The sequence below is a fragment of the Melopsittacus undulatus genome, chromosome 3 (assembly GCF_012275295.1).
Source record: "Melopsittacus undulatus isolate bMelUnd1 chromosome 3, bMelUnd1.mat.Z, whole genome shotgun sequence".
Classification (NCBI taxonomy): Eukaryota; Metazoa; Chordata; class Aves; order Psittaciformes; family Psittaculidae; genus Melopsittacus; species Melopsittacus undulatus.
In genome coordinates, this window is record NC_047529.1 from 99,567,740 (window position 1) to 99,856,097 (window position 288,358).

The 288,358-nt window shown below is 45.1% G+C and overlaps 1 protein-coding gene across 1 annotated transcript; it reads right to left on the reverse strand.

The window, feature by feature from the left end:
* Positions 1–7,163: 7,163 nt before the first annotated feature.
* On the reverse strand, positions 7,164–152,572 carry MDGA1 (MAM domain containing glycosylphosphatidylinositol anchor 1). Its single transcript, XM_005145328.2, has 17 exons — positions 152,446–152,572; positions 103,532–103,671; positions 100,581–100,755; positions 95,468–95,664; positions 92,990–93,122; positions 87,671–87,940; positions 86,949–87,278; positions 83,469–83,762; positions 58,941–59,210; positions 55,493–55,644; positions 37,061–37,238; positions 35,993–36,016; positions 28,873–29,025; positions 27,540–27,674; positions 10,540–10,670; positions 9,475–9,583; positions 7,164–7,555 (listed from the first exon to the last, which is right to left on the reverse strand). The coding sequence occupies exons 1-17, from the start codon at positions 152,570–152,572 to the stop codon at positions 7,464–7,466; spliced, it is 2,910 nt and encodes a 969-aa protein (XP_005145385.2). The 3' UTR covers positions 7,164–7,463.
* Between the last annotated feature and the right edge of the window lie 135,786 nt (positions 152,573–288,358).

Here is a 288,358-nt window from a genome sequence, read left to right on the forward strand (position 1 = left end):
TGATGTAGTCCCACTGGCACTGGATCCCACTGAAGTGGCTCACCACTGGGCCTGAGCTGATTCTCCCTGCCCCTCGCAAGCTGAGGATGGGATTTTGGTGTGATCCTCTTCTATGGGATCCAGGGATGAAGTCTGCTGCTGATCTCTCCAGTATGGAGGTTAAACACTTGGTGAGGTTAAGTACAGAGCTGGGGGATGGAGTGAGGAAGAGTGTGGGAAACACTATCTGACTCTCACTTCTGGCCAAAGGCAGGAGGTGCCAGAGCTGCTTCTCCATGAGATAGGTGATGGTCCCTTTCCTCCACTATGTGCACTGCAGTACAGGCAGGATGGTTCTGCCTGGGAGAAAAGACCTAAGCAAAACCACACTGACACCAGATTTTCCATCTCTAGATATTAGAAATTGTCTCCATGCTGTCAGGCAAGGGCTGTGACCAAAACCACAAAGCACAGCCATGTATTTGTAGCATCCACAGCTTTTTGGGTATGTCCTGAGAGATGCATGCATGCTCTGGAGACCTCTGGGGTGAGATGGTAAATCTAGAAGATCCCAAGAACTGGGAAAACAGGCCAAGCTCATCTATTTGAAAGCACTGACACTAAGCAACTCTACCCAGTGCTAATGCTACCAGTTACATCAATGCACCAAGAAGCTGGGGATGAACAAACATCAAGGTTTGGTGAGAGGAAAAGGTCTCCTCCAGCAAACTCTGAGGGATTCTTTTTGTCCCAGGATGTTACATATGAGGGGCTCCAGGAAACAACCAAACAGACTCACAGAAAAGCCCCTTTTCTCCCATTCTGTAAATACCAGTGTGGTGGATGCTGCTGCCTACACAAAAGTCCTAAATACTGCCCCCAGTCAACGCTTGTGGAATTCCAAAGAGAAAATGAAATCAATTTTCTCCTCTCATCACAACTCAGGTGCTGCCTGAGCTGACCATGGTGCTACAGCCTCTCCTGGCTCTTTATGCTCTCTTTATTTATAGCCATAGCTGCTTCTGGAGAACAAGATCCAGTGAGACAAGATACACAAAATCATGCAGCTCGGAGGGTGTTCCGGGTTGGAGTGTGGACAGTGGGAGAAGGCAAATGTGTGGGCTGGTTGGAGATGCCTCCAAAAGGTGCTTTCAAGTGCTGTCTCCTCCCTGCTGCATTGCTGGCAGCTGTAACACACACAGCCACCTTAGTTTTCTGATCCCTTTACAAGCTGTTAACATAAACACCTACCCAGGGCTGGACCTACACAGTGCAAGCAACACCCAGAGACAGTTCCATCTCAGTGCCACAGTGCATGTCACAGTCACCAAAAGAAAACCAGTTGGTCCCTGCCCACCGAGGCTGCAATGCAGGAGGTAAATGGGGCTGCACTCACTTTGAAGTGGTTAGGGTTCAGCCTGGCTAACCTGCTGTTGGTCTCTGGACCTCTCCCCTTTTGAGGACTCATGCTGGATGGCAAAGCAACTGAGCATGTACCTTATACCAAACACAGGGTTGAGGTGTTAGACACAAACCTCAGCCAAAATTAAAGAGTGGCACTGCCCTTCCACAGGCAAGAGGTGTCCACATCCCTGCAAGATCCATCCCCTCCCTCTCTGGAAAGGCAGGTGGGATGAAGGTGTCTCTGGGCTGTCCTCCAGTACTCCTGAGGATATTTAAGGCCTCCAGGGCACAAGTGGCTGTCTGGTTTGATGTGACCATACCAGGCTGTCAGTAGCCATTGGAAGACCCCAGAAACCTGTGGTGGGCATGGTGGTGGCAATGAGACAAACTGGCATATGTCTTACTCCAAAGGGGAGTACTGAAAACCATATAACACGTCTGTCATTTGGGATGCTGAGGGTACTGGGGCTATTCAGCTCCCTGCTGGAAACCACCAGCTGCCAGTTATTAACACGGAGTGTAAATTGGATCCTATTAAAAGGCAATTTCCAGAGCTCTCCAGCACTTACTTTTCTGCAAATGTCTTTTGTCTGCATTAAATACCTTCCCAGGATGAGCAGTTATCGGTGGTGGCAACACCTGGCTTCTGCTGCAGCCTGCACAGGGTCCTGCTGCTGTATGCCTGTTGGCTCTACAAACAGGGTTGCACCCACACTGAGGGCACACTGGAAAAGACAAGGTATCAGGGCAGTTCAATGGGAAAAGAGAGAGGGACCAAAGGTGGTCTCTGCCAAAGCCCAGAGTGTGAAATGGCTTCTCTTTCGCACAGGAGAGAGAATGCAATTCCTCATCCTCACTAAAACCAGGATCCTCAGCAAGAGCTGAGTGTTACTGTGCTACTGTATCCCACTGCACCCAGCTCAAAGCACAGAGCCCACAGCGATGCGTCCCTCTGTGCTGTTGCAAGGCTGTTCAAAGACACCCAGAAGGCAAAGGGGTGCTGTAGCATTTCCAGGGAAAGATGGACATATGCATGGCTCCCACAGACAAAGGGACCAAAACAGCAACTCCTTGAACTCTGCTTTAAGGAAAAAATTTGTCTCTTTCAGTGAGGTGACACCACATAACCCATCTAGGAGGGAAAGTTGCCTCATTCCTTTGCACTGCCTGGGGCAGGTGGGGTTCTTCAGGGCACAGTGAAGGATCCCTTGGCTTTTTCTGCAGGTGGAACTCCCGGCCTCAGCCTCACTGAGAGCTAAGGGGAAGCAGGGTTTGTTCCTGCCAGGGCCTTACATGGGACTTCTTCACACTGGAGACAGGGCTGTGGGAAGTGATGGCATGATGGAGGGATGCTTCTCCCACCAGTGCTGCTTGCTGCTCCCAGTGACTGTCCCTCCCAGGCTGGGAAGCACAAGGCACCAACCCAAAAGCAGTGTGCTTTTCCTGACACAGAGTGATAGGGGTGGGCTGAGGAGGAGGAATCCAGACACTGCTCTCCCTTTGATATTAAAGCATTTTCATGTCATTCAGAATAATGCAACCACAGGATTTCATATAGAAATTAAATTTCCGTACTTTGAATAGCAATAGGGAATAAAATACAATTTGTATCATATTTACTACACTCATTCATACATCTATAAATTATTTCTGCAAGAAATTTACCAGCCTAAACACCCAACTCTCCCCCCTTTCTTTTCCCTGATTACCACTCTATTTCTTTCCAGAAGAAAGCTACTTCCCAGAAGAAGGGCTCCATATCACTGTTGCCACAGCTGCTTTCAGGCAGCTCTGCTGGGGCAGCTCTGCATGCATGCTAATCACAGCCCTTAACTTTAGGAGTTTCCAAACCGTTTGTGCACTACATGAGGTTTTTCATACAGATGAAATACTTTTCCACTCCCATACAGCTGGGAAGAGTTGCACTCGGGCGTTCCAAATTACTTAACTCCAGATCAAATGAAACATATTAGCTCCGTTGCTTTCCAGTGGCTGATCTATGTGGAAAAAAAGCAGTCTATTACTGGTACCAGGCAGGAGCTGCTTTTCAGAGCAAGGGGGAGGAATTGATGTTCACATGGTTAAAAGGCATGGATTAAAGTCCTGCTGATGACCTGCTATTTGGACTTGCATTGAACTGTGGAAAATCATAATTAAAAAAGTATATATTTCAGAATACAATGAACTACAAAAAGAGCTTTCAAATGGAAGTTTCTTTGTAAGCCCCACTTGTAACTACACAGTAGCATTCACTACTTCTAATATCTACAACTTATACCCAGGAGCCTTCACACTCACATATTTTCTGGTTTATACCCTGAAAAAAAAAAAAAGAAAATGAGTATATATTGGCTAACACCCACAGAGCATTCTTCCTAATGTATTTCTACAACTACCAAGCAGAAGTCTCCTTGTAAATAAAAGCAGTCTCTTAAATTTATATTGCACTTTTCTTCTGCAGCAACTTTCATACTATGTACAGGAATAATCTCCACCATCACTGAAATGCAGCCACTTCTGGAGCAGAATAAAGCAGCAATTTGACAGGCACAGAACAACATAAAACATCAGGAAGAGAAATATAATGTTGGGACTGCAACAGATATTTAAGAAGTCAGTATGTAATTAAGTTCAAGGATCATAATTTAGCCAGAATATTGTGAAAAGTGTGAGGGGATCTTTAATTACAAGGGGTAAGGAGCATGGCTTTATATCTCACCTGTGATTCATCACCACTGCAAGGAGAATTGCCCCATCAAGCATGGGGTAGTAAACCACAAATACCACTGTCCTCAGAGAGGAGGGACGCTGTCTCTCCCCCATCATTGCACTTCTCATCCTTGCTGCTCAAGTGCCTCTTTCCTCTGCTACACTCTCTTAGCACATCTGTCAGGGAAATGAGGTCCTTCCTTCTGTCCTCAGCACTTCTGAGAAGCTGAGGCACTTGGGTTAATGACTTCCCCCCCAACTTACCACCAGCTGCTTTCTAGCCAGCGATAAAGGAGCAGAGGTCTAAGCAGGCAGGGGCTCCCTGAGACTTCACTGAAGCTGATGGGCCCATGCCTGACAGCAGGAAAGGCCTTTACCTCTGGCTGGGGCCATCCGCTTGTTCTCATCTGCCCTGGACCCAACTGCCCCTGTGCCATGGGTTGGCTTAGTGAGGCACTTACATCCTTCCTTGCAGGACCTGGCAGCAGGGCACAGACACTCTCCCTGCAGGTGTCCCTTTCTGAAAGTGGGGTGCCCCTTGGCTGATGCTTGCCTCACAGATAATGCTTTGTCTGTGATCCTGAACCTTCAGGCTGCACCTCCCCAGCCCCACAGCCCCTCTGCTGCCCACTGAATATCAACAAAACAAGCTTGTATCACCTCAGCTAAGCAAAGACACAAGGGTCTCTGCCTCAGAGTCTGGAAGGTGAAATGGTTGCACTGGGGTACCTCTTACTGATGGGGAAATGTTCCTGTCTCCACCTTCTGCCCTAGAATCAGCAACACAGCACAAATGTTTTGCCACTGACAGATCGGGAGCTATCATGAAGCATCGAAGGTCTCATGGAAAGCACCATTTCTCCTAGGAATGAAAGCAGACTCTTTTCAGGAGTGGGGTGACGATTTCTGGCCTACAACAAACACGTAGAAAAGGACAGAACTGAAAGAGCTCAGCTAAAAGATGATGGTGGCACTGGCTGCCCACGAAAATGGAAACAGAGAGGCAGCAAGAAGCAGAATTGTTGCGGACACTCACAGCATCCCACAATGCTGCCCGGCCCTGGGACACAGCTACAGGTCTCCTGGTCAAATATGCAGTGTGATTGAGGTCTGGGTTCTGGAGGGAGCAGTGGAGACAAAAAAGACACAGTCCTCATCCTCAGAAGTCAAGAAAAGCAATAGGAGCAAGGGAGACCTGTATCACCCCCTCTCACTGTCTTGCGAGGCCTCCTGTGAAAGAGGTCCCCTTTTCCCTCAGAGCTGAAGCTCCTTTCTCTCTTCACTGATGTCTGGGGAGCATTAGTGCAGATGAATGCCCTTCCAGGAGCTGGAGAGTGATGGGTTTCAAGACTTCAAAATGTATGTCTTGGGAATTAAATAAGAGCTTTCCTCCCCCATCAGTAGAAGAAATGGGGCAACAGCTGCTGCTGGAAGCTGAGCAATACATGGGATAGCTACTACATTCATGTGATTTTAGACAGAGTTGGCTCAGAGAAGCTAATGTATTAATCAGAAATGGATAAGGAGCCATGGGTACTGGGAGCTCTGGTGCGTGAAAGAGCTAGCTCATCATGTATCTGTGGTTCCCCAGGTATGGAGTTTGGATGGGCTGTCTTTTAGGGGGAAGAGTCCTACTTACTGAGCTGTCAGAGTGGCTAGCAAACCCCAGTTCACAGTCCTGTGGGGCTAACTCTGCCCCATGCATGGAGGTAATTCATGCCCAGAGCTGCTCCCTGTTGCAACAAGGCTATGACAGCTCCCACTTAGCCTGTGCAAGGCAGTCCCTCCTCCTGCAGGGTTCATCTGTACCTGAGGTCAGGCCAGACCTGCTGCAAGTCTGCAGCAGAGAGACACCAGCTTTAACCTTCCACGATGCCAACAGGAAAAAATTGATTTCCCCTCATCCCTGTTCCCCTGTTTCCAGATCAGCACAAGCTTCTTTTGGGTCAAGCTTCCTGCCTCCATCCTTCCTGCCTCCAGGTTTCAGCTCCTCTACCCACTGCTCTGGCAGTGGAAGATGAGTGCCTGCGAGGCTGCACGTGCTGACAAAAACGCAGGCACCTTTTCCCTGAGCAGCAATGCTGTTGCCACACTTTGCCCACCCTGCAGCTGCACTGCACTGTGCCACCTGCTGCACTGTGTGTGCAAAAAGGCCTCAGAAGGTGAGAGGGCAGTACTGGAGCTGCCTGCGCTGATGGCCATGGGGCTGGGACATGGGCACAGGACCTGCTGTCTGACTCAAGGTTTAAGTGCCTGACTCTTCCCATAATTCAAAACACTTGAGATGAGGGAAGTTAAGCAATGGAATAGAAGACCAAAATAAATAGGTAACAAAAGACAGACAGAGAAGCAATCCTGGGTTTAGGGATGAGGTGACTGCCATCTCAACATTCACAAGGGGAAGCCAACATGGAATGCTCCCCCCTTCTCACCCCATGCTGCCCCATCCCTCAGCCCAATAGAGACACATTTCTGTCTGCAGCTCAGATCTGCTCTCATAGTTTCTCCACCCAGCAAGAGTGCTGAGAGAGAGTAAGAGACACGCAGAGGCCAGCACTGCAGCCGGATCCAGCCGGAACTTCTCCACCACTCAGCATGGTCCGTGTGATGAGTCCCTTCCTGCTCCATCTTCTTCAGGCTGGTGGGTGAGAAACACGGAGTGGTGGGGAAAGGCCAAAGCAAACCACACAGGGGGCAATTAAACACATGAGAGCCTGGTAGATGAGGATGGATGGCGACACGGAAGCACATGCGGTGCGAGGCAACATGTTCTGGCCACCGGCACCAGGGGCAGCTGCTGCCCCACGGTCAAGGCCAGCAGTAGGGCAGCCCAAGCCAGTGGGAAAGCATGGGGAGACAAGGGGAGTGCTGCGGTGTATCATCCACTAAGCTGTGGGCTCTGCAGTAAAGAAGGTAACTGTTCTGGTAGAAATTTGTGCTTTAATATATTTTTGTTTGCTTGTTTAAAACAAGTTCCCACTTCCCTGAGGAAGCCCTGTCCGACATTCCCAAGGAAACATGGGGGTGTTTGTTTTCCTCCTTCATTTGCTCTTCACATTTCTTCATTCCTATTTTTTGTCTTTCCTTCTTTTCTGTGTATTTCTGTTTCTTTCCTTCTCTCTCACTCTTGCGCACGTGCTTTTAAAAAACATTTGTCTTTTATTTCTATATTTTGCTCTAGACATTATGACTTTCTCAAGGAGTGCTCCAGTTCTGACCCAGATCCCTTCGCATGGTCATGCCTGTCAAGTCTTTGGTAACATATGGACACTTTGGTGTGCCAGTGAGGAGGGGAGGAAGAGGAGCAGAGGTGGCTGAGTAGGAAAGGAGCAGGAATGTCTTGGTCCGAAGACAGGAGCGCTCTCTTGCCATCATCTGAGCAGCACGTAAAGGAAGAAAGTCAATGGGCCACAAAGACAAGGGCTGTGCAGGGCCGGGACACCACTCCCTGGAAGAGCAACCGCTGCCAGTCGAGAAGAGAGAAAAAGAATTAGTGATGGGACGGATCCAAAGCTCATCAAACAAGTCAGCACAGAGCAGTGTCTGCCTCTCCTTCCCATCCCGAACCACAAAGCACCTCCCAGATATATTGAAAGATCTTTCCAGCCTTCCCTGGACATTCTCAAGGCTTCTCAAAACTATTTATCTTCCAGCTTGGAAGAGAAGGTTGAGTCTTGGTTACTTCTGCAATCTAACCCTCCCTTCTTTCCCAGAAGATTCAACTTGAGTCAAACAAAAGGTTCTGCTTGTGGTTTGGTTACAGCATCGCTATCCTAGGCTGAAACAGATCTTCACCTGAACCTGAAATTTCAAACTTCTGACTTCTTTTATGTTTTGTTTTCCCCTTCATCTTTGGAGTTAAGAAAGTTGATAAAAATTCCTGCACAAGGCTCTTTTCTTTCAAAAATAAATAGGACAAATTGAACCTTGCTCAGAAGTGCCTGTCTGGCTCTGCCTTTCATACTCCGAACACCTGGTGTCCTGCCCACCTGAGGCATGTCATTGAGGGCACAGGCAGGACCAAGGCATGAGGCACACCAGTGATTTCTGCCCAAGGACTAATGCCTAGGTAATGCTATGCACCTTCCTGTGGCTTCAACCTATATTGCACCTCAGTGAGGGTGGGATTATCTCTGGTTCTGCAATGCCTGCACCAGGATGATGTGGATGGACTGGAAAGGGGCAGGTGGGATTTAGCTTAAGCATCTGCCCTGGTTTTGGATAGGATACAGTTAATTTTCTTCCTAGTAGCTGTTGCAGTGCTGTGATTTGGCTCTAGTCTAAGAACAATGCTGATAACACACCAATGTTTTTAGTTGTTGCTAAGTAGCACTTACCCTGATCAAGGATATTTCAGTCTCATGCTCTGCCAGTGAGGAGGGCATGAGAAGCCAGGAGGGAGCACAGCCAGAACACCTGACCCAAACTATCCAAAGGGGTATTCCATACCACAGCACATCATGCCCAGTATGTAAATGGGGGGAGTCACCCAAAAGGGACTCATCGCTGCTCAGGTTGGGCTGGGTACCAGTCAGTGGGTGGTGTGCAATTACATTGTGCATCATTGCTGTTTATTGTTTCTTTTTTTCCTTTTTCCTTTAATTTCATATTCTCTCACCTCATTATTGCCCTCATTATTATTATTATTATTAGTAGTAGTAATAATAGTATATTGTACTTTAGTTATTAAACTGTTTGTATTTCAACCTGCTGGTTTTACATTCTTCTGATTCTCCTTCTCCTCCTCTCAGGAGGGGAGAAGAGCGTGTGAGCAAGCGGCTGCGTGATGCTAGTTACTGGCTGGGTCTAAACCATGGCACATTCACTGTCAGGATTAGAAAGGAGGTGATATACACCTTGGGTAGCTTGCTCCCATCTCTCATGGGCAGGACCCTGCCTGGCTGTGTCTCCCTGCTCAGAGCGCAATGGGAAGAAGTCCAGCCCCCCCTGCTCCAGGCCCCAAAAGGCAGATTTTTTTCCTGGAGAAGGACTGACTCAAGGCCAGTAGAGCCTGCAGAAGGTGTTTCCCTTTCAAAAGCTCGCATTCCTAGGGTTTCCAGGAAATGAGATGCTACAGAAACCTTCAGCTGGTGTTGGGTTGGGGATGACACCCCCAGCCTAACAAACAGGTGCAGACTTCAGCAAGCTGGTGTCTGGCAGCACAGTCCCTACAAAATCTGGTTGCTCCTCTCAGCATTTCCTAATTCACAACTGCAAAGAGCAAGTTTAAGGGTCTGACACCCCTCTGCTGATGGAGTCAACGTTCTTTTTGAGTCCCACCAATACGTCAATGTGCCTTGAAATTAGCTGCGCATCCGCAGCATATGTGTTCATGTATGCACTCCCACTGACTTGGCTCCTCTGAGGCATGCACACTCTCACCCTTATTCGGTCCAATTGGCTTCCTTGGGCAGTCCCCCTTTTTCAGAGTGACATCATCGATGGCAATGTCCCCCTCATAGCTTGTGCCCCGGACACCTTCGAAGATGATCTGCAAGCAGAGCATGGGACAGACCTCAGCGTGAGGCTGCTGTTGTGGAGGACCTTTCTTGTGCTGTGGGGCTCTGCAGAGGTGAGCAGGGCACAGACCAGATCTTACCAGGTCCTCAGTTTTATGATGCTTTCCTGTTTCTCTAGTACTCATAGGATCTGAAGAGATGGGCCCCACTGCTTACAGGACCAACCCCTGTGTGCTGAGTGTGGAGTAATGAATGAGCATGTAGAGCTATGCTATATGAAGGGTGCTGCACTAACTAACCAAGCAGTACTGAACAGTGCTTGCACGAGTTGCTATATTATTATTATTATTTTAAAATACTCAAAAGCATGCTGGGCATTTTGCCACAGTGCTACAACTTAGCAGCTTGCACAGGCCCAGCTCTCACAAACAACCTTACAACAGCAAAGTAGCATGTTGGGCAAAAACATCAGCAATAAAAAATCCAGTAATGAAGCAGCCCACTTCCTGAGTACACATAAGGCACCTGATGAGCAGACACAGACTGCCACATTCATATTCACAAGGTGTCCTACAGTCCTAAACCAAGGTGATAATAGGGGTGCTCTTGCAGCACATAGTAGAAGAAACTTCTAATGCTCAAAGTCACTTTACGCCAACAGGCCAGCACCAGCAGTGCTGTCACACGGACCTGGTGCCAGAAGGACCTCTTTGACAAGTGGTTTCCAGATCAGCAATAATCATAAAATTTATAGTGCCAAACTGATGCTTGCACATAACAATGTTGAGTGGCTTCAGCAAGAAGTAGATTTGATTTATGTGCATCCCCCAAGCTTTTACCTTGTACCAGTGACTCTGGGGGTGGAGAGCTCCCAGTGTCCAACCAGCCCCTGTGCCATGAGGGAGATCTCTGCTGCGAAGTTCCTACAGCCCATGGCACATGGACAGGACAGGCAGCAGGTGGCTCCTTGGCTGCGGACCTGACTTACCTGGAAGGGCCCGGGTGGGTTGATGGGCACGTGTGCTTGCTGCCACATGTTCCCTCTGTTCCCACTGAGCGACCACACCTGAGTGTCAATGGCTCGCTTGTTCCGCACACGAACCAGCAGGTTCAAGGAGCCTGTAAGAGAGGAGCCAGTTACTGGTGTGCGCAACCCTGCCTACTGGGCTGGCACAGCTCAGGACCTCAGCCCTGAACCACAGCTGTATGCTCAGAAACAGCCTGCAGAGCCCCAGCAGTCAGCGAGCCAGCTTTCTCCTGGGTTGATGGGCAAGTGCCACTGGCAATGCTTCATCCATCTGGGCTATCCAAGGGAGGACAAAGTTCCAGATGAACACAGAGAAGACAGGATGAGGAAGAAGCAATCTGTAGCATGGCTGGGTTGGCACAAGAAGGGGGTGGCAGAAATGTTAGCTGCGAGGGACCTCCAGAGGCATCCCATCCAACCACCTGCTTGAAGATGTGAAGCTCTACATGAGCGTATCATGGCTTTGCCTGGTCACATCTTGAAATCTCCTGAGGGAATCAGTGCTGGGGGGCATTGCCTGTGCCACACTGCCTGTACCATCCCAGCTCCACGTTTTCAGAGGGACACAACACTCTGAATCAGCACTGACTTCCAAGTTCTTTCAAGCAAAGCAACTCCCAAAAGGTTTTGTTTGCCACTAAAACAAAACCAAAGCCAATAAATATCAAAGCATTTACAGTTCTCATTTTGAAAACAGTGTCACAGCCCCCTACACCCCACCCACAAATTAAACTATCTTAATTTGTCTTCCTGCAGCATCTTCTTAGCTGGCTTTTTATCTATTTCTTTCTGTTTCAGGGAAAAGCCATTTTTAATCATTCACTCAGGGTTAAAACACTTTTTTCTTAATAACCCTTACTTATATGTTCATAGTCTGTCTGCACCTGGGATGCTGCATTCTGCCCAGGTATGCCCTACTGAGAGGCAGAAGTGAGAGGTCAGGAGAAGAGGCAGGGAAAGAGACTTTCCTGTATAACCTCCCTTCTACATGATCCCCTGAAATTCTTCATTCTTGGCACATCCCTGTGTGAAGGACAGGGACTTGGAAGTGTCCCCGTCAAGTACCTGGCTGTCAGAAAGCGAGAGATACATCACAGGGAGTTCAGAGGTGCATAATAAAGATGATGAAATGTTTAGATTCTGAATGGCTGACTTACAGTAAAAGGTTAAAAGAATGAAATATGCGTGTAATTTAGTGAACTGATGAAACAGTGGCATGTTGTGCCTGGAAATATTCACAAGTGTCAGCAACAAGTCAAGCTGAGAAAACTAGATGAAGGCCTGATGGGACATGGGGAGTTTACCCAATTCCCTTCCCCAGTGGAACCCATTCTGGGATGCACACCACAACCCAAGGCAAAGGAGTGAAGTAATTTGTTTCTCTCTCTTTTGAGACCAGATGGCACTGCATGTCCCTGGGGAGACAGAAATAAGTGGGTGGGATCTCCTTCCTTGAAACACAGTGCCAAGGATGAGAAGTCACTATGGGAGCCTCCAGCAAAACCAGCTTTGAGCTGTTGGTTTCCTAGTGTTTGCCCTTCACCTTAGGAGCTTCCTACAAGCGAAAGTCTGTCTAAGGATACCTAGTCCTCATGGAGGCCCTTGGCCAAACTCATGGTCCATGAAGGAACTACATAACCCTATCAATCAATATCAATGCAGGGAAGCTAATTACAGACACCAGAGCTGGTGAGGATGGGGAATTGAGAGTGAATGAAGAATTATTATGAAGCTGCTAACAAGTAAGCATTAAAACTAACTGTTGCCTATTCTACCCTCATATGGGGACTTGCAGATAGGATCTGCCACTCAAAAGCCTGGGCAGCACTGGGACAAATCAGGCAGCAAACGAACTTTGATGCACTGGGAAAAAAGTCAAGGTGAGATAGAAAGAGAACCAGGGAAGCATCTGGAATGCAAATTATTACCCCCAAAGCACTGGCTGTGAATGCCTGGCCTAAACTCAAACCAAGTGTGAGAATAACCTGGCTGACAGCTACATGTCCTTGCAGCATCAGGAAAAATGTTTCAACCTTTTGGCCCCTGAATTCCCTAATAGAACAATACTGAATATTAGCAGCCATTCTTCAAATGGTTTGCAATTGGAAAAGAAGCTCTCTTACCTACCCACAACATGCAGCATCTTACCACCCCATCTACGCAAGGAAAACTGAAGGTCAAACCAGATGAACAGCATGTCCCTGACTGTCTTGCAAATCAGAGTTGTGAAGGGGAGTCAGATCTCATAGCCATACCTGCAATCCCTGATAAATTACAGAGCCTCCCTGAGCCTAGGAATGAACCACAACACCTTTCTTTCCCAGCAATGCTGTTCCTGGGAATGTGCTTCTGGAAAGCACGGCAGAGAATCCAAGAGTTGGAACTAAACAGGGATGAAGCTTCTATTCCATCTGAGCTGTGTCCACAGTGTTGTAGATGTCAAAGATTAAGCAGATCTTCTCATTTATTCCCTTCAACCATGTGTCAGTCTGCCACAAGCTACCAGACAAGTTTAAGGGCATGTAGCCTGTAATTGGGGTACCTGGAAATGAACCTTCAAGTCTGAGCTCCAGGCAGATCCATGAAACATTTTAGTCCTGGACTACAGAAATCAACCTTTCCAGTTGCTCAGAGCTTCTTTATCTTCATTTTCCACTCTTGCTCCAAAAGCCAATTGTGTGATGAAATGAGTGCTTCAGAGCTCTGTATTTTCCAAGGGAAAACTCTGGGCTCAGCCCACTGCCTTAAAATTAAATGTTGTTCCAGGATCCCACTTACAGTCATGAAAATCCATGGATTAAGTCCCAGGCTAAAAAGGGAAGTGAAGCCTACGTAAATACTGACATCCGTAGCTCCTGATCTCTGGTGAGTTCACACCTGCTCACACTTCCCTCTGTGCAATCTAGCAATACCTATCTCATGCCTTATTAACCATATTTACTTCCTGTGTAGCTTCCAGCATGGCACACAAGTTCAGACCAAACCAGCCACCTGATGCTTGTAAGGTGCCCCTCTTAGAGCACAGACTACATCTCAAAATCCCACTTTGCAGGAGGTGGCCAATGCATGGTCCATGCATGTGTGGGATGTGAGAAACTCATTCACAGCTCTGAAGTGACTTGCCACATGAACCTCAGTAAACTGCTTTTACTTGCTTGTGTCTGCTGACATAATACGATGATGATAATCAAGGACAGTAACACTCACTCACTTAGGGGGGAACTCAGGAACAAAGCAAATACTTTATGAGACCTGAGTGAGATGACACTAGGGAACAGAAGTGCCTGAGCTCACCCGCCTTTCCAATGGTCACAAACTAATGAAGAACCAAAGTGGGACCTGCTCACCAATCCCCATGCCTACCCCAGTAGGGTGTAAAAGGCTGATCTGGGTTGTCCTCCAGCACCAGCTCTTGCAGCCACCTGTTTTGCCTGATTTTATACTAAAATCATACCTAGTTTCCTGTATCAGAGTCCAAATTTAATTGGCCAGTTTTGTTATGTATTCCTGCCATTATGACCCCTTCCCCATCTCCCCCATCTGGCATTTCCTAAGGGCACCTGCTGCTGAGGCACACACAAAGACAGGCCATCTATCTGCTGCTGAATCTCTCCAGCTGACCAGAGACAGACAAACACAAGGAAAATCCCAGGACACCAGCAACCCTGTTGTAACCTGTCCCCATACAAGGCAATCTTTGCATTTGTCTTGTAATCTGTATTATTCCTTCTTCCTAATCAAAAGGCAGAATAAAGGCCAGTGACGAGCAATGAGGAATCAATTACAAGGAGATTGAGCTGTACCTTCTGTTGGCTGCCTTTAAGACCAGAGCTGGCATTTCAAAAGAGTGGCACTCACACAAAAGAGCACCAGCTGGGCTGCCAGATAGAGTAGCCCAAGGGATGCCTTTAAATGTTACCTTCCAACAATAAGAAAAGGTCGTCTCTGTTTCCAGGGGATGGGGACTTCACTGTTGCACTGAATAGTGGCGTAGATCCAGAAGAGCCAGTGCAGGCAGGACTGGGAGGAAGGCCTTTACAGGGTCTGTAAAGGCAGGGCCATAGGCACAGTCTGTGAGGGATGGTAGGGAAGATAGAGGTTTCCTCCAGAATTTTCCATGGGGCAGTTGTTGGGGATTAATGCTGGGTGACGGGATGGGGAAAGGCTGGGGCACAGCTCAGCATATGCAGCAATGACAGAAAGCAGGCAGCCAGAGGGCTTGGAAGCAAAGAGAATTAGACACTGCATGCTGAGGGATAGGGTGCTCTGCCAAGTGCAGCATAGCTCCATGGGGTGGTAGGGAAGGCTGTTGGGATCCACAGCTGGGAGCTGGGCTGGCTGCAGGCTTGCACACAGCCTGGTCTCACTGTAACTCCCTGCTGTGGTCCTACAGGATCCATGCTCCAGCACATAGAGGATCTCAGGAGATCAGCTATCCATGAGTAGTCCTGTCTGCAGCCCTGGTTTAGGTTTGCCACCCAACTAGGAATACAGGGCTGAAAGCCCCTGTGGAAATTCCCATGGCATTTCAACTGCCGGCAAGACAGATTGAGATAAGAAGAAACTGACAAATGGCAAGAGATGTCCAGTGGATGGAAAGAGATGATAGACTGTGGAGAGGACTCAGACCCTGTATAGCCTGGCAGATTCACTTGCAGACACAGCACGATGGCTAAAACCAAGCCAGGGAGAAAAAAAAAATATCTCTTACCTTTCTAAAAGGGGCTCTGAGCAATTCCTTGAGTGGAGTTTAGTGTTACCGCCACTGATCACAAACTTAAAGCCCAAAGCTTAGTGCAGGCAAATCTCAGGAGTGATTGACAGTCCCCCAAAAGAATCTATTACTGTTCATAATCTCTGCAACAAACACAGGTCCCTTTCCCTATCTCATTTAAACTGATGTTAACGGATAGCAGTCAGTGTCAGGCTGGTCTCAGTTACAGTACTGTGGGGGAAAGCTACTGCTCTGAGAGCTAGAAAGCAGAGGGTGGGAAAACAATTGTAGCACAGATGGAGATGGAGCTTGTACTGACTCATAATTTCTAGGAATGTAAGTTGTCCTTGTGCCATGATAGGATGTATTTACTCTTTCACAGTCTCTAAGGATGCTTCATACTTTACATATGTGGAGTAAGACAATTAAAGCCTCTTGGCTGCTTTCCACTCCTGATTAGAGAGAACTTTATCTTTACATGTCTTTAACTGACCTCAGCTTGGTGTGCAGGCTCTAGGCAGAGGGTCGCTACACAGACTCCTTCCTGCAGCCACCACTTCAGTAATTTCAGAGCAACCAGGGTTCAGACAGCTTATCAATAGTGAGAAAATGGAGTCTTGGCCGGAGTTTGGAAAGCACCACTGTCCCACCTCTACTCATCCCCACCGGCTTTAGAGAGGCACTGAGCACATTCAGTGCTGTGCTGCAGGCTGCCTAATTGCTATGGGACACTCTTTTTGCTTTGTTATGGTGGGGAGGCTGTAGTGAAAGGGATCAAGGGAATCAAAGCTTCCAAGTCCCCTGCTGTGGCTGGGACTTTCTGGGTATATGAACAGCAATACGGTAAGTTTTGATTGGCAATGCTTCCCCTACAGCAAACCTGTGAAAATTACTTGTATCTTGCTACAGGGAATTTTCTTTGGATTTTATTGGGGATTTAAAAAAATCAAAGAACCACACACATTTCCACCTGTGACCTCCTAAACCATCATCAAATGAGGACAGGCTTGAAGCAATATCCCCCTGACATGGTAAAGCCAATTGAACACATTGATCTATGATCCATCACTATACATCTGACCTGTCTCACATGCATATGAATTTTGGGCTGGAGGAAATGGACCAGCAGAGAAGCAACAACACTGCACTGTAAAGAGGCAAAGTGGACATGCAGCTGGACCCCTGTGGGAGACATGCTGGGTGGTGGGACCTGGGGCATGCAGGCAGTGAGGTAAATGCAATGGTATGGTCAGTCTGCCTTGTGACAAGTGTTAACGGGAGAAAGGCAGGCCAACTACAGCTACAGCTCCTGCTCTCCAGCATATCCCCACCTGTCTGTGTACATAGAGAGCAGATGGTGATATGGTAGGAGCAGACTTGCAATGGAGCTATGCTTGAGCTCCTTTGCTCATTTGAGCCATGGTCTAATTAGAGAAAGTGTTGGCATAGAAAGATGAATGATACAAGACTTCCATTTCTGATGTTGTTTGTATGGAACTAAATTCTGCCACCCCTTTTCACGGTAAATTCCCTCAGAGGCTGTTTGTGACCAGTAACAGGTTTTATCTGTGTGGACAACAGGATGTGGCTTAAGGAATTTAAAAAAGGGAGGAAAAAAATCTCCACTCTCCATAGCACTAAATTTATGCTACCCAGAAGAATAAAGGCCCACCAAATATGCAGCCAGAGCAGAGTAGAAGGAGAGTACAGAATCTGGCAATTAAAAGACAAGACTTGGGATTCCTTGGGCTTTTCGCCAACTTCACGTCTGATTCATTATGCCATCTTGCTTAATCACATCCCAGACTGTGTCCTTCCCTGCAGGACAGATGGGGTGCCTGGCTCCCATTCCCAAGCCCAGCTGTGTTTTCACAGCCCCTGAATGCAGCCGCAGGCAGAGGCTCATCCCACATGCCAGCTCGCCATGCTGCTGTGCTGCACAGTGCCTGCCCATGGCGAGCACAGGAGCTATCATGGAACTTCGTCAGGCTAGAAGCAAGTTCCCTCTGCCTATTGCCTTGGGAGCTATGGTCCCAACCTGCTTTCAGTCCAGACAGACTAAAAGTGACCATGTCCTCAAGTTTCCCCACAGGTCTCAGAGACCTCCTGCCCTCTGTAGGCAAAGGGAGGCTAGCAGGCAAGATGGTGCCCACCACTGTCTCAGCTGGATGTGTGCTTATTTACAGCCCAGAGAAGCAGAAAGCAAATGGCATCGTGAGCTTAGTGAGTCTTCAACCACCTGCCTTCCAGCATACATCCCCCTTTGTTGTCAAGCCTGGCATGGAGAATGTGCATCCTGCTTCTCTAGAGCTTGTTCTTCCCAGCCTCAGCTCAGCGGACACAAATGCTCCCCCAGAGAGGTGGTCACTGACTCATATCTATGGGACTGGGAAGCACCCAGTAATCTCAGGGTCAAGGATGGGAAGGACTTTGCTGTGTATCCCCTGCTTGCTTATGGAGCAGGATGGTGCTCGAGCTGCCTTGCTGGTCTCTCTGCCTCCTACCAGCACCAAATGCGCTGCCAAGCCCCTTCCTACACAGTGATGCTCCATCACAAAATTGAGATTCCCTCTGTGTTTCATCCTGCCTTGCTACAGCCCCCTCCATGCTGGTATATGCAACATAGCTCCCATTTGCTCTGTGTCCTCTGTACCACTGTAATTCATGCTAATGCTCTAGCTCCTTGCGTGACTCCCTCCATAACCACTATGTGTGATAATTTACAACATCTATCTGTCCACACACCTCTCTACACAGATATTTTTCCTCATGAGATTTCTCACTCTTCAGGAAATGCCACCAGCACCAAAAGGGGGAAATTTGCATTACGAGAAAATCCTTATATATTTGTCAGAATTGTCTCCTGATACTTTATACTCCAGACTTGCCTCAACAGCTTGTTTTTATCCAGAGATCCTTGTAAAAGCTGACAAAGTACAACCTTAGAGACTTCCCCACCTAAGAAAGAGAGGATGTAACTGTGGAAAGAAGTCCTCCTGGACCTTTTGAACAGAACTCCATCTGTAGAAACTGAGAACAACCCTTTACCCTAAGGGGTACCTCCTTTTTTCTAGGGCTTGCCCTTTGGCTCCTAGCAAGGATCCTTCATACAAATACACACAAAGGAATATAGCTGGCCTGAAGGCATGGAGCAGGATGAGATATATCCTGATCTCAGTGCAGTTGTGCAACTCCTCTTCTATACATTCAGCCCTAAATAAAGAGCTATGACCTTTCCATAGCCACTGCTTCTACCTATGTAGCCAAGAGCTTGTCCTTGCCTTCTGGGAGCTCTCCAAGCAAGCCTGCAATGATACGATTTACGTAAATGCACAGCAGGCAGAAATAGATCCTTCCCAGACAGCAGTGTTGCATTCCTTGCTGAGCTTGAATAGATAAACTAGACAGTTGGATCAAATCTTTGGTTTTGTCTGCTTAACAAGAAAAAACCTCTCATCAGTGAAATTCTGTTGGGAGGGAAGATGTATTAAAGGTACAAACTGTCTGACCAAGAAGAGCTGGCTGTAGTAACAGAAGGAAACATGATTTTAGCAGAGCAAGGAGAAAGCATATTTCAGGGATAATTTCAGAGCTGGTCTCTTGTCAGGGCCACTGCTGTGTAAGAGCCCAGCACTTTCTCTGGGTGCTCACCACTGTCATGGATGCTGCTGCCTTCCTTTCTGCAGCTCCTGGCAAACAGGTTGGGATTTACCAATGCAAATGCATTGCACCAACAAAGCCCTGACTCTTGCCTAGTGCAATTTGGGCAGCTTCTGCATGCAGGAAAACAGCCCAACCCTGCTGCTTTTACTGTGACCCTAATCCTCCCAAACATGGCACCATCTCTCCCTTAATTTAATGAGCAACTATTTCTGCACCATTTCTGATGAGTGCATGGGGCAGGCAGAAAGAAGGCATGTGAATTTGCTTTTACTGGGCATGTAATGGAGAGAGGGGCTGGCCACAGCTTCAGCTGCCAGCAAAACCACATGTACAGGGGCTTGCTACGTCCAGACAGGACTCCAAAAGAGGTCCAGAGGGTGATTCTGTTTGGTCAGACTCCAGCTTGTTCTAAGCTGGAAGACAGCCACTGCTGGTCTTTATCAGACACACCAACTGTTCTCAGCCTCCATCACTCACTGCTCTCCTAAAGTTGAGCACTGTAGACTGGAGCATCTAAATTAATCTCAGCCCCCAGAATGGACTGTCTAGATTATGGTCCTAAATTTCTACAGAGGGCAGATGCCAAACCATGATTTCTCATTACAAAGACCAAATCTAAGGCAGGGGTTGAGTCCCACTCTGATAAAGCAGCCCTGAAGAGCCTCCGTGGGCAGCAGTGCTGGCCAGATGAATAGGATCATTGCACTTGCTCTGTGCCTCAGGCACGTGAGCTGCAGCAGCCCTATCCTTCCTCCCCTCTAATGTTTTCTAGAACCAAGCAGTTTGAAGGCAGCCAGGCAGCTCCTTCCCTCTTAGTGTACCTGATGGACCCCAGAAGTGCTGGGTACTAACTTAGGGAAGAAAGGCCAACCTGAAGGAATGTAGCAAGAAGAAGACCATGTTTAGGCAACTTTTCTCACCAATTTTGCAGACTCAGGAAGCCATTGGCGTGGGGTCTGCTTGCTCCTTTTTCACGTCTGATGCCTCCAGGCAATTGTTCTCTCTTCTCCCAGCTTTGATAAGGGACCCTTTCATCTTTGCCACCAGAGACAGCTGGGTCCTCTGTGCAATGTGTGTGCTCAGCTCTCAGACCGAAGAGCACACACTATGCTCAGCACTCTCAGATGAGCTGAAGCAGAAATCTGCTTCATAGACACTGCCAGGTTTAAAAGAGCATAACAGCCAGACGAGTGGAGTCTGCCTGCTTCCCTTCTGTGAGCAAGCTTTGCAAAGACCTCAGACAGAGAGGAGGGAGCCTCCAGAGCCCCCAGATACAAGTTCTGTGTGTGGAAGTGTTCCTGACAAAAATCCTGCAGAAGCAATGTAGTTATGCTGTGGAAGTCTTTGCCTGTCTCTTCTATATCCCTGTTAACAACTTATTTCCCCATCATCACCTAGTCTGTGGTCCCTTAGTCCCAGGAGCCAAACACAGGGCAGCTGCATGGCTGCAGGGCTTGGAGCAGATGGGCTGTTTTAGGGTGATGCTGAAGCCAGCAAGACAGCAGGAATGAGCAGCTGAGATCACATATTCTTCCTGCTGAACTGAAGACAGCAGTCAAAATCTGCTCTCTGGCCTTCTCCTCTGCCTCACCCAAAGAGCAGTGAGAGGTGAATGTTTCAGGCCTGGGAAGCGGTTTGCTGCAGGAAGGCTGTTAGAGCAGGCTGTTCCCAGCTTTGGGGCAGGATGCATTATAGCAAAAGACTCCTTTCCCATTTTATGTCTGACTGTACTGTCACCAGAAAATTTCCATGGGACTGGCCAATGCAGTGAGACTCCAAGCCTGGATCTGCAAACTCCTTCATTTCAAGTGCTGGGGTGCCTGTCATCCCTGAAGAACTCTCTCTGGGAAAGGCAGTCACTCCTGGCAGTAATAGTGATGACTGACACTTGTTGAACACTTTTTGATGTTCTGGGAAGCATTTCAATACATGTTACAAAATCATGTCTTGTTAAAGTTCAAGACTGGGAAGGCTGCACAGATAATGCAAGATACTTGTGCATTCTGCCTCTTCAGCCTTTATCCTGTAAGCACATCCAAGGTGTCTCCAGGTGTGCACCTGGAATGACTAACTTCAATTTCCACATGGCATTGGTGAAATAGTTAATGGTCCATGGAGAGAACAGAAAAGTGACCTGGGAGTGCTACACGAATAGATGGATCCGCACTGAGAGCTCCTGTTTCCTCTTGAGTATGTTAAGTTTTGTATCCAGCAATTTCAGGGTCTGAATAATTGATGCTACACCGGATGTCTCAGGAGATGATCAGGTTGCAATATATCTTTACAGCTACTCAACGCTGCACAAGAAGGCTGCTTCTGGGAGCCAAATCTGAATGGAAAGATGCTTCATGGAGAGCCTGGAGGAAGGCAGAAGGGATCATAGCAGCTTCTCACCTGATGAATAACAGTGGCTCAAATCAGGTGAGCAAGGGTAAAGATGATCTGCAGGGATTCGGGGCATCTGCAAGTGAACTGATGCCAGCAATGTGTGCCCCTGATAACCTTCCCAACAAATTCTGCAGCAGGGATGTGGTCATGGTACTAGGCAGAATGCCTGCATCAGCATGAAGATGTTATTTGTGGAATAAAAATAACATGTAGCCAATCCACATCCGAACACCTTTCCTTCATCTTTCTGTTTTCTTCAGCTTCACATGACAAGCTCTTTGGCTTAGGGATGATTCACTCCACCTCTGCAAGCTGTATCAAGCATGGCATTGATGCTCTTTGTAAGTAAACATCCAGTGAGGGTGTAAACCCATAGTATTTACTGGTTTTCAGTAAGAGTAACTGAAAGACTTCTCTGCCCTTGGTTATGCAGAAAGTTTGATTAGGTGATGTATTGGTCCCACCTGGTTTTAGTAATCTTTAAATCTATGGTTCTAATCCGAAGTTCACTTAAGTCTTTAGAAAAACAATGACTTCATCACTCCTTGGTTCAGAGCCACTGTGTTGAACCTACAGAGCTTTTACAAATATGTGGTTATCTTGCCAGGTACTTATAATCCTTGCTCATGGATCATGGTATTTGTCTAACTTCCCCCCAAGAACCAAACAGTACCACAAGAGACCAAATCTATCCAAAGGGTCCACATCATAGGCCACAGGAAGCTGCTGGATGTCTGCACAAAACATTAGTCAAATGCACATTTATTGATTTAGAAATGAGTAAAGCCAAGAACCCCACTGAATAAGTGGAAAATAAAGAATATTAAAAACATGGAATACATTTTTTCATTACAAACTGTTCATTTAACTCTAACTGCAAGTTGTTTTCAAGAGCCTAGAGGGAAGCAAATCATACTCATTAGGAAAAACAGCCTCCCCTCAATCAATCCAGTGATGTCATCTCTACCATGTAGAGTTATTGCACTGGAGATAATGGCATGGCTTTCCTAAAGGATGCATTTGTATATGACGCAAACTTTATATATCCAACAGAATGCAGCTAACTCCAGGGTGCCACCAGTATAACTGCATGCAGTAGTAGGGTGCTGTGTTCATAAACAAGGACTGGGTAGGAATGAGGGAGCTACAATGCTGAATCTTACAAAAAGGATGTCTTCATGGTTCAGATTGCATTTACATTGACTTAGCGGGTACCTATCAATGTGTGACCTGACAGCTCTGACTACTGTCACTTCTCAGAAACAAGATGCAGCCACATGGCATCTGTATTAACACTAGCTCCTATGTGTGCTCATCCACCATGACCTCTGAGATACCTTATGGATTTTTTTAAACTTGGATGATGTGGCAAGTGATCTTATTGTTGCTACTGAGAACCAAAATCCCTGTTCCTCACATTATCCTAGAATAGAATAAAATAAAATAGTACAGGATGGGATAGAATAGAAATAAGAAAAGAATACTTCAGTTAGAAGGGACTGACAGCCATCATTTAGTCCAACTGCCTGACTACTTCAATCACATCTCTAGGAAGCCTGTTCCAGTGTCTGACCACCCTCTCAGTAAAGAAACGTTTCCTAACATCTAGTCAGATCCTCCCCTGATGCAGTTTTAAACCATTCCCATGTATCCTGTCACAGGATACCAGGAAGAGATCAACACCTCTCTCTCCACTTCCCCTCCTCATGAAGCTGTAGAGAGCAATGAGTAGTTTACAATTCCATTGGAAGCTTCCAATCCTGATTATACATTGGCTACACTTAGCTGGGGTGGCCAGATAAGGTCTGTGTCAGCACTAAGCTGGAACAAGAGCACCTTTAACAGCACCTTTAACAGCTTCACAGGTGCTGGATACATGCCAGAAAATGAGCCCATTCTCTGATTGCTGGGAGAGGAACTGGCCAAGACCATGATACTGTTAGTGCAGAAAGGAGGCTTAAAGTACAAAAACTGCAAGCCAAGGGCAGGGTCTTCAGACATTGCATTCAGTCAGGCTCAGCTCTTGAAGCTCAGGACTTGACACTTCCACTACAGGTAGCACCTGAACAGTCCTGTCGTGGGAAGTAGCCCAGGGCAAGGAGATGTCTTTGTTTTTTCACCTCTCTGAGACCGTACCTCATCATAAGCCTGTATGTAGTGACTACTGTTATTAAAAACATAGAAAACATAGTTTGAAAAGGGTCTACCAGCAAGCTCACAAATCAGAATTAATCTAAAAAAATGCCGCTTTGGTACATTCTACATCACTGCTTTTATGTAGGTACTCCTGAGAGCAAGTAAACTCATTGACTCAAGTGTTTTCCCCACAAGAGCAGTCACTGGCTCATGAGATAGTGCTGGCTACAGAAAAAGCTGAATCCACTGAAATTTCCTCTTCCCTCTGAGCAACCTTCCTTGCAGGCCTGTATTGCTGCAGGGTCTGCAAGAGCATCTAGCAGCAGGCAGGAGGCTGTGCAAATCGTAACTTGGCTACCACTGAGCTACGAGACATGAGAGAGGTAGCACAGGACTGCAGTGGGACCAGCCCATTGACAACACTGTCCCTTCAAAGCACCCCCTGCATAGGCAGCCCTGCAAAGAAAGGAAGAAGCGTTTCATGGCTGAAGCAAGGACTTGAGAATCTGCTCTCAGCTGCAATGCTCACTCACCAAGCTGATTCGACAAAGAGGCTTTTGGAACTGGGTGACTGGTCACTGCCTGCTTCGGCTAACTCCTGAAGAAAGCAAGCAGTTCCTCATTTGACATAGCTACAACTTCTGCAAGTAAGACACCCTTGGTTTTGAATACCTCATGGAAACAGGATTTCTTTCCTTCCACTCCCCCTGATTTTTCTGTTTGGGCTTGCAGGATTGTAAGGCAATGCGAATGCTTGTTCTGGAGGATGCTAGAGGAAGGAAAACCAACGTCCAGATAATTCCAGCAAAATGGGAATTGCCTCCAGGGAGCTCCCCTTCACCCTGCTCTCTCATATTCAGATCACCCTGCTCTCTCATATTCAACATCACTCTGCTCTGCTACTTGCTGAATATGTTATGCCATGGCTACAAACGCTCCATTTGTATTCTGTTTCTCTCTTTCATCATATCTATTATAAACGAGTAGTGTCTGGGAACTCTCCCAGGGAAGATTTGCCTGGATGGCTATGGATATTTTATAGTCAAATTGTGAGAGTAAGCCAGCTTTCAAGTTCTGTAGAGGGGGAAAAAAAGGTAATAAAAGGGTTATTAAAAAAATAAATAAATGTCGGGGTTTTATACAGCTTCTTTTCATAGTGACAAAGCTTTGGTTTGCTCCATAGTGGAGCTGGAGTTGCTAGGAGATACTTGATCTGGAAGATGTCCCATTGCCAAGAGGACCTATCTAGGTGGCTCTTGCTAAGTGCTATGGCTGGCTCAGCAGGGATGGCATCTGGCCTGACAGCACTGGGCTGGCACGGGGTGAGACAGGGGTTGGGGCTGCATCTGAAGGCATCAGATACTGCTGGCTATGTGGGGAGCAGAACATGGCCCAGGGTTGTAGTCACCCCATCTTTACCTTCATATGGTTGCTTACATGATGGAGTTAGAAGGCCAGGATCTGTCTTCTCATCTCACAGGAGAAGTCCTAGCGAGGAGCCCTGTATCTGAGAGGGTCACTCTCTTCCAACCCAGGGCTAAAGAAGACCACCTGAAGAAACTTGCTTTGCCCTTAGGCAGGTTGCCACTTCCCCAGGGGACTCTGAGGGGCCTTCAGCCACCAAGGGCATAGATAGAGCCTGGCACCATCTGAACAAACGGAAGCTTTCTGGCAGGGTTTCACAACCTCCACACAAGCAAAACCAGCCAGGGAATAACCAAAGTGCATTAGAAATGTAGATGAGTCATTAGATCTGCTGGTGAAACAGAGTGTGTCCCAAATGCAGGTTCGTTCGTGCATGTGCAGGGATGAGGACAACTATGCCAGAGTGCTGCCTGCGTGGCAGTAAGGAAAACAACCAAAAGTCACAAAAGATTTAGTAAATAGCATAGTGGGAATAACAAAACCCAGGCATTTTTAGGATTACCAGGCCTTCTGAATTTTCCTGGAGAGGTCTCAGTTTCACCTTGGTGCCCTGATATGTAGAACAGAAGCCAAAACAATTACAGAATATCATGACTGGCCTGAAAGATACACTCTCTCCTGAGCAGAGAGCCGATACAAAGTACTGAAGTTCAATTTGCAGGCAGATATATTGTGGGTTTGCTAGACCAAGACACATGTTCCACAGGCCAAGAGGAAAATAACATTTTCTCATTTCTTTCTCTTTCATTCCCTGACTCTATCTGGTCAGTCTAATTTTTAAGTAATTTATTTGCTCTCAGCTTGGCAGCATCCACCCTGGAAATCATTGTATGGCATTAAAGAGTCTATCCACCTTGTACAGATTCATCAGTCTCCTCATGCAACAAGGGGAATAATGAGGAGCAGGCAGGAGCAGCAACATGGAGCATGAAGGGAAAATCAACAGACATAAAAGATGCCTGAAGCTGAGGAAGAGAGGATTGCACTCCACGGCTTTCTTGGGTCTTGGGATTCGCTGTATCTTTTGCTCTGGGCAATATGTGGGTAGTGAATGAAGAGTTAAAACACTAAAAGCCAAAAACATGTAACGAATTAATTCTCTGTCATGTTCAGTCCGCCCCATCTACAGAGAGACCAACACATCAGAGCTGTAAAACAGAGCTCTCTTTCAAAAGGAAGAAAAAGCTAATGAGCTTTTACTTTCCTCATGAACTTGGAAATACGACACATAGCTGTATTCCTAAAGGAAACAAAGCAAAAGAAGCCTCCTCCTTCCACATCTTATTTCCCTGCCAGTCTCCCACTGGTTTGGGCCACCTTTCATTGCAATCACAAAGGTGAGATCCCTTTCAAAGCCTCCAGGAGAAGACATGCAGGAATTGGGCAGCAATTGACTGACCATGGCGGGCAACTGCAGGGAGCAAGGGAATTTGCCAGCCAGCATTAACAAGTGGATTCAGTCAACTGAGCAAGACAAGGAAAACCCATTGTGCACCTATACTGCCAGTGCTCTGCCCGAGCAACCTGCCACCACATGAAGACAGCACAGTGCTGCCTGTCCGTAGGGGGAATAGAGGTGATGCAAACACCTCTGACTTAGCCAGACTCTGAGTGCAGACAGCAAATATGAACCCAACCCTCAGATCAAACACAGAGATGCAGACCTGCTCAGTGACCCGCAGCCCAGACCTTACACCCTGGCACCTGTGGGGTCAGGGTTTCAGCCTCAACCCCACTGAGAGAAAGAGATCCCAGATTTTGCAGCTTTACCTCTCTGCCATGCCACATGTGTGCAGAGATGTGATAGCCAGACTTGGGAGCATGTTCCCTCCCAGTGACATCAATGGTGCTGAGCAGAGAACTGTTAATTAACCCCGTTTACGGAAGGGCGGACACATTCCTGCCTGGGCCCTGATTTTTCAGTCAGGCTCCAGTCCAGCCAGTGATTAATAACCCAGTGTGCTGTGGGAAGAGTGCATCTATTATTCAAATTAATGAAATTATAATCAAGAGGTGACGAATTAGCAATTGCTCCTTGACTGGATATGGAAACTCATTAGTGTGCCAGGCGCTTCTGGTGTGCTTGCTGCACTCATAGGCTTACGGTTAGAGAGGAGGGAGTCAGGCAGAGCAGAGACCCTTGGCACAGCTGAAGGAACATGGATCCTGCCCACCCCAAAATAGCTGCTGTCACCAGAGAGCCCTCTGCTCCTACATATCCCCTCCACTTCTGTCTCCCTTCCAATGGATGGACTGTCCACCTGGTGTTCTGCTGCCTGGAGCAAGGTGGCTGTGGCTGTGAGCAGAGAAAATGTACACACGTGGGTACAATGCTCTTTTCTGTGGAGAGTAGGGAGCCTTATATTAGAGGAGGACTGAGCCAGAAAGTAAGGAGTGATGGCTGAGTGCAGGATACTGCTCTGAGGATGGGCTGCAACAGCCTCACAACCCTGACACTGCTAGTGTGTGGGTAACGGACAAGTATCTGACAGCAGCATCCTACCCTGGTTCTTCGAGCACTGGAATAGGACTCTCACCCTCCTGAATTGCTGGCTGCAGCACAGCTCGCAGAGCCAGAGGATGGAGGTCTTCCCCAACAGCCTGCACTATTTACCCTTCCCTAGAGGGTACTCACCGATGTGCTTCCCGTACATGTGGTAGTAGAAGGAGACACAGTAATACTTGGCAGTAATGTTGTAGAGGGGGCTGATGAGCCGGGCTTTGTCTCCTGTTACCCGGGGCCGGGATGCCTCGATGAACATGTAATAACCTGCAGAGCAAGAGGGAAAGGTGGGGAAAGGCACTGCTTCTCCCTTTCTGCAAATGATGGGATGACAGAGACGTGGCCTTGCTCTCCTCATCGGCTCTGCATCCATTGTGATCCCAGCCATAGACACTTGCAGGATGTTTGCAGTGCCTCCCGTCTGCAGTATTTAGGAGAGCAGGATTTAGGATGGATGACAGCAGAAACTCTGTGAGGTCATGCAGCAGATGAGTGCTTGAACATGTGCACACACATCTATGTGGATGCAAAACGAGCCTTTCTCCTGCAGTATGAGGAGCCCCAGAGCTGACTGCACCACGTAAGGAGAAAACCAGAAAAACAAGGGAGAAAACACTGCAGCCTAATTTCTCTGCTTCAAGCTGAAGGACTGAATATTCAGTATATCTAGCCTAAACAATATTGTTGTCTAAAGAGAACAATACCAAGGTATTTGTTAACAACTCAGGGAAGAACAGATTAGCTATTTGATTTGTTGGCATAGTTTTCAATGTTCAATCAGGCTGGTTTACTGAACACTAATGGGAAAAGCCATTTCCTTATCCGGCCATTGGATGTTTCCCAGTTTTTCTGAGTTCAAAGATTTGTGCTTGCATACAAATTTACTTTTCTCATTAGAGAAAGGGGAAAATAATGCCCAGCTAAAATGGGGGCATGTACTCCATGCACAGCTAGCATGAGCAATACACAACAGCAGTCTCTTCTAGCTAGAGGTGAGGCACCTGCTGCCACCCCACAGGTAGCTCCCACCTGGTCTCTCATGCTCCTGCTTGGTACTAAGATCTGTCTGCCTCAACAAGACCTTCTTTAAGAAACATCTGCCTAAAACCAGCATTGTGGTTTCTAGTTGTTAGTGATGTTCTCCTACTTGCTTATCCTGTTTTGACTTCAAGCTAAGCATCAGATGGGACAAGGGCATTAGGCAGCAGGCAATTAGCTGGTAACAAGAACTAATGCTCACACTTTCCCTTAAACAAAGTCGTGGGTGTTTTAATTGTGTGTTTAATGCCAATCAGTAACATGCAAATTAGCTGCTTGCTCCCTGCACCTTGTGTAGAGGAGGAGCGTGTTGTGTGGAAAGCAGATCAGTGCTCCACCAGCTCCCAGAGCTGTAGGACTCCTGACAAACAATGGTGTACATCTCGCCTCCACAGCCAAGCCAAAAGAACCCCAAATGTGTGCTTACCCTCCGGTGTACCGCTTATGTCCGTGGGGGGCCCTGTGTTGACGGTGCGCTTGGGGTTCTGTGTCAGGGCATTCTGCCGGGTCCAGTCAAAGTTGTCCATCTTGTCCTGCATGAAGCCACAGATCTTCTCGTCCTCAAAGCGGCAAGTGTTATCTGTGGGAAATGGAAGGGGGTGGTCAGCTGCCTGGGTGCCTGCAGCATGTCTCAAAGCACTGCTACATCACCACTGAGGTCCTGCATCAAGCTGGGGACAGATGGGCAGCCCCCAACCCCAGGAGGAGGCTGAAAAGGAGGGTATCTGCGATTAGTATGATTATGGAAGGCTTAATCCAGGTTGATGGATGTGTTCGTCTGACAAAATGGAAGAAGGATAAAGAGAAAGAGAGATTTTGTTGGGAGGTCTGAAGGGGCAAACATAGAGGAGGTAAAAAAAAAACATTGAAGGCAAACGGGCCACAGAGGCTTTTCAACCAGAACAACTTGATGATAGAATAATTTCCCCAGGAGAGAGCAAAAAGCTTCAGCAGATGACCTCCCTTTGGGCTATGTATTTAACTAAACTATGGTGCACATGAAAAAAATTCAGCTGTGGAGAAGAGGTCACCTCAGTGCTATGAATGTGTCATTTAGCTAGAGTATATCCAATTTATACCAGCTAAAAGGCATGTTTGATATTGCAAATTATGCTGGTTCCCCTAACAAAATAAGTCATGTAGGTAAAAAATTTTTATGTAGGATCAACCACGTGTGCAGCAGGGCTTGCTTTTATTACTACCACAAGACAGTTACAGCCTACAGCAATATTGTAAGACAGGTGAAAAATCTTGTGGATAGTCGTAACCCAATATCGTCTTGCAGAGATTAAAATGAATTGGACTTGACCAGGCTGAAGATGGTAACCTCTGTGATAAAAAACTAGTTCCCAAGCCACAGAAAAAAAAAGGCCAAGAACCAGGTTTACACTGCAGCCACAGTAGGAGAGAAATGGAGGAAACAGGCAGAAGAGAAAACCGGTCCAAGACCTGATGTGAAAAGTGCTTTGTGTTCTGAAAGGTCCCTGGGCAAAAAACAGAGCTGGAGAATGGGCTGAGAGTGGGATCTCAGACCCCATGAGTGGTGTGGACACAGTAGGTACAGATCTCTACCTTCTGCCTTTATGTAAGAGCAAGGACGTGTGCTCTGACACTGAAAGATAAAGTACTCAAAACCCCTGGAAGAACACATACAGAGAGGAAATCAAGGCTCTTGCTAAAGACTTGGGAAGTGCTAGAAACCTTGTCCATGGCATGCTAGTACAAGATTCAACTTTTTGGGGTTTACCCCCCTCACTGTTCCTGCTAGCATGCCCAGATGAAAAGAAGCCCAAATGTCTGCTTGGGCTCCTACATCTTCATTTATGGTTTGCTCTGGTTCCTGGGCAGGAAGCTCTTTGTCCTAGCATGGGTGACTCTGGCAAAACATATAGCGCAGAGCAGGGTCAGCAACCTGTGGGCTGAGTGCAAGGATGGGATGGGCTTTCTGCAGTGCCAGGGCTAAAAGCTGCTGGCATGGAACTCTGTGATGTAGGAATTTCACACACCTACCCATGCTCACCAAAATCTGCCATCTAGTACCAGAGAGGAAAGACCACCCATGAATGAACAGCATCTTGACTCTGAGATGCTGCGCTTCCTGGTTCCTACTCTGCACCTAAGGCCCTCTGCATCCCCTCTTATTTGGAAATGAAAATGACCATCATCCAAACAAATCAACAGCCTGCACACCCGTGTGGTAGGGAAGTGGGTTCCCCTTCTTGCCTGTCTTTGTCCAGCACCCCACCAAAGCTGTGAGAAAAGTGGAGGCAGCCTCCTGCTATGGCTCAGAAAAAGGTCTTTGCCAACATAGGTTGTGCTGCAAGCCAAGGGCTTGGTTCATGGACCAGGGCAGCTAGGTTTTCTGTAAGCTCAGGAGGAAATGCTGCTCCTGCAAGCTGAGTACAGCCATCGGGAGCTCGGCTGGGCCAGCCACTTAACTGCTGATTAACCCTGGCTAAGTGCTTGCTGTACAATCCACTCGTTTCTAATTAGCTTCCTAATCCAAATTAGCCACTGCTCTGCAGTGCTGAGCACAGAGGGTCACACGGCAGCTGGAGCTGAAGGAGGAGGGAGGAGTGGGAAGCAGATGACAAGACAGATGTTGGCAGGGTCTGAGGTGGGTCAACTACATGGGATGGGGGGGGAAAGAGTGAGAAATCAGCTTCCAAGTGTCCTTCCCCAGCTCTCATGGCTGAGAGAAGGGAGCTTGTGGCTGTATCAGACACCCACTGGTCCTCAGAGGACGGTCTGGAGCCCAAAAGCTTTCTGTTATTTCCGTGTTGCTCTAATGCCCCTGACTTCTTTCCATCAAAACAAACATTTGTGTGGCTCCAGCTCACAGGTTGCCAGCTGCAGTTAAAAGACACAAGTTTTCTCTTATGATGGCATTATCCTACACAGCAGGATCCAACATGAATGTCCTTTTTCAGTCAAAGGGACTGTGATGGTTTGCACCCCTGACCTTCAGAGGAGAAAGGGGACATCTTTCTCCAGCACAAAATTCCCATAACAGGGAATAAAGTTCTAACATGGAGGTCAGGCAGGCAACTGATTGAGAAGGAGCAAACCCTTAAAGGATAAGGCTCAGAAACCAAAAGAAAGTCCAGGCTCGGATGGAGATCAGAGAGCCATGCAAGACAAGGACCGAGGACAGTTTTCCCAGCCTACTGTGGAGACCTAGTTGTGTCAGCTGCTTCGTTTGTAAGAAATCCCCTACACCCATGGGAGAAGACTGCTCATAGAAGACTTGAAAGCTTGAAGAGAGCTCTTCCAATGCCAAAACAGGGTGCTGACTCCATCCTCTCCTCTCATTCAGATGCAGCTTACTTACAGGAGGTAGAGATCATAAAGTAGAAAAGGGTCCTAGGTATCCCACAGATACCACAATGTGCAGCACCATTGGCTGCAGGAATTTGTAACTACAGCACGTTGCTTCTGCTTAACTTGGGATCTCAAGGCACTTTGCAACGACTAATGAACAAGGCTTCTTAACATCTCTATGAGGTAGTAATGCCTCTTTCTATATATCTCCTGCATTACACACAGGGAAACAGATGCACAAAAGTATAGAGGAGCACATTTAAGGTCACAGAAGGCAATGCCAAAACTGGAAACAGAATCAAAGTGCTCTGACTCCTGGTCCTTTGGTTTAAAACAAGCCACAGGAAGGCAAAGCTCTGGCATTTCTCTGAGCTAGAAGTGAAGGTTCCCAGAATAACTGAGAGATGTTTGGTGTGGTTTGGGATGCTTCCAGCACATTGGCTCTGGACTGTTATCAGTAAGGCTCACAAGGGGAAACCTGGCAGATACAGCTGCAAAGAAAACCTTTAAATGACCTGCTGGGTGTCTCAGAGGCCACAGCGATGATCTAACTGTTGACCTCGGCTGTGTGAAGCAGACCTTCCTGCATATTCACACCATCTGCCAGGGATCCTGGCTCAGCACTGTGGTGAAAAGGAAGCTTCCCGATTAAAAATTAAACAGTGGATTTAAATATTGAACACAGAAGTTGTTCTCTGGATTGTCAGAGGCGAGGTGGAGGTGGCAGGGGAACTGGTTCCTCAAAGGTTGGAGTTAGTGCTGTCTTCACCAAACAGATTTCCTTGTCAGGCTTTTCAGTGGCAGCAGCTCAAAGTGCAGAGATGTTTGCTCCCGGTTACAGACACCTCCCTGCATCCCCTGTGGAGAGACCCTTCACTGTAGCTATTAGCATTTCTTGTAACTTTGCCTTCCTGAGAAACATAATGGAGGTTTTCGTTTCATCCATCCCTGGGTCTGAAATACTGTCTGCCAGAGGAATGCAAATAATAATAATCCTGTTCTAGCTGCAGACCATGGGTGAACAGCAGATGGAATGCACTTGAATAAAATTGCCTTTCTCGTTTAGCTGTGATCTGATGACTGAAACTGACTTGGAATATAAGGGATCATGCTTCGAGCCTCAGCTCTGTTGCAAGACTTGCTGTGTGACCCACAGGCTATCATTTTCCCTCTAGAGATCAGTTTCCCCATCTAGATGATGAAGACAATGAAAACTGTACTGCAACCTCAGCGTACACTGAGATCTAAGAAAAAGCATCTACTGTGGTAAGTTTCTAAAGCATTTTTAACCCGTAATGGAAGAAAGCTTCACAATACCATAACAGGTTGGTCATACTGGATTGTTATTTGCTTTAATATCTCCATCTGCAACAAGGGGATAATATGGCCCATACGGTTCTCTTTGCCATCAGGATACAGGAATTGGTGGCAGTCACCTTTTTTCGCCTTCCTGCTATATACATTCCTGGGGAATAGGTACAGATTTGAGGAACCCAACTCTGGACACCAGGTTCACATCTCATTCTCACATGCTCATGGGGCAACAAACTCAGATTCCTCTGGACTATGAGGCATTATCAGAGATGGGACACACAAGCATCAGAGAGTAAGCAAGGAGCCTTGGAGAGTCTACAACAACCAGCATCTGGTACTTATCACCACTCACCATACTTTTTCATGATCCCAAAACATTTTAGCACCACACACAGCCAGACTGCAGATACATGAGAAACAGTGTTGCTGCTCTGAAAGGGCAAGACACACTGGCCAAAAGGCAAAAAAAGCAACAGCAAACCCCTATGCTTCTTGATGCCTTAATCACCAAGGTTGCAAGGCTACTTCTTGTTAGAGCCAGGGAAACCAAACCGTCCACTGCTGATGAGCTGGAATAGCTTGTTAGGCAGCACTGCAAGGTTTGGGTTAGAAAGTGAAGGCTTTATCCAAAGGAAATTTTATGGGAGAAGTAAGAAGGACAATGGAAATTGCCCAGCACTGGAATTTGGTCATAGCATTACAATGATCAGTTATTCAAAGAGATCTTTAAGGCAACACTGTAGAATTAAGATAATTCTAAGACAGTTTTTTTTAAGGCAAATTCTGAGTTTTTTTAGAACCAGATTAACTGATTTTTAAGTTACAGTCAGTCTTGCCACTAACCTCTAAATGTTTGAAATCCTCAGTGTCTTTTTTTCACTTCCTCTGCTTTTACTTTGTTATTGCTTAATAACCCCATTACCTGGCTCTGTAACCATGCTACATGCATGCCTGCCCCAATGTCATTAACATCTTATTAGGCTGAGAAAGAAAATGCATGAAGAAATAATTGCATTAAGTGACTCTCAGAGTTTGTAAATTAATCACCATTGTGCATGCCCTTGGATCATGCTGCCAGAGGCATTAATCATCTAATCTTTGCCTTTCACTTGAGAGCTCTCAATGTTTGCTCCCAGAATTTGGCTGGGCAGCCTAGCATGAAGATACTTTTACAATGCTGTGCCAAGCCTTTTCCCTGGAGGCGGTGATAGCAGGGGAAGTGGGAAAATAGGAGGTAGTAGCATTGATTTCCATGTATTAGGATGAGAATCTGGGAACTGAGCTGTGGCCCAGAGGCCTTTGGGCTCACATTTCACTGGCAGTAGATGAAAAGGAAGGGGCATCTCTGAAAACAAGTCTTTATGCAGTCAATCTCAAGGCATGAACCCATGTCATAATATCTACCACAGGCTGGGCAATTTGTATCAAACAGAAACTCGAAGTGCTAGATTTACTGCATGAAAATACAAGTGTGGCTGAGTTATGCTCCACCACAGGCAAATTTCATGCAGTTGTTCTAGTCTCAATCAAGCTGCCACAGCAATCCTAGGTGAGCAGACTGAAGGCTTAGTTTACAAAGACCCCAAGAGACTGACACAATTAGGACTGAAGTTGTTCTGGCTTTAACAGTGATTTATGCAGTGTAAAAGCAAGTGGCAAAAGGCCAGATTTTGTCACTTCCACGTGCGGGCTGGGATGTTTGCCTCCTCCAGCAAGTACCGAGAGACGTTCTGAAGTGTGTGTCTGGCCATAGGCTCAGGTTTTCCCAGTGAGTCTTCTCACTGGGAATTATGAAGAATATTTAAAATGGATCAGAAAGTGGGGAAAAGCAAAGCAAAGGGAATCAGAGCCACAAAATCCTTTTGACTATATAAGAAACTCCTGCTCTCAGGCAGGGTATGGTTCATTAAACTACCCTCAGGGTGTGAACTTGCAAGAGTGAATGCTTCATGGCTGTCTTAACAAGATAACACCATCCCCTGATTCCTGGCTGCCATTGCCTAATGCTGGCTTCTCCTCACTGCTACTCTCCAGTGAAGCAGTAGCACTTGCCTATACATATACAGAGTAATAGATAAAAAGACTGAATGCTGACTCAGTAGCTGGAAACAGGGGAAAGAATCAGCTACATGGAATCACCTGCTCACCATGAGCCAAAAGCAAGTAGTCTGCCTATCTCTGCTCAAGAGCTTTTGCTGGGCAGTCAAAGCAAAGGGGCTTTGTTTCTTTCCCTGAAGATCAGTCCATCACTACTTAAAGCATGCTAGAAATCCTCTTTTATGCTCAGTGGGCACCATATCACACTCTTGTTAAAGACCATGATTCTTAGACATTATGTATTCTACTTTTAAAATCAATGGGAACTCTTGGTGATCAATAAAGATGGGCCTTCATTTTGGCAGGAATGACCAGAAGGTAAATAAGCAAGTAAACAGTGGTGACACTTGAGGGGAAGAATGAAGGAACTGTGCTCAAGGAGTTTGCAAGAGGAACCACATCTGAGCTGGAAACTGCAGAGATGTCAGCCTGCAGAGATGTCAAGTGGTATCATTCCTGGTCAGAAGAGGATGGGAGATAAACATTCCTTAAACACAGATACTTTGGGCAACAATAACTTTAAATGCTTACTGGATGCAGATTGCTAATGTTAAGGGGAGGGTGGGTTCAAGATCACACAGTCAAAGAGGTACCAGGTGTGAGTGGGAGGCATATCTCTGGTGTATATCTCCTGGCAATAACTCCGGGTACAAAAAATGGCATTATATACTGGAAGTATTCATGTATGCAACTTCATCTTCTTTTGGGGAAAAAGGTTTGGCAAAGGCAGCTGTGTACTCCTGATCTGCTGGAGCACTTAGGACTATCATGCATTACATTCCAAACATAAATACAAAGGAGGACTTGCTACTTACCTGTTGGATTGGGATAGCTGATTGCTGGAAGAGGAAACAGAAAAACAAGTCAGAACAGCTAGTACTCCCTCAAATCACAAACAAAGTCTGAAAATAAACACATTGAGAAAGGTCATGGATGTTCCTAGCAGCATCTCTGTGAAACAGCGGTGCTTGGTGTCTGCCTTGGTGATGGAAGATGCTCAAAGTGAATCAAGCAGTAACAGACCTTAAGAAAACCCCACCCAAGGGATGATGCGAGGATTGCACAGGGGAATCCTTATGGCAACCCAAACAGTTTCTGGAGCACCACTGAGATAGCACCCACTAAGATACCAAAACCTGGTATCAAAGAGGGTCATCAAACTAGTCTGAGACACTATGGAAGTCTGAGACAGCAGCTGTGCTGGGGACACTGGACGTCATTCCACAGGACAAGAGAGTTTTGTGAAATCATGCAAACATAGGAGGAGGGAGATCTGTACTTCCTGCTGAAGCAGAGGATCCAGGCTTCTGAGGGGAGTAAAGAAATCAGAGGGTTGAGGGAACAGGGGGAGTTGTGAGTTGTTGGGGTGCTGGGGAAAGAAGCATGGTCAATATATATCAGTGGGATGACCTGGGATTTGAGGTATTGGAGAGACATATAGGTTTACTAGTGAACTGTGCATTCAACTCTGGAAAGAACTGAAACCCACTGAAACCCTCTTACTTTTATGGGCATGTGGCTAATATGCAGTGTCCAGTGACTGTCCTCTAAAATATGCCACTGTACCATGCAAGCTGCAGTGTGCCCTGAGGGGGGAAAGGGGTTCTGGGGCTCTCCTGCCCACAGAGCAGAGAGTGTGAGTCAGAACTGCTGAGTAAAGAACAGAGACCCTCAGAGGTCTCTATCTAGTGCTTCACATTGATGGCAACAACCAAAATATGGCTGTTGCTGTGATAAAATGTGATAGCACTGTGCCATTAAAACTTCATAGAGCAGAGAGATCCACCTAAGGGTCACAGGAGACAACATCTAAGCATGCTCATGTCCCTGGGCCTGAGGCTCAGACCTGCTCTTGCAGCCAGGACCGAGGAGGAGACACCTACGTTCCATGTACCGGATGATGCGGGTGGCCATATCTCCAGCCCCAAAGCTGGTGATGGGTGTCAGACGAACTTCATAGCTCTGAGGCACTTTTAGGTTGGGCAAGACATGCTCCAGCAGCAGGCCTTTCTCCATCTTCTGCACCGGAATGAAGGTCTGGATGGTGTTTCTCTGAGCCAGCTGCATAGGAAAAGAACCCATAATGTTATGAAAATCCTGAAACTAGAAACTTGCGGGATCCTATCCACTAACACCCTATTCCTCCTCTTCCTATACAGACAAGTACACCTGGTTTATTAATGAGATATTAATGCAGAATTAGTTTGAAAATTATCACCCATGGTACCAAAACAGTGATCAGGAGCCTGAGCTCTCCTTGAAAGGAAGACTTGGGGTCGCTCTGACTGGGGTGCAACTTGAACTACAAGTCCTGGAGCAACTCTGGGTTGGAACCAGTATCTCCAAGAGGGGAGGAATGAACCCAACTCACCTCTATTAGTGCACTGAAGTCCTGTGTACACACAGCATGACATTTTGCCAAGATATCTTTCAGTTCACAATTAGTGCTGCAGAATTCATTCATTTGCTGCCTGGCCACCATGACATTTAATGTGGTTCCTCACTGGGACCTGTCTACTGCCGTGCTTCCTCAGCACCCTTCAGAGACCAGAGCAAGTGGTCTAGTTCAAGTCAGCGGAATCATTCATAGGCTCCTTCCTTCTCTGTTGCCAGCTGGAAGGAGCTGAACCTTGCTAGCTGAACATTGTTCAGTTTGCAAAGGCAGCGTGGAAGTTTCAAGGAAATAATAGGGAAAATATTGTTGCCAAAAGCACCACCACTAAAAATGATGAATTACGTGTCAGTGAAAATTCCCTGCCACGGTCATGCTTGCTTGGCGGGGGAAGGACAAGAATAAGGACTGAATTGTGAAGGTACAATTTCCTGCCTGTGCACTGCCTGGATCCTTGTGGCAAGATATTTTACTGGGCATGCTGGTCCTGATAAAAAAGATCTTCAGCGGGGTTTCCATGGCCCAGTGTTCACTGTCCCACTGAACTTGAATTTGGTGTCCCACTAAGCATTCCTCTGCTTCTGATATATCTCTAGGCTGACAGGTTCCACTGTAAAGGCAATTCTCTTGACAGGCAGTCTCAGTGCTCATCATTAACTCTGAAGTTGCAGGATTATTGGAACAGAGACACAGGAAGGAAGGTTTACAACAAATATGTCAGTGTGGAGAGTGCAAGGCAAGCAGATGGAGTGAGGGCACAGCAAGACCATCAGCAAGGTAGGGCAGAGGAGCAATATAGATGTGGTGCTTGACAGAAATAAGCACACACAATCCCTCCTCTGCCTGCCTCCAGCCTTAGCATACATAACTAAGCTCAGACTCAGAAGAAATGTCTGTCAATAGAGAGCTTCCTCTGAAGAAGCTCTGTTTACTTCCAACATGGCCAGGACTCAACAGCCCACCTCCGCACCTGGGTTGATCTGCCCATGGTTTGAACAGTACTTCCAAGTGAAAGGACCAGATCCTGCCATGCTACTGTGTTGGGCAGGGACTGGCCCTTGGGAATGTGTTGCTGCATGTGGTTCTCACAGTGAACAAAACCTTTGTTCCTGCCTTAGACTGTACCTAAAAGAGACCTTTGCACCTGAACAGATCAGGATGCATGTTGTTTGAGGAACTGCTTTCTCCACCCTCATTCTCCTCCTCCTCCCTCTGGCAAGACAGATCAGAGGGCTGGGAACTGTTCCGGTGCCTTCCCCTAGCTCAGTGACTTCCCACAAGGCACCTGGGAGCAATCCCAGCAGCCAGGGCAAGGACAGTGCCTCTGGGAACCAAACACCAACCTGTGGGGATGCTGCCAGAATCCATTCGTATCAACAGCACCCCATCTGCACTCATGCAAGCGGGGTGCTGATCCAATTGGCATGTCTACCGCTCAACCCTCCCATCTGCCAGCCCTCTGCACCACTGCTCTGCCAAGTGAGAGCAGAGCTGGCCCCAGCAGCAGCGATCTCAGCTGGGATCATTAGCACCGGATCCCCAGTTACGTGGGAGGAGAGGAGGGGTCACAAGCCTGAAGCAGGAGGCTGGAGCAGCACGGCTCCTGGCATGGGGCATTCTGGGGAAGGGAGTGTGTCTGGGGGGGCTGGCAGCAGCTCCTCCCCACAGGCTGCCATGCACTGGGGCGTCGGAGAAGGCAGCCAGCAAACAGGAGGAGGTCAGGAGCCATTTCTCTCATCTAGACGTAACCTTTAGAAGAGAAACAAAATGGGTTGTCAGAGAGAAGCCTGAGGGTGAGATTCAGACAGTGCAAATTCCACCTCAGCTGGGAGTTAGGTGGAATTTGGGTATCTAAAGCCTCTGGGAGCTAAGTCAAATCACTTATTCTCCCACATCACCTAATCCAGGACAAACCAAGAAATCAGCCTCCTGTCTGGACTGCAAAGCTCTAGATCCCCTAATCGAGTCTATCCTAAGGGGCACGTGGGTTTAAGCAAATAGATACCTGACTGCCTGTCAGGCTTGGCTGTGAAAAAGGAAATTTGTAAAGGCACATATACACCCCCAATGGGTCACAGCTGTCCTGCTCCCCGGGAGAGACCTGGATCACAACAGGAGAAGGTGGGGGCTGGGCCCTGCCATATACCTCCTCTTGGGACTATAGAGGAAAAGTTTTGTAAGGAGCCTTTGCTTCCACCAAATAACTTTGAACACACCTCTCAGCCTGTGTTCTGTCTCTATTCAGCCTGCAGCTTGGACAGACATGGCAACTCGCTGCTGTCTGCACATCCTTACTACAGTCCTACAGTCCTGGCATCCAGACAGAACTGGCCCAGGACATCTTTGCAAAGACTGGCTTTTCTGCGTGAAAAGCAGCATGGGCCAAATGATTCCCCTGGGCTAGCAGCAGTGGTCAGGAGAAAGGGACTGATGCCCTGCCAGCACAGCTTAAAGGGCATGAAATCAGCACAAGGGAGAAAAAGGGTACAGCTCCAGCCTGCCCATGCTTTGTGCATATGGAGCAGGTGCCAGCTTGCAGTCACCAGCACAGGTCCAGCAGACAGAGACATTAAGACCAAGGTTTGGCCCTGCCCCGTCCTCCCTAAACATCCTTTGCCTCCCTGACTGCCAGTAGAAGCTCTGTGCAGACCTGCATGCATCACTCCAGCAGGAATCGATGTTTTAATCCTCTGCCTTAACAACCTCTTCTCCCATGCTATCCTGGTATCTTCTTCTCTCCAACTCCTTCTCAGCCTTTTTCCTTCTGATCATGCTGGTCCAGTGCTCCAGCTTAATATTGCTGCAGTACAGTTAATAAGGAAGAGGAGGCGCAGAGGACAGTGAAACGCTGGCCACCTTATTAGAGATGCTGAAGCCTCAGTGGAGGATCTTACACAACAAGCTCATTCATCATCAGGCTCAGGATGCTGCCAATGGGACACTGCACAATGCACAGCCCCTGCTCTGCCTTCACCTCCCTTCATTTCCAATAATCAGAAGAAGGAGATGGACAGCGAAAAATAAACCAAAACCACTGTTCCCACCAGCTGGCTGTGCATATCACACAGGTTGCAGAGGAGAGAATGTTCTTGGAGAACAGGGTCACTAAAAACACCTTACAAAGGGCAAAATCAGCCCTGCGTGAGATGTAGGTATTCACATGCACAGTTGGAACCTCTTTCCCCTGTCACCTGTAAGCAGTATTAGCAATCAAGGGAGAGCGTGCTCTCATGCTTATATGTAATCCAGGACCTGCAAACTAGATGAGTCCTTTCTTGTTCTTGATCATCACATTCTGTTGGTAGGTACTGTCTGCCCAGTCCCTTGCCTTACCATTTGAACTGGCTCGTCATACATAGGGAATGCTTGTCCCACTGTGGCTGGCTGAGTCTGCTCATCATCCAGGAACACACACCAAGAGCCTCAGAGGAAAAAGCAGGATGCCCTCTGCTTCCATCCCAGTTGGGATGTTGTCACAGCAAAGGGGTCCAAAGTATGACACATCTCAATTTTCCGTTTATATAGGCTATTACAGGAAAAGAGGATGTTGTTTTCACACCAAACAATGTTTAGGTCAGTCACATATTAGATATAGTAAGGCCAAAGGATATTAATATATACACCCGTCAATAGTGTTGCAGTCCTGCTCAACAGAACATGGGTTCACAAGACCACGATAACCTACCTGTCCTGGGACTTGGTGTGACTTGCATATCTACATGTGTGGTCTCACAACCAGCTGTGCATTAAACAGCTGTGCATGCTTTTTTGAGGAGGAAAACCTGTTTCATCATGAAGCCCCAGGGAATTGTATATTAAAATCATGCAGATTCCCCAGCAAGCTGATCGGAACAAAGGAACTGCTCTGCAGGCATCCAGCTTTTGCAGTACTGCTATTCACTATTGCCACTCTTACTTGTCCCGCTTCTCCAGCAACTTCTCAGCTCAGCGCATGATTGCTAGCTTTGCTTTCCACTGTCTCCCCTCCAAATCCTTTCCGCACACACACACATGCACACTTTCTCTCCCTCTTTTCTCAGCCCCATTCAAATTCTCCTGGCTGCTCGTCCTGCAGCACAAATGAGATAGGGGTGGCTGCACTCCCCCTCCATCCTCACCAGCTAACTGCAGACATGGGCAGCTGGGAAAGCTCCCAGCTCCATCCCCAGCCACACCGGCTGCTCCAGAGGGAGATGGCAGACAAAGGCAGGCTGGTGGGACACAGCCTTGCATGCAGGCTTACTCGTTCTGACAAGCTCTTCCTTGCTCCTTCTACAGTTCCACAGAGGAGCACAATGGACAAAGACTGTATCCAGCCCATAGACAAGTAGGGCATGAGGCTGAGTTGTGTGCATGTCCCTGCTCTGCCTCTCTCATCTGCAAGTGTCAGGACACTTGGGAGAGCCAGGACACTCAGGCTGCCAGGAGAGCAGCTGTGTGTGGGACCAGAAGCCATGGAGACCCTGGTGGTGAGGGAAGCCCTGGTTTCTCAAAAAGGTCTGAAAGAAGCATGGGGCAATAATGTTGACAAAATAATCCTCAACTGCCCAAGCAGCTGGCGAGCTGCATCTTCAAGCAGCCATCAATCAAGGAGGGATTCAAAGCTGTCAGCAGTAAGTGCAAGGGTGCCCATCTCTCTCAACTGCCCAGGAGAACAGTCAAGTCTCAGCCAAGTACCCAGTTTCTCATCAGGCATAGATATGCCTGTTTAGTGTGGCCCAGGAGCCAGGAAAAGGTGACAGCAGCAGAAAAGCACTTTTCCTCTGACAGACAATATCACTCAGGGTGTGAAAGAGCCTCCCATTTTTATCAGTTCAGCTTGTTTGCCGAGTCTTAGACACATTATATTGCTCTGCCCTAGAGTGCTACAGGTATCATCTCACATAAGATTTCCCCTGTGGCTGCGACTGCCATGAACTCTCCTCGAAAAGTCCAGCTAAAACACAGATGTTCCCTTCCAAAGTGAGGGAACAAACTAATCCTGAACATGATGGGACTGGCAGTGTCTGTGGCCTTAAACTGGTGACAGCAAGGGAAGATTCTCCCAAGCGCCCCATCCTAGGAACTAGAAGGGGCTGAGCTTTGTTATGTTGCTGGTAACAGCTCCTGGAATGAACATGGGGCTCTGTAATGCAAGATACCCTGCAACCTCAGCAAACATGCTTTGTCCTCAATTTCTGCCCCAACTGCACCTCCAAAGCTACAGGATGCCTTGGAGAAAGGTAGCTTCAAAGAGTTTAGATGCCATGGACATCTTAGCGTTAAAAATGCTAAAAGGTGGTGACAGGATTTGTGTGTGTCAGAGTTTACAGTGTCAAAGATGGAGAGCACGTTAACCAAGGGCCAGACCCTTTCTCCACTGCAGGAGAACAAGGGCCCAGGAGATCAGTTCCATAGGTAGAAATAAGATCATTCCAAATTCCTGAGGAAAACAGGAATGAAAAATGCCCTGAAACAGAGGCAGGAGGAAGGTGGGGACAGAGAATTTTAGGAACCTCTCCTGAACATAAGGCTCCAATGTTTTCCACAATGATAGAAAAATGTGCCATTAATCTGGCCATTCATTTCCACTTCTTCCCATTTACTTTCTGACACTTAACAATGGATCATGATTCTGGTCCTTGATGTTACCTTGGCACCACAGGGCAGAGCAGAGGAGGATGGTTTGTCTTTGACATTGCGGTTGAACATCATAGATTTGATTCTTGCTGTCTGTATTTTGGCAGAGGGATAAACCCCCTCTGCACTGGCAGCCCCCTCCTATCCTCCAGGGATTCAGAGAAGAAAAAACATGGTCATGATCAGGGAGACAGCAGGTGTAATACAGTCCTGACTGACAGCGCCCAGTCCCCTGTCACCACAGGGGCTACCTCTACTTACTCATTTTATGAATGTACCACATCCTGTCTTTAAAGCTGTTCCTGTTGGGCCTGCTCATCCTGCTGGACAACTGTTCCAGAGCCTGACCACCCTAATGTTCTCATTTCCAGCCTGAATTTATCCACAGGCAGCTTGTACCCAGTTGATCTAGTGCCAATATTGTCCTTTAGCTTAAATGGCTCTTTTTCCTCCCTGTTGCTTGAACCCCTGATGTTTTTATAGCCAGCTATCACACCACCTCTCAGCCTTTGGTTTGCTAGGCTAAGCAAGCTGAACACTCTGTACCTCCTCTTGCAACGCAGACTCTCACTTTCCCTGATCTACTGTATAATCCTTTCCTGCATGATCCCACTTGCTGGAGTTCAGTATCCCAGACCTCCACATAGACTGTGGTAGCACTTCTCCACCTTGCCTGGAAGCACCTCAGGTTTCACCTAGGTGTACATTTGCCCTTTCTCACACCTGCATTTTACGAGCAGCTCCTTGAAGTCAACTCACTCATCCTCCACTTCAGTCATTTCCCACTGATGAGCTCTCAGCCTGTAGCAGATTTCCCTGATAGCACTCTCCACACGTACGACCTTGCATTTGTACCACCGCGTTTCATCCCACCTGAACCACTCAAGTAGTTTTCCATCTTTCAGGTCTTCCTTACGATATCCTGGTCCTTCACTGAAGTGGCACTGCCACCCAAGCTGGTGTCAGCTGCACAAAATTGCAGCAGCACAATCCTAACAGCAGATTCTGATTTAACTGGCCGGTATCAGCCATGGGGAAGATGCCTGCCCACTCTGGAAGAGCCACGTGGGTAATTTTTGGGTAGTGTAGAAATTTGGTCTGAATATGAAGACAGTCACTGTGATGTTTCTTTATAACCTGTCACCAAACTTCCTGTGCCTGTCAGTTTGGGTTAAAACACTTCCTTAGGTTAGTACTTCATCACTACCTTAAATGGAAATAATGTTAAGCATTTACAGCATTTATTAAAGGACTAGGGTAAGTTTAAACTTTTATTTATTTCATTTTCCTTGCTTGATAACCATTACTCATTAAGGATTTCCACAGCAAATAATCACATTGCAAATATAAAGCTAGCATTTGCCAAAGAAGCACACAAGCGAACTGCAATTCATACCTATGTTGTTCATCAGTCAAGCACACAGGTTCAGATCCTGGGGTTAAGCAAGCAGGGGCAGTCAAACCAAATCCATTATTCAGTCTAAATGAGGAGCTCTGTAAGCTTTTTGTCCTAAACTGTCCTTATCAGAAGGCTTCCTTTCTGGGCTGAAACATCCCCAGCTCCAAAGAGAGAAGCAACTGTGACCTTCAGTAGCTACTGAGAACAGCTGGAGCCATCTAAGCCAGGAGAGTCTCTTTCTCTTGCCCATGTAATCAGCTGCCCATCCTCATTAAGTGCCAAGAGCAGCAGTTTACAGCTTCCCAGAGAAGCCAAATTGGTGCTGTCATGAATTACTGTAAGTGCTTGTTCCACTCTCCTTGATAATGTCTTCCACTAGCGGCTGATCAGAAGGCAATATGTATTTTATTAGCATATGTTTCCTGCTCTAAGAACAGAACTAATCTTCACTTTGTCAGGGAGACAGTCATGTAAAAACCTTAACCGAGGCACAGCACGACTGTCAACTTCAGAAGCCATGGGCTTACTGGGGCACTGCAAGGCTGCACATCCTGACGAGGGGAAGCCTAGGAGTTAGAGAAGAAAAAGGGGAAACTAGCACCTGAATTTGGTGATGGATGGGAAGGGTGGGAGAGCCACACACTCCCCAGGTTGTGCAAGGATCTTATGTTTCTATCACTGTGGTTGGTACTGAGCTAGACAGGTTACGTGTATGTTTAGCTATGCTTGTTATCTCTCTCCTACTGTCTCACAGCCATAGCTTCGATCCTGAAGGCACATGTGGTCTTTCTGTTCAGACTGGAAGGTCTGTATTGCTGCTGCAAGATCTTCCCTGTTCTTGACTATGCCCTGCAAAGCCTGAAATCCACTCTCTATCTGCAGCATGGGCATAAACTGAATAAGGGACAATATCCTTCATGTTCCTCCACAGCCTCCTCCTGCAAAGAGCAATAGTCTCTTTTGAGCTTTATATGTGAAAATCAGCACTGCTTGGTGTCTTACTGGATTAAACTTTATACCCATTCCTAATCTCAGTGAGCACAGAATCCTCTTCCATTCATTTCCTTGCACTGGACATGACTAGTACATGTCTATGCACACACTCTCAGCACTTCTGGTTCCAAGAAGAAAGAACAATCTGGCCCAAGTTTGCCCAGCTGTAGTTAAGTTGAGCTCTAAGCCATTTTGCCTATAATGTCTGTAACTTACCAAGGGAGAGATGCTCCAACAACCAACAAGAGTTGTCATCTCCCAGACTTCTTTTCTTGGATTCCCTACAGGCCCCAGCAGAGTCCTTTGTTAGGTCACCTTTACTCTTATAAACAAGTAATAAAGGATGGACTATTGCTTACCAGTGCAGAAATAGCCTTTGTGTGGGACTCTGGACTTCCCAGCTTGGTAAGTGCAATGTAAGTATATAGTAAGTATCATTCCAGAGCCCATAGACCACCACTAACTGAATTGCACTTGCAGTCCTGCCTCTAGTAAAGAAGAGGCAGGCAGCACAGCACATACAGAGAGAGCCTCATGAGAGCTTTATGCCCTTCATGTTGCTTCATGAAGCAACACGTGCATGTCGCTGCTAGTGCAGGCAGCATGACTGTGTACGTTTAATTTCTTTATGAAACGCAGTCAAAACATCTATATAGTGCCTACTTCTGTTTGTCACTAGCTGTGGGAGAGACTACATCTCTTCGAAACCCTTCTCCCCTCACACTCTCTCCTCTTATCTCCAATGTGTTCTAGGAAGTGAGAGCCCGGGAAAAAACCCATAAAACCAAGAATAAAAGCCATAAAGGAAACAGAAACAAAAGAAAGAAGAGGTGGAAAATAGGAGAGGGATCAGGGAAAGAGAAGAAGGTGCACAAAGAAAAGATTCTGAAGCAGTAGGGGGAACATGGGCTGACTACTAAAACAACAGATGAGCAGAGTAAACAGGAGGAAACTGCATCAGAGCCTATCGATAGTGACTCCCAGAAAAACTCAATAACTAGCATGTATCCCTTGAAGCCAGTGAAGGAGTGTGGATAAGAGATGCAGAAGAAGGACTTACTTTTATCTTTGATGTCTGGCAAACATTTTTCATCCTGTGCTCAGCTTTGTAAAACACAAGCCAACAGCCTGCTGGATACGAACAAGCACAATGGTGTGAAAACAACATCTCAAGCCTGCAAGGCTGATACGAGGGGTATATTGGTTGGGGGAATGTGATTATCTCTTCCCTCACATTCTCCTTACCCTGAACAATGGTGATAGGAACTAGCGATAGATGAGATTTTGCTACTAGATGTGTTTTAAGATCATATGAGCCTTTCCAATGATAGAATTTGTACTGTTCTTCTCAGGCACTGTAACTATTCTAAAACAGAGTCTTAAAGAGCTAGGAGTGGGAAAACTGTTCATAATTATTCTCTTGTAGTAGGCAACATGAAAAAAGTATCTTGCTTTCTCTCTTGCACAGTCAGGTACATGAATGCATGAGGCACAGTACTTACAAGAAGTGAATATTAAGACAAAATCATTGCTGCAAGGTGCCTTATGAATAGCAAGCCACCTTGTAGAACTTTCACCTGCCTTGTTTTGGGCAGGCTACCTTATGTGCTGGATCTGGTTGAAATGGAGTTAATTTTCACCATAGCAGCCCTCATAGGGCTATGCTTTGTAGCTCCATATGTGTTGATAACACACCAATGTTTTGGCTACTGCTGAGCAGTGCTCACACAGCATCAAGGCTCTCTCCGACATTCCCTCCCTACCAGTAAGCAAGATCCTGGGAGGGGACGCAGCCAGGAGAGCTGTCCCAAACTGACAAAAGGGATATTCCATACCATATAATGCTTGTTCAGCAATAAAAGCTGTAAGAAAGGTGGGGGGGGGGGGGGGGGGTGGGGGGTATGACATTTGTTATTACAGTATTTGTCTTCTGGAGCAACTGCTATGTGTACTGAAGGCTAATTCATGGGAGGTAGCTGGACATGGGAAGCAGAGAGTAAGTATTTTGTTTTCCTTTGTTTCTGCGTATAGTCTTTACTTTTGCTTTATTAAACGGCCTTTATATTGACCCACAGGTGTTTTTTTTTTCTCCATCTTATTTTCTCCACACCCTGTCCTGCTGGGGAGGAGAGCGATAGAGCAGCTTGGTGGGCACCTGGCATCCAGACAGGGTCAACCCCACACACCTTACTTTGGAAAATCAGAGGTAAGAAATGGTACCCTCAGACCAAGGCATCACTAACCTGTCACTGCTCATATTACCGATTTTCCCAGCCAACTGATAACAAATGATCTGTGGACCAGGGATAACCAGCTCAAGAATAAACATGAATCACACCAAAGAGCAATTTATGAATATAAAAAAACCCAGAATTAGTTAGAGTAATTCATTAGTTAGGCATCATTTGCTAAGCTTTCACAGGCAAAGGGAAGTCTCAATAGGGACATTGGAGATGTTAGGCAGACCTTAAGGAGGACACCTCATTCCATGGCTCCCAACCATTTCCACTGAACTCACCAGACTCATCAGTGCTGGTCAGGACTGCACCAAGTTTCCCTGGCCAGCCTTGTAAAAATTACTCAGATCAGGGCTAACAACCATGGCTGGGCAGACACCTCTGCCTGAAGTGAGCAGTGGCCAGGAGGAAACTCCTGTCCTTTGCTCTGGGTGGAGGCTCTGCTCTTGCTGACTTAGCCAGTACAGAATACATACACAAAATGTGGAAAAAGCTCCTTGTTTCCCACCCCACCAAACATCCAGCTGTCCTGGAGTCTTCCCTTACAGCACAGGTAAAGAGGACCTTGTTCTAGCAGCTGGTCTCATTGAGATGTCATTCTCCGTGACAGATTGCTAGGAATGTAAAGGGAGACTGCTCAACATGCTGTCAGCGGCAGTGACTGATGTTCTGTCCTATTGTCAGGCAGCTGAGCACATCTGAGTCAGGATCCCGCCCTCTCCACTTCCAAATGCCTGTGGCAAAGTTGCTGCTTTACCCCCAGGTCCTGCACAGCAATCCCATTAAGCTTCAAGCAGAGCTTGTCCATCAAATGCTATTGATCAGCCAGCTCTCCTTCTACCAGTGTGTGCCACTCAATCCCATCGCAAGTTCCAAATCTCTCTTCCTCTTGCAGCCTAAAAAGGAAGTCTCACCTCTCCTTTCTCTTGTTTTCCCTGGCTTTGCATCATGATGGCTGTTCAAACCCATCAAGCACACCTCCTGCTGACACACTGGCTTCTTTCTGCATCCTTTTCTACCCCTATCAGGGCTGAGTTCTGCACATCATCACACATGCCACTAACACAACTGAAGGCAATTGACATGAGAGCACAAATGTAATCTGCCTCTTCCCTCTGCCTGAAAAAATGTTGAAATAAAGAAAAAATAAAAGCATCAGTGGAGGAGATGGGAGAGTTAGACCTGAAAAACCACCTTTTCCTGCTATGGAGGGTGGCTCAGCAGGTAGGCGGAATTGCGTTAATTTGACGTTGTCCCATACGCCAGCAGCCTGTGATCAGACATCAAACTGGCAGCCAAGGTAAGCAAAAAAGAAGACAGGACTAAAGCAGCTTTCTGACAGATGTGGCTTATAAGCCATTTTACAACAGAAGGTGTACTTTGAGATTCAGTTCTGGGCAAAGAGTGAGAGGCGAAGTCACTGCAATCCCCAGTCCTAACACCTGTGAGACAGGAACAGTGCAGCCTGTATCAAATGAAATGATGGACAATAAAGGGATATGCCATTTGTCCCACCCTGCAAGTGTTTTTATCCATGCAACATCTTACATGCAGCCAGGGCCACCATCTGCTGCTTCATGGGAAGTCACAGTCCTTTCCTTGCTGCAAACTGCCAGGACTGTGATATTCTAACAGGAAGGTGGAAAGGGAAGGGGACTTACCCCTCCTGTTCCATGTGGCCTGTCTGTGCCCCCCACCAGCACATCAAACTGGGCTGTGCAGCTAAGCAGCCTCTCAGCAGAAGGATGCAGCTGTGGCACCACAAGCTCTTTTCCTTTTTCCAGGTAACAACAGGCCACTGTACCACAGGTCACATTTTATCCGGAGGTGAATGGGTCCCTCCTTACTTTAAAAGCCACAACTTCATCCTTTAAGCTTTCATCTTTGAGTACAAAAATGACTTAGAAGGACAGCCCCGACTGCTTTTTAGCTCTTGCAGTGTGCCCCAGCTGAAAACCCCACTGCAGCACTAGTAGGGGGAAACACAGGATAAGGCCAATGGTGTTCTGGTGCCCCAGGGAGCCTCGGGATGAAGGCTATGGACCCAAGCCTGTCACAGCCCTCCTGAGGCGGTTACCTTGGTGATGGCAGCGTTGCCCAGACAGCATGTAATCCCCGAAGCCAGCAGAATGTTAGCCTAGTTGTTTGTAAAGCAAGTTTTGCCACCCCTGCCTGCCTTGTGCAGAGCTACCTGCTTCCCTTGCCCTTGGCAGCCCCCAGCCCCAAGTGCAGCCCTCAGGCACATCCCAAGGCACTGGCACTCCATTTCCCAAGAAATTGCCTGAAGCCACAGCTGCATCTGTAAAGAAAAGGGATTTTGTTCACTTCCCAGAGCACAGGGTTGGGCTGTTGTAAGGGCCACTACCCGCTTGAGTACATCACTTTGCTATTTTCGTAGCCTTTCCTAACCTGGGATCCAATAAGCAAATGGGTTTATAGAATCACAGAATGATTTGGGTTAGGAAAGACCTTAAGGTCATCTAGTTCCAATCCCCCTGCCATGGACAGGGACACCTTTCACTAGATCAAGTTGCCCAAGACTCTGTCCGACCGGGACTTGAACACTTCCAGGGATGGAGCATTCACCACTTCTTTGGGCAACCTGTTCCAATACCACCCTCACAATAAAGAACTTCTTCCTTATATGTAACCTGGATCTCTCCTGCTTAAGTTTGAACCCGTTACCCCTTGTCTTATTGCTACAGTCTCTAGTGAAGAGTCCCTCTCCAGCATCCTTGCAAGCCTCCTTCAGATACTGGAATGCTCTGAGGTCTCCATGCAGCCTTCTCTTTTCCAGGCTGAACAGATCAAATTTTCTCAGCCTGTCTGCATACGGGAGGTGCTCCATTCCCTTTATTGCTTTCATGGTCTCCTCTGGACTTCTTGTGATATCGAGGCAGACAAAGCAATAATGCATGCCTCTGTCTTGGTTTTACACTCCACTCCAGACACTGGCTACTGCTGACGATAGGAGACAAGCTTTGGGATTGGATGCTCTCATTCCTCATGAACTGGGTGATTAGCTTGTTCTACGAGTTTATTCTACTGTAGCTGCCCAAACTCACTGTTTATTTTGTCACAGGGTTTCTTACAAGCATTGTAAGATGCATCCAGCTTTACTAGGCTGGCTCGTCATGGGCCAAGGGCCTCACACATGGGTTCAGCAAGCCACAGTGGTGCATGAATGGGGTAAGCACAGTGATGCAAGCCAACAGTGTTCCCACCTAAGCATTTACACAACAGACTATGGGCTGGTGCACTGCTGCTCATCCTTCCTTCGGAGTAATACCACCCCTGCTTTGTGCATGAAGAGAGTGAGACATGTCCCTGCCTTGTTCTTTGTGCTCTGGGAGGGGTGACCAGCTCCATGAGCTAATGAAGCCAAAGACAGACAGCATTTGACAGATGCTGCTGAAGTGGGCTCAGAGGAGAGCAAAAGAACAATTCAGAGGCAGAAATGAAGAGATACAGATCTGCAGCCCACGGGCCTCAGCATAAACCTTCTCCTGCTGTGTTGTGATGGTCATCAGCGGAGTTAACCTTCCACTCTCATCACAATCATTAAATTCCTGCTAACGCCCCTGTCCTATGTCTGTCTAAACAGCTCTGTTAACTGTCACCTCCCCACACGGTGAGCCTGGCTCCCCACTGCCGCAGCTCTCATTAATGCTGCTCTGGCTGGCTGATGAGGCAAGTGGCAGCCAGCTCCAGAGCCCAGATGAGTTTTGTAGACAGCAGGGGATGTTTATCCAACATGGAGGGGATGAAAGTACAAACAAAGAGAGAGCGCACAATTACTCAGGCATCGCGCAGGGCCAGTCTCATTAAGGATGGTCTCCGTGACAGGAATTAATCTGAAGTGACAAGCCAGTGAGCTAATTTAGCAAATGGGTCTGTGGCTTGGCCCTGTGCAAATTTCAGGGCTTGCTCCAGCAGGTACAGCTGAGCCTGCTCCAAGGAGGGGAAAGGCAGGAACGGGTTAAATTGGCCCCGTTCTGGCCTGAGCCTGTGTATTAGAAGTTATGGAGGAGACAGCAGCCCCAGGTCTCCTTGAGGGGCACAATGAAGATTAAGCTTCTCTATTGCACCAATACCTTCTCCTTCTTTCTTCTGCAGCCTCAGGTCACAGATGGGTTCCAGCTCATTAAGTGCACAGTAATTCTGCCCCTATTCCCTGTAACTGTAACCGCCAGCCCAACTCAGATCTTTCCTCCATGATGCAACCTGCTTGCAATATTAGACGGCTTTTCATTTCTCTTTAATGTTAAAGCAGAGCCCTGGGAGAGGGTAATGCACACAGAGAGAAACAAGCAACTTAAAAGGCTTTTTATTTTTTAAGCAAAGATCCAGTTTGGGGAGGTCGCTTCGAGTCCCCAAGCAATGAAAAATATTTTCAGCTGGAGTGCAGTGCCCCGATGCCTCTCTATGCTGTGAGAATATGCATAATTAAAAGAGATGACCAAACAAATAGCCCAAAAGCCTCATGGCATCTGCCCACAACTAAACCATCGAAGGCTGTGAACTCCCTCAGTCCACTGGCTAAAGGAAAGTAAGGTGATTGGCATTTTGATCAGTTGCCTTGGAGCAAGGAAGGAAAAACCTCCCAAGCTGTCAGGACAGATGTCTGAGGCCTCTGTCACTCCTCAGAGGGGATCTACTCCTCTCTGAATCGCCTCTTGAATTGAATCTGCTCCACAACACAATGCCACTGCCTAAGCACACCTGACTGATGAACACTGGGAATTAAGAGCCTCTTTGCCAAGACATACCTCTGAGGCTTTACAATGAGCTTGCTCCACATTGCTATCGTATGTGCTTTGCCTGGGTCAGTGGTTCCAAGCTGTCAGGCTGTTTATTTGGTTTTAATCAGAAGTTAATTCTTATTCTACTGGAACTGGTACGTCTGCTGCACTGCTCAGCCTGCTCCACAGTGACAAGAACAATCAGCTCCTGTGGAACTGCACCCGACTGTCTCACTGGGAGCCCCCATGAATTGCTTAGGAAACCAAATTCCCCAAGACTGCTTGCAATCCTCCCAGGAATGCCCAAGCCGAACCAGCCCTCAGAAGCTGTTGAACAGGAAGAGCTGGAGGAGCCACAGCACCAGCCAATTAATAAGCAGCACTTTTACTCTCACCCAGCCCATTTTCAGCAGCTGCAGCAAGCAAATTTAATTGAAGGGCTCCCAGGTGCCTTGCAAAGCATCCTGCTACTTGGGGATCTTCACATTACATATGCCAAGAGCTCTTGAAGCAAACCAGGGAAAGTGAAATGAAAACCAGCAAACCATTTTACAACCAGTGTGCATCCCAGCTCAGCAAGAGTTAATCCCCTCAGACAGCCCCTTACCACTCCGAGACTTCAGGCTCCTGCCACCACATGCATTCATCCTTCAGATGCTGAAGAGCACCTGCCAAGGACCACTGAGGCTGGGGAGCTCCCAGGGCTGGAGAAGAAGGTGGGCTAGCTGGCTGGGTAAGCTCTCATTAGCTTGACGCTGGTAATAAATCAGTAGTGTCTGGCTGCATGTAAGGCCTGTTTTATCTGAGGAGAACATTCCACTTCAATCCTAGCTCTCTAGGGGGATTTTTGCACCCCTCCAGACAGTGCCTGGAAGGCAGTGTATCTAGGGAGATGGGCACACAAGCAAACAGCAGCTCCTCATTCAGGCAGACAAATCCCCTTTCTTAAGAGCTCTCCAGTCAGCAACACTTTTAAGCTTTTGAGCTTTTCACAATTATATTCAGTAATGTCACTATGTTCTGCAGTCCAGTGATGGAACAGCAGGATACAAAGCTTAGCCCAGGTGCTCCAGCATGGAGAAGGTGCAACAAGGCAAATAAGCCTGTGAGACAGGGAAAAGGGTGATGGCCCAAGGAAAATAGCGAAAGGTCAGATGTCACAAGGCTGCTTGGAGCCCAAGTGAGACATCATGGGCAAATCAGGAATGCAGGACAAGGAGCACAGAGGCAATGCTGGGAAGCAGCAGGCTGGAGATGAGAAGGGATGTGATCCACATTTCCATTTCATGGAAATGAAAAGGGCTCAGTGAGACCTCAGTATGGCACATGGAGACAGAGACCTCATCGTGAAATGCAAATGTCTTCACTGGAGGGAGGCAACAAAGAGGTGATACCATGAAAGCTTTTCCAGAGTGTTTCCTACTTGTGCTTGATAAAAGTGGTAACAAATCTCCCCTGCTTCCTCCTCTCTCTGCCTTTCCTTATTCAGATCAAGGCCACCTCAATGGCACCTGTAGCCACTGCTAAGAGCTTGCCCATACATGAGACTGGGCTACAGCAGGGCCATGGTATAACAGTCCTTTAAAAACACTGCTCAGTACTCATAACTATGTGGTGATGCTGCAACAAAACCATTAGCAGTAGTAACTGATCAGGTATGAACAAAACCGGGGGGGTATATTTGCATGGGCACTCAGCTTACTTCATGTCATAACTTAAAGCAGAAATGAGATTTTCCTTTCTCTTGATCCCTTTCAGTAGAAGCTCAATGCAGAACAGATACAAGATTACTTCTCGGCACCTTGCAAAAGGAAAAAAAAGAACCCAAACCCCTCAACATAGCTGGAGAAGGATAAAAATCACAAATTAGTTCATGGAGTTGCAGTGCTGATAATAGCGAAACTTGGCTCAGAGGGAAGAGGTACTATGACAAACTGCCTTCATTATTAGAGGCTCCCCTGTGTCCTGTATTATTATTAAGCACTTCCAATGTGCTCTACACAGTCTGAGTAACAAACAAAGGCTGTCCCACCCCAGAGAGCTCACAATCAAACAGAGACATAAAACTGCAGCCTACTGTGCAGAACTAGAGGAAAGAGACACTTGGATCTTTTTAATTATTTTGGTTTTTATCTACAGTAACAAACTTTTCCTCACAAAAAAACATTTGCTTCCAAGCTACCACTGAATGACAAGAACCACCAATTTTATGTGTCCCCATTTTTAAAAACTGTTGAACACAGCCATTTGCTGAGTGTGGATGAAAGTACCTTGTAATCCTGCTAGGTTAATGTGCTCTTTAAAAACACTAGACTCTTTTTCCCTAGCCTTCTTCAACCAGTCTTCTCTTTAGATTCCCCTCAGTTTTCCTTCCTCATCTCCCCATATGATTTCTCTTCAGACTCAGAAACCTTGAAACCCACTTCTCTTCCCCTGCTGAGTTTATATAGCCTAAATAGCTTCATTACTGTGACAGTATGAAAGCCTTTCTCCAACACAAACAGCTGATGACTTTTTCCTGCAGTTCCTGCCTGAAGAGCTCTTCAGCTTATTCTCTTTATTTCAAACAAGTGAGTAGTATGGAATTCCACTTGCTTGAGTCTTTGGCCTATAGAATCTACAATACCTTCTAATGACCATGGAGTTTTGTTCACATTAGAACCCCATACAAAACATTGAGCATGAACGGTCTGATGGGAGGCAGCAGGGCCTTGAAAGCCCTTGATCCTATCCAACACCAGGTGTAAAAGCAAATGCAGAGGTGTACAATTGGCCTGTCTCTTCCACTCAATGAGGAAGGTGCAAGACCAAGAGGATCTGGCAATTTCATCACCTTCAGCTCCTCATTGGCAAGAAGAAATTGATGCAACTGCATCTTGAGAGGTCCTCTTCCCAAAGTCATGTGTTGAGGAATTCAGAAGAGCAGATCTTACCTGCCGGACTTCCAGTCGGTACTTGAGGATGGGATCCACAGCATCAGGCTCCTTCTGTGTCCACTGCAAGATGTATGAGTAATTCTTGGATTGCTTCTCTCTCAAGGTGGGGTTGGGAGTGTCATAGTAAAACTCTGGGCTGTAAGCCTTTGCTGGAGGGGAAAAAAAGATAAGGGGCAGAGGAAAGTAGAAGTGTAGGATAAAGTGGAACATAAATTACAGAGAAACACAGTGAGAGTGGAACAGCTCCATTTGCCCAGCTCGTCCACTTGCCTTTGATATGATGAACACCTTTACGATTTGCAGCTGGCGTTGCACTGATGCACCATCATTTTCTGTGAATCATGACTGCTTTCATAGCCTAAACTACAGGGAAGGTTAGCAGCCCTGTAACACCAGCAGGGCTTGAGTAACACCAGAGAAGGTGGGAACAGCTTCAATTCTCCAGCTGGAATCAGCTCTAATGTTTTCTGTCTTTGTAGTTTAGATTGAGGTAACAGTTTTAAACAGGTATGTCTCCTGTTTCATCTGCTGCTTTACAGAATCTCCTGCTAACAAACCATGAGGAAAGATCATTTGGCCAGTAGGTCATAGGAAAAGTGTTATTTATCACACAGGGACCATAGCATTAAAAAGGAGACCTTGCTCCTTCTGCATCTCCCCTGCCTTGGCAACATAGTGCTCCAGCCTCCTTCTAACATGACAGTCAACTCGGCAGCAAAGGGGATGCTGACCTCAGCCTGGGCAAAAACAGCAGGAACTTTTGCAGGGACGGAGATGTCTTTTCTAAACCTACATCTGCCCTTAAAAACAGAGGGCAGCAGGAGGAAGGGAAACACGGGAGAAATTATGTACCAGAGAGAAACTGGATAGTCCAAAGAAGGGATTTCCTGTCATTTTCCCAGCCGCTGCTGTTCTGAATCTCTACCAAACAGAATTCAAATGCTGCTGCCATGCAGCCCAGTGGCTGATGGACTAATGCACAGGGCCCAGAAGCAGCTCAAGAACTTAACCCAGAAATGGTTTTGCCCTATTTGTAATTACCTTCATTTCACCCTGTGAACTTCAACTTTTGGCAAGTCCTGTCCTGGCAGGAGTTGGACGTGAACCAAAACTTTCTGTTCTGGATTCAGGTCCAATCTAGACCTGCACAGACCAGAAAGATGCCTGGGCAGCAAGGGGAACTGGAGAGCAGAACAGGCATAAGCATCATCTCTCCACACAGTTTGCTGCACCTTTCCACTTCTGAACCTGCCATTCTGTGTGGTTATAATTAGTCTCGACAAGATTCAATGTTTATTTTTTATTAACTCAGATAATATTGATGTTTATTTCCAAGTCCTTTTTTTTTATTATTTTTATTGACTTGGATTTTCGCACAAGTGAGAAGTTCGGAACCACCTCAAAGACTAATTGTTGCTTATTCAACTTGTATTGACTGTGGAAGTCAAGCTTCGTAATAGATTCTAAAATAATATCAGAACTGATGATAATCATCCTCTTGCATGTTATTAATTCCTTATTAATTGACTTCAAGATAGAAGCTAAAAACCAGCATTCAAAGAGAAATAAAGCACATCAAAATACTTTTGGAATTTCCTTTCCCGCAACTTAACAATTGATGGAAAGTTTTCTCTTCTGCTTGCAGCTGATGGGAAGAGCTAAAGGTTTTTCACTCCATCTTTCAGGAGTTTCCTGTGCTTGTGTCTAGTGAGAGTGCAGGTGGTGGTCAGTATGAACTACCCTGACAACTTGCTCAAGACGAGGGGATTGGATATCTCACTGTCCTTCCAAAACAACTCAGAAAGTTTATCTCCCAGCCACAGAAGAAACTAATCCCACCCTGGGCAGATTAATGTAATCTGTTTCCAGTATACCTGAACACCTCACAGTCACAAATGAGCCACTGCCTCCCTGTCAGATAGGAAGGTTTACGATACTTCTTTCATAGAGAAGAAACAAAAAGGGACTGTGCCATCCTCCCTGCTCACACTGGAAGGCTGTGGCTGATGAGAATTACAATTGCAGCCCAAGCGCAGCAGTCTAACTACTGGATTATTTTTCAGGTTGTCTTACAAGCTCAGAAGGTCTAATTGATTTCTATCTGTCCAAGACACAGATGTCTGGAGGTGAAAAGGTACCATCATATACCAATGTTTTGGAAACAGAGAAGGGAGGAAGGAAAATAAGTGCTTTCTGCTTTCCCAATGAGTGCTTTCTAGGGATGAATGCTGGTTTCTGCTGAGGGTATCCTGTCTTGTGGGGCACAGCATGGCACATCAGGTGGCAGTGTATTTGTTACTACTTTCAGAGAGAAATTCAGGTCCTGGGAGCATTCCAAAGCTTGCTAGGGAAACAGTTTGCTGTGGTGGCTGAAAGAAGGATACGGTTTGCATCACTTAGTGACATGAGATTTGCAAGCATACGAAGAAGGGGTAGAGAGGGACAAAGTTCTCAAGCAAAATCCACTGCCAAACAAATTCCAGCAAATCTCAAGGCAAGAGAGCAAGGTCCTGAAAAGGGACCTAAACAGTATAAGTGGTTTGGACTTCCCCATTTCTGAGCATCACAGAGTTACATCATACCTGAGCTTTCCCAAACCCTTGGAAAGATCTGCTTCAAAACCAGGCTTCTCCAAGAGTTATTTATTCTCCTTTGTTCAGCCTTGACTCAAAAAGTATTATAAATTGGCCCTAGACTGACAACCAGCATTTTGGCTGAATTTATGGCTTATTAAGGCAACTTCACTGGAAAACTCTTCTCGAAACTGGTGCTCAAGTCAATTCTGGGGTCATGGAAAACTCAGATTTAATGATAGCTGGAGAGGCTAGGTCAGATGTGTGGTTTTAGATGCTATAACTCTGCCATCCCTATTTGCAGGTGCTGGAGAGGAGTCCTGTTACGGTGCCTGCTGGATTCACAGAATACTGAGCAGCAAATCCACTGAGCATAGTACTCACTCCCAGCTCATGTTTGTCCTAGCAGGCCCCATGAAACACAGGCAGATAGCAGATGTAAAGAAGGTACAGGAACAGATCATACAGTTTTTGTTTGTTAGTTTTTAAAGGGAAAATTAGATAGAAAGCTGTTGGGAGGATGCAGAGAGCCTTTCACTCCCCCTTGATCAACACCTGTCTACAACAGAGGCTGTCCAAGCTTGGAAGCTGGTGATAGCCCTGAGTATCTTTCAGGCAAGTGGTCAAACACTGCTACAATGTACCAGTGGCTGGCACTAACTGCCCCAGGTCCACCCTGGATTTGAAAAACTGCCTGAATGATTGAGGCAGATCTCCCTGTTTGCTAATGGAAATTCATCCGTTCTGAGCACAGCACTATGTTCAGGGGAGGCAGTAGGGGTTGCCTGTACTGGAACTTGTTTATGGGAGCAAGCTTCCCCCCTCCATGATCCCATCCAACAGCTCATCCCGATGTGCACTCTGTGACTTACCAGACACCTGGAAGAGGCAGGTGGAGACCCCCACATCGTTGGAAATGCTGCACTCATAGCTGCCGCTGGTCTCCCGGCTGACGCTGTCCACCTTCAGCTCCGAGTGGTCCTGCTGCTCTGCCAGCGGCTGTGCCAGAAGGGACCCGTTGAAGCGCCAGACGGAGGTGGCCACCTTCATGGGGCTGCCCTTCAGCATGGTGCAGCGCAGGGTGACGCTGCGCCCCATACCCTGACGCACATCCTGGAAGGCTGGCTCCACCACGGGGGGGACTGGAGATGGAACAAAGCAACAGACAGGGATGCCATCGGGTAACAGAGACGTTGTTAAGCACAGTCACCACAGGGGTGCCTCTGAGGAGATAAGACACCTAGGATTTCCAAGAGAATATTGATTTTCTAGGAGGAGCCAGGCTTCATGAAGCCTAAAGCAGCAATAGTCATCTGACATCACCTTCTGACTGGGCTGGGGACACCTCTCACATCCCTCCTATTTACTAGGTAGGGGTGGCCTTTAGCAGGTACTGATCCCACAGTGAGACACAGCTTGGAGCAGCTACCAAGCCTAGATCTTTCATGTGAGAAGTGCAACTCCAGCAGTTGAGTGCCACAGCTTGCAGTCAATCCTCAAATACTGATTAGAATAACCATGGTCCTCATACCTGGTATAAACTGCACTCCCTGAGCAGGCAGGTATGCTCCCAAGCAATTACATTCATGTTCTTTTGGTCAACATTCAACAGGGTTATCTTTGGGTGATGGGGACACAAATACATCAACGCAACACGTTAGGGACTGACTACAGGTACTCTGGGTCTAATTTTACCTCTGGCAACAATTTCCTTACACTGGGAGGTGAGTCAGGTGTCTCCATGTCAGCTTCTCTGTCAGTAGTGAGAATTGTGATGTGCTGCCACCTTCTATGTAAAGGGAGGCTGCTAAGTCTTGTTCTTTAGCACTTGTAAAAATCCACAGGAACCTCACAATTTGGGCATTGCTGAGGCAGAGCAAGAAGACTGCTCTGGACTGGTATTGCCTGTGTTATCCCCTCTTTGATGCAATGGCAGAGGACTTCAATCTTCACAGCCATCCGATGAACATGTTTCACTTGCAGTAAACAATTAAAACACTACAGCACAGGAACAACCAGAAGCTCTCCCTCTAAAATGAGAAGAACTTCCTGAACACAAAACAGCTGTTAGCGTGAATGTAATGATTTATAGCACCTCCAGCACAATCACAGCTCACCTTCTCCAGGTTCAAAGCATCTCTCTTCCACAGAAAGTTCTATGCCCTACAGATCTACAAAGCATCTGCCTCCTCTAAAGGTCCACAGAGCTGCCAAGCACAAACACAGCATCTGCAATACCACAGACACAGCTCCATCAGGAACAATGGGTTACACAGCATCCCTGCTGCCCTGAACATAAACATGCCCAGAGAGCTCCAGTACATCAGTCACTCCCATTCCATGGCTTGACCCAGCAAGGCCTATCTACAGCTCCATCTCCATCTTCACCACAGTTGAAGGTGGTGCATGTACCACCCCATTGGTCTGCATGCATAGTGTCCCCTCTCCCAAGGTCTGCGTCTGAGGGTATGCAGTGTGCAAGCATCCCTTCCACCTGACAGCCCTTGTTTGACAGTAGCTGATTGTTTTCTAGGTACCTGTTTCCAACTCTCAGCCTCCAGGCCCTTGGCTGCACTTAAGTGGATTAAAAACAGCCCTTGACTGAGCTCATGTTGCCGTGCTGAGTGGCATGGTCAGCTCATTACAGATGGCTTTGCTAGAGATGTGTCTCTGCAGGTGCCCCAAGTGCTGACTTGCCTTTGGCTCACACGTCTCCCACCTCACGGTGAGAATAATGTGAGAAGTTGTTTGATTAGACCTTGTGCCATGAATGTGTCATCTCCATCCCTAGCTGCTATCCCATTTCTTGGGTCACATCTGCTCCTTAATTGAAGCTGGTGGGGTCTCACATTATAATCAAGCCTAGCTGGTGTTGGCGGGGGGGGGGGGGGGGGGGGGGGGAATAGAAAAAAGGGAGAGAGTGAGAAGGGAAGGCTTAAAAAATGGCACAGCAGCTCTAGATGTATGCAAAGCAATCTATCCGATGAGGAGGACAGAGAGGGGTGGGAGAGCAGCTTCCCCCACTGCATCTTTATACAGAGCTGGGACAGGGAAGAGAAAGGTCTGAAACTGGACAAAGTGTCCTCTGCAAGTACACATGCTGCAAGGAAAGTGGCCTCCTGGACCTCACTGAGGGAGTGTCTGGAGCTGGTAAAGGACCACAGAGGAGCAGGGCTGGGACACTCCAGGTGCTCCCTTAGGTCACAGGAGCAGCAGGGCAGCCAAGGATGCAGAAGATATTTAATCTTCTTCAGCTGGGAAATGGGATTTACTTGATTTACACTGGGACAGGCTCTGGGCCTATGTTATCACCTTGCGATGGGAATGTCTGAAAGTGCCTATAAAGTAAAAACTGATTGCATTTTCTCCTCTTGTATCTGGCACTAGGAAGCACCCAATGAACATCAACTGTGCAGGTAGCCCTGGAGCCCCTGGGGTTTCTGGAAAGACATCTGAAGCAGGTCACCCCATCACTGCAAAGGATGCAGTCCTACGCCAAGGGGCCACTATTCCCTAAAGCTGACAGTAGATATGAAAGCAAAGAAAGGTCAACAGCAATTACAGAGCCAGACATCAGTTCTGGCCTCCAATGCCTATTGGGGAGCCCATATTTCTTCCAAGTAGGTTATACACAAAATGGAGACCTGCTATCAAGGCTAGAATCAGTCTTCAAATCCTAGCAGATAACAATACAGCCTTTTCCAATTTCTGTCTTAAATGTGAAAGAAACCTTGTTTAAATGAGCTAGTGCTCTGATTCCCCAGAACTGGGAATCAAACAGGTCCAGGACATCTGAGATGGTAATTGTCTCAGAGCAGAGACCTCCAACATGTTCCCTGCATGGACACCTTTAGGGAGCTGCAGGAAATGATAATGATTTTCCAGGTGCCTCTCATATCCACAGGGAAGCAGCATCCCTGCTGGCTGCAAGGGAGCAATTCTATTCTGGCTCATTAAGCTGCCATGGTACTCTTTGGGAGTTTGGATATCAACCCCAGTTTTTAGCCCATTTCTAAAGGCAGAGGTCCTTGTCCAGAGGCTCCTCAAATGCCTTTCTGTATCTCCCCTGAACTCCTGTGCACACAGCTGAAGCAGCCATGTTTCAAGCAGCAGGCTGCAACCTTTCAAGGAGGAGGTTAAAAAAACTGCATATATAGGGCTTTGGGATCCCCTGGTAAGAAACACAGCAAATATAGATGATTACTGTTTTCTCTTGGCATGCAGCTTAACTCTAGAAGAGCTAGCTGAGAGGAGGAGTGATGAAAGGGGTGAAGAGGGCAGTGCATTACCGTTTTAGGCAACACTGAAGGAGTGAGGCTCCTCCAGCAGCCTTGTTAAGTTGTGGCAGCCTGCCTTTGCAGCAGGAAAAGCTTGCTGGGAGCAAATCAATTCAGTGGAATACAGGCAACCTACTCCAGCATGCCAGGCACCCTAAGGCAAAGCTGGGCTGCAGGCAGCTCCCTTGCTGCGAGCCAGAGCAGATGCTTTGCACTGAAGGGGTTGCTAAGCTAGCACAGTGTTCATAATGATGAAGGGCAAGAGCAACGAACACACAACAGAGAAATGTCAAGTGTCCAGGGGTGTTGCTTTGTTCCCCAATAACCTCTTATTTTCTTGGTTTCACTGGAAATAACCAGGACTGAAATGCTCATCCTGCTGGATAAGGAGGAAGTACACTGCCTGTTGAGCTATGGTCAAGCCTGTAAGTATTTGTTTTAAGTCTATTTCTATTTAGCCTTGTGGAAGGGAGGAGTGTCCTTCCTTACAAAAGCCAAAGTGCTGGAGGAGAGACCAGTCTCCTTGCACTATTACTGTGCTATCCTGTGTGGTCACAGCTCAAGAAGGGGTACTCCATGGTTCCTGCAATGCTGCCTGATTGCTGCAGGTTCTCATCAAATCCACATGCCTCCAGAAGGCAGAGAGGCTTCTTTCAGCAGCAGTGAAGTCAGAGCATCCCAGGATGGCAGTGATGTATTGTGGATTTTTTTTCACTTGTTGGGTAAATACAGAAAGAAAATTTGAAGTGATTTTTTTTTCCACTTTAAAAAATGTGGATGTTGTCATGAAGTTTCTTGATCTGGTATGGATGAAAGGCAAGAAAGGCTCATATTGGAGTGGACTGATGCACAAGGATCAGTGGCAAGCTTAAACATAAACAGCATCCATAGAAGTAGGGAATACTGAGTGAACAGACCTCACATTAAGAGCTCAGGCAAGAACTGAGAAGGCCAAAACTGCTAAACACCACAGTACAACACTATGATGTAAGACACATGCAAAGTCTGCTTTCCCACCGTAGTATGAGGGCTATGAATAGAATATCCTGGTCAATAACCACTGCTGGCTCATTTTGAAAGGGCTGTCAGAACTGAGGAGCACACTCATAACCTGCTTTCTGACTCACAGATAGCCCTTCACCCCCCTGTAGTACCCTGACCAGCGGCTGACAACAGGCATCTCTGCAGCTGCCCGTGTTGCACCATGCCCATGGCAGCTGCACTCTCATTTTTCTATAGGGATTTACTTTCCACAATGTTTCCCCTGGTGCAAAGAGCACCACAGGGCAGCAATATCCAGGTGGAGAAAGAGAAGCAGAGAGACAGCCTGCCTGAGGTCACACGACCAGGAGCAGCAGGCAGGAGCAGCACGAGTCCTGTATCCTCACCCATGCTTCAGTCCTCAGCCCAGGCTTCCTCCCCTGTGAAAAACACCCTCTACTCTACCCTCCAGATCAAGTCACATTTACATGTTTATTTAAATCTACAAAGTGCAACACATAACACAAGTGATGAAAACTGCAAGCCTTGCTAGATTAGGACACAGCTTTATTTTCAGCAGGTCTCATCTCACTGCTGAATGACTGCCTCCAAGCTTAGCCATGCAATCACAGACCCAGTGGGACTCCTGCTTGCAGTCTTCACCTTAGCCCATGTTGACAGCTAATTGACCACTCACTTGCTGGATTAACATTGCAAAGGACACACAAATAACCTGGTATGAAAGACAGTATTTAATGGTTAATTATAATTATTAGGAGTATTTCATTAACCAAAATGGTTAACAGCACCAGGCTGTAATTTCTCTCTCTGGAAAGCAAATAAGCACAGGCTGCTATTAGGGTCTTACGAGACTGTATGACCCTGTCCAGCATTCATTTAAGCTCTGATAGGTTGCAGTCTTCTCTAATCTTCTATAGACAGCCAAAGCAATCCAAGCAAACTGTGCCTTCCTCATCCACCATCTAGTACCATAATCTGGGATAATGAAGATGTCACTGCACCCATGCTTTCACAGCAGTTAGAAAACTGCATAGTTTCAGATCTAGGAGAGATCAGAGCTCTCTACCCGAGAAACTGGGATGCTCTTTTACTGTCACAAGGCTGTGAAATCACAGCCAAGCAATTCTATTCCTTGCAACAGCACCCACACCCCAAGAATGCACATTAGGCACCAACAGTTTTCCATGTGGAGACAAATAACCCAGTAATATTTACAAACCCAGTCTCATCTGCTTGTTTCTGAGAGATCATATAATTGAGTAGTTAGAGGAGAGGAGATGGAGGAAGCTTTTTCAACCTATTTTAGCTAAAAGCCAGAATCTCTCTTTCATCTTCTGTGACTTTGCCTTTGCATTTCAGTCTCCCTGCTTATAAAGAGATAAAATATGTATTTTTTGCAAAGTGCTTGAAAGCCAAGTCACAAGTATTGTTATTTCAAACAAAACAAATTTGTTTGCATCCCTTTCCTGCTAGACAAGCAAGTGCATGGTCTGGAGAAGCAGGGCTCAGAGCAGAGAAGGCTTAGTTCTGTGCTAGTTGACTGCTTTCAAAAGAGGAGTGAATGAAATGTATTCACTACCAGCTTTTCTGCTTTCCTCTTCTCTGAACTTTCCAAGCCAATTAGCTCAACTAGTCTTCACCTTGTTTTAATAAAGAGGGATTTACTAAAGCATTTCCTCTTATGCATGATGAGCTGTGCTGATTAGTACGAGACCCCTCGCTGACTTTATGAAGCGCTTTAAAGAAAGTCCATCCCATGTGGGAATATCCAGACCTTCTGCCTCACAGATATGCTTCCTCAAAAAAGAGCTGCCCCAGACATGCTGAAACACCACTCAGACTCACTGCCCAATTAATTCCTGCTAGCAAGACAGTACAAAGACAAGTATTCTCCTGCAGTGTGAAGCCACCTTATTCTCATGCCTCGCTTACTTTCAAGTGCCTGGTTTCAAACCAGTACGCTCTCATAATTGAAAGAGATAAGTGGGAAAAGATGGTATGAACAGAAGACACAAACACATTTGTATGTGAAATGCAGGCTGATAATCCTCCCCCCACCCACATACCACCCAATTAACAAAGTTATGTACAAGAGAAATAAAGAGTGCAAAAGAGTGGGCATTTCAGTGGTAACACCTTCTATTACTGCTAGACTAATGGCATAACCCAAATCTAGATTTTTATTGTGTGTGTTTATTTTTTGTTTATTTTTTTGGTTTTTTTTTGTCATGTACTAACATGAAAATATTGTGTCTAACTCACAGCCAGTTTTGCTAGTTATAGGCTGGTGAAGCAGGGTGATGGCTAGGGTGGATCTTGGATTCTCCTGCCCACTCACATACCCTCAAGAGGGGAGCTCTCCCATGTGCAGCCTCATCAGACCACCAACTCTCTGCTCACGTTCTGCCTCTGTCTTCTAGAAGATAACGAGATGTCAGCTCATACCCATGCATCTGTTATTACATGTTTCTGTTTAACAAATTGAGTTGGCAGTGACATGCCTCTCCCAATAGCATATAAATAGTTTAGATCCAAACATCCACTAACAGTCAGCCAATGATACTCTTTCCCCAAAAGCATCCTACATGCATTAACTTTTGGCAGGAAACCAGTTATCTTACTACTCAATAATTCATAGGTGAGCTACTCAGCTGGGTAGTTCTGGGAATAAAGCAACTCATTGCAAGTGCAAACTAAGGAAAAGAAATACATAAAATCAACCCACAAAAAAAAGAACCAAATTAAATTCTTCTTCCAAAACAGAATACACATCTTTCCTCTTCCTTCAGAGTTTATCACTAGTTTTTTCTTACCATCTAACTCAATTTCATTGCTGCAGCTTAAGCAGCAAGTCCTCCCCATAGGTGTTTTGATGTCCTAGTGATCAACTGTCCAATCCCCAGTACCTTTAACATCAAAAAACACCAGAAGGAGAGAATTCTTAGCCCTCTTGTCCTCTCCCAAAGTCCTTGACAAGACAGTGTTGATATTTTATATACATGGGTATGTATACTTGTACATGTATCTTTACAATTCCCCTTTCTCTCTTTCTGCTCTTCAGGTGGCAGAAGCACAGGTTTAGTTCCTATTTCGGTTTTGTTTTCTCAGGACAGGAACACTGTCCTAGAGTTCTAAATGCCAGAGGAATCACATGTAAAAAGCTTGGAAAAGGAAAAAATAAAAGAGAAACCTGGATCTACAGCTCTGACTTTCCTCATGTCCTGGCAGAGACAAGCAGGGCACAGGGGCCTAAAATGGAGCAGAGATCAACAGGCACCATTTGCAACCTTGTGAGCAGAAGCAGAGCTGCTTGGCCCATCACAACAGAATGCATTCCTTATGCTCCCATCCACGGTGTAAAGGGAAAATGGAGGGAAAACAGTCGCAGATGTTCACTGTCCTAGCATAGGCCCTCCACATTCCTGAGGATTTGGAACAACTGAGAAAGAACTGATCATCCCCCCAGGTTTGGCAGCAAACCCAGAAGCTACCTGGAATATGATAAAAATTTAAAGCCCAGTCTATCCCATCTAACCTCTGCCTTGAGGCACCCAAGTTAGGAATGCCACCTCTCTCCAAAGCCACTGAGACCAACGTCTCCAGAGGATGATTCGGATAGTATTGATAGCTGGCATTACCTCCCTCCATGGTGTGCCTGCACAGGGAGCCTAAGGCGATCGAGCCCTCATATCTCTGCTAGGTGGGTGAATGCAGACCAAAGTGAATGCTTGTGTGGCACCCGCACAAAGTGGCCAGTGCCATCCCCCATATGAACCCCTCTGTGAACTCTCAGTGCCTCATTTAATGAGTCGATCAGTAAACCGGGTCATAACACTCATCTGAAACTTGGGCAGCACTCCCTGCTATTGGACAGGAGACACCTCCTGTGTTTGAACTGCTGTGTGCCACAATGGAGCTACCGTGGAAAGGAAAACAGACACCAGCCTGTACGTTTTCCATGGCAAATATAGTGATAACTCTTTGGACTCCAGTCAGCATCCAATTAGTGCCACTGCTAGGGCTCTGTCCAGAGTATGCAGCTGCCACCTACAAAGAATTGACTGTTTCCCCAGGTCTCCTATGGAGGATCTCACCTACAACCAGAGGAGCTACCAGGCAAAGGTGACTTCTAACTCCAAGTGGTAATCTAATAGCAACAGCACCAGCTTTCAGAGCAATTCAATTGTCTCCATACATTTAGACCCATTTAATAAAAGAACTGAAAGCTAAGAACAGGGGTGATGCAGGAAAAAGAGCTCCTGAGAACTGCAGCCTTGTCAAAATGGAAGAGACCCTGCTTTAGAAGTGCAATGATTTCTGGGGACACAGGTGGTCAGTCTTCTGCTCTTAGCTGGGCTACAGCATTACCTCACCTTCTGTTTTCAGTTTGAAAGCTACACCGGGAGTACTAGATGGTCAGTCCCCCCCCCCAGCTGCTTTCCAAATAGGCAGGCAAAGCAAGAGGCAGCATAGCCAAAAGCATGAATGTTGATTAAAAAGTCAGACCTGCTTTAATGATAGGGTGGTGGGATCAGAGCTGGAAAGTGGAGAGATTCAAGCCAGGAAGAGCCCTGGGAGGGAAAGGAGGCTGGATCCAAGGCAATTAGGATAATCAAATATTAACCAGCATTCCTTAATATGTTTACTTTGATTTTTTCATTTGTACTAGTAAGTAAAAAGGACACATGGGGCAAAGCTAGACCAGGAAGAGTTAATACAGTGGTTCTCCATTGAGGAAGGAGGACAGCCTTCCCCATACAAACTACGCTCTTCTTCAGTTTCTCCTTCAGGCCTAGCAGAGAATTTGGACCAAGAAGGAAGAACCTGGCATAGAGCAACAACACTCAGTTTTCCATCACTTCTCTTTCCACTACCTTGGAGTTCTGCTGCCAATTATTTAATATTGAGCACCGCTAACTGTCATCATTACCCCATTTTTCCATCCTTCACTCTTGATTGAACTTGATTCATCTGAGGAAGATGACGACAATGAAAATGTAACTGTTCAGAACGAGGCTGAAAGGATGCTCAAACTACAAGATTTATGGCAAACATTCAGTCTCATAGATGAAGCAGCTGAGGTCAGCAGGTATCAAAGCAATTTTTCCCATAAGAATTATTGTAACAAGGGGGGTGGTGCATACAGGAACTTAAGAAATTTATGCAATTTAAAACCACATGATCAGATATATAGCATAGAGAAGGGAGAGGTAAGAGCATTTTTTACCATAAGCATTTTTGCTGTCACTCTCTGGATGGTTACCTATTCATCATTGTCATCATCAACTTGAGATGAATCATGGTAGATCAAATCAATCATGGGTGAAGGATGGAAAAATGAGGATAGGTTCAGGTGGTCTATCAGATGGAATGGCTGAGGTCTTTCAGAAAAGTGACCAGCTCCAAAAAGCTAGCTGCCAAATAGCCACCATTTCTGCCTTCTGAAAGTCCCATCTTCCACCTCCATCCTGCACAGCATTACCTTCACGCATTTAAAATGTTTGAGTTTCATAAGTGCATGTGTGCAACTCCTTCTCTGTTAACTAATTATGGTGGGGAAAAAAATGCTTTATCTTTGTTGTGGTTTAACCTATTTTGGTTTAAAACCAGCCAGTAACTGAGTACCACACAGCCACTCGCTCACTTCCCCCCACCGCCAGTGGGATGGGGAAGAGTTACTGAAAGATAAAACCACAGGGTTGAGATAAGACAGTTTAATAACTGCATAGAATATTATAATAGTAAAATAATAATAATAGTAAAAAATGGAAAGGGACATAATGAGAGAGGAATAAATCTCAAGAAATGCAACCGATGCACAGTAGAATTGCTCACCCTGAGCCCATCCCTGAGTAACAATCAGCCTTTTCCAGTCACCGTCCCCCAGTTTATACACTGAGCATGATGCTCTGCTGTATGGAATATCCTTTTGGCTAGTTTGGATCAGGTGTCCTGTCTCTGTTCCCTCCCAGCTTCTTGTGCCCCTCTTCACTGGAAGAGCATGAGAAACTGAAAAGTCCTTTGTCAGGGTAAGTGCTACTTAGCAACAACTAAAACATTGGTGTGTTATCAGCATTGTTCTTATCCCGAATCCAAAACCACAGTACTGTACTAGCTACTGGGAAGAAAATTAACTCCCTCCCAGCTGAAACCAGGAGAATCTGTTATATCAGTAACTGTCAACTTTCCATGAATGTATCTTTGGCAAATTAATGGTTACAATCATCTCCCTACACCTTCTTCCCAAAACTGCTAATCACCTGCAGAGACAGCAGTGGATTTGGCAGTCCCATTTCTTTAGGCATGGATGAAACCACTTGTGCCAGAGAAGGGCATGGACGTGAGCTATGAAGGACTCACTCCCCCACTGGAAACCTCACGTCTTCTCTTTACATTGCCCCCGTGTTTCCAGAGAAGCAGTGGCACAGCAGCCTCACTGCTGAAGCAGATGCAGCCCTGCAGCTCTTGTCTTTCCCTGCATTAGGAAGAGTGCTGTCAATTCTGACAGCTGCAGGTGGTGTGGGCTCCCAGAAATCACTCTCTGGGTCTCCTCTGCAGCAGAGGACACAGGAAGGGGGCCAATGACAGAACTGGCAATCACTCAAGGACAGCAGCCTGCTCCCATGACCTCCCCATCTGGCTATCAGCTCTGTCCTATCTCCTCTGGACTTGAACCAGAAGAAGGAAATTCATTATCAGTCCCGCTCACTGGATAAATCTGCTCTGACATTCAATCTTACAGGCTGCTTCTGTGGCTGCCCTCAGGCTGGGCCAGCACTACAGGAACCATTTGGAGGAGCAGCATGCCTGTAATGTGAGCACATGCCTATCACATGCCTTTTCCATGTTGACTGAGGAGGACTTAGGCTGCAGCAAAGGCAATATGTAGGACAAGTGAGAAGTACACAGGCAACCTGATGCCTGGATTTTGGTCTGATAGATAAATGCCTAAAGCTGGTTTCATAAAGTTTCTGTTATTCTCATTCCTGATTCTTCTGAGACACAAGAACTAAGGCCATTACCTTCCTTGTTCCCATCCACTGCATCAAGATCTGAAAGGGGATCCTGGCCTGAGTCAATCTATCAGCAGCTATGAGCCCGAGGGTCTGCGGCAGTGCGCACTGTAATGTGGCACATCCTGCTCCTTCCAGCCTCTCCGTGATAGGTAACACCACCTCCCAGAATCAGATACCCCAGGTGAAAAGGACATTTTAAAGAAGTTTCACCAATGTTTGCTGAGCCATCCCACCGTGGTGAGCAGAGAGTAGATACAATTCTGTGTACAGCTCTGTAAAGAATTTGTATGGACTTCAATCTAGGAATATCTGTGGATAAATATATATTAAAAGCCAGAGAGGATGGAAAAACAGGCTTCTCTGCGTCCTGTTTGTAAGACTAGCTGGAGCTGTGCATCCCGATCTGAATTCAACAGTGCAAAAATGGCAGAATAACAAACTAGCAGATCATAAAAATGCCACAGAATGTAGTAAAAGATGGGGGGAAACTCCATCTAGCCAGGCCTTTGAGGGGAAGTTTGCATCCTGTAAACACCAGAGAAGATAAAATTATTCTGTTCCCTCCTTGCATGTATTGCCTGCGGGAGTACAAACACAAACCAATTGGGTCAATGTAAGCAACAGAACAAACAGTAATAAACCTTTTTATTCCTCACTGATTCCAGGGGAGAAAAAAAATCATGGAGGAGGAATGTGGGATGCAACTTTACAAGTTAAAAAAAAAAGAATGATGATTAATATAGTTTTTATGGATCCTTGGCAGACAAACTGGGTAGTGTTTGAGAAAGCAACAAGGAAAGTAACTATCTTGTCATAACATCCTCAGGCATTGGAAGGATCCTGGCTTGCTTCCACACAACAGACTAATTGAAGATGTAATACTATTCAAATGCAGCCCACATTAAGCAGATTAAAAACACATTAACTGAAAGAGTTCAAAAAGAAATTTTAAAAGGATGCACTGAGATCTCTCTAGTGAGAGCGAAGACTTTCTCCAGGAACACATCTCTAGTAAGGTCCCATATGAACCTATTAAACTGATGCTATTTCACATCTTCATCAAGGTCAAAGATCTAGCCAGCATACTAGTGATAAAGTCCCCTGTTCAGGCTGTGTAGCCAACATCACACATAACCACCTTTTATGTCTGAATGACCTTACATCCATTTGCAGCTGGGGTGACCCGGCGCAGACTTTGGCACAGCACTGGGATGTGGCTTGTGCTTTACTTCCTTCTCTCCCACACAAAAGCAGCACTTTAATGCGCAATAACTGACAATCACTATCCTTAAGTGCCTATGTCAGGATAAAATACCAACATCTGTAAGGGACACAAAATATGCAGCAGTAAATAACATACTAGAGAGATACCTCAAGCAGGGTAACTTGGTTTGTTTGATGTAATGGGCTTATGGTAACTGCATTCAATTTATCTTTGATAACTGTAGAATAGTTTGGGTTGGATGGGACCTTTAAAGGTCATAATGTAAAGGTCTGAAAAGAAAACTGTTGAGGAAAGAATTTGTCTTACTAGGAAAAAAAAACAATTATTCCAAGAGGAGCCTGAGTTGATGCAACCCAGTGAACATCAGCTTTCAGCTTAATTCCATAGACCAAAGATGTCTAAATCTTTGGGTGATTAAGCCAAAGCTTACTAAATTCATTATGAGATGGACATAACCTCTGCATCTGCATCGGTGAGATCATTTTTGTAAACCTTTTTAATACAGGCAACCATGCTACCAAAATGATGTTGAAAAAAAAAGACTGAGAACAGGACTATAAAAATTAATTGAGGACTGGAACCATGCCTTGTGGTGAATGGCTAAAGAGACTTTCTGGATTGCATACTGAATAAAGGCTAAGAGGTTACTTGTTCTGGGGTCTGAGACTACACAAGGAAGACCTACAACAAACAGCAACACAAGAAGACAAAGGCATAAACAGAGCTTGTAGTTAGAAACTGAAATGAGAGAGGCTTAGATTAGATCATGACAACTGAACCATGAGAGTGAAAAAGCATTGGAACAGCTTACTGAGGCACACACTGAATTCTCTGTTACTTCAGTCTTGAGTAGATGCTGCACTGAAAATGATCATTTAGATCCACAATGGTAAACTTTCCTTCTTCCTCAGCTCCACTAGTGAAAGACACTAGTTTGGCAAGTAACTAATTCTGTCTGGAGAAACAGCACAAAATTATTAGAAAGAGATTCAAAGAGCCTTTGCCTTCTTGCAATGATCAGGAAGCTGGAGCCCCAGCATTTTGGGTAGGTCAATTGGAGTATATAAGCTTCCCCAAATGGTTTAAAAACCAACCCCCCCACAATACCCAAACATTTTTCACTTTAAAACCTGTAGACAGTTTCATTTGCATCTTTTCATTGATATATGTGAGTCCATTCCTAGAAAGCTAATCAGAATGGAAACTTGTCCATTTCCATGCATGAACTTGGACTTTTCAAAGGCCTCATTACAAGCAGCCCAAGAGGAAGAGAAAAATCCCCAAACCACAAACCCTTATTTTGCATGTTGCTCAGTTTTCCTCTAACCCAGCCAACCGCCATCATCTTCTCATCCCTTTAGACCCATTATGCTCTTTCCAGCAAATCACCATAGATGTATGGCTGCTCCCTTTCCCTTAAGCCCCAGTTCCCAATTTTACAGCATACCAGGATGTGGCTAAAGGGCCTGTATTATGCATAAGCTATGAACTGCTCAGAAAATCCTAGCAGACCTAGCACTATTAAGTCCATCTATATTGCATTAAGTTTCTATTAGCTGCTGTATTCTAGCTTATGATTAGGACAGTAAAATACCTCTTTGCAAATCAGCAGTTGGTAAAGAAAATCCCTGTTCAGTGAAAATGCCACTGTTATTTATCGTCCTCTTGACCTCAATCACAGACACTGTTGGGAACGTCTATTAGTTTTGGAATTCCAGCCAATTCCTCATGTCAGACGCTTCGGATCATTGAATTATGGAATCAACTAGCTTGGGAAAGACCTTCAAGATCATCAGGACCAACCGTTACCCAAGGACTGCCAAGTCCACCACTAAACCATGTCACTGAGGGCCTTGGCTACACATTTTCTGAACCCTTCAGGGACGGTGACTCCACCACTTCCCTGGGCAGCCTGCACCAACACCTGATGAGCCTTCGGTGAAGACATATTTTCTAATATCCAGTCTAAACCTTCCCTGACGCAGCTTGAGGCTGTTTCCTTTTGTCCTATCACTTGTTACTTGGGAGAAGAGACCAACCCTACCTTCACTACAACCTCCTTTCAGGTAGTTGTAGAGAGGACAGCTTGGCTGAGGTGGGCCCAGAGCTGCAGCATATTTGCGATGGATGAGATGTACAGCACTTGTTTCATCAGATGTGAGAGCAGGTCGCAAAAGATCTGCTCTCATACAAAGGGGTGGCTGGAATGGCCTTCAGTTGCCATTTGTTCTTTAGCCAGCAGGGACTTATCCCAGATTTTTCTCCCCCACAGAGCCTGAGCAATTTTCAGTCTCTTCTACATCCCATTCATCCCTTTGCAGCTTGGCAAATAAGCAGTCTCAGAAGTCAGCTTCCTCCCAGACAACAGTAATGAAAAATTTTGATGGCTTCCTGCGATCACACAAGACCCTAGAAACAAGGACTCCAAAATCATACAAAATGCAACAGGTCTGCATACAACTAGGAAATTTAAGCATGTCTGTCAATTCCTGGGACCAATGATAGTTTTGCAGGTTCATAAAAGAAAACCAATTGTTTTACCTCAAGTCCTGAAGGCTAATTAAATTTGAATCAGAAGCAAAAGCTGAGATAAGGTAGGAGGGTGTGCACACACATGCTTATTTGGTTTTGCAACAGAGAGGCAAAGAGGAATGGAAACTAGGAACTATATGAAGTGAAATAGGGTGAGAGGAGTGCATGGTGGATATGTGATCTCTGCTGATTGAGAAAACACTGTTTCCTGGCTTTGAAGAAAAACCAGTTTCTTTCCCAGAGCCCAAGCAGAAAAGCATAAACTAATAACCAAACAGTTGTTTCCCCATAGAAAGCTCCAAAAAGCCCCTATGACCTTCCTAAAAGCTTGGCCTCCCAGTATAGTGTCCCAGCACAGAAATGTCAGCAGGAAGATATGCTGGGATGTAGTGAAGCCTGAGCACCTCTGAAATATAATTCATGTTAGAACAGTTTCCTGGCAGGGAGTGAACATAATTGGTGCTGTTTCAGAGCTTGGTGTCAGGATGGTCACAGCTAATAACCCCCCCCCCCCCCCCAGCAGCCCCAGTATACTCAGTTTCCAAGTAGGGTTTCTGTTCACATCACTACTCACTCAGGGTTTTGCATGCACAAGCCCTCCCCCCCAGAAAACAGGATCACTATTCTCTGCATTGCCTTCATGTGCCTGCCACAGCTTTACAGCTGGGCTGGAGGAAATAGCTCTGCTCTGTTGCCAGGGTGCAGGGAGGAGGTGAGGACTAGCATGAGAGCCTGCTCCTACACCTTCAAAGGTGCTGCCTGACATGGGTTATAGCCCCAAAATCGTGGGAGAAAAGCAAAGACACAGGCACAATTCCATGGCACTGCATAGGTCTCTCTGGGAAAGAAGCTGGGGGGAAAAGAGCCTCTGATCCCCTGGCATGGGTCCTGTGTCAGGTCTGATGCCCTATAATTTCCTGCAGGTATGGACAGCTGTTTTAACTTCTCTATGCCTCGGGCTCTTGTGCAGAGGCTGAAAGTTATCATGAGAAAATGAATTTCTATTTTTGCCTTCTTAGTGTCTTCCTGGTTCCCCTAGTGAGTTCTGGTCTGTGGCATCCCTCCTCTCACAGATGCAGAGAGCACGTTCATGTCCTGTTCACCAAGAGGCAGTATTTGACAGGGACAGGGAATCCCCTCCTTTCCCGTCCTGTGATGCCAGCCTTAAAATGAGACCCGACAGCAGTTTTCTAACTCCCTCCATCTAACCACCTCCCTTGCCCCATGTCTCCTGTGGGCAGTGTTACCACATACAGTGCATGCCTTCCCAAATCCACTTTGCTCAGGTGTCAGCAGCAGTTCTCGCTTTTGCTAGAATATATATACAAACATCCCTTCCCATCCTTTTAGCTCTCCTATCCCCAGTCTTTTCTACTGACTTTTCTCTTTCAAATATACCCACTACATCCAACCCATGAGAACAGGTACCATTATTTCTTCTCCTTAACACATGCCACATATACTCAGATCTCAGTCCTGTCCATCACCTCTGGCAGGAAATATCCTGCCATGCCATGTGCCAGGATCCATGCCCCTTTGCCTTGTTCCCACATCCCCTAGACATGTACTGGTGCTGTGCAGACAAAGAGAGAAAGCTTGGCAACAGCTGCCATGCCAAGCTCACCATTTCTGACCTGGCGAGTGGAGGTAAGCGTGTGGTAGAAGTACTCATAGCCCATGTTAGATAGGAATACGTGTTACACCCATGAAAAAAGAAGCAGAGCCAGGACAACCTCTCCCTCCTGCCAGGCTGCCTTAATGCAGTCTGGGTACCACCAGCTGTATAGCAGTTCAGAGATCTTTGATGCAGGTGGTTTCACTTAAGGCCTAAACTCAAACAGCAAAACAGGGCTCAGAACCAAAGTGGTTTCTTCAGAACAGCAACATGGGAAGCACTGGGAAAGTGTCTGACAGTAGTTTGGCAGCAGTATGCTCCAGTGGCTTTAAGATAAGGACACACTTGGGCAAGACCCAAACATGCGTAGCCTTGCAGGATGCCCAGCACAAAGCATTTGAGAGGATTTTGGAGCTGGTTTATATCCCCACAGACTGATGTATAGCTACATCCTACAGGGAAAATAGCTGCCATGGCAGCAAAACCTTGAAAGGAGTGTCTGAATTACAACAGTACGAGATGTGGTGCTTAGCCCTGAAAGGGCCAGGGTGGGTGAGAAATTGTCCACAGAGACATGACAAAGACTGTGCCATCCACTGTGTCTATACAGCTCTTGTGTCTTCTTTCCTGACAAAACTGTGTAGCTTGGATGTCTTTCTCTTTTGATAAAATTAAGTTGCTCTTCTCAGAGAGTCTGGCCAAAAACCAGGATAATGGCAGTTTATGGAAAGCATATTTGTTTCTCCCAACAATATCCGAGAAATGGATTAGCTGTTTAAAACCAGTCCTCTTCTGAACAAATCCAGCTCTCTAGGTGAGGAACTTTCAAACAAGCTTTTCCTCAGCCTAACATTACAACTGCAGAGGTGTTCAGAGCTGAGCAAAGAGCTGCACAAAGTCTCAATGGCAGTTCAGGCAGGCTGCAGTCTTACAGAGCAGACCCAGGTCCCCTCTTTAAAGAGGGCTCCCACCTTCTGGAAGCATGTGTCTGGGTGTCATCCTCTCTTCTTTCACAGTCATCTACCCAGGTCAACAGTGAGGAGGCCTCCTTGTACTTTGCATTCGATGTGTAGTGCCACAAACAGAACACGCCAGCTTTGCAAAGCCTGCTCTGGTGAATTCTCCCTGCCATCTGGGCCTTGTGCTTTATGTCTCAAGTCTCCTGGCCACCACAGCATGCAGACAAGCACTGTCAGAACGATTTCAATCAAAGAGGAAAACTGCAAAAGTGCTCGGGGCACAAGGGAGACTTCCCAAGAAAGTCTTGGTGAGAGGCAGCACACGGGAACCTTCCCCACAAGGCAACAAGCAGAGAAGGGATCAGGGTCCTGCAGAGCAGGTCCTAACTGCTATGCACTAAGGAGAAAACTTGCTGCCAGCCAAAATCCATACAACTGCTTTAGCATGTGAGAGTTGTTTTCCTTCAAAGCTGCACACACCAAACACCATGTAAAAGCAGCACTGGGACTCCTGGGTCTTTGTTCCACAAACAGAAAGGTTGTCACAAAGAGGAAAAAGGTTTTAGCTAAGTACCCTTATGGTAGCAGCAGAAGAGGGCCAACAAGTCCTTATCAAACAGGAGCCATCCACTTCTCAGCTACATTTGGTACAACCTCATCTTAAGACCCATTCCAAAAGTGATATAAATGCTGTCACATCCCCTGTCTGCCAGGCCTCAGAACCAAGGGATGGTAACAAATCTGAGGCCAGCTAAGCCTCTGTGGTGGTTACTGTGCTCTGAACTGCAGCCATCTGGATTTACAGCCATGATGGAGTAAAACTGGTTCCTCCTTCAGTCTGTCCTTATACTGACAACTCTAATTAGTTGTTAGCAGCCCAGGCACTAGGAAGTGGAATGAGCAATCCTAATGCCGTATCACCAAAGACAGGGCTACATGCACAAACACAAGCTCTAAGCAGCGTAATCCCAGATGCAATAAACTGTGGGCAGAAAGCATGTTGACAATCAGGAACAGAACTCTCTTCTCCTAACGGGGGAGCATGAGAGTTCTGTGTATTGATAGAAACACATAAATAATACTGATACTTTCAGCTCAGTCACACAAACCTCTGTACAACAAATTAGGGGATAAGCAGAGAGGATTTCCATTAAAGTGGAACCTAACAGTCAGGTCAGACTTTGCTCAGACTGGCGGCTTGAGGTCATGCCCATGACTACAAATGATTTTCTTCTTTTCACCAATGAAGGTCTCAAGGTTTGTGAACACTGAACTTACAGAAGGCTCAGTTTTCACATGGCTTTGAATACAGACACACCTGCCCCAGAACATCTGTCCATTCTGAAGCCTCTGATGGTCTAAACCAAACCAGAACACCACAGAGGTTTGGTTGGTAGAAGAGACCAAGGTTTCCCTCTCTTGGGAGCAGACCTGTACGATGTAGAACTGTTATACTGAAGTATGAACGGAAGGGTAGGAAAGCCTCAGTCACTGGAAGGGCAGAAAAATCACCTTCTGCCTCTGAGTTAGCTCCTGAACTGTGGTTCTCAGACTGAAGGAGGGTACCAGGATGGACTTGCTGATGAAAATAATGAAATAAATTTAAAGTCACAATTAATAAATATGATCAGAAATGAAACCAGCTAAGTCTAAAATTCTTAGCAGATGGCTCCATACTCCAGCTCACATGGCCAAGTAGCAAGACAGATAAGCCAGCTCAGTCACAGACATGGGTCAACTCTGGCCACAGACAGGAGCATTTCTCTTAGACTCCCTTCACAGTAGCAGGGAAAGCTGCAGGGAGCCAAAAGCCCAGTCCTAGCAACTGCAGAAACATCTCCATGCCAAAAGCATGTCTCAAGAGCACTTTTAACAGAGCAGTTAATATCAAGACTTACATTTCTGAGGGGGCAGGGCACCAGTAAGAGCACTGACATTGAGCTATGGCTTCAACAGTTGATTGAAACGGTTTAATGCATTTCCATTTCCAGTTGCTTGTATCCAGCAATGCTTCTTACTTATTTACACTATCTCCCCCTCCTCTCCTCTGTGCTCTTCTGTTTGCTACATAGATAACAGGGGAAATTGATGCTGACTATTTCCTTCCTGATGTACAGCATTGCCAATGGGTTCGGCAGGATTTTAAAGAGAAATGAGACAACAGCATGTGACCAGGAATAACATTTGCCAGTGTGTGAGCTTGAATGGGAAAACATATCTGTGCCCACCTGAACATTAGTTTAAGTGACAAGGGCAACAGATGCCCCCGCAGGACATATTCTGGCTGCCTCCCAGGTCAGGGCTGAGCCAGATCTACTGGGTACCCGTCCTGTATCTAGGACTACGCAATGGCTCCTGAAGTCCCATTAACCATGATAACTGCCACTCCAAAGAGAATGACAGTCTATTTTCCTGATTACACCTAATATTCACTATGCTTTGAAGATAAAGCACAATAATCCATCTGTTGCTTAATGTGGTAAAAATTTACCTAAAGGCAATAAGCATAATCCTTTGGAGACCAGTCTCAGATGATTGTGGACTATTATTTTGGATCCAGGAAGGGATAAATTCAAAGGCCATGTTCTTCCAGAGGAGGAGACACCCAGGTTAATTCCTTTTCTAGTCTTTCTTCCTGCCAAGATCTCACCTGCTGTGTGACCCAAAGATGAGAAACAGGATCATCTTTCAGACCTGAGTATCCAAAACAAGGTCAACCCTATGTAAATATCTCCTCTTCGTTTTTTTCCTTCTTTCTCTGGGCACTTAGAGACACCAACATTTCTGGCAAAGACAAAAAGGGCACCAGCAAAAGGCTGCTTATCCAATCATCAGAATTTGGTGAACTAGTTAACATCTCTTAACAGAGGTGATAGGTACTCTGCTACCAGGCTTTGGTAGCTATCCAAAGAGGAAGAACCCATTTAGATGACTGAGCAAGTAGTGAGTGCTGTGAGGAAGAATAAACCTATCTATCTGTGGGAAAATACTGGGGTAGATATATCAAGCATCAGCTATAATCAGTGCAGGGCTGAGCTGGACCTTCACTGATCTGTGCAGTAGGTTATGACATGCTATTCAGAATTGACAAAGCATTAGAGCTAGCACAACATCATTCCAGCAGGATAATATAACAGTATGGTGTAAATTGCAATCCTAGCACATGTGGATTTAACAGAGTAAAATTTACCATGTTATGACAGTCATCTCAAAGGCCAGTTATAGCAACAGCTAGAGTTTGGGGTCACTACTCATCTTTGAAATTCATGGAAATGCTATTTTGATCAGGCTTTTAGGAGTAATGGAGTAATAGAGTAATTTTTTTTCCAATTTGTTTCCTAAATTTATATGTAGGTAGCATTGTTTTCACTGATTCACATATACACTCTTTCTTTGTTTCCTCCTTTCATTTATATTGGCTCAGATGACACATTTTATTCCAAAATCCAGAGTGCTGCACATTTTCAAGCCCACTGTGTGCTTTACAGCCTTATTCTGTCTTACCTACACAGGGTGACCCAGCCCTTATTTTAACCCACCTCTGCAAAGGGTTCATTTTTCCACTGGGATTTTTCTGAGTGAGTACCTGGTCCTGAAAAATGCCTTGACAACAGCATCAGCAATAGCACTGATATTATTAACAGCAGCACTTCGCTCTTCCATTACTACTTTTATTTCAAGATTTCAAAGTGCTATGTTTATTATGCCCCACAAATCCTTGAAGAGATGGGTCAGTTTTATTCCTGTTTTGAAGATACGGGAAAAACATGACAAGACACTGCCACTCCAAGTGGTAGCCAGATTCCCAGGAGTTATGACAAGCCCAGTCTCTGACCAGGATACAACATTTCTTCGTCCTTAACCACAGAGCTATAAGGCTGCAAGGACTTTCATGAGCTTATTAATCTTCCAAACCTACAGTTCAGACCAAGACGTCCAGCCTCTCAGAGCTGATGACAGACAATTGCGGCTCACAAGACAAAAGGGGAGCAGCTTTTTCTGCTTGCAAAATAAAAAAATAATAAAAAAACCCAAACAATTTTTTTTTTTTCCTGACAGCTGACTTGGTCTTTTTGTCTTTTTATTCTCTTTCCACTACTGCAGTGCAGTTGAGAAAGCCTATTTCTGGGCTAGTTTCTTATGATACAGCACTATATGCATCAGGGTGAGGGGAGAAAAAGAAAAGAGAAACAGAAACAGGTTCTGACATCTAATCAGATTTGTTGTATTGATTTTGCAACTTCAGCTTTAGAGCAAATCAGAGAAACAACCACATTATCACCTAGAATTTGCTCTTCCCTTGAGTGAGTCAGTTCAAAAGGAGCTCACACCAACACAAGCATACCTGCATGCACTCACACACACACTCATTCCTGTGCGGATGCACACCCCACCAAAGTGCCTCTCTGGGGGGATGCATGGGCTAGGGGAGGAGGGGGAAGTGCTCATCACAGGGGCTGCAGGAGCCACACGATCCCCCTTTCCAACAAGATGAGAATTCCAGAGCAAGCCACCAGACTAATGAGCTACCCGTGCTGGAGAGCAGCGTTTCAATTAACCACAGTGGCTCCTGCCATGGTACCTACCTCCTTCTAGCTGCATGAAGAAGGAGGAGAGGGGAAAACTACTGGGGCTCTGCTGTTTGCTGAGGTTTTGTGTTGAGTGGGAGGAAAGGTGAGAGCCTATAAAGGAGATGAGGGCAATTCTTGCCCTGCTTTCTTGGTCTGCAGTTTGTTTTTCATGCTGATAGAAGGAGAAAATTGACTGCCTGGAAACCAAAGCTGCCTACTCAGGAGCAGAACAGGCACCACCACTGTAAGGTCCTTCCACAGTTTCCAGGCAGGAGGAGACAGTTCCGGTGTCCAAACACTCAGTACACACCCATCTCCAACTAAGGGTACACAGAACTGATGGAGAAGGGAAGAGGGCCATTTGGGTGGGCTGCCACGTGGATTATGCCACCGTTACTCTGGCAAGATCACAATAAAGCATTGCTTGGCCTTGAGAAGAGCTACAGGAAGATTATGTTGAGTAGCTCTTTACACAGAAGTTCATCACATCTTTGCTTTCTTTGGGGTCACACCAAAGGCTCCAGAACATCTTTCGTGTGAAGGGAGTCACGTCCTTCCCCCAGCTCAAGATTCAGTGATATGATCCCCCTCTAGACTGGGTGTAACCCTGAATTCATTCTAGGCTCGGCACTGCTGCTCCCTCTGCAGGGGCAACGCGGGGCAGCGAGGACTGCACAACTTTCAAACGCCAGTGCCAAACCGGGAACAAGTCTGACAGTTCTTTGCTCCAGAGGTTTTTGTTGCATCTCCCATCAGTTCTTGGGTGACCAACAGTCACCTTCCCTGCCATGTTCATACACCTTGCCCAGCCTGCTTTCCAAAACAGCTTAAACCAAGATGCATATTTCCAACCTACTTAAGGGAAGCTTCCCCAAACATACATACCTGCATGGAAACCTGCACACATTTCACAGTTCTCATCCTGTAATTTAATTCCTGCCACGCCTCTGAATGGACACAGTTAATTTTAAAAGCACATCTCTGAATACTCAAAGTGCCTGCAGGATTTCGCACGCCTCTGTTACTGCCGTGCTCTCAGCAGCTCACATCTCTGAGCAGTGTGTCTGGTCGGCTTCAGCCAGGTTATCCACTCTGGTCTCACGTCTCTTCTTCCTGAAGAGTGAGCCTGGGAGGAGTGCAGCAGCATGTCTAATGAGCACTGCTGTGCTGTGCGTGGAGGCTCGGCACTCACAGCCCAGAGGCAGTGTGCCTGGGTGCAAATTAACCTGCTTCCTATACATCCCACACCTGCTAAATCCACGCTGCTCAGAGGACTCTGCCAGATCTCAGCGATCAGATTATCCTGATGGGATGCAGGGAGGTATGGAAGGAGGGATATTCCTACAGTCACAGCTCCTTTCAGATCAAGGTGTTTTACCCAGCTGCCTTCACCCTGTCTGACTCAAAGTCTTGAAAGACAGGGCACAGACCCCTGCATGTCCAAACAAATCAACAGCATGGCAGCTTAGCAGGCACTCACTTCTCTAAAGGGAGAAACCACTGCAAGGAAAGGGTGGAGAGAGTCACGCAGCAGGGACACCAGCAGCATCCCTACCTCCACGTTCACCCTTGTGCACAGGTATTGCCTTCAAGCAGCGCTGGGAGCACCACCCATTGCTGAAATCACTCAATACACCACATGCCAAAAATCAGTTTTCTGTTACATCTTTATTGCATGGAAGCCTTCGGGAGTATGCAGTTTCTGTTAGAATCTGCCTAGCTCTGCTTTCCAGGAATATCCAGAAGTGACAGCTGCAGTAACTAAATTGAAGAAAGAATTGCAGGGTGGAAATGGTTTAACATTCACTTGGTACCTTTTGAATGCTTGACTTTACAAACTTACCTATGTACCCTGAAGGTATTTACCCATACACAATGCACACAAACACACACCTGGTGAAGCTGCTGTTCTGCACTCATCCACTGGTAGGGAAATGGAAAGCACTGTATCCCAGCATACACAACAGATCTCCCTTCCACTTCCAACACACTGGCCATACAGTTTCCTGTGGAGAACCTTGTGTAGCCAGACCAAATAAACAAACTGCTCAAAGGTCCCTAGACAAGAGAAATATGTCTGCTCAGCCCAGTAAGAAAGGTCAGCTATGCCTAAAAACAGCACTGAGTGTGTCAGCCCTGTTTAGCCCGCAGGCTCTAATATACATAGGCATTCAGACAAACACTACTGTATGGTGATACTCACACTGCACGTTGAGCTGCACCATGGCTTCTCGGGGTCTGATGTTAAAGCCATTGTACCTGGCTGTCTGACACTTATAGGTCCCACTCATTTCTCGGCTCACACTCTCCAGGCGTAGCTTCCCATCATATGTCTCCACCGTCATTGTCCCTGAAGGCATGGGAGTTTCCTTATCTACCCGGGACCAGATGATGGGTGGCTTGGGCTTCCCTCGAACCTCACACTGCAGCTCAGCCCTGGAGCCCTCCCGGACGGTGATGGTGGACTGACCCTTAGGGACACTGATGGTTGGTGGCACTAAAAGGGAGACAAGAAGGGTATCATTTTACACCGAGTTTCCAGAGAGCAAGGAACATTCTTGAGATGCTTGTGTCTGAGTCACACCAAAAGCCCTAACTCCAAAGGTTTCCACTTGACACAACGCAACATCTGCCCATTTAAGTCACCCTACAGTGTCTGGAGCTGCAGGGTACCAAGGAAAATCCCAGCTTCTCCAAAAATGTATCCCAATACCAATGGCAAGTGCCAGCTGTATTGGGCTGTTCCCCCAGCTCCTATCCCTCTGTTTGTAAAATGCTGCCCAGGAGGAGGGGTAGCTCTGAGAAACCCAAATGTAAAAGCCTCTTTGATCCATTTCTCAATTGTTGGTTTTTAGTGAATGTCTCAAGTGGAACTGCAGTCTTTTGACCAAGAAATCAAAGTTGTATCTGCCGAGGTATCTAGTTTCTTTACCCAGGTCAGACCAAGCCCAAAACTTACAGGATTAGTGCTTGTTGATCACATCCACAGCCTTACCATACATCCAGGATCCGTGTTTGCTCCTGAACTACAGCAAGGAGCCAGCTCGGTTAAGTGTCTCTGCTTACCTTACACTGAGATTCTGAGCACACTGGTTATCTCTGGCTCAAGTGAGTGAGAGTGGGTCCCAGCAAAGATCACTTCTGGAATCTCTTCTAGACTGGAAAGAACTCACCCAGCAGAACTGCTGTTGAGCCAGGGCTAGAGCTGGAGGCACAGTAACACTCAGGAAACATCCAGCTATCAACTGACAACAAAGCTTTGCTGATGAACAAAGACTGAAAGAAACCCAAGGACTCCAGCTAAAAGGTGCTGCGGTGGGAAGAGGTTTGCTGTTCACATGCTCTCACCACCAAGAACCTAGGAAGGGAATGTTTGTCCTAAAACCTATGTAATATTGCCATTTTATCTCTATTAGGCTTCAGAGTTAACAGTTCAACTGGGGTAAATATGGCCATGATCAATTTCTGAAAGCTCCTTTTTGAGCCCTTTCTGCTGACAGCAGCAACACTTGGATTGACACTTCTGTAACTGCAAATGCCATGTATTTCGTTTCCATTTAAATCAAAATTTAGAACTACAGAGGCTGTAGCAAGCCAGTCTGACCAATGTTAGCTCAATTCCATTCCAGCAAAGGAGAGTGTGCTGCAGTAATTGTACACATTACATCCCGCAGCTGCTTTATAAGCAGATTTAGGATGGCTCCAGCCCAGTCTCCCTATGCAAGAGGGAGGCCACATTTCCAATTCACAGGTCTCCTGTGGGCTGGGGAACCTCATCACACCCTATCCCACACAGCGCAAAGGGATGAGAGCACTCTCAGTGCCTGACATTGCCAGCAGCTGCTCACCTGGTGAGAGGCAATTTTCTCCACAGGGAAAAGCTGTAAATTGCATTTGAAGATGTTTTTTAATTAAAGCTATCTCCTTGGAGCCACTCAGTGGAGGCAGCCACCTTGGTGTACTCAGGCTTTGTCCAGTGGGGAAACATGGAGCCACTGCTGCCACCCTCCTGCTCCGACGCTGTGGCTGGGGGAAAACCTACTGTGTTTTTCTGTTGGAACCACATGTTGGAGGTGGCTGATCATGGGGATTTCTTGGCTGATGCACAGAAGGCTGCTCTGGCAGGGATGGCGGTTTTCACTCCCTGGGTCACAAACTGGTTCTACTGGACCAGGCTGCCAAAGAGAGGCTTCCACACCCCTCAGCCTGCTCTCCGCCATCAGCAGCATCCATGCGAGCATGTAGTGCTCAGCCTACAACAGACAGGCAACCTGCCACTGCCTTTAAGGCAGCAACCAGCTGGTGCTTGGACCAGCACCTGCACCAACAGACACTGTCCAGCCTTTTGGTGGGATCACCCAGGGTCTGCCAGCCCTCTGCAGCCTTCTACCCTTGCAGGCTTAAACACAACTGCAGGCTTAAACTCTGCCATCTAGTGATCTTGGGCAAAAAAAGACTGCACACAAGGCTGGGAGTGCCAGCTTTGACCAGGACTTGGGGGGAGGAGGATGTTCCAGGGGAACTGAGGGTTCCAGGAACTGGGGGTTCTCCTGTTTTTGTTCCCTACTGTACAACTGGGTTGGTGTCTGCTGGCATGGAGAGGGCTCTACCTTTCATGACGGGAAGCAGCACCCTTTGGCATTTAGGAGGTCTGTGACATAGTCAGGGCTTGTTCTCTCAAATGCTAATGAACACTATGTGCAGTCCTGCTGGGAGCAGACTGGCCCCAGCATTTCTGCGAGACAGGGGCTTCCCAAAGCATCAAAAGCAGTTGCAGCACTTTCTGCAGGGGTGAGGGGGGTGAAGTAAACAATGTCCAAAATCAAGACTGAGACCAGCCAGTCCAAGGATCCAGCACAACCAGGGATGGACAAGAAACTTTCACCGAAGTTTCCAGACAAAATCTGTGGGCAGCTGGCTCCCCTCAGGAATCCTCACCAGATTACTGGCCCAATACTGCTTTGTGCTGTACCCTCTAGGTCTTGGGAAGGCAGCAAGATGACGCGGATGTAATGGAGAGCAGAGCTGGATTCACTGCTTCCCTGGAAACAAAAAGGCAGCCCTGAGATTCTGTATGTCAATCCCTGAGACAACTGACCAGCACACTTAAAGATTAGCCCTGTCCTCACCAAGCCATGGGGTGAAGTTTTGACCCTGATTTTAAATGGGGAGGGGAAGCGCATTTGTAACACTTGGACTCCTACAGAGAGTGCCCAAGACAGATTGTAATTGCAATCCAGTAAACACTAAAGCTCTTCAGAGAATTTGTTATGACAGATGATACCAATTTCCTGTCCACAGCTCTGAAAAAAAGGGACATTCCTCATAAGCAATGCCGAAGAGAGGAAAGAGCAGCTTTCTTTTTATTCCCTTCTAAGCAAAGGGACATTTGAAATTTGGTGAAATGTCACCTGCTTTTTCTTCCATCGCAATTTGGAGGCTTCTTTGAACAACCACATTGTAAACTTGTCTTGCAGCTTTGATTGAACTTTTCATAGGGAGAAAACACAAAAGTAATATCTGCTTGGTGCTCAACGCATCACCAGGCTCAGCTAAATGCTTGCCCGAGGATGAGAGACTGGGATTCAAGACACGTCCTTCAAGAAAGCCAGAGGCATTGGGGTGGTGGCAGTTGGTAATGCCAGCCACTCCTCTGAGGTCCCCTGCTGGCACAGAGGCTCACCTGTCTCTGAGGAGATGTTCACCTCCACACTGAGGTCAGGAATGGGTGCTCCCTGGAAGGTAGCCACACACATGTAGGTGCCATAGTCACTGAATCGCAGGTCAATAATCTCCAAGCTGCAGGTCACAGGTGGGAGCTCGGGGTCATTCCGGGTGATGAGCAACCGGTCCGAGAACCTGGCTGGTTTCCCATTCTTGTACCAAGAATAGACAACTTTCTCCTGGGGGACAGCATCTACATGGCATGAGAGCTTCAAGTCCTGCCCTAACTGGATGGTCTCACTCTCTTTGATCACATCAGGGGTGATTTGAAACGTGGCATTCTTCATGGCTGTGATGAACACAAGTGCAAAAATGGTTAGGGACAGTCTTGCATGGGACAGGACAACAGCTTTTTGCTCCTCAGGAAGGCAACACCTGCATGCAAATTCTGTCTGAAGACCTCTCCCAGTTACATTCCTACAGAATATCCTCCAGGCCTCTCATCTGGCAGTCTAGGACCATTCTCAAGTCCAGGATAGTGTTACAGCCCGGGATGATGCTGCAAGCAGTGCTAGCACAGCTTTTGGTCTGGGAGCAGAGAAGCTTGCTCAAGCACTTCTCCAGAATACTAACTGCTGCTAAATTCCACATTCACCCTCAGCTGTACAAGAACAGCCAGGAAAAATGCAAATCTAGACCCTCTACCCTGAAAACCCCATGCTCTGAGACAGAGCCACTTACACCGCACCAGCAGATTCACCGTCTTCTTTGCTGGGTTCCCCACATTGTTGATGGCTGTGCAATTATAGTAGCCCGAGTCCTCCACACGGATCCTCCAGATGGAGAGATTGCCTCCTTGCACAAGGCTATTGGGAGGCACTGGACCAGGAGAGTGAGACCAAACCACCTCTGGCTGTGGGTCACCACCCGTCAGAGAGCACTGCATAGTAATGTTGTCACCAGGGTTGACCACCAGTGTCTCATTGACAGACAGCTTCAGAGCAGGTGGAGCTGGAAAAGTACAAAGAGGCACACTTCTGAGCTTTAAAAAAGACCCATCCAACTGCCTATGTGCAGCTTCATACTTTCTAGGATTTATTCTTGAAAATGGCTGGTTTGAGTAGGGAGAGCTGGAAGGATCCATGCATTCACTGCAAATAGAAGGTGTTTGTGAACCTAAAGAATGATCATTACCACGCCTTTCAGTCAGAGCATTCTGGTGTGGTTAGAAAACGGTGTAGACAGGACCTGACACTGCCTCAGAATGGAGGTAATACCTAAACCACTCCACCACTAGTGTTTAGAACTGGGGCATAAGATAGCTGCTTATGGCTCAGGACTATGGCTTAGGACTCAGGTCACAAAAAAAGCCTGATGAGCCTCTTTGCACAGGTAGAAGTGGCAACCAGACAAAATTTGGCAGTGGAAAACACAAGTCTAGAGGCTTTCTGACTCCTGATGGAACAACTGCAGAAAGGCAGAAGGGCAATGGAAAGCCACTGTGGCTCTGCATTACTTACCTTCACTGCACCCAGCCCACTCCTCTGCAGATGCCACCGTGACTTCTGCTCTGACTGAATTTAACTCCCCTGACTCTAGGCAGGCCTTGCAGAAGCAGTGCTGGCAAAAAGGCTCACCTGGTAGCTCCTGCTACAATACCTGTCTCTCCCTTGCTGCAACACTATTATATGAATCGCAGTTAGTCTGCTTGTGCCTTGAACAGAAACAGCACAACGGACTGAGCCCTGAGAAAGAGAAAAACAAGCAACAAAAAAAGGGGGACAGGAGAACGAGAGATTTTTGTCACAAGACATGGGAAGCTGCAGCCACGGATTGAGCTTCACCTCTCAGAACCCAATCCAAAGCATGATGGGAAGCTCACTGGGATGTCAGTGTTTGCTGGACTGTTCTCACAATCCCAAGCGAATGTCAGGCAGAGCACCAAGTGCGTGCTCAGTCACAGACTGCTCCTTCTGGCTGACCACCAGAGCTCAGCCCTATAGAGAGCTGAAAGAGAAAGGTCTGTCTCAGATCACCCTGCTTAAACCCAGCAGATGGTTGTGTTCAAGGAGAGTTAGGATTAAGTCACTCCTCCTGTAAAATGTTGCTGTCCCAAGAAGGTGTTTTACGGAAGGTCTACCATTAAAAAAGGACCTCAGCCATCCCATGATATGCCTCTCCATCTCTTACACCCAACTAGACATCTTTGAGAGGCAAAGCCTTTGCCAGGCACCTGGCCCTTGCAGCTCTGAGCAGACATAAGACCAGGACCTGTCTGTACCATGACAGACTATGAACTGCAGCTCTTCATCCACTCTTAACGTCCTTCACCTCCACAAGTGTCAAATACACTTTTCTATGGACTGGGGATTACAGACCAGGTCACAGGGATTGTACTGCATGCACAACTGAACTGAGACTTGTCTAGTTTTATTTTATTTCTGCATCCTTCTCACTACAGCTTCCTCCAGGAACTGATCCAAAAAACTTCCCATGAAAAGCCTTTGAAAGCCCTTGTCAGCACCATCACTGGCTCCAACCAGACAGAACTGAGAAAGTAGCAATCTCCAGCACAAAAGCAGGGAGTATGTTTTAAGTAACAGCCATAATAATGCAAAATAAGACATTGTTCCATATTCATGAAGCCTGATTTAACGGCATCATTATTTCTGCCTCTTCTCTCCCTGGACCCTGCGTTAATGAGCTGTGCTGGATTTGTGTTGGATCTGTGAATTACAGCCCATACAAACAAGGCAAGGAGCAATGCTCTCTCTCCAGAACCAGCACCATAATTTAGCAGTGCAACCACTGCCATGCTGGGATATTGCTTTGGTGCACTGAATCAAATGTCCTCTCCCTGGCCACAGCACGTGCTATTTGTGCCAGAGGTGGTCAGCTGTGCCTAAGGAAAAAGTTGGCTCCTCTGTCACCTGCACTGGCTATTTTGAATTTTGGGAGCCCACAGCCTGCACCCAAAGTGTTTGACAGGTCTCTTTGCTGGAGTCTTGGAAACAGTATGCAAGGGTTAACACATGCTAATTGGCAAAGAAAGGATTTGTACATCTTCTCCAAGCTCCAGGTAGTTTCACGAGATGGTATGAAGTCCAGGAATGCAACAGCCCAACTCACAGTGGTCAGGCAGGATGCATTCCTGTCACCAGAAAGGCTGTCAGCTGTGTGTAGCTGAAACCAAATAGCCATTCCTGCCCTCTGACATTGGGTAGGTTCACAGGGCACAATCAAACTGACAGATGCAACATCTTGCCTGGGAATCTCCATCCATCCCTGTCAGAGCCAGAGAGAGGCTGAGACCAGCCTATGTCCAGAGTTGGAGAGCACAAATCAGAGGTCCTGCAGGTGCTGGTTAAGATTTAGGGCTCTTGCCATATTTGATGTGCACACCTCTGATGGACATTCACCTTGCCTAACTCTGGGCAAGGCAACTTGGAAAGGGAGTGACATGCTGGTGAAAGCAGTGCCTCGGGGCAGGTTGTATGTGCATGCAAGAGGGAGGCAGGGAAACTGCAATGCTGCCACTCGCACAGCTCCAAGCAGCAAGCTCCCATGAAGTGCCCCAAAATGGAGCCCTAGCTGTGGCAGCCTGCGTGGGCTTCCACTCTCACTCCTGCCAGCAGACAGAGCTTAAAAGTCTGCAGACATTGTTATGCAGAAGATGAATCTCATTTATTTGTAACCTGTGGCAATTCCTTTTGTTCTTGGCTCAGAAAACCTGCTGGCGGAGTATGCTGAGCAGCAAGGGGACCATTAAAAACAAAGAGTCGCTTTCAATTCCCTTTGAAGTCCAATTTGCTGCAGTAAAGCTTCAGGAGAATTAACCAGCTGGGCTGCTTAATTTTGCAGAAATTGAGGAAAGGGAAAACATCAGCCAGACTGTGCTGGAGCAGGTGACGACAGCCCAGGGCTGAGCTGGTCCTGTGGCTCTGCGGACACAACCTGCTGTTCTAGAGCCAGACAACATCCATAGGACAGAGAAGGAGCAGATGAAACCACCTTCCCATTAAGGCTGCAGACCAAGAACCCATTCCCTACTGCTTCTCCCAAGCTTCACTGACAAAAGAGCTTGGGAAAAACATATCCCTTGCAGGAAACTATGACCTGCCTAAAGGCCATTGCCAGAGTTGATGAAGCAAGCCAGCTGAGGAACAGCAAACGAACTTGGAAGAGAGGATTCCCTTGGCCTAACATGACCTGACCCTCAAGGTCTGTAGTATTTGGGTCTATAAATATTTAAGAGATTGATTTCCATGCACCTATGTGCATTTTGGGCCCTCCTCAGCTGCAAAGGTGAAGGCATCCTGAGCATAGCTGCTCAGAATTCTGGGCACAGTAAAGGCTACAGAGATTGCTAAGGCACAAGTGCAAGAGGGAAAGAAAAGAACCATGCATAAAAGGAGAGAATTAAAGATTTTTCTTTAAATATTTTCTCACCTATGCACAATACTACCTACAGGGCAAGTAAGCCAGATAATATTTCACGTTAAATATACTTCTGTTACTGAACAAAAACCTTGCTCACACCACAATGCCAGCTTCATTTTCACCGCCAGCTTTCAATACAATTTGCTGAGAACATATTTGCCATGGCCCCTTTGAGCTTGTAGTGTCAGGCTCCACTGTAACTGGGTATAAATATGCATATAAAACAAAACAACAAGAAAAAAGCACTAAATTTATGTGCTATGTGATCCAAGTTCAGAGATTAGTTAAGAACTTAAAAGTAAGTTCAGCTATATCGCTGTCTCCTGACCTGGCTACAATCTGAAAATATATTTTTCCCATATGCTATGGGGCTGGACTGAAATGAAGGGTAGATTTCCTGTGCTTGGACTGGCAGGGGGGAGTGGACATAAAGAGAAATTTGATTTTCTAAGTCTTCAAAGGTAAGGGCACAACAGGGAAGAAGAGCTTCATCATTAGCACAAGATAAGTTTTTAAAGGGAATATTACAGCATCTGCTACAGTCTCATCCCGAGAGAAATTCAGGCAGTGGTGTGAGTTGCTCGAGACATGTTCAGAGATCTTACTACATAAAGAATGCTTTTTTTCACTTTTTTAAGCTCTTTTATTTTCTTCTTTCTGCATGAAATAATGCACCTTGGGGCCAAGTCAGATGAATAAATGCAATTTACAGTATCAACAATATTCTGTCAACAGTTGGCAACATCAAAAAAGTTCTGCTACCACTGCACATAGATGACACGAGGGATGCAAACTACTTTGTGTTACATTAGAGAGGTGAATAATTCAAATAAATACAATGCTTTTCCTTCTGATCAGCGAACACCCCAGGGCTGGAAGTAATTTCCAAACATTTACTTATTGTTCGCAAATATTCAACACATGGGGCCTTTGTGGGTGCACTTTTGTTGTGGTTTGTTTTCAATGGACAGGTTGCAGTCAGGTCCTTGCAAGTATTTGGTACGCTATACTTGGTTATCAGTCAGTTATTGCAGGTCAAGCAAGAGGCACCAAAGTAATTCTGTTTGCAACTGGAGGCACACTCAAGCACTGCCAATATGAATATCAGTGTAAAATTTATTTATTGGGAAGGCACCGAAGATATTTGCTTTCCACAGACATCGGCACCAATGGAACCTGTTAGCTGGGAGATGCTGAGAGAGCAGCCTGGCAAACCAGGCCAGAGTCACACATGAATGAATTATTTGTAAGAACTCCTGCAGCGTCTGCCCCACTCTGGACTGAATCAAATCTATTTTTAAAGTCACTTAGAATTATAAATAAATAAACCAGAGTCTGGATTAAAAACTACATAGTGACTCAACACCTACATATAGTCTGCTTTAATGATCTCATGGCAGGCCTGGCCAAGGCACTGGGTATATGCATAGCTACAAGAAATTAGAGCATCCCCAGCCATAAGATTTCTATGTGAAGAATTTTTAATCCTAGCAGCCATGCTTATGAATGTGAAGTGCTGCAGGCCCTGGACAGGGTGCTGTGTTACCCTCCTGGAGGGTTAATGGCTGTTGAGCAGGCAGGAGGCCAGAGGGATGCAGGGTCCTCTGAGTCCCCTCTTACCTGTGGTGTTTGTGAGCTGGAAGGTGATGGATTTGTCAGGGATGCTGCAGACGTTGCGGACAGACACCTGGCACGTGTAGCTGGCATAATCCTGGGGCCGCAGGTTCTTCAGCTTCAGGACTTTGGTTTCACCCTGGGAGTTGGGGAAAAAAGTGGAGGGGAAAAGACACAGATGTGCAAAGCACAGCTCATCACTTTAAGTCCATAACCTGTCCCAAAGTTTACAGATTGCCAGCAGCACCCACCAAAACCTCAGGGAATTGTGCAGACTTCAAGCTCCCCTAGCTATACAGAAAGGAGACATCAAATATCTGTGGTCGTAACTCCAGCTCCGGGATTTCTCAAAACTGCCAGCAACCGACTGACATGTAACCTGAAAGCACTGCTGAACAGGTCTAGGCATAACTTCTTGTCAAATGCAGTCAGAATCATCTTTCAGAATTTGAAAAACCTTAAACATCCCTGAACAGACCTTGAGATCTCACACTAAGATGTTGATAGGAACCCAAGGGATGTTACTGGGGTCTCAACATTGCAAACCCAAAGTAAATCAGAGTGGTTTCAGGCATTAATCCTGGCCTAAATATGACAAGTTTAACAGTTGCTCTGTGAAAAACTGCAGTACAAGGGGAAAAAGATAAATCCGAGAACTACTCAAAGAACTCCCCAAAACTTTCTGATCTCTCGTCTCCAGATTCTAATCTCACTTATGCTGGTGTAAATTCAGAGCAACTACATGGATTATGGCAGCTGTTTCTCATACCACAACAACAAACACTAACTGGGACTCCATTAGTTACTGGCTTGTTACAGAAACAGAATTAAGTTGTTAAATTAACAGTAGATTGTTATTTATAAAATCTGGAAAGCTCCAAGATACATCCTGTGGTTTGCACACCCTGCAACTCGTATGTCTTCCCATGACAGCTTGTTGCTGTTGCTCTCCTTGTGTTTGTCTGAATCTCTTCTGGAGAAATCATTCCATAATTGCTTGCAAATGTGTGAAGGTCTCAGCACGACAAATCCTCTTGAGGACTTCCTCAAGGGACTGGACAATGAGCTCAGGCATGCTAATATGTAGAGAACAATGATGTGAACTGAGTAAATGAGAAAGATAAATAACCTAGGAGACCAATAACCTCATGAAAGTCCTATCCCCTGGGATTTGTTGCTATGCCACACAAATGATGGCATTTACAATGTGTATATCAACTACTTACTTACAGGGCCCTGTTTATTGACTAGTAATTGTTGGGTAAATGTGCATAAATCTTTAGTGTAGGTAAGTTTTAGAAAGATTAAGCAGTAAAGTCTTTACCTCCTTTTTAATGTATAAGCCTACCCAAACCCAACACTGATACCAGTTCATCCCTAACACAATAGTACAACCCCCTGCAAAGTCTGATTTGTTAAACATAGTGCATTTGAGCTCCAGCAACATTTTCCCCTCCCAATAGTGTTGCAAAGGTGTGTTTCTGTTAACTTCAACTCTTACCAACCCAAATGTATAGATTTATGCTGGTGCTAAGGAGAGGACCATAGGGAATGCCTGTGTGAACACAGCAGTCCTAATACTCTCCCTCAGAGCTGGGAACAACCCATCATGTTGGGATGGGTCCTGACAGGAGCTGTGGGATGCTGGGTCATTTACACATTAATGTTGCAACATGGTGAATTCCTGTCAGATGCCTTATTTAGCTGAATAAAATACCTCAGGTTCTAAGACATCCTCTCACTAGGCAATGCCTCCTGTTAATTACACTGAGTTAGTGAAAGCTGGAAGAGACCACTGTGGCTTCCTCTAAGGCCAGGCATGTCCTAGTTGGATGCCGTGTAACCCTGGACTAGACAAAGCTCTCTCTGGGGCCAAACAGCAGCACTGACCTACAGCATTTCAGTGGCAGATCTGCCACTAACCTGCAGCTCTCTCCTCTCTCCTCACCCCTCTGAATGTTTCCATTTGGCTGCTCATTTACGCCCTCTTACTTGTGGCCAGAAGGAAAAGCTCTTCATCATTTGTTTCATGGATCCCATGGCAATGCCTGCCATTTGCCGCACTGCTGAACAGGAAGCACTTCCCCGATGTATGAAGCTCGGGCACTCAATTAATTAAAGCAAATAGAAATGGGAGACAGAGGAGACCTGATCTTGGGATTGTTTGCTTGGATTTTAGTCTGTGCCATCCAAAAGCTATGTCACCTCACTAGGGGAGCTGTGGCCTGCACTCAGGGACAGAGCCAGGAAGGGGAAAGTATTTCAAGGCTGTCACGTGCCCTTCTGCTGCTCTACTCCTCTTGTACCCTGGGCTCCCAGAGACAGTAGTAGGCTCTACCAGTTCTTTTGGAGACTGCTCCTTGCAGCAGCCCCCACCCACTGCCCAACATTGTAAGGCACACAGGGAAGGAAGCACCCTATACTGCAGTGCACTGGGTTACCAAGACACTCAACACAAGCTGGTGGAAGTTTGCTTTTTTTCACCTGTGTATAGAGGGGTTCATAGATGTCCACACCATTGTCCTGGCTGTGGGAAAGCGTCTCAGCTCCCCGTTTCCAGATGAAACGAGCTGGTGGGTTGGAGTTGACAGTGCAGCGGAGGAAGACAGTCTTCTCCTGGTAGAAGCTGCCACGAACATCACTGATGGTCTGGTGAATGGTGAGAACAGGTTCATCTAGATCTGGAAGGAAGGTAAGGAGGGCCGCAGCAGTTGTTAGTGAAGCTTGGTCTGCACACAGTCTGCAGAGCAGATGATGCTCTAGGTACCACAGAGGGGAGGGGAAGCTCCTGCACATTTGGCTAATGACAACTACTGAATTAAATTATCTGAGGGCAGGTAACACAAACAATATCTAAAGGGAACACACAGGAGAAGCCAGAATTCTCCCTCTCACCACACAACCTCCAGAGAATAGAAAGCACCCTCTGGTATGCAGATCCCCATGTAGTCCTTAAGTAAATCACCTACCTGCCACATGCTTCTCAGAGCAGCTGGCTGCCTCACCTTCTCCAATGGCACTCCACACTCAAAATCACCACTCTCTACTTCAGTGAGAGGTCAGGAGGTTCCCAGGAAACTGTTCCATCATAATTTCTTCTGCTCCCACTTTTCACTTCCCAAATTCATAGAATCAAAGAATAGTTAGGGTTGGAAAGGACCTCAAGAACATCTAGTTCCAACCCCCTGCCATGGGCAGGGACACCTCACACTAAACCATGTCACCCAAGGCTTCATCCAACCTGGCCTTGAACACTGCCAGGGATGGAGCATTCACAGTTTCCCTGAGCAACCCATTCCAGCACCTCACCAACCTTAAAGAACTTCCTCCTTATATCCAATCTAAACTTCTCCTGTTTAAGTTTGAGCCTGTTACCCCTTATCCTGTCACTCGGTCCCTAATGAAGAGTCCCTCCTCAGCATCCTTATAAGCCCCCTTCAGATACTGGAAGGCTGCTATGAGGTCTCCATGCAGCCTTCTCTTCTCCAGGCTGAACAGCCCCAACTTTCTCAGCCTGTCTTCATAAGGGAGGTGCTCCAGTCCCCTGATCATCCTCGTGGCCCTCCTCTGGGCTTGTTCCAACAGTTTCATATCCTTTTTATGTTGAGGGCACCAGAACTGCACACAATACTCCAAGTGAGGTCTCCCGAGAGCAGAGTAGAGGAGCAGGATCACCTCCTTCGACCTGCTGGTCACACTCCTTTTGATGCAGCCCAGAATACGGTTGGCTTTCTGGGCTGCGAGTGCACACTGCAGCTGGCTCATGTTCATTTTCTCATTGACCAACACCCCCAAGTCCTTCTCCACAGGGCTGCTCTGAATCTCTTCTCTGGTCAACCTGTTGCTGTGCCTGGGATTGTTCCGACCCAGGTGTAGAAATTCCCGCTGAAATCATGAAGCTAAGCCCATGGCTGTGAGATGCCCACACAAATGACAGGACAAACCTTCAGTTCAAGGGGTGAAAGTAAAAATCAGGACAAGATCAAGAAGCTGAGGTGGAGAGTTATTTCCTAGTCAGGAGCAAGTCTTGTGGGGAGCTGTGGGAACATGAAAGGTAAAACACTGTGATAGGTATGTAAAATTTCTCTCTCTTCTGATTAAGATATCCTCTGTGCATTTTCCTCTTTTCAGGATCTGTACTGACTCTCCCTCTTCAGTAACTTCTATTCACTGCATCCCTATCTATCACCCACCCCTAAACTGATCAGATTCTTTTGCTTTCTCCATTTACAGAAAATGCTCCTTCCAATTCCCTCACCATATCTGTACTGGACTTACAGCCATCACAAATCAATGGCTATCAGTCACTTAACTTGCAAAGACACAAACAATAGCCCTGTAGGGAGCATATTTCCTCCATCCACTCAGAACACACTGCTCCCAAGGTTGCCCTCCTGCTAAAAATGGATCATTTTCTTGGGTTTTGCACCAGACATCAGTGTTTGAACATCAAGGAAGCATAGGGAAAACCTCAGTTCTTTCTCCTCCCAGAGACTGGGGTTAGGTGTAAAGATCCCATTTAACAAGACGGGACCAACTGGCCACCTAAACTAAAATCTGTCCTTGTGACCTTAAACATGTCTTAAAAGCTATCTGTTGAGCTCAGCTGAAACAATTCAACACTTTCAGGAGCCTTATGACCCCATCTTCAACTGCAAGGAAACTGAGGCATGCAGTATCCTCTACTGCTGCCAGTGCTGTCTTCTGCACATGTCAGCAGAGAGGAAGAGGACATGTGCTCATAACCCGCTGCTCTCCTATGCCACTTAATTTTCTCTGTATTTGATTTCAGGGATTTGTAAGTTTGGAGATCTGACTCCCAGAAAGGAAGAAGGAAGCAGGGCTGAGTTTCTTCTAACTTGTTATCCAAATGGCATATGTTGGCTTCTGAATCACAGGCATCAACTTGTGGATTTGCATATTTTAATGAGCTCTGTGCTTGGTAGACAGCAATTGTAATTGGACCTGCTTGACCACATCATAGCTCAGAGATATGAGTAGAGCCATTAGCAGAACAAGGACAAGGCACCAAAAAAACCCCAAAGCCCCAAACCAAAACAGAACCCAAGGCTGAAGAAAAACATATATGGGTAAAAAAAAAAACCCAACAGCTCCTCTCCAGGCAGTGCTCTTTCCATGTGCCTAGGGTGACTGAATTTTACACCTAATTCTTTTGGACCAGGACCATGAGCACAGCCTCTCCTTTTTCCTCCTTCTTTGTTCTTAACACTCCTTTATTTGTTCAAACTTCACAAGAGTAACTCAGTAGTTACCATCCTTCTGAGGCTCCATTTCTCATCAGGATGCATAGTAAAACACTTCCCTTACTGATCAAAGAAGATACCATTCAGGTCTCCTGGCTCTCAGCTACTCCCCACACAGAAAACACCATCTTTTGGTTGCTAAACCTTTCTTCCCTTGAATCTTTCAGGCTTTTTCATAGCAGTCAGCTCCATGTTTAGCCCTCCTGAGAAAAGCTAAAATAAGACCTACAACGATATGTATGTCCTTGATGTACAAGTAACAGCACTGATGTCAGTCAGCTGCACAAATGATAAATTTGGCCCATGGCTGCTCATGGAGATGGTCATATGGGATGTTTCATGTGCAATGTAAGCTTGTAAACATCCATTCTTTCTTTTCCTTTACTTTCTCTCTCTCCCACATGGAAATAATCCAAACAGCAGCTGCCTTTCTGCCAGTATCAAACCAGTACTTTAAAGCCTCATTTGATGCCCACCTGGGGCAAAGGAATAACTTGTTACACAGGTTAGTGTTTCCAGTTTAATACTCTCTTGGCACCAATGGTGCTCTCTGCACAACCTTGCTTGTCTAATACTAAAAGTATGAGTGACGACTAGCACTAGCTGTCAAGGACACCAAGGTTCACATGAGGGTGATTACTTACCTCTAACTACAAATTGGGACGTAAGGAAAGAAAGGTTTTGTTTTCAAATTCTGCTTCATTCAGCTGAAGGTTGCCTGGGTGAGTGTTCACCAAAAAGTGTGACTTTTCCTATGTGTTCCCTTGTACATACTGTAAATGCTAGCAGAAAATAGTCTCTCCTCCACAAAACCCAGAGTAAGCAGAACAGAGGTGCATTACCAAGTCCATCTGCAGAGTAGATGTTAGTATGAGAAAGCCCTTGGCTACCCCATTAGCCCCATAGTTCTACAGGTCAGAGCTGCATGAGGGACCATGGGACACTACATTACTCTAGCTCCAGCCTGCACCCCAGAAGTAAAGGGAGTGCCCTCAGGGCATAAAGAGATTCATGCCACAGTCCTGTTCCTAGAGATGCAGGCCCTGGCAAGGTGTCAAAGTGAGGCTTGAGAAAGACAAGTCCCCTTTGCAATGGACAGTTACTATATGCTTCCACCACACGTAGAAGAAATAGGCAGAGACTCCAAGCAAGTCTAGGTGGGTGTCAGAACTCCAAAGCTATGCAATGACAATGAAGAAATGCTCATCCCATTCAAAGAGGCTGCTGCTGAAGCAATTAATTTTCCCAGCCTGTAGGATTGTGCTCACACTATGCTACTCCAACACAGGGCGGGGCAAGGAATGAACTGAGAGGGGAGCTGCTCCAAGCAACAGAATACAGCTGCAGATCGTGAACCTGCCAAAAGCCTATGTATGCTCCAAGTCTAACTAGAAGGAGTGTTGGAATGGGTAGTGATGGGTTCAGGGACAGTTCCAGCTGCTTTATTGCACTTCACATCTTTTTAGCATCAACCTCTTGCTGGCTAGGCCTTCTCAGAAGATGTGAGTGAGGAGAGGGATTTGGTGTTACTTGGGTTGGAGAAAACTGGAATAGTTGACAGCCAAGGACAATAAACTCACTGGTAATTTTCTCCAAGAGAGTACATCTCTTTTAAAGTTTCCTAGACCTTAAATCTTGGATTTCTCCCATATTGGGATTATGGATAAAGTTAATTTCCCTTCCTTTTGGTCACAACAGCCCAAAAATAAGCCAGCATGAGAAACTTTCAAACATGGGTCTCAAGATGGAGAACTACTAACAGGATCTCCAGGACACAAGAAGAATGGCCACTGCAACCAGCCCAAGAAATGTTGAGTCACTGAAGCAAAGGGGTCCTCACAGATTCCTTCATGGTCATTCCTTCACAGCTCAGGCTCCTCAGCTGAGTCCAAGAGTCTTTGACTGTTTCCACCATGCTACATAAGTAGCAATTTTGGGAGCAGGGCACTGGTTTCAGGAATGTCCCAGGTATATGGGGCATTACCAGTTTCAAGAAGCATTGTTTTGCTTCAAGCACTGCCAGCTTAAAAACAAAGATAAAGAAAGCAAAAAGCGCCTACAATGCTACATCCCAGACAAGCTCCAGGGACCACTGGGTGTTACTGACATCATGGCTCCTGGGTAGGAATGACTCATGTGGACAGGAAGAGCTATCTGTCATGTGGATCTAATCTTCTAGGGAACACGGACCCTAGGGGCACTGCATCATTGCCTTTGCTCCTGAACCAGGTGCATGTAGTCCTAGGGCAATGCAGCTCCTTGCTAGCCCCGCAGCAAGGCAGAGACATGCAGTAGAACTGTGGGAAGGTCTGGGTTGCCACTAAACGACTTACACTGCACATCTACTCGAATGGACTTGATGGCAGGGACCCCAACCCCATTTTCTGCTTTACAGTAATAGCGGCCCCCCTGCAGCCTTTGGATCTTCTCAATCCGAAGGGTCTCGTTAAGCACTGACGTCTCTTGGAATTTGTCCGACGCGCTGCCGGCAGTTTTGGTCCATCTCACCTGCATGAAAAGAATGAGAGGAATGCAAACAATCAGTGACACAAACTAGAGATCCCAAGTGACAGCAGCACTCCCCTTACTTCTCTTTGCCTCCTCCCTAGCTGTTCTCGAAAACTGGCCGTACATCACCACCAGACCTTACCAAAGTTCAGCTACTGATCTCAGTATGTGTTGGTAGACCAGCTGCTGATTCTCATCCATCACTAATCCCCACATCTGAGAGTCCAGCATAACCCCTCGGTTCACTCAAACACACACTGCATATTTACCACTTTTGCCCTGGTCCTGTTAAACCCAGCAGCTTGTTTAATTTTACACCACTATCTGCACAACACAGGATTCTGAGCTTTAAGCCTTGGGACCCCATGCGGCTGGTAGGCCACAAAGCTAAAGCAAACACTAGCTCACAGCTACAGAGCTTTTATTGCAGTAAACACTTGCCTTTCTCTGGACAACAAGGCTATTTCTGCTTTATGCTTTTCCAAGAAAGAGTGAGAAAATGCAGCCACTATCTGGCTCTTGCCCCTTTTCCACAGGGAATCTCTGTGTGTGTTATTTTTATAAGCCATCCTTTTGCAGTGCACAAGCTTTTAGCTTGATTTTAAAGATATAGGAAAAGAAAAGAAAAAATCCCTTCACATTCCAAGCTATCTTGCATTTTTTGTCCTTATGTTACAGGTCCTAAGATCTTGGCTTGCAAGCGTAACTGATCTGCATGATAATTCATGGTGAATGGTGGTAAAAGGACAGAACTTCTAAAGATTCAGTGGTTATTCTTACATCTGCAATGAGGTACAGCCCTAACAGTGGCAGTATAAGCTTCCTCCTTGTTTTCTGCAGTCCAGACAATGAAAGAGAGAGTTAGCTTTTCTCAGGCCACTGGTTTTCTGTGTCTGCAGCCTCCTTTCTAAAGGCTGGTGACTGGTGGTCTCCCACACTGGTGCCCATCCAGACTTTGGGACTGAGATCTGGCAAGATCAGCAAATAGAAAGGAGAATTTCATTCAACACTGACCACAGATAAATGGACCAGAAACCTTGACCACAATGCCAGATTTTACTTGAAACTCACTGCCACCACCTGATTGATGCTGCTGCTCTAAAAAGAGCAGGGGTGTGCACATCCCATCTCCAGAGCCCTAGGTTGAGCAGATTTTTGGAGTTACTGACTATGCATTTATTTAGCATTTGTAGACTTATGAAATTGTCTAAGGGTCTCAAGACTCTCAGTTTCCTGTTTGCAAGGACACTTCAGCCAGCTCTTTAATATTTTCAATTTTAATCTCATTCAAGTATTTTGGCCACATTTTCATGTTTTAATGACTGGCTGATAGAAAGGAAAATAAAAGATGAAACAAAGGTTAAGACACAAGCTTACCTGGGGGAGAAATCTATCTGTGAGGAGGGAGGGCAGACATAGGACACATGCCATGTTATATGTGCGTGGGTCATGCCTCCCCGGTCATGCTTTGTGGGTCTGGTGTCCCCTGAGTATGTCCAGACAAAGGCGAGCCACAATGTTGCCCGCTAGCATGCTGTCTGCATCAGGCTCTGCTCCAGCAACCTCTCTGGCTACTCAGGCCCCTGTAACCTGCCACGACCTTCACACATATTCAACATCCTTAGGCAGGGCTAAACCATCAACTTAGTTTCTGACATACGCAGCTATCATCTGCCCATCACTGTCACAAGTCTAGGCTGGTCATTTTTGCTGTCTTAGCTCAGATTATTTCCTTTTTATTGTTTCTAGGATATGCTTTGATGGATAAACCGTTTCAAATTCTGCTGGCTGAGTCTCTCTCCCTCTCTTTTGTCATTGCCTCTTAGCCAAGTAGCTACTCAAAAGCAAGTCTACAGTGGTACTGACTGGTATATGAAAATACACGGTTTCTCAGCACAGATATCTGTGGCAGGATTTGGGAAGGAGGACAAGCAGATATACATACCGTACCTGGCTCCCTTGAGCATATTCTGTCACATCCAGCCTTGTAGTACACACTAGCTGCCATTCCTACCACACTCTGTCCCAGAGCAGGCAGACCCACGCTCTGGTTCAGTACCTCTATAGACACATCCACACTGTTACTGAATCTGACAGCTTGAGCATCTGAAGGGTGGAGAGGTGCTTGAATGTGGCTTGAGGCTGTGCATCCCTCTAGGGACCCTGGGGAAGAACCGCAGCAGTTACTCAAGCTCAGCTCTGCACTGAACTGTGACTTTGACCACAGCATGGACATATCCAACACTGCAAGTCTGAATCTGCCTCTGGTCAGTGGCCATTAAGCAATGACCAGCAGGGTTAGCATGGGGTTCAGTATGAACAACTTCCTGAACTCCCTCAAGCAGGTTCCCCTTGGCTGTGCATCCAGAGAAGCTAAGAGACTGCAGGATCATACAGGAACAACTCCTATGATCGATACATGCGGGAAGCCTCCTCTAACTTGTTCATCCTATTGCTACTCTGCAGTAAGAGGGTTAAAGATTTGAGGGTCTTTTATATAACGGATTCAGTTTAAGCTTTCAGTTTTCTGGGGGTCTTCACATACTGATGACCACTAGATACTCTGTGTATGCTCCTGCAAAACTCTGTGGACTGTTTTCCATAAAAGCAAGATGCTTAACAGCTTAACAGGCTAGTGCTTGCACTACGATGCATCCTACTAGACTTCAACATGTAGGAGAAAGCTGGGCACCCTGCTGCCCAGAATTCTCCTCTATGTGGAGACTATAGAGAGTTGCCATGGGGAGAGAGGTGCCAGGCAAGACTGACAGCTTACCTGTGGCCGGGGGTGTCCTGTGACCAGACACTGCAGGACCAGTGTGTCCCCCTCCCGAATTGTGTAAACACGTTCACTAATGTTGTCTTCCTTCACCACGCATGCCTGCCCAGCATGGATGATTTGGGCCTGAGCAGGAGCTGCAGAGAGGAAAGAAGAGGTAAAGAGGGAAGCGAGCAGCACCCCAGCCCCCTGTGCAACGGCAGAGAGGAAGAGCCACCTCTTGAGACACAGAGGGGAAGAGCCAGACACTGCTGGGTATGAGACACAAAGGTCTCAGGAGATAGAAAACAGAGATTTGCCCCATCTCCTGGGCAGCTGGTATCAACTGCTATTTTAAAACCTTTGGTCCTGTTGGGATGAGCAGCTTTGGGCTCTGAAAAGCAGAACATGGTGCTTTTGGGGGGAACTGTCTTACGCAGGCTGAGAAACAAGAATTCCCTGCTCTCATCTCTTCCAGAGAGGAGCATGTGCAAGCGGTTAAAGCAGGGAGCTGGTCAAATCACAACTGCTCTACAACTGCCTAAAACAGGCCAGATTACTATGATTTGCTTTGCAGGGGGCTGGGATAACTACCAAGCAGAGTCAGAAAGGGTCATGAAGCTCTGTAGAGCTTTTAGCAACATCCCTAGAACAAGTATAGCACACTCTGTAGGAAAAATAGGTCTTTCCCAAATTACACTAAAATCTAAGCCCTGAGCCAGAGGAAACATTCTCTGTGGGATCACGGGACCCATAAACTCTAGGGATCTCTCCAGCAAGGGCTTCAAGTGGAGACCAGTTACTGCCAGTCTGGCCAGGAAAAGGAATGAAGTGGAAAATACACAGAAAGAAAATTCTGCTCTGGAATCCTGTGCAAACAGCTCTTGGCTCCAAAAGTGTTTGTGTGTTCACTGAAGCAGCTGACACATATTGAAGGTGACTGCACAGCCCAACAGGACACCTGTATTTGTTCAAGGGGAAAACTCCAGTCTCACTTCAAGGAACAGAGAAACTCCCAAACATGTTTAGGAACTGGCTCCTCAGTGAGAGTTCCCCTGGGATCCTTCCCTGGCTTACTACTATGCTTCCAGGTCACTCTGGAGTTGCAGCTTTAGCTCCCATCAGTGAAATACACCACAAACGAACAAACCACTGAGGACACGATCAAAAGGCTTAAAGCAATCAGCCTTCTGAAACAAGTACAGATTTTGCACAACCTGTTAGAGCTGAACACCCACTTTTTTCCTCTACATTACGTGAGCTTCAAAGACTACTTTTATTTGTTTGTTTTACTTCTTTCTTTTAGCATGACCAAAATGCTCTAAACACAATCACTTGGACAAGGAAAGTGCTCAGATTTATCAGATTCATGCTGATTTAACTAGCATAAATCAACCAGCAGCACAGACCTAGGAAAGTCTGGGCTCGGGCAGTGGAAAAGATCTGCCTTTGATGTCAGCCTTTATGAACTGGTTTCACCACAATGCATTGACCAAGCAGCAGTGACACAGGGCTAGTGAGCAGCAAGCTGCTCTTGCTGCTGGGGCTGCACAGCCTGCCATGGTCACACAGCACTCAGGGAGCAGCATGGCACATGCAGCAAGCTGCTCTCTCTTTTTGTATCTCTTCTGTCTTTCCAGAGCGGCGGCACTTTGCTAAGGTCATTATTACTGTCCAAAGTGTTGACTATAAGAAGCAACATGATGGCACAAACACAGACAAATCCCTCAGCTTCTCTCATCTTCCCTTTCTGCAGGGCTCCTGGGAATATGCCTGCTATTGCTTGAGCATCATGGAATGCTGAAAGTGATAGTCAAAGTTTCACTGAATACAACTTAGTAAATGAGTGACCTTCCCTTGCCTAGATTGCAGAAGGAGAGAGTAGAAACATACATATGCGCTTGTATGCATCTGTGTGTTTATGTGCATACATGTATGGATATACGTACAGCTATGTAAATACATTAAGTAAAATAGTGACTTCTCAGGAAAAGACATCATGAATGCTTGGTAAGTGAACAGTAGCAGAGGAGTAATTCAAAGGTGTATATAACCTTTGCCAACATATTTTAAGCCAAATGACAGTCTCTTGTGATGTTTTAGCCCTTGGCTCAGTCCTCTGCAGACCTGCCATCACACCTTTAACCCCACGTGCACTGCAGAGCATTGCTCACAGTGCCAAGACCCAGGCTGTGATGCTGAAGAATCCCTGCTCTGTGATTAAAAGAGAAATCCTGTCTCTTCCCATCCTGTACAATATTTCTACCCATCCTCAACCTGTGTTGCCTGTGTTTCAATGTGATCTTGGCACCCTGCAGCAGCAAAGCTCTCCCAACCTCTCCTCATAGTCTGAGCTGCATTTGCCGGATGGTGGCTCTATTCTCCCTTTTCAAACATGACCTTGCTTCAAAAACTAATTTCCAGCCACCCCACAGAGAATCAGAATATTTATCTGCAGCTGTAGCTCCCAGTTAAATGTTTCCTTCAGATGCTCTGCTGTATCCCACACGGTAAGTCTTTCAACTTACATACTTTTCCCTTTGGCCATCTCACTTCCACAGTTTCACCAGTCTTCTGCAACCCTTTCCTGTCACCTGGGGATTTTCCACAGCAGATTCATTAGGCATAATGGTACAGGATTAGAGGGGTTTTGTGCAACTATTCTGGTGCCCAAATACCTGGTGGTAATTTGCTGGTGTCTCTCTAAGTTTGATAGAAATATTATATAAACTACTTCTTATTTGGGAATACAAAGCACATACACGGCAAAACAATAACCCTAGGGATAAGCCCTGCGTCATAATTTTGTCCTCATCTCCCAAATTCTCCTTGGATCCACTGAGCTGCAACCAAGCTTACAAGCAAGGGTGTGCACACCCAGCTTTGTTCATAGGTGTCTTGCTTGTATTACCACTACCAATACCTTTCAGATATATTCACTGGAAAAGGACACAACTTTAAGTGAATCTCCACTGCTTGAGCTGTAACATCTCTCTTGCAATCACAGCACAGATCACAGAAGAATAACAACTATTTTGCCATGTCTTAAACCCCATATGAACCCAGATCCCTCAAAAGGGAGCCTGGAGTTATCTTGGAAAGAAAAGCACTCATATGACTGGCATAGGAGTCTGAGAAACTCTGCCTCTGGTTACAATCTGACCTTAGTAAAATAGTGGGGGCTCAGCAATGAATGAACTAACCCAGCTCTTATGGAATTGCATTAAATCACAAGATGACACTTGGGAAGGTCTCTGGTCCAAGCTCAGCCTACCACAGCACACAACGGCTGGGAAAGTCACCTCATGCTGCATTACAGATGGGCAGAGAGATTGTGAGGATTAATTGCACTTTTAATGTGCTTGAACAGAAAGAATACATTATTGTTTGACATCATCCCAGGTCTCCTGGAGGATTTCAGTGCACAGACGGTTTGCGCATTGCCAGCACAACAGGATGGCAGGACCATGCCTGTCAGAGTAAACACTTTCACAGAAGATCCATAGGAGGGCAAAGAAAGGCTGGAGGATGAGTCCAGGTGCTAGAAATGAGGCAGTAATCTCAGCCAGTCTCTGCAGTGCTCCACAAGAACAACCCTTGCACAGATACAACCTGCCCTGGTGAGTCCTGCTGGGGCAGAATCCTCCTTCTCAGGCTGGCAAGGAAGATCTCTGATGACTAATATGGGAGAAGGAGAGCTTGTTCCTTACCCCTTTTCCCAGCATTTTGAGGGACAGGTGCATCAACACTTCCATTCCACTTCCAGGTAAGGGATCAGTTTAGGGATGGCTCCCAATACTGGGTCCTCCAGGGAAATTAGACCAGCCAAATACTGAATGCCAGATGTTTTACAAGAGGGAGGGGAAAAAACCATCAGGCGGCATCAGAAGAAAGGGCTGGCTTGCAATGCATTTGGATTCTGCACTGAGATTTCCTACAATGCTTTCACTTGACATATTAATACATTAAAACAAAAAGAAATTGGAGTGGATAAAATAACTTTATTCCCAGTGCAGTGTAGTGTACAATGTTATTATTACCATAATCTGGAAAGTTTATGAGACTCTTGGTGCTTAGAGGTTGCTAATATCATTAAAATTCAGGAAGGGAGAGAGAAATGGTCTTTTGGAGAGGACTGAGTAATCTGTATTTGGTTCACAGGTCTAGTCATTCATCTTTCTGAGCTTGAGATCCCACTGCTACAATAGCAATGAGGAATGCTACTTCACAGAGAGGGTGGTGAGTGACAGATACCGCATTGACACTCCCTCAAGTCACACTCAGGAATCGCAAGGGCAGGCTGCTACCCCTTTTCCAGCACAGCATCAACTGCACTTTACTACTGCCTTCTCAGCAGGCTAACACTAGCCATCACTGTTAGACACAGCATCCCCTTTGTCACCTTCACATGTCCTGCAGATGACCTCAAGGATGGAGAACACTCACCTTCAAAGCTGCTGGCCCAATACCTGCAGCTACACACAACAGGGACAGTGACTCTACCCATCTCCCTTACCATGTTCCTGCAGGATGGGGAGAGAGGGAAGCTGCATCTGGAGCTTTTCCTCTTCCTCAGCCTTTATCTATCAGGCTTATTTACAAGGCAAGTGATGCCCTGCCAAATACCTGGAGTAATTATAATTCAGCCTCTTCTGCACATACGCTAGGCAAAGAAGCCAGGGTCCTTCCCCATTCCTGTTCCTAGGCTCTCTGGACTCACATTGCTGGCTTACGCAGGAGCAAGAGCAGGGGGAACATTTGCTGCTAATTTCTGCTTATGTTCTTGCTCCCTCAAGAACCTAGCTGTCTCCTTCCCTTCACCCTTCCCATCCTGAGCAAGTGAAATGAAAGGGATGCATCTTGAAGAGAGGTCAAGGAGAAAAATAGACAGTGTTTATGGAGTAAGTGGGGTTGAATGAGCATTTCATTAAGGAAATCCACATGTGGCATTCCTTGCTGAACAACCACTCTCAGTAACTGCCTGTCCATGAGTAGAATTGCCCTGCAGCACTGTTTGTTACAGACCCTGCATGGCAAAGCACCCAGGGAGCTTCTCAATCATTGAAGTCACTGCTTTAGCATTTTATCCAGCCTTTGTTCATGCAACACACAACTCTGCTTGAAGAACAGGGGCATACAAACACAAGACCTTTGAGAAAGGGGTCATGTCCTCTTAGCAGAGCACAAATAGTAGCCAGCACACAAGTAAGGGAAGAAACATGCTACCAATGCTTGTCAGGAGTGAGGAAGGTCTAGTAGGATGGGAAGGATCTTCAGGGGCAGCATCTTGATGGTCAAACAAATCACCCTGCTCATGCCTGTTCTGGGAGGGGGTGGCAGCTGCCTCGTTGTGTGTTCCATCACTGTTCAGCTGTGTCTCATTGATTGCATCACTGTGGATGAAGACCACAGGCTTTGCTGAAACTTTTGACAAAACAAATCAAGCAGGCCAGCTCCAACCCACAATGCAGGGCACAGTATCGATAGGCCATTTGAAAGGAAAATTCACTCCAGCTTGGGGACAATTATGGAAATAATAATATGCAATCAGTGTCCATTAACACTCTCTGCAGGGCTGTGGATCAATAGTGTATTAATGGCTGAAGAAAGACTGCCCATATCTATCAGTGGTTCAGACCAGCACAATAGCAGAGGGAGAAGACATGGAAGCGGTGGCTGTAATTGAGCTCAGGCACTGAATGGACATCTTTGCTCAGCCTGCCTAAGGGAGCCCCTGTCACCACTGCTTTCTGAATACCTTCCCTGGCTGCTTGCTTGGAGGCCTCCTCCTGCACACCTCTGCCCCTCACAGCAGCTTTGCCCAGCAGCAGCAAAGGGAGCACAGCTGCTGCAGGAAACTTCCCCAGCTGAAACTGCCTGTACAGCTTAGCCTGATCAAGCTCCAGCTTTTAACACAAGGTCAGGGCAGTCCCGTAGCAGAGAGGGATGTAATACAGAAGACCCCAAGGGATAGCTGAAGAGCAGATCGCATTGTCCCAGGTCTCCTCTCTCTCCCTGTACTACTTTCTTGCACGAGCTCCTCCTGTTGACTCTTCCAACACGGTGCGCTACCTGGGTAACTGCTACCACAAGGCTGTCCTAAAGCAAAAGCCATTAGGAAGCCCTCCTTGCAAGCTGACACTAAGGGTTACAACCCCAGACAAGAGAGATCTCCAAAGAGGCTCTTTTGCCCGTGTGCATTCCTGTTTTCACCACAACCCAAACAATGCACACTCAAAAAAAAAAGTCTGTTTACTCCTGGCCTAAATGCACAGGAGGGAATTTGTCACATTTCAGCAGCAAAATGTTGCTGACTCCTGTGGTGTTTCTGCACTGATCATAATTAAAACACAAACACCAATCCACCCACAAAAGAAACACAACCATTTCCGATACACAAAACAAGCATGTGTAACTCCATTCAACGCTCCATAACACTCTTGAGCAAGAAGAGAAGAATGTAGTTTTCAATGGAAAGGGCACAGAGAAATGACAGAGCTGTGGAAAGCAGAGTACGAAACTTGGCTACTTAAAATAGTACGGGATTTTTATCTTTTTAACTTGGAAGAGACCAAGACTATGTCTTTGCATCTCTGGCTGATTGCATCTCCAGAAACAGAGTTTCCTCTGCAAAGCTCAGCCAGATGATTTGCATGGCCCTAAAATAACTTTTTGCTTAATCAATGTCACTTCCTTGAAGCATTTCTATAATTTTGTTTCTTTTAGAAAAAAAGCCCCAACAAAATCATGTGAGATGTCACAAATAGCAGGTACACCCCCTGTGACTGCAACACCTGCTCCAGACACCTTTGGTCCATTCAGAACTAATGAATTATTATGTGCTTTATTAAAGTATCAGTCAGCAGATCATCACTGACCACCCTCCCACAACCCCCAACAACAAGGAGTGCCTGCAGCTCTCTGGTTTTCCTAAGTGTTCTCAAAATGTTCTTACATAGGTCCACCTAACTGCAGAGTATGAAGCACTAGAGCAAAATCGATCATCAGCTTTGTTTCATAGGAATCAAGTGACAGATGTTACACACACAACATTAAGGTGGCATAAGCTCTGCATCGCTGCCTAACTCATGTGCCTGAGTGGAATTTGTAAAGATGACTCAATGCCAGCAATATGAAGTAGTTTGTCTTCAAATCTTCAGGGGCTACAGATACAGTGGCAGTCAGAACCTGCACCTCAGGAACACTGTCCTGGAAGCTTGCAGCTTTGGTTAGGAAATGAAAAAAGCTTGTTTGTCTCATAGCGGCCATAAAAGAGACTTTATTTCCCAACCCACTTCCCACTGTGCCAGCTTCAGAGCCTGAGCTGTATCTCTAAATCTTGCTGCAAAACCCAATGAGCCACAGAGCTACACTCAAGCGAGGTGATCCTGCTAAGCTGAGTGCTCAAAATGTTGCACTTAAAAACCCATTTCTTGTCTGGCTGCTCCTTAAAGTTCCTAAGCATTTTAGGGGAAAACACAAATGAGGCAAGCGGCCTGGGGAGAAATCGGGCATCCTCTATTCTAGAGAACATTGACAGACTGGCTTGTTTGTCAGCTAGTAAAATATCAGAAAATTAAACAGTCCAGTTAGAGAAGAGGACTACAAAGAGAACTGGACAATGGTAACACAGATACTCACTTAACCTGTCCATGTACTGCAGGAACAGACTTTGGAGGACAGGCCAGCACCAGCCAGGCTCCTTGGCAGGTTTGATCCCTTGCCTCTTTATGGAAGCTCCAGCCAGGTCTCCCATTCCCTGTCAATCCCCAGCTGCTTCATACACCCACCACCCTCTGAAGTGACATGAACATTTACAGGTATTTAGAAAGCCTGCTGACAATCTGGCCTCTGTAAGCACTCATGCTCTCAGCTTTCAGTGTTGCCCATCACCAGGAGCATCCAAGCAGTCAGTTCACAGGAGAGCCAAGGCTGGCCCAGATGGAGATGCTATTAATAACTTGCAGGCAAATTGGCTTTGCTCAAATGGTTCCAAGGGTTTTACCTCTCTCATTTTTTCCCTGATTCCAAGATCCACTCATTCCCAAAGTCACTGTTGGTTCTGCTTGTTCCACTTCCTTTCCTTTTTCATACTTCAAGCCACTTTGGTACAACCGTGACTCTTCAGCAAGGAGGTCCATGCACAAGATCTATAAAACAGTGTTCTTTGAAACTCAGCTGTTGTGTCATTGCTGCAGCATTTAACACAGGAGATGGAAGGAGAGCACAACACAGACACTTCATCCCTTCAAAAGGGAGGAAAAAAATGTCAATTTGCTAATCATCTGTCGACTAGATTAGCAGCAAAAGTGCATGAACTCTGATCAATGACTAACTACAGGCTCCTTTCATATCAAAAGGGAAAAAAAAACAAACCCCCACATCAGTCAACAGCTGTGGCTTCTGAATAATGAAAAATAAGGAAAAGCAGAGGTAGTGTTTTCAAACTGGGTTTCCCAGCTGGCAGGACACACAGGGACTGCCTCAGACTTTGCTGATGAGCATTCCACCAAAGACACGCGTGGTAAAACCCACCCTGGAAACACAGGAAGAGGGCAGGATTCAAGCCCCAGGTACAATTAAAAAGCGCAAACCCCAAAACAGTATGCAGTCAGAGTACACTAACACAAACTGGGTAAAAATAGGAGTACTTCCATGAAACTCCAGCTGGTGCTCTTCAACATGCTAAACCCTGTCTCAAAATCTTCAAAGCTAAGGTGGCAACTGGGGCTGGTGAGCAGAAGGATTAGCAGAGAAAACTGTCAGAGGAGAGGACTTCTCTTTACATGGAGAGCCAAAGGGAATGTTGTATCCTCAGTGTTGCCAACCCCAGAGGGTGGGTGCATAGCCATGGGGTTAGCAAAACAAGGCAAGGGGCGATTTCACCACCTGGTGCCCCAGCTCTCTTGCAGACCTCCCTGTCCATGTGAGCAAAGCAGCTCCACCGTTGTCAGAAGAACTTCTGCAGAGGCACAGAGCTTTGTGCAGACCACAGAGCCTATCTGAGAAGCTGGGTAAACACTCAGGCACAAAATCTATGTTAATTCTCACCTGTCATGGCTCTGCTGCTTCCAGGGCCCCAGCCAGCCAGCTCAGAGGGAGATGGGATGTAAGGGCAATCATGCCATGGCATCAGTGCAAACATTCCCTCCAAGCAGGAGAAGGAAGGTTCAATAAATGGCCATGATTACTTGCTGCCATACGAAGCTTCCACAGAAAACAAAAAGCTATTTCAGTTGAGAAATGGAAGGGAGGTGGGGAGAATCAGTGCAGGAGAGGGTGATAAGAGCTGCAAGAAAGAGATTGAAATAAAATTTCATTGAAAGCCTGTTTTGTTCTCACTGTAGTTAGAAATTCAAGTATCTAAAATCAATTTTTGCTACGGAAAAGTGGTGGGCACCAGAGACTTGTCTCTGTCCAAAGCTTTATGAACAGTGATACCCATCCCACTGGCACACCAGCTCCTCTGCATATGTCACCTCCCAGGGGATGAAAGCATGGTGGCTACACGAGATCAGCTCTCAGCCCCAAGCCACTTGATAGAAGACAGGCAAACATGACGCAAAGCACGCAACCGCTCACTGGCCAGTCTAGTAGAGATGCCAAGGGCATAGGAGACTGCAGAGATTTGGCACCCCTCTGCTGGCTGCTTTTCTGCTCTCAGCAGGAGCAGGGTTGGAGACAGAGGTGCTGCTGATGGTACAGGGATGCTGCTGGCAATACAGGCCCTCAGTGGAAAGAAGCCTTTGTGCTCAAATGGGCTCCCATACAGGCCCTCACAAAACACTGATGCTTTTATCCCCTGAGGCAGTGCTGTTAGGTGGGGAAATGCTGCTATTGGGAGCTGCCAACTGGGGAAGATAAAGAAATGAAAAGCTTGTCCACCGTTGGGCGGGAAGTCTGAAGCACAGCCAGGGATCAAACCGTACCTAATTCCAGTTAGTGCCTTACAATACAAAGACCAAACTTTAAAATCCAAGGCTGCCTAATGCAGCACTAACAATTCACATTCACAGGGAGCAGAGGAAGAAAGCTTCTTGTGCAACACAGAAGGGTTTACTCAAAAAAACTTTGGATTTTCTCCCCCATCCCTTTACTCAAGCCTGAAATCTAGTGCCTGCAAGCAAAGCAACCTAGAGAGGGAAAAGCAAATATGACAGTTCAACTTCACCCCAAAGGAAGAGAGGAAGCACCAAAAGGAAACACTAGCAAATTGTCAGCAAAGCTGAGACAAAGCGGGATGTGTTACACCCATAGAAATCAAGCCAAGGAACATTTTATCTTGACAGCATCTTTTACATCCCTACAGAGCCTTTGGTCTGCAGAGTCCTAGAAAGTCCCCAGTCCTTTCCCTCTCGAGTACCAGTAATTAATAACCACAACCTGGCAGATAAGTGAGCAATTCCCCCTGGTTTTGATAAGAGGAGCTGACATCTCTCTAACCCTAACCACCTCCATTGTTCTATTCTCTTTGTTTATTGATCCTTTTATGCACATAATGCAAATTGACATTTAATAATTCAGACGACTTAATGGTGCTTAAGTATTAAAAGGCTTTTCTCTTTTAATTAGCTGCAGCAAAATAGGCAACAAAGGAGTCCTAGATAGACGCCATGTAAAATACTCTTATCCAAGTTCCTTAGCATTTTTCTAGGGATGGGAAAGAAAAGTTCAAGGGAAATTTTGTCTCCCACTCTCACTAGGAAAGTAACTAACCCATAGAAGCATTTCCAGAGGCTTTGATTCATAGAGCATATTCATCTCTGTCAGCTCTTTGTTTTCTCTCCCTTCTGTTTTACTCCTAATAAAGACAGAGAAGAGGGGAAGGAAGGCTGAGAGCAAAAGACAAATCCTTCTCCGTAAGAAGTGTCTCCACTGGTGGCCAGCACCTACATAACACAGTACAGATGCGGAGGCAGCCACCTTCTGACATGTCATTGCAAGACCTGCAACCAGGTGGAAACAGAGCTAAAAGGAAGAAGTACTCACAGCTAATTGAGGAGTTATAAACAGCACAGAAATCTTGTAATTATTCCCTGGAACAAGAATAGCCAATGAAGGAAATTAATTCAAGATTATACTGGGGAAAAAAAAAATCCAGATGTAGTAGGGTCAGGGAACACACATTAATTTCTCTTCTGCTCATTATGCCAAAGGTTGAGAAAGAGGGAAAATACATAATATTTTTAAACCTCAGTTTCATCCTAGCTGGAGCCGATGCCAGTAATACATCTTAGTCATAATGTTGCTGGTATATGGCATCATAACTGCAAAGAGTTGGTATTATTTGGGGTGTTTTAACTGGCCATATCTCCTCCCTTAATTAGTGCTTATTTTTAAGTCCTGGATTGGTTTGAGTTTGGGCTAATGATCTCCCACCTGACCCAGAGCAGACGCACACAGTCACAATAATTAGACACAATAACTGTTAATAGCTTAGCTTAATTACAACCTATTTTCTTCAAATTTAGCCTAGACATAAGATTTCAATGAATTCTAATTACATGCCATGTTTGAAGAGCCTGTACTATTACATTATTAATTCCAGACAAAGAAGGCCCACAACCACTAAATTCCTTACTGAGGACACTAAAAAAAAATAATCTTAATTTAAGCTAATTAATAGATTGACTTGCAAATTCTCTGCAAATTCACTCTTCCAGTGAGAACTAAGCACTGTAGATCTGTAGAGGATAAACTGGATTTTTTTACACAAAACAAAGAGATGAAATTCCCAGTTTACGTGTAAAATTAAGTTCAATCTCAACAGCAGAGGTGCTAGTTGTATTTCTGCAAAACTCTAAAGTCATCGCTCTGAAGATGCCCGGTAGGACATCATAGCAAAGGGTATCCCCATGTGCAGTGGCACCAAAGGACTCCAGGATCATGGGAGAGGGCAGAGCACAGGTCCTTATGCCCAGAAGTGGCAGGAGTATGCAACACAGCCTTGTTCACAACTGGCATCCCCTCTGCACACAGGAGAGGGCAGTGGTGCACATACCAGAGTCAGCCTATTACACTTTTATGACTGCTTTTATGGTGAGGAAATTTGGATGCAGGATCTGCCATTTTATCTCCCCTTGCACGCAAATGCTAGAGGAGAGTCTTCCACAACCCTCTTATGCTTGGGGTACCCCCTGCCGGTTGCTTTGGCAGAAAGTGGGGAACCTCTCCTTGCCTCTGTGAGGCTCTGCACACAGGGAATGTTTTCTGTCACTGCATCTGCCACATGCTGCTCATGCAGTGAAATATTCTTGACATCATAACAGTTTGCATTGTCTCCCTTTAATAGATTATCTATCTCCTCCTCTCCAGCTGTGCAGCACATCTGGCTGCACTGCCTCTGGCAGGCACTCCTCAGCCCAATATTCTGCATATTGTTGTTCAGGAGACTGAGGAGGTGATGGGGGAGGCATTGCCCAGAGGACAGGTTGCATCTTTGGGATTTTTCAGAGGCAATAAACCACAAGCCTATTTCCAGCCTCTTCAGCACCGAGATACAAGCTTCAGCCTTCTGTAGTGTCCCTTTGCCCTACAGCTATTCTCAGTAAGATAGAGCCACTCACTGGAGGTACTAACACAGTACTACAAGGCTGCTCCTGCAAATGGAATGGGCTTTGAGCCACTGTTAGAAAGAGCTCTCCTCATCCACAAGTGCCAGGTGTTGGTCTGAGGAGTATCCCCCAACCCCTGCAAAACAAGACTAGCTCTAGGATTGCCATGTTGATGGAGTTCATTCTGATAAACAACTGCAGCAGCTCAAATAGTTAATCTGTTTGGGGGAAGTATTGAAAAGGAAAATCGACAATTAAAGTGTTTTTGGAAGAAAAAAAAGAACTAATTGATTACAACTGAAACACAGGCAAGGAGAAGCAAGGCAGGCTGATGCTGGCTTGGCTGCTCCCTGGTGAGAGACTGATAGCAATGAACTTGGGAACTAAAGTTCCACAAAGCAAGGTTATGAATTTATTACTCTGCATCTGTGAGGAGTCAAAAGATCATCTGAAACAGCAGAGACTGGCAGAGGAAACTGGGGAAGCACTAAAGCACATGGGATGGCGTTTAAAATAATTTCTCAGCTGGCTGACTGCACAGGGGGTAGGGACAGAGATTAATTCTGTACCCGAGATCATGCATTTGTGCAAACATTGTTGAGCAGCTTGTTCAACAGCGGATCTGGGGACTGACCCAGCCGTATCAAAGCAGCCAGGGTCTAGCTGACAGCCTTGCAAAGGAAGCAAGTTGATCTCTGACACTAAGGAAATAAAGCTCTGAGAGACTGAAATACTGACAGGCACCAGCCTCAAAGCTGAGTGTGTCTGAAGAGGAAAGCTCTTTAAAGACACTTGTTCTCAGACTCTTTTCTGCAGCAGAAAAGAGTTTTGGCTTAGTTAAGCAAGGCCAAGGGCAGGCTGAGACCTCAGCATATTTTAAAATCACTTGCCCTCAGCTCCATTTGATGTTCTCTTGATTTTAGTAAGACATCTCATTTCATTTAAAACACCCCTTGACCTTCAGCTGTTTGTGGAATGACACAGAGCAGCCCATCCCACAGAGAACGAAATAGTCTCTTGGTCTCTGAAGGGCAGGAGGAAAGCAAACTCCCAAGGAAAGCAAAGTCTCAAACCAGCCCCCTCTCTTAAAGACCCCAATGAACCCAGCCTGCTGCAGAGCCCTTGGACAAATTAACACAAAACTAGACTGTGGGCTTTCCATCTGAATGAAAATACTGATGAGAGAAAGAGGTACTATTTCTGAAAGCATGCCCTTACCTGAATCTCCATAGTGTGCACACTTGAACTGCCAACCCTTCAATGAGCAAGTACCTTGTTCTGCCCATCAGGCAAGGAACTGGATTACCTTATCAAAACTGGTTTTGCACCCTCTTTCAACATGCTCCAATTTTGCACAAAGGAGAATGAATCCAAAGGAGCATAGCTCTCCAGTAGCCCACAGACTGGTGGCTGACAGGAGCTGTGGAATTATTGCCCAGTGTTTGTCCTCCAGTTACCAAAGCACCACCAGTTTGTTTCCTAGAGATGGGCAGCATGCCAATCTTGGGGCATTTCAATGCCCCATGTGACAAAAGATTGCTTCTGTTATAAATTACACTGGGGAAACCATCAAGAACCATTTGAGCCCTGCAAAACAGTTCTGCTAATCCTCACCTGGAGGGACCCATGTTGGCCTGGACAAACTTCCTAAACTGCTTCTGAAGTCACTCCTTGCCCCGACAGTGGGTGGAGGCAGGTCTGTTCCTCTCCACAGGCAACAAGCATGTTTACTGCTGAACACTAAAAAATGAGCCACTCTGTCACACATTACAATCACCACACCTTCAAACTTCTCTCCCTATTTGATCACATCCTAAAACAGGCAGGGAATGAAAAAGTTCAGTGATCAGCCCTGTGTTTTCCCTGTTGCTGCCTGCCAAAGAAGGAGGGCAGGGAGCCAACAGAGGTGGCAGGGGGGAACACCAAAGGATTTCACTTGCAGCAACAGAAATGTTCCAAACCATCAGCCACCATCGAGCTCTGACAGCAAATAGCTCTTTCAAGACACTGTTAACCACAGTTTTCCAGCCAAACTACCCCAACTCCACCCAGGAAGCATGGCATCCCATGTTTTTGCTCAGTTACACGGACCTAGTGGTCTTCAGTTCATTGCCTTTGCCCTCTACCACTCCCATAAATCACTGCTGAGCTGTAACACCAAGGAAGGGAAGGATTGGGAAAGAAATCCAGAAACTGAGAATAATCTTCAGTGAGCACAAGTCAGGAACTGATTTGATGTGTGACCTTGGGCAATCGCATTCTCCCCTCAGTGCGTCTTTGTCTCCCCGTGTATCATTTGAATAATTGCACTTCCATGTCATGCAGGGTACTTTTAAAGCTCATTGTTTGTACAACTTTCTGAAGATGCAAAACACCATATAAGTGCTAAGTATTATTGTGGTTATTACCTTCCTTGCAGGGGGGTTTACGAAGCTTCGTAATTAATGTTTGTAAAACAAACCTCTGTCATTGGATGAAATGTGCTAGGGAAGTGTGAAGGATTAATATCCTCAGTAATCTGATGTGGGTTTTACTGTTCTGTGCAATACAAAAATAATTAAAAACAGACCTAAGCTGATACTGATAGGAAGGATGAGGAGGCAGGGACGGATGCATGTAGGGACAGACTGCTCTTCATTAATTAAGCCCGACACCATCAGTCTGCAAGACAGTGCCAAGTATTTTCTTGGTCCTGGTGATAATCATGGATTAAATTTAAAGCTGATTTTGGGTAGTCACTCAGAGCACCCCAGCAAGAATGTGAGGAACACTAAACGTGGCTGAAGCAGCACAGCTGTGACCCATAACCCTTTACACAGCAACTGCTGCTAGGGACACTGGGTGAGCAGGGAGCAGAGATGCAAGTATGCTCAGAGACCCCATAAGCACCTAGAAAGGAGCTGAAAAAAAGCTGGAAACTCATCCACAGGGCCCCACTCCCATATACCCCAAATCCTGGTCTCCAGCCACTAGCCTGGAGGAGTAAAGACATACTACTTCTTTGGATTAGAGTCCACCCAGAGCACAGGCAGCTACCAGTCCTCTGCACCAAAAGCCACAATGCATCAAGCTCAGTGGTTGTGCAAAAATACATACCAACAGCTTTATATTTCTTCAGTATGAGAAACGTGGTTGCTAAAGTACAGCTACTTCCAAGTGCAACAAAGATGGAGAAGCCTTTGGAGAGCTTCTTGGAAAACAGTTACCACCAGAGAAGGAAATTGCTGGCAACTGTTTCAGCTGTTTAAGTACCAGTTTTCTCCCCAGCACAACAGATGCAGGCACAGTAACCCTCTCCCAGTACATGCATTTAACAGCCCCCCAGATATTGCATGTGACTGAGTTCCCATCACAACTGCCCTTGTACTGGGGAGCAGTGGTATGGGCTACCCTGAGGTTACATACACAGGTTGCAAAATAGCTCCCTATTTTGGCAGACTCCAAAACCAACAAGATGTCTAAGCCCTGCAGATATTTTGTGCAACTGTTAATTAGGCTTCACTCTTATTTACTGCATTTGTCCACATGGTTTCTTCTGGTGCCAATTCTCTTTGGCTACCACCAAAGTGATTAAAGTGATATCATTTTTTCCCTGCATACATGCGCACAGACAGGCCAACACTTCCCATAGGCAAATGGACCAACAGCAAAACTCAGGTGAGCTACTGAAAGAGCTCAAGGAACCACACATATTTCAGATGTGGTACTTGCCAGGTCATCTGCAAGACTTCCCTACAGCCTGCTCTACAGTTGTGAGTCTGATCAAGCTTTAAAAGGTCCCCAGAGAAGCATCTCCACAGCTACTTTCATGTTAGCATCGAGGAACTTGTTCTGGCATTCAGGCCAAGTTGTCCCCACAGACAGAGGTTTAAGACAGGGTGGAAAACCAGCATCTAAAGCACCTGTCTTGTAGCACGCTTGTCATCTTTTTGTTTATCACCTGAAGGCACACAGGGAGGGGATATGAGCTCACAGCAGCTATTACAGTAACAGGTGTGATTATCAATAAGCTTGGTGGGGCCTGAAACACCACCACATCAAGGAAAACACATCCTTTATCTTCAGAGGGCTTCAGTTGATGATGGGAAATAGACTACACTACAGCAAGAAAGACAACAGACACTTGAAGAGTCTATGGGTTGAGAGCAAGAAAAGCTAAAAACCACCCTTCTTCACATAAGGGGCTCCACTCAGTACTTACTTTCAAAAACTACTTCCCCCCTACACTGACTCACTTGAGACTCAAAAGGAATACAAAATGTCTGTGGCACTACATGGCAGAGTTAACATCCCTTCTCTCTCTGCTTGGTGCAAATGATAAAGCCAAACATCTCACCATCTTTGGTTTTATAAGGGAGAAACTGCAGAGGGTGTGTTTCACTGGAGGATGCTCTGCTAATCCTTGCTATACATGACTGATAAGGGCAAAGGATCAGCATCACCACCTGCTCTGCTAGCAAGTGCAACATGGAAAACTGGATGCATATATGCAGTGTAGAGCCATTAGGAAAGAAGTGCCTCCCCCTCCCCATATTGCAGTTCACAATTCCTCATGTCATGTCCGCTGCACTCCCCTTCAACACAGCCTCTATTTCTTGTTTTCTCTGCTGCCTGTTACTCCAAGTGCCATTTCCACTGCTGAAACACCCATGATGACAAGCAACACCCCTCTCCCATCTGCACTCCTGTAAAGCATGTTACTCTCCTCAAAACCATCTGGGGCAGGTGGTGAATACTGCAGAATGAGTAGAGAATTCAACACCTTCAGCATCTTGCCCTTAACAACAGGGAGATGCCAAAAGCCCCAGCCGTGAGAAGTCACTTTACCTCACATTTTGCCATCATTTGTCAAATCAAAAAGACCTTATAAGTACACAGGTGGGGGAAAGGGGCTGCTTCCGTAAGCAATAGAATGCAGCTTCCTCTGAGGTGGAACATAGCTGGTTAACAGGGTTCAGGAACATTATCTAATTGCTCAGGCTAGAAAGGGAAAAGCAATCTAAACTGATTTGAAGCTTCAGAGGGAATTAGGGAAGCAGAATATAATTACCTAAGTTGGCATTTGGCCAGAACTCATGGCAAGGAAAAAAAGCAATTCTGGTCTTTAATGACCACAAACAATCAGCAGCTTGGTTTTCCATTGCTTTCCAGAGTGGTACAGGCATGCATTTGATCTCATTCACACTATTATTGCTCCTTAAGAAGCAGCTTTGAGGTAAAGAAAGACATGCTGGATTTACAGCAACACAGCAGTTGATTACACTGTGACACCACGCTAGAGGCCAGAATGTCTCTCATCACTCAGGTAACCTCAACTTTGGGATTATGCAGACTTTTAGTCCTTGAATTTTACAATTTTTAAAATCATCCAGCAAGTCTTCAATAAAGTAAATACAGACTAACAGTCAATGGCTTTTCAGAATATTCCCTGTCACCTCAAGACTTGCCACCAAGCACCCATGGAAAAACAGAAGGTTTTCCACGGCCAGCTGCACAGCTCTGTTTCCATGCAGCAGGACAGTGGCACTACCCTGGGCTTCTGCCCCAGCAGAAGATCTTGGTGGCAAAGGGCCTGGCCAAACCCTGCATCCCCAAAGCATGCACCAGTATAGCTCTTAGCAGACCTGGTGTCATAGTGGGAAGAGACCAGAAAAGCATGCATTATCAAGGCAGGAAAGCCTTCAGTCTCATTAACTCTGGCATGCCTTTACTTTGAAGCTTCCCTGGTATTTTGCAAGCTGTGAGAAGCAGTCAAGCCAAATCTGGTCTGCTTTAAAGGACAGCCAGACTCCCACTTAGGACTGAAAGAATACACAGCTGCCTGCAGCTCACATGAAATCCGTATGTGAGACAGGTCATGGTTAAAACACCCCTTGTAAAAAGCTGTCAGCAATGCCAGACTGGCCCTTTCCCACCTCCAACTTTGAAAGCATCTGTGAACAAGTAAAGACAAGGCTGGTGCCCTTCTGCTCCAGCCTACCCAGGAACAGAGGAAAAACCCAGCTCTGACAAGGTCTGAGCCTTGGCTATTCCTTCATAGATATGGCAGCAACAAGTTGAAGAGCACAGAAGACTCTAGAGAGCAAAGCCACTTCTTCTGTTCCTCTGGGAAGGGGGTTTGCCCCACAGTAGTCATTACCAGCCCTAACTTTGAGAGCTTTGACAGACACAAAAGAGTGTCCCACAAAGGTGGGAACCAAGGCCACAGTCCCCATCATCCCTACAGGTCCTAGCCAAGTGCCTGTTTCCCATACACCTTATGGCCAGCCTTGCTCCATGAAAATAGCAAGGCCAGAGCTAATGCTGGGCAGCGTTTGTGCTGATCCAATTGCACTGATATTGATCCCTGTGCTTTGCTCCAGCAAATGTATCCACACAGACAGCCCAGTGCAGGTGTTTAAGCCCGTGGAAGTAAAGCAATATATTTAAGTTACACTCAGTGTTAGTGCTATACCAGAAGGACTACAGGAGGATAGGGCAAAACCTTTTCTGCTGTCCAGTACTAGTCACATAGCTTTGACAACATTGCTGTTCTCTTCTGAAGTAGAAGATGGAAGAGATGGGACTGAAAGTAGCTTTGGAGGGACAGGAAGGTCTGCCAGGAGGAATTAATTTCAACATTTTTAGTGCTTAATATAATCCAACAAAAAAAATAATATCCAAGCCTTCACAGAATGAAAAATGTCACAAATTAAAATACTTAAAGCCATATACCAAAAAAAAGAAAACCATTAGCAGTAGGCTTTGCTCTCCACTCTGTCACACTTCAGTTCTTATTGGTGAAGCAGGTGGGTGGGAGACACTAGCATCTCCAGTCCACTGTAGACTGGGTGAAGCACTGGTCATAGACACTTGGAGAGTGTCTTGCACTGACCTTGGAAAAAGGTCCAGAGGAAGCCAATGATGGGGTTTCTGTCTCTAATACATATGGATCCAATTCCACCTTCCACTGCAAAATTGTAACTTTCACTGCAGTCGATGGGAATTACACCTATTTAATAGACGGCAGAATTGATTTTGCGATCTCAGGTGTCTGGGCCTGCAAGATTTCCAGCCCACATAACTTTAGATAAAAATCCGGCAGCAAACCTCAAGATAATGAAGTCTTTGAAATTCTACAAACACTGCTTCACTGAGCAGAGCTCAGAGGTGGCTGGAGCTAAATGCAGTCACAAGCTTCTACTAAATTACCTTGGGCCAGAAACGTTGCAGATCAGGACATTTCCAGACAGGCTAAGGACTAATGTCATGAGAATCGCTACCTAAGGGTTATTTTTATCACTACTCCGTTGCTCCTGGGCAAAATGCAAAGATTATGTGTACGCAGAGTTGAGCCTAAGCTTCACATCAGTTGTTTGACTTTACTCTGCAAGCTTTGCTTGTCACAGTGCAAATGCAACTATGTGTTTAAGGAGATCCTGTCACCAGACAGAGTGAGAAAGCAGGAATAGCTGTCACCTGCTGAGATGTGGCTTTGCAGCTTAGCTGGTGTCACACTGAGGACTGTGAAGTCCCTGACAGGAGCAACAAAGGTCACAGATACACATTTCACTGGTGGGTCTTAGCACCTTGATCAAAGCCCCCTTGGGAAATGGGAAACTCCTCAGCTTTGTTCCCCTCCATGCTCTCCTTGCTGAGCTTCTGAGCACAACTCGAGGCAAGAGTCAGCGGGTGCCTGGCAGCTGGGAGAGGTTGAGAGGCCATGACAGGGATCTGAGGCATGAGGATGAGCATTTACAGCTTTTCCCCCAGTACATTTAATTGTTTCTGCAGCACAGGCAGCCTCACCATGTTGGAAGAGCACAAGGCAACATTCCCAACCCTGCAGCAGTGGGGAGGAGAAACCAGAGCCATGCCAAGCAACAGGCTGGGAGCTCAGCAGGGCTCACCTCTCATTGCCATCCCAGAGCAACGCCTGATCCAGACCTAAAGGCTGCCCTAGAGTTCTAAAGATGGATTAAGAGTGTTCAAGCAAGACCTTGGCTTGCAATCCACGTTCCCCTCTCAGGACACAGCCTCTGCTCTCCTCCTCCCTTGGGAGCACTCAACAAGCCTTACTGCATTCAATTCAGCATCCCTTCTCCATTAACAGTAACTCAATACCAGTGGACCCCGCAGTCCTGGGTGATTCATTGTTCCCACTACACAGAAATTACATTGTTTAGCAGGCACACTGACTACAAACTGAGTCATTGAGTTGGCTCTTGGCCATAGCGATGGTGGTCCACTGGGATGGAGAGTACAGACAGCATTCAGGGGTTGGTTTCTGCTGATGCCCTGCTGTGGGTCTCCAAAACCTGACAGCAGAAAAAGGTTCTGTGGCATTCTGTGAGAGCCCATGCCATGCCTGGAGAAAGGGAGTTGAGAGAAAAGGGAAATGGACACATAATCTCTTCTCTGGAGGGCATACAGTTAGACTGGAGGGATGTGGTTCACTGCCCTTCCTTACAGTCATATACAGGCTTCTCATTTGCAAAGAGACAGATGAGCATCCCTGTAGACTGGCCAGCAGCTGCACAGGTAAGGGAATCAGGCACAGAGAGATTAAGGATTCTTACCAGGATGCTCAAGGAATCAGCAGTTCAGTACAGGAGGACACTACACATTTGCTTCCATAGCTGAAGCATTGTTCAGCAATGTACGATGAGGAACAGCCTCTTTGGTGCTCATCCTTGCAATTTGCAACAGCCCAGTCAAGTGTCTACCAGCCTCTCACTAAGGGAATCACAGTACAGAAAACACCACAGCTATCAGGACCTCTTTTCTGTAAGATATCCAGCAGATGTTAGTGTGGGCTGCTTGGTATATCCCCACTCTATGTTAACCACTCACTACAACTGCTCCTGCCACACAATACCCCAACAGCGTAGAAAAAGAGGTGCTGCAAGATGGAGAGGTTTACTCAACTCGCAAGCAGCCTGATTCACTGCTGGGGAGACAAAAACCCCTGAGGAATAACACAAGGGAGGGAAGTGATAAGCAAGCAGAAGGAGACAGAAAGCTGCCTTTGTGTTCATGAAAATAGTGCCTGCTAGTTCTCTTTGGAAGTGGTGGCATTTATGCTGTAAAACACTGCCTTGAGGCAGAAGCCAGCACTCCTGAAGCAACACCAGCATCCCTTTGAGATGCACAGTGCAAATGCCTTGTCCCCACAGGAGGCTGCAAGCACATCTTTGTCAGTTGCCTCCTCAGCTGCAGGTCCTTCACTTCCAAACTGCCTCAAAACATGGAAACCCTCGGCCTCCTAAAGCCCTGTCTTGCAACCCACAGCTTCTGCGTGCCAGGAAGGGCTGCAGGTTTGGACTGTCTGAAATGCCCAGGTACAGGAAGGAAGGAAACAAGGGGAAGAGACAGCTGGAGATGCAGGACTATGCAGCAACTGCCTTCCTGTCAACCTAATAATGCACATTACTGGCTCGATCTTTCAGCAGGGAAGGTATAAGGTCTCCCACATAACTTAACAAGAAGTTTCAGGCTACTAAACATGCAACCTGCAACAGACTCCTATTCCTCACTTGAGCCAGATTCCTCAAAGTGGAGGTTGATCCTTGCACTTTAACATTACCCACTTCTCCCTTTGCATGCTCCCTCCTTCCTCATAAAACTAAACACATGTAGGCTGTTTTATGGTCTGTCTCACCCAAATCAGTCTGCTTGCCAGTGAAATGTATGCACATGGGGGCAGAGCCCAGCAGCAGTTTAATGGTGTGTTGCAGTACCAAACACAACTTGAGTAGGGCAAGAGAAGGAGGAACACTCCTGCACTCCTCCTGCAGTCATTAAAAGTAAGAAAAATAAAATAGCCCAGAACAGAATATAAATCCATGGTTGTTTTTCCTTAATCTCTAAGAATCAGGCAAGTCAAAATACTAGTGCAAGACTGGATATTCACACCAGCACACTGAGAAAGACAGCATTTCGCCATTCACGTCTGTCCTGGTTTGAGCAGTAGCAGTCATTTTTCTCCTCCTTGGTAGCTGGTGCACTGCTGTGTTTTGACTTTCGGGCTGAGAACAGTTGCTGATAGCAAGTATGTTTTGAGTTACTGCTCAAATGTTTGGTTTGTCCAAGGCCTTTTCTGAGCTCATGCTCTGCCAGGGAGCAGGGGAGGCCGGGAGGAAGGAGAGACAGGACACCTGACCCAGGCTAGCCAAAGAGGTATTCCATACCGTAGCACATCATACCCAGGAGGTAACTGGGAGTTACCTGGAAGGGCTAGAGGACTCTGGGGGAATGGAGGAGGTATCTGTCGGTGCTCAGTCGGGCAGGGTGGGGTGAGTTATGGGTCAGTGGCTGGTGAGGTGTTGTATTCTCTTCACTTGTTATTTGTTTTATCATTATTATTTGTAGTAGTAGTGGCAGTAACGATTTGTGTTATACCTTAGCTATTAAACTGTGCTTATCTTAACCCGTGGGTGCTACATTCTTTGGATTCTCCCTCCTAACTCTCCGGGAGTCGGGGGAGCAAGGGGAGGGCGTGAGTGCACAAGCTGTGCAGACTTGGTTTTAAACCACGACAACATATCATTGATGCTCCCAAAGCACTCACAGATGCTCCCATCAGCTCCAAAAAGAGAGATTTCCTCCTGTATCCTGTGTTTTTGCCCCATGTCACTGAACAAAGATGCTCACAGCTCTACTTCGTGCAGCTGAAGAAAGACATGGCAAAAAAACCCCAAACTAGCAGCTAATGGAAAGGGCTGAGAGTGCCCTTGTGTACTCACTGATGACAATAGTGCTGCTGGACAGACACTGTTGCACCAGTTCCCACATAAAAGGCATGAGTTAAAGACCCAGGGAAGTCAGCTTTTCAGTAGATGCAAGGGACTAAGCACCCTCACGGGTGCCTTGGGAGGCCACCACAACCAGCCAGGTCTATAAAGGACTTTCCCAGGGCACCATGACAAGAAGAAACTCCAGGCTCATCAGGCTGGAGACATACATGCTGCTTTCCTTCCTCCACTGCCTTCCTGTCTAATGCTGCTGGCTGCCAAGCCCAAATGAAACAGATAAATGAAGGCAGGGAGTAGGAAAAAAGGAACAGCCTTTCCAGCTGTTCAGAGAGAATTACGGTTTCTCTCGGGAAGGAAACATCAGGGAGCAGCATCAGACGTGCCTGGGGAAAAGCAGGCCTCTGCTCACTGGAGAAGTAGTATTTTGCTCAAAGACCAAAGAGCAGCTAAAACTCAGTTCTGTGCTTTGTATCTAAGACAGAAACGGAGGTGATATAAGGAGCAAGTTTCATCTTGTAGTGTGATAATTGTCTTGGTTTTCCTTGGATTGCATTTCTCAAACTTCTTCTTCCCTCCACCCCCCCAGTCCCTTCCATAATTGAATCATGCCTTTTCTACAGATACAAGGCTGGTGAAAAAGCAGGAAAGCATCCAAAATGGGAGTCTGAAAGCTTCAGCTCCCTGTAATGCACAGGGGGCAGAGACACAGCTTTAAATCCACCACAGCTATCTGGGCTAGAGCACATTTGCCTGGCAAAACTCTCCATTTGGTCCCCTTCATTTCCCACACAAACTTGCCCTTAATGCACAGGGGAGAATGGAAGAGTTGCCACCACTGCCCTTTCCTGGCTTGTGGTAAGCCAGTGTTTCAGCCACAGTCCAAGCTGCACAGATGACCACAGCACAGAGTGTCTCCACACTGACTCCAATTTACTGCTACACTTGGTCTGTGATCTGAGATATAAACTGCTGCTCATGCCAAGGAGAGCTGCCAGGGTGTGCTGGTTTTGGCTTGGGTAGAGTTAATATTCTTCATAGGAGGAAGTATGGAGCTAGGTGTTCAAAGGGAGGATCCTCTCTACACATCACACAACTGATGCTAGAGTAAGTGGGTCACACTGATCACACAACAGGCTCAAATAGGAAACCCTAGTCATCCAGGAATTTTGGAAGCAATCATGGACTGGCAACATAAGGAGAATTATATATAGCCCGAAGGGCCTATGGCAGCTGAGGGGTGGACTTGACCATTGACACTATTGCACAGATTACCTGTGCATGTGAAACATGCCTGCAGTCACCCAAGCCATGCAATTAAAGCCTCTCTGGTATGTAGGACAATGGCTGAAATATAAATATAGGGAGGCCTGACTGATTGATTATATCACACTCCCACAAACCCGCCAAGGCAAGCACTGCTTGCTTATGATGGTGGTAGCAACCACCAGATGGCTGGAAACATACCTTATACCACATGGCTTACAAGAAGTGGTACAAATGCAGCAGTGACCCAATCCAGGCTACCTTTGGTGCCCAGTAACTCCATACAACACACCATCTCTCCTATCCTGAGTGGCCATCATAAAAAATGGAGCCCAAAGTCATGGACTAAATGAACTCAATGGGCACTCCGCGGATGTATTACAGACATGTCACAGCGGTGGTCCATATGCTAAGGGAACGACATCTGTGTATTATATCAAAGGATGGGAAGAGTGGTGGCGGGTGTTGAGGATGTATTAGATAGCGTGAAACCTGAGGTATGGAATAAGGGGTGGAGAATATGCTGGGTTGGGCTAGAGTTAATTTTCTGTGTAGTAGCTGGCTTAGGGCTATGCTTTGGATTTGTGCTGGAAACAGTGTTGATTATTCAGGAATGTTTTTGTTACTGGTGAGCAGTTCTTATGCAGGATCAAGACCTTTTCTACCTCTCACATCAACCAAGTGAGGAAGCTGAGCATGGCACAAGAAGTTGAAAGGGGACTCAGCCAGGAAAGCTGACCCCAGCTGACCCAAGGGGTATTCCATACCATTTGGCATCACGCTGAGCATATAAAGCTGTGGGAAGAAGGAAGAGGAAGATTCGGAGTGATGGTGATTTGTCCTCCTAAGTAACTGTTACACGTGATGGAGCCCTGCTCTCCTGGAGACGGCTGAATGCCTGCCTGCTGATGGAAGTGGTGAATGAATTCCCTGTTTTGCTTCTCTTGTGTGTGTAGCTTTTGCTTTGCTTAAACTGTCACTATCTCAATTTAGGAGTTTTCTCACTTTTCTGATTCTCTCCTCCATCCTCACATGGGGGGAGTAAGTGAACAAGCGAGTGGCTGCATGGTGCTTAGTTGCTATCAGGAGCTAAACCACTACACAGGGTCAACAGGGAGGGCAAGTGGAGGGAGCTGATCCCTTTCGTGTCATGGCACCAGCCCCAGAAGAGGAGGAGATGCAGCCCCTGGGGCCTGCCTGTGCACACAGGCTTGTGCAGCATGAGGTTGAGAGCTGGAAGAGACTTTGAGTGGAGCAATGCTGTCCCCACAAGTCATACCAGCGTGGGCAGACAAACACTTAAATAGATAGAAGCGAGTCAAGTCTACATGGAAGGCATCCTTCAGCATTTCAGGGGAACTAACCCTGATAGTGGTGCTACCTCATGGGAAAAATACACCATACAAGACGTTAAAAAGAACACAAGAATACATGTCTACAGAGATGGTGGAAGGAAGCAGGTGCTGTTTACCACAGTCATGAAACAGACAGAGCCTAATGCGCTTTCTAGGAGAAACATGATGAATTGGCCCTGTACAACAGCAGGGACATCAAGAGGCTGTTATTCTGGGGACCTGACACAGACTGTGCTGTGCATCCCAGTGACACACTTGGCTTCTATGTACATCTCATATGCTTTTCCAATAGCATCTCCAAGGTATACTTCACAATATATGCTACAAAACTTTAAGCATTAACTAGAGGAAACAGCTTGCCTCACCCTTTTAACTTCTGAGTGCTATGCATCCCTCCTTATCCCCCTTTCCCTCAGCAGAGAAGGGTCAATCGCAGCATTTTCTTCCTACAACCATGGCAAAGCAGCCCGCAGTCACCTTCCTGCATTGTCCTACCCCAGCAGCCTCCTCCTACAGGTTGCTGGTTGGTGCTGTGCATAGCATCCCCCGTGAAAGCAAGCACACAACTCAATACCAGCTTAACTCCATCGCTTCAGCACAGCAGCAAAGCACAGCAGAGGATAGGCAAAACGTTAAAGACAACAGAAACTGTTCAGTTCCCTCTCTTACAGCCTGTACCCTGGAGGAGGGAGACAGTGGAATGAAAGGGCAACACATGCAAAGCAACACCAAGGACCTTCAGCTTGACAGCTCTGTTTCATGACTCATTCTTTCTGCTAAAGCCCTGGGAACTGGTCACGCCTAGGGCAGGGATTGGACCAATTAGCTGGCATGAAAAGCTTAAAATCCTACACCTAATGGGAGCCAATCACCAGTGCTGTCAAGCAAGTGACACCTTGGATTTTAATTGTCCTGTTCTAGCCCACAATGCTCAGAAAGCCTGGCACAGCACTTGTTCTGCCTGTTGTCCAGAAAGCCATACTACAGTTCGGAAGAATGAGGCTCTCCTTCCCTTGGAAATGTGGTCGGCAACATTCCTACAGCAGCCAGGGCAGAGGAGCCTGCCCTCTGCTAGCCCTCCCTCCAGTACCCCAACAAGCCTTCTACTGACTCTACAGACTCAATGCTGTTAAATACTCTCCTAAGTATTGCAAAACACTGCTGCCGTTGTCCCCATGCACACTCCCCTCATTCCATCAACTGCAGGGACCTCTGCTCGACTGCTTTAAGAATCTCAAACTTTCCCACTCTTTGTCAGAGCTGGAATTACTGTTTTCCCCGGCACCCAGGCTGCTTCCTGAAAATTACAGCCAAGTCAGAAATAAACGCGTGGTTTAAAAATGACACAGACTTAAGATATGAAGTCCTTATTTATTTCTGCCTTCCTACTCTTCCCTCCCTCAGAGTGTTTCTGTGGCCATCACTAAATTAAAGCAAGTATAACAAGGCTGAGGAGAATTCCAGCCAATTTTAAAAGCTATAAAACAGCATAAGGAAAATGAACCCATCCTATTCCGACACCCCCCTCCCCCCCATTCTTATGCTTTGCTTTTATACAAAGAAAGATTTTCCTCTCTTTCTCTCTTTACTATAAGGGTTTTTCCACCTTAGGTTCCCATCTTTGGACTAGTAGTGGAAAACAGGCAGTGGGGCATCACTGGTTAACGTGGAAGTCCAATATAAAGATCAGGAGTTTGGTCAGCTAAGTTTAGAGGTCTTCTCCAGTTCTTATATATTTCAAGATGAAGTATTTCAAGACACACCAATAACTTTCCTGGCCTTCTCTGGTGGGGTGGTGTGAGAGGCAGAGTGCATGTTCCTATCCATAAACAAGGGCTTTCCAAATCACTTCCCAATCTCTCAAACCATGGTTTCAGAACTGCCTCATTACCAAGATAGGCAGGCTAAACCCCAAACCTGGAGGTCTCAAGGCTGGCATACGGACCAGCAGGAAGCAGCTGGCTTCAGACCTGCTGGTGACCTAACAAACACTGGAAACTATGAGCCTTGCTAGCCTTGTCAGGTTTTTCACTGTTGAGATTTCTGGCGGCTATTGATAGCTGCAGGAGATGGGTTTAAGGGATGCTGAGAGTGTTTGGGCATCTGGGTTACTTCTGAAGCAATAATGTAACAGGCAGGGGTAACAAAGGGAGCTCCATGACTCTATGGGGCTCAAAGCTTGTTGTTATCAAGCAACTTTTGGGAGACCCCAAGAAAATATCAGGATCCAGTAACTTCTGTAGCAAACATGGAACTTAAGAAGCAGCACCCACACTGGCCATTGCCAGCAGGAGCAAATGGATCGAACCACTTGTGAGCCCAGCTGAACCAAGCCGGAACCCACTGGTGAAGAGAGCCAGCCTCAAAGGAAACCTGCTTCTCAGCCAGTACTGGCAGCACACAGGAAAGGTGTACACAAGAGAACACTTCTGCTCTCTCTCCCCATCTCTTTAAAAGGCTCCAGCAAGGGCAGATTTCTCTTCTCTGGTGCAGCTTTGAACATAGCAAGTCTGCACATCCTCCCCAGACAAGGAGATGCAAAGGGCTGCTTTGCTCCTGTTGGTAGGCAAGCCTGCTGCAGTGCCCAGATAGCCCAAAGAGACAGATGGAAGGTGCCTGGCTCAGAATTTATTCAGTTTTTTTTTCAGCCAGTTACCTGGCTCAAGCTTGATTCTCACTTGAGAAGCACCACCCCGTAAAACCCCCCAACAGGGCCCCCCTCCGTACACCGTGCAAATTGGAATACAAATCAGAGGAAAAAGCTTTCCTCTGTTTGAACAAATTGCTATAGATTCACCCCCGTCTCAGGTCAGAGCCCCCGATGAGAAATATTTTCACTGGCTGACTGCTAATAGACTCTGGAGCAGCCATTGGATCAATACCTGAGTAAGAAAATTAGCCAAAGCATACAATCTGATTTTGCCTTGTTTTGAATTACAGCAGGTTTGTGTTTATCTCGCTCCCTTTCCCCTCCTTCCCTCTCCAGCACGCTTCCCCCGTCCTTGCTCCCTGGTTACCTATCTATCAAATCTAGTCAGATTTGTGGGAATATAATAAAGTACGTGCAGGAAGATGTAATGCCTTTTGAAAAATGTTTACATGCATTAATATTTCCTAGCGAAACTGCAGCACTGCCACTGCCTCAGAGGAGATGGTTTGGGAGCAAGATTTTCACACACCTTCCTCAAGAAAAGCTGTATGCAAACAGCACCAAAAGAAGTCTGCAGAGCAGGAGTGCGGACTGGCTGCACATTTCCTCTCACAAAACCCAAGAGGTCAGCAGCCAGGTTTCAACACTGGGAGTTAGAAAACAAACTAATAAAAAAAGCAGCTCAGTCCTTTCATTCATATGATTCAGTACTGGTATCAATGGAGATGTGTAGCTGCACCTGGGCTAGATTTCAGATGTACAGACATTCAGATGTACACACATTAGAAGTCATCCCATTCTTTGAAAGGCTTTACCAGCAAGAGAATAAGCAAAGTTGATGCCTTTCATAGGGATTCATCACTGCATTTCTGGCAGCTGAATGCATGGACCTTCCCAACTTCCCAATCCCTTCTTGCTAGTTTAGAACCTATTTCATTTTAATCTGGAAATGGCCCTACGGGGGGAGGAGAAAAAGAGCACAGATACTAAGAACATGAAGGAAAAAAAGAATTAAGAAAAAGAAGCTACCAAACCAACTGTTCAGATAGGGCATGTTGCCCAGATAAAATGCAGTGGGAGTAAAATAAATCCTTCTCCTTCCTACCCCAGCATCCCACTCTCCATGCCACCTACAATTGTGTCAAACGGAGAGAGAAAGCACAACTCAATCTTCAGCTTCCTGCTCCAGCACATCACGCTGTGAAGCAAATCCACCAACTGGGCACCTATGGAGAACTCAAAATATAAAGAAACCCCAGAGCACTCAACGTGAGACGAAGTCCCCCTGTCACATTAGCACACTGTGAGCAGCTTCGAACTAAACAGTCTGAGTGAGACCTGACATCCCCTTTACAAAGCTTCCCTGAGAAACCGCACCTCTGTCTTCCTATCCAGCCATTTACTGCTATGCACCAGAGGCAGAACCCTCTCCTTGACATGGGCCTCTGATGGCCACCCCCTGCTTTCTAATCAAGCAACTTAACTGGGTATCCTAAAAGAGACCCTCCAAAATGCACTTGTGTGTCTAATAAATATATATAATACATATGCACACAGATGCACACACCTGTACATGTACACATACACACACATTACTCCCTGTGGTATGTGGTCAGTGGGTTTATTGCCCTTTCCCACTATCTCTGACAGCATGTTTGTTCAATCTTTATGTTACACTCACAAAAAGAATGCTAAATATAACTATTACCAGAAACTATCTGCACGTACTGGAAAATGTACTACTGTTTACCAGTGCATCTTCAGTGTCCCTGCTTGCCTGTGGCAGTCTGTGCCAGGAACGTGCTAATTACAGCATGCTAATCAAAGAATTTTAAAGAGGAGGATAGGCCATAAAGCATTCTTTTCCATAAACACTATGCAGCAAGGACCATCTCATTGGAAGAAACACAAAAAAATACTATACCAGAAAGCATCACTTACATACTGGATCAAGTCCAGTGAGGAATCACAAAATGGTCAGGCAGGTGGAGCATGTGGTGCACGAAGAAAAGCAGAGAAAAGTCTGGTTATGTTGGTTGTTTTATTTGTTTGCTTTTTCCTCAAGCCTTAAAAACCAAACAGAGACAAGGGAAATCTTACCACTATTACTAATTGGGATGTGGGGGAGAGAGGAAGATGGACACGGAGTCAGACTCTCCTCAGAGGTACATGGTGAAAGGAAGGGCAAAAGCCACCACATGAAACACAGGAAACTCCCATTGACCATAAAGATGAAAACTATGCTACCACGAAGGTGGTCTAACACCAGTAGAGGGGCCCAGAGTGCTCAAGGACCTTCCATCCTTGGAAGTTTAAGTGGGTGAGGTCCTTAACAGCCTGCCTTAACTTCAAAGTTGGTTCTAACGTCAGACAAGCCCTGTTTTGAGCAGAGGGCTGGACCAAGCGACTTCCAGAGATCCCTTTCAAACCAAATTATTTCATGAAGTAACCAAAGCAAGAAAGTGCTAGATTGGTACCACCTAGCCGACAGGGTTTGATCTGTACCCATGCCCCCTCCAGTGGGGAAGAGAGGCCATACCACCTTAAAAATACAGAGTCCAACTTGGAGATGTAGAAGCAAGGTAAAATATTAAAACCACCAAGGAGGACTATCATGGACATTAGACATTAATAGTGTAGTTTTCTTTTGCTTATTTGTGGCTTTGTTGTTGCTGGGTAGGGTGGGTTTGTTTGTTTGCTTTGGTTTGTTTGGTTTCTAAGATTTGTTCCATTATTGCAGATGTTGACACAGATTAACAAGGGGTTTTATGGTTTAGGGCCTCTAAACCAGGCTGCAGTTCAGGCAGGAGGAATTTCTGTCAGTCTTTTCACTGGCATTCAGACTGATTTCTCAATTACAATTACCTGGGTGCAAGTGTAAATCTGAACCTTACTGTCGCCCAAAAAAGAGTGAGAAGAATGGAAAGATGCCACAGTTAGATACAAGCTCAGTCCCAACGAAACAGAACTGTAGGCTTTCTTTTTTCCTCTAAAAACAAATACGGATTTCCCTCTCCCAGTGTTGATTTTCACCATTATGAAGTTACTGTACTGTTTCCCCTTTGAGGAGCATAAAATCCAGGCAGAGTTTCTGGGAAGGTGGCCACAGAGCTCCCAAAACAATGCTAAATGTCACAGCTTTCCCCAGGCATGGATTCCAGGGGATTCTACTGGATTATCAGAGAGACAAAAGCAGTTTTCCCCAAATGGATGGAAAATGCCTTTGCTGTAGTGCCTACAATCATACTACTCACCTAAGGCACCTCACTGCTGCTGTCTGTGGGCATGCATGCTCCTGGGTGAGAGCCACCAGACACTGGAGAGAATAAATAGACCAGCTATGAAAGGGGAAGAGTCACACTCCTGAGAGACTGGAAGGAAAAAAGAAAGGTCACTGTACAATTTAAGTATGCTTCATGTAATTCTTTCTTTAGTAAAAAGGACTGCACTTATCTCTATTCAACCTAACCACCTGCAGATGCTGAAGAATAACGTAAGTTTTAGACCTACTACTCACAAGTTACATGAGAAACAACAAAATACTGATCCAGCAACAACATGCATTAGGAGCACAGAAGTATCACAAGGAGACAGCTTTATCTCTCTTCACCCTGGGAAGTTTAGTGTCTGGAGGTTGTTCTGTCATGGAACATGGCTAAGTCGAGTTTTGGCTTTATTTCAGTATCAGCACTAGGCTGACAGGTACCCTGGCCCACCTGACCTCTGATCAGGAAGAGCAGTGCTCCAGGAGACACACAAACTCCAGAAGCACTCAAGCACTGACAGACTCTGCTCTTGTGGGACTGCACCTGGAGTACCGTCAGCTCCTCAGGGTACTCTAGCCCTGGGACCCCCAACACAAGAAGGATGTGGACCTGTTGGAGAGAGTCCAGAGAAGGCCCACAGAGATGATCAGAGGTCTGGAGCAGCTCTCCTGTGAAGACAGGCTGAGAGCTGGGCTTGTTCAGCCAAGGTAACAGAAAGTTCAGGGAGACCTTATAACAGTTTTCCAATACCGAATGAGGACCTACAAGAAATCTGGAGAGGGACTTTTCACAAGGGAACATAGTGACAGAACAAGGGGTAAGGTCTTTAAACTGAAAGAGGGTAGAGATTTAGATCAGATATATGGATGAAATTCTTCACTATGAGGGTGCTGAGGCACTGACACAGATTGCTCAGAAAAGCTGTGGCTGCTCCATCCCTGGCATTGTTCAAGGCCAGGTTGGACAGGGCTTGGAGCAACCTGGTCTAGTGGAGGGTGTCTCTGCCAATCGCAGAGGGGTTAGAACTAGTCAATCTTCAAGGCTGCTTTGAACCCAAACCATTCTATGATTCTATGGGACCTAGGGCCTGTATTGCTTCCTGGAGGGTGATGAGAAGATCAACAAGTAATCTGGGTCTCTGCTCAAGAAAGAGGCTATAAATAAAAAAATGAAGGCAAAGACAGCAATAATTCCTGTGTTAGAAATATCATGGACTGATATCTACACACATGGTTGGCCTGAGAGGGTGATGCTGGCAAGGTATCTCTGGGAAGGAAAGCAGAATGAGGGAGCATTGGGGACCTGAAAAACTACTTGACAGAAAAAACAAATCAGATGAAAGTAAGTTTGCTTTCTCACTCTTGCTCTAAAATGGAAGCAGTGATGGCAGCTCACACCAGCAGAGTAAATGCAGGAGCAGAGACTGTTAGTGTGGCTACAGAAGCAGTCCTGCCTCACACACTGGCCTGGAGAGACCCAAGAGCTGGACTTGGAACCCAAACTCCCAGGTCCCCTGTGACCACCAGGCTAGGTTCTCACCCAGGTGAGGTGATACACTTAATGTCAAACCTGTGTGAACTGCACAACATTGACGGGAAAGGAGGGACACCGACGCAGCAGAAAAGTCCATCTGCTCTGGTTAGCAGGGTAATCTGAACTCATTATGCCTAGGTCTTTCTCACATATTTCTCCAACAGTAATTTCTCCAGTCTGGCTACATTTGACAGAAAGAGCCTAGACCCACAGCAACTTTGGAGGCTTGTACGGACTCACACAGCTTCACCCCATACAAGGTAGTTTGAAAATAAAATTCAAAGCAGCAGAGGCAGGGAAAAGACTTACAGCACTGCTCAGACCCTTACATCTTCCACACAAAGACAGCCACCACAAACTAGCCATGAACACAGGAGGTGGAGAAGGACAGAAAGCTGCCATGCAAGGCACTACCCCTCAGCTGCAAGGGAAGCTTCCATTCCTCACTCAGCTGCCGTGTGCCACCAGTCTGTTCCTAACTCATTAGAAGTCATCCGTCCAGATTACAATTAGGAGAGTTAAACTGAAAATATCAACCCTCCCAAAGAGTGACCAGTTACAAGCACAGCTGGTCAAGCCACACACACAAACACCATGAGGCAGATAGATGGCTCCAGCAAGAGAAAGGAACACAGGCAGAGCACTCTGCTGTGCCGAGCTCTTCAATCACCATTCCTTCAGCAGGTGATAAAGCTTCTCTGTGCTTCTCCAGAAGCTTTCAAAAGCTTTGTGGAAGAGGGTCAGGAAAATACCCTTTGCCAGCACCACGCCTGCTACTTAATCTTATTCATACAAAAAGATCAAACCAAGGTTCCAGCTGCCTTTTGCTACAGCTCAGTATAAAGGTATCGCTGGCAGCATTTCAATGCTGGTTGGTTTTCCCTTGCTGATGCTTCAGCGGTAGGAATTGCCATTGTATTTGGATATTTTGCATGCAGGGAAGCAGGAAAGAAGGGCTTTCTTCAGTTGCAGAGCTATTTCAGGATTTTGTTGACATACTCATTTTATGTGCAAAAGCATACAGACTTCCTTTGCAAAGCCCCGTCTCACGAAGCCAGTATGTGTATTTAAACTAAGTGATAATGTACCCCTTTAATACAGCTTTTATTGTTCAAACAAATATTATTTTAAGCAAAGTAAATTCAGGAACAATTCTGAAGTAAAATAACAGGAACTGAGGAAAGAGAGGAGGCAGAGGGGAAGATGGCTGGAACAATGGAACAACGGCTCCCCATCACGATGTCCTTATATCCAGAGCCAAGTGAGATGCTGAACACTAGCTCTATTTATGTCCTTTCCTTCTAGCTGTACTTTTTATGGCCATCAGAAAAGTTGGGGAATAAGTATAGGTGACAAGGGTGAAAAGATTCTAACCAGTGTAATGCAATTAAGCACAAAAAGGAAAAATACCTCTTATCCCAGCACAACAATCCTGCAGGAAAGCACAGGATGAGGAGAAGGGAAAGAAACTCAAACAACTCTTGCCAGCTACCTCCACTTCACTTCAAAACAGCAAGTCACAAGAGCAACAAGCCTGCAATCTCTAGGAAAGGATACTCAAGTAGGGTCACAGAGCAGAGAAAACAGCCAAAAGCTGCTGGGTAGGAAAAACTTTTCCATATTAAGTAGACCTATGCGGAGGCATAACTTGCTGAGACTTAGGCTAAAGCTGAAGTATAATCAGAATTATCCCATTCTGCAATAATCACAAGCGTAATCCGAACACTCCAGAATGATGGGTTTTGAAACCAAAGTGCCCAGACCCTTTTCAAGCAAAAGAAACAAGGAATCCACCATCTCAGAGAGCGGATACAAAAATCCAGTGACTACACAGCTTGGCCTCTCTTGCAGCGCATTACCCATCTAAGCCCATGTCTCAAGGCACTGCACTCTGGCTGTACAAAACAAGCATGCTTTATGAAGAGAGTTCACACTCAAGGATTTTCTGTGCTTTGATGACAGATCTGCTGTCAGGGGCTCCCTGAGACAGTGGCAGCAGCTCAGTGACCACAGCAACCAGCCATCAATGAGAAGATGCTCATCAATGCATCAAAGTAGAAACTGCCACAAAGCTAAAAATGTCTCAAGTCAAAATTTAATGGAGTTGGGTGGGGGGTGAGATTCAGATGGTAGTGAATCCCTGTGAACTGCCAAGACAGGACGCAACAGGAAAACCGAGATTGCCTGTCTATGCCCTCCCTTTTCACATCCAGATGCAAACACCTCCTGAAATTGCCAGCTTCACCTTTAGAACATCTGTTTGAGGCAGATAAATGGCACCACCTTTTATTTGCACAAGCAGAAGGCCGGGAGAAACTGGCATTTTCCTGAAGTTTTAAGGCTCAAAAAAAAAACAAACAAACAAACCAACCCACAACACAACCAAACAGACCTGGCTTACATTGAAGCCTTTAAAAAAAAGTCATAAAGGAAGACTGACAGCAACAGGATCCAAGCCATTATGAACAGCATTTCAGGCCAGCATTTTTACCAGAGCAACAGCTCAATTGGATTTAACTCCCTTGCCTTAGAATTAAAATGCTATCTACATGAGTAGCAGAGCAGAGCCAACAATTGTAGCCAGGAAAGTGAATCCTCTAAGATTTTTTCCACAACCTGCTTCTAACTTCTGTTTTCCTGGAGGATCTGGAAGAGCACAACCATTCCTCCTGGCCAGAGAGTAACAGAGGCTGGAGTCAGAGTCTGGCCAGCGGCTTTTATTGGTGAATCACAGGTGTAACAGCTGCCTGCTCATAGCACTGTAGCTGCATTGCTTCCTTCTGGGCTGGCAAGCAAAGAGTCATCTTGTCTCAGCAAGGCAAACAGGTGTGACAAGGCACATGCAAGGAATAAGAGTTTTTATCAACAAAAATCCAATCAGCCCAATATGCCCCAAAACCTAATTACACTGGATAACTGGATCAGACAAAAAGGGAGAAGTAATATACAGGAAAATGCAGAAGAGTTAGTTTGGCAAATTAACCCCTTAGTTATGAGCTATCACCCTTTTCACACCACCGTGGGGTGCGGGCTCCAGCCTTGGTATTATGTACAACTGTTTCCACACAGACTACAGAAATGCTCACAGAGCATCCAGGACCTTAAAAAGAATGTATAGGAGTATATATGCAAATCCTCCTGTTTCTTCCAACAGGGGTGCTAAGACTATCCCCCTTTTACATGACCCTGGAATTGCAGCTAACACCCTTGGAGATGTGCAATCCTGTTCAGGCAAGGCTTCTGCCTGGTGTGGATGGCTGTTCTCACTTGCACTTCCAATCCCTCATTTTCAACAGCAACAATGTCATGGGTATTATCATGAGGCCAATGAAAGAGAGAAATATTCTCACTCCTAGAATTTACACACCATCAACAGCATCAATTTCTTTTCTTTCTTTTTCTTTTTTTAAATCTAGCAATAGCTAGACACATTTCTTTCTCATTTCCCTGTCTACCTCGCCAAGCATATCACAGATCCTAGTACTTTTTAGCACCTTCCCCTGCTTCCTCCTTCTGCAAAGCTTTTATTTAGGCATTACGAGCAAAAAGCTCATATAGTGTTTTCCTCCCCCCACCCTCCTCACTTACTACTTCCTCTAGACTTGCTTTGAGACAATCAAATGCAATTCTTAAATTAAAATCCTGTATTAAGAATTAGCTCTGCTGGATCTTTTCTGCACACTGTTCTGTGCAAGAAAAGAAAGTTTGCAATGCCGTGATACAGGGTTTGCTCCTCATTTTTCTGTATTGCTCTTTTAAGTGTCTGTACAAAATGCCCTGCTGACCTATCTGAATCTGAGTGATAAGCAGCTGATCTACTGTGTTTTACTCATGTCTCTTATCTAAAACCATCTCCTTAAGCAAGCCATATGCTGCAAGCATGCTTTGAAATGTCTCCATAATAATCTGAGAAGCAGAACTGTTTGTCAAATAGCGCACACACTACTGCTGGCCACTTGGAATAACCATCAGCCACAAGTAGGTACATATGCTCATTGTGATCTGCAAAAATCAGCATGGCATCTCTGCCAAGGCTTAGCAAATGCCAAAGTGGTTTCTAGTTTCGATAACTACCATTCACTTTGGCTAATCCTTCCTTTACATGGAGTTTTAAGTGTGACTGCCAGGCACGAATATGTAACAAACTGCTCCTTTCAATTTGTTGTGGTGATATTCATGCCTTTCACCCAACATCCCAAAAATGAAAGATTTATTGTATTAATCATGCACATCATAGTGAACAGTCACTCTCTACTCTCAATTGCATTTTTCTGATGGAATAAAGATGAAAGTCCTGAGCTGCTTATTATTTGACCAGCCAGAAACAAAACTATTATTGTGCTATTTTAACCAAAGCTGAAACTTTGTTTCTATGGATAATGTCTTCAGATGCAGCTAACACGGTTCAGGAGCTTGACTATCCCATTTTGAAAAACAATATAAAAACTTAACCACAGCTACATGCAGGGCTTGTCTACACACGGAGTTATTCAGGAAAAGCCTTTCAAAATTCAAAATTAAAGTTTCATTCTAGACCTGTTGTCTAGAGGCAATCTTTCACCACAATAAACTGCATTAAGCCAGCTTGCATTCCTGCATTGCAAGTTATGCTTGCCTGAAGGATGCCACAGAGTGAGAACAACCCCAGCATACATCTTGCTACAGTTCACAACTACTGACTTGCAGCAGCTAAGTTGCTGCAGCTCTCTGACTTCAAAACTGCACCCCACAATAAGCCACCTGCTGGATTTATAGGTTCACTACCCAGTTGCATAGCCAAGGTTGAGCGTATCTGTGTTGCCATCCAAAAGCAAATGTGAACATGGTGTAGGTGCCCCACAACTTCTCAAGGAGTTGAGGGCAGGATGTTGCTGCCAGGTGACCCCGGGTCAGGGGGATGAGCACACAAAGCTCGCTTGGGATGTTACACAAATTGATTGGAACACAGGTCAGGCTGAGCTCCATGCCGTTACAGATGTGCTGCAATCAAAACAGCTAATTTAAAGCTAGCTCAACAGTGCACCCACAAGTTACAGTTCTACTTTTGTGTAGGCATAATGTACATGCACCTTAGTCAATTTATTTGCAAAAATGTTCCCCTAATCCCACTGTCTGATAGCATTGGAAAGTTCCTGTATTGTTATCCAGTTTCCAAGTATTCCTTATTTGTAGCAGTACCAGGAATAGCAAGGTGCCATCTTTCACTATACCTTAAAATAGGGATCTTCCCGACCTGCAGCTAACAGCACTGCCCAGTCCCAAGACCGCTGCCAGAGATACGGTGGTCATCTTAGTCAGCAATTATTTCGATGTCTGATCAAGATAATCCCCTTCTCAAACACGTTTGTGAATTTTAAATGCTCTAAATACGAATGAAATCTCTCTCTTACAAAAATAATTAAAAACAAAAAAGTAATCACTGACATCAATTCCTTTCAGCCTTCATTAGCATTTGGGAAACAAACACTTGAGATTTCTTCCTATCTTCAGACTTGTAAGAAAAACAGGAATATGGTTTAGCACATACTTAAAATAACAAAACGTGTTGGAATATTCAGAATTTTCTTTTGCTTCTTCAAAAGCTGTGTTCTGCTCTGATATCCAGCCTTATTTTAGAGCCACAGCTCCACCCTAGTGATCATAACTTCCTCTGTCCCAGACACTTTCCCTCATCATGTACCTATGATATGGCTCCCTGCTTCCCCCCCTGCCTTATCCCAAATCTCTGCTCCTTCATGGCAAACACAGAGTTTTTGTTCTTTCCTTGGGTACCAGCAATAGTAATTTCCATTCATGACAACAGCTTTTCATGGTAAGAAACACTATTTCTTTGATCAAGTGCAAAATAATTTAAATTGTTGTAGAATGAGTCAGCTGATTCAGGAACTAACCTGGTCCAACACCTCCCTCACAGCAGCTTTTCAAGGCACCCGCAGATTCACACAGAAAATCCATGTACGTACCCATGATTGAAAGATTTTTCTTTCTCTCCCAGTGTTGTACAGTTAAGGCTCAACTTCTAGAAGACCTCCATTTATTTTATGCCCCAAAATAAATCCTAACCTGTGAGCAAAGATCAGCTAAATTAATAGTGAAAGATAAAATATCGTTTTGTTTTCTTATTTAAAAAAGCTTGATTATGAGATAAAGGGATCAGAGCCTCTTTTCAGTGGCTTATTGCTTCCTACTGAGGACGCATTTACCTTGGATCTGTCAGCAACAGGGATTGCGCTTCACACCAACTGCACTTTACCAGAGAGAAAAGGATGGTTAAAACTTTGCTGATGTTCGATTCTCCATTCTGCCACAGGCAAATCACTTAATCTCCATCTCATTTGCCCACATGCAGAGTGGAATAGCCGTAGGCAACAGAGGCACTGTAAGGGTGGAAGTTCATAGATACTGCAGTGATGGGAATCACATAAACCCACAACAGATCATACTTATGCACTCCAAGAGGGATTTTCGGGGTCTTACAACTGCAGTGGAAATGCCCCAGACCAGTTTTCTTAACACCACAACTGGATTCACTTGAGTGGCAGGATAGTTCATTCTCCCAAACTGGCTCTTGCTGCTCAGGTTACTTTTATGAGCATCCATTCCTCACATTTCACTATTCTGAGGGATGGTCTAAGAATAAGCTGACTATTAAGCTTAGCAAGAAGCAGTAACTCTTCACTCTACACATGCCCTTTTTCCAATGTGCAAGGCAGAAAACAAGCACCAGAACGTGAAACAACATTTGCAGGCAAAAGCCATTTTGCCACATTTCTCAAACATCTGTCTGAATCACCTATTTTCCTTTTTATTTCATCACAAAGGCACACAAGAGATGCACGAGATTCCCATCCACATTTATTTTAAAACAATTTAAGCCACTTAGTGAAGGACCATTTCCTTCTGAAACAGAAGCAGCAATGACAAGCAGCTACTCTTGTGTAAATGTTCACTTGCAGACATCCTAAAGCCTTTCTCACAGCTTGACTTCAGCTTTCAATGTTATGTCAGTTCTTCTTTAGGCAACATTTGCTAGTTTGTCTTTAGAAACTGCTGTTCTTACTGCACCTTGGTCAATTGCTATCCTCACCCTGCCATAATTTCCATTTACACAAACACAACAAAAGTATCTGTGTGCCATTCATACTACACTACCACGCGTACAGGAGAGAAACCGCAAGCCAGCACACCACAGCCAGATTTTTTTAGTTACATCAATGATATCTCCCCTATGAAAGCTAAAGCAAAGGAATAAGAGCCAATACCATGTCCATGAGTGATTTGCAGTGTAAGAATACAAGAGGCTGGCCAGATCGATAAAAGCTGCTTGAGATCCTTGCTCACCACCTTGCTGCACACTCACTCCGGAGGTCTGCAGCCTAGCACAGAGCTGTGACTTGCTCACAGAGCAGCCCTGATGACTCCAACTCCCGGGGTCACTCCAGCATTACAGCTGTCCCCAGTAGTCCTACCTTATTTGCAACTACTGAAATACACAACTATGTCTACACTGCTGCTCATTACTAGCATGATATTAAGAACACAGAGTGCTTTACAGAAGTGTACGAAGGGAGCATCCTTCTCACAGGAGTTAAACATTAGTAGACATGAAGATTTTGGGAATACAGTCATATACTACTGTAAGCATTTTGTCTAGTCTAGAAGAACAAGTAAAAAATGTAAAGAACTAATGATTTACAATCAGCTGTCTCTCTCTAGCTCCCTGGTTAACTTCAGGCATCTGCCTTTGCCAGCCATGGCCAAGGGTATGTGGGCACTAAAACTAAAGATATTAGTAGTCAGAAGCTGACCTGGGACACAGCACAGCCAATATGCTGGTGCAAAGAGCTACCTGTAGGCAGCCACAGTGCTCAGAAGACAATGCTGCATTTAGATGGGACCTCTAAGTCATAGTTTTCTAGAGCCAAAGCACCAGCATCAATCAAATACCTCTGCTACCTCACAGAGCAAGGAATATCTGTCACAGTGCTAATGCCCTCACCTGAACACTCTAGAGACCCTGACAACCTTGCCATCTTCTTTTCTCCTCTTGCAAGAGCCAAAGCTAAGAGTGAGGGTCCCTCTTCCCTCATATCTGTTCAGATTCTTGTAAAGCCTTTAAACCCACTTTTTCCTTTTGAGAACCAAAACCAGCCAAACAAAAATACCCAAAGAATCCCAAACCAACCACCACACAGGTATGTGAAGAAAAACAGAAATGGAGACTACAGGTGAAAGCTAATTGAGGACTGAAGAGACCTGCACTCACTTTATTGTATGGTCTTTTATGGGAAACAGACAACAAACAGCTTCTAGAAGGAAAGGACAGCACTGTCCTAACTCCACAAGAGTATTACAAAGGGGGGAAAGGAAAACCAAAAGGATAAGTAAATAATAAGAAAGTAAAAAGATCCTGAACTGCTTAGGTGCAACATGACAGAGCTTCGGATCATAAAACAAGCCAGTGGAAGATGCAGAGCAGCATGCAAGCAGCCAGTACTAAAAACCTGGGAGAAGCAGCAGCTCACTCCCGGGTGCCCACTCCCGCAAACTTCACCCCTGCTCCCACTCTCTGGAAGGCGCTGGAAGCACGGACACGCGGGTTTCCCGAAGCCCACCAAGGGGGCTCCGGACGAGAGGCGCTGCCCACGGAGGACGCTTGGCGCTGACCAGACCCACCGCCCCACGCGTGTCCGGCTCCCACGGCGGACACCCTCCGCCCCGGGGACAGGTCGGTGCAACGCCTCCCTCTGCCGGGCAGCGGCGGAGCGGCACGGCCCGGCCCCTCCACCCAGATGTGCCCACAGCTGGAGGGGAGCCCGTAGGCAGGACGGCGGAGGACGGGCGGCTTCGCTGGCCTTTCCCTTGGGCGGGAGGGAAAGCACGAGTCTCCTGCAGCTGGCGCGCTGTGCCGTCAAGGGAAGAAGCTGGGAGACAAGCCTGCCTTCCCGACACAGGACATGGAAAAATCTCAGCCTCGCAGCAAACCCTGTCACTGCTAACCTGTTGGCAACAGCCCTCCTCTGACTTTTGTTGAGCCAAGCTGATGCCCGAAGATCTCTTTCCTGGCTCCACCTCTCGAGTTCTTGTCTACCTCTTCAAAGGAGGTTTTTTTTTTTTTATTGTCGGCTCCACGGGTTATCACACATTTAATTACTTCTTTTAAACACTAAGCAAGTGCTTGGCTATGAAACCCAAACTTCTGTTGCTCCTTCAACCTCTTTTCCCTAACTAAGGAACAGAGTAAAGCATTTCTCTTTCCAAAGCAAGTAGTTTGGATCCTAACATGGGCACAGAGACCTGAAATACATGCATTCCCCTCTCCTACTTCTCACAGCACATCACTCTCTGATGGATGCTGGAGGTCCTGCCAGACCTGCAAGCTGCTATGCAGAATCCATGCTGTATCCCTTTGATTCACCCATAAGCTGTGGGGACATTGGCACATTTTCCCCTTCTAAATTTCAACCCGTGCAACACCAACAGACAATGATTGGCAAAAGGTGGCTGGGACATGGATATTTGCTATGTTTACCTTGACTGCTTGAGAGCAGAAATGATCTCAAAAGTCTTAATAGTCTGAGCCTGCATAAGACCTGAGTTCGTAGCCTGAAGAAAACCACATTGTATTACCAGATGTGGGTACCCACAGCATCTCTGAGAACAAACCAACAGTCTTCACTGCCTATTGCCTTGAAGGTTCATCTCCACAGCAAAATACAGCCCCCTCTGAGGACACAATTCAGCAACCCCAATGCCCCAGTAAATATTAACATCTCACATACCCTCATGAAAACTTCACCAGAGAACTGTCTCTCCAGAGAACCAGTTGACCCTGGGACTTGGGTTATGCTGACTGAAGATGACTGTTGCAGGTGAGGCTCAGGACATTTCTATAAACAAAGAAACACCCTCCAACAGAAGCAGTCTCAAAAAAGAAGGCTCAGGAGGGGACACCTCATCACCATGTTCCCGTATTTAACAGGTGGCAACAAAGAAAATAGAGACTCGATTTTTACAAAGAGTGACATGGAAAAGACAAGGGGGAACAGGCACAGGTATTCCTCGTGAGATTACTACTGGACACAAGAGGAAACTTTTTCACAGTGACAACAATCAGCCACTGGAATAATCTCCCCAGGGAAGTGGTGGATTCCCCAACACCAGACACTTTTAAGATTTGGCTGGAAAAGGTGCTGGGACATATACTTTAGGTCATGCTTTGCTTAGACAGGTTTGACAAGATGATGCTTGAGGACCCTGTTCCTATCTGATACTGTATGATTCAGCTTTTCATCTCTCTATATATTGCTTTTGCCAGCATATTGGCATTGGGTAAACACAATTTTTCCCCGAGCCCCAAGTCTGCCCTCTTCATAATAACCCATAGCCATGCAGGCAAGACTCTTACCCATAGACTGTGCTTAATGAACCAAGAGAGCATGGTGTGTGTGGAGGGAGGGACTGGAAGCCTGCAATTGCACTATTCAAGCAAGCAGAATAGCAGCAACTCCAATAAAAACACAGGCAAAATAGTGGGGCTTCTGGCTGATGTGAAGTGTCACAAGATCTCTGAGTTACCAGCATGGAAGTCACTTTGTCTTGTTACTTAAAAATAAGAACAGCAGCCTCAGCAGCATAGCATCGCTTACTGCCACTGCTGAATTGCTTATTTGACTACTGAACCTCCAAGGCCACCTTCTGCTGTGTCTTCCACTTACTGGGAGCCACTTGCTGTATCTTCCTTCCCTCTCTCAAACTCATCTGAAATACATATATATATATATATATTTCAAAAACAAAAAAAAAAGTTCATGCCTGACACAGTGATAATTTTAAAAGCTATGCTGCTCATGTCAAATTATTCAACATCTGTCTTCATGTTCCCACAAAAATTAGCATAGGATGGTGGTTTCTGATGACACCTATAGTGAAATATTTTGACTTCTACCAACAAGTTGCAAACAACCTGTCAAGAGGATAATGTCAGTTTTCTAGAACTGCATATTAAAGCCAATTGAGGGCTTATCTGGTGTGTGAAGCTACTGACCTGACCTAAAAACAGAGGCTTGAGTGTCACGGGAGGGTGAATCTGATACACTACAGCTGGAGAACAGCAAAGCATTCTGAAGCACAGGATTGCACAGATTTAATGCCTCGACCTTAGAGAGCTGCTGAAGGGCTATGCAAATCTTGAACTGACCCAATCCTTTGGTGAGACTTTCTCTAGCCGTCCAGTTACAAAACTCATTCCTGTAACCAAAAGGCTACAGCCTAAACTACCACAGATTTAAGGGCTGGACAACAAGAGGAAATGGCTGCGCACAAAGGATATATATATATATATATATATATATATATATATACACACACATGTATATATATATAGTTTGGAGGACCACTGTGCTCATGCATCACATTTTTCAAACAGAATCAGCCAAGAAGTGGCTCACAGGAACCAGCTCCATCACAAGCTTAGCCAGCAATCTGCTCACCCATTTCTGAAGGCACAGGTGGTACACTGGGATAACACAAGAGAGCTGAAGAGCTTCAGGTCTGGACTCCTGTTCCAACTGGTAAAACAGCTAGAGGCAGCAGCAGGGGGGAGGGACTGATCCAGGTCACCAGCTCAAGGTTAACATCAGTGTGTCTGTGCCCCCAGAAACTGGCCGCAAGACAGGCACAGACACAGGTTGCAAGAGGAGAGTGCAAGGCACTTCATTGAAAACTCTAGGAAAAGAGGTTTACTTTACAGGTAAAAGGAGCAGAAAACAAATCGTGTCACATGAACGCGAAGTGAAAAAGTGCAGATGTTTATGGCCTAAACCCAGGTTATGTTTTACCATGACACTCCTTCATCGCAGACGCAAGAGAACATTCTTTCACTAGATCTTTTGGCTGCCTGTAATGACACTTCAGGAGTGATTCAGTGTGGTGGTGTCTCTTTAAAGAGAGAGCTTTACTGGGTCATTTATTCCCCACCTCAGAGGCTAGGGCAAGATTACTCTGTGAAAGCTTCCCCCCCCCTCCCCAGCCAGTTCCCAGCGCCTGAAGCAATGCAGCCCATCTAGCCCCTCTGATCACAGTGCCAGCCAGCTTTCCCTGCTGCCCCGCCTAAACCTCCTTTATTCCATCACCTCGCTGTAGCCCTTCATCACACATTGTGATGACCATTCCCAAAATGCCTTTTTCACAAGTGAATTATGAGAGTCACAGACAAAACATCCGAGGCTTATTTAGCCTGAAAGGCCACTGCTGAGCAGCTGGACTGTGCTAGCTGCAAGACAACCCAGACATGTTAATTATAATCTACACATGGAGTAAGCAAAGCAACAGCTCTGTGACAGAGCTATGCATACCCTGAATTCTGCAAGGCCAACTAGACATACTCCTCCCTTTGGACACCACCCTTCCACCCCCCCTTCCCCCCCTTTATAGTTTTTACAGTCTTTCACTCCAAGGCTGAAAGGGCAAATCCTCTTTCTCCTTACTTCTTCTTCCCTCCCCCCAAATTCTGACATTTCCTAAAGATCTGTTCAGCTTGCTCCTCATCCTGACCAGCAGCATTAACACACCAGGTCTGGAAGGCACACACAGTTTGGGAAACAGTGTACCACAAAAGGCCAGTAAAAAACTGTTTCTTAGCAGTCTGCTGAACTGCCTTCCCTATCAGGCCAGCCTTGTCTCGCTGCAACCAACAAGGCTGAAAGGATGGTATCAGCTGTGAGAAGAGGGTTTCAGACACACTTCAGTCATTACAACAAATGCCTATTTATCTAACAAGCCTCTCCAGGTAGCAGCAAAAAGCACCTTGACTCCTAATTAAATTGCACCTCCATTGCAAATACTCCTTTCCCAGAAACCCCCTTACACACATTTTATTTATACCATTCATCTCAATAAACCTCTCCAACAACTCCACTGTCCTAGACAGAGGTCTTTTGTGCACATCCATGTGGGTGTATTATTTAAAGGGTACATCAAATGGGTAGTTTATCTTTTTTAATCTGATTTAATCTCATCAGATTTACTAAAGTAAAATATATTTATAGAACCATATAGATGCCTCTCCCCATCTCCATAAATAAATATTCAAAAGCAGAAGAACAGATCTAAAACATGATACTCAAGTTCCTGTCATTTCTACCTTAAGTGCCACATGATACCAACATTCACAACACTGAACACTTCAGTAAAGCTTAAAGCTATGGCGAGAGACTAACATTTAGGACAAACCAAAGTGGAGGGGGTAGAAGGACTAGTTTCTAATCCTGCTTTATTTATCCTTGCAAATAAAACAGTATCAATCTGGCTCTGCTCAAGCCATCAATAACAGCAATCTTGCACCCAAACAAAGAGCACTGGTTGCACAAGGCATGAAATTTGTGCAGAGCAGTGGACTGAAGGCAGGATTGGGGAAGACAATATGAAAACTATTAGTCACCACAGAAGTTGCAGTGTGCTGATTCCACAAGACTGCTCTGGGCTGCACTCAGCCACAGTTGCTTGTTAAGGCTTCTGATGGTCTCAATAGTTTGAATAGGTAAGGGAGGGGAGAGGAAAGGAAAGAAGGGACTAGGTTTCTCCTTTGTGTAGTTAAATAGGAGAATAGATAGAAATAGTGTACCATTTTGGCTTAAAAGGATGCTTTCCTCTTAGTGCATGTCTATATCTGTGCTTTCTTTTGTATACAGCTTCTCCAATCTCTTTCTGAGAGAAAAAGACAAAAACATTAGTAAGTTATTCTGAAGATCTAATTTAGCAGCAACTCTATCAAATGCAAGCTCACTGAAGTGGATGAAAAAACACAAGAGGCAACCTTCTAAAGCACATTTAAACAAAACCAAGTTTAAGCTCTGTCCCCCTGGCTGCGATGCTGAGCAGAGACCATTCTACAGCAAGTGACAGCTACTCACCAGCGAGTACACTAAAACACAATAACAGAAGTTCAAGCTAGAAGGAGATTACGTGTTTTAAAGGATTAAATAACCTGCCCTGACCAGGCTTCTTTACCACAAACTCATTCTACTTCTCATCTTTCCAGCCTTCAGAGGGTCCTAAAATTTTCCTCTGGACATGCAGACTGGGAGAAAATCCATATACTGAGAGGAAGGAACAACAAAAATAAAATAAAGAAGCTAAACACCCTCTATTTAAAATGGTTATTTTACAAAACGGACCCAAAATCAAACTAACATCCCAGTCCTCAAGGAGAAAGGAGGAATTGTTTCCATTAAAGAAATACATCATTAAAAAGTGACCTACAAAGACTTACCCATAGTCAGTGAGACTGAACTGATCTTTGCCAGAGCTCACACAAGAGACTGGCTGCGTGCTGTTAGAAAAGAGGGAGCGGGGGGGCTGGATTCTCTCACTGGGGTCTCTCTTTAGAGCTCAGAGAGCTTGGCTCGTTAGAGGCAGAGGCATGCCTTCCAGAAGGACTTTACAGCAACGCACAACTGAGTTGTAAGCCAAGATAAAGCCGGCTTGTTATAAGAGGCAAGTCTTGTGGGTTGCTTTTATTTATTTTTTCCCAGTGTATTGGAAATGCAGATCTTGTAAAGCAAGAATCAAGAGAGGGCTGGCAGAGGGAAGGGGGGGCTGTGCGGCTGGCTAAAGTGAATCCCGGCTGTTCTCTCCACACAGGGCTTGTGCTCAGCGGGGGACAGGGTGCCGTCCCCAGCCTCTGCTGCCCCTGAGGGGCTGTGGAAGCTAACCTCTCATGGCGGGGGGAGGGGGGAGGACCTTCGAGGTTGCTATTTGCCACCCCGCCTGCAAGCAAGGAGAGGAAATAAACACCATTGCAATAGTAATAATAATGATGATGATAACAGAAAAAAGCCAAGCAGCTCGACATCAGCTCTGGCACAGCCCAGCACCCCCAACACACAATCACAATCTGAAGAAGAAAATAGGTAGCAAAGTTCAACAGGGTGCAAAAGCAGCCTCAGCCCTCGCACCCGGGGAGGGAAGGGAGCCCGGAGGGGGTCGCCGTGAGGCGGGCGGGAGGAGCTGAGCCAGCCCCACCGAGCCAGGCAGACCCTGGCGACTGGGCTAGCGGGCTGCCCCGGCCGCAAAGGAGACCCCAGGCACCAAGCCTCGGCGAGGCATCGGCGGCCGCCCTTCGCTGTGCTTCCCCGTACGGTGCTCGGGCAAGGCAGAAAGCCCACAAGGGCTGCGCAGGGAGGGGATACACAGGCCCCCCCCCGCCCCAAAGAAACTACAACTCGGAGTGCTCCCAGCGCCGCGCCGCCGCGTTCCGCACAGCATCAGCGAGGCGTCCACAGGGGACAGGGCCGGGCCCGGGGGTCGTTGCCGCCCGCGGCAGCTCTCTCATGCCCGGCTCCCGGCGCGACACCTCGGCCGGCTCCTACACCAGCGGTGCCAGGGGTTACAGAGAGAAATCATGAAGTGACTACAGGCGCTGGAAGCCTTATTGCTGCATGAATCTCTCCGCTCGGGCTGCGACGAGCTTCGCCGGCATCATTTACTTTCTCCTGCAGGTGCTTTTTAACTTTGATCCCACCGCCGTTGTCTGAGCCCTCACCTCCCCAAACAGCGACCGCGACAGCGTCTCTTACCGTAAACCCCTTGTCCCCTGCTGTACACCGGCACCAGAGACAGGAATAAAACCCAGATCATCTCCATCTTCAAGGCAGAGCCTTCATCGCCGACGAAGAAAAGCAGCCAAAACAGCCCTGGCAGCATCCGGCGGGGGAGAGAGAAGCAGACGAAAGCCTCCCGGAACGCCACCCCATGCGCCCGGCTTTGCGCCGGGCAGCGGCGCCCCTCGGGCAGAGGGAGGGACGGGGAGGAACCCCCCGAACTCCCCCACCGGGGCCGCCTGAGGATGGAATTTAAAAAAAAAAAAAAAAAAAGGAAGGAAAATAAAAAGAAAATAAGGAAAATAAAAAAAAAAAAGGAGGGAGGGAGCGAGGGAAGGAGGCAGAGAGGAGGGCAGGAAAGCGGGGCGCTGCTTCCCACTTCCCCTCGCCAGGTTCTCGAGGGTCTCCAGGAAAACGGGCAGCCGCACCCGCCCGCAGGGGCCTCGGAGAAGCCAGCCCAGGGCACCAGGGAGGAGAGGGGCCCGGCTGCCTCCGGCCCCTGCGGGAAAAGGGGGTTCTTTGTTCGGTGGGAGCCGCCAAGCGCTGCCCGAAGTGCTGCCAACTGGGGCCAACTTGGGAGAGTCCTCAGCCTTCCTCCTCCGACAAGGCTCTGGCCGCAGCCCCAAGAGCAAACGGGGAGAGGGAGGTGGAGAAAAAGGGGGGGAAGGAAGGGTGGGGGTAGGAGCCAGTTGCTGAAAGGCGGAGGGAGAGGTAGGTGATGCTCTCTCCTATTTTCCTGATCTTCTGGGGAGGGGATTGTTGTAATTAATCAAATCCAGGAAGGATTTTTTTTTCTTTTAGAGAGGCTCCCAAGAGCTTCCCCAGCTGCACTGCATCGCCCCAGCCAACCTGAAGGGAGAAGCAAGCGGGGAGCAGCCAGAGCACGCACCCTCGCATCGCCTGCTGCTCAGCCAGGCTTTCTTCGCCTCCACCCTAGCCTGACAGGTCCTTCTCCCTTCAAAACTTTCTCTTATGTCGTCTGCCGGCCTCGGGTGGGTGCCTTGCCTCTGCTGCTTTAGTGCTCCTCCCGCCTCGCAGATGATTTGCGGCTCTGGAGGGGTTCGCGTCGCACTCCCTCGATGCGGCTGCCGGAGCTCCCGGTGGGAACTAACAGGGGCTGCACCTGGGAGGAGCCGCCGAGAAGGGCCAAGAAGCTGCAGAAAGTTGGGTTACTCCTGCCAGACGCCGGCTGGAAACCGCTTGGCAGGTCCGTGCCCCACCGCTTCTTCCCGAAGAGCCAAAATCTCCTGCAAAAGTTGCTGGGAGCGTCACCGCTCCCCGATCAGCCCCGGGGCGCTCTGCTCCACCGGTCCCCGACGGGGAGGCCGGGAGGCACCGCACGGCTCCCCTATGGCCCCACCGGCCAGGCTTGCCCGGGGCAGCCTCACCCTCCCTGCCTGTCGCTCTGCCGGGCGCACCGTGATTTCCTCCCCTTTGGCTTTCCAGGTTTTCTCCTCCCCTCTTCACCATTTCATTTCTCTTCAGTTAAAAAAAAAATAAAAGGGAGCCAATTAAAGCAGCCGTGCTTTGCAGAGCCCTGCCTCCTGCCCAGTTCTGCGAGCCTCCCCTCGCCCCGGCCCAGTTAGAGACAGCACCGCAAGGCTAGGGAGAGAAAGGGACTTGCTTCGGGCGGAGAGATCAGCCGTCAGCCAGGGGTCTCTCCATCCTCAGGACACTAGCGGCAAGGTTGGCTTCTCCCGGGTGGGACTTGAGATGTGGAAAGCCCGGGGACGGGGGGACCTCTTGGCGCTTGTACGGGCAGCGAGTCGGGGAGGGGGGGAAAAAGGAGCGCAGATTGCCTGAGGGGGTGAGGGGTGTCTCCTGTGCCGGCGATGGCTGGTACCAGCAAAGTTTTCTGGCCTCTCCCCCAGGAGGTTCCAGGGTGGTGGGGCTGCCTTGTGAATGCTGCTCGGGAGCGGCGGATCGGGGGGCTAAGTGCGGCGGGGGTGCTGTGCGGAACCCCAGCCCGGTGCATGGCTGCGGGAATCGGCGGTACCAGTGGGGCTGTGCTGATGATCGTCCATAAAACCCGGAGCGAGGGAGCTGTGCTTTCCTACCCCCGCCGCTCAGGGTCCGGGTGGAGACCCCGGGATGGGAGGAGATCTGCGGAAGGAGATGCTGCCCGACCGGTCATCCCGGTTATCCCCACCGGCACCCGGAGCGCCGATGCGGAGCCCTGCTTCGCCATCCTTACCTCCATCTGCTTTGCTGGGGGATAGGTAAAATGCTGCTTAGGCCACCCGTGGGCTCGGCGGTCCCACGCAGCTCATGGTGCTGCTCCGTTGCGCGGTGCCCCGCGGCTCTGCATCGATGGCCGCTCGCCACTGGGGCTACCGGCGGGAGCTCTACCAGGAAGGAAAGCGGACGGGAAGAGGCACTGGATCGCCATGTGAACAGATCACTCCCTGGATAAAAATGCAATTAAAAACTTAACAATGTTGAAAGATATAAAATATTGAAAGAAGTAATAATATATAATATTGAAAACAACCAGCCAGGGAGAGGCTGGTTGCTGAGTCATGCTCTAAAACCCAAACAATTAATAGATATAGCCGCTAATTAGTAAGCGATTATTTCTGCTGTAAGCGGTGCTCAGCGGGAGAGGAAAGCAATAGCATGCACCAGGAGGAGAACGGCTTTACGGGCAGAGCAGCTTCCCCCAGTGACCAGCATCCCCTCATGTGGGAGGCAAGGCAGACAGGTCTCACACTGAACCCTATTCCCTCACTTCTCAGGATATCGCCAGTATAGAACTGCTTTGTTAGATTATTTGGGGTTTATCCCATTTATATTTTATTCCTCCCCCCCCCCCCCCCCCCCCCCCCAAGATAAAAGAACATTTGCCAAGAAACTGTGGCACTCTGAGGTGTCCTTTCCCAAGATGATAGCACGTAGCGGAGCACTTTATGAAAGCACCTGATGTGAGCAAGTTTATTTTTAATACAACAAATCTTCACCGGAGAAGGATTTAATCCAACATTAATAAAGGGCGTAGAGGTAAGAAGGAGGTGGCCAGCACTGGGAGGACAAGTAGGGCAGCCCCATTACTAGGGCATGAGGAGAAGCAGAAGCTGCTGCTGCTGAGAAAAATTATAATTGTCCACATCTTCATGGAGCAAGCCGAAAACAACACAAGGAAATGAGGTGAAGAGATGTTTGCAGATCCAGGAAAGTTCACAGTGATTAAAAAAAACAAACCCAAACATAGAGATATGAATCCTGTCTTTTCTACTCATAATTTTGAAATAAGGATATTTATGGGGCATTCTGTAGCCTTGCCGGGTTTTTTTTTTTGTGGGTTTTTTTGTATTTTTTTTTCCCAGGGATTCTCATTAGATTGTGGAATAGTGCCTCAAAGTTTGAATGACTTATGTGTTACATATCTGAATAATGAGTCTAAAAAAAATCCCCAAAATATGCACTTTACACCCCTTTTTGTGTTAACATTCAGTGCACAGGCTCACATGTTTCAGTGGCACAAATGCTTCTGAAAAATGAATTTCAAAGTAAATTGTCAAAGTATGCTCTGAGTGCAAAAAAATTCTGCCAAAACACAACTACATAACTGCATTTGCTAAATAAGGTAATTAATTATTGGTTGAGGCCTAATAAATCCTAACATTCATAACTGGTGTTTCCAATGGATGACAGCAAGCCAGCACTCCTATGTACACTTGCTAAGCAAGTAGATGATTGTCATACAGAAACTACTCTGTAGCGATTCCACTTGTCAAAAAGCAAAGGTGAAGCATATTTTTCTTCCCCTAGTCTGTTTCCACAGAACGTATTTGTCCTATCTTTCCAGCTGGGAATCAGTGTTTCTGGTTGCTTCTCAAGACCCTACTTGTCCAATGAGTCCTGTCTCTTTGAAATATTTATACATACAACATCACCTATATTTCACAGCTATGTTAAGAGGTAGACAGTTGCTGGGACAGATGTGCTGTTCAAAGAGAGCAAATCATATATAGCACAATGTCACCAGGCAAGAGACGATTGAAGAGCTGTGGGAGGCCAAGGTCCAGTTGCAAGAACATTAATTCTCTCTGTGTAGATGTTTTCATGCTATAGTCTGGTGTAGTCTGTCATTTATTTCTTTCATGGGATGATGCAGCTGTCTCTGGGCCCCAGTGATCTCTTGAGCTTGTGGCCTGACATTTCTGTCACCTCATTCCTGTTCATTTTCTTCTCAGCACCACATCCAAGAATGTCTCTGGGATCCTTAAAGTTTGATCTCTTCTTCCCTTTCCTCCCTATACACACATACAGAAGTGGAAACTTTGCAGCAGCATTTCCCTTCCTATAGCTTAGTAAAAGAATCATAGAATCATAGAATAGTTAGGATTGGAAAGGACCTCAAGATCATCTAGTTCCAACCCCCCTGCCATGGGCAGGGAAATAAAAAGTGAGGAGGGAAAAGGAACACAAAGGGGAGCCTTAAAGGCAATGGGCAAGCAAGGGTGACTCCAAATGCTCAAGAGAGGTAAGAGTTCAGAAGGGGAAAGCCTCTCTAGCACTACAGCAGAGATGTTAGCAGGGAAATGGGAAAACTCTAACTGCAGGTCTGTATTGAGGAGCTGAGCACACAGGATGGCTGCTGTGATGCTGTTGGGACAGGCTGAGCTGGGACAGGCTCTGCAACAGCACAGCATAGGGGCATGCATCTGGCCTGAAGCAGTGAGGTAGGGCAGCGAGAGAGCCAGAGAGGGAACAGGGAAAGGCAAGGGAGAGCAGGGAGTGTGGGGAGGGGGAGCCCTGTCTCACTGTTGTAAACAAAGTAGGGGTAACAGCACTGAGTACTCTGCAAAGCACAAGCTACAGGATGATAGAAAAGAATGAGTGAAGCTACACTGACAGGATGCAGTTAAACTGTCATTATGAAGTGCTGGAATCAGCATCTCTTTGGGGAAAAGAGTCCTAGCCTAGAGCAGTGCTTCTCACCATCCCTAATACTAGGCTGGTGCTACTACTGTCCCAAATTCTCCCAGGCATCTCCTGCTTGCAGTATGAAGCATGCCAAGATAGGGCTATAAATCCCAAGGGCTCTGTTTTGCTGTCCTCAGTTCTCCTCATCTCCACTCTAGTGAATACACTTATGCTGTGCTTGATTTCTTCCCAGATGCATTTTACAACACTAGTAGTACCTGTGAGCCTCTTGTGTATTCTCTGCTTTTTTGATTAGCTCTCCTCATCCCAGAGAGTGTTTGGTACTAAAAGGGGCCCATCTCTATTTTTCATCCAAGGTACTCATCCTGTCTCAGCTTTACCACCCTTCCTCCCTGCACTTCCCAGCCAGTTTCAGTGCCATGGTGGGGTTTCTGAAAGCTGGTTGCTATTGTATGGGTTTTTTCTATTTCTACCTTTAACCAATTATACTTTGAAAAACATCTGTTTACTGGTTAAGGCTTATGGGAAAAACCATTGCCCCCCCTTACCCCTGTGATCTCAACATGTGGCCACTCATCTTTCCTCAGGTCAAGTGTTCATACATACACACACAACATCCCACCTCTTGCGCACTAAGTCTACAGGCTTCTAACTCAACATTTTCTACCAGTCCCTATGCTTTTTAGCTTATAAATCTAGTTTGCCACAGATCCTGCTGTTATTTTGCTTTAGGACAGATTTGGGCTGGTATAGGGGCACAGGCAAGTGTTTCAGCATCACTGGGATCATCTTTTTCCTGTTTCACCCTTTCTTTGATCTTTTTTTCCTTTCTGCCTCCTTCTCCTCCTGCATTCATGCTTTCTTCTGCCTTCCCACCCTCTCTTTCATGTGTAAAAAGTGAGTTAAAAAAAATGACAAGCTGGTGCTGGTCAAAGGAACTTGTTCTCCCTTTCTTCCACTTCCTTTCATTGCTGCAGCCCCCTCTCTGAGCACGTCTCCCAGAGTGCACAGGAGAGGGATGATTTTTCTCAGAGATCAGGTACAAAGGGTTTGGGCATGATCCTTCCCTGTTCTTTTTCTTTGCCACAGAAAGGGTGCATCAACTGCTGATTTTGTCAGTGCCAGGCAGATGATCTGAAATGTGTGATCTCTGCCCTGCGGTGGAGGTGGTGGTGCTGGGGAGGGCGAAGGAGCTACTCTTGAAGCAGATACCTTCAGCCAGAGGGTTGTGTTTGAAGCAGTTGCCAGTACTCCCAAGAGGCTGTACTGCTTGTATTTCCTTTGAGAGATTTTAAACACAGCTCACAGCATGGGAATGATTGATTGACATGAGTCAAAAGTAAAATCTACATGGGACAACTCTCAGATGAGGCCTTGCAGTTTAGACCTTGGTGGAGACATCCACACAGAGCACATCTCACCTAGCCTGAAATGAGGAGGAAGCAGCCCTGCAGAGCCACTTTTGTGGGAGCACTCAGGGAAGGCTGTGGGCTCATGTGCCTCAAGACCTCTTGTTGGTGAGAAAACCTCCAGCTGGTACCTCCTCACTTCAGCTGCCCAGTGCCCACATCTGGTTTTGGGAAGATGACTTATTATCAACACATTGACTTAAAATTACACACAAGAAATTCCTCGGTCCCTGTTGTCTCCAGATGGAGCCACACTCACTTCAGAAAGGTGAACATCTGTGTTTTGGATGTAAAAAGGAGGCTGCAGAGAAAACTGGTTTTCTGCCATACTCTCCCCTTGCTACAGATCCTGACCACAAGAGCTGGGAGAGATGGTTACAGAAAGATTCATCAGTGTGCTAGGTAGGCTGCAATTCAATGCCTGAAGCAGCCCCACCACTCTTTAGGCAACCATACACTGTTCGTCAGTGGTGCAGCTCTCCACCAGCCTCTTGCTGTAACATGACAATGAAAAACTTAGAAATCCAAAGCTATCAGGGGCCTATGTGCACTGCCACTGTCCAAACAGCTTCAACAGTCAGAACTTTGATGGTATGGGCTTGTTTTGCCCAAGAGAATGAGCATGCAGTCCTGGCTCACCTGGGCATCAACGGCTGTTTTGGCTGGAGAGATCTGAATCAGCCCAGTTCTCCAGTGGAGGCTTCCTCCTGCTCTCTTTTCAGCAGCTCTCCAACTGATTGCTGTTTCCTTTCACTACCATAAATCCTCTCTCCTGGCTTGACCCATCTTCCCTTCCCCCCAGATTCCTTCCATAAGCATTATAAATAGCACAGCTTCGACCTGAGTTTTGGAAATCCTGGGGCTAGAGCTCCCATTGGAAGTACAGTGGCCCCAGTGTACTGATATCCTCCAGAGCTACGCAAAGCTGAATATGGACACTTGCGCTTTAGTTCAAAGTAACTTTTATGGCCTATTTCATTTCACACCTTACTCTGCTTGTACCTATAGCCCAGGTGGCAGGTGAATCCATCAGAGGGTTTCTGGGCTTAAGGAGAGAAGGCAAGGAGCTGCTGCTCACTGGGAAATGGATGCTCTAGTGCCACTGAACTTCCCTGCTTTGAGCCTGTGAACTGGTCAGGTTTGAAGGGATAGAGTGCTGCAGGTCTTACCTCCACAAGGAAGAACTCTCTCAGTTCATCTGCTAGGAGCGTGGGTCTCTCAGCCCTCATTTATGTTTCCCGGCACTACTTGCATATACACTATTTCATCTCAGTGTTTTGACCTTGCATGATTGTAAGGAAACATAAATGCTTGAATTCCAAGTGTGAAGAGAAATGGGGAATGTAAAAAAACCAAGAACAGTTGGCCTCCCTAACTTAATTCAAAAGCCACTGTCTTCTCATGACCCAAGTATAGCTAGCAAAACTAGCGCACAAAGCTTGGCTCCTCAAGTGAGTTTGAGAATGAAGCCTGTAAAATTAACTTGCGCAAAAGTAGTTTCCTTGTTGCATGTTATATACAGTCTATGAGCTACCCCTACAAGTTATTTTTGCCTCTTCATTTGCAGGTATTTTTGGCCGCTACTGGAACACTCGACTCAAGAATCCAGTGATTTTTGTCTTTGTGTGAACCTGTGTGTAAACACACACACAGAGATCCCCTCCCCTCCTGTCCAGTGACACTACAGCTACATTTTTAACAAACCATCTGTTCAAGTCAAAGCATCTGAACAATTCTTCACACAAATCTAGATGTGCAAAGAAGAGAAAACATCTGGAATTGTGCCTGCTGAATGGATGCTCTAAAACACTGCTGCCCAAAAGGGTTACTGCTCCCTCCTTATCTTTGGGGTGGGTCCAAAAGAAAACTCCTTGTTTTCACTGTGCTTAAATATACTCACATCCTCAAGACACAGTGGCATCCTTGTCTTTCCCTTGATCTATTTTAGAAAACCCATGGTGAAATACTCTGTTTAAACTTACCATGACTATTTATAACACAATTTTCTAGCAGACCAGAGTTAGAAGGGCTATTATTGTAAAACTAAGTAATATGAGATGGCACATACAAGGAATTAACAGAAAAGCCCTATTGGAAGGAAATTATAGAAGCACAAACTGCATTTACAAATGTGTTTTTTTTGTTGAGCTGCTCTAATCATTTTAGAAAAGCCAGGGATGGGGCTGCCTAGGGACATGATCCAGGTGTGCAGGTGCTGTGCAGCACTGAAGCACTGCTAGCAGAGAGGCACAGTTCACCATCAGAGCTGTTCTTGCCAGGGTTACCACTGCTCCTAAGCAAAGCAACAAATAAATGTGCACTCACAGACAGGGTTTTACTGGCACAGCTGTCTCAGTCGGGAATTGCACCTCTGATCAAAATTGAGAATCCTTGGGTGAGGAGATGGGGATGAAACACAAAGTCGAGGTGTGACTCACACAAAGTCAGACAGTGAGGCAGGGACACAAGCAGAGCTGAAACAGTACTTTCTTCCCTCATTTCTCAGAGCTGCTGCAGACAGACGGTGTTGCCACTGAACTGTATATTTCAATGTATAATTACTTGCTTATTAGCTGGCTACCTCATCATGCCAAGAAAGTGGGAATGTAGAGCAAAGACATTTCTCCTCTTCCTGTCTTTCAGACCAGAGGAAAAACAACAGAACATACAACCTGCTGGGAATCTCCACCTCCTCCACACTTTTTAGGCTGGCAGAGGTTGAAGTCTGATTGATTTCTCAGTTACATCTAGTATACAGAAAAAGAGAAAAAGAGCTAGTCATAGTAGCCTGATACTAGAGCCAGGGACTCTGATGGTCATGGCTGTTAGTGCTTCCAGAGTGATGTGCTGGGCACATGTGCCTGGTGGGTGACCTCACACAGAGCCATGAAAATATTGGGAGCAACCAGCTCTACCACACACCATTGCTCAGTACCTCATAGAAGGGAAGGAATATAACCCAGGGTGTCAACCTGACGTAAAGCAAGTTACAGGGCCACTGGAGTCAAGGTAAGGCTCGGCTTACCTACTGTAGAAGTGGCACTTTTTAAAGCTTGAAAACGTAATGGGTTTCCCGAAAAGTTTCTCCATGCAGCTTCCCAGGTGGCCACGTTTTCATGAAATGTGAAGTGATTCTTCTTGCCAAATCAGCCCCTGCATTCAAACTTCCCCAGGAAAAACAGATGAGATTTTTGAATAACAGCAGCAGACTTCTTTATTAGCAAAGTCAAGTAGGAAAATTAGTGAAAATAGTATAATTTTTATACAGACCAACTCATTCCTAGATAACAGAGACAGAAATACTGCTGGTCCGACCCCCTGTTCTAATCAGAGCACATTGTAAGGAACAACCTTCAACCTTGATTTCTGAGAAGCCAATAATAAACCATTCATTTGTATTTCACGCAGAGCAGTGCTATATTCCATCAGGATGCACAAACCAGTACTCTGAAGGAACAATACGCATTTGGGATTGGATTTACAGCTCTTCAGTAGCCTTCAGATTTGCAAGTAAACTATAATATCTGGCTTGCTGGAAGGTTTCATGGCATGTGACACTGGCACTGAAGAATAAATGCCTCTGTTTTCTCCCCTCTGATTTTTTTTTTCCTGGTCTCTGGCATCAGGACTGAGGAAGACAGGAGCCATGTTTCCACCAAATTCAGGAGGGACTGGGGGAACCAGCAAGATCCAAGAGATAGGGAGAAGCTGGTAGGAAGCCAGGGCAGGACTGACTCAGGAATTAATGTGGGTGGGTAGAGAAAGGATCGGGTGGGAAATGGCCAGTAGAGGGGGTGAAAGAGGGACTCTGGGCCATCTTGAAGCATGGAAAGAGAAGCCAGGAATGCTGGAAAGATGATGGAGGCAAGTGAACAACCAAAACTTTGAGAAAGTCAGCATGTAAGGTGGCACTGCTGCAGCATCACTGGCGCAGGGACTAATAGTCCCAGGCTGTGCTGGAATGTGGTTCTGGACCATGGGCAGGGTGAGGGCAGGTTTGAGAGGGGAGTCTGGGCAGGGTTCCCAGTGTCTGGCAGCTTTGCCCCTTCTTTCTGCCCATTAAGCTCTCACTTTTCTCCATCCCAGCTTTTAGCAACCCCTCACTTGCTTTGCACCCTGCTAGAATTCCCTTAAGGGAGCTGGAGGGGTTGGAGAAGCTAATCAAAAGGTAAAGAAGAGGGTAGGCTGAGAAAGTTGGGGCTGTTCAGCCTCGAGAAGAGAAGGCTGTGTGGAGACCTCATAGAAGGGGGCCTACAGGGATGCTGGTGAGGGACTATTCATTAGGAACTGTAGTGATAGGACAAGGGGTAACGGGTTGAAACTTAAACAGGGGAAGTTTAGATTGGATATAAGGAAGAAATTCTTTACTGTAAGAGTGGTGAGGCACTGAACTGGGTTGCCCAGGGAGGCTGTGAATGCTCCATCCCTGGCAGTGTTCAAGGCCAGGCTGGATGAAGCCTTGGGTGATATGGTTTAGTGTGAGGTGTCCCTGCCCATGGCAGGGGGGCTGGAACTAGATGATCTTAAGGTCCTTTCCAACCCTAACTATTCTATGATTCTATGAAATATGCCTCCCTCTGCCTAAGGAGCTGCCCTGCGCATGCCTGCTCTTGGTCATAACATGGAGTTTAACCACCTCAGCTGGCAGGGGGTGAGCTCATCCCTGCTCCAAACATCTGGTTTGGGTGCAGGAGGTGCATCACCTGTGTGAGGTTTGTTGTGTTAAGTACTCTTCTTCCTTCACCACATCTGGAAAAAGTACCTCTGAGCCCCTGAAAATAGAAGACATTTTGGTGAAAGATGGATAAGAAAGAGTATTTTGCAGGAACCAAGAGATGTCTGTCTCTGCCAAATGAGCATTGGCCAACCAAAAAATTACCAATAGAGATTTCTCATATTAGCACTTTTTTTTTTCCCCCTTGCTTGTCTCGGTGGAATCACATTTCATTTTCAAACCGCAGTTCTACATTTATCATCCCTGATTTAGTAAATTGCCTCTTGCAGAAGCAGTGTCTAACCTACCTTTATTTTAGACTTTGCAGGATAATGTGTCTGTTGGACTCAGAGAGGCTCACAAAAAAAAGTGGCAGATGCAGCAAATGTATTGAAATGGAGGTAATGCAAATGATTTTACATTCAAAATATTCTTCCTCTAGTAACTTAATACTTTCAGAAAATATTGTATTGTCAGTAAGACTTAAATCTAAAACCTTGAAGCAGGAGGAATTTTATTGTCTTTCTCCTTTATTTCACTCTTAACAGGGATCAAAATCAACCTTTCAATAAGCCTCTTTTTGTAGTCAAAATAGAAGGAGGTGAAGATACCTCTATAATAAGAGTTGGCTCAAGGCTTATCAGCAGGGTAGGTAAAATTTAATTTTGCAGCCCAAGGATTTTCTCTTCACCCTTGGGCAGGAAAATTCAACTGTATGGCAGCAGCATAGTGAGTCCCTCCTGGGATGTGTTTCTCCTTTTCTACCCCATTGATACCTCACAGCTTGCAGGGGGAAAGGTTGGACAGTCAACTGGTGCCTACTGCAGCTACACCATCCCCATCTCTTCCAGCCCAGGCAAACTAGGCTGCTGGCTGCCCCTGGCAGGCTCCCACCTTTGCCTGTGCGTGAAAACAGCCCTGTCTGTAATAAGGTAGAGAAAGTCACATCTGCAAAGCCGAGCCTGGAATCATTATCTTGCAGCTGCAAACACAGCCTCCCACTTAAATGAAAGGATGCAGATAATTGAGTTATCTTGTATAGAACAAATTCTTCTGCCCTATAAACTGTACACATGATGCAATCTCACTGTGCCAGGCTGGAAAGGGGGGTGTTGGGAATGGAGGTGTCTTACTCACCCCAAGCAGGAGCAGACTTCTCATGTGCTGTTAGCACACACAGCTAAACTTCAGGGGATGGTGACATTCACATATATGCTCTTTCCCATTTCAGCTCCATGGGGATACCATCAAGCTGATGATTTTCACTGAAATCAATAAGAAAGGTAGAGGGCATCAGCAAAATCATTAATAATTCCTCTCAATTATAATCTAGTTTCTTCAAATACAGCTGTTGCTGGAGCCTTCAGCCAAAATTAATGAAATGGAAAATCTGAAGGACAATAAACAGTATATTTGTGAGCTAGAGGGATGTGAACAAACAGTAAACAAACAGAAAAATGTCAAAGGGGTTAAATCTTCAATAAACTACTGCTCCAACATCATTTGATGAGCTCTCCTTCAGCTGTTTCACAAATACTTTTCCTTGCTTTCAGAGTCAGTCTGGTCTTTTTCAAGCCAAACACACTTCACAAGACAAATTTGTAGAGGAACCAAAATGGGCCTTTAAAACAGAAATAGATTGTAACCTTATTCTTACATTTTAAAAGCAATAATATGAACACAAGATTACATATTAATCCGAGTTGTGATTCTTCATTCCTCATAGGTACACAGCCTATCCTGTGTTTGTCATGGAGCTCATTGATACTCAGTAATTTCTTCTGTTTATGAAGTGAATCAAGCAGGTACGTTCTGCAATTGTTAATTCTAAGGGTAATAATATACACATACACACATCCACCCACATGAGCACAGTGAGGTTAATACCAATCTAAAAATATTTTGTATGGCAGAAAGAACAGAAAAACATTATCAGCAGAGTTGTTGGAAGAGGGGGTTGTAGTGCTGGGCACATGAGTTCAGAAGTTGCTCTGTGTTCACTTGTCTAGCCTGGGTAAGCAGTGTATTTAACTCTCTTAGAGTACTTTATCAAGTGTTTTGGGATAACAAAGGCCACAATCCCTGTATGTCTTAAAGTAGCCAGCAATGCAGATGAAAACATCACATCTATGAAGCCAAGGGAGGAAAGGATAAGTTTTCTTAGGCTTGATTTCATGTCACAGGTACATTTGTGTTACTTTTGGACTTACCAAGAATGACTCAAAATACAGAATTCCAATCCCCCAAGACACAGAGACAATCAATCACTGACGAAGGGGAAATACTGAATTCCCAGTACCTAGCCTTCTCTAAGAAAGCCTTTCGGCTGTGTAATGCAAACTAATCTGTTCTGAGCATCAGCTTTCTTGTTTCTTGCCCTGGTTCACATATATACAACATCCATTGGGAGATAGAGAAAAAGAAGGGGAGGCACAAGCAGGGGGGCATAGAAAGAGAGGCTGCATCCACACATATCAATGGCTGTTGGAAGAAAGTAGCTAATATATGGAGCTGGAGTTGGAGAAAGGTGGACTGCTCTGCAATTTTCTTGGTAAACTGCAGCTGAGATTGGTTCAGAACTATCAGAAATAAAATGCTGCATAGAAGACAAAAATCAGGGCATGTTTTTAACTGCTGAGGAGGGGGGGGTATTGGCTGAGGGAAGCAGATGGCAGTGAGTTAAGAGAACAGGGCACTGCTGTTGTAGCCACTGCTGCAACTGCCACAGCTCAGCTCTTTTCCGTCTGACAGAAGGGCCTCTGGGCAGCCACAGATGAGTCAGACTCATGCGTGTTGTATGGGCACCTCTGGAGAACCCCAGTTCTTCTTTTTCATTTGTGTCACGATACTTCAGGGTTTGAAATGAGTCGTGCAGCCCCCACATCCTACGAGCAGCCTTTCCCCTCTCACTGCATCTTTCACAGTGCCTGAGCTGCGGCCAGCCCCTATGAGCCCAGCATGGCTGGGTGGCATCATACAGGAGGGATCCTTACAGTCTCCAAGCACGAGTGTCATTAGCATTCTTTTGAGTGTTGTGCCAAGGAGACTGAGGAGCAGCAGCTATTGGGGACACACATTGAAGCCACCTCATTTGCACACCTTAGGAAGACCTGCTGGCTTTGGCAAACCCACTTGAACCTATAGGTTACCCATTAGCACTGATGAATAGCTCTCATTTGCTCTGGGAAACACCACTGCCCCTGACCAACACTGGCCCAACCCCAGGAGATGGAAGCAGAAGGACAGTTTTGAGCTCGAGACTGGCCAAAGCACATATCCCGTGTATCCCATCACACAAAAAACTCCTGGCTGTTTGGAAAAGAGAAACTGTGTCAGCAGCGGCACCCTGGGTTGCTCTTTTTTCTACAAGACTTATCTGTTGGTTTGAAGCTGGTGTGCAGTTTCATACCCTCAAAAGACTATTTTAAGCTCTACAGAGAGCAGTTGTTGAGCAAGCTCTGTTAATACAGCAGAGCAGCAACAAATCCATTTCACCTCTTAGTTAATGGCTTCCCCTCCTGGAAAAGAGATTCCTGAGAAAAGAAACAAACACTGCTGTCTGTGCCAAAACACCTGACCTGAGCCTCCACACAGGTTGCTGCTCCCCCGGCATGTGGGAGGGAAAGGGGCACTCATGGTGAACTGCTCTGCCTTCATATGCAGGACTGGAAGCTGAGGGCTGTGGTCAAAGAGGTGAGCTGGTGCAGAATTATTGCCTTCTGTGCTTTGATACTTCTGGGAAAAAATAAGGGAAACTTAGCCACTGTCATACAAACATTTTATGCAAATCTCATCTTCGTCTTCTGCATACTGGTACACAATTTGCATCTGATTATCAACTTTGGGTCTATTGTTTTATTCTAAACAGAATTCTTGATGCTGAAAGGTGTTCAATTGACAGCCCTGATGAATAAAGTGCTCTCTAACAAGGTGATAGGAGGAGAACAGCTACACACACAGGTCTCTGACGTTACTTGGTGATCTTAAAGATCTTTTCCATCCTAGCTGATTCTATGATTATTCCCCAGCCAGGGCCAACAGAGAGGCCTTGGCCTTTCTGAGCCTGCCAGCTGATGCACATGGGGCGATGAACATGGATTCCCTCTGAACTTTCTATGAAGACAACCCAAAATGCTTTAAAAAGTAAGAGCTAGTATGTTGGGTCAGATTCACATTTGTGCTACACCTACAAAGGGGCCCAGTACCTAGCTGGCTCTGACAGCACAGACAGAGTTCATGAGGAAGTTTACACAGTGGTATCTTCACACCAGAAATGAAAGCCTTCACCCTCTTGATCCAGAGGAGAGCAGGCTTTTGCTTCCTCTGGCGCACGCACAGATATTGCCAACTGGATATAGCCCTGTGTGTCCAGCAGCAGTAACGTGCGAGTCCTTTTCCTGACTGTAATAGCGTGTCTTGCCTTGTGTCACAAGGCAAAAAGATTTGCCTGGGGTTAAAGTAGCTCAAGTCTGCTGGAGTCAATGGCTTGGCTATTTACTCTGGCTGACATTTTGGCTCAGTTACACCACATTAGCATAAACTTTTTAGGAAGCCCTGTGTGGAAATCAGTGATAACCAGAGATCATGGTCTTCAGGTTCTGCTACACATGGATCTTAGCAGTTACCTCCCCTACTTCTGGAAAGATTCTATTACTTCATACTGAGTGGGGGCACAGGGCCCTACCTAGTGCTGGATGAGCACAGGGAGCTATTCATAGTAGCTACAGGATGAAACGGTGACTGATGTACCAACCTACCCTGCACCATAAGCCTACTTCAGTCAAGCCAAAGGATGAGGACAAATGGATGTTAATCCTGATCCTTAGGCTTCAGCAGTCACAACACTGAGCACTATGAGCCTGTCCACTTGACTTTGGGATGGATGGCTGTTTTAGCTGTGTTTGTCCTGTTAATAAGGTATTCAAGCCCCATAACAGCCGTTTCTGTAAGAGTGCCAGATTAAGACAAATAATACGGACTTTGTGCTCTTTACATGGACTGCATGGGCTGACTCTGCTGCAATATGCACACCCACAAATCTTCTCAGCTCGTTACTTCATTGAACATGGCTGGTCCTCCGTAAGGACAGGAGCTGGGTGATACCTCAACAGATTTTGAACACTACATGCTAAGTCAGAACTGGAAATAGCCTGATTAGGAGAGCTCTGGGCCTGGCCTGGCAGGGAGGTAGACCCTGTCAGGAAAATGCAGTATCAAACAAGGCACATGGCAGCCCTGCCAGATAGGACCCTTGCCTTTGCAGTGGGGGCCATAGTTTTCCTGTCATTAAGGAAGATAACTTTCATTATTTCTGCACTTTTTGCTAACACCCCTTAGTATTTCACTTCTCTCTCCTCTGCACAGCCAGTTCCAGGTTAAGAAGTCAGAAGTATGCATTGTGTAAATGAAGTTTGTTGTTTTCCTTTGAAGTATATGGGAAGGCTTTGAAAGCCCAACTGTAGCCGTTCCTGATAATCTCAACTTTCTGCTCTATTTCTCTGGTTAACCTTGCTGACTCGAAACAACAAAAAGCGTAGCCTGAAGGAAATGATGCTCACTGCTTTCTTAACTTTCTAATGGTATTTTACCAGAGATATTTTCTTTTTGCTAAAATCTTTGAAGTCCATTTCTCTCTTTCTGTGTGGATTCTCATTGAGACCAAATGGCTCTTATCAGACTGCTTCCCCAGGCATGGAGTAGGAGGCATGACTGCCTTCCCCAGATCATAACAGGAAGACAGTTGGTGAGGGTGCCACTGAGATGCCAGCAGTAAGCAAGTCAACATAGGGATGTTTTCAATTTTCTTCCCAGAGGAAGGTGTCCTGGGTTCAGCAGTAGCAGTCATTTTTTCTTTTTCTTGGCAGCTGGTGCAGCACTGTGTTTTTGACATTCGGGCTGGGAACGCTGTGATAACACGTATGTTTTGAGTTACTGCTCAAATGTTTTGGTTTGTCCATGGACTTTGTGAGTCTCTTGCTCTGCCAGGGAAGGAGGAGAGGCCAGGAGGAAGCAGAGATAGGTCACCCAATCCAAGCTGGCCAAGGAGGTATTCCATACCACAGCACGTCATGCTCGGGGAGGTAACTGGGAGTTGGCCGGAAGGGCGGGCCCCAGCTCTCTTCCGGGTTGGGCTCGTTTCAGCGGGTGGTATCGTGTTCTCTCTCCTTGTTTGCTTCCTCTATCGTTGTTTTTATTAGTGGTAGCAGTGGTGATTTGTGTTACACCTTAGTTACTGGACTGCTCTTATCTCAACCTGTGGTAGTTGCATTCCTTCAGTTCTCCTCCCCATCCCTCCGGGAGTGGAGTGGGGTGGGAGGGCGTGTGGTGCTGTGGCAGACTGAGGTGGGGTTTTAAACCACAACAGTTCTTTTGATAATGTTGAACAAGGCCCTGTAGGCATAGGCCAAGCCCCAGCATGTTGCCACGATTTGTCCATCTCTGGTATGGCCAGAATGACAGCACACCTCACTTAGGTGTTTTACTAATTGTTCCGGATTTTGCACTTGTTCGGAAGTGAAATTCCAAAGCACTGGAGGGGCCCACTGACCTAGATACTTGCCCATACTATCCCACACACCCTGCCACTCATGGCTGTCCAGCCTCTGGGAAAATCTCTTGGTCTTCCTATATTGTTGTTTAACCCCAATAAAGGCCCAAACCTGGCTCCACTTAACTCTTGAAATCAGATGAAATTATTGTGGGCAAAACACACTCTGTATGCGTGCTACTATGGTGATCCCCTTCACAATCAGCATACAAGTCTCAACAGTATTAAAAGGCCATTCAAAAACTTCAAAACTCTCAAATGATGCTGTAAACCGTCTGGAGGGAGCACTGGGAGGGTAAAGAATGCCTCCTTCACAGGTTGACCACCCAAGAAGGAGAAAAAAGATGTGTAATTGCTAAGTACTTCTATTATACACCTCACAAAGTTGGTGACCACACCAGGAGCATAAACCAGATCAGTTTCATGATCAATGCTTCTATTGTATTACAAGTCATTAACATAAAGCACAATGAGACAAGAACCTTAGTCCAAACCCCATACTTGATAAACACTAACACAGCAGATACATGCCTAAAGTAACTGACAAGATTCTGAAATGTGAGATCAAGAGAAACAACTTTGAGAGCCAATAAATCAGCATTGTGATGAGTGACTATACATCCTGTCAGATATGTTGTTATCTCAACCCCTCATGCCCCACGTTGGGCACCAAAAAGAACTGTCGTGGTTTAAAACCCCACCTCAGTCTCCTGCAGCACCACACGCCCTCCCCCCCACCTCCGCTCCCGGAGGGATGGGGAGGAGAACTGAAGGAATGCAACTCCCACGGGTTGAGATAAGAGCAGTCCAGTAACTAAGGTGTAACACAAATCACCACTGCTACCACTAATAAAAACAATGATAGAGGAAATAAACAAGGAGAGAGAATAGGTTACCACCCACTGAAACGAGCCCGACCCGGAAGAGAGCTGGCTCCCGCCCTTCCAGCCAACTCCCAGTTACCTCCCCGAGTATGACGTGCTGTGGTATGGAATACCTCCTTGGCCAGCTTGGATCGGGGGACCTATCTCTGCTTCCTCCTGGCCTCTCCTCCTTCCCTGGCAGAGCAAGAGACTCACAAAGTCCATGGACAAACCAAAACATTTGAGCAGTAACTCAAAACATACGTGTTATCACAGCGTTCCCAGCCCGAATGTCAAAAACACAGTGCTGCACCATCTACCAAGAAGAAGAAAAAATGACTGCTACTGCTGAACCCAGGACAGAAGGTGAGAGCAAAATGTTCCCTCACACGTGTCCCACTTAGAGCCAAGACGTGATCTATTAGGTCACCACTCTGCCCGTCTAGTAAGACTGAAAAGTCTCTTTTAAATTGCTTTGCAGTCAGCTCAAGAGGTCACTCTTGACTCAAGCACACTTTCTTCTCCTGTGCACATTTGCTTCCCTCTGCCCCTATCTGCATTTTTAAACTAATTGAACAGCCATCCCATGCCTTCAAGGCATACTACCCACCCACAAGAATTTAATATTGCCAACCCTGCCTCTGTCTCAACCCTAAGGAAATTTCTAATTCTTCAGGGGAAGAAGAAGAAAAAGACATGTTCTGCCTCCATAAACCTCAACCCTTCCATCATGGATTTGATAAATAAAAGGAGGGATAAAGAACTGTGTAAACAGGCCCCTTGAACATAATTGAAGAACCAGACTAATTTGGCTTGTCTTTATAACAGGTCAGAGCTGGGCACTAGACTTACCCACAACAGATAAAGATGAGTAACTACATAATGAGGGTAAAATATTCATTAAGCTAATTGCATGTTAATTAAGTAAATGATGCTATTAGGGATCCATTGAGCTCCATCTGTGTGTGCAAACAGGAGTGAGAATAATCACACCAGAAAGCATGAGGAAAGACAGTGACAGCTCTGGGGCTCCTGGCATGCAGGGGTGGAAGGGACAACCAGTGAGGGCAGCTCCAGGTGTTTTGGGAACTGGCAGCTGTGGAAAGAAGGATGGTCTCATGAGAGAAGAGGCAGGGCTGGCAATGAGAAACTCTAGGTGCTATTGCCAGCAATCATGTTGTAAATGGGGCACATCATTCCCAGCAGTCCATTTCCAGGTAAACCAAACAGACATAGCTATCTCCCAAGCGAGAAAATTCACAAGAAAACTCAGGAAAGGGTCTAGCCAAACTCACCTTTACTATAGTATCTGTTGATTTTAACAGAATTGCTTGCAGGGGCAGAGATCCATCACCCCAGAAAGCAACATAAGACTCAAGTAACTAAGCTGTAAGACACTGGAAAGGTCTGTTTTTGAAAATGGCCTACAAGAAGGCTAAAAATAAGGAGGCAGAAATTACTCTTTTCTTTAAACTTTTTCTGTCAGCACCATGGAGGACAGTTTCCAATAAATACTTCTTCAAAAAAGGAGAAAAAAATTCTTCTGACATAATTATGGCCAGTGCTGCATAAGGCAGAATAGAGAAAATACCTACATATTTCATGTTAAAATTCATTAATAATGGAAGACAAGGATTAAATTACATAACTGCCAGATTTAAGTTAAATAATATTTTCAGCAGAAAGAAAGGGAGATGGGACCACTCCATAACCAACACGGTTATATCAGTACATTAATAATTTAGGCAAATAATACAACAGCTTTTTAAAGGGGAGAAGATTTGATGAGGAAATTGGGTTACAAAGGACTTGCACTGCATTTGGAGATTTGAAGGACTGGGAGAATAATTCATATTCAATCATTCATTTGATTAATTTCTTCTTTCTTTCAGGCCTTTAATGGGCAGATTGTTCTTTTTGCAAATGCACTTATAGTTTGAAGTTACTGGAATAAATCTGGTTCATGGTTCCCCTTGAGTGCCCAGTTTCCTGCAAGGTGTCACTGCATAAAACAGAAACAGTTTTGGAATGGGAGGTCATCTCCCTGTGGGTTTCTGATCTCAGACCAGCTCCTCAAGTACATTTTCTACAAATCTAAGTTTAACATCTCCTCATTCTCCTGCAATAGTTGTTTAAAATTTCTGCTTCCCTGAGCAGACATGCCAGCCCACCCTGCGTGTCCTGCATGTAGAGGGCAAAACTGGAGCGAGCATGAATGAAGCAGATTCATTAAAAATTTTAGAACATTATTAATGAAAAATTAGTTTATTGTGTTAGCTTGTCCCCAGTGAAGCTGGCATTGGTCCTAACTATCCTTCTGATGAGTGGAGAGGAGAACTGCTAAGTCATTCATATTTCTGTGGGGAAACCTCACAGATGACACTTTATCCAGGGGCTGTTTATTGTCATGGGCAAAACATAAAAATCCATGTAGACTCTGCTAAACATTCAAACATATGTGCTCTTCTCCACAGCCCCAGGGGCTCTCAGACACACTCTGGCTCATGAAAGATGCCCAGGAGAATTGGCACAGCCATTCCTACAGATCTCCAGATAAAACCAGCTGCAAGAGTTAAGCAGATTTTTCCAAGCAAGGGGAGCTGCTGGTGAGAGCTCAGCCCTAGTCTTGGGATGCAGATCCCTGTGTAACAGCAGAGCTCTGGTGCCCAGAAACCATCTCTGTGATTGACTCAGCAGAAAGCCTTAATCCTGATAATTTTACAGCTCTTTGAAACCTATGCCTAATGATTTTTGTCTGGGGTGCCTGCCCATTTCCAGGTAGATAAATGTCCACATAGTGAAAACAGAAGCCTTGTTTGGCACTGGGGTGCCTGCCAAGCTAGGGATCTCAGCAGGCAGCCTCAGAGCTCAGTTCAGTCTCCACATCTAGAGAAGACTGTTCTGCAGCAAAAGGGACAGACGGCAAAGCAAACACTAACACACATTGCCTCTGTTCTGTTCTGTAGAAGGAGCAGGCAAAGAACATCCATTTCCAACAATGCTAATTAATTCTGCACCTTATTATCTTTATTGAAAGAAACATCAGAAATAATAAAAACTTCTGAAAATATTTGCTGTAGGTTTGAGATGCAAGTGAAATCCAGGGAGTTCATGTGTGTATGCAAACGGGAGAAGGAGCAAGAATGAATGAGAGCACGGGTATGCGAGAGCAGGCAAGACTGTTATTTTATCTGAACTGCTTTATGGGCTAGATGACCTAATAATTCTTTTCCATCTCTAATTTCTTTGCTTCACCAATCCCTTGTTTATCATTAAGGAATCACTTATGCAAATTCGATTAAGTATTTAACATTTTCCTTCCTGTAGCTCCCTGCCTCACTGACTCTTCCTCCCATTTCAAATCTCAGCTGACAACATCTCTTTCCTCTCTGGCTCCCATTCGTTTGCCCTTAGACAATTAACTCAGTAACCGTGTGATTTAATCCACAGAAAAATTTTGGGATTTCACTTTCTCACAAAGGAGGTGCAAAATGAAGCTGTGGCATCCTGCACTAGCAAAGCGCAGTTTGGACCCTCTGGGTGCCTGGTACTCTGCAAGAATTACTCCTCTGGCCTGGCAGCTCTGGTGACCCTAGTCCAATGCTGCATTAAGACACAAATGAAACTGAGGTTTTTCCTTTCCATTGTTTATGTTCACTTGCTAGATATGACATACGGGGCTGAGTTTAGCAGGGTGTGTTTGTGAGCTTAGGATGCAAAGAAGTAGGGTATGGTGGGAGCCAGAGGAGGGAGAAGAGCTGTGCATAAGGAGTTCAGGGTTCAAACAGGAAAAGGTAAGGGTTGCAGGATGTACGGCAGTGATGTGTAAATACTGCACAGTCTTTGCCAAGAGTTACTCCTCTTCTGGGCTTTGAGAAGGAAATTTTAACTGTTTAGCACCTTGGGTGTTATCCTCCTGTTCTTTTTGCCCTTAGTCCATATCTCCCCTCTATCTGACATACGCTGTCTTCCATTCCCACATTCATGATAATGAAACTGTATGTAAACTTGCTCAAGTTGAAAAACAATGTTCTAGAAAGGCTCAGGAGCAAGTCCCAGCTAAGTACATAATTATATAGTACTTGGAATAATTTTCCTGTTCCTCTGAAAATGCACATTGGCTCTGATTTTCCTATCTGCAGACTGTAAGCTCATAATTAGCAGTAAATTACTCACACAAGTGACAAATTTTGTGCTTTCAAGTAAACAGACAAAATACAGTTTACAATTTGCCTCTTGGTGCCGCCGACACCTGGCTTTTCCTGCTCCTCTCTATCCCTCTTTAAGAGGGATAGATGGATCAGAAAACATCTATTCAAGCAGCTTGGATGATGATATCAATTACTGAGTTACCACAGGATGTTATAAAAAGCAACTGCTGAGCTAATGCTGGCCAGCCCCTGAGGATTATGTGTCTTGGCTAAGTGCGAGCATGTGGCAGAGGCAACTCAGGAGCAAAGGGCTCTCCTGCAGCCATGTCCCCAACCTGCCTACCCAGGGCACCTAAGAACATCAATAAACCTTTGATCTAAGCATTGTAGAAGATGTACTTACCCCTCTCAAGGAAGGGGAAGTCATATAAAATAACACGTCTGATATTCATGGGAAGCTGCTGCAGAGCACTGAAGGAAGGTGAACTTGCTAAGCTATTGTGGAGCAAGGGCCAGGGTAAGCACTAAGAATGGCAGAAGCTTCTTAAAATACAGTCTGGTCTTGGACAATGCTGCATGATGAAGCAAAACTGATACACTTTGTTAATAGCAGTTAAACATATTTAAATTGCACAGATAACCAGATGTCTTGCTGAGGGGATAGCCCAGACAGAGTGGATGGACTTCAGGGCAAAGAAGTCTATGATTCTCCAGTTTTAAGAGCCATCACCTGAGAAATGGCCCCTGAAAGAAGCCCCAGAGAAGGGTGCAGCTAGATCAAAAGTTGTCTATCCTAACTGGGCATCTCTCTGAGGCTCAGAGAATGGCAAGAGGCACATTCGTCTGGTTAATGAGCAATATGTTTTCAGGGATCTGACCTGGGAGTCATCAGTATCTCCACAGTATGGCAAGAACGTGTCTCAGAAAAAAGTTGCCACAGCAATTATCAGAGAGGTGAAGATGACAACAGAAACTAAATGACTGCTGGGGTGAAAAGGCAGCTGTTTGACAATATGTGAGTACAAAGGACAGATTATTGGAATATGCAGTTAGGAGCAGAGGAACAGAAATAAAATGCGAGGAGATGATGCTGGGAGATGGAGTTGGTTTGGGTCTAGAGTAACTTCCAAGAACCAGTGTGTGCAGTGGTAAGGTAAGCCCTGTTCCCTGAGCTGGAACACTGTCATGGATGCTGCTGTGATAATGTAGGTATAAACAAAGGGCAAAATCGTATCCTTGTTTCAGTTTTATTGGAAATTCAGGGAAATCACATCATCTACTCAGGAAACAAAATAGAACAAAAGAGGAAAGGAAAGGCATTAAAAATGGCCTTTATAAAAAGAATAAATAAAGAAAAGGGGGAGATGGAAATAAAAATTGAAACCAGAGGTTGCAGTGGGCCTGCTATCATAACCCTTTTGTTATTACATATTAACGTGTCAGGGATGTTTGTAGGAAAAAGATATGATCAAACAACTAATCTAGAGCACCCATTCAAATAAAGGCAATTCTTTCTTATGTGAAACATAAGAAACAAGTATGATCATGGAAGCATTTCACATAGAACTCATGTTTTTAAAGGTGGACTCAAATCTTTCAACATGTATGTGTGCGTTTGGAAACATTGCCTAAGTCCTTGAATAGTCCTTTGCACTTCTATAGCAACTTCTTTCTGAAGGACTTAAAGGACTTTACAAAAATGAAAGCTTCCCCAGCCTACTGAGGGAGATAACTACTTTTACCTTATTATACAAAGAGGAGGAGGAGAAACAGCAAGACAGAACAGTTAAGCAATTTGACAAAAGTCACACAGTAGATCTGGTGGTCTGAATGAATTTAAGAATGAAGTTGCTAAATTGTAATAGAAAGTATTCAGCTTGGCTGATATCAGCTCTAAAGAGATTCAGGGGCTGGCAGATGTTGCAACAGCATTGAAATAGGTGTCTGGGAAAGCAGAGCAGGGAGTGTTGGTTACCTACGATAAAAACAAGACTAGAATGGCAAAATATCTGGAAGTTGCAGACATACCAGGGACTCTGGAAAAGCATTTTCAAAACCCACTTCAGTCCATTAGCACTCGTTGAGCATGTCAGCAAATATAGGACAAATGAAAATTGTTTGCCTGGTTTCATTTGGGTTTTCAAAACATTCTCGACAGGACCCAAACAAGAGGGTAGGCAATCAGGTATTCTGTTAATGAGAACATCATGCCACAGCAAACAGACAAGCTGGCTAACCATCTGAAAAAAAATACATAATTGAGCATCAAGTTTACTGTTTCCAGCAGGGCAAAATATTAGTATCAGCATGCACTTAGCTCCTAGAAAGATCTGTGTGGGTTTGTAGATTAATGGACAATATGGTAGAGGCGAATCATGGGTAAGGTGGCAATACTTGCAAATGGTAAATATTCTTTGTCAAACCTAGAGAAATCAACCATGAAATGGTGTAATATTTATTGGTAAAAAATGCATATTGTGTGGATGCATTTGAAGTATCTGCATGTGTTTCTAGGTTCAAAATGATAAACATTGATGGCCTTGTAGGCTGTAGTCTGTATGCTTGTAGCATTGTGCTCATCTGCAATCACATATGCTCTCCATTTGTTGAGGCGTGCATAGGGAATAGGGTGGGGTTTCTTACTAAAAATGGTGTGAGAGCAGTATGGAAGTGCATTATGTCCAGAATGTTGTGCTCAGTTCAGTTTTGTATTCAAAGAAAATTATAGTAGAAATCAAAAGGGTCTAGAAATAGCCAACGCAATTGTTTCAAGGCATAGCATGACTCCCATGTAGGAAGCAAATTAAATGGCAGGTGTATTTATTTTGAAATCATATGAATAAAATAGGCATTCAAAATAGTTAGAATAAATTATGTAGAAAAGCAAATTCAGTGTTTCTATTTACCTTGTCTTTCACACTCCAGCACCAAAGGCACATCTCATTAAAGTGAGCGCTAGGGAAAGAATTTCATCAAAGGGAATACTTTTCCTGAGGCATCCTCATTCACCTGTGGAAATTTCTGCTACAAGATATCTCTGAGGTTCAGGGTGTGGAAGGATTCAAATAAGGAGATATTTGTGGATATTGAAATTTTCCAGATTTACAATAGAAGTTAAGATATAAGTGATGAATATAAAAGCTTCATATTATAGCATGTATGCCAACCACTAATGAAGGTGCTAGGGCGCTATTTCCCTAAACAATAACTATCCTTAACTGTCCAGCATGTACATTGAGGTATTCACCAATATTGAAGACAAAATACTAAACAAATGGATAATTGGCCGATCAGGCATGGCATTTCCCATGTTCTTGAACCCTCTTCTCCTCTCTTTCTTTCTGTCCTCAAGGCTCCCCTTCCTGTCATCTAAATTGCATGGAGGTACTGCTGAATCATTTAATATTTCTGTCAGTGTTTTTTTTGGCTCTTTAAAGCAATTGAACTCATGGCTTCCAGAATCAGGCTCACTGCCAATTTTGACTTGACCTGGTCGCAATTTTGCAAGTATTGTCAATGCCAGAGCGACAGCTGAAATGGAAATTTTAATGATGTTAATGAATAAAAGCTTAAGCTGTGCTTCCTGCACCTGGGCAGCAAAAGTGCATTTATAATTACTTGCCAAACAAGCCTTCTGGCTGTATTCTATCTGCCCCAGGCAAGCAGTTAACTGAGGTGCTCTCCTTTATCCAAGATAATTTTTGAGTGAATACCGCCAGTGAAAGGTGTTGGATTGACAGCTCTGGAGACTGAAGTCTTCTATTATGTGACAGAAGTGAAAAAGTCTGTAACAACAGTTTTTATTAGGTCACCTCATTCATTTCTCTGTCAACACAAGATTGTTCTCTATAATACATTTATGAGTGATTCTCCCCTTTTCCCCATCCCTACCAAACACAAATCCCCAGGTCTTTTCCATTTTGCTGCACAGTTCTGATCCTCAAAGCCTCTTATATACTGAAATTGTAGAAAAAAAAAACCCAAAAAATCATGTGTGTGAGTGAAAAGACATACATGGACATCTTTCAGGCTCCCAGAATTCATTGGAGAAGGGGCAACAAGAGAGTCTGGAATATGCAAGGAAGATGCTAAGAAAATGTCAGACAGCAGTTTCTGTGGGCCACTGTTTTTGCTCCTAGATGCCTCCTGAAAGGAGACGACAATGTTTTTTTACTTGCTCTACTGCTCATACACTACTGCTATTGTCTGGATGACTATCATCTTTTTAGCAGCAAATCATCCAGAGAACTCATTATGTCAACATTGCCTTTGGTTAAAGAATGAGAATTGAAGCACAGAGGTGTTAAGTGATTTGCTGAAGCTCTCAGTGAGTGAAACACCTCTAGATTCCTCTCTACCTTCTGGTCCAATCCCTTAAAGACTCTCTGAAGACTGGTTCAGTGAAACTCAACTACCAGTGAACCTTCGTCCATGACAGGGTAGTGGTCCCACACCAATGCAGTAGAAGAGGAGCCCTTCAGATCCTGCACTGCATAGATTTCTGGGAATTCCAGTCTCCTCTTAGCTCCTTCTCCCCTTGCATATTGCCAGAGCACAGGATTTATTGCCCAAGTATTGTTACATTATGGTATTTCTTCCAGAATAGGTCCTTCCTGTGTGTCAAAGTTAAACCAACAAACAGATGAAAAGGAGCCTGCTGAACCTCATGAGGAGTTCTGCCAGCTGTTAGTATTTAGCATGTGAATGGAAATGGGAACAGAAACTACACTAGGGATGACCAGATTACAGAGATACATTATATCTCTGTTCTGAAATCTTGTATTTACAAATCATTCCAACAACAAGCAGCAATTACCAGACACCATTTCTTATCAGACTTCTGTCCTGCTACCAGTTCCTGTACTAGACAGACTTGGACTAGGCAACTTTCTTCAGACACACTAAAACCCCTTACCTGCAAAGGAGCACTTCATCAGCATACCAAATGGCCAAGACTGCTGTCCCAGACATGGTCCAGTTTAATCAGCATCTGGGTTCCTGCCATTTAATTTTATACATTGGGTTTATAAAGGAACCTTAGCTGACTAGTGCCAAACCGTAACCAGGTGCGCTCAGTAAGGGAATTACAGCTGACTTATTCATTGCTGTGATAATGCACATGGATGGATCCTCGACTGCATGCTTAAAGCCACTGAGCATCTCCTACTCTCAACTACGCTAGAGAGCATATGTCCATCATGCAGTGCAGTTCATGCAGAAACTTCCACGCTTGCATGACATGACTTAGCTGCGGTTTTGAAGGCAGAGGAGCTGCACTGTGTGGTGCTGGCTCCCAAGTACCCAAGTATTTGTCCTGCTGGGAGCAGTCTGCTGGCACTGCTATGTCACATTCATGACCTGAACTGATGTTTCCATGCAGCACCCTGCTGTTGGGCTTGCTCAGACCTCCAGCACAGCTGTGCACTGTGCCATGTGGACATGCCCTCGGGTCATTTGCCAAAGTCATTTTGTTCCTCCCAGCTCACGTCATGGGAATTGTGCAGCATCCAGCTGTGGCTATTGAAAGAGGATCACAGGAGGATGCAACTGACAGTCTTGAGGAGCCTGTACAGAAGGGCTGGTTCAAGAACGTCAGGGCATGAGCAAAGCTTAGAAAGGAATCTGAGATGGCAGACAGGCTCTATGGAGATTTTGCTGTGCAGAAGAAAGGTATGTGCATAGGCCAGATTCAGCAAAAAAATAGAGTATAACGGAAGTGCATCTATGCTGAAAAAGAATCATCAAGGTGCTTAAAAGAAGGTGAGGATCTGGCATGTAAATACTGGCAGTGTCAGAAGTCCAGACCAAGCCTGGCCACCTGGCCTCCTTCTGTCTGATATGGTTACTCTGTGTTCAGCCCAAGGGCTGGATCGCTGTGCAAAGACACCTGGATTCTGCCCCATCCTGGAAGAGATATACCTGGCTCTGAGCCACCCTCACGCACTACAGAGCAGCCAAGGACAGGAGCTGCGAGGACCACCTTGGGGCCTCATCCACATCATACCCACACTGCACTCATCAGGATCACAGCGTTTCGTGCCCTGGCACAATTCATGCCTTCTCTAAGTGAACAATTTTCAACAGAGTAACACAAGTGATTCATTCTGTCTGACAGTCTTTTACATGTAAATATTTTATATTCCTATTGAATATTTTTGGATGATTATGAATTCTTGATGTGATGAGGACCTTGCTATGTATGAAATGCAGGAAGCAGCAAGGACTTGGCAAGGAGGAAAAGCATCCAAGTATAAAAAATAAAGTATCATTACACACTACAAATTAGAAAAAGTTGGAATAAAAACAGAGGCTTATATCACTCTTCCTTCTCTGTCTGGACACTTTCAGAAACAGTCTGGAGCTCACATAAGGAGTTTTTCATATGGCTATATAGGGAGTTCTCTGTCCCTCGTGTCTTACACCGATGCCTCTCTATCTCCCCCCCCCCCCCCCCCCCCCCCCCCCACTCCCCTCTGCCCCCTCTAGTTCTTCTGATTTAGTTTTAGTTTCTTTATTCCTTGAAACATTTGCATGGAAAGATGCAACACCAAAAGGGATCCAAGACTGAAGTCACTCCAGAGTGTCTTCTCTGTCTTCGGTTTGACTGTTTCTGCAGCCTACCCAGAAACCCAGACTGCACCTCTGAATCCATGCAGTGAGTCTAGACTGAAGATGGAGAATTTCTACAAAATGTGAAAAGATCTGGACAAGACCATTCTTAAACTAAGAAGATAAGATAGAAGATGCTTAGCTGCCTCATGAACCCATCTTCCAGACCTGTCTACCTCTGCTCATGCGTTCCTAAGTAGTTGGCTGCAAGAAGAATCCCCTATGACTGTCTGCTTAGTATGTTGCCTCCAAAGACAAATCATCCCTCTGTGAACAAGAGAAAATGTGGCTGACGAGCATGGCAAAGGGACTTCTCAGCTGAACAAGCCCATATAAGGGTTGCATAAATGACCCTGGTTATCTGTTCTGTGTTGTGCTGGCATCAAAGCCTGGCACCGCACGTTAGGGTTTCCACATGTCTCCAGGGTGCGGTACGCTGACTTTGCTTGAAGTGCAATTTAAGATTGATGAATTCACAGGTTTTAAATCAACTGCAAGCATCAGGGCTGGCGCCTTGATGTAGGCTATTAATTTAATGAAACTGAAATGGTGTGAAGTCAGATAACAGACATTAGAGTCTTTATTTACCTAGAGGTTTAAGGAGACCTGTCTGAGGTAGCACAGGACTTTTTTGAGAAGTGTAAGCTACCCTCTAACAGCACTTCTCAGGCACATTTACACACACACTCGAGCTGCCAGGAAGGCACTGCGTGCTGACAAGTGCTTGCTCCCTCTCAGGTTGGCTGACAAGTGGTATGTCATGGCAAAAGGAGAAGAGATTCTTTTCACAGCTCAGGTTCTGCTGCAGAGGTTGTCCAGTATCAAAGGAAGGACACCCAGCAAGCATCAGGGTCCTACATAGCCAGCCCTCAAAAAATGATTCAGTCAGATGATTAATAGATGCTCTTGACCAGGTATATGCAAAGTCACCTAGCAATTCAGCAGCAGGGCTCAGCTCTCTTGACTGATGCCTGGCTGTGCTGAGCACTGGGCACCACAGCTTTCCATCACATACTTCAAACAGACAAGCCGGAACAGCTCTCCAGATGAGTGAGCTGAGATTTAGCAGCAACTGGGAACACCCTGCTTCCCGCCTCATGGTTAATGCATGTGGTGTAGCACATGCGTACTCATTCTGTGCACAAATGTTTCGCATTTCACCTGCTATCTGAAGGTGTTTCTCTGATAAGCTCAAACTTCATGTTTCCTGCCTTTCCCACACTTCCATACACAGCTACAGGGACGGGGTGCACATTCGAATGCTGTGGTGACTGTGCATGAGGTGGGAGAAGCTCAGTTATCTTGCTCACTGCTTTTGGAAGGGAGCAGGGAGCAGCAAAGCAAGTGCCCAGCACATACAGCGACTGCCAGAACCCTGCTCACACTAAGGCAGCCCACCAGGCACAGCATCCCAGCATCTCTGGCAGTACCAGGGTAAGAGCAAGGAGGACCCAAGTAGAGTATGGGTGGCAAACTAATCTAGGGACATCTCCCCAGCCCCTCACTTCCTCGGCAGTCAGCGCAAGGAAAAAAAATGCACCAGCTCCATGTCCCTGCCTTCACTGCAGCCAGCTGACACAGCTCTGAAATCCCACGAGGCTTCACAAACAACACAGGTTTGTGATGAGAGCTGCTAGGGCTATGGAATAGCCTCCTACAAGCAGTAGGGATACGCTGCTGCTGAGGTAGTTTGGTATAAATATCTTAAGTGAACCGCCGGTGGTTGGATGTGCTTGTTAAAAATACTCCCTTACTCATTCGCTAAAGTGCAACAGGGGAAATTCTTTACAGGTTACTCCTATCCCAGAAAGCCCACTGCAGAGCCTGGTGTATCTTGCTCAAATGTACTTGGACTCTTCCCAGAACCGCACAGAAGGACTCACAGAAGCATGTGATAGAGGATTTAAGTGTCAAAATAACTAAGGAGTATTAGAGAATTTATCTTGGCTGAATGACATATGTTTCAATTGCACGAGGCTGAGGACTATTCCATTTAAGCTCTTATGCAGATGATTTTTGCTCCTGTTCACCTAGATAAAACCATGTCTTTTCTGAGAAAGTGCAGGGGTCACTTTCTGAAACAGTCTTCCTATTCAATTCTCTTCCAGAAAAAAAAAGAGCAGTTCAAGTGTATCTTTTAAACCCTTTCCAGTTTTCTTCTTTTACTTCTTTTACCTCTTTGGATTTTCCTGTGGGCTGAATGTATTAGTTAGTCTATAGCAAAGAACTACATTTAAATTCCAGAACAATCTTCCATCTGCAGGAAGCTGAAATAAAATATTACGTTGAAGTTTGTGTTTATGGGCACAGTGGAAACACACACACACATACATCTACCTAAAGCCAAGAATTTGTTCATAGTACAATCGAAATCTTAACAGTGTAGTCCAAGAGTAATACTCCAGATTTGCCTATAACAGACCAAGGAAGCATCCTTCTGTACAGAAAAAAACAATCCCTCTATAACAGTAATAATGCATTTTGAAACTTCTCAGTTTGCATGCCTTTTCCTGGGGTTATGATCACCCTTGCACTGCTTTTCTGGGTCTTGATGGTGGTGGTTTCTCTCTGACAGGAGGGGATGGGGATTGTCATGGTGTGTCATCAGTATCTGGAGTCCTTCACTGGGAAGAATATGATGTTGACATTGATGGTTTCTTCTTCCTCACTCTGGGGTCTTCTTGGCATATTTTTATATGCCTTCTTTTACACCTTCATCTTCCTTCATCAGTCTGCAACTCCAGATTACATCAGAATATATTATGTATGATGCAATTTACATATGCTAGATACTTGTTCTCTTTGTTCCCCAGAATAACTGTTTGTCCAGCTCCAGGACATTTATCCAGCTGCATTTCTTAACCTGGCTGTTACAGCATTGTTTGTACACACGCAGCTTCCAGTGCCAGCCTGTGTGCCCCATCTCTTGCTATCCCACCATATCTGTGCTTTTCTAAACTGCATCCTGCATCCCCACTTCCTAAGGCCTGTTGTCAAACCAGACCTACATTCTCTGTGCTGCAGCATGATGTTTGAGTCAGAAATACGGTTATACCATGGAATGATGAATAAAAGCAAACCCAACTGGCTGTAGCTACCTGGTCAGTTAGCAAAGCGGTTGTTACAGCTAAACCAAGTGAAACAAATCTGCAGGCAGGTCAACAAAAGCTCGGGCAGAGCTGTGACCTGTTACTAGCAATGGCAATATTGCATTACAGGGCTACAGGTTTGCCAAAGCTCTTTCTGGAACTTTTCACATAAAGTAACTGGACTTTCAACTAAAAATGCAGAGCTCCATACCTATGAAGCTGACAGAGATCCAACCTGCTGCACAGCCCCACTGGTGTGTTCAGGCATTTTTGCTTTAGTATTGCTCCTCACTGTCACAAAAATCTTGAAGACTGAACACAAAGACAGGGAGCTGTTTCTTTTAAATCCCTGTGGCTTTCATTCCTCCTACTCACTGTCTGCCACTTCTAATTAAAGTGCAAGGACCATGTCATGAGGATGGTGAGGTTGTATCCGGACTGCAAAATATGCTTCCTAGCCCTGTCACCAACTTACCAACTGACATCAGGCAAACACAGAGTCTGTGCCCTTTGGTTTTCCCTTTGTAAGGAAAGGAGACATTGCTTATATATCTCTGCAGAACATTTGGAGGAAGGACAGCTAACGCATTGACCCAGATTTGCAGATGTGCTCTGATAAATAAGACAGTGAAGGAAGTGGCTAAAACAGAGTAATTTACTGACCAGTTTTTCACTGGTTGTGGTTCTGGGGTGGAGAAGAGAAACCCTGGGTATCACCAAATGGTAAGCTTAAGCTTAGGTAGTCCCCAAGGGATTACCCACCTGCAATGAAAACACAGTGGTTCCCCACTTTTCCTATATCCCTCATATGCTCAGTGCCAGGGAGGGTCTGTGGACGATGAGATCTGAGTACAAGGAACTCCTCAGCAGTGAGGGACCCATCCCCACTGGCAGGACAACAGGCTAGAAAAGTCTGGTAACCTTTCAGAAGCAGTAATAACAGCAATAAGCCAAGACGTCTCTCCTGCAACCTGGCTCCCAGAGTGAGAATTTCTTTCTGAGGCTCTCATCCTAATTCACTGCTTCATGCCTCCTGGGCTGCAACTACAGAAGCATGCTATTGTGCTCAGAAACACTTCTAGTGCACCTCTACTGGCTCCATTATTAGAAAATTGTGCATTATCTACTCGTGAGTGACTCGTGTGTTAAAGTCACCTGGGGGGACCCTATGGACACTGGGTAGTGCAGCCTGCACTTACGGAGACCTGGGACTTGGTTTCAAGCTGCTGCACATCCATCACTGCATCATGCTGCCCACCACACTCCTGCCACAATACCGTGTACTGAAGAGCTGCTTCTGCTTGCAGCTGTGCTGGTGATTGAACAGTAGTCTTGCTGATGATTGATACCCCAGGGTGGGTGAAAGCAGAATACGTCCTTGTTCTCAGGCACATCTTCTGCAGCAAATGCAAAAAAGAAAGAATACCCCAAATCAAACCATAATACAAGTAATGCTGTGTCATACAACTTACCTTTCTGCATTAGACGTAGCTAGGGACCTGGATGTAGTCCATATTCTGTCAGCATTGTAAATTTTGCCTTTTCAACACAGTTGATAATAGGTATCAGAGAAAAAAACCTAACAAATGCACAACAAAAGTTAACCATTCCTACCCCTATTCCCTGCCAGAGGCTTTCTGACCTTTGGCTGTTGCAGAGACAGAGAAATAGCAGACTGACTGACATTTCTTCTTCAGCAATAGGCCTTCCAAAGACAGCACTCTTTTTCTTTTCCTTTCTGTCTTGAGAGATTGCTCCTTCCCATGCCCTCACACTCACTTTTTGCCCTGCTTGGCAGAAGCAATGAATTCCCTGTGTGGCTCAGTCTATCTGAAATGGTATCACTACTGGATGGAGGAATGGAACCCCCTTAACTTGAAGGCACTCTGAGGAACTGAAGTAGAATATGTAAAAAACAATAACCAAACCCATTACCACTTGCGAGGACAATAATTATTAGATCTGCTGTGAACTACAATCACCTACACCTCCTTTCCCCAGTCTACCTAGGAGTACAAATGCACCTTGAAATGAGCATCCACCCCAAACTGAGATCAGCTGGAGTTACCCAAGCACATGCTATGTCTGTAGGAGCAGCCAGGGATATACCCTAGCACACAAGCAGCCCACTTGAGGTTACCTCCAGCTACTACATACAGTCAAGATTGCTGGCAGCTGACCTGCCTAGATACCTTGGGCAAATTCATCATTTACACTGTAATGCCTCAGGTGGATTTTATGAGGCGTTACTTCTGTTTTGCCCAAGAGCAAACCGGGAAAGCTGGCTACAGGTGAGCACCAAAGAGGACCCAGCTGTGAAGTAAAGCTCTGCACATCTTCCTGCTCAGGCAGGGAGGGGAATAGCCACATAGGGACTGTGCAGCCATATGCTCCTCAGAGAACAGGGGAAGCCCCCCAGCTTCTGGGTCTTTGAGCTGTTCAGAGGCCTGCCCCAGTCCTGCCTTCCCCACCATCGTCACCCTTGGAGGGGAAATAGGTGGTGCTCCTCCAGCCAGGCTGGCTCTGCCCCATGTGTTTAGTCTTTTTGCTCTGTTGTAGCTGGATTAACCCTCCCACTCAGCTGGACAAGCTGATTAGTTAAAGAACTTGTTTCATCCCTCTCTAGGGCTTTATTTTTCATCTGTCATTTTCCTCCTTGTTACAACAGTAAGCCTCAGCTTCTTCAGCTCTTTCTATGCTCCCCACTCACTGCCCCCTCCATTTCCCCTGCCACCAGTTCCTAACAGCCTTTCCCAGCTGGGATGAGGGAGCGGGGCCTTCCTGTTTTACCCCAGTATGATGGGTCCCAATATCCTTTCATCTCCTCCCTTGACACTCCCTTTCACATGAGTTAATTTCCAGTTTATTCTTCCAGCACGCTTTCTTACTCCCTTCTGTTTCATTCCCCTGGGTCACATTAGCCCCATGCACAGGACTATGCTTGGAGACCCAGGTGCTTCTGCAAAGGTACTCAGATGCAGCTCATCATATTGGAATCTTTCCTGACCATACATGGTGACGGTCGAGAGTCAAGGAGGAAGGTGTATGCAGGTCATTGCCCTAGAGAAATCATGTACATTGGTGCTCATTTCTGGCCAACAGGAACTTAGAACCACAAAATGGAGGCTCCAGGACCTTGCAGTCCATCAAAATGAGAGGGATTGAGTCCAACAGCCTTCCTCAGCCTTTTGCAGGCCCAGCAACACCAAACCTTCAGCTTCCTTATTCATTTCAGCAGTTTGAGCATGGCCTTTTTTCTCCTTCTTGGCTCTGTCTAGGTTGTTGGTTATCTGATCCTGACCATTGCTCCCCCCTCTTGCCATCTCCTCTCTCTGCTGTTGTCAATCCAAGTACCCCTCCACATCTGTCTTCATCTCTACCACAGACAAACTCTCCAAATGGTGGGCAAGTGAAATGTATCTTTAGGGAAAAAAAAAAGAGTCTATAATTATGCTGCTCCCGTGGCTGCCAACAACAGCCCTGATCACTTTGATTGTACACTGTGACCCTTTTCACCATGCTCCATCTGTTTGTTTTTATAGTCTGTGAATTTGCAGCAGCAAAAGGACCATGTCTGCTTATTTGTATCTACAGTGCCCCATATGCAGTCTGCCCCAGTTCTGACCAGGGCCTTGCTCTACAGGAGATTTAAGTAAGAGTAACAGTGAAGAGTGGGAGCTGCAGTCAGCAGCACAGCCCTACTTTGGAAGCAGAACAAGACAATTAAGGAAAGGATTTTCAAATAATCCAAACGAAGAATACAAGGGACTAAATATTTAATACTCTGTTATCCTCTCTAAAAATCCCTAACATTTCTAAAGTGTCTTTCAGAAGGGAACAGTGCATAAAGAGCAGATGCAAAATGTGGCTCCAACAGGCAAAGATTCCCCTCTTCCCCCAGCGGGACTGTGAGTGTGCAGCTATACCCAAGGCACAAGGGAGTCCTTTTAGCAACAGCCATACCTGTAACTCCATGGAGCTCTGTTGGAAGGATATAAACAGTAGCTGTGGCTATAGTTCCTATTCTTACTCTCCTTGACTTTACAGGCAGGATCATGGAGAGATTATGGATTTGTAATATAGGAATACTTTGTTTAAAATTAAATGAAACCAATTCATACTTTTTGCAACACCGTCCACATTCCCCTTTGTCCGGGGGCTCAGCAAGTATAACAAGGGCAGAAGAAAGTATTCATGTGGAGAGAGGGTGCACTGACTATATCTCTCCTGCAAAAACCCTGCATTCTCCAGACAATTTCTCTGTCCGCCTCTTCCCTGGACACTTTCAGGTGCCAGACTCCACACAGGAATTCCCAGTACAGTCCAGTGCCAGTATGACAGCTACTGGTGACCAGGCCATGTGAAGGGGAATTGAGGACAGTGGGAAGGGACAGACAGATTGTCAGTGGGTTGGACTGGCTAGGGAGAGAGAGAGGACAGGCAGAGAGGCTGTGTGTGCATGTTAGAGGATGCAGGAGCCCACACCTGGGATATGTTTCTGGTGGCAGTATTATGCCTGTGTGTGTGGAGAAATGAGAGGATTTCAACATTCTGCATTTTAAACTATTTTCCACTTGATTGCTTATCAATCACGATTATAAACCAAAATTAACAAGTCATGCTCATGCTGGGCAGGTAATATCCATGCACAAAAGGAGACATACATACATACAGTAGGGAATGGACCACCTGCAAGGTATCTACAGCCCTCTTCCCTCTCTAAGTGCAAATATAGTCTACTTTTCCTCTTAGTAATCTAGGGATAACCGCAAGCAACTGGAGGGAGAAGGGAGAACTGTTACCAACAGGCTGCCTCCCTGTTTCTGAGATTATATGAGTGAAAAGAAATCCCAATGTCAAAGGATGGATCCAGATAAAATCTCATACTGTAACCCGAAGTTTTTATCAGCTATTGTGTTATCTTCCAGAGACTTGAGCAAAGGAGGTGATCTGCCACATTCCCATTACAAGTTCTTTGGATTATATACACTTTTCAATTTTCTGCAAAATCAAAAGTGTCCATGGAGAAAACACCCAGTTTGTAAGGTGTTCTTAAGGTGTTTTTCCACTACTCAGTTTTAGGTCCTGCATTCCAAGAGGAAGTCAGGCTGGCATCTCAGAAAGGCATTTTCTTTCAGTGGTTTCCATGTGACTATGAGTTCAACACTGTGCAGTAGCAACCTTTTGACAAGAAAGGAGCAAAATAAGCAATTGATGAATAATCCAGGTTGGAAGTGACCTTCCAACTCCTACTCATAGGATAGCTAGCTTCAAAGTTGAGTTGGGTTACTTGTGCAGATGAGTTTTGAATATCTTCAAGGATAGGGATTTTACAGCCTCTTTGGCATCTCTCTGATGACCACTCTCATGGAGAAAAATTTCTTTCTAATGTCCAACTGGGATTTCCCATGTTGCAATTTGTGATGACTGCCTTGTGCCTTTTCATCTCTGGAAGAACATCTTTGCTATCAATTCTTTCAGGGAGTAGAAAACAGCAATTAGATCTCCCCTTTGCCTTCCTCACTTAATACTAAAATCAAATTCCCTTGGACTCTCTCTGCACTTTGTGCTGCAGCTCCTGACCATCCTAGTGGCCTTGCATTGGACTCCTTACAGTTTGCCAAGCTCTTTCTTCTACTGAGAAATCCCAGTCTGGACACTGAGCACCAGATATGTCCTCAAGAGTGGCAAACAGAGGGAAACAATCACTCCCTCAGTTTGATGGTCACCTCAGTTTTCGAGATCTGCCCCTAATAAATCCACAATGTGGATGTGTCCTCTGCAGTTCTGTGCTATGCATTGCATGCATGTCAGAAAAGGGAGAGCTTACTGGTGACTGCCAGGCAAAATGTCTTATTATACAAAAAATGGAACACTTGAAATAATTAATGTTTGAAAATTACCAAGAGGGAAGAGATTTTCCAGTGTTCAGTAACATTTAAGGGCAAATTGTGTGTATGCATATGGGATATGAGTAGGTGGCTGAGTGGGTGTCAGTGGCACTAGAAAGGAATTCTTGGTGATTTTTAAAATAAAAAACATTAAGGAGCTTACAGTATGAAATAGCAATTATTATGAAGCGTGTTCTCATTTCTGAATCTGGTATGAATCTCAAGCTCTGCAGTTATTACATTTTGAATAAATAGCAATTAACTTCTAAGGCTTTTCTATTCCTTTTTGCAAAGTTTTTTCTTTTCTTTTGGCTATCAGACAAACTTCATCCATTCTAAAATTCACATACCTCTGAAGAGAACGTCAAGACCCATACATTACCACTAATGGTAAAAAACTAATCCGAAGTGTGCTGTCCAACTTTGAGATTTTGCTGAATCTTCTTGGACTGACATGCATGGACCACGCTTGGGTTGTCAGTTAATGCAGTGCAGAATGCCTGCAAATCTCATACTGACTTTGTAGCTGATTTGTATTTCAGCTTCTTGTTCTAGTGTCTCACTGCCAAGTGAAAGCTTTTTTTCCCTTGCTTGTACAGTAAGATCCATAACAAAGTTTTGCAGACGGTGTTCTACTGTCAGTGGCATTTGAGAAACTTCCAGTATCACTGACACTGATACAAGTGCATATGCTGAGTGTCCAAGTTGTGCTGAAGCAGCAGATGTGGGAAGCCCCCACCGCTACTGGAACTTGTGAAAATGCAGTGTGGAGATGGAAGATGGAAAGCAGGAGCTTCAGGTCACTCTTCAAGGCCTGTGTTGGTGCTATAAAAGACAAAACACTGGAAATGATGAAAATGTAGTTATCAGAGAAAACAAATCTAATTCTCAGATAGTACTATTTCTTTCACTGGGAAACCCTTTCTGACCCATCTCCTTCCCCTAATGTCCCCAGTCAGTAGGATGTAATGTATGAAACGATTTTTTACAGTTCAGGAGCTCCCTAAAAAAATTCCAGTGTCAATGTTATTTATTTCCTGTAGAAAAAATGTAAGACAACTGACTACAGTTATGTTTCCTTGTTATCATCTGCAAGTCCTTCAGGAGCAAGTCCTCTGGCTCTGAGGAATCTGCAGCACTCAGACTGAAAACTATTGCAGTGATGTATAGATACACGATGTATAGATAACATAACCTGCAGAGCAGCAGCTGAAGGTATGAAAAATTCTGAGAAGACAAAATATTCCAGTGTTAACCTTGGTTTAATAGATTGAGACCTTGTGCTGCCTGTTTTAAGAAAACCACAAAGGATATTCCACTCCTTTCCTTGGGAAACTAATCCACAACCAGTCAGTCAAGATTTGCCTTTAGACTGAATAATGCAGTTTGCTGTTACTTTGCCACCCTGCCCCTGTTTTACATATTGCCTCTATGTATACCTTTCAAACCTCCTCTGAAGCAAGCTGTGGTATGTTCAATGTGTGTGACACAAAGGCTCCTGTTGTTCTCCCTGCATTCCTGGTGAGGCACTGGCACAGGTTGCCAAAGGGAGCTGTGAATGCCCCATCCCTGGCACTGCTCAAGAATGGGCTGGAAAGGACCTTGAACAACCTGGTCAAGTGGAAGGTGTCCCTGTCCATGGCAGTGGGGTTTGGAACTGGATGATCTTAAGGTCCCTTCCAAGCCAAACCACTCTATGATTCTATGAGTCTGAATTAGTGTCTGTCAGCCATAGTAGGGAATCTGGATGGAGGAAGTTTCCTGGAAAAATTTCTTCTCTGAAAGTACAGGATTTTCCTCTGCTGCTGCAGGGACTTACTGTCTGCTGTGTATTTCAGAAGGCAGAAGGAGGGAGCTGGATGGCGTTGCTGAATCTCTAATTCATGGCCTTAAGCAGGGGTCACTTTCAAATGGTTCTTCCTTAATGATGCCCTGGCTGTTCCTTCCTGATGTTTCATTAAATCACAAGCTGGAGCAAGCAAAGGTGTACTGGAGTGAAAACAGGGCAAGTGGGGCCCCAGCTGGACCCCTCTGCCCTCCCTCAGCCCCTTCAGCCTCCTGCAGCTTGACCCTTCCCCCTTTCTTCAATCATGAAAGATTGAAGCACTATTTTTTGTGTTGAGGGGTTTCGTTGTTGTTGTCGCCTTTTCCCAGTGCCGTGCCCATCGTTCCAAAGAGAGGAGTGAATATTTGATTGCAGTAATTAGTTAATCAGTAACTGGCATAATTTTTTCCCTGATTAATGTTTTGAATAATCATTGCAACCCTATCTGTAGGCAGTCCTGTTATCAGAGTCACTTTGAAAACAGCTTTGAAAAGATAGATCTGCATCCTTACAGATAAAATTAGACAGGACAGATGCTCCACCCTCTGAAAACTGCTCCTTCACTGGAGTTGGTCAGGGGAAGAGAGATCAAAAATGAATTCTTTTCTCCCAGCTCACTCATTTGCACTTCCCTGTAAGTACCATCGTGGAAGGACATGGAAAATGAGTCCACATGGAAAATTTCAAGCTCACAAGCAGATGGAGGCACAGGATGGGCCTTCCTGGAAATGAGGACCAGGGAGAACATTTATGCAAAGACTAATCTATCTCTGTCCCTAGACTTTATTTCATTGCTCTAGGGGAAAGCTGAAACAAAGGAACCACACTCTGATGTCAGGGAAGGGGAAGATCAGTGTGGACTCTATGTGTTTACACACATATGTATAATACACATATATACATATCAATATATAACATACATACTATATTTTATACATATAATACATGTTTTATATGAATAAAACATGTATGTGAAAGAGAAACATTAAAACTAACTTAATAAGGAGAAAAGGATGTGATCTCCTTCCTTCAGGAGTAATGCCAATTCCTAAAGAGGTATCAAAGTTCAAAGTCAGCCTTGCTTTTGAAGGATGAATAACATTCACTGGGGATCCCTATAACCAGGCCTAGGTGGGGATTTTTCAGCTCCCAAAATTTTGGTAACAAACCATCAATTCTGAAAAGCTGAATCCTCCAGAAGAACATCCCAGCCTCAGGAATAGTCTCTTTCTCTCCTGAGTGGTGTTGCTAAGCAAAATGTGAGGAGTACAAGTGATTATTTGCAATGCTCAGAATGCTCAAGATGAGGTAGTGCTTAGTGGGAAAAGCCCAACTTTCAAAACCATTGCCTCTGCAATTAAGTTTAAAAACCTAGACCCAGTTTTACTCATCCCTGGTCAATGCTGTAGCCTGCTGCACATGAGCTGTTCTGAGTGCTAGCTCCCAGACTGTTGTCTTTTACCAGAAAACATGAAAGACAAAAAGTTTTCCATATTTCTCCCACTGTGAAGCAGGGATATTTCTGAAATCCTGAAGATGCTGGTAGGATGGGATACCATTTCCTGACATCTCCACCTGGGACACCTGGATTTTCTGTTTATTTGATATAACACTATTGGGTTATTTGCTACTCTAAGCTATCAACAACAGCCATGGGAGACCCGTGTTCCTTGCTGTGCTTGTTACCAGTGGCTAGGTAAAGAGATCATGACCTGCTGCCACTTTTGCTAGAAGAGTGAAAAGATATGTACAGCAGGTGGAGAAAATGCCCCTTCTCTAACTGGGGCTATCACTGCAAGGATGAGTTGAACAGGTTAAAATAGAGATGTACCCAAGCATCCTTTCCCAGATACAAGTTGAATCCCCTCCTTGAGCCAGTCCTCAGAAAACCAGAGTGCAGATTTGTATCAGGTGGAAATCAAAGGGATTTTTAGATTAAAGAAGTGGCAGATTTGTGTGAGAACTGATAGTACATCATTCACAGGACCTGGACTCAGCTGCACTGTGTGACCCCACAGACATTGGCAAGAAAGTGTTAAAGGAACCCCTGCTATGAGACTAGGACTTCCTGTAACATGTTCAAAGAAATATAGTTAGCAATCCTACAATATGATATCATAAGTAAATCAGGAACAATGCAACACAGTTATGACCAGACCATCTTACCTATATCTAAACTGTGTCATCAGTCATGTTATAACTTAAGCCAAAAAATTATACCTATTGGTTTCTTGGCAATGAGGCTATTTCTTCTGATCTTTTGCCTGTGCAAAGCCTCAAGTAATTTGTCTCACACCTCCAATATTTCCTGGACATTTAATTTCCACTTAACCTACCTAATGCTGAGCTGACAAAAGCTGTCTTGGTAATGGGTACTCATATGTGTGAAACCGCTACCTATACTCCTATCATATTCTCTCTCTAATGATTATTGTATAGTATTTCTTACTTTCTCTTATGCTTAATACTATACTTAGACCTACTAAAAGAGTCAGTATTAAATGACATGTGAACAGCTATCAAAATGGATAATAATAATCCCCTTGTGTCAGGAAGACTCCTGGAATGATAGGGTCTGGCTGGCCAGTGCATTTGTAGTCATGAGAAACTGAGCAGGCAGATACCTCTTTATTTCTGGCTCTATAGAAAGGAGATCTGTTAGAGCTGCTTTCTGGCTGCTTAACATGCAGTGGCCTCCTAAAGGGGTGAATAAAGCAGGACCCAGAATGTGACTGAAGGGGACCCTTGGACAACTCTACCTCATTCTTGTACTTGGAAGAGCCAGGTCACCTACAAGTAAAGCCAGTAAAAAATGTGAGATTTATTCTTGCTTACATGATTTCAGAAATAGCTCTCATATTCGAAAGACCATTTCTGCCTTAATAATTGACCTGGTCAATGATGTTTGTTCACTCTCACCTCAGTGATTATGCACCAAAGACAGCAGGTCATGGACTCCCTTGTCCATTTGTTTAACTAAGGGAATTTGTGCTGGGAGCTGTCCTGCAAACCCAGGCCTCCCAGACCAGGGAGAGCTAGGGATGCTGTCCTGATCCTGTTGGTGACAACTCAACAGCCCCTGGAGACTCAGAATTCACTGGAGATGCAGGGAGCAGAAGTGATGTTAAATTTAGGTCACATTCTTTTCTGCTGTCTGAGGGAAGAGGGAGCAGCTGCCTATGCCCCAGATCCCACATCTGAGCTATCTCTCCCTCACGCTTGGATGCTTGGGTGTGCAGAAAGTCTGGGAAAGGACTAGGGCTGGGGGCAAAGGCAAGAAAGATGGAGGACCTGTACCCACTCTCATCCCCAGGGAGACTCTCCTCAGGCTTGGATGTATTTTTAATCTGTTCCATCAGCAATAACAGACACAGTCAGAAGAACTAATAACAGATTTTGCTGTGTATGAACGTGTTATCATGAAATGTAATTTCTTGATCAAATTAGAGCTGTGTTCAGACATTCTCTTCACTGACCTTGGGCTCATCAAGAGAAAAACATTTCTTTCCAAAGGTGGCCTTTTCTTCAGTCAGACACTGAAGTGTTTTCCCCTTTCTTTAATCTGTCAATGACTAACCATACCTGCCTAACTCTGGTTGAGTCAACAAATAAGGTCAAAGCAGCTGGAGACATTTTCTTTAACATGAGATGCCCCATAAAACCCACAGTTGAGTCTGTTTACTGCTGGTGTTCTTGTTACTTCTGTGCCCAGATCAAATTCCAAACCAGAAGAGTTACAGTCCACCCTGGATACATCCTATTGTTTCAGTTGGCCACGAGTAACTCTCCCCTTCATATTCTTAAACTAATGTGTATCAGTGGACTGAAAATTGACTTCTATGGTTCTCATGAAGGCTAACTGAATTTCATTGCTGGACAGAGGGCTACCAATACGTATGAGGCACAGTAAGTTGGTGAAGTTTGTTAGATACCCTGGGTGGAAGACACTTGCTCATCATTTACCCAGGCGTAACTCCTTAAGCAATCAGTTCAGGATGTCAGACATCCTCTGTTCCAGAGTGCCACTGTTTAATGACTCACAGGGATTGAACAGCTGCTGCACCTTCTTGCTTAGTCAATGTTTTATGTGATGAATATTTGGGAGGATTCCTTCCTGACCTGTAAGGCTGATCAGACAATTCCCTGATACAAATGGGCTGAGTCTTTGTCCAGTGCTCCAGCAGATTCATCCAAACTCACATGGTAGAAGTTATAGGGCAGAGGTACCCTGTCGTGTCCTTAATGTGCCAGCATGCATAATTCATCATCTTCAGATAACCTGATAACCTGCAGTCCTTCCACCCTTCTGGTGACTGTATCAGCACTTGCAATGCAGAGCACTTCTTTAATTTTATTTATTGAGGGACTGATTTGCACAGCAGGGCATCACCTTGTTTATTCTCCACTATCATTGTTACCTTTAATGAAGACAATGAAGAATTTAAAATAATAATTAAAAATATATCCCCCTCAGTTACCGTGACAACAAGCTGGAGCTTTTGAACACTGCCACATATTCCATCTGTTTCTTTCTTTTAAATGACAAAACAGCTTCCTCACATACCAGCATTGCATGGAGGAGAGGAGGTTCTCAGGTGGAAGAAAACAGAAATGTTAGCTAACAAACAATGCACATTACTACCCTGAAGGAAAGCCACTTTCTAGTCAAGACTCCTTTCCTTCCACCAATGCTGTCTAGTAAAGTTTTCCCTGTACAAAAAAGGCACAGTTCTGTTAGCAGTCATGCCTGTGGGACTTCTCTCATTCTTCCATTGCCAGGCAATAGGTACAACGGTGTGTCTCTCCCTCCCCTATATCCATCTCAAGCAAAATCAGACACTATCAGCTGAATATCCTTCAGCTTGGTGCAAGTCTAGACCTGGGTATAACTCAGCCACATCTGGAAAGTAATGACCAAGATCATTCTTATGATACTGTGAAAGATGACATAGAATCATAGAATAGTTTATTGTCAGAATTAACTAGACAAATTGCTCCACCAACTAATAACAAAGTGTTTCCCAATAGATTTGGGGGGTGTGAATTAGAGGTAAATAAAGCATCATAAAATTATTATTTTCTAGCCTCAAGTTTCCCTCACTACTCTCTTACCCAGCATTCCTAGGTGGACTTTTTTCTCTTCCTCCTCATTCCCAGACTCTGTTTTGGGGCTTAGCCCATCCCATTCCCATTCCCAGAAATCTTTTAGCCCTCTAAAATGAACTCTGCTCTTCTCTTCCACTGGGCTCTTGGTTTGCTGCAGATAAACCCTCTTCCCCTAAAGACTGGCTGTCTGCCACTGCTCAGATGTATGTCACACCTGCCTCCTGCTTAGCATCTGACTCACAGATGGAACCATTTGTTATATGAAGTCTCCATCTGTAAGATTTTGCTCTTATATGCATATAAAGCCAGAGTAATTCTCCCAGATTTGGTGGAGATACTGCTTACATAAACTAGATCAGGACTATGCCCAAATGTTCCCCTTGGTCTTGCAACTGACAGTCCACAGAGGAACACCAATGGCAAAACTGAATGCTTAGGAAGAAAGCTGGGAAGTGACCTTTCATGCACAGCAAAAGCAAGCCTTTTCTTCAGAAGTATCTTCAAAATCAAAGAGGTTGTGATCTCTCTCCCTTTCTCTCCAGCTTCCAGGACCGATGTTTCCCCCCGGCCCCTCCCCTTCCCCCCCCCCCCCCCATTATCTAAATATCTCCTGTAGTCTTCTGCCTTCCCTGGCAGTAGATTTTGCTTTTTTTCCATCTTGTGACCCAGTGTTTCTCCCAGAATCCAGTTTAACCAGCCAGAACTTTACTTTCAGGCAAGCTGTATCGTGCTTTGGATTTTTGCCTCTTCTCAGACAGTTAGTTTACTGGTTCCTTCTGTCCTTCCAAACAAGCAGCAGATTGCAGCTGGGGGGAAGGGGAAAGCCTGTTGGCTGTTTCTCTCTGGGAAGCAAGTCCACCCACTGATGGAGAAGCAACTCTAACCAAGCCTGAAATGAGAGCCAGCACCTGGCCAGAGAGATTAATGCCTTTCAACCTCTGCATATATGGATCCTGGCTAGAGCCAGGTCTCAGGAGAGCAGAATACCATCGTGATGGCAAGCTCTGCTTTGGAAAGACTCAGAGCTGAACAGCAGATGTATGAGACAGTATCAGGGATCTAGGGGCAGAAAAGCCGGGAGGTCAGAGACTGGAGTAGAAGGAGATGCTGTACCACTGATTGTGGTTACCCCAGGACATGGATAACAGGACTGGTACCTGGTGGAGTTGAAGGGACAGCTGTGTAGTTGTTGCAGTATAGACAACTGTGACAGAAGTAGAAAGATTGGTCTGAAGAAAGGATGAATACAAAGGTTGGAGTATGGGTGCACAAGAAAGAACAGCAGAAGTAGAGCTATAAGAACACATGATGATGGCACCAAAACAAGGAGGTCACCAGAATCATGGCATACCTACAGGTAGTTTCTTAAGAAACCTAGAAAAAAAAGTGAAAAAATAAAGAACAAACTAAACCAGGGGTTACAACTTTTTTTTTGTTTTGATCGGCTCTGGTGTTCTTGCCCTGAAAGATGTCACTGCAGAGGCATAAACGCTGCTAGCCTTTCTCTGTCACATAGATGCTGAAATGCTCCCTCACTCCTTTCCATCTTTCCTATAAAAGTAGGTTCTCAGAAACGCTGTTGGTTTCCTGGAGGACATAGGAAGTTATGAGAGATGTTTGCCTGTAACCCTGATGAGCCATGGAGCCAGGGCTGAGGAGTGGTGAAGCTTGTCTGTTGACCAGCACAGTGTGGAAAAAGTGGAAGAGAGCTCCTCCGTGAAACAAGAATTGAGCACTGTTTGAGAAGAAACAGGAGGGCTGAATGACCTTTCAACAAGTGGGCTGGAAAAATTGCTTGACAAGTAGTAGAAGATGGAAAAACCAAGCTGGTTTTGTGAGAGTTTGCCTAAGGGCTACGTACAGTGTGCTGCCCCACTGGGTTCATCGTGTTTCTGAAACCACTACCAGCAGTGTGGTTGATACCAATCTTCAGAGATGCTTTGTTGAAATCTCTGAAGAGCAGAAAGGGAAAACAGATCTGTAACTCCTGTAATATTACATATGTGAGCCAGGAGTGTTTGGGGTAGGAATGCTGCCATCCTGCCATGGACCTGCTGTTTCACAAGTGTCTATTATGGGTGATTTTACCCTTCACACTGAGGTGTGGGGTAATTGTGTCCATTTGCAATAAACAGGGCTCTGGAGCCAGATGGTCGGTCCCATTAGCAGCCCTGATGCTGGCAAGACAAGAGCACAGCACTTGGTGCTTTATTACCTTCTCCTTTACATTGTGTATAACTGATGGTTGTGCTGCTAAAGAAGGACAAATATGACAAATAACCATGGAAAAGAAATCTATGGAGATGGATATTTTACTGTAAAACATATGTCTCTGTCCACGGCTGCTGCACAGTCATTACTGAAAACGGCAGGGTAATAAAAAGCAAGATTTCCTACATTTTCAATAATGTTTTCTGACCACCTGAAATACCAAATGTTGAGAGACTGGGCAGAATTTCAGGTCTGGAGGCCAGACAAAACCTCCTCATGTCACACCGTCTGGGACCTTTTGCTACGAGGAGGGAACCATTGTTGTAGGCCAGTGCTTGCCTGGCACCAGGCCCTCTTCCTCCTGCTGGTGGCAAGTCTGCACCTCCAAGAGAAGCCAGTTTTCACTGCAATCCTGGTGATCATAAAGCTGAATGTACTGGCCCTTGGCATTGGCTGTATAAGGACAGAAAACTTATGAAGAGGAGGAACATGTACACAGTCTGAGATAAAAACAGAATGCTAGTGGCAGCAAAGACTTAAATTCCCAATTTCCCAGGATCTCTGATGACAGCGTAAACTCATCACATTCCTTTCTCACTCAATAATGAGGATGTACTATAGGGAATAGCTTCTGGACACTGATCTACTAGACTCCACTCATGGCTAGGCATATCAGCTCAAATATCCCTTTGCATATCTCCCTCTAATCCCCACAGAATCAACTGCCTTCACTCTTTTAATCTAGATAATTATTCACCTCAATTAATATCCGTACAGGGGGATTTACCAGAGGCATTTCTGCTCTAGTAATGGACAGACCATCATCTTTCAGCAGTCTTCTGTAGCAGCTGTCATTGTCAAGCTTTCAGTCAATGTTGACTCTCTGAATTCCTTGATTTCTATGTATTCTGCAGCTAATACTTATAGGATGAAAGACAAAAGTGCTTAGGAAAACAAAGACCGAGGTCGGTGACATCGAATATTTGGTACCCACAGGTGAGCAGTGAGACATGAATAAACACAAGATGCTCCAAGTTAGAATTGGTTCTGTCCCTTTACCTGCATCCAGATGAGTGGGCAGATAAATTGACTGTTACCCTCAAGCATTAATGTTTTCTGCAATTAAAAATAAATTATTTTGACTCTTATAAATCTGAAATCCAAGGTTAGGGTGGTTTATTGCCCTGTCACATAGAGAACTATGGGTAGGGAATGCTTACAAATGGAAATAATTTCCTCCTCTACCTGAGTAGATGGGATAAAGAGTCCTTCGTCCCTTGGACGTTTGGCTCCTGGGCATTGGTGAGGTGGGAAGATTACCTTTTTACTAGCTACTAAAATATAATAGGGGTTTTCAGTTGGATTTCTGCTCACTGGGTTCACAGAAGTGAAGCATTTACAGGAGAGCAGATCATCTGCAATGTGTCCTTCCAAGCCTTATCATCTTCTAGCTGCTAAGAGGAGACAAAAGATTTGTTCCTCTACCTCCCCAGAGTTATTTTTCATAGTGGACTGAGAAGAGTTTAAATGCTACAGATGGCTGAAAAACTTGTGGCATCAGCACAGAATGACTGTTTTCTGGTCATGCTAATAGCTTAAAATGAACAGCAGCAGCAGCAACATGCCATTGTGAGCTCGCTCTGGTCCCTTTAGTGTCAATCAACTGAAAAAAAAATGAACCAACATACCTGATATCAAATATGGTCCAAGGGCTTTTTTGGCCCAAATTTCCCACTGTTGCTAAGACCACTCTGGCTTCCTCAGTGGTAGCAATGGAAAATGAGAAGGCTCATCCAGACAGTTGCTAGCACTATTACTGTAGTTTTTAGCAAAGCTGGATCTACGGGGCTGTATGGGATATTTGTGTGTTATAGGGAACTTACAAAGCCCCTTGTTGTGTTGGAGACCATTTGTTTTCCAGGTCCCATTAACTCTTCTCTCTATGATAGCTGGGACCCCACAGATCAGTGTTGTGGAGCCTTTTCTTTGCTGTACAGTTTTGGAGCAGCATTAAGGGTGATCAGCATTTGACTGTCTAACTGCTTTCTGCCTATTAACCAAACCAGCAGATGAATTCGCAGCATCTTACTCATGTGAGCTTTTGATTGGAAGACCTCTCAATCTGGTCTTGTACAAGTCCTTCTTCACGAGAAGTCCCTTCGTGATCTGCCCCCTTCTTTCTTCTACCTTTTCTCAGAATGCAGCTGACTGTGGTAGGATTACAAATCAAGCACAGCAAGCTGATTATTTTCATTCTCACATCAAGTAATAGCAATAAGCATGGATGCTTTGTGCAAGAGTGCCTGTGACTGAAGCCCTGGAAGCTTTTCCTCCCCATCCTCACCCATGCAAGACAGAGATTTGCCAGCAGGCATTTGCAGGTACATGTGTGTCACCTCCACAGGAGGAGTTCAGCCAGGTCTGGGTTTGAATTGTTCATCTAACAGAAAGAGTGATCCTTTTTAAAAAACCTTTGTGAGCTGGTATATTAATACCTCCAGAGATGCATTTGTTGGGGACAGATTTCAGGGTGCTCCTGAGAAGTTGAGCTTGGATAGTGTAAAGTAATAAAGGTTAAAACTCAGTTTCCATGTTTTTCTGAAGATAGGTTTCTAACACCAACCATGTTTACACCTTGGACTGGCATCCCAGGAAAGCAGATGGGGTTTCCTGGGCTTTTGGCTGTTGGAGTCTACTGCATCCTGTTGTGGGGAGAATGTATTTTCCACTGCCATAAAAAGATTCTATTTCCAAATATAATGTTTCCCTCCTAATTCTCAGGCATGAGGTACTGCCAGGCATGGCCCAGCCTGACACCATTTTACTACAATGCACATGTGAAAATAGCCTGATTTCTGCACTGAGTTTCCGAGCCAGTAATTAATTGAGCCAAGAACAAATAATTCCTTGTTTATTCCTCAGTTAAGCTTTGCTGCTGTTGTCAGGCCATAACAGGTCAGGGAGGAGAATTGTTCTATGTGCCTCAATGAAATTATGACTCAGTATTGCATAAAATTAATAAATGGCAGGACTCCAGAGTGGGAAAAGGACTTGTGCTCCTCTTCGTATTTTACACTAGTGCTTAGTAATCTCTGCCTCTTAAAAACAAAGGGTCGGAATACCACTACTTCTTTTTAAAACAGTGGAAATCTTGAAGCAAGAAATCACAGAAAGGATAAAATGCAGAATTTCACTGTAGCTTTCTCTCACCTCAGACACCAAACGGTTATCCCATGGGGAAGCTGTAGAGGTCATGAATCCAGGGACAACATTCCCGGAAGTACTGAGTTTGTGAGCTGAACCCACCATACATGTCCATGCAGAAGTACCAAAAAGTTAGTGTTCAGCAGAACATCACTCCCTCACTAAAGCCATGGGACCTGAACTACAACCTCATCTGAAGCTTTCCTTCCTGTACTACCCCAGTAGGAGGAAACAGGAGTTGCTGGTGCTCACAGCCCAGTATGCTCTCTTCCTTTGTAGGTACTTTTGAAAAGCTCTTTATCTTGTGATTCAGTTTCTGATCACTGGGAAGTTTACTCTTACCTTTAGATCTCGAGTGACAACATGGACATTTCCTAGCAATGGGAGCATTGCTTCTACACAGTGAGCTCTGAAAGGAGAGGTTTCCTGAGGGCTCAATCTCCACTTTTGCAGGCTGCTTCTCTCTGGCAGCTGAGGATACTCTCCATGGTCTCTGTAGAGAAGATCAGAAGAGCAGAAGGTCATCAGGGCAGCTCAGGAACTTGGTTTGTGTCCCACCAACAGAGTCGCATGCACTGCTGGTGCACACCTCTGCGGTAGCCTGCAGTCATGTGCCTGAGCTCACTACACTACAGAGGCACTGCAAAGGTGCCTCCTAGGATAAGATTGCCTTTAGGAACAGGCTAAGTTAGAGGGGGTCCCATAGGGACACACAGCAGTCCTGCTGCAGCCAGGGAGGTGCCCAGGTCATCTTTCCCTGCTCAGGGCTCCTCGGGATATTTCTCTGCTTGGTGAGGCAAGGGGCTGCCATCAGGATTCTGCTCCATGCTTCTGCCAACCTCCCCATCTATGGCATGTGGCTACTGTTAATGTAGTGCTTTTACCTTAATATTTTACATTTCTATTCTAGTTTTAGTTTTAGCATTGTTTGATGAGCAGTGGGGCTCTTCCAGCATGGTGGTAAGCACCAGTGAAATAATTAACAATTGGTAAAGCCCTCCTGTCTTTATGTAACACGTAATTTTCCTCCAGCCTTGAGAAGAATAACTTGTGGAGAAGAATGAAGTGGCTCTTTAGTGGTGTCCACTAAAATTAGGCAAGAGTACAAGACAAAAAGCAAAGTAAAAACCTGTACCAATCTGAAGTGTTAGGGAGATATAAAGAGAGGGACTGTAATTAACCCAGCAGGAATGTGGCCAGGAAAACCTGTTTAGTGCTCCACTCTCTTTAGGAAAGGACCTGAATTTTGTATGTGGAGCAAATAAGGCATTTACTAGAATGTTAACAATATCTCCATTCCTATACGACTGCACATCCTTGGTACAAATAGAAAGGTATTGCTTGCCACCCACGGTCCAGTGCCCTTGCTACTTAAAGACCCCAAGCACTCTGCATTTTGCCAGCCACTTGAAATATATATACTAGCTATAAAATTATACTTAAAGAGTTCCTGCACTTTGTATAAATGGCTATTTATGACCTGCCATCAGTGTTCTTCTACAAAGAGGCATGGGGAGGGGGGATTGATGGAGAACTGAGCCTAATCCATCAGTCACTTTGCTACAAACTCTGAACAGATTTTAATTGTGAGGCCAGATTTACTCCAGCAGTCTGTATAGCAAACATGTCTTCCCACTGAAACAGAGAAATACTTTATCCTGAATGCTCTTTTGCAATGTATACATTGTATCAATGTCAATAAAATATTTGTCACTGCAAAAATCTAAGCCTGTCTGCTACATAACAGAGAGCCCCAATGGAAGGCAACACTCCCAGATTTAATGCTGACTAAACTCAGTTTCACAGGAAATTAATGGGGCTGGGGAAGAGACTTGCAATTAGAGGAGCAGGGCTACAAATTCTTGCCTTGCTGTTGGCTCTTTTTATTGGAAAGGTCTCAGTTCTCTGGGCAGCACTGGGCTGACGGCTGGAATTGCTGGGAGCTTTTATTTCTCCTCAGAGCAAGAAAAATAAAGCCACTGGCATGACAAGCTTGGCTACATCTCCATGCCCTGCTCTGGCAGAGCACTCTGGGTTGTTCCCCACCCAGAGCAGTGGATTTACACCCCATAACCCATTTAAATCATGGCATCACTGCTGAGAGTGCCAACATGGGAGCCAATTAGGTAGTGCTACAAAGATGTTGATGCCTGTGGTCTGAGATCTATCAGCTTATCTCAAATATCCCCTGAACTGCAATGAAGTAATAGCAGCTTTTAATCACTGCTGAGCTTGACTCAGTTCAGACCATTTCCTTGAGCTATCTAGTCCTTTTGTCTGCCTCACTTCCACGATGATTAAAACTCTATTTACTGCAAGAAGACACTTTCTGCTTTAAGTTTTATTCCTTTCCTCATTGCTAGTTTATAACAGAATTGCTCCTGAAGATTTTAGGTTAAGTGACTTTCATCTTACATGCTTCTCTCTTGTGGTAGACCCAGCCTGCAACCTCAGGTCTCCATACAGCCCAGCACAGTCACTATGCTCAAGGCCTGGTATCCTCTCTGGACACAACTTAGCTTTCTCTGTCACTCAGAGGCACTGAATTATGCTGTCCTCTCAGCACTACCAAAGACAGACCTGCTCCGCCACTCACAGATCTGTTTTAAACCAGGTAGAACAGTTTTTCTTTGCAATTCCTAATGCACCACTAATAATAGGTAGCACAGACTAAAAGCGTCCAGCAGAGCCTGAAACTTGTTTATGCAGGAGAAGTTGGCTGGAGTCTGTGGGACTCTCAGGAGTGCTGAGGAGGTGAGAAACACTTCCTCGGCAATCAACTGATCAGTGCATGCAGTTGTCATCTTTATTACATGTGAAGGTGCAAATCCTACCAGTCCCATTGCGTTCACATGTGTATTTTTATCCTGTGACACTGTGGGTACCACTCGCTCATCTGTTGCAGGTTTTGATTATTCACAGAGCTGGTGGCACAGGACTTCGAACAATTAACCTAAATGGATGCTGGCGTGCTACACATTGCGTACTCTGATTTATAGAGGATATCGCAAACACTTATCCTTGTAAGGCTTTTCAAAATCCAATTTCCTTTTCACTATCTGCTGTTTACTTTTTCCTTGGCATTACTCTCTGATGGACAATGAAAACAGACGCCTGGCTTGACTTCAGTTTCTAGTCAGGTTTACTCTGAATTTTGTGCACTGAGTAACATTTGTGTTGCAAAGCCCAAAGGGGATTTTTCCTTGTTTTTAAGAATGTTTCTTTCATGGGATTTTTTTTTTCAGTGAATTGCTGTACAATATTTTTATTGGTCTGTGGTATTTTTGGGGTAGGTTTATTTCCAGCAAAAGCTGTACTTGAGGTTAAGCCCTAGCCTTGGTGCTTCCCTTAAAATGGTGGCCCCTCGGCAATAGTTATATGAATCTAAAACGTTCATCACAGGTTTCCTGTGTGCATGGAGGGAAGAATAGGTATTGACAGTCTCTTATCTCTATTTCTGGCTGGTATCTCTATTTCTTGCTCAGTATCAGGGCAGCTAGTTCTCAAATCACCAGATGAATCCAGATCTCAGCACCATGTGATTCAGAGAGGTCTGCTGAAAAAAGAAAATAGTAGTTTACTGTTGGTCCTTCTTCCTTAACCTGGGGATGTTTGTTGCACAGGCTAAAGCCTTGTCTCCTGGGTGATATTGAACAATCCAGGAACGACTCCAAACTCCTCAGGATTTGCTCTAGCTAGGCTGGAGGTGCATTTCACCCTTCTCCCATTAGTGGTGAAGTAAGACAAGGAGCATAATATGCGAAGATGAGAAGGGATCCCAGTCAGGCAGGCAGTAGTTTGACAGTTAAATTTACCATCAGATACACTCTAATGTATTCGAGAGGCATTTTAAGTGCACTGCATTAAACACAACTGGTAATACAAAAACAGAGCAGAAATACATCTTTGATTTCCTTGACTGTGTTTCAATGCTCTAGTTCGTGTTCTGTAAATCATGTGAGCATTTGCATCCAGCGTAAGGCATTAAGTGACAGTGTAATTCAGTGGGCAATGTTCCTGCCTCTAGGCAGGAGAGTCAGAGGTTCAGATTTTCCTTCAAGCTCATACCTGCTGGTGGGACAGCAGCAAAGGGCTGGAGGGATAAATAGCTTTTTGGACAAAGCATTAAAGCACAGAAACATTGTGAGATACAAAAGGGTGAAAAAGAGGATGCACATCAGTCATTGCCGAATGTTATAGCAGAACATTATAGTATGTACATCTGACACATAGCAAAACTTATTAAAATGACAGTACAAAGTCAAGCACTGAAAAATTAGGAAAAGGCTAGAATCTTCAGGCAACCATTAGTTTGTTCTCTTGTGCATTATCTATGTGCCTACACAATATTTTCCCCGCAGGGCCCTGTTTTATTCACTGCATAAGGTAGGCAGTGCTAATGACATAAATAGCATTTCAGTATTTCCTTTCTCCTTGGAGTTTGCTCTGCTGCTTGCACAGTTGGATGTCTCATTGTTTGTGCCCTTCTCCCCTGTCTTGTTCCCAGCTATACTCCATTCCCTTGGTTGCGTCCCATGCCAGATCTGATTCTCAGACTCAACTCCAAATCTTGTTGCCCCTTCTCATCAGCATCTTCAAGACACCCTATCCCTTTAGTCTCAGCTCCACTACATCCTCCTCAACCCATCTCCAAGGGTCTGTACTCCTACAAAGTCCCACAACTCTTTCTGCATCCACTCAACCTCAGCCACTGAAGAAGCCTCCCACAATACCCTCATCCAGCAAGCCCCTGTCAACCCCAGGTGAAGAGATGGATGGATGGGCCAAGGAGTCAGCACTTCATCCAGGGACTCTGGGGGCTAGACATAGAGATACGCCCTGCAGAGTGTCTGCATGCTAGTCTGGGACAAGGGCTCTGCAACACAGGCAGATTCACGGTGGTCATCAGCCTCCAAAGGCTTAAAACACCCTTTGGTGATGTTCTCCCACAGGCTGTGAGCCCAGGCCCCATCTGATCAAATGCAGAGATGTCCATCTGAGCTAATCATCTGAGGAGACTTTTCTAATCAAGGCAGTAAAAACACAGCAGTCCCTGGGCAAGATTAATCTTAAACAGACACTTTATATAGGTCAGAAGAATTGCTCCCTATGAGCGCCACTGACAGTAAGCAGAGTGTACAAAGCTTTGCAAGATGAGTGCCACATGGGCATGTGGGAACACTTTATATCATGCCACATGGGCATGATGGGAAATCACACTATCATCTAGACATAGTCTCAGTCTCCACAATCCCAATCCCAGCTTGACTTCCTGATCCACTTTCCTCATCCAGATCATTTTCCAGGCCCAGACTCTGTGCTCATCATGTCTGTCTTCCATGCTTCTCCAGATCCCAGCCCTGTTTCTCTCTCTCTCTTGCTCTTACCAGCTCCCAGGTGAAGCTTCAAACCTCACCAGGCTCCTGTGCAAGTCTGCTCTGCCAGCAGCCACTGAAACCTGTTTCCACATGGCTACAGCCCTTGTACAGCAAATTCTGAAGCCTGGGGCATCAAACATGGCCAGGAAAGACTGGACTCTTGAGGGAACATTGCTTCAATGATCCAAGTAATCTCCAGTAGGCATGTGCAAACTGCAGGTTTTGGAAGCCAGATTTGGGGTGGGTTCACAAAGAGACAAAGGGTGTATTCCCAACTCAGAGTCTACCCAAGCACTCAGTTTCAAGTCCTATTTCCACAGCATGCTGGATACAGAGCATTTAATGAAAAAGGTCACTTTTATTTTTAAACATGGACAAAGGCATATATTTTTCTCACTTCATTCTTGAAAACTGCTACACTATTTTGGATGAAACAGTCACAAATATAGGTACCCCTAAAAGGGAGGCTGAGTCACCATGAAAAATCTCTGCCCAGAAAAGGTTTTGCATAACCAAAAATAACATCTTGTGATGGGAAATGCTGGACAGTCTTAATTATATGTGAGGCTAACAACCTGCACATAAAGATGAGACACCGTTAGGAATTGATGTGTTAAAAGAAAAAAACCTGGAATAGATGCATTACTTTAAGTAGTTGTAAATCACTGATCTCTGATGGGTAAAAGATTTTGAAGGTGCTTAAGAAGGAAGTTTTGAAGGAAAATACATAATGTCTCAGTAAAATTAGTTAACTGGAAGATAACAAACATCCAGTCTACCATTTTCAGAAACACTAGGGTTACTCATACAGGAAATACATCTTACTCTGATAAACAAGTTTTGTAATGAAAATCTAAAACATAATTACAGCGCCACTGATGGAGATACTTTCAGGTCTAACAAGGAAATTCCCAACACAGGAAAATTGTGTTTCATTGGTCATTTGGACTTCTTTGCATAAAAAAGCAATGGAGAATTGGTTGCTACAGGTGAAGTCTTTCTTAAGACAGAATTGCATAAATTAAGTAGCCAGAGTCAAAGCAACATCAGAAACTAGAGCAAGGCTTCAAAGCAAAAGAAAATCAAGAGGTATAAATGACCAATTTTCATTACAGCAAAACACCATTAGTGAGATACTATAAGGTTTTGTACCAGGGGATCATATTATTTAACATAGTAGTTGGTAATCTTGTAATGGGAACAAGCAGTATAGTAGCAAAATGAGCCGACAAGGTCCCTTTATTTTGCCAAGGCTATGTAAAACTATGAGAGCTTATCCAGGTGCCTGGGCTACTCAAACTTTCAGATAGGACACTGTCACCAGCAGGCCAGAACCCAGATCTATGAGCCTTGCTTAAAACTGTATTTGCCCACACTGCTTTTGCAAGCCTGCAGCTGCTCTCTCTAACTTTCATTTGAAATACAGCTGGTCTTCAAACAAATGCTCCCTTAAAGATCATTGATACTACTTACGAAGCACAACCTTCCATTTTTACTACAGCCAGTCCTCTCTACTCAAGGGTCAAGCCAACCCAGGTCCTTTGTCTTAGCTCATTTGGATAGGAGAATCATTAAACTCCTTGCAGGGGCAGCCAAAATGAAGCCAGTTGCTCTGGAGGGTGGCTGCTTTAGTGGCTCATGTGTCTCTGCTTTTGAACTCTTCTGCTTCAAGTTGCTGAGGACAAGGCACCTCTAATCTCCACAGCTGGGCACACAGCCATAGAGCACAGCTCCCATTCTCTCGGGCCTGACCCCACTATTTGCTGTGGCACAAACAAATGTCCCAGATTGTGTGTATAGCGGGTAATAAACATGCCTCATTCTCCCAGGTGTGCACCACTGCTAAGTGTGGGGAGCTGACAAGGAGGTGATGTTTCCAATGGCCTCAGAAATGTTTGTTGGGATTTTCCTCTCTTCTCTGGTAGGCTGGAATTGCAACACCCAGGAGCTCTCAAAAGCTCTCCACCCACAGCAGCTCCCCACAGTACTGCAAAGGGGAATGTAGGGAAGGAGTGAAGGAGGAAGAAGAGGTAACATGACTTTGTCAAGAATCAGAGCTAGAAATGGGAAGTGTTTCTAAGCCCTCACCTACAATGCAATACTCAAAATAGTCAGGCTGGTTTGGAGGCTATATTTCTGTGATAAGGTTTGGAGAGTGCTCTGGAAAGAGCTGGATAGCTCCCACATTGGGGGCTGCAGTATGAGAGCAATATGCTCTATGGCTATTCATCTCTGGGCCTTGCCAGCCATTGGGATGCACACTGCCCACACTCAGATGGGGCTGTTTCAGAGGTGCTCCTTTCTCCTCCCTGCATGGTCATTTTTCCTTTTTTCCATCATCCTAAAATGCTAAAGAGGAAATTGGTCTGCTCATAATCCTTAACTACACAACACACTGTGATATTACATTCACCTCTTTTCCCTCCTCTATCCCTCTTCCTTGTCATATAAGTTACCAGTTTTTCCTCCTGTCTGTGCAGTCTGATGTTTGGGCTGATTCCTATGCAGAAATTCATATTTTCCATGTTTGCCTACCACAAGGGCCATCCCCCAGTGCCACCCTTTTAAGAAGAAAATGTTAAACCAATGTTTTTTTAATATTATCAGACAGTAGGAAAAATAAATATTTACTGTTGCTCCGGATATTTACAAAGGCAGGTGGATGTTCCCCCAACGGTAAGGACAGGATGTAGTGATAACCACACTTCAGGGCTCCTAAATCAAAGAAGCACCACAGAGCAGCTGGTTAAGCTGAGATTCAGCATCACTCCTCTGCCCCCCTTCCCTTCTCACCCTTTTCTTCAAATCCCCATCTGTAAAGCAGAAAGGCAGCCCATCTTCAAAGGTCAAACGCTGGTGCTGGCTTGCCAGGGTGGGAGAATTTGGTGTCTGGCTTGTGATGTGGGGTCGTTTTCCCTAGTGCCTAAGGCAGCATGACAAGCTATTTCAAGGATGACAGCTGTCTAACAGATTGAAAAGAAGTGTGACAGGACGGTCATGTGGGCCTGGCAGCAGGTGACCAGCCCCCTGATTAATATCTTCACATGCAGACTGGAAAAAAAGCCCCCCTTCTCCTGTCCCCATATTTGACTGCCCCAGAGACTGGGGGAAGCATTTTCTAAAGCAACTCAGAGAAGAGCAGCAAGGAAAAAAACGGTCAAAAGCAGGGCAGCTGTGAGGCATGCTGCACTCAGGTCTCTGTGAAGGTCCCTTCCAACCCTAGCTATTCTAGGATTCTATGGTTCTATGAAGTGATGTGCAGAAGTATCAGTCTGAATATGTAGTTTAAAAAACCTGAGCTGCCTAAATGGGAGATAGTGTAAAGAAAATACTGAAGCTTCTGTGTTTGTGCCATGAGCTTTTGTGCTAGAGAGTCTATATCTGGATCACGTGTGCCCATGACTCGGTACCTGCTGTAAACAGTTGAGGTATAGGGGAGCAGAAAGGTGCCATTTTTTGCTCATGTACAACTGAAGATTTTGCTAGCTAGAGCCCATGTCATTCACAGGCAAGATGAAGTGACAGCTTTCCATGCCAATCCAGAATGGGCAGATGAGATGTGAGAGCACATTAGGATATCTGCAGGACCCTGACAGCCAAAGCTAGGCAGAGCATCTGCTCTGTCCTGCACGTAGACCCAGGGTGGAATTGGGCCTGGCCACCGACACATGCCTGGCGGTGTTTTGGTTCTGTGCATAAACCACCCCTGGGGGAAGGGAAGTGTTTCAATCACACCTTCTTGCCTTGGATAATGGGATTAAATGAATGCATCCAGTGATATAAGCAGTTGGAACTGTTAGAAACTAAGGGTAATTCCTACTATATTTTTTTCCTACTTTGCATTGAAAAAACGATGACTTAGAATCATTTGGGGATATTTTCTGCATCTGATTTTCTGAGACAAGTTCATAAGTTTGAGGGGAAAACCAACAGCTAATGCAAAACTCTTCCAATGCTCTAACGGGGCAAATACTGGGGTCCCATGTGTGGTCAGATAAAGATCACAAGCAGCGATTGCTTGATGTTCGTGACAGTTTCATGAGTCTCAATACAAAGCCTTGGGTGTCTTTGTAAAACAGTGGTGCACCTTTTTCTTTTAGGGGTCAGGATATCACCTCATCCTGCTCTAATACCCCAGGGGAACCATAATAAAGTTCCAGGACAGGCTCTGTCTCTTTCCTTCAGCTACTTCAGCCCTGCAGTATAGCTTTATACAACAGTTTTATCTGTGCAAAATGTACTGAGTGGTAAACTGGAAGAAAGTTTATCCTTTTTTACACCATCTTGTCAATGGTTTTCTCTATCAGACTTTTTCTTCAATAGGAATTGTTTCAATTTAGAGCCTTAGGGATAGTCTGCACACAATTTTTCATACTGACTTAACTATATTAGCTTCAAAGCCAATGTAATTAAAGTAGTATTCCTTCCTCCTCCATAGTCACACTTTAGCTGGTATAAAGAGACTTATAATGGTACTACTTACATGAAAATTAACTGCATTAATTCTTCCTTTGCTGCACACCTGTATTACACCTGGACAGCTGCAACATCACCAGGGAACGGACAAGGTTAAATGGGTCCAAGTGTAGGCAGGTGGTGTAGTTTAGCCCCAGACAGCAGCTAAGCACTGCCCAGCCACTTGGCTCACTCCCACCAAGTCGGAATGGGAGGGGGAGAATCAAATGGGTGAAAGTGAGAAAACTCGTGGGTTGAGATGAAGACAGTTTAATAGGAAAAGCAAAAGCTGTGCACAAGCCAAGCAAAACAAAGAATTCATTCGCCACTTAACCATGGTCAGGCAGGGGTTCAGCCATCTCCAGGAAAGCAGGGCTCCGTTGCTGGTGGGATGGCATGAGAGGTGGAAAAGGCCTTGATACTGTGTAAGCACTGCTCAGCAGTAATTAAAACATCCCTGTACCATCGACACTGTTTCCAGCACAAATCCAAAACATAACCTCACACAAGCTACTATGAAGGAAATTTACTCTAGCTCAGCCAAACCAAGCCCAACAGGTAACACCAACAAGGCAGACCATCTTACACTCTGGTCTTGTATTTTGTGGGACAGATTGAGAATCAGCATCTATGGGTTTGAGGAAAAGGTATCTAGAAAAAACTGATTTGGGGCACTGTGTCAAGACAGCTCCAAAAGTAGAAATCTCTGGTCTCACATCACCATTGAGATCTCCAGTCCTGACAGCAGAGAACAATGTGGTGATTTCAATATTGCCTCTGACTATCGCCTCCCACACACAGACCCATCAAGTCTCACAGCTCCTCATCTGGGTGCTGAAGTGTGCAACCATCCCTCCACCCTCCCTGCCCTGCCATTCCCTCACCCTGAACTCCAGGTCTTCCAAAGGAGCTAGCTGCACCCTGCATCAGGCAAGAACCTCTAAGTCACCGCAGTCATCTTCCCTGCACAGACGCCAAACAAAGTGCAACATAATTTCACGTTTGTCACTTCTCAGGCTCCTTCCCAGTCTCCCTGATTTGTGATTTCTATTTCAGGAGCTCTGCAAAGGAGCTCCACTGATTAATCCTCCCTCTACAAACTAAAAGTAGCTGTAATCCCAGGGCATGGGGGAGGGAACCTTAAACATCCCCGATGGAAAGAGGTAGTATTAATACTGGCATGGGAACAGCACTCAGCTTGCCTGCAGAATGACTTAATTTGTTTCTTAATGGACACAATGCTTTGCTGATAAAAGCACTAAAGTGCCTTTAAAAAAAAATTAAGAAAGTGATTGTTCATTCTTTACCCATTGGCAGTTTCATTTGTAATGTTTATGCTCCAGCCTGGAAATCAGAAGGGGTTATGCTCTGGATGGGAAGTTAACACACATTCAGGCTCAGGTGCTTTGTTAACTTTGAAAGGGAGGGAGAAGCCTATCATTAAAGAAACGTGGAGAGCATCTGGCTGTGGGAATTACTGTCCAGATAGAGTTTTAGGGCAGGGCAGGAGGGACACCTATATATCCAGGGAGATACTTTACCTGCCCTCTTCTGTTATAGGGAGAAGAGTTGGAGATTAAACCCACATCTAAATTTCCCTAAACTGGACAGTAAGGAAAGTCAACTCCATTATGAGTCAGGTAAAATCTGGCACCAAACACAACTCCCTGGGCAGAGAGTGTAATCAGCCACTTGGTTCTTCCCTCTGATGCAGCCTTCAGGTGCTGATACTTCCTTATAATCACTGCTATCTCTGAGAAATGGAGGAAGAGTGATAAGTCCTAGAGATGGGAATAAGGGAGAGCTTTTCAGATGATATATGACATCAGAATATCAACCAAACATTCAGAAACTAAAAGTCAGATCACTGCCCAGCTCTGGATCATAGCCCAGCACTTCTGGCTGTTTCTGCAGGCTGAATTTGTACTGCTGACCACTGCCAGGGAGTAGCTCTGAGCTAGACAAACCATTTGTTTAATCTAACATGACAGCCCCTGTGCTCCATAATGCATGATGGCTATTACATTCTAGGAACCCCACGCTTTCATCTCAGGTCCAACATCCAGCTTTTGGTACCCAGCTCAAGCACTGGGACTCCTGCTTGCTCTCCTTGCCCCATTTGCTGGGAGCTGCTGAGAGAGCTCCAGCCCCAGCAGTGCCATTTCTGCACACCTCTATGTCAGACAGTGTCTTTCTGGCATCCCCTCGGAATTTGCTATATGCTGGCAATGGTGCTGCAGCAGTGTTGCTCATGTTCTCTGTCAAGTGAGTCACCCTCTCCTACCTCCCCTGGTCTTGGATCCCTTGTTCAGTTATTCTCACACTGGTCTTCTTGGAGATGCATGGCAGACAGAACACCATGCCATCCTAAGGCTGGAAACCTCTTCTAATATAATCAGGAAGAGGAAAGGAACCTCTCCTCAGAGGCCTACCCCTCTCTCCAGGGTGAGGACAACAGATAGAGATGGAGGACATGGAGGTCAGAGTCCCTCCACAGCAGTCCCTCCTCCCTGTCCAGATGAGGATGGAGTAGCAGAGCTTCCAGAGGCTGGACAAAAGTGAATGAGAAACCAGCGTAAAGCATTTGAGTTCACAGGGAACTTGATGGTCAAGGAGTATCAGCAGGATGAAGGAAGATTTCGCAGAGATCAGAGCTATAAAGGGCAATAGAGCAAAAGAACATGACTAGCTACTCAAAATAAAGCTTCTTGAGTCATACTGTATTAGTCCTTTGACTTAAGCAGGAGAAAAATACCTTTAGTAATGAAGAACAAATAGGTGAAAAAATCCTGGGCCAAAGCTGAAAGAGAAAGTGCACAGGACCCTCCGTATCAGTGTTGTCATGTTATGAATTGACTCAACAAGATTCAAGTACCAGTGAAAGCTGCGTATCACCCAACCCAGAAAGAATAAAGTGCATCCTTGTGTCTGCAGACCAGTAAGGATGAGCATGATAGAGATGCAGGGACTTGGCACCAGACAAGGTGAAAATCCCTTGACATTGAACAAATCCAGGTTGAAACCTGTGCAGGAAGCCCTGTGCTCTCTTGGACTTGCCTTCCTCTTGCCTAGCAGGTCAACATGCTGTTACTTGCTCATACAGGAGAAACCAGGGAAGTCCCATTGTACAGGCATCAAGGAAGGAAACATTAACATCATCTGAGCAACTTCAGACTTAAGAGTGGTGTCACCATGATCGTTATCAGCCTTCAGTCATTTCTGGCATGAGACTGTTTTCCTTCCCCTCTTTCCCCTTTATTTTCTGCAGTCTATAAGATAATTCACTAAAAAATATTACAATGTGCTGTTTACTCTGGCTATCTCTTGGAGACCTTCCTGTGCCATCACGTCTTCCCCACCCCACTCTGCAGGAATTTCACAAATCACTGCAGGTTACACTCACCTAATGGGACATGTATCACCTAAATACCCTCTTCACAAACCGCATTTCACCTCAAGGACAGTAACAAAAGATGATTCTGCTTGCTGGCTCACTTCTTGCCTTGCAGACAGTATGTGAGGAAAACTCCAGACACAGCAGTATATTGATCTAAATTAAACACACACATACAGTCTAATTGAACTGACAGGAAACTGGTGGTTAAAGGCAGAAAATTAAAGCTGTTAGTATAGTAATGAACAGTTGTGCTTACTGTCTGTGCCTCTGACATTTCATATTGTCATCTCACCAGCTAATCACCGCCTCTCCCCATTTTGTGGGTGTTAATATGTTTTCATCTAGTCACCCAACAAGGTAGCTCTTCAATTGTTTGACAGATACTAATATCTCCTACCTGCTAATGAGCCACCCAGCTGAAGCCATTCAGGTGGTAGACTGCCCACAGCTCCACAATAACCCCAGTCAGGCCAGGCATGGCACACACACTACATGTCCACTTGCCACTCACCTTGGCCCCCTCGGTTGAGAACATCTGCCCAGTAGCCCCATTCACCCCTTCAGTGCTGGGACACACACACATCAAGAGTAACTTCATCCAAGCAGTGATGCTACACTACTGCAGGAGGGGAGAACTACAGCCACTGCCTTCAGCTGGGGAGGTCTCTCCCTAGCTCAGGGCTGGATGTGGACCCCAGTGACAACTGCTGCACCATCCATGGCTTTGTAGGGCACCCAGCAAGTCTGCCCATGAAGCTTTTCCCAGATCAAGCCCTGGAGGCTTTGGAGGCACTGCACTAGACACTGGTCCTGGCTTTTACAGTAATTTGGCTCCTGTAATCTCCAGCTGAGATCTGCGAAGACTTGAGCTGGGCTATTCCAATTCTTGGCTGAGCTATTCCAATTGGTCTCTGCAAGTTTACTGGCCAGCTGCCACCTGCCTGCTCACCGAGAGACAGGGGTGTGAGCATAGTGGTTCAACAGCTTCCTCTGTTTGGTGAACTGTGATCACTGGTAAGTAAATCTCTGCTCCACAGAAAGGGAGCCTGAGGGGAGGTCAGGAGGACAGGTTTGCCTGTGAGTCAGCAGCAGGAGTGTGAAATGGACCTTGCCTCTGCCCTCAGTGCTGCCAGTTTCCAACAGCAAAAGAGGGAGAAGGGATATGAGGCTCATCTGCCTTTAAAGATGACCCACACACTGATTTCCTCCACTGATTTTCCAATAAACTTGAGTACATCACTTGAGTGGGTTCTTGACAGCATCAGCATACCAGAAAGGGCATTGCACTCCCCTGTGGAAGTGCCCACAAGGGCTACACAAGCTCAAAGCCTGTGGAATAAATGTTATATTACTGAGGCCAAAATCCTGCTTTGTGCTGCCCACCAGTCATGTCCTAGGCGATGCTATGTTGTTAATGGTAGAACAATGATCTCGAAGCTGCCCAAGTGATTGCACCTATGGTTATTCATCATCATGACTGGGAGACACCTTATTCTTCTTCAGTGTGTGCAGAGTTCCCTGTCCAGCTGCAGAGGAGGAAATCCATAGGAAAGGAAAGCCATCATTCTCTGGATCTTTCACCATGGGACTCTGGAGACTCCCAGACTTGCACCCTCCAATTCTGAACATGGAGATGAGCAGGACTTTGAGCTGGTGTTGGGTCACGTCCTTACTGAGAGTTCCAGAGGACAATGAAAAACACTCTGCAACATAAATTTACATAAGCATGTATCCCTTGGGGAAACTTCCTCCATGAGATGGGCATCTCACAGAAACTGGCTTCTGCCATGAAGCATGGGGATTGATAGCACACCTTATAAAGTTAAGGGTATTTCCATAATCCATATTCATGCCTAATTTGTTTGGTTTGGTCCCATTCTGTTTTTTTGGACACATTCATTTCCAACAGGAAAGAGCTCCACAGACCTGGTGCTATGTATTACACAAAAATAGTTTTTTAGATTTTGATGTGCAGTTTTTTGATGCAATGACTTATGTCTGAGAAAGAAAGTAATTGGGAGCATCCAGTACACCTTCACTAACCCATCTATTGTTTTACTCGTCTAGCATGTCCCTTGTTATTTATCATCTCCTCTGTTTAATAAAATGATTCAGTATTTTTCATCCCCTTCACAAGTTTTTTTTTTCTGTCTGATTCTTAGTTCCTTTTATTTTTCCTACACCTTTTCTGGACAGATCTCCAGGGCTGAGTACAGTGTTGCTGGTAAAAGTAAGCCATCTAGAATATCATGGCACAGCCTCATAGTTAAAATCTCCTATCGCATTTCCAGCTGTTGTTTACTTTGCTTCACCACCTTCCCACGTGCTGGAGGGGTTTCATGAAGCTCTCTGCACCAGAATGCTTACTTTTTTTCCCCTCCTCTTCAGCGAAGTCACAGCAATGTAATTGAATGGCTTAAATTATCAGTCCCTGCTCCTCACCCATGATGGTACCCACGTCTTTGGTAAACAGATTATTGGCTTTGTTTTGGTTAGCAGTTCCCCATCCTTTGCATCTCTGTCCACCTGTCACATTATCTATCAGCCTTCTCTTGTTTGTAGGCTGCACAAATTGCCCTCCAGTCCCTGAGTCAGTCCCACACACATAGACCCATACCAGCCACTGGGAGCAGTGCTGGATGGAGACTGATGGAGACATCTTTGCCTTCAGTTTGCCCTAAACTCCCCACTGAGGAGCTACAGGAAATCAGTCTCCAAACCCAGACTTCCCACTACCAGAGACATGAAGAACAAAATAAATCACCCCCCAGGAAGGGAGCAGTATTTGTGGGTGATATTCAAGTTCCTGCAGAGATCAATGAGACAGTCAGACAGCCCCCGCTACTGTGCAACTTTCCCAGGTTTGCTCCAGTTGATAAAATCCAGAGGACAGTCAGCAAAAGCCACTGAAAAAGCAGGGACAGCAGAAATAGCTTCAGAGGGAGAGAGAGGACAATGAGACAAAATGCAGAGTTTGTCGTGCAGAGCTGACTCCACATCCTGCCATCACCACACCACAGAGCATCAGTGTGCTAGTCCCTGGGAGATGCTTTGTGGAGATGCTTCACTTCTGGGCAACCATGGCTGCTGGCACCACATGCTGCAGAGTAGTCAGCAGGGATGGGAAGTTGGGATGGAGACAATCAGAAAAGCCAAGATGTGATGAGCAGTGAATCAGCTCTTCCCCTGGCCTTGCCCATCCTTGCCCACACAGAACAGCTGGCAAACACTGCTCACAAATCATTACTACATTCCTGCTATTACCATTGGGACTGAGCCCACTAACATCCACCTACACATGGATCCCATCCTCCGAGAAGTGGGTAGTATGTGAACTTGCCCTGTAATTTGCCACTCAGAGGTCTCTTTTGGGGCACCTTGCTCCTTAGCTGGCCCACAGCACAACCAAGAGGAATGCAAGGAAGGATGTAATTTCCCATTGCCCAGGCAATAAAAGTATCTTTCTTAGTTTTATAGACACCTGCTGACAGGCTTTAAAAATAGGGGACCCAATTTCCATTTTCATGGTGTTCCCTTATATAATATAAAGGAGCTTTAAATTGGAGTAATCTATATTCATCTCATGGTTTCTTTCCCCTGCCAGAGTGCTGTAAAATCTGTTGTAGTATAAATGAGAATCAGGTCCAAAATGTTCCTTACAGCACAGAACAGCTCGGGCCCCTCCAAGGCTTTGAGCAAGGTACAGGGGAAGGGAGAGAGAAGGAGGAAACCTTTGGTCTAGGAAGGAGGGAAATAGGAGGGCAGGGAAGGAAACATGAGCTTGATAGGTATGTTTGAGAAATAACCCTCTACTAGCTCATGGCTATGGGTAGCTCTCAGGGATGTGAATGCTCAAAGAGGTCACACATGAGCGAATTAATGTGGGTCTAGTCTTGTGAGAGAAATAGACACCATGCAGGTAACACCTGCAGTGACACCATGTATATGTTTATGTAGCATTGTATATGGATATGCATGTGGGTATCCCTGAGTTTTGGCAAATCATGTCAAATTTGTTTCAAGTACTGCCAAGATCCAGTGGATTACTGATAATTTAGAGTTATCCTTCCTGTACAAGATAACCAGTTTTATGTGCAATGTAAGCAAATATGTCAAGCAATTTCTTGGTTCACCCATCTGTAGCTGCCAGTCATGCTAGGATTTATGTATTAACTGTGTTGGATCAAATGTTGGATCAAGTGTTGGATAATTTGGGGAGGGAGGCCAGTATTTTTCCAACTGAAAAGAAATAGTGCTGGAATATGAACAGGACTGTGAGAAATGGTATAGTTTACTTTTTTAACCCCTGGTAAATGCTACCAGTAGCAAAGCTGATCAGCTCCTCTGTTAAAACTGGGAAGATGACTGTGGTCCAGTATACATGTGTATACCAGTATACATTGAGGTAGCCACCACCATGGGCAGTGCTCCCCTCTGAGCTCCCCTGCTACACTTATGGGTGTAAAGTGGTAGTTATGGCTCCTGGGCTTAGAGGAGGAGGTAGTGCAGCTGCCAAGAGTCAGAGAACAGCAACTGCTGAGCAACAGGTTTCCCTAACAACTGTCAGCTCCACAAAAAAACCCACCTTTTTCTGTGAGGGTGCCCACGCAGCCTCTCCTCCCACTGCTGATGGACGAACCATCACAACTAGGAGGCATTTTGAGTGTATGACCAAGATCCCCCAAAGCTTCCAAGTGGCTTTATGCATTTGTCTTCCAAAGAAACTGGTATGGAGAGAGGACGGTAGCAGTGCCCCATCCTTTGGACCCACAATGAGCTCCAGACTTCAGACTTTCTAGCTTGAAGAAATTGTGCTGAATGAAACACTGGGTCTTGCAGCTGGCCAGTGGCTGAATGTAGTCATGTACCAAAGCCCTACATGGAAGTGTTCTGGGGACTGGAGGAGGGACAGCCTCTCAGACCCTTGTGCCTTTGCTCTGACTGTTCCCTGTGGAACTTGAACTGCTGGGAAAACCATTAAGGGGGCAAAGGGGAATCAGCTTTCACGTGATCACCTGTCCCTTGGAGCATTGTGAAAAAGTCAGGAATGCATTTCTGGGATGTTGTAAGAGAAAGGAGGGAAAAAGGGAGTTTCCCAAGCCAGCAAGTGTGAAAGGACATGATTTCTGTAGGAGACAGCCTCCAGCCAAAAAGGAGGTTTTGTCTGAAGTCTCTGGTGTATTAGAGCAATGAAGTGCAAACACAATGGCCAATGCTTTGAACTAATGTCCTCTCACCACCAGTTACTGTCACTGGGTGACACAGCATTTCAGGTGAAAGACAGAACCATGTGAATGTCTATGGTGTGAGTAACAGAGCAGGAAACCCCATGAAGTCTCTCCTCTCATGTATTTCTGCCACAAAACGAATTGACAGTTGGCTTCAGGCTCCCCCTACAGAAAGCAGTTTCCTGCTGTCCAACCGGTCATCTCATTCTGCAAACATCCGTTGCTCCTCAACATCACACAGTTCTCTTCAAATAGAGAGGTCAGACACAGTTCAGTGGCTATTTCAGTGCTGCACATTTTCCAGCCAGAAAATGTGAAAACAGCTAAATAATGTGAGTGGGTTAGAATTTGTCCAGGGCACTGGTACTCTGTCCTAGGGAGAAAAGCTGTGGCATTTGCCAGGGATTAAAGTTCTTACTAGCTTCAGAGTTCCTCCAGGTCTTGCTGACTTTTGTTGAGCATGGATTCAAATGGAAGGGAATGCCTGTTCCCCAGAAATACAGACACACCAAAATACCCAGTGCTGTTTCCTGTAGTGGGGTACTGACTCAGATTGGTGCTGCTTCCTTTGTAGGATAGGTCAGAAGCAGAGCTCTGAGGGACATGATGTGCTTGTCTTCTTCCTACAACTTCCTTTTGCTGAGACTTGTCATACCTCCCTCCAGCCACGCTGGCCACCACATCCCAAGCAGAGAGATCGCTGTTGCCATCCAAAGTAGACCTGGCCAAAAGAAAAATAAAAATCACAGCACTTGGCTCTTCCAAAGCAAGATGTGTCCACAGCGAGCCAAGGAACGAGCAGGAGGAAAGAGTGACTCTTCCCAGGCTCCCAGGCAAGGAGCTGGTCATGCCAGGCTGGGCTTTCCAGAAGATTTCTCTTAGGATCATTCCTCCAAGGCTCATTTTGCTTTCACTATTTCTTAGCTCATATTTGACTAGTTAAAAGTTTTATCAGCCAGGGCTATAAATTACCATGGCAGCTTCTAGGAAAACTTGTCCCTTTCGTCTCCTGCTCATTTCCTCTCTGTCCCTCACCATTGATCAAACCTGCAAGGCTTTAGACTTTTCAAAAGCAGAAACAAAGGGAACTCCAACCCTGCCTAATTGAGATGTAGGTAAAGTTAAGAAGCAGCCACCACACATGTATTTTCCTCAATTACATTTGCTCCTTGATATTTATGATTATTCCTTTTATTTGTTTCCTTTTTTATTTTTTCTTTAGCAGCTTTATGATTAATGGCCACAGTGACGTGCTGACATTTCAGCATTTTGTATATCCCACACCCCTGTTACATGGCTGAGGATAGAGCTACTGTTTGCAAGGAGCAAGGGGACTGCAAGCTGTACTGTTAATCGGCGGGGTAATTCAGCAGGGCTGTGGAGGGAGAGCTTGGAGCTCAGCTCCTGGCAAACATGATATCCCCCAGAAACCTCGAAAATGTTTGTATCCAATGAGCTGTGCACCTGAGAGCAAAGTGCCTCAGCAGAGTAGATGGCTCAAGGCGGTATCACTGCACTGCTTGAAGGTCATTAATATGTGTCTGATGAGGAAGAAAAAAAGCAGTGAAAGCCAATGCTTTTCCAATGTGTGGATTGAGGGCTTTAACAGGTCCTGAAGAGCTGATGCTGGAGAGCAGGAATTGTGTTTCAACCCATTAAGCCCTGGCCGGACTTCCAATGTCAAAAAGGAGAGAGATGATGGTGCTGAGAGCAGTTTGTTCACACAGGAGTTTGGAGGCCATACAGTAAACTTTGAACTGGAGGGTGTATGAGGAAAATCGGGCTCCACTGAGGGCTGCCTCTATAATAACAAGAGTTTCAGACATTGCAACTGTTTGATTCTACAGAATCTTCAACAAAGCTGGGTACAGGTATTGGTCACTGTGCTGAAAAGAGAAGGACAGCTGCTCCTGGATGGAAACAGTCACAGTGGTGTCAGACAGCACTCCATGCCAGGAAGCTGGGGCTGATCCTTCCATTTGAAGGAAGCACTGAGAGTCCAAAAGCAATGCAATCAGGTTCATGAACCATGTCCCTAAGAGTACATCCCAAATTGCATGAGCACTGGGGTTTCTTGCCAAAAGCCTCAAATTTCTGCAAGTAGGTTTCTTGGTCAGGTCTCTGCTAGGTCAGTCATTCTGCAGCTGGGGAGATCAGATAAGGTCATAGCCTGAGATAGGCAATGAGCTTCTTGCACTAATGGGGAAAAGCATAGCTGAGGAATGGGCAATCATGATTCTCTCATTTCCGAACAGGGATGCCAGGCCAGCATTTGGCATCCTAAGAAGCATCAAAGCGCTGAACACTCCTTCACCTGAATAGGAGCAGCACTGACTCTCTTGCCGGTGAAGGGGGTGGTTACACATTATGGTGTGTTCAGCAGCAAACAAAGAGACACAGGTTAAAAATAAACCTTCCAGAAAAGGCCTGGAGAAGCTAACCTTCTCATCAATGCACAGCACAGCACTACAATCAGTGGTATCAGGACAACTGAGGGGGCTACAAAATATGGTACGAGAGCAGGAATTTCTTGTCAGCTTTGTGAGCAAAGGAAACTTATGATGTAATTACACCCTGCCAGCAAGTGCAGTAGCAGCAAGTCTCTGTTGTCTCTGGGTTTCTGTTCCTCCCTAGGTGGATGTAGTTATAGTAAAAGCAATCCAGGCAATCCGACCTATCCCACGTAAAATAACAGCAGGGAAAACAACAGTTAAAAGCTTTATCTGCTGTGGTTCTATGGGGCTTGTAGATGTTCCCAGTCCTAGGAACAGGTAAGACTTATCTAGCAGATCATGACACCTATGATCACTGTGTTGCCCAACTAGTGTGGAGATGGAAGAAGCCCTGCTTACTCATTGGGAAAACTCATGGAGCAGCAGCCCTCACAGAAAGCAGCAGTGCTGGTAACTTGCTATGGCAAAGAGCATTTTGGTTCAGCACTACAACGGTAATTATCCCACACTGACTGGGAGGGGAGCAAAGAGCAGCAAAACAAAAAGGAAAACCCCCAAGTCTATTCTGCATCACCACCTCTCTTTACAAAGCACCAGCACAGACATACAAGCAGAGATATAAAAGCCCCTTCTTGGGCAAGCGGTGCCTAAACCTCTCTTTCCTGCTGCCCAGCCAAACCCAACTCCGATATATACTGAACAAATAGTCTCCAATATGACTAAAATAAGGGGTGAGCAGCAAGTGTTCTCCCTGAATAAGAGCAGATCCTAAAACTGGATTTGGGAGGCCTGGGAGGTCCAACAGAAAAGGATTTAAGGGGCCTTTGACAGAGGGCTCAGGACCATGAGCCTCAGAAGGGGAAACACTGGAGGGACACATTGGCACAGCTTGCCTTACCTGGGGTGTTTCTGGTGTGGGTATGTGCCACTGAGAGAGACCCATCTCTAACTAACCCTGCTTGTGGAGGAGGATGAACCAGCAGCTCTCATGAGGTACTTTTTTAGTCCCATTTTCTGCAGCTGCTATAAAAGAGGTCTCTTTGTAAATAAAAGAAATCATTGTCCTAGTTCATCCACAACCAGAAAGCAGGCTTAAGCAGTGCAAATAGATTTAGATATAAACCCCAAGGGACAGGCAGCTCCATTGGAGGCCACAGCTTTATCCAGTAACCCCAGCCACATATTTCCTCCCCTGCTGAATAATTCAGAGCTTCATTTCCTTATCTGCTCTAATCTGGGTTGGTACAAACTAGCCCTGCTGTTAAGTAACACGAGCAAGATAAAGAACAACAAGACATCTTTGTGCAGGGGGAGCCTCAGCAGGCAACATGTGCCTCCTCCTTGTGCTGACACACTGTGAGAGAGGATCTGGCATCTTTCCTCTGCTCTGGTACATTCGTTTCCCTCCATTTTCTCTCCATGTTCCTTTCTGTACAAGGATTTGGTATGTGCCTAGGCTGGCCTCTACCTGGAGTGGGGAAAGCAAAGCAGCACTGGGGAAAAATAAAATAAAAATTAAAAAAAAAGAAAAAAACCACAAAGCCCCAAACTCTGTAATAGACTTTTCATGACATTTACTAAATCTTTTAGAAGTTTTCCTTCTTTCTGCACTAAATATCAGTTGCTTAAGATAATCTGTGGACCTGTAGAACGGCCATTAGGAGCTCCCTGGGGACTAGGTTAATTCACAGTAAATTACAGTCACTGCCAAGGAGATTGCAGGGAGGTTAGGAGGAGATTGGAAGCGGCAGGCAGCAAAGCACTGTAGCATTTACGGAAGAAAGAAAATAGAACAATAATCAAAACTCTCCCTTGTAAGGAACAAGGATGCCAGGCACTGAATGCATATTGGAACATGGTTATTTCCAAACTCTGACAGGTGCTGGTAAATACTGGGATCAACACTGGGCAAGTGTCTGAGCAACAGGCCAGCAGTACTGAGTGTTGCTATACCCAGGAAGCATGAGGAACAGCCACAGAGGGACTACCCTTTCCCTGACTCTTTTTAAATGTGGTAGAACCCAGGAGTGCTGCACCAGGCTCTGTACACATGGGAAGATTTTCTTCAGGCAGACCACAACTTTTCCCACCTTCCCTTCCCCTTCACTTTCTTCTCACCATACTTCCATCCTCTTCCCATTTCACTGTTAATATGATGGCATATTAACCAGAATATGATCCCCATCACTGGTGTTGCTGTGAGCACCTGTGCTCTTTCATAGCCCAAATGTTTGCTAGTGAGATAGGAGGCTCAGAGGCAGGCATTCCAGATGCATGATCCCAGTCTTGGTGATGACCAGGTAATTTCAAGCATAAAATAGGTGACAAGTTCCCTGGCCAAGTCATATCTCACAGAGGCCACTTTGCCTTCTTTTTCCTGGCTCCACTCAGAGCCCAAATCCCTCCCATCTGTTTGGCCACTCTGATGTTGAGAATAAGTCAATTTCTATAATCACATTTGAGAGGGGGAAAAGGGTAAAATGCCACAGTCTAGGCAGCCCCCAAATTACAGAACAGTAAATTGAATCACATGCATTTGTCTAAGCTGTGTGACAAAATTGCTCCTGGAGAGCAGTCTCCACTGTAGGACTGTCCCTAACTATCTGGGGACTGCAGCTGTCCCACTGCAAACCTTCTCAGGGCTCCCACAATGATTATGTGCATGAAAAAACTGCCAGGAATTTTCTCTCCACAGCTGCCAAGCACAAAAGACTCCCTCAGCACACTTGTACAGTGTCTGCATTGCTTCAACAGACAAGTTCAAAGAGGACCATCTTGGTCCATAGGATCAGTGTGGCCAAAAAGAGGACATGTGGCAAGCGTTACCATCCCACTGAGGCTTCTCTCCAGTTTCCCACCTAAGATCTGTTTCCCTTCTCTTAGTATTTCCAAGGTCTCTTGCTCCAGCCACTGCTCTGGCTACCAGCTAATATTCAGATCCCTCTTATACTCTGGGTGTGCTTCTTAACATACAAAAGCCAGTATTCAACAGGGTTCCAGCAAGCTGGTAGCAGATCATCCTTCAAGCTGCTGGGGCTTCCTGAGTAATCCAGCTCAATTCATTCTTCCACATTTCTCTGAAATGGGTAGCAAGCAATAAGGCATAGAGGCCCCTGGAAATTCAGATATGATCTCATCCTCCCTTTTTTCCTCCCTTTCTTCCTCCCCAGCAGCCTTGAGGCTGCTGGTTCTTTTAATATGAACTTTAATTTCTGCTGCTACCAAAATTTAACGGTACCAAAAAAATAATCTGTGCCTTTTTGTTTTCTTCCTGAATATATATATATTAACCTATCAGAAAGGCTTCTCTTCTTCTGCCAACCGGTATCAACAGTCAATCAGAATCTGTCAACATAGCAATTTTATCGTCTCCAACTCGGGTAGCAAGGCAGTCGTCATGGGAACCAAAATAGTAACTATGGAATAGCTGCCTTAGTAACAACAACAACAAAAAATGTGTTGGCATAAAATTGCATTTGTAGTAAATTTCAGTTAACAGCTTAGAAATTAAACAGTCACTGTGTGATTCCTGGAGTTTGTAAATCCAAGAACCTTCTCCAGCAAAATGATGGGTTTTAAAGTTCCCTGAGCTCTAGCCTTGTTGATGGCCCCTCTGCTGCAAGCTGAAAGAGGCGGAATAGAGAGAAACATGTCTTTATTTTGATGTGGACATCTGTGTAACATGAGATTAAGGATGCAGCAGCTTTATCCTGCTTGAAGAGGCAACCTACATTTGTTATGTATAGAGTTAAATTTGTGATGCTGAGAAGAACTACTGACTACAGAGACCTTAAAGGCAGCTTGCTTTGGTCCAGGTGAAGATCCAAAAGAACATGACCATGAGCAAACAGCAGGAAGGGAAACATGGAAATTGCTGTATTAGAAAAAACCTGTGGCCCAGTACTCTAGGGCATATCCACATTTCAAAGGAAAATACATATTTTCAAAATACTTTTGGTCACATATGCACAGATATTGAGCTTTGCAGGATAATGGGTCATTCCCTTAATCCGTTTGATGCTCACACTATATTCCCAAAAGCAAGAGAACAGAAAGGCAGGGTATGTCTAAGAAGAAAAGCACTTGCTGGGTTTTTCTTTTCAGAGGACAAGTTTAATACACTCAGTGCTTTTATCCCCTTCAGACCTCTGGTTTCTGTCCTGTAACACCTTCAGAAATGGAAAAAGTCAATCCTAGATTTACTTTGTACGTGACCTCTAAAGATTCTGCCAGATCTCCTTGCACTGCATAGATGAACACGAGTCTCTTAACAGCAAAGATGAATAGCTAATTTCCAGGACGGCTTTTTAAATTCTCTGTCAAGGAGGTGACCTACTCAGCTGAGCATCAACACTACCCACAGCAGCATGTTCAAATCCCAACACTGTCTTTTCTGCCCTCCATCTGCTTATAGAAGATAAATTATGTCCTCTACCACTGAAGTCAACAAGACACTGTAGACAGTTGAGGAGGGGACTCTAAAAGTCCCCAAAGAATAAATAAAATATGTCTTAGAGCTTTTTTTGAAATGGCAGCACTACTTATTGCAGTATGCCAACACTACCAAATACATAGAAATCACATCGGGCACTAGAAAGTCTGAGCCACAGCAGATTGGATGATGAAGATGTGGGGAAGTATCACTGGCTTCTTTATTGATCTTACATTTTTCCAAAGAGGTCCAGTTTTTGGCTCCTGACAGAGAAAAGATGCTGTGCTATATGGATCTGCGACAGGCATGGTCTGAATATTTTAATTCTCTTCAATACATATGCACAGTTTGTTATTGGCCTGCATCCAAGGAACAGTTCTATTTAATCAGTGCTGTATTAAAATTGTGAAACTATTCTGATGAAAAGGGGCTGGATAGGTAGTTAATGTTCATCTTTCTAGAATAAGAAGTAGTTTAAAATATGTGTAATTGTCCTGTCACAGGATTACAACCCATTCACTTTAGCACCAAGACATTCTTTCTCGGAAACAAGACCACTGAGACTGTCAATTTGCTACAAAGGCCAGTGACCTAACCTTCAACCTCCTCCTCCAGCAGATGATGTCCCCAAGTAGAACATAATCATTTAGAATGGTATGAATGGTACACACAATTTAAGTGACCTTTTATCCAGATGAGTTTGTCCGGGTGACTAGTTACCTGGAGAGAGCATGCTCAGAGGAGAGCAATGGTCAGGAAGGTCAAGAAAGCTTTCCACTCCTCCCCGTTAAGAAATCTTTTTGTAAGTCAAAGAAGTGAGGATACCTTGAGATGTTCCAAAGAAATAAATAGGAACATTCTGCTGGAGCGGTAACAAAATCTGTGTCATGTAAAGTGAATTCAGACCTAAGGTTTAATGTCATTATCTTAAAAGGGTATCTCTCTACATTCTCAGCACTGTGATAGTACAGTTGAGAATGGCCTGAAAAGGTGTTTCTCAAGAGGAGATGTGAATGCTGGAGGGTTTGGAGGATTAACCTTTCATTTTGGAGACCAGGGCTCAAACACAGACTTGAGCATTACAGAAGTGGCTACAAGTAAGTGAGGGCTGCAATGCTATCAGCATGGACAGAGCTGACAAGGTTACAGAACAATCTGTGTGATTAGCCAGGAGGCACTGCAGAATCACAGACAGAAGTGAAAACAGATTAGAAATTCCACAGCTTTGAAGACAGACACCAGGACACAGGCTGGAGAATAAGGTTAGTTTGCTCAGAGGTGTTCCTGTGCTAATAAACAGGGGCTGTGGGAATTGGCGGGGAGTGTGTATGTGCTATAAATCTGATCCAGAAAACAGAACTGCTGGTGGAAGAAGTACCGTCAAAAAGGTTGAACTATTATTTCCTTATTCCACACTTTTACCAGGTTCTCTATCACTTATCCCTTCTCCCTTCATACTCATATACACAACCACTTTTCCAAGCAAAGGTGGGGAAGAAACCTCTGCAGTTGTACTACTGAGAAGAGATGAACACTAACCATGAAACCATGAGGGACTAAACAACTTCAGCGACTGTTTGTCAGGCTTCTTGTGTTTTCCTCTGTCTGTGAACCTCACCCCTTCAGCTCCTGAAAGATGATTGCTTCCACTCCAGTTTCTAAAACATACAAGAGAATTTTGACTTCTTCTTGTATCTAGAAGGTAAGGGCTGATCCCAGCATTGATGGTGCCTGGCTACAGCCTATGTTCTCATCTAATACTTAAGAGCTTTCCATGTCCTACATACATTACAATTAAAATGTTTTAGTGAGAGATCTAACTCCAAGAAGGAAGAAGCTGGAATATTCCATAAATCAACTAAAATCTACTGGGATAAGGAAAGTTTCAGGAATAACGAATGAGGAAGATAAACCTATTTTGAAAGACAGTCAGGGCACAGCACAGCATGTGCATGAGAGCCAGTTTATCACTGTCCCACCGTGCCACTTCTGGCTCAGAAAGTCCCATGGCTACAGGCCGCAGGCATCCAAAAGCACATCAAGGAAGCATCGTTGACTAATAGCTTATTTCTGGTGCTCTTCTCCAGGCAACAGCTGCTGCCAGATACTGGATCCTGAGCAAAGTGGCTCTTGGGTCTCACCCAGAGGAGCTGTTTGGATGGTCACATTCTGCATTCCTGGAAGGCAGCTCTGGCTGCTGGAAAAGGAAGATCTCAGTATGATGAAACAGTATGAGCAGTTCACAGAGGCTGTGCTTTAAAAGTGTGTTTACCTTTGACACTTTGACACACAAAAACATTGCTGAGATCAGGCCTGCAACTGCTGACCTATTTTTGTGGTTACAGAACACATGATTTTTGAGCAAAATGTGACCAACCAATGTCAATTTTCCCTATCTCAAAATAAGGAGCCAAACAGTGAAGGGATTTACAGCATGCCCTGCATGTCTGGGAGCAATATTCCTTGCAATGCAGCAGCTTGCAGGTGAGGGAGAGGGGGATGAAGCCCTATCTCAGCCACGTGTACACCCCAGCAAAGGCAAAGAGCTCAGCAAAGGCAAAGAGCTCAGCTCCTCTTGGATGAGGAGCTGTCTGAATGAGACAACATGAGGAAAACCAGGCCTGAAATGGCTTCCTTGCCCAGCTTTGTGCAGCACCATACCTATCATTTGATGCAATTATGTCATTAACTAATTTATAAATTTGCATAGAACTATTAATTTAATTTTTAAATAAATAGTATGGATTTAGCACTTGTGAAAGCACTCCAGGTTAACTACTTGGTGAATTAAACCCTCCCGTTATCTATGAGACAGCAGCAGGACAAGCTTTAGCCACACACTGACCTGCCAGCACACCGAAACCTTGATTTGACAGGTAAGTGCATAGCTTCATCTGTGGAGTTGAGGAAGCTCAGCTCCCTGTCTCAGGCAACTCATAATCTCTCTCTTGGGCCAATTAGTGCACATCAGGGTGGAAAGTTTTCATGACAAGCAGCTGGCACTGAGACTCACCACAGCTCCCACACTTGAATCTCAGCATCCTTGGAACTAAAGTAACTAGTGAGTTGTCACCAGGAGCCAGAAATGGCCCCTCTACAAAATGAATACTGTGCAGCTGTGAGCAGCTGCAGCAGCGTAACACATTCAGAAGTTCTCCCACTGTCTTATTGTCCTATGCCACCCACCTTATTTAAGCTATTTATACCATACTCTACACAAGATGCTCACACCTCCTTAGAGACGAGGAAGACAGACAAGACATCTGATGGTTGCATTATGACAGCTCAACTGATTGGATTATCTTGACTGCTTGGAAGCTGCCCCCGCAATCACTGGTCTCTTGCAAGTTACAGAGAGAGGCAGCAGTTGGGTTGAAGAGGGGCAGAAGAACCCTATGTACATTCTTGGTGGCAGATGTAGCTGGTTTCCTTCATCTACCTGTCATAGCTGCGCAGACTGACAGCTAACAGCCCTTCTCCCTTCAGCTGGAATAAACACAGGGTCTACACCACTAAAGGTGGAGGAGGATCCAGGCTTTTCCTCTGCTAGCTCTGAGAAATCCCAGGACCACGACATAACCATGACAACTACCGCTCTGCAGTCAAAGGAGTGAGTACTAAAAGACAGTTGCGGCCAGCCATGAGGTATGGCAAGCAAAAATCAGAGGTAGAAAATTAACAGGAAGGGGGTAGCTTTGCAGCATGCGATGTGCAAATAGATGCTGCTGCCTCTTGTCAGTGCCAGGGAGGCACGCTCAGCGACCGGGCACGCGGGGACCAGCCGGTTGGCTCTCAGCTGCTCTTGTTATTCTCTGCAACCCTTCAGCATGACTCTTGACAGAAAAATTACCAAATGTAATGCACTTGTGACTTAGTTAATTTGCACCTGTATCTAATTTCAGACTTGCTGGAATAACAGAGCAGTTCTGTAATCAAAACAGGAGGGGGAAAAAAAAAGCTAGATCTGCCAGTCACTGCCTGCTGCAGGGGAAACTGCCCCCACTTCACACAGGGACCCCACGCAAGAGGTTCGCATGAAGGTTGCAGCAGGATGCAGAGGTTTCTCTGAGAGGGACAAAGTGAGATCCTGTTTATGCAACCTGGAGCAAGCCCATGGCAGTTAGCTGGAAGTGCCATGCTCCTCTTCGCTTTCCCAGGCAGGAATTGCTTCAGTCTCCTAAATGCCTCTATGTTTTCATTTTGGGAGGTTGTTCTGAACATCTTACAGCTGTCTAATCATGGCTGATGGTCATGACTTTCTGGATGACGAGGGTGCAAAGTTTCATCGTCAGAGCAAGTGCTAATGAGACTAAGTTCTTGTGGCCCATGTTTGTGGCTTATTAGGGCACTAGTCACTGTGACTCAGTTTCCCCTTCAGGCTTTGGGAAGCCACAGGAGTTACAGTTCATGTGTCATTTTTAATCCTCGCCCTCAGTCTCTGCAAGGGTCAAGCTCCTCCAGGGTACTCAAGTATCAGAACAAGAGATTTAGGAAAGTTAAAACCACTTTGCTTTTGGCAGTTCTCTCCAGACCATTGCCCATCCCACTGCTGGGGTGCTCAGCCACGCTCACACCTGGCTACCATGCTATGTGGTCCACCAGCCCACAGACCTCTTCTGGGCTGCCCCATGGGACCTCAGGCTGGCCTCAGCCTGCCTGGCCAGGGCCAGCAGCTGCCTCTCCTTTATTGCCTGGTGCAGAGCTATGATGGCAAAAATGTCCTTTCTGAAGGAAACCAGCAGGGAAGAGCTGTGGTTTTCTTCTTGACCAACTTCTCTGACCAATGCTCATGCAAGAAGTCCTGCCTACCTGCTGTCCCCTCCCTGCATTGATTCTATTGCAGCGTCTCCAGGTACCCCTTGCATCCTGATATCCTTTAACCCAAGTGCAACTCTACCGTCACATGAACTGCAGTTACACTAAATCCTCTCATCCCATACCCAGCATTCTTCCTACACCTTCCCTTGATGGCATCTGCTATTCCTGTAGCACAATCACCCAGCTCTTTCCCCGTTGAATGACTAACCTCAACTATGTCCTCCCAGTGGGGAGGCAATACAAACACACACAACACAGAGCAACCTGCACTTTCCCCTTTGAAAGACCATCAGCCTCCACAAAGCTGATTTGCTTTCTTTACACATATAGAAAGCAAATCAGGACATAAAACATTTTGAGATCTTCAGAGTTCTGGTGTCCTCAACATAAAAAGGACATGGAGCTGTTGGAACAAGTCCAAAGGAGGCCACAAGGATGATCAGGGTACTGGAGCACCTCCCATATGAAGACAGGCTGAGAAAGTTGGGGCTGTTCAACCTGGAGAAGAGAAGGCTGCGTGGAGACCTCATAGCAGCCTTCCAGTATCTGAAGAGGGCCTATAAGGATGTTGGGGAGGGACTTTTCATTAGGGACTGTAGTGATAGGACAAGGGGTAACAGGTTGAAACTTAAACAGCAGAGGTTTAGATTGGATCTAAGGAAGAATTTCTTTACTGTTAGGGTGGTGAGGCACTGGAATGGGTTGCCCAGGGAGGTTGTGAATGCTCCATCCCTGGCAGTGTTCAAGGCCAGACTGGACAGAGCCTTGGATGATATGGTTTAGTGTGAGGTGTCCCTGCCCATGGCAGGGGGGTTGGAACTAGATGATCCTGAGGTCCTTTCCAACCCTAACTATTCTATGATTCTATGAAAGGGAATAGTACATCATTAACATCAGTTTCTTTGACTAAGACACATGTTAAGCACAAGAACTGGGAATATGTAAGTCTAGTGATTTAACTTTGGCTTTCTCATTGACCCCACATCTCTAACCTTGGTCAAGCATTTTAATACCCTCGCCTCAATGTCTTGTCTAAAAGAAGGCTTATCCTAACTGCTCTGCCTTGCCAAGCTGCTGGGGTTCTGTAATTAGGTACAGCATGTAGATCTCTGTAAATGTAAAGAGCTATATGTAAGCATTATCTACCTATAATAGCCTCAAAACTTACTGTCCTACTCACTGTCCTATGGTAGCGGGTGTACCATAGCAACATCCTTGCTGAGGAAATGGGTCCTTCCATCTCACGGTCTCACTCCTTTCCACATGAAAGTGCTGCCTTGGGGATCCTCACAGGGGATATCATCCATGACAGATGAAGCTGAAGGTTGAACCAAGAGGAAGGAATTACCGACACTGTCTTGGGATGTTCTCACATCACAAAGGCATTTATCATGCTGTTATCCAAAAGGTCTTCTCTGTGCTAGAATACAGTCTTAGGACATGGTTGCTCACTCACTGAGGGAAGGGATAACATTGCAAACCACAACCATTGACCCATGCTGATCATCCCATCACTGCTGAAATTTCCTCCTAGTGATGCCCTTCAACAACAGAACCCAGAGGAAAGTCTGGGTGAAGGCTGTGCACTTCTGCTTTCAAAGGGAGAGCGGGAGCCACCATCCTTGGCCTGCCAGGAGCACAGAGACCATGCCACCATGCTAGGATTAACCCCAGAACTACAAGAGAGAAAGACTACAGGGAGTGAGAAAAACATAGGGCACTGAGAGGTGTCAAGAACTTTCTTCATATCATAATTTTCTTCAGCAAACCCTCTGCTTTGATCAGCTGACAAACTGTTTCACATTCACAGTACCTATGCAGAAATCCTTTCTTTTTGTTGTTTCTATGCCAAATAGTCCTTATGCAGTATAATCATGTGTTTAGAGCTAACAGCACAGAGAACGTGGAGTCTTCTCAAGCCATTGTGACTAGTGACTAGGTAATTACCCATAGCCTTGCTCCTGTGAGACAAGAACCTACCTATCAGTTGGCATTCATCAGTCCCCTTATTTTCAGTCCTAGCAGAGAGGCCAAACCTCAAATACACCAGAGAAACCAAACATCTAATCCCTAGAGGTGGTGCCTCCCGGGCAAGGTTGAAGGCGTATTAGCTATAAAGTGTGGGAGAGCTTTAGTTTATCTCGGGATCCAGAACTATGAATCCAGCGCTGTGGTGGGGAAATGCAAAATCTTTAATTAACTTTTGCATGCTTGCTCCCAGCACTGGTGGAGGTGGGTGGATGTGATTGTTGCTCAAGGGAGAATTCTCCCTCCCCTTGCTTTTGAATTCCCAGGCAATTAGTGCTCTGTATAGAGCAACATAAATAGAGCTCCTCAGACCTGGAGGGGTTTAGTTTGGTTTGGTTTGGTTTTGTTTGGGGTGGGTTTGCCCTCCTACTGGTTCTATCAAATACCAAGCAATTTATGGACTGCTTTGCATGTGTTTGCACACACATTTTGCATCTTAACTGACAACCTACATGTTTTTTTAATTAAAATTTTATTAGCTTTTCCATAAGTGATATACCTATTGTAAGTGAGCACAGTTTAGTACAGATAACATGTGGTTTGTTTAGCTATCTTGCAGGAGATTATTTCTGTTATCATTGTAAGTTGATTATTGTAATTATTGAAACAGAGAGGACTGAGAGAGAGAACACAGAGAAAGAAAGTAGGGGGAGAATTAAAAGATAATAATAAAAGATAATCACATTCTCCTTTGTTCTTATTTCTTTCTCCTGACAACCTACTGTACATGCTGAATTCCAGTTAAATGTTAGAGTCAATGCTTCCTGTTGCTAACACACCTCCATCAATAGCACAAAGTCTTTAAATCCTAGATGTCTGCAATTAACTTCTGTACCAAAGAAAGCCAGGAACTGGCTCTCTTGTTAGTACTACCAGCCTATCTCAGGATGCTTATTTTTACCTCTTTATTCTGAATTTGCTTGACAATTTTCCCCCTCTTTAGAAAGTGTACACAAAATTAAGTATAAGCATTATGTATGTGGGAGATGTGTGTGTGTGCATAAAAAGACTGGTGGAGAGAGATTATACACTGCACCAGTAATCATGCTGTCCTGCCATCACTTTGAAGCCAATGTGTGGGATGGGCACCATCCCAGGTAAGGAGATTTTTTCCTCACTTTTGAGAGACACCAATGCTTACAACACCTGGAGGACAATATCAGAGAGACACCTCTTGACCATCTCACTGTTCGCTGCACTGGGAAATGGCATGTGTCACTCAGATGGTGCTCATAAGGTGACTTTCTTAGATACTTTGATCCAGGCTGCTAAGGCTTTCAAAGACTGAGACATTGAACGTGACTATGTATTCTCTTAAAAATTGTGAGAGGGGATGGCAGTACTAGCTAGATCTCTTGAAGAGTTCTGGGCTGTAGCAGTGTCACACACCCTCATGACTTTGTCCTCAATTGGGTTGGCAAAAAAGGAAAAAGCATAGGTCCTTGTGGGACAGCACCACATCCAGGCATTAGCTGTAGTGGTGTATGTCCACCTCTCTACTAGCTGGGTAAGGCCCACCAAACCATTCCCACCAGATTGCAAATGCCCTCCTCAGCATGGACCAGCAGGGTTTCATGTTCAGCAGAGTCAAACCCTGTAGAAAGATACAGCAGAAAGTGTGTCCTCTGGCCATCAAAGGCAGAAGTGTTACAATAGCAGTTTCATGTAATGTCCTGGCCTGATTCCAGCCAGGGCCCCCGTGTCATTCCAGGAATACTGTGAGCAGCAAGCATTGCTGGGGTCTGGGGTCAGGGCTCAAGCTATCCAGCTATCATCTATCCAAATGCTTCTCAGAAAATACTCCCAACAGGCCAAGCCCCGAGAAACAGACCTGAAAAATAAAACCCAAGAAATCAATGCTGTGCTCTTTGCAGTTTCTTTGTGGTAAATAAATACTGCATTACTTACACCGCGCTTACATTAAAGGATTTTCTTCACTATGGGTAGTTACTTCAGCATATTTGGTGTTTGTGTCCCCTCTTTGCCAGAGGCCCTGATTTGTGATGTTGCAAGAAACTTCAAAATGATGTGCAGCTCTCCCTTCCCGCATTTGGAAAAGGAGACTAGCAAGCTGCCTACCCTTGCCCTCCTCTCCCGGGAAGGGAGAGCTACAGCCCCTCTGTTCTTGTTTTATAATGGCAAGACTATTTATGGTTGCAAAAGTTCTTGTCAGGGTTCCTATAGTGTGGAGGAGAAAGGCAGGAGTTAAGAATTTGAAGGTCAAAACAAAATGGACAATACAAGAGAGTATTTTTTCCACTGTGAGAGGAGGAAGGCTGAGGAGAATAAGCCCCTTGAGATCATCTGCGAATAGAAAAAAAAGCAATATCTAACAAAACAGAGGATTTTAATTTGAGGGGTAGAAATCAGGAGATCAGATTGTAAATATATTAGAGAATAACCAATTTTACCATGCCTTCATTACATAGCAGTGCCCACACTGACCTGCAGGCTGGAAGCTAAGGAATGAAAGAAACTGGAAAGAAAATATTTTTAAATTAACCCTGCTTCCTCAAACCACCTCAACTAGCAAACAAACAAATAAAGGAGCCTGAACCATCACTCACTTCTCAGATGCAAGCTCACGCCAACTTGTATTTTCCAGAATTGATTTTCTTGTTTGTATTGCTTGCCATTTTTATTTTTTTATCCCTCAAAATACTGTAAAACCCAACTAATAGGGGTGCCAAATAGGAAGTTTTATGTACATTGCAGAAACTTGCATATGATACAGTTTGTTAAGACTCTGCTGTTCCCCAGCAGCGCGTCAGGTTTGTCTAACACCCGGCCCTTGAGTTGCAGTTTTACAGTGCCGATTTATAGCGTTGCAAGTTTAATACAGTGGTGCGTTGGAAAAGGGCTTTTTCTTTTCTCCCCATTAATTAATATTTCAGACCTTCTCAAAGGCACGTGGCAGGGTAGCATTTACAGAGCCCTGGAGCACAGCCTTGGAAATCGGACCCTGGTGATGGGCGGCGATGAGCCCCAGGGCTCGGCTCAGCGCGGCGCTGCGCAGGGCTGTCCGGGGCAGCGCTGCCCCCTGCCGGCCCGGCCCGGCGCAGCGGCGGCGGCGGGTGTCGCTTCCAGTGCCCTGTGCCCGCCGCTGGACCCCAGGCCCTCCGCCGGGCATTTCCCCACACCCCCCCGCCATGGCCACATGAGGTGAGGGCTGGATGGTCGTGGGGAGGTGGAGCAACAGTTCCATCTTTCCTGCACGCCCTCAGGGTCCTGAGGAAGCATCGTTAAGAAGTAATAGTGATTTCAGAAAAAAAGATGGCACTTTCTCTTATTAAAACAAAACCAAATAACCACGCCTCAGGATATGGCAATCACAAAATCATCAACAATTATCAATTCCTTAATTCCCTTTCATTGCCAACTCCAGTGTCAAACAGTAAATCAGTGGGCTACAGTCAAAACCCAGCCAAGGAGAACATCATCCATTGGCTCATGAGTTCTTCTCTGAGCCTGATCCTCCTCGAGGGACCTCGCTGCAGCTGGGGTCATGGCATGTGGCCAGGGCCACCTCCATGAGGCTTTCACCTCCCTGGAGCTTAGCTCCAGCCTGATTGGTCTTTCCAGGAGCCCTGGGAATGCCCAGGCAGCTCCAGGAAAAGCAGCAGCATTGCCATTACTGCTTAAGACTTTCAGTTTTTCCAGTGAGACATTTTCCCCACAGACTAGTGGGATCTAACAGTACTGCCTGCAAAACCAAGTTGTATTGCCTTACCACAGAGGTGGTGTGCCAAAACGGAGTTGCAAAGTCAAGATTCTTCACAGATAGAGGAAACAGATGCCTTGGCTTTCACTGCAGCGCCTCTCCCATCCAGTACCCTCTACTCCAAACAGCTGCTTGCCATCAGCTGTGCCCATCACTGGAGTCAGCTCCTGCTTTAGTCCCTGCTCCTCTCCGTCCTTCTGTCCCTCCCCAGAACACCAATTTGTCAGATTGCTTGCAATTAACTGTTCATTATTGTGCAAAAAAGTCCAAAGAGAATAATTAAAACCAGTTCAGCCAGCAGCAGCGGGGAGAGCCTGCTGCTGCAGAAGAGAGAACAGTGAACATCAAGCACGCCCTGGCTTATGGCAGGCCAATGTGAGCTGGTGAGTGGTGCAAGGTGTCTGGTGTGCAAGGGTAGGCTGCAGGGAGGACAGGGCAGACCAGAGGCTGGTAGTGGTGGTTTCAGGGAGCTCAGCCGAAGCATTGCTGCCCCAGCTCCCAGAGGCCCTCATGCTGCAAAAATCACCCAGCAAGCCCTGAAAGAGGGGTCATTCCCCATTCCATCAAGCAGCAGGACCAGGAACCCCTACATCCAGAGCAGCAGCCTCAAAGCCTTAAGTAATTTCCCCAGTAACTTTGCTGAATGTGTGGAAGAAACTCAGCTTTCTGCCTTCCCTAGCAGTATCTCTTTTTAGACGAATTGTCAGTAGAAAACCTTTCAAGAAATCACCTTGCTGTGAAATATGCTTTTGTTGCGTGAAATAAAGGACACAGGCAAATGCTGGAGCTGATAATATGAAGTGCCCGTTCAGTCCTGTGTCAACACAGATCATTTTTATACACAGTAATAGACAACATGGAGTGTTGAGGAGAAGCCTGAGCAGAAACAAAGTACACATGATAAATTTAAACTCTGGAGGACAGTGGGGGAAGCAGTTTTATTGAGGTGGAGGGGTTTTGCCACCCCAGTTATACAAAAGAATTGCAGGTCAATTAGGATGAAGGAAAGTCTGTTCAGTGGCATGTGCTAACCTGGCTCTGAGCACAGACCTCAGAGCCTCTCTTAGATACCTCCTGTGAGCCTAACAGCATGTGACAATGCAAAGGGAAGTAGGGTGAATGAAAGAGGAGGAGCCTGCAGGGAGGACCACTGTTTGTCTTTAGTGGCGGGGCAGAAATGAAGAAAATAGCTTTTCCACTTATAAAAATGAGCACATATCCAGAAGGGTTTGCTGAACTTGCTCCACCATGGGTAAAACCCACTCTTGGTACGTGGTCAGCTGAGACAACACAACTGTTTTTTCTGAAAGGCAGGGACCTTCTTCCTCATCCCCTTGTCTTTCTTTGCCCCCCCACCCCCCTCCCCCCCACCCCCCATGCTTTCTCTGGGCCCTGTGGGCCTACCGTCTCCCTTGAGCCAATTCTTGTTGCCTATGAACCCTCCAGTGAACTATATGAACCATGAGCCTGGCAGGTTAAGAACCTATTTTCTGGGGTGGTTTTCTGCTATCTTGGTGAGCTAAAGCCACTCAGCATATGACACGCACAAGGTAAGAAGAAGACAGATGCAGCTGAAAGAAATAATAAGAAATCTTTCTTCAAAGTGGAATAGCAGGATGCCAAAGCCTTGTGAAATATTTCAATATTCTGTAATACCTCGAGTAAATCCCAACTTTGACCTGTGTTTGGGTGACCATCTTGCACTCCAGAGACAACCAGCAATGCAGAAATGGGTAAAAATTAGAATAAAAAGTGTAATTGAACTGCTTTGATTTTCAAAGAGAGGTTCAGGATAGCCCAACTGTGAATATAATGAGTATCTTCTGTTTCCTCTGTAGGAGACCTGCAGGGAAACAGTTCCTATAGAGATATGGGCTCAGCAAACTGGTAAGACATGATTACAGAACTGTGCCATGCTGCTACTTTGCCATGCTACTACATAAAGCATACTTTGTGACACAGATATAATATTTTCTCAGAAAAAGGTGGGGCTAGTTGCAAATTCTCTTGGTTTCACTGAAATCTGATTCTTAGTGTCTTTTCATAAATCCTGAGCCAAGGAAATGTGAACAGCTGGGATACTAGAGGCAGAGCGGAAAGGAGCAGGAATTCTGTGCAGGAGAAAATGCAAAAGCCCAAACTGAATGAGGCTTAATACATCAGGGATGAACTCTGCTTTGACTTTCTTTTTTTTTGAGAATATCCCACAGCCTGAAGACACAATGCTAGATGTGGTAAGAAAATAGATCTCCTCTGAAGCCTGATGTTTCAAAAGAACCAAGGCTTAAGAACCCATTAGATATTTGTTTAAGGACTAACACACTTAGCAGCTGTAAAACCTAACTATAATGTCTTGCTGTTTGTCCACTAAATCACATTATATTCTAGCAGTGGGATGTTGTCCTGGTTTCAGCTGGGGTAGAGTTAATTTTCTTCCTAGCAGCTGGTACAGTGCTGTGTTTTGGATTTAAGATGAGAGTAATAAATACATTGATCACTTCAGTTGTTCCTAAGTAGTGCTTACTCTAAGTCAAGGACTTTTCAGATACTCATGCCCCACTAATGAAGAGGCTGAGGGGCACAAGAAGTTGGGAGGGGACACAGCCAGGACAGCTGACCTCAACTGCTCAAAGGGATATTCCACACCGTATGACATTGTGCTCAGTATATAAACTGTAAAGGACTAACTCCTGAAATGCAAAGCTGTGGACACACATTGATTCCAGTCACAAAAGTACCTTCCCCACAGGTTTTACCACTATCTGCACCGTGGATGGTAGACAGGTCTGAAAGAATGAGGGTTCCTCTCATGGGAAGCACTGTCCTGAAACAAAGCAGCATGACCATGTTCCATTTACAACTTCAGCGGGAGCTTTACTCTTTTTTGTCTGCTTTGGTCCATGGATCCTTTCCAGTGAAGACTATTGCATGTTTTTTTTTTTACTGAATCTGTGCTTGGGTGGACTGGTAAATCCAAGACATGAAGACTGCTAAAATGCGACATCTTGAAGCCTCAAATCTTCAGGTCAAGCTTCTCATTTATCTCATTTAGCAAAAGCTGCTCTCAGTGCTTAGAAAGTCATCCTTACAGCCCAGTCTAGCTTCTCTGCTGAGCCTCATAGATCATTGACAATTTTATAGCTCTCTGCCCTGCTCGAGATGTGTCAGACCCAGAACTGACAATCATCAGTACTCAAAGCAATAAATGGTGCCCCAAAGTCCTGAGTTTTGTCCAAAAGTTGTACACTCGAGTAGATTACTTAAGAACAATTTCGATTTTCCTTTGTCTATATTTCCCTGTGAGTAGCTGGCTGGAGATTTGGGGTTTTCGGAAAAAAGGAAAGAACAACGGCATTAATTCCTTGTAATCACTGAGCTCCAGGAGACAGATCTGCAAAGCATCAGAGATACAGTAAAATCCTGAGCTGGCAACACCCCAGCCCTGGGGACTCTAAAGAGCCACTGGGTGAAACCAGGCTTCATAGCTCATCAAAATAGAGCAAATACAAACTTTATTGTGTAATCATTGCCACTTGAAGAATTATCTATTCTTTATTGGTGAGAGGATGAGAGATTGAGTTTGGAAGCCTATTAGCCATCACTGAAATGTCATTGTTATCATCCACTGTTAACATCCATTAATCCATTGTTAACATCCACGCCTGGCTCTAATGCACTTAATTAGAGCAGTTTTCACTTGGGATCTAAATAAAAGTCAGCCAAGCAGGAGAGGAGTAAAATGGCCATGGCTGTTGCATGGGGCATCTTCTGCTCATGGCAGGTTTTGGGTCAACTAGAGACCCCAGCAGCAGGGTGAGGATTCCAGGCAGATTTTTCCAGACCCCTAAGTGATAACAGCAGGTCTTGGCAGTACATTTAAATGGCACAGGGAAGTTAGCAGAAAGTCAACAGACACGTTGAGGAAGCCAGCTCCTGGTCAGGGAAAATGCTTCTTGGGGTCTTTTTGGAAACTCCTGCCTGCCAGCTGTTAATGGATGGGGTTGAACTGCAGTCTGAATGTTAATGAGACTATTATGAACAGCACTTCATCTTGTGACAAAGGTGGATTTAATGGAGTTGAAAGGTTTCCCAGAGTAAATTTTAAAATGTCCTAATAATGCAATAAAGACTCCATTAGTATATTTATTAATTGCCATGCAGCCACATTTCAGCAAGGCTGTTTCAGCAACCCAGGATGTGAATCTCCCAGCAGAATAAGTTCATATGGACACCTGAAAATGAGAACATGTGAATCCATGTCACAGCCCAAAGGATCTCTTCGTGGTTCTGGGCCTTGTAGGTGAACTGCTATAGCAAAATACCATCCCTAAATTTGGCTTGCAACATTTTGTTGGAGCAGAACAAATCAGAGGGTGGAAGTCCGCACTATCATGCACAGACATGTGGAATCCAGGCCACTAAATACTGCAGCCTGACCTTGTGGAAGCCTTTAACATGATGCTCCTTATCACATCTTGCACCTCTTTTATTTTGTGATATATCTACCCTTGATGTCTATCAGAAGCTCCAGGGACTTATCATCCAAACTCCTCAAAACACTTGATCCAGCTGATCTGTCACCAATACAGTTTTGGAGCAGGCTGAGGCCCCCTTTCATGTGGCTTTGAAGGTTAGGGACATATTGCACAGCTCCCGCAGCATACTCAATAGCTTCTCTTGGCTATTTTGGTGAGGTCTTTGCCTCTACCATGAATTCTCCAGCAAAAGTGACAGTCATGCCAGCTTCTACAGTGCCTGCTTTTGTAAGTTACTATGACATGGACCAATTCTTATTCGTTGCACACCTGGACTCAGATCCTTTAAAGTTCAGGTCAGTCTCAAGGCTAAGATGAATCCCTTTGTCTCAGGATTGACACTGTCCTTTTGACTCTGTTGGTCAGAGGCCTCTTTTATCTTAGATGCTCTTGCCAGGTTTCCATGAAGATTGTGCAGAGGAGATAGGGACTAGTTTTACAACACTGTCAGATAGAGGACATCTTTCTTTGTCTTTCAGCTTATGGTTTGGGCTAGCAGTTAGGTGTGAATGACTGCAGGCTTTCTGTTTTTGTTTGCTGGAGTAAAGCTTTTGAACTCTTCCCTCTCCTAGGAACTGGCACACTCAGAGGTGAGGAAAACAAGGTGTGCAATTAACATAAAATTCTGGCACAATATCCACAGTATCACCTGGGGTTTCTTTTCTGTTCTTGTTACCTCTGTCTCTTATTGAAAGCCTTCTGTGCACAGAATATGTATATTGCCAAGCTGTAATCCACATCTAACTCATAAAAACAAAGCTCACAACTTTTCACTGGCAAGGAGAATGTGATCTTTCTTACCTCCTCTGAAACCTCCAGATGAGCAACTTGTTGTGAAAGGACCTGGATCTATAGGGGACACTCTCCTTCATGCCAGTCGGCTCATTAGTAATTTTAAAGTAAGGGTTTGAAAGTCTATTTCAGTTGGAAAAGGGGACTAAATAGTCTCCTTCAACCCAGTTTCACTCCAAGCTCTCAGCTGTATTGTAATTACCTTTACTATCTCCAGCAACGAAAAGCATCTTCAGTCAAAATAAGAAATAATACTTCTTCTATAATACTTTCTATGCAAGACTCTTAATGTCCCTAAATTATCATACCATCCTACTGACTATTGCCTTCCTCCTGCCGTTGGAAGAGCTGAGTCAAGGAGCTGTGGAGCAGTTTGTCTCCACCAAAAAAAAAAACAATGGTGGGACACACAGTCTTCATCTTGCTGGACCTGACTCACATCCCATTTCTACACACTCTTGCTGTCTCATCTGAAGACACCATGAAAGAGACCATGTGGCATTAGCCCTATTTTGTGGAAAGCATGTCCCGATAAGTAATTCCAGATCTCATCAGAGGTCTAGCTAGAATCTGCTGTAACCAGAATAAAGAGACTGCATTTTGGTCTTCTAACAAGAAAAATTGTAGGGTCATTTCATCCTTTCTTTACAGCAAAGAAGAAATTGCTCTGAAGATGTAAAGGGCCTTTTTCGTATCATCTGGACCAGCCCGACTCACATGTCATCATGAAGCCATATAACCATGAACTTCAACATTATTACTGGAGGGTATCATTAAAGAAATAAGTCCTGGTTAACAGAGGTATCCACACACCTCTGAGAAACAAAAGGAATGATGATAGATTTAGGAATCTCTGTTTTACACACTCCTCAAGGAGTAAATCACAGTCTTGGCAGGCATCATGAGAGAAACTATCAGCTTCCTGATGTTTGTTGTAAGTGACCAGAGAAGTGCATAAAACTACAAATAAAGCCATTTGTTTTGCAAAATCAGTCATGAACCTAGTGGTTCTTCTAGAAAATACAAATAATGGAAATTAATTTGTAAGCCTTTGTTTAGGCCACAGCAAAACACTGAAGAATGCTGGTTGAAATAATTAATCTCGACTTACCCAATAATTTCTTTTATTTCTGAAGGCTAATGGAGTCAAAACATGCTTTCCAGACCTTTGCTTATGACAGAGTCAAAAATAATGACTGGGGACCCTTATGTTCCTCTCATAATGAGGAAAGCAATACAAAATTATAGGGAAGCGAGTCCTCAACAATCACTTGTTCTTTATCTAAAAGGCAAATGGAGCGTTCAGATGAGTTCTTTAGGTTAATGGAGCCACAAATAAGGTTTTGGAGCAAGGATTTTTCACAGATAATGCAAAACGGGCAGTACCTTCTCTGGGAGACTGAAATATTTCTGGACACTGAGATTTCACTGGCACGGAGAGGCAGCCTAAAAGCCAACACTGCAAGTATATGCCAGATCCATCCTCTATTTCCCATCCTCTCCAGGTCTGCATACGTAGTCCTCTGGGGTGTAGAGGCACCATGTGCCCAGCCTGGATTTTAGGTGCTGGAGCAGTGCAGAAAGGTCACAGGCAATGTGAGTCCCAATCCAGGATCAGAGAAGGGACCACAATGAATTTGAAGATTACTCCTCACCCACCTGTCAACTGAACCTCACATTCCCCTGCCATGCACTTTCCTGACCACTACTCTATACCCTTGTCTGAAGCACAGATGGTGGAACCCACTCAATCCACACAAAACCCCCAGCAAGATGAAATGACCTAGTGACTCCCACTCCACTGCTGTTTGCTGAGGGTCATCAGTTTGAACAAACCAACCTCAGGAGGCCACTCAAAGAACCCCCAGGCAGCTGCTCAGGCAGTTTTACCTCAAGGCCAGAAGACAGAGAAAGTCATCCACAAGATGTTCAGCTTTAGAGGGAAGGGGCAGAGTGTGGAAAGTCCCCCAGGCTCTTTGCTGATGATCAGATGTGGTTTGTTTGACATCTGCTACAAACAACTGGAAGGAGAAGTGAGAGCCTAGAAAGATTTCTCCCCTGCAAGGTCCTTCTTCCTAAAGGAGATTTGTACCTGCTGCTTTCTCACAGGGTGGTGAAAGCAGCAGCAGAGCAGAACACCCATAACCTCAAGACAGTAGTTAAGGTCCAGGTCTGAAGAAGCTTAGGCAGGATCCCTGCCATACAGTCCTGAGTCACTGTTCTCTCTGTACAAATGTAGAAGGTAATATGAGTCCGTTCACTCATAGCAAAGCCTCCACTGCAAAGGGAGGATCCTCTTAGTCCTTCTAAGGCTGAAGGGTTAGATGGTTAAAAAAATCCATACCCTATCATTGATTATTCAGAAGTTGGAGAGCATACATAATCCACCAAATAAGTTAAGAAAGATGCATAATTTGTACAATTAAGAGTATCTCATTCCTTTCAATATGAGACCATCACGGGGGAAAAAAAAAATTCTAGTGACCACTATGATATTTATAATTCAGTACGTATCATAAAACAGTCTCCTAGAGAGAAAGATATAATAGTTCACAGATATGTTTGGGTTTTATTAAAGCCTGCTCAGCAGTTATATATTAGAAAAAGAAATTTAAACCCATTGATCTGTCAGGGTTAATGACAAGAGAAACAAATTTGATAAGTAGGTTCAATTCTCAAGTCCCTATCTTAATAAAGTTCACTTTTCCTAGGCTGAGATCTCATCAACTCCCACAAGCTTAGCGGCAGGAACTTTGTTAATGTGCTCAGTAGAAGCCCATAAGCATGTAGAGAAGTACCTTGAATTAACAGAGGAAAGTTGCCTAATCCCGCAAGTCAAGACTTGAGCCCAGAAACCTAGCTGACATTTGTTTGGTGTATCCAGCTGTAAAAAGAAATGTGGAGACAACATACTCCAAATCTTTGACCATAAAAGATTCTGCAAAAGTTTGTGGGTTTGTATTAGGGTAAGCAATGTTTTGTTTTGAGGGGGAAAAAATGTTACTTAGAGCATCTGTCAATAAATCCATGCTCATATGTGCAACTTCTTCCTGAATTTTTTTGCCTTTGACTTGAGATCCTGGATGAAATCAAGATATTCATTATATTTAAATGGAAATAGATTCCTCTTCTATTGTCTTTACATCATTCTATAGAAATAGGAGTTTTTGATGCTGTACAGCAAGCATGAGCTGGAGAAATTCCATTATTATGTCTTCCTCTTCCTACCCTGACCAAGACAGTATGAGATGCTAATCACCCTTCAATCCTCCCAGCATGCAGACTGACTCTTGAGAGTCTATTAATGAAGACCCATCTGCAGGAAGCTGGGCTTGTGGTTTGGACAGATGGTGCAAAAATACCCAGATAATGAACTGGGAAGGGCAGTTGTCCAAGAAAGTACTTCAAGTAACTTTAAATGCATATTTGACTAGGTGTAATTTATCAGCCAATGCATGAATCTTTAGTCAGAAGCATAGCATCAAGCTCAGGGAAGATATAAGCCACTTTAATCAGCTTGCCCCCGGGCAGGAAAAGCACATAAAGAGAAGTGTATCATGACTAGCAGAGTGACAAGTGCTGAGTGTAGAGTAGGTCTCAACAGTCACCTACACACCCACCAAGTCTGATTCACTTATTGCTGGTACAACACTGTCACCCTCACCTGTAAGAGACTAACACTAACATACGCAACAAGCTAAAAACAGTCTGTGCTGGCAAAAGCCATTGGCAAAACAGCCAGTGATGAGATCCAAATGTATTAACCTCATGTAACCGATATTTCAAGAGGAAAAAAAAAAGAAAAAGAAACAAAAATCCTGTGTTGGGGCTGCCACGAATGAGTCGACCAGATTGGAAGAGTTCCTTGTTCCTGCAATCAGGTGAATGACTTGGCATTTGGCAACATTAAAAGCCATTTTATTGAAACGGGCAAAATGCAGACTGCTCCATCCTATCTCTCTGTGTAACCACCCTGTCCCCATCATTACTGGTTACTCCATCAGTTTGTGTGTCATCCTCAGATTTTATCAGCAGCAATTTTATGTTTATTTCCAGACCACTGATACAGAAATTTAAACAACACTGGACACAGACTATTTTATAGAAACCTCTCTTCCATCAGTCAGCATCCCCTACATCTTTTGACTTGAGTCAAAACACTGCACTAGGCCATGTTGAACACATTGCAAAAGCATATTATCTCTCTGTGGTCACTGTCAAGAGCTGAATTTATAATTTCATACAAAATGTAAGATGAACAGTTCTGTTTAGCTCAGTCTGACTGCTTGAAAGCTATGTTGCCTCATATTAATGATATTTTTAGTTAGCAACTGAATCTCATATTTTCCTATGCACTATTTTTTTGCCAGATACTGGCTTTAAGTTGGTCAGTTTATAATTACCTTAATTGTTCCTCATACTCCTCTGAAGTACTTGCAAAACTCAGGAAGTCTGCAGTCATCTGTAATATTGCCAGCTCTCCCAGGTTCATTAAAACCAGATGTTTCCTGTGCCAACCCTCTCAAGACTCTTGGGTATGTGTTATCCTAATAGATGATGTTTAGCAGACTCTTTGGTTACTTCTTCTTGGAAGTAATCATCCTTATCTAAGCCTGTATGCTGCGGCTTTTAAAATACAGAATGGGAATCATGACATAATACTTTCAGCTCCCTGGCTTTGTTATCTTTAATTATCTTTGTGTGATAATGCCAGCATTCCTACTGTTCCCAAACCTACAGAAAGTCCTCATTGTCTTTGCCTCCTCTCAGTAATCTGGAGGGTTTAGGTGGTGTGTTTAGCTATCCCCTGCTCCAGCAACCTCTTTTCTGCTCTTCCTTTCCTCTCTCCAACACTGAAGGTGTTTTGTGGATGAAGAACAGCAAGTCCTTGGGGAGAATCAGGAAGGCTTTCAAAAAACTCACTAGGGATTCAGAGGCTTTCTGCAACTCACATGCATGTTAAAAGGCCAAAACCCCTACCTGCAAAGAGGGGGAAAACACATAAGGAGAAAAATTATCTCCCATCCTCAGGGTCTCCATGCTGATGTACAGGGCTTCTCTTCATCTAAAAAAAGATCAGGAAAGCAAGTTAATAGTAGGCATAGAGCCCAAAGATAGGGATAGAAATCATGGCTATAAAGTATTCATTTTGTGTCTTTTTTCGATCCATTCCATTTTGTTTCCAAATTACCTGTCCCATGTTGTCTTCAATGCCCCACACACAACTGAACTAAAAGCTTTGCACCCAGACTACAAGGAGAAGTTTGTTATAGTACTAACACATTCAATGCACACACACTGCATTCTAATAACTATGGTGGTGGAGAGAAATCCTCTTAAATCAAAGAAATACTGCAACAAATAATGAGAATGTTCAACAAAACTCTCTGAAGCAAACAGGGAAATAGGAAGATTGTTTGACCTTTTAATACTGTAAATATATCTGTGGTGTCCAAGGAACAGCTGCATCCCACAGGCTCCTGAACAAATACTTGATGCCTCTAATAACACTGTTTTCATGTATATCTCTGTAACAGACACATGGCTCCTCTTAGCAGCAGGACAAGACAGCTGGGAATATATAGGCAATATTTCCCAGGTGTTTGGGTTTTGTTTGGTTTCAGCTTTTTTTGGTTTTGTTTCATTTTGTTTTTTTTTATCAAGGAACTACGTCCATTGAGTAGGCTGGATCACTAGCAGCATCCATTTCTTCTCAATAGAGTCAGGCAATAGCAGATTACTGGGGATCCATGTGTGCAGGCAACCAAGGGCTGCTTTATTAGTCACAACAGCCTGAAGAACCAGCTGCAATAGAACACTTCCCACTGGACAAGCCGCACTTCACTGGGAAAAGTAGGATGAACAGCCTGATCTTAGAGGTCCTGTAGTCCTGAGGAAGCTCTTCAGGTCGGAGTGGGATTTTGCTGAGTGCCTGAGGCAATGGCATCTCTGCCTCCTCAAGTATCTCCTGTGGCTGACAACAGAAGAGCCTCCATAGGCTTTGGGTTCACCCCATGTAGAAGTGGTTATAAAAAGAAGGCTGACTTTTGGGGTGAGCCTATACACTCCCCAAAGCACTTTCTATGAGCTTCCAAACAGCAGTGAGGGAACAAAGCATAAACCTATCTTCTTCATGTGACCGTGCACAGGCCAAAGACCATGAAGTTAATTCTCTGCTAATTATCTCCCAAACTGGAGCTGTGAAGCTGCTTTGCTCTGCAACAGAGCAAATTTGCTGGGCACTGAAAGGTTTACTGGATTTCTGGAAGCTGACATGTTATCTGCACAGAGCTGCAATGTGCCATGAAACCTCACCAGCTCTTTAAAAGACACCAAGGCACAGCTCCAGGTCAGGTTTCCAAAACACTTCAGTTCCCACTGTGAAACTCTAGTCCCAGGTATGAGTTTGGAAAATCAGGTCATAAGCTCTTGAAAACTGTCTTTTCTCATGTTCTTCCAATTACTACCACTCTCATTTAAAAGCCTGGTAGTGTTGAAGGGTTGTGTGATCAGCACAGTAATAGAAACAGGGTTTTGGAGTCTGCAGGGCTATCACTGGTAGGAAAGTTGTAGCCATTCTTCCTTGATAGTAGCATTAAGAATGGGAAGAAAATAGTAACAGGATGTTTAAAATGATACCCAGAAAAAACAGAACTGTTTCACTAATCTCTCACAATTCTCTGGCCATGTCAAAGGAAAAGGTGTGACTTACTCAGACTGCCAAAACACTTTTGAGCAAGTATCACAAAAAAGAGAAGCTACAGGAATTAAGATAGCAGAGGGGAGAGGGGTATATGTGTGTGTAAGTTACTATTTAGATGGAACTTTAACAAACGGAAAAGAAGTGAAGAATTAAATGGCCTATTTTCACCCTGGCAAACACCATGTGCCTCAAGGCTCCACCCTGGCTTCTGCACTGTTTAATTCATTTGTGTTTATGAATTATCTAGAGAGGGATGGAACTGAAATAGCAAAAAAAGTACACCAGCCACAAATTTTTAGGTGGGTCAGCAGCATGAATGATTCGGATGACATTCAGGAAGATCTTAGTCAACCAGATGTCTGGTCCAAGTAATCAAGCATTGGGAAAGGGGGGGAAAATGTTGCTAAGGTTCCTCATTGCTGCACAGTGCATCCCCACAGCAGGCACATGCCCAGCGCCTCTGGCACAGAATAACACCACGGGTCTGAGCAGCAATTGCCCTGGTCCCACTCTGGGACAGGCTGTGCCCCACAGCAGGGCAACAACTTCCCTGGCTCTCAGCATGGGGCTCTGCTAGTTCGTATAGGCAGCCAGTCCTCCTCTGCCTTCTCCTGACCACTGCACACAAATACACACATAGGTCTCTCAGGTCTTCCTTGGCCTCTGTCTCAGTGAGGAGCAGGAGAGCAGAGGACTGAGAATGAAACAGGAAAGAGAAAGAGGCTGTGATGTTATAAGGATAAGGAGGAGGAGAAGAAAGGAGAGAGACAGAGCAGGGAAGAAGAATGGTCAAGATACGGGGCTAGGGAGAAGATGCTGCACTGCAGGTGGTACAGAGATATAATGCAATTGACACAAATAAGTAGTCCAAGTCATTGTTGTAGATATATTCCTGCAGATTCAGTATGTGCACAAAAGATAGCAGGGAGTCAGAATTATTTAGAAATGAAACACTCAAAAATGTTTAAGCAATTCTACATAAGCACTATAGACCCAGCTGAAATCCTACACATAGCATCTCTTCACAGGCTCTAAAACCTCCCTCAGAGATGCACAAGTTAAACAGGGTTATGAGAAGGAACAAGGATTAAAAAAAAACAATAAGAATTGCTGTTAAAGCAAGATATCAAGAAGACATCCGAAGGAAAGAACAGAAGACAAGGTTAGGTTTGGGTTAAAAAGTACAACAATAAAAGAGCTACAGATGAAGTGGGGAGGAAAAGGGATGCCAAAGGAACAGGGTGCTGCAAATGCATTCTGCACTGACAGCTCTTCCACCTCCAGGATGCCTGAGGATCTTGGGTAAGGCTCTGCAGACGAAAAGAGCAAGTGAAAGGCTTAGGGTTAGTGTCGGGAGACAGACAAAAACTACTGCTCCAGTTGGAGTAGGGTAGGAAAGGGGCTGCCAAAAGATAGATTGTCTGCCAAAATAGCTCTCCTATGGGAGCTCGTTCATCCTAGGTAGTACTGGGAAAGCTTGGACAAAAGTCAGCCAAGGTCAGCAATTTGGACTGGTGTGGACTGGGGGTTGTGTTGGGAGAAGTGCAAAGCCTATCTCCCTATTTTTGAGTGGGGCTGGAAGAAGGCTGCCAAACAAGTGCTTAAGCTGCTGAAAGAATTCATCCTCTGATGCATTTCATACAATGATGTGATGAAGAAATGTGTAATCTTTAGCATATACTCACTTTATCCCTGCTCTTTACTTCATAACATCAGGAAATGAGACATGTACTAAAAAAAAACTACAGGGAAATAACCACAGATAAAAAGAAATATTAAATACCTTTTGCAAACAGGTTTTTAAGCCTATGTATTCATTGCTGTAGTAGACCAAGGACACTGGATGATTCAAAATGAAAATGTATTTGTCTGCTGATAACATTAACTTCCAGAGTCATGGGAGTTAATAATAACAACAGTTTTTAGAGTATATTAAATGGCATTCTTCAGGGCTTAATCCAGACTCTAACTATTTAGGGATCAGGATGAGATCTAATGGGGCTTGATTATCCTGCATCTGCCTGCTGTGAGGTTGTTATATCTTCCTCTGAAGCATGTAGCGCTGGCCAGGGTCAGAGGCAGGATGCTGGACAAGAAGGCACCCTGGATTAGCTTGTCTATACTCCCTCTGCTCTGCCTTGGCTGCAAGCTATGCAAGGTTTTATGTCTGTAATCCACAGATCTCCTTGAGGAACACACAGGGCCTCTGAAATGCTAAACAACCCAGGGAAAGAAGCTTACCTGAAGCCATGAGTAAACCCAGAAGTCAAACCTCTGGCATAGAGTTTGGCTTCTTCCTCTTCTAAATCACTCAAGGTTTGGATGTCTTTGTTTTCAGTTCTGTATCTGAAAGATAAAGGAATTAGCAGGATTTTTTTAATCTTTGTGTTCTCCCAGATAAGTGTATTAGAGGAATTTTGTAGGCTATGGACATATTTATTTTGAATTAAATCTGCACCATACTGTGTGTTATTGTATCTTAGCGTAGGGCACAGCTGAGCCATGCAGTCTTCTATACCTGACTGCAGAAATATCATTCCTTTTGCCCAGACCTGAATATCTGTTGTGACACAGAGCACATGGGGTCCAAAAGGTCTCCTTACATCTATTTTTTATTTTTAAAATTTCATAGAAAAATTGATTTTGGATTTCAAACAGCAAAGAAGTAGAAGTGTAACCTATGGCATTATGGAGTCAGTGCGCCCAGTTATTGACAGAGGAGACCAATAATTATATTCCTGTATAACTTTCTTTTAGTGAATATGAGAGAATTGCAACTGGCTTTACCTGCGCTCTCTCCAGCCACTTTCTTCCAATTTAACCAGAGGGAAGGTTGATGCTACAATCTAAGATAAAGAAGAAAATAAAAAATGCGATAGACACTTAACAGGCAGACATGCTTCCTCATCGTGAGCAGGATTGTTGCCGGTGTCTGCAAAATTTCCTTCCCACCTCCAAAGGAAATAGAGTGTTCAGAAAAGATCAAGCCCAGAACACACTCCAAATCTCACAGGCAAAGATCTGTGAACAAAGTGAACTTATTTCTTGGGTGCAGTGCTCCTCTACCCAGACAGAGGAATATAGGGGAAGGTGGGAATCACAGTATGAACCCTTCCAATCTCAGTATCTATGAGCCACTCTGATTCCTCCTCATGACCATGTGAAGCCTTCTCTGAACACAGCAGCTCACCAAGCAGCATAGATCCAGCACCAGCTAAGTCCTTTCTTAAATACATCCTAGCAACCCTATCATTGCCTTCAGCAAATCTCCTTCACTCTTAGCCCTGGCTCAGTCAACACTCAGTGACATGAAGTTTTATTAACCCTATGTTAACCAGGGCTGCATTCAAGTGCATCATCCTGATAAGTACTATCATTGTTTCAGATTCTATCAACTCAGTTTCTCCAACCACTCTTTTTTTTCCCTCCTGCCTTCAGCAGGCTCTTTAGATTCAAGCACTAACCTCAAGCCATTTTTTTATTTCAAAGCTGGATTACTGCCTTGACTCCCTCTCCCAATTTTTCTACAGCTTATCTCAATGCTCTCTGACTGTGAGGATGTAACATGTTAACAAAGGACCAGGAAAAAGACAAGGCATTAAAGTATAAATGTTTCTAAATACTTAATAGTTGGAAGGAAGAAAAGTGTAGCCTACATTAATCAGAGGTAAAACAGTGACAATAGGCTTCAGGTGGTTGTATGCCTATTTATTTGCAAGACACCAGAAAACATGCTTGAAAAGGTTTCACTCAAATGTGGCTTCAGACATGACTTAGAAGTTTTCTCACTTTGGAAACAATCAGATAGCATTTGAAGGGGGAAAAAAAGAATTCACCTTTATGAGGACTGGCACTCCAGACAAGAGACAGTCAAGAGTTGTAGATTGAACCCCCTTCTGTGTAAATTACTGCAATTTCTGTTTAATTTCACCATGTTCGCTGCCAGTTCTTGAAACTTATCCATATGCTTTTCAAACTGCAGCTTGAAGCTCCAGGCCCTGAAGTCGAGAAAGGATATGAGAGTCTCAGGTTCCATTACAAATAAAACTGAGGCCTGACTTATGATTGTAAAGATAATGCTTGCTGAGTGTCAAAAATGTTCAGCTATCAAGAAAAAACACCCTCTTCTGTCTCTTTTTGGCTTACAATTTTTAAAGGCAAACTCATAAGGATGGTGTACCAACTTGTCTTCTGAACTGCTGGAGAGAGCAGTACAGTAGGCATGGGGCCATTATAAGTATGCAGATCCCTTAAGGCTGCATCCTTTATTTCTCACTCCAGCTGCTAGTAGGAGAAAAGACGGAAGATGCAAATGGCCAGTGCAAACAGCCAGGCTTGTGCCATCTGCTGCCTTGTGGGAAGCCTGGGAAGACTTGCTCTGCTGAGACTTCTTGGCCTGCCCAAGACAGGATGGGGGTCCCTGAGCCTGAAGCAAGGAACTGCTGAGAGTGATGCATTTATTGCTTTGACCTATACCTTATCTGCTACCCTCCTTTGAAACACTACAGCTTCACTCGTCAACTGTACTCTTGTCTCAGTAGCCTCTTGAGCTCTGAGCTGGATTGGGTTTCCTTTAACAAATCAGCCTCCTAGCCCCCATTTTAACATTAATTGATTGGAGATGCTTTTAACTGTTCCTTCTGGGTGTATTAATTTTTTACAGACTGAATTTGGTTTGATGAGGCAGGAAACCTGAAACTATTTCTGGCATCTCCTGCATACTCAGAATAACCACTCTAATGCATTCAGAGAAGCACACAGCAGCAGGGTGGTAACAGAGTAGGGCTGGTGAGGGGGGTAGGCAGATGAAGGGGGATAGGGGAGCCTAGTAGTCACCTATCCATTTCCAAAAGACACCAGTAAGTAATTGCTTATCCGTGTCATCTTTTATATTAAACATTTTTCCCAGCAATGCAGATATTTCGATCCGGTTGGGGCTGCTGACATTAACAGATGTTAAATACACTCAGGAGAAATATGATCAAATGTTTGAAGTGTCTAGTAAATGTGCTGTTAGCTGCCCTCCCAGGGAGGCTTAGTGCAAGCTATTGTGTTTTGCTGAGAGAGAGAAAAGCTGGAATATTAGACAAGGAATCCAAAGGCAATTTTATCAGCAGTGTTATGCAGCTCTGGAACACATAGCTAAAAGATTGGAAGCTTTTCTATTATAGCCATCAACTTACTTGCTATTCTTAAACATTTAAATGCCATTTTACATTTTAAACCTTCTGAGTTGGCATCTGTAAAGGATGCATATGCTCAATAGCATATAGGATTGCTACGCTCAACAACACCTCCTGATTCTAACACTGTGGCAAGGCTCTGGGCAGGGCTGGGCTTTGACAGTACTCACCAACAAGGAGAGTCTGGTTGAAGTGGTGATGGGCAATGGCAGCCTTGGCTACAGTGACCATGAGATGGTGGAGTTTAGGATCCTGTGTGGGAGGAATAGAATACCTAGCAAGGCCACAGTTCTGGATTTCCAAAGGGCCAACTTTGGCCTCTTCAATCAACTGCTAAGGGAAGTCTCATGGCAAAGGGTACTAGGTGGTAAAGCAGCTCAAGATAGTTGGTCAGCATTCAAGGGTCACTTCTTCCAAGCTCAGGATCAGAGCATCCCAATGGGTAGGAAATCAAGTAAGGGAGCTAGGAGACCAGCGTGGTTAAACAAGGAACTGCTGGGCAAACTCATGTGGAAAAAGAGAATCTATGGATTATGGAAGGAGGGGCTGGTCCCCTGGGAGGAATATAGGACAGTTGTTAGGGGATGGAGGGAGGCAATTAGGACAGCTAAGACCTCCTTGGAACTTAACCTTGCAAGTTGGGTTAGGACAATAGAAAGGGCTTCTTCAAATACATAGCAAATAAAACTAACACAAGAGGCAACATAGGTCCACTGCTAAGTGAGGTGGGTGCCCTGGAGACAGAGGATATAAAGAAGGCAGAGATACTGAATGCCTTCTTTGCCTCTGTCTTTACTCCTGCAGACTCTCCCTGGGGGCCCCAGATTCCTATAGCCCCAGAAGGAGTCAGGACAAAGGAGGAGTTTGCTTTGGTAGATGAGGATTGGGTTAGGGATCAGCTATGCAATCTGGACATCTATAAATCAATGGGTCCGGATGGAATAGACCCACGGGTGCTGAGGGAGCTGGTGGAGGTCATTGCTAGACCACTCTCCATCATCTTTGGTAAGTCGTGGGAAACGGGAGAGGTGCCTGAGGATTGGAAGATGGTAAATGTCACACCAGTCTATAAGAAGGGCAAGAAGGAGGACCCGGGTAATTATAGACCAGTCAGCCTCACCTCCGTCCCTGGAAAGGTGATGGAACAACTTATTCTTGACACCATCTCTAGGCATATAAAGAATGAGGGGATCATTAAGAACAGCCAACATGGTTTTATGAGGGGGAAGTCATGTTTGACCAACCTTATAGCCTTCTATAAGAAAGTGACTAGGTGGAGGGATGATGGTAGAGCAGTAGATGTGGTTTTTCTTGATTTTAGTAAGGAATTTGATACTGTCTCCCACAGCATCCTCATAGATAAGCTAAGGAAGTGTGGGCTTGATGATCAGGTAGTGAGGTGGATCAAGAACTGGTTGAAAGGAAGAAGGTAGAGAGTTGTGGTCAATGGCACAGAATCTAGCTGGAGGTCTGTGACTAGTGGAGTCCCTCAGGGGTCGATGCTGGGACCAGTGCTGTTTAATATTTTCATCAACGACCTGGATGAGGGAACTGAGTATACCCTCAGCAAGTTCGCTGATGACACTAAACTGGGAGGAGTGGCTGACACACCAGAAGGCTGTGTTGCCATTTAGCGAGACCTGGACAGGCTGGAGAGTTGGGTGGGGAGAAACTTGATGAAATTCAACAAGGGCAAGTGTAGAGTCTTGCATCTGGGGAAGAACAAGCCCATGTACCAGTACAGGTTGGGGATTGACCTGCTGGAAAGGAGTGAAGGGGAAAGGGACCTGGGGGTCCTGGTGGATAGGAGGATGACCATGAGCCAGCAATGTGCCCTTGTGGCCAAGAAGGCAAATGGCATCCTAGGGTGCATTAGAAAGGGTGTGGTTAGTAGGGCAAGAGAGGTTCTCCTCCCCCTCTACTCTGCCTTGGTGAAGCCACATCTGGAATATTGAGTCCAGTTCTGGGCCCCTCAGTTCAAGAAGGACAGGGAATTGCTTGAAAGAGTCCAGCGCAGAGCCACAAAGATGATTAAGGGAGTGAAACACCTCCCTTATGAGGAGAGGCTGAGGGAGCTGGGTCTCTGGCTTGGAGGAGACTGAGGGGTGACCTCATCAGTGTTTACAAATATGTAAAGGGTGTAACACTTATGTAAACACTCCTTCAGAGACATTTTCTCATCCTTAAAACAACCTCTTAATCCTGCAAGACTCTTCCACAAGGTTATAAAAAAGAAGCCAACTAAAAATAAATGGCCACTTGCTTTGGTAAAAAGCCAGGTCCCCCCTAGGGTGAAATGGTTGTAGGTTGCAGAAGACATCCCATTTATTAGTAATAAATATGCTACATAGATTAGTGACATGCATAGTATTTTTCTGTTCTGGAAAGCATCCTCATTCTGTTAAAACTTTCCAATCAATATATCTAAATAATCCAAATACAGCCATGTCTGAACTAGATACAGCCCGTCAAAACACTCCTCTTCAGCCAGAAGTTCAATTAAGCTGAACTGAAGGACCAGCTGTTTTGTTTTTGGTTTGTTTTGTTTTTTTTTTATTAAACAAATCAAATGTCACATTTCTGGTGTACATCCACACCTTATCTGAGTTGTGCTGTCCCAGCCAGGGCACTAGGATGCTTCTAAGACCCAGGGCTATACATCCAAATCACCCTTGTAAATGATTTGAATTCAGCCTGAATTCAGTCCTGCCCACCTTTCCAGCAGGCAATGTTAGTGCCCTGCTAGGAAGGACTTGGACCATCCCATCTGTCTGATCAAATGTGGTGTTGCTACAGGGCAAACAAGATACGTGAGGACAGCAGGGCCTTATATTGCACACTGGGGTCTCTAGGTACACTCACCCTGTGGCATCTGTACATCACTATGTTCCCTTTCTTTCTTCTCCCTGTAACTCTGAGCTGAACAGCTGGATTAGCCCAGAAGTACCTCAAGGCAGTGAACCATTGGTCTCATTTGGCAAAGCAAGCCCTAGGCCTCCTGTGTGTTAAATGCTTATTTTAAATTCAAACCTGCTGCCTTTTTCTACTCCTCTTTTCTATTGCTAAAAATGGTTTTATGACAGATCTTGATGGATATGAATTGTCTGCCATATGTTGTTTCCTTTCCTGACTGTTATCTCCATATGTCAAATGTACTTGGATCTGATGATCTCCATGCAAATGATAACAAAACAAACAGACAAGGAGAGGCCAGACTACAGGGGAAACAGAATCCCAGTCAGAGAACTGAAACACCAGCAGACAGCACTTGTACTGGACAATGTATGGTTTATGTGCTGTCACTCAAAACCAGTGACGCTACTCCTTCCAGGTACTCCTGCACATTAGTTGCTCTCTGGCTGCTAAGGATGTGTTTGAGGGGAAATTCCCTTGGGGATGCAGCACCCTGTTTAGAATATACAGAATGTATCCTTGTGAATGAGAGTTGTTTTGCCTCCAGTATAACTAGTGCCAACTTGTTTTTTCCTGGTAAACTGGGTAAGTCATCCGAAGTGCCTCAAGTGACTTAAACTTACCAGAGATTTGATCTCCTAAGTCACTTAGACTTTTAGGAAAATTGCCATTTTTTTTTCTGTCTTTGAGTCTCCTCCTATTCCCCAAGAGATCCAACAGCAAGGAGTATTTAAGAAAGAAGATCTTAAATACCTGATAATCCAAGATAGTGTGAAGTGGGAATCCTACCATGTTGTTCCAAATCACTTTTTCCTTATTGGCCACAGTCTGGATTTCTTAGACCATATACAGGAATACCTGCGCATCCTTCAGGCTGCTCCCCCCTGCAATCAGCATCTGTGAACAGGGGAACACTTGGGCTGACCAAAGTCTCCTTTACATGTCTGTTGCAAAGAGGCTGGTGTCAGTGAGGACAGGCAAAGCCCTACTCTTACGGCACTCACATCTCTGTGTGGGAGCTTTCAGGTAACACAGATCCAGAGTCACCTTGTGCAGCCCCTGTGACCATATTACATTGCTGGAAAGGAATCATCAATCCCATGAGAAGTATATCTGCAGCCCTGCTCCCTTGCTCCTGTGCCCAAACTTTCTGCATAAGAGCAAGGAACAGTGTCTTTCTTGCTGGGTGAATCCACAAGGAATTAAGTTCTTCCTTACAGGCCAAAGTAAATCTATGCAGTTCCTGAGAAAGAGCCCATAAGCAAGATAAAAGTTAAGCCCCACATTTTAGGTGTGCTGGTTTCTGACTTCCTCAAGTTCTACTTCTCTGAATCCTTATTTTCTTTCTTCACTCCACAGTTTTTGCCCTGGTAGACCTGTTCAAGAAGGAAACAAGATTGGAACAGAGATCTTTGCAAGGTTAAAGAAGACACCTTTCACTTTAACAAATGATGGTCTCCATCTGTTTAGCATCCCTCTCATGTGTCTGTAACAGATACAGGCAGAATTGATTATTCCTACTTCAGGGTTACTAATTAAAACCCTCCTCTGATGTAATGGTACCACTAAAATTTCCACTTGGGTTACCTGTGTTTTATCTGAAAAAAATCGTATTTTTTTCAGGACAGAAAAGATACTGTTTAAGGGGGTACATTTTTTAAGGGAGACCAAACAGAGAGGCAATGGAGCTGACGAGTCAAAATAATCAACGCACAGGAGTTCTAAGATCTAGAATAATTCCATTTACAAAGGATTTTAAGGGTCTGTCTCATCCAAGCAGAAGGAAATCAGGTTGCTGAGGGACTTGTCCAGAAGTTTTGAAAATCTCCAAGGATAGCAATGCCACAGTCTGTCTGGAGACTTGCTCCAGTGCTTGACCACTAAATTTGCAGACTAAAACAGCGACTTAACTAAGGACTTTATGGCTGATATCTGTCTTGAACTATCCTTTCAAGGCAAAATATGTAAATCAGGGCCAGGTGTGGCCAGTATTTCCTTTGGGCTCAGCATCTGTGCAACAAAACTCTAAGGCCCATGAGAGGTGCTGGTCAATTGGTGTTTCAAGCCTTTGTTCAGCTACAAAATATATGAAAGATGCTAGCTCCCAGGCAAGCATAAGTCAGCCTGAGCTGCCATATGGTGAGCAGTGTGGACACGGAGAGCTGTAACACAATTTGCATTGAAGAACCATTGTTGTGAGTCCAGAGCTTCTCAGAGTATCCTTCCTCAGGGAACTGGCCAAACCACACTTCAAAACCAAGAGGATTTACAGACTCCTTTATCACCTGTCATGCTACCAATGTTTTTATTAGTCTTACAGTGTTACACACATTTGCTTTGCTAGGTAACATGGCTGCAGCAGATTTCCCAGCATCTCATCCGTTACCTTTTCAAGACCTTACAAAGTGGTCCAGGTCCACGGTACAGCCAAGGGACCAGTCAGCTTGGGTACAGAGGCAGAAACAAGCAGCAATAAGCAATCCAGGTCAGAGGACAACAGGACAAGTTATGCCAGATTCAGTGCCAATGTCAATGCATTAATACTATGGCCTAGGTGCCGAGCTACTATTGGAAGAGATCTCACTGGAAGAAGTGCTGGTGTTTATGTGAGCAGTCAGGCACTGGAGAGGGACTGAACCCTTCAAGAAACATCTCTTTCTAGAAGGCATGTTACCACCTGCTAGTTTGAGTGTAGTTAACAGAGGTCAGAGGTTCCCCATATCTCCCCAGTGAGTCTCTCAATTCATAAACCTCACCTCCAATTTGCTGGTTCTTGTGACGATGGACCTCAGATCATCTTCTCCACTGAAGGAGAGAGGCACAGGCTGCAGAAGACCTTTGAATGCCTAGGGAAAGCTGAGATGTTTCTAAGAAGTTGCAATGCATTTGTAGTTTATTTGTCAGATTAGTAATGCCTGAGATAACAAAAAGCATGTTGCTTCTGTAATGAAATAAAATTTTAGCTCTTGGCTTAGGCCAATACTATAGCAGACTGGTTGGGTTGCCTCTGTTCTACATGTTGGTTGTTACTAAATGTGTATTTAGAATACTTAAAAAAAAATTAATGTGAGTCATTCTTTTGAGCTAACTGAAACAATGAGTCCATCTGGACAGCACACACAGGCAGTACAACATGCTTTCACACACCGGAGTTTCTCTTCGAGTAATTCTAGCAGCAACCAAGCCCAAGATTTCTGCATTTAGCAGTAAAGTTCACTCTTGTTAAAATTCAAATCTTCTAGGTCACTTGCTCATCAGCAACAAAAGTGCTCTGCTTGGAAGTGCAATATAAATAAATAAAAGCTAATGTACGTAATTCAATTTCAATTCAAGAAAAATGAATCTGAAGAGTTTTGCTTAAAGTCATTCAGCTTTCCAGGACTCTGGTCTTCTGACTGTGCTTTAACAACTGCTGTTAAAGAAACAATCAGGTTAGTGAGAGGCACTAAGATATGGGATGGGTTGGGGACCAGGAATGGATCCATTTGGGTGGATTATGACCAACCCCACATGAGCACTGAGAGAAAGCAACAATTTCATACCCTCCTCCACCCCAGCACCAGTTACCAGAAGTCTGTTTGTAAGCATTTATGTAATAAATTACTCCTAGTTTTGTCTTTTGTACATCTCTGACCATTAAATACCACGCTATTGCCCTTGGGGAGCACTTAATGTATCCATCCATTTTAATTTCATACCATTTTGCACTGGGTCTTTAGAAATGCAATTGCATGCATTGCTTTGTTTCAGTCAATACCACCTAGACAGCTTGAAGTCGGTACACAAACTCCTTAAAGATAATAATGCCCTGAGATGAAAAGAAAATATTTGACTGCTTTATACACTTGAATAGGAAGGAATTGAAAGGACCACTACCAACATCAGACAAGCTCACCATTTAATTTTGTATTTCAAGAGTCGGAGTATATTTTGTTATCAAACTCTTGCAATTCAATTCAGTCCAGTTTTTACCAACATATGGAACACTTCAAAGCTGCTAGTGGTTTTGCTTCTATTTAGATGGTGCCCTTTATCAACACAAGATCTAGCATTATAAACAGCATATATGTAGAACTCATAGAAAGCCTTGACAAATCAGAACTCATGAACCTTCCCAAGCTCTAAAAACCCAGGCCTATCTGTGACTGGAAAATAATAGAAGTCAGAACGCTTGCCTAATTAGTGCATTCAGTTTTGGTGCCATCTAAAGACTGAAGCGCGTAAGTCTCCATGTTTAAAAGCAATTCTGCAAGACAGAGGGGAATCACTGTAGTGCACAAGCAGAGCCAAGAAAGGTGAGAGAGGAGGAACTGGAACAGCAAAATTACCATGGCACTAATGATTATGGCTAATGACAAGATGTTGCAAGGCTAAATCATCCAGGGTAAGTGAGAAAGAGAGAGAGAGAAAGAGAGCATAGGGTTAGAATCAAAAGGGTGAACTGCTAAACCTCACTAGAGTTGAGCAAATTATTGAACATAAATAACTTTCTGAAAGAAATTTATCTTATAGTCTATTTACTCTTTAAAAAGTGTCTGTTCACTGATTTGAGGTTTCTTTTCTGAAACTAATTCATCAATTGAAATTGTATCTGGAAGCTTATTAATTAGTTCAAATGAACTACAGATCTACAGTTCATTCACAAGCTATTTGTTGCGAAAAATTCATACTGAAATAGCACTGGTTTTGTCTAGGTTCCTAGGTGAGTTAATATGCTTCTCTATCCCTAACTGCTGTCCTTCATTAATTGCTAGTACTGGTTTTCAAAGGCAGATCCTATTACAAATTCAAAATTCACTGTCTGGAAAAAGAATCGCACACCAGCTAAAATTCCTAGTAAGCTGTAAGCAAGGAAATTCTTCCTTTTTACAAAATGTCTGTATTGTGCTAAGCTGAGTAAGTCAGTGAATCCAGCTGCGACACAGTGAGGACTCATGCATGCCACATGTTTTAACTACATTACAGGTGAGCTCCCTGACTCAACTGCTTATATGGGCTGTAAAAATAAAGTACTAAAATCCTATAGAGGATATCCAGTGTGAGGTTATCATGAAAAAAAAGAGCTTGTAATAATGGGATCTGCCAAGCCAAGGCACAGAATTGCAAGAGAAGGGGTAGGAACCACATATTTTAGACACAGACATTTAGTTTGATAGCTGCTCTGCACAGAAGCAGCTACAGGGATGCTGAGCTGGTCTTTTCTACATATAACTATGACTTTCTAGCAGCCAGTGCTAGAAAAAATACCCACATCAAACTTCTGCTTTCCTGAGAGTAAAACAATCTACCATTTCAAGTTCCCTTTCTATGGCAATATTTTTGACTCCCAGAAAATGGGGCAACATATTCCTGACTCAGACAACCCTTTCCATGCTTGGCATCTCTTTTTGGTACTTATTACTCCCTTGTTAACAATAAAACTACATCCATCACTGCTGCTGTAGGTTATGGCATCAGGCTGGAATCCCAAACCCATGGAGGCAGGACTGACAACAGGCAAAACTTAAAATTAGTTGAGATTTCCCTCCTGATTTGAAAACAACTCAGGGAAAGCATAAACCTTGTCATATCTGAAGGACAGTTTAATACTACACTTCTAAATGAGACATGACTGTGTCTTAATACCGCTGAGTGAAACTTGACTAGTTTGTATTAATAGTTTATTATTATCTCTGATAGTTTCCCCACCCCAAATCCTTTGTGCACCATTTACATGGGATTTTTAAATGGCAGAGAAAAATCCATCTGGAGAGACCTTTTCCTATTTTAATAACATTTTCATACATATCAGCTAAGTCAGTCCCTGCTGCAAGCTCAGCCTCCCTCTTCTGCAGTGATCAACATTAAATGCCAGCTGATCTCCAGGGAGGCTATAGATTGAGCCTCCTGCAAGCTCCTGTGGTAGATACTGATGCTCTCATGAATCCCATTGCTACTTATGTGTTTTGTGGTCATTCAACACCACATTTTCGCACAAATCACAGGATCTCAGCCCAGGAACTTTTGCTGAAGGAGTTTCTCTATACCTTGAGACTGGTCTTCAAGCTGCCTCACTCCGGCCTCTTAGAATCTGTCTCCACAGTGTACTGGGTGATGAAGTGGGCCTAAAGTTAACACAGGAACTTAGAGCTAAAGGTGGGAACTCTTTCAGGTCAGAAACCTAAGACATAAATGTCAAATTCAGGCTTTGCTGTTGTGTGGACAAACTCAATTATAAAGATTCCGTTTTTTAAGAGGGAGCAGAATACAACTCCTTTTATTTCTCATTCCCAAAACCCAGGTCTCTGTCTCTGCTGTGAGGAGCAGAAAGGGGATACGGAAACACCAGTGTGCAACCTCCTATGTCATGTCCAGAACTACCTGGGGTAACCACAGCTGGCAAGGGGTCATCCAGAAAAAGCACTAGAAACTCTCAGCACTAGCCATGTCTTTTTACAGGTCTTTTCTTTCTAAATGCTGTGATCCCATAGATCACACTAAGTTTTCTAAGGATAATAACCCACAACACCAAACAATTCAAGAACTGTGCCATCAAGATTTGGACTGGCAGAGAGTATATACATGTGTTTCTGAGAACACCAGAGGGAGATAACCTCTCTTGCAGATGCAGGAAATACACTCACTTAAGGGGTTCTTCCACAACTATTACCTCCTCTCATCCCCCAAGAATAACTCTTTTCTTAATAACCTGAGCCTCAGCCCCTATGCTGCTACAAAAAAGAGCACTCACTTTGAAAGTAATCCTTAAAGGAGGGCACAATGCTGTCAGCACTGCCATCACCCAGAACATTTTTCAGGACTATAAAGGATTTGGGGAAAAAAAACAAAGAACCAAACAAAATACAAATGAGCAGGACCACTGTATAATAAAAAAAAACTTTAATTTCATTTGAGGTATGAAATGGAACCAAGATAGCAGGTGTTTTCCTTGTGAGTGCATACAGAATCCTTAGCCACCCAGTTCATGCTGCAATTGGTCAAATGCAAAAGGTCAAATGCAGCCAGCTCAATGCTGCAATTATAGGTCATAGTAGGACACCTGAAAATTATTGAGGGTGTAAGCTGGCAAAGTTATAATTCCTATACAGGCTTAGATTTTGAAAAATTGGAATTTATTTGCAGGTTGTGAGTGAGCAAGACTGTGGGAAGTGATGGTTTATACTTAATAGCTTTCTAAATTTATGCCAGTTATGTAGGGTAAGGATTGTGCTCAGTCTCAGTGTTCTGTTTTCAGACAAGAGGCAGAGGAACTAGGAAATGTGCTACCATGTTTTATTATTTGCTAGTAACATTCTGTGATTGGGACTATTGTAGCATCTGAGCTAGTCTTGCTTTGCACCTTGCACAGGCATTCATGCCTGAATAAAGAACATACAAAATGCTACCCCTTGGATTTGGCAGCACGTTATAAACGTTTGGCACAAGCACACTTTTCAGTGTAAAGTGTAAGGCAACAAAGAATCCAGTCCCATTCACTTTAGAAAGAAAAGCTGGGGCGGGAGAGCATTTTGCACTTACCTAATGACAAAATTTGCCAGGTCTGAAAAGTCTGTTTTTTTAAATGTTCCTATCAGCCTTGCTTTTAAAAGAGGAAGAATGGTAGCTGAGGGCAACTAATAGCTTACAGGGTCAATCTCAGCATTAAGATTTGAATGAAGAGATGAAAGAGGTCTAAAGGGAATGAAATCCATGGACAGAGAACCATGATCCTTTTGGGAATCGTTCCCATGGGGCCACTTAGCAACAGGCTACCATCCAAGCACAACACCCCTGAGAGCAGAAAAACTTTCTTCTTTGTATTTCGCCTTCTCTGTTAAAAACACTGTTTTCAGCTTATTCCCTGGGGAGTCAAAGCCTCATCAGGAAGAAATAAAGCTGGCCAGTTAAAAACTGATTGTGTTTCAGGCTCTGCAAAGACACACATTTCTCTCATCCCCAGGAAGAAAATTGCCTCATTTTATATTCAGAATCAAATGTACTGAAATTATAAGCAGTTCAATAATTATGTTCAACACGACACACTAGATTTGACCTTAATAAGACAGCCCAGTGGCCTTAAGTATTATGGGAAGAGCTCCTTCCATTTGTAGACCTGGGGATCATTTCCACATTCTTCATCCAGTAAAAATAAGTTATATGCTTCTTGCATCATGTCCATGTGCTGTGCCCGACCCTGGGGACTAAAGCAATAACTCATTCAGTTCTGCTGCATCTGAGTACTCACTTGGCCAGTGCCAATAACAGAGAAACAAAGAAAGTAAACATTTACTTAGAGAGAGTAGTAGACACAGCCATGGAGCTATTTTTAACCTTTAATTATTTTATACTGCATTTTAGCAATTCTAGAAGAAACTGTGGCTGCTGACACAATGAATTTGCCCTGAATGTTGATGGCTCCAATAGAGAAGGGACATATCTCTTCAACAGAGGTATTTTGTATTAAAATCTGTCACACACCAAAATCTACCAGCTTCTTCACTTCTGACCTCCAGGTCACATTGGTATTCCAGTGCCACCACCACACATCTCTGCCAATACTGCTCAGTCATGACCTACACCTCCTACTATTATAGCGAAGAGCACCCCACACAACATGGACAACCCATTTTTTGATGGGATAAGTATAAAAACCATCACACAAGTTGAAATCATTTGTATTTGCCTTTGCCTTTGCTCTGAAGCCCCCTTGCACTTAGAGGATAGAAAGCTGCAGGGCGGGTAAGGAAGGAAGAAGGCTGGGAGGAGGGAGAAAAGGAGAGAAATGAGTCTGTCCAGGACATATCCTTTGGAGCCTGCAGATGTGGTTTTTAATCCCTCTTTTCCTTGGGGATCTGTTAATCAACAGCACGTAAGAGATGAAAATAAACATCCCACCTTTCTGCTGAGTAACAGCAGCAGCTGGAGAGAAATGTGTGGATATAACTGAGATCTACCAATTATGTGCAAATTCTATTCTCCAGAGAGGTGCAAATATGAAAGTTCAGTTGACAGTTTGTCCTCTCCTTCCCTGGCAGAGGAAGTATTAAGGTTTCTGCAACTAAGTATCAAAACCTAGGTTATTACAGTGCTTTCTTCCAGCACTTATGCAACCAATACTTATTACCAGTTCAGCTTTCTCAGATTTCTTCAGATCAAAGGCATGAGATATGTCTTAGACCCCCTGCATTGTTATTCCTTAGGCGCAAAAGAGGCACTCTAGTATTTCCTTCACAGAGATGCTGGAAGGATGACACTGCAAATACTTGGAAGGTTGACTGAAGCTGTGGGTGTATATGCTGCACACTATGAGGACATGCAAAAAGAACTGACTCATATCTTTATTGGGAAACTCCATGTGTAGAGGTTGTACCAGGACACTTGGAGAAAGCATAGCTGTGTTTTTTCCCAAGTCTGTAATTGGTCTGCTAGGTGATGCTGGAAAAAGCACTTTTCTTCTCAGTATATCAATTTCCTCAGCCATAGCATGGGAACAGTACTACTGACCTCGCAGCTCAGAAGACTGGGACAGCTGAATTCACTCACTGCATGTCATCACTTCACGATTTGCATCACAGATCATGGTTGAGAATTAACAGTGTCATTGTCCTGGCGCAACCCCAGTGCAGCTGATTTTGAGCCTCTCATATTCCAGTGCTAAAGCAAGGAAAGCAAAAGCCATTCTTGCTTTAACCAGCCTTGGGTAAACCGTGCACTTTCTGACACACACCTCAGAAAACGATGACATGGCACATCATAGCCCATACATCAAGGACAACCTCACAACATGCCTCAGTGATGGTAACAAGCCATAGCACCTCTTGCTTGAAGCCCCATCCCTGTTCTTTGAGCTCTGCAAAACAAGCCATAAGCAAAACCAAAGTATCCAAGCAAACCCCAAACTCATGTACTGTTGCTCTCCAGAGCTTCCCTGGGTCTGCCAGCAGAGCCTGCCCAGCAGAGGTCCCTCAGTGCCCATGATCTTCCTTGGAGAGCCCGGAAGGACAGGAGACACCTCATGCCAGTTGCATTCTGTGTTGCAGGTCAAGGACTACTGTTCCCTCCCCTGTAGAAAGCCTCATACAGGAATTTTCCAAGTAAGTTCTGGTGTATCCTTTGTTTCTGGGGAAGATCCACAATCTGTAGTCAGAAAGGGTCTTCCCCACGGCAGGAACTGGTCAGTGCTCTGCTGCTTACCAGTGACAGAGGGTTTACTCTTTGTCTTATTTTGCATGGCCTCAGTGTTTATGATCTGCAGCCTTTTACACATCCTGCTCTTTGCATTGCCACCATGGAAATGTCTGTATAGATGTGAATTTCAATAGCCATCATACACCCAGCAGCAGCAATCTGCATTTGGTACCTCAGAGCCTGTTAATCCATAGTAGTCATAAGGCTACTTATTTCCTGCTCTTTTCAAACACTTTGGCGGTGGATACAAAAGGGAAATGGCAAGAGTTCTTCTTCTCTAGAGTCTGAGAGGATTTTTTTTTCTTTTTTTTGTTTTGTTTTATTTAGTTTAATACTGTACTGTTGCTACATTACCAAATGTCATATTCATAACCCATAGCAAAGTTTGCGAGATAAGAGATGACAATATCCCGAGTTTCTGCTAGTGTAAGACATAGCTGCATAGTTCTGTTGCAAGGGCCCAGGATGTTTACCTGTCTGTTAGCTAATTAAAGCACCATGATCTGAAAGCTCTGAAAGCTCTGAAAGCTTTGGTTCAGATCTTCTTTGGGATTATTTGTAGTTCTACTATGTATGTGCTGATAAATACTTAGCTCCAGCCCACAGATTTTGAGCTACAAAGGGATGTTTGGAGAGGGCTGCTTGTATGCCATGGACATAAATGTTGTTAAAAGACAGAGAAATGTGACTCAAGAGATGCTTCTAGTGAGGAAAATGAAAGCTAAAAATGTGCAAAGGAAATAAATTAAGAAAGAAAATAATAATTTGGATTGGATTTAGGTTGCTGCCTCTAGGGCTTTTATGTTGAAAAATTTGGGATGCTGATTCACTTAAACTCTACCATTGCTGATATCCAGAGTTGAAGCCATTTCAGCAGCCAAAATCTGGACAACAGCTTTCCTTGGGAGTCAGACCTCATCCCTTTTTATCTCCCCAGGTGGAGTGCTGATGAGCAATAGAGCATGATTCCCAGCCCTCGGATATCTCACCATGTGTCCAAGTGTGACTAAACCAAGGCTATGAGAAGAACATTAAGGCACAAGCTCCATGATAAACCAGCTTAGGTAAGTTGTACACACTGTATAATGGGGACTGAAGAAAGTTCTCTGCTGTGGGATGAAGCATCCCAGATATTTCCAAACACACAGATTGGTGCTGGACTTACACATCCAAGCACTCCTGAGCAGGGCTGGATCCTGTGAATGGAAAACAATTGTACCAACTTAAGCAGGACACAGGGTATTGCAGAGGTGAGGGAATTAAGAGGTTTCTGAAGATGCTTATCAAAGATGCCCCAAAAGATGGAGGTGATCTGTTTCTTGTGAGGAAATGTCAATAATGCAACTTCATTTTCCATGCATAGCAATTAAGATAACAGTTCTTTCAGTTCAATTTTAATAATTCAGTAAGCAAGAGACCCTCAGTCAAGACACAAGAAGAATGAAATCTTCATATTTATTGCCCATTACCCCATATTTGCTCTGCTTTTCTGGCATATTTATTATGAGTTGTTGATGAAAACAGTTGGCTCATTGACCACAATGGAAAAAGGTTCAGGAGCATGTGCCAAGAACACCAGTACAAACAGGGATGTTTGCAACTTTCTGCTTGGAGCTTCAGGAGTATTTCAATACTGGCAGATCACCTTCAAACTTTTTCTGCTTCTCCACCTTAGAAATAAACCCTTAGGTCTTTCTCCACCCCCATGTTTTTTCTACTTGTCATGAGGGTAAATGGATATCCCAACACAAATCAGTTAAGGAGATCAACCACCCACACTGATGGGACTGGAAATCTCCTGGGCCTAGAGGCTTGGAAGAGCTGATTTACTGATGCAGGGGAAATGAAGGGGCCAAGGGCAGTCATTTTAAAGTGTAAGAGCAGGCAGACTACCTACAGTGTCTGCCATGAACAAAGCAATGCTCCTGTTTTCTCTTACTGTCTCACCTTTATAAATTCCTGAAAAACTTCCTCATCCTGGAACTTTTTCTGAAAGGTTCAGTCTTAAAATAAATCCTATATTAGCAAAATGGGAAGCTTTTCAAATGGTGATTGCTGGAGGTTGGGGAGATGAATCAGGCAGGTCATAAGTATTCTGTTCTTACATTTACACTGAAGCATCAACCACTGCCACTTAGTATGACTGCTGGGCTGAATGGACTTTTGATCTCATGCAGTGTGTCTATTTCCTTGGTCAAGAAGTAAATTTATGTTAATAGCTTAAAGTTTCATTTAAATTTGACTTGCCAAGAGAGCTAATAATAAATTCAGCTTTTAAGCAGGAGAACAAGCTTGTGAGCCTCTCCTAATTAGAGAAAGCTCAAGGTACATTGTTGCTTCCAACAACTGCAAATATTAACAAAAACTCTGTCTTTCAGAAGCAGGGGTCCATATAGAGCAATATATTTATAGAGCTTCCACTGATCTCTATTTTTTAAAACCATCCTTCACTGCTGCCACTTCTGCAGCTCTACCAAGTGGCAGGGCTAGGACAGGCAGAGCAGCAGTGCTGCCTCTCACTTTATCACATCATTTGGCCCTCAAAAAACAGTTATAAGTGATACTGCACTATAAATGCCAGCAGCCAGGGCTGTACTGTTGCAAAACAGTGTGTCTGCTCGGTCAGGCTGACATTTTACACTAGAGATAAGGAAAAAGGGACAGCACAGGATTTTCTCCTTTCCTGCAACTTGGGGTCCAATAAAATTCAGTAAAGGACAATGATGAGTTCCTTGGAAGGTATCTTTAATTCCTATTGAATTTCTGCAGGCACAGCCATATATAACAATAATCAAGAGAAAATAAAAGCAAAGAGCAAGGTCTAGCAGCCTAAGATAAACTGTACTCCTTTGGCTGTTGATCACCTCAACTCCATGCTTTTGTTTCTAGTAAAATCTGATCAGAGCATTGGAGAGAGAAACAACCCAAGGATTCCTGAGAAAACAAGGCAAATGCTGTATACCTGCAAAGAAAAAACAAATCTATCTGAAAAGCCATGGGCTAGAAGCAAAGAAATGAAGTTGAATTAAAGTCTGGTTTCCTCCCCCCTCACTTAACCCTCTTCCACTTCCCCCACTGAGCTAACAAGCATCTACCATCATCCGCTTGTGGAAAGGCAAAAGCTTCAGGCACCTTCCTTTTCCTGTGCCAGCATCATTGTAATTACATGAGCAACCACCAGTGTAGTGAAGGAGTCTTGTATTTCCTTCAGCAAGTCTGGCTGTTTGTCCAGCCTGGAAGGAACAAAATTTCAGTCTTTCTTGTGCATTCACATGCCCACTGCAACTTAGCCATTACTTGCTTTTTGGGCCTCATGGGGATAGATATCCAGGACAAAGAAAGTAAATGAAAAAGTGCCCAAGGTGCCTCACAACACGATCTGGTTTGCCTTCTGAATTATTGCTGCTAGAAGCCAGTGAGCATTTCTCCCCAGACTTTGTCTCACAAGGACAGAAAAAACACTTGGTTTAAAAAGGTTTTCCACATGCCTGTTGCTGTGGGTACAGGCTGTGCAAGCCAGCAGTCAGAAATCTTTTCTTGATTTGGGGCAGATGCACAAAAGCAAAGGAAGCTTTTCTAGAAATCAGGAGATGCAATGAATGAGCTCAGATTTGCATTCAAACTTAACCTCAAATCCTCAGAGAAATTTGAGGTGATCTTTTCAGCACATTTCCTTGACATCTGCTGGAGGTTCAAGTGCATGAATAACATTTTGTGGTGTACGTATTGGTGTGCATGTACCTGCTGATTATTTATGTGAGCTCTGTCTCATGTATGTTTATATATATATTCAGAACTTGCTTTGATGCCTTTGGCAATACTAGGAAATCTATTTTCTGGTGTTTACCTATGCAAGGTAACAATCCAGTTGTACTTACAGCACTTTGCAGCCAGGACACTTGGGGCACTGCAGAACAACAATAGAAGCGTTTCAGAACACAAAACAAACAGTATTAAAATCATCTTATAGTTCAAACAAAACATGCTGAGTTCCTGAGAGGTAGAGCAATGGAAATATCAGAGAAGAATAAATATGTGGTTACAATGCTTTTGTTTCAAAGCACATTGTGAGAATAGGTGGGTTAGGTGGATTTAGCAGGGAGGTGGCAGCGGGATGAGTTCCTAGCACTGGAGCTCTCACTGACAAATACTCACTTTAAAAGCTTAGCTGTGTCTAGTGCTGACACAGCCAAATTAAGCTTGAAGGAAGCAAGCCCGGGGTACTGCAAGGACAAATACCATGAAGAACTTTCAACCACCAGGGTCACTGTGTAACAGTTAATCTGCCCCAGACGAGGTAGCAGTTGTGCTGAACATAGGGCATGTGAGATTTAATTGATGCTGGTTTCACCTACTAGTGGGGATAGAGGGAGTGACCTCATCAATGTGGGAGGCATGTGCAGGGATGGGGGATGATACCTGTGACCCCAAAAGTGAGTGTTGTCCAACAAACAGCAAAACCTGTTCTTTGTACCTGTGGCCCATCTCAGGTACAAAATATGTATCCTCAACCTCCACTTTTATTACTCTTGGCCCTTACCTTCCCATAAACTTACTCAGAGGTCAGCCCACTGGCAGCACCAGCTCCCCAGCTTGCCCACTCACAGCTGTTGAGGGGACCCACTGAATGCTGACGGAGACATTATTCCTCCTGTGCAAAATCTCAGCACAGCATGGAGACACAAAGTCAGCAGAAGCCTTAGAAGAGCCTTGCAGACAAGAGCCTTGTGGTTTGTTGAGACTCTTCTTCAAGGCTAGCGTTATGTAAACAGAGCTACTTCTGGTGAAAAGTATCTAGCTCCAAGGCTACTGGAAGTTAAATAAACCAATGTTTATTCGTTGAGCAGAGCTCTAAGCTGCATAGTGCCTGGTGCCTCCCCCATGTAAATCGGGGTGTTTATGCTCCAATGACAAATGTCAGAGCTGTCTTTGAGTGCCTGACATTGATTTCAATAGGATGCAATTGCTGGAGCTTCGTTCTCACTGAACAAAATGAAGGACAAGTTCCTGTGTGATGTACTCTAGGTTACCCTGCTCTTGCAGGGGGTTGGACTAGATGATCTTTCAAGGTCCCTTCCAACCCTTGGGATTCTGTGATTCTGTGACTTCTAATAAAGTCATGTATGGTGGAGCACAGTTTGGTGTAGCAAGAGTAAGGCTGACACTGTCCTCTGCCTTTTCAACTCCATAGAATAGGCATTTTTCACTTCTAAATAGACTCTGGGAGTATTCAAGGAGAGATGCCAGGAAGCTTTCTAAGAAGGAGCTTAGGGTCAAGGTTGAGCCCTGATGGTGTTGTGCACAGTGAATTAGAGATACTGGTGGGAGGAAAAAGTATTGGAGAGGGGAAAAAGCAGTAACCAGGAAAGCACCAGCACTACACTAGAACAGAGTCCTTCAGGATCAGGCTGCTTGGGGAGGCAGTAGGAATCCTTGGATTGTGCTGGCTGTTCTGCAGGAGCTCCAGTGCCATCGCAGCAAATGACCCCACAGCAACCTATTTGACTGTCTTGACAGCTGTGCATCAGTCACAAAGCGTGTGACAGCTGATGTAGTTTATATAAAAATAAACCCAATACTTTAATATAATCCCACTGACATAAACACAATTACGAATTTCATGTGCGATTTCGATCATGAATGTGACATCCATAATTTCATTCTGATTTAAAGAACATCAGATGATCTTGGTTCAAACTTTAATTTAATAAAACCAGTTAGGGAAAAAGCCTTCAATGTATAAACAAAATTAGTTGTTTGCTTTATCGGAATAACATAGAATACAAATTATTTACCAATATTTGTACAGTGCTTAGGCAATGACTGTGTCCTGGGGCTCGTAGAATATGCTTTCAAAAGAAGACAAAAGATACTGTTCTACCATCTTTGTGTTCCCTCCAGCAGCTGTCCCTGTGTGATAAGTAGGAAGTGGGTCTGGCTGTCAGGAGTCAAACTGGGATTTTTTTCTCCTGCACAGTCATCCTACCCATAAATGTCTGATTGTTACATGAAAATGCAGGGTGCTGTATATCTCAGGTACAGTGTTCAGAATCAGTACTCCCAACGAAGTAATGGGTGGCTGAGAGGGTGAGAGCTTAAGGTAATATTGAATCAAGAACCAGAATAGCTTAAAATTTATACTATGAAAGTCATTACTGGTCTTCTCCAGTCTGTACCTTAGCTGGAGAAATTCCTGTGGCAATAAAAACAGCATCCCTGAAAGAGTCAGACACAGCCTGAGACTCCAAGCTGATACACCCTAGTCTCAATTTATTTGGCAGGACCATGCAAGAACAGCTACAGCAGTTCTGTCATTTCAAGGTTAAATGTTTGAAATTATCTAATATATCAAAGAGTGTGAAACATTGGGATATATCAGGCCAACTCGTGTAATTAACTCTCAAAGAGGACTGAATTCTACCTGTCCAGAATCCCTTAAGTGCTGCCTTTCTCTCCAAAGTCCTCCCATTATACTGCTTCATGTATTATTAGTGACATTAGACCTATATCTATGGCCTCTCTCCTTGTCACACTCCTTACACATCACACACTGACATTGTCCTTTCCTCCTAGCTTTAATAAAGTATGACATTTTTGACATCACCTTATGAACAAGAAGCAAAGAAGCAGCAAAGCAGCAAGCTATTCCAGGATGAAACCACACCAATCCATCTAGTTAGTGATCTGAGAGTTTTGCAGGCAGGTGAGGTCTCCTGTAGGTTTCTTCTTCAGATGGAAGGAAAAAGGATACATGGAAGAAAGAGTCTTTCCCAGTCCAGGGCACCTGGTGAGAAAGCAACTGAGAGTGCTCAGAAACTTTCAAAGTTTGCTTTGTTCTTTTAGGGCACACTTATACTTTTGGGTATTTGAACTAAACAACCTCCTGGGGCTTCCTTGCCCATTTTTGAGAAACTCCTTTCTTATGTGAAACACTTCCCTTGGGTGTTTGGGCATGAAGGAGTATAGAAAATGTGCAGCCTGAGAGAGAAGCCTGGAAAAGCTGGCTATTCTAGGAAGAGGTTTGAAGATGCTGAGAAACTGCTCATGTTTTGCTGTGGACACTTCTGCCTTCCTGTTCTTTTACTCTCCTTTTTCACCTCCATTTTTCCTGGAAAGATCTTAGCAATAATAATCAGCAGTAACACAAATAACAGAAAATGACAGATACCTAGAAACTAATAAAGGAGATGCTCTTCTGGGACTGGTCGGAGTTCATAGCAGTGGTGGCAGTCACTGCAAAATCTGATTGCCACATTGCTCCAATCTTTCTGTGTCAGTTTCTCACTTTATTTTTCCTTAGTGTTAGCACTTTATCTATACAGCAGTGTTACATGTAAAGGAACAATCAAAACATTTAGTGCTGCCCAATTTTCTGAGGTTGTAGCTCAGTCTCCTTCTGAAGAAAAAGCTGAATCGTGATTAAATAAGGAGCATGTAAACAGGAAACAGAGTATAAAATGTTTCTCCTGGAATTTGGTTCATTTGTCAGCCATTACCCCCACTTATATACAAACAGGTGAAAGGATGGGTACAAATCTGTTCCAGGCTAGATGAAGTAAAACTGATGGAGACTAGAGATGCCAGAGCAAATGAGATCTCTGAGGACTCAGAAAGAAACTCGCTGACACATCCGTTCAATATTCATTGAAATGATCTCAGGGAACTTTGCTCAATTAAAGTCTGGCTGCAGGGAAAGCAGATCCAAGATGAACTCAAAAGAAGTGGTTTTCTGGACCTGTGAGATCTAGTTCAAAAGAGACATAATTGACCAAGGGATGCAATATATTCTAATGACATCTTCCAGAACCGGTGTTTTGGAGCACTCTGGCTTAATGATGCTCATCTCTCACAGCTGTACCAGTAATATAGTGTTAATACAACTACAAGACTCCCACAAAGGGGACCTTTGAACCTACTAGTCAGTGAATAACAATTAGGACAGATTCTGGTCCTAGTGAGAGTAAATCAGGTATAAATCCACTGAATTCGTTGAAAGTTCGGCAGATTTACAGTGGCATAGACTGATTTCAGATATTCAGTTGTAGTACTGCAGACTTATATTGATATAATCATATATCTTGTGTCCATTTCATTTTGAAAGAGGAAACTACAGACAAGAGTCGACATTACTCATCACCTCCCCAGATTGCCTATAAAAGCTCCAGAACATGCATGACTTTACCAGAGTAGGTTAAGTAAATCTGTACTGTCGTCCTAAACAATGCCTACCCACATGGTACTGAGCCATATCAATACAGTCATTTGCACTAACATTACATTTCTGAAGTACCTTTTCTCCCAAAGGACTCAGCAAGGGATCAAGTTTAGAGGTTTCTGTGGAATGCTTTGACTCTCCTTTGCTACACAGAAACTTACTAATTAAAGATCTTTTCAAAATGGGCACTTGCAGTCTTGTCCTGCTTGCCACTGCTGTCAAACCCTTAGTAAAGGAAATGAAAGAAAAAGAAATCCTTAATAGAGGAGCCTACACAGCTCAGTCTGAAGCTCTGTACAACATCATCCACTGACCACTCAGCAAACACCTTCAACTGAACCTGTGAATGAATGTGAAAGATTGTTAGAGAAGAATCACTCTTTGCAGGTAAAAATCAGACAAACCTCAGTGCTTGCACTATGCTGTGAACTACAACATGGGTCATGAATCGCAAAACAGTGGATAAATGGCCTGACCTATGGAATACAAAACTGGAAGGAGCATACACAGACATCCAGCCTAAAAGAGAATCTAGGTCAGATGGAGGCCAGACAAAAGCTGTGCATTTTTGTCAGGTTGCATTTTCAGATTACACCTTGAATATCCAACATGGAGAGGAAAATCTTCCGTACAGGATCTGACTCTCCTCTGCCTCTGCTCTTGGTAATAGCTCTGATGACACTGAGGGCAGATTTATCATTTAAGTGAATTTGACAACTAACCCTGGAAGAAAGGGAATTAGAGCCAGTAGTAACTCTTTGAACCTCAGAACCTAGACAAACAGGATCAAATTGCTATCTGGTGTAATCTGAGTTCCACAGATTTATAACCACAGGCAAATTTTAGTCAATAAAGAGTAGTATATAAATATTCTGACATTTATGACATCATAAAATTAATATAGCTGCACAGTGAAGGGAAGATTTCTAAGCACAGAATTTCTTAAATTGTCTAAATTAAGTCTCATTTATAATGAGAAATAATTAAATACATTCCATGAAATTGGATAAAACAGAAGAGAATGCTGAAGAATGTCACTTAATTCATGGGACAGAGATGTAATTTGTTGTTTCCTGCTGTTTGTCTTTTACTCTGCAAGCAGGAGTTCCCATTTATGTTCAACATTCAGCTGCCAGCCGAGAGCCTACTGGAAGATGCATGTCTTTTCCAGAAGGACCTTAATAAACACCACCAGTGGAGAGACATTTCACACTTGGCAGTTCATCTGTCAGACCACAAGATAACTTCAAATTATTTCCATGACCATTCTCCAAGTATTTGTGGAAGGAGGCTAACACCAAGAGGACAATACTTTGGAAAGACCCAAGTTATGGAGGACTCACTGGTTCCATTAGGGAGAGCACAGTTCAGCAAGCTCAGAGGTGACACTCATCTTACCATTGATTTGCTACACCAAGTTCATCAAGCCAGTTGAAGAAAATGAAAATAACACTTCCTTGCAATGAACAGCATGGTGCTACTAACAGCATCCCATGGATCTGGGGTGCTGCTGCCAAACCTCTCTTAACCATGTTGTGGCAGGCAGAGCACCTGCACTGAGAGACAGGACCCAGACAAGTGCTTGCATCACACAGAGAATTTTAAAAGACATCCTTCAGCCTCCATAGGATCCTGCCTCTGTAGTGGTGTCTGAGTGATAGTTTTCCGTTTCTCTCAGAACCTCTGGAATTTGCTGAAGATGCTATAGGTTAAGACTAAAGCCATAGGGTTCACACATGAACCAAGTAATGAAATGTGGTAGCGCTCACTCAAGCACCGCCTCTGCCTCTTTGGACTGTTCTCCCACTGCTTTATTTATCCAGCAGTGTTCCTTCCTCCCTGTTTTCATATCTCTCCATCACCTTCCTCCACTTCTTGGATAAAATGGAGAATGAGATGGTAGTGAACTGGGAAAACAGGATGACTGATTCACAAGCAGGTGGCAGAAACTGAGGTAAGTACAGATGTCTTGCAGTCCACTTCCAGTGGAGAGGCAAAAGAACAAAGAAAGGCATGCATAGATGGAGTCTCAGGAAAGGTGTGTGTATAAGCAATGTATCTAAGGAATGGTGTGACTGAGAGGCTTTTTCTCTTGAAGCCATCTGGCAGAAGCTCCTGGCAGCTTTCCCCATGGCATAGCACTCCCTCAGCAGCTTTCCCCACAGCATGGCACTGCAACCTGCTCTGTGTCAAGGCACAGCAGCAGGGCAGCTGCCTTCACTTGAGATGCCGTACCGTGGCCCTAGCCAGCTGCTCTGAGTTTTCATACTAGTGCTGGGCAGTAGGCAGTAGAGATGAGAGCAGGGAGATGAGCAGAGTGCTGGCCCAGCTTGGGTTCTCTCCTGGAGGGGGTTTATTTCTGGCATGTGTTCCTTGCATTTTGGTCTGGTTTGCACATGGAGCCTGGAGGTGCTGAGCAGAGTGTCAGTATATCTAACAGGTTTGCTCTGGTTTTTGCTAAACTGAGCAAGTGGGTCCTCTCAAACATGGATTTGGCTTTATTTATGAAGGAACTGATGCTGAGAATGGGATAAAGGAGTCCACTTTGATGTCCTGCAGCCACATAGTTTTGGTTTAGGAAAGTAGCTTTGCTGGGAATTTTTTTCACACCTTATTGTTTGCTCACAACTCTTTCTTGGCAATCTAACTCTCCAAGCACAGGTTTTCCACTCATCCAGCTTTCTCCTCAGTGCCCCCATAGCACTGCAAGGCTGTAGGAGTTATTGCAAAATAGGAGCTCCATAATTCTGGCTATGTATCCTGGAGGGTTTATTTCTTCTCTGCTCTTGGCCACAACTGTCACTACAGAATTACACTGCAAGTTCACCTCTTCCAGCTACTACCACCTGGTAAAAACCTAGTATTGGGTCACACGCACAGGGAAATGTAGCTCTTTTCACTTCAACAACTTGGACAGCAATGGTGTTGTGTTTTTTAGTATTCTAAGAAAAAAATCTGCCCATCAGCTTGCCCAGCTCATGAGGCTTTTTCCAGGGCATTTGTAATAAGGTTTGCTCCATTCTATCAAAACCTAATGTAGAATGAGTATGAAATAGGCAATATTTGGAAAGCTGATGGAGGCATGACAAAGCTGGAGGCTGCTGAGCAATAGCTGCTCCTGTGAAATGTGAACTTAACTGTATTTTTTGCCCCATAGCTAAACCTGGCCCTGAGTCCCACTGGCAGGTAGGAAGGTGAAGCGCAGGGTCTTTGAATGTGTTAAGGTCAGCAAACTGCAACAAATCATGGCTCAACTGTGAGGGTTTAAAGCAGGTTTTGCATTCCTTCTTTAAACCTAGGTGCTAACCATGCTGAAATGCGACTTTATTAAGCAGTCTGGCAAGATTTCAGCAATTTTATTGAAAGGGCATTTTGCTATGTTTATTATATTTATCAAAATGGCATTTTATGGTGTTTATGAGATAGCATTTAAATTTATGAAACTTTAAATTTTTTGTCTAAAATAAACTTTACTGAAAATCAAATAATGCAAGTAGTAAAACCTCCCATCAGGCAAATCAAGGCAAAATTTTCCATCAAGCAAGGCACAGACTCATCCACAGAGCAATCTGTGATATACTCTCAATGAAACTTGCATTGTAAAGCAGCAGAATAGCTGCTGGGTGCACACAGTAGGGCTATGCTCCCAGGTAGGTACAGATGTGGCAGTTCTGTCTGATGTCCTTGCCTGACTACAAGTGTGGGAATTTCAGGCATCTGCTGGCTTTGTTGCCCTAGCTTTTGCAGTAGGAATGAAAGAGCTTCTGGCTTGTGTTTCAGCAAGTGTACTGCTCTCCATAAGAAGCACTTGTCCCTCTGGGCTCTAGAGCACAACTGATGGGTTGATGTACTGCAAAGGAGTGAACCAGCTCTCTGCTTCCGTCTCCACTCCAGAAGCCCTTTCTGCAGGTTTTTTCTTTGTTGGTGTTGTTGCTTTTCATTTTCTATTGTTCATTTCTGTCTTCCCTCTCCTTTCACGTAAAAAGACTGTCTTATATTTCTGCTTAGAGAGCTCCCCTGTGCTCCTCTTCTTTTTTTTTCCTTTTTTCATCCTCCACAATATCATCAAGACGATGTCAAACACTTGGTTTCATCCCTTTTCTTTCTTACTTTGGAAGTTGGTCTGGCACTCTGCAATTGGCACTCTCCCCCTTCTTAGAGACTGTGATGTGGCAGCAAGACAGGCTGAGGAACTGATGCTACTGTGTCAGCTGGAATCTCTGTAGGAGCCATGACAATGTTTCCTAAACTGATTTGGAAATACCCTAGTCTTTTCCCCACACAAGCAAAAGCTCTCCCTTTGCAGGGGAAGGAAAAGTTGTGGAGATGAGAGACATCGGGAGGTTAGGTAGGAGAAATCCATGTTGTAAAGAGCTAGAAGAAGAGTAGAGATCAGAAGGGAATGCAACCTTGTGTATGTGTTAAGGCAGCCTGTCCTTATGCTGGAGGAGTTTACTCTCACATGACTAAGGCCCTGAAGGGCAGAGAAGGGAGCTATTTGAAAAGCAGAGGACAGATAAGGAAAATGTGGTCACTTCATGTGGCAGAAGAGTCCTCTCACAGGTGTAGCATAACTTCACCAACAACCTTTCTGAGCCTGCTTTGTCTTGCACACTTGGTGAGATGCTGCAGCTCTACCTTTGCTTTCTGTTCTCCCTTATATTTCACGAGGGGACACATTCAAAGCACAATGCCAAGCAGGGTCCTGCAATAACTTTACTAGACCTAAGCTATGATGATGCCATGAGCATGATTGATTGTGACCAGCCAAGGGGTATTTAATCTACTTCCATTTCCACACATTTTGCTTTGCAAAATGTGTCTCATAAAATTCCAAAGGAGCTGAAAGCTGGTGCTACCCATCAAACAGTGAAGTGCCTGGTATATTGTCCAAACTCTCCCTAGCTGAAGTATCAGTAGACTGGGATGCCTCTCTTGAGCATTTATCTATCTGAAAGTGAGGAGCTGTCATTAATTTAATTGTGGTGGAGGCATATGATTGGGGTGGATAGTATGAAAATGCAAAAGATGAGGAGAATGATGATGGTGAGTAAGTGATGGTGTGCAATTACTATGCAAATTTTAGGGGAACCATCACCAAACAAAACATCCCTGGTATGGATGCTGCTTTCAGCAAAGAGCATCAAAGTGGGAGTTATGAGCCAAACAGGTTGAAGAAACTGCCTAATTTCTTTGGACTCAAATAACACCAACAGCAGGGCTTGCAGAACACATTGTGTACCTTCCCTTGTACGTCTCTCTATAACCTCAAGATACACCTGAACATAAGAGCCACTACTGTCATCTTGAGAACTCTCTTACTGCAGCGGTACAGCAAGTTTTTCCTGTGTTTAGGGAGCATCTTTGCCTGGGTCTGCCCCTGGCTTTTTGCACAGGGAAAAGATCCTGGATTCATAGGAATTTTCCATCCTCAGAGCACTGGCTAAGTTAGGACAAGTCTCCTATTTGCCCCCAGCACAGGCCAGACCACTGCTTCCTGCACCAAATATCAGACCCAAAGCCTTGGAGAAGAAATAGGTACATGGAAAATTGCCAGAGACCTTGTTTACAGCCTTGGGTTTTTTTCCCTATATTTGCCAGAGTTTCATTCCTCCTTTGTCATAATAAGCTACATCCTAAATGGATCATTCTCCACTCATATACGCCTATATCTACGTCACTTCAGGGAAGTCTGAACAGTCTGATTTCCCTGGGCATATGATGGCATTCAGCTTCTGGATGACCCCTCATGTATGTTGGGCAAGGAGGCTGCAAGGCATGAGAAAGTATATGAGATTTTGAGAGTATGTATTTGCAGGCTACTTTTGGGTACACACACCATTAGCTGAATCCCATTAGCTTGACCCTTGATCAAGTTAGAGCCTACAGGTAAGCAGATGAAACAACCGTGGCATGAAGCACTATCATATGGGACATCAGTAAGAGGCCAGGCAGAAAAGTTCAAAGTATAGATGTGTCCACACAAAACTTAACACACTGCAGCTCATTCAAAGATTTTCACATAAGCCATTTTTTAAATGAATCCTGTCTATCAAAGGTGAACATTGACTTGCTGTAATTCACTGTGTGAATTCAAAGTGTTTCAGGTTTGTAAGAAGAGGGTAGTACAAAAGCACAAATATAATAAGCTGGCCATTAGATAGCATTTGTCATGTGGCTGTGAATAACTGAGGAAAGCGTGTGAGCAGCAAATATGAGAGAGCCACAAAAGAAAGAAGGATCAGAAGGAATGTTAGAGCTTCTTCCTCTTAAGAATTTATTTAACCAACTGAACACTTGTTTGTTTAATTAAAAATAAAAGACTACTGAAAGGCCTCCATGGTTCTTGGATGATATAATGAGGATACCTTGATTCACGCCCTTTGGGCTGGTACCCTTTGGACTGCATGTGGTCTTGGTATTATCCCAGTGCCTTCCATTAAGACACGCCCCATTACCACAGTGAGGATTTTGCTTCTGTTCTTGAGGCCACATAATTGTGCTTGGCAGTTATGAAAGAAATATATGAAATAGAAACGAAATAGAAAGAAAGGTATGACTGCAGCTTCGCTAACTTTACTCCAGTCTGAACAAACTTGGAAAGCTTTCTAGGCAAGGTTCTGAAGTAAGGGAATATTAAGCTATCATTTTTTTTTAAATCTATCAATACTGACCCTGACTTAATATTTTCCATATCACTTCAAACACCAGAATTCATAGTTGATCTGACAGGACTTTCAGAGGAGGCTGTCCAAGCACTATGAGGTCACAAAGGCCTTGCAAACCAGATGTCCTTAATATCAGAATGTTGTTAACAGTCCAGAAGAGTTTCTTGTCCACTGGCAACCTCACTTTGTCTGTGGCAAGCTGGTATCAACTACCTTATCAAAGAGAATTTGCTTCAGACATAGAGATGGTTATTGCTGTAACTGGTGAAGACCTGAGATGCACCGACGTTTGAAGCATTGTTAACTGTGGGAACAACCCTACTGCACTGTGTTTTAGGGTCTTTAGAAACAAATCAACAGGGGTGGGGGAAACAAAGGCTTGGAGGATGTCTTTCAGCCTTCCCCAGTGCAGCTCAGTCCCACTTTCATCTTCCTTCTGCCTGTGCTGCACCAGATACTTTTGCATCCTTTCCCTGAGTCTGTTGAACCCTCTGCCTGTATATCATGAAGCCTTTGATGCTCCTGTAGAACGCGCAAAACAAACAAGTATGTGAGAGATTGGATGGGCTCCTAACTACTCCCTGGGCCAGCAGCTGGAAGCAGAGCAGCTTGTAGCTGAACAGATGGCAGCATTCAAAACACCCAGGCTCCCTGGAGCCAGAGGCTTGAGTCCCAGCAGGGCCAACTCAGCTACCTGTTCTCAGTTGCTTAACTGCAGTCGACATATCTTCCTGTCTCTAACACTCTGATAAAGACCTTCAAATCCTGAAGCTGTGCCTGGTTAGGATGCCTGCAATACATTTTGTAGCATTTTTGGTGAAAGCTGGGTTTTCCCCAGTAATCTGGAGTAATGTTTGCACCAGGAATGATCCAAATATCTAACTGACAGGAATCCTAGACCTTCTAGGGACTAAATGTCTTGGGGAGGTATTCAATAGATAAAATATTCTGCCATGTATATATCAATATTTACAATTTCTAGGGCCATTTCTGGTGTCTCTTATATTAAATGTAACTGGAAGAATTCAGACTTATTTTGACAGTGCTAAGTAGTAAGTTCAGGCCTCAACTCTAATTTATAATGTGTTTGGGGATTAAATATGTCCTATAAATTTAAGATTATTATTAATAACAATATCACTGCAAATCCCCAGGTGGTGAGCTAGGAATAGATACAAGGTATCCTGCATGTTTGTTAAACCAAACATAACCACCACAGGAGACCAAGTTTTTCTTGCCTTTTATTAGAATGAAGCAGAGCAGCAGAATGAACAAATATGATTAAAAAGATGCTCTGGAATAAATGTACACCTGATTGCTCCTGCAAGCCAGATATCAAATTTTGTGCTGTTTTTTAGAGGTTGATTTTAACTCTAAAGTCTATACCTGATTTTACAGCCAGCATTACTTCAAGCTTATTACATCTGTAACAGGATACAAATATAGCACCATTAGTTTAATTTTATTTACATTTCAGAGTTATTCAGCTGGAATAAATTGAACACAATTTGATTGAAATTGTCCTGCAGGACTGACTTTAAGCAATTCAACAGGAGTGCTTTATAAATAATGGCAGCATTTAGTAACAAAAAGACACCCTCTTGGACTGGAGGATTTGCAAGAGTCATTAGTAGATGAAGAAAAAGGCAACATTGCCAAGAATAGAGCTAAACTGAACACTTCTGCTCTGAAGCCCACTTTCCAGTGCATGCATCTTCAGAAAAGACCTTGGCTGCAGAGCATGATGACCTTCCATGTATAGCTCCTACAGAAATCATTTGGTAATTTGAGTGTCTCACTAGCAGGTGTTTCGCTAGCACAAAAGCATCAGCACTCAGGTAAATTGTTCAAGTGAACCTTGACAGAAAAGGAATGAGTAATATTGATTTTGTTTTGCAGTGGCGCTTAGAAATCCTAGTCAGTGATGGAGAAGCTGTTGCAAAGACACTTTGCAGAAACAAAAGACTATCTCTACCTCCCAGATGTGAAAAAGCAGTGGATGTAGCTGAGTGGACAGGGCAGTGGGTAGGATGAATGGACTCATGTTTGTCTGTATGATGGGGAGCGGCCAAACCACTGTTCAGCTCTTCATAGGCAGCATAGTAAAGGAGGGTTTCCAACAAAGATTTGGGAAGATAAGGAGAGTCTCCTTATCTGTTGGATTCCTCCCAATAACAGCAAGGAAAAAAGCACAGAAGTGTTTCTATAAAAATGTTAACAAGTGAGAAATAGAGACTGACAGAATGATGAGAAGGGAAAAGACACTGTCATAGCAAAGGAGAGCTCTTTGGCAGGGTGGGAAGGGCCTTGACAAGAAAGATAAATAGCTTGTGTTTGATGGAGTAAAGGAGTGGAATGGAGTAAAGAGGAGCAAAGAATGTGAAAAATCTTCAAACTGATGGATCAGGAAGAGGATCTTTACAGCAGTATTTTGCACAGACTGAAAATACACTTAGCAAGACCAGCAAAGGGTGTTTCAGTAATCAAATGCAAGATAATTTAATTTCAGCCAGATTAAATAAGGCCTTCTGATGCTTTTAAATGGGAAGGCTAGGCTACCACCAGCATCTTTCCTATCTTGCCTGGAAGTGCAAGGAAGAGTTTTGAGCCATTTTTTCTTTCTGGTTATAACTAATTATCACCTGAATGTGTCTAGTTCCAACTTATTACAGCCTGCAGCATCCATGAGACAATCCCATTCACAGGTAAGGGAGAAGGACATGCTCTCAAAAGCTGTATGTTGTGGGGTCTTTAGTGTCCTGTCACCTCTCTAACTGATCTTGTGTAAATCCTGAAGAAGAGTTTGAAGGTGTCACTGTTAGGACAGGTAAGTGAGATTTGTGAATGACAGTTTGTGAATGCCTAATAGGTGGGCACTCCAGGTCAACCCCTTTATGGAGATAGCAGAAGATAAAAGGGATTTTGTTTCACACCACTGGGATTTCTGTGATCTGTCACAGTGAGACACAATCTGATTACGAAAAAATGGAATTGCCATGCTGCACCAAATGAACCATAGAGTTGAATAATCCTGCTGTGGCACTGCCTGGTGAAATGCTTCAGATTAAGAACCTACTGGAAGACAAGCAGGGAATCACTGGCTAAAAGGAAGTTTCTTTGTAATTCTTATCAGTTAGCAATTAGCCTAAACCCTGAAGCAAGAGGGTTTATATCGTTTCATAACAAAAGAAAATACACATTCAATTTAATGAGAACATCCCCAATTACATTATCCATATAAATGTTTAATCCTTTTTTAAAATCCTACTAATCTCTTATGGGATGTTATCTTATGGGAATGAGCTAATTAGGCATCGTATAAAACGTATTTCCTTTTAACAATTTTATATATGCTGCCTTTTATTCCCAAGAATGTCCCCATATCCTTGTGTTCTGGGAGGATGAACAGAAGCATCTGTTTTCCCTTCTTTCTACCACCCACATTTTCCACGTTGCAGCCAGGGACCTTCCCTCTGATGTACTTTCAGTGTTCCCAGACCTTCTTCATTTGAACACCATATTCACGTCGGTTTGCAATTTCTGACACTTATATCCAAGAGCCTTATTCAGTATCCAAAACAGGAAACCAGAGCAGGGCAAGAAGATGCCACTGACTTAACAAAGGGCATTACCATGATTGCAGACTGCTTTGCTCCATACTCTAGGTAGACTAACATCATTTGTGTGTTTGATCACACCATTATGTCATGAGTAAGAGACTCTGCTCTGCTCCCCTTTGCATCACCCCAGTTCCCTTCCTGAGGCATCAGAGCTCAAGTAAAGCCCAGCAAGGTGCCTGGGTGCTCTCCCTCACCCCTCCTGGAGTCACTGCCCTGTGTCTGCCAGCATGGGAATGAGTCCACTGCCACTGCCTGCTTTCATGGGCTACTTCTGCCATTGCTCCTTCCCCTCTAGATATGAAAAGACTCTGTGGCACTGTCAGATTCTAACACCTGACTTTCCCCTCCTTTTCCAAACACTTGAACACTGGCCATAGTAGGGATTAAGGAGGCATCTTGCTGACAACCGTTATCAGCTTAAAAGCTGATCACTTATTCCTGTTTTATTTCCAGACCCTCTGTAGGTGTTTGATGGCTCCTCCTCTCACCTTTTACCCATGTTGCCTTCTTAACAGTAGGTTGGTAGGGGACACAAGGGTGTTTGATAAAGGTTTTTAAATGACTGAATAAAAACTGACAATTTGTTCACATCATATACAACACTGCAATGGTACTGGATTCGTGATAGTAAAGCTTAGCTCTTGCTAGAATACAAAGAGCACATATGGAGTAGAATA

What these genes read in the sequence shown, in the direction of transcription:
- MDGA1 (XM_005145328.2), bottom strand. Translation starts at nt 152,572, where the DNA reads ATGCTGCCAGGGCTGTTTTGGCTGCTTTTCTTCGTCGGCGATGAAGGC. An exon ending in CAGGACACCCCCGGCCACAG is followed by an intron (nt 100,756 to 103,531) that starts GTAAGCTGTCAG and finishes CTTTTCATGCAG; the next exon opens with GTGAGATGGACCAAAACTGC. An exon ending in CTGCCTCTTCCAGGTGTCTG is followed by an intron (nt 55,645 to 58,940) that starts GTAAGTCACAGA and finishes TTTCCCCTCCAG; the next exon opens with CAAAGGCTTACAGCCCAGAG.